General features: G+C 37.5%; 8 protein-coding genes across 14 annotated transcripts; 5 read left to right on the top strand and 3 right to left on the bottom strand.

The window, feature by feature from the left end:
* Positions 1 to 32334: 32334 nt before the first annotated feature.
* NFKBIA (NFKB inhibitor alpha) lies at positions 32335 to 37565 on the top strand. Its single transcript, XM_070931384.1, has 6 exons — positions 32335 to 32706; positions 33854 to 33962; positions 34779 to 34989; positions 35471 to 35559; positions 35669 to 35929; positions 36707 to 37565. The coding sequence occupies exons 1-6, from the start codon at positions 32453 to 32455 to the stop codon at positions 36752 to 36754; spliced, it is 972 nt and encodes a 323-aa protein (XP_070787485.1). The 5' UTR covers positions 32335 to 32452; the 3' UTR covers positions 36755 to 37565.
* A 44798-nt stretch (positions 37566 to 82363) lies between these two features.
* PSMA6 (proteasome 20S subunit alpha 6) lies at positions 82364 to 97048 on the bottom strand. 2 transcript variants are annotated; one of them, XM_070931382.1, is made up of 7 exons: positions 96845 to 97048; positions 95235 to 95329; positions 94674 to 94755; positions 93008 to 93163; positions 90434 to 90612; positions 84715 to 84809; positions 82364 to 82566 (listed from the first exon to the last, which is right to left on the bottom strand). In XM_070931382.1, the coding sequence occupies exons 1-7, from the start codon at positions 96918 to 96920 to the stop codon at positions 82509 to 82511; spliced, it is 741 nt and encodes a 246-aa protein (XP_070787483.1). In that variant the 5' UTR covers positions 96921 to 97048; the 3' UTR covers positions 82364 to 82508. The 2 variants fall into 2 exon arrangements, with proteins under 2 accessions (XP_070787483.1, XP_070787484.1); XM_070931383.1 differs by having other exon boundaries at positions 96849 to 97048.
* A 2147-nt stretch (positions 97049 to 99195) lies between these two features.
* On the bottom strand, positions 99196 to 139681 carry PRORP (protein only RNase P catalytic subunit). Of its 3 annotated transcripts, none has more exons than XM_070931380.1 (8): positions 139562 to 139681; positions 137278 to 138495; positions 135456 to 135503; positions 133616 to 133751; positions 123111 to 123218; positions 101132 to 101280; positions 99760 to 99955; positions 99196 to 99352 (listed from the first exon to the last, which is right to left on the bottom strand). In XM_070931380.1, the coding sequence occupies exons 2-8, from the start codon at positions 138219 to 138221 to the stop codon at positions 99224 to 99226; spliced, it is 1710 nt and encodes a 569-aa protein (XP_070787481.1). In that variant the 5' UTR covers positions 138222 to 138495; positions 139562 to 139681; the 3' UTR covers positions 99196 to 99223. The 3 variants fall into 3 exon arrangements, with proteins under 3 accessions (XP_070787481.1, XP_070787480.1, XP_070787482.1); XM_070931379.1 differs by lacking the exon at positions 139562 to 139681 and adding an exon at positions 139414 to 139458; XM_070931381.1 differs by lacking the exon at positions 139562 to 139681 and adding an exon at positions 139414 to 139458 and having other exon boundaries at positions 133616 to 133748.
* Positions 139682 to 140065: 384 nt separating this feature from the next.
* PPP2R3C (protein phosphatase 2 regulatory subunit B''gamma) lies at positions 140066 to 165557 on the top strand. The gene is made up of 13 exons (XM_070940512.1): positions 140066 to 140217; positions 141986 to 142113; positions 143348 to 143452; positions 143558 to 143670; positions 147937 to 148034; positions 149842 to 149912; positions 150606 to 150738; positions 151531 to 151586; positions 151673 to 151748; positions 160569 to 160705; positions 161649 to 161786; positions 163432 to 163491; positions 164518 to 165557. The coding sequence occupies exons 1-13, from the start codon at positions 140169 to 140171 to the stop codon at positions 164704 to 164706; spliced, it is 1353 nt and encodes a 450-aa protein (XP_070796613.1). The 5' UTR covers positions 140066 to 140168; the 3' UTR covers positions 164707 to 165557.
* On the bottom strand, positions 165545 to 197658 carry SRP54 (signal recognition particle 54). 2 transcript variants are annotated; one of them, XM_070940497.1, is made up of 17 exons: positions 197426 to 197658; positions 194937 to 195043; positions 194431 to 194522; positions 193000 to 193084; positions 190793 to 190897; positions 189565 to 189631; positions 189422 to 189479; positions 188068 to 188218; positions 185820 to 185968; positions 185373 to 185473; positions 185177 to 185263; positions 184961 to 185034; positions 184758 to 184866; positions 184050 to 184220; positions 182588 to 182683; positions 168754 to 168851; positions 165545 to 167553 (listed from the first exon to the last, which is right to left on the bottom strand). In XM_070940497.1, the coding sequence occupies exons 2-17, from the start codon at positions 195012 to 195014 to the stop codon at positions 167344 to 167346; spliced, it is 1731 nt and encodes a 576-aa protein (XP_070796598.1). In that variant the 5' UTR covers positions 195015 to 195043; positions 197426 to 197658; the 3' UTR covers positions 165545 to 167343. The 2 variants fall into 2 exon arrangements, with proteins under 2 accessions (XP_070796598.1, XP_070796591.1); XM_070940490.1 differs by lacking the exons at positions 165545 to 167553; positions 168754 to 168851 and adding an exon at positions 181083 to 181539 and having other exon boundaries at positions 197426 to 197656.
* A 990-nt stretch (positions 197659 to 198648) lies between these two features.
* Positions 198649 to 210022, top strand: LOC139308009 (uncharacterized). The gene is made up of 8 exons (XM_070931378.1): positions 198649 to 198775; positions 200197 to 200318; positions 202792 to 202930; positions 204524 to 204645; positions 205835 to 205945; positions 207311 to 207417; positions 208981 to 209071; positions 209788 to 210022. The coding sequence occupies exons 1-8, from the start codon at positions 198679 to 198681 to the stop codon at positions 209899 to 209901; spliced, it is 903 nt and encodes a 300-aa protein (XP_070787479.1). The 5' UTR covers positions 198649 to 198678; the 3' UTR covers positions 209902 to 210022.
* Positions 210023 to 215532: 5510 nt separating this feature from the next.
* BAZ1A (bromodomain adjacent to zinc finger domain 1A) lies at positions 215533 to 265061 on the top strand. 3 transcript variants are annotated; one of them, XM_070940462.1, is made up of 27 exons: positions 215533 to 215618; positions 216350 to 216478; positions 223778 to 224056; positions 225930 to 226073; positions 228256 to 228357; positions 229158 to 229245; positions 231199 to 231330; positions 232492 to 232594; positions 235581 to 235735; positions 236787 to 236882; positions 239242 to 239380; positions 240506 to 240652; positions 243750 to 243845; positions 243979 to 244203; positions 244896 to 245061; positions 245427 to 245537; positions 247801 to 247925; positions 249301 to 249909; positions 250521 to 250684; positions 250848 to 251002; positions 253280 to 253428; positions 257036 to 257283; positions 257375 to 257604; positions 258675 to 259132; positions 261797 to 261939; positions 263527 to 263614; positions 264243 to 265061. In XM_070940462.1, exons 2-27 carry the CDS (start codon positions 216366 to 216368, stop codon positions 264431 to 264433), a joined length of 4656 nt encoding a protein of 1551 aa, XP_070796563.1. In that variant the 5' UTR covers positions 215533 to 215618; positions 216350 to 216365; the 3' UTR covers positions 264434 to 265061. The 3 variants fall into 3 exon arrangements, with proteins under 3 accessions (XP_070796563.1, XP_070796570.1, XP_070796577.1); XM_070940476.1 differs by lacking the exon at positions 215533 to 215618 and adding an exon at positions 223187 to 223227 and having other exon boundaries at positions 216441 to 216478; XM_070940469.1 differs by lacking the exon at positions 243750 to 243845.
* A 7452-nt stretch (positions 265062 to 272513) lies between these two features.
* On the top strand, positions 272514 to 280637 carry CFL2 (cofilin 2). The gene is made up of 4 exons (XM_070940450.1): positions 272514 to 272653; positions 275685 to 275992; positions 276081 to 276157; positions 276351 to 280637. Exons 1-4 carry the CDS (start codon positions 272651 to 272653, stop codon positions 276461 to 276463), a joined length of 501 nt encoding a protein of 166 aa, XP_070796551.1. The 5' UTR covers positions 272514 to 272650; the 3' UTR covers positions 276464 to 280637.
* The last annotated feature ends 7721 nt before the right edge of the window (positions 280638 to 288358 follow it).

Raw genomic sequence — 288358 nt, 5'->3', positions numbered from 1 at the left:
CTAAATAAATCTAGAACACCAAAAACTGTTCATCTCCAGTTCCAAACAAAAAAAGATTTTGCAAAAATAACAATAACAATTCTGAACAAACTAAACTAAAACGCTGAACAAAACAAACAAAAATGCTTATTGACTTGGTAGCAGGATAGGTCAATTTGAACTATTTGATTCCTGACAGATATCAAGAGGAGGGTGGGGGAAATCACACAAGAATGGATTGCTTTTAAAATATTGTGAGAACAGGAGCAAAGCAACAGGCAGCACCAGCTATGTTCTCAATGAAAAGTACTCAACTGGAAAAGATGTGATAACTTAACATTAGTGAGGGCCAGATGCAGTGCATTCATGTGTGGAGGCCCAGGAGAGCCGCTCAGTGAATTCCAGGCCACAAAAGGAAGCTTTAGAAGCAGATTCCCATCATGGACGCCATCTGCCAATTCCCATCCTAGCCTGTGGGAATGCCATGTATTATTCTGTCGATGAATTTTGTCTTAATCCATTTACAATCCAAAAGCTTACATTTCATTTAAATGTTCTGCTAAAGCTGAATAATAATACTGTTTTTAATTACATCTTAACTATCAGAGTAGTCATCCTAAAAGAATCAAAACAGCGACAATACAAAGGGCTGTGCAGTTAATATGTTTCTGATGTCACTGAAACATGTATACCTTTAGGTTGTTTACAAATTCTTTACAGAGTTAAACCAAAGTTAAGAATGTTAATAGAACTTAAAAGTTTTTAGCTATGATCTGAGTGTACCCTAAAACAGGGAGTCCTTGAAAACCACCTGAAAACTCGGCTGGTCTAGAATGCAATATGGCCTATGTGCTCACTGGCCTGTCTTGAAATTGATACAAGACTGTTTCAGGTCTTCTGGTGGTTTCCATTGTATTTCCAAATGCAATTCAAACTGCTTATGCTTCCTTCTAAGTTGGGCATGGCTTGGTCCTGGGTCTCAAAGAGACTACCTTACCCAAATTATCTTTGCCTCTTCTCACAACCCAGATGACCAGAGCTCACCAAACAGGATGTCCAGTGGGAAAAAGCCCAGCATTGGCTGTCCTTGGTGACAATTCTCTCCTATGCAAGATATTGTTTTTCATCTACATGACCGTTACACACTTTCTCTGTAATCATTTTGCATTCCACAAGCAGAATTTACTCTATAAAATACCATAAATATAGTTTCAGAATTACTTCTGGGGAAAATATAATAATAATGACTGTTGAAGCCATGTATAACTCTATCTATCAGTAAAAAAAACCACTCTGAAAAGCAGATCATTACTGTTTCAGCTGTATCTAAAAATGTTGCATCTACAAGAATGATTGACTAATAATAACAAATTAAGTTTACTGATGAGCAGAAATTTGAACTCAGATTTCTAAAGTCAAGAATTTTCTTACAACCACCTATCAAATTAACCATATCAGACAATTTTTCTCACATTGCTTTTTTCATTGTGCAATACCTATAAAAGGGTTTATTTGTTTTATTATTGGAGGGCTGTACAAAATAAAGTTCTTATAAATATCTTATGCTAAATTAGAAAGATGGATCAAATTAAGGACAGCCCTCCTCAATGTGTTTATTATTTTGTACAATTGAATGTTGCTTTGTTTTTAACACAGAAAATTTTCCACCTGCCATGTTTTATTAGAGCTCCATCCAAGTCTCCTGTACTCATGAGAAAACTGAAATATAGTTTCTAGCACATTAGTGTATGGATTTATACAGCTATACAGCATTAACAAGCATGAAGTTATTTATTTAAAACGTTCCCACTTTAATGAAAAAGATTTATTTTTTTAAAAAAAAATCAATTTTTATACCTTTAGTACTATATAACTATGTTACTTTTTTTTCTGGAAATGCATGTTTATTTTGGTCAAGTGTATTTCAAACAGCACATCAACTGAGAGGATTAAATTGTAGCTTCACACTGTTGATTTGCCACACATTTGGATTTACTGCATATTCGATCGTTCACCCTTTTTCTAGTCTAGTTTTACACTAGACTCCACCGAGTGTTTAATCTGTTTGTCCATAGTATTGCTTTTCTCAAATCAATAGAGCAAATCTAATATGGAGTATTCACCAGATCCTCTCCAAGCAGCACAGAATCATCCAGCTTTTTAAGTCATGATGTGAGACATTTTTCTTACGGAGACTTTTTAAGAGAGAGAGAAAAAAAAAAAGAACCCAAGAATCTTCCCCGCACAGAAACACACCCCACCTCAGCTGCAAATTGCTTGATTATATGAGAGGTCTATTTCTAGACAGCCCCCATGGTGGAGAAATGTTGAGTGCTCTTTAGAGAGGGCTTCACAGTAGCAAAACATATCAAAATAATGTTCATTGTGGACAATACATTACCTTAGAATTAGAAATGCTGTCTTTAGACCATGACTGAACATTAATCCCCTTTAAGTCCCACTGGTTTCACTGAAAGTACTAAGTAAATGCTTAAGCATTTTACATGCTGTTTTATATGCACATATCTGGAAGCAAGTCTTAATCAAATATAATTAAGCAAACCTCTTAAGTATATATGCACTGCACAGAGTCAGTGAAGTCAATGGGATTTAAAATCCCTGTTTTGGCTTGTTTCTGCACTTCATGTCTGAATAATTGTGGTTACATGAGAAGTGAAGCAAAAGTCACAGTCTAAGCTCTTTTTTCCAGTGCAGAGGCTGTATATAGACACATTCATAAGAGTTGCCCCTTTTTCTTTCTCCTTGCTCTGTGAGAGACTCTGTTCTACATTTTTGTTCATTTATGTGTGAGAAGCCATGCTTTGTTCTGAAACTTATTTTCTTTCATTTCTGTTCTGATGCCTTTTCCTTAAATAATGATTATGAAAAAGATGCACTGAGTTTTGTGTATTGTATGCCTGCCCAGTCACAGAGGCATAGGAATTACACATAAGCTATTTCCAGGCAGAAAATGTTCTTGGACCTTTCTCTATAGATGCCAATTAGAAGATTAACGTCTTTTTCCTCCCCCCGCCGCCTTTTCCATTAAATAGTCACACAAAAGCCGAGCTGACAAATTGCTCTCTCCATGGCGTTACACAAAGACAGACAATAGATGATCATCATTTACTATACTCAAATTCTATTAATCAGAGATTAATGAGAACATGTCTACTAGGGGAAAAATTATCAGAGTGTGGGCATATACTCATGTAACATCTGCTCTAGCTTTACCTTTAATGTCATGTCATCTTTTATCATCCTGGAATAATGTTTGCTCCAGAAACATAATTAAGATAATGGGAACCTCCCTTTAACAATAATCTCTCTTCAGGGAAATTAATATTTCTTGGACAGTTAAGTTTTTTCCATCATTAATTATTAGTGAATTTAATATGAGAATTGCAGTTATTATTTTGTGCAGGAAAAAAAGACTACAAAATGTGACAATTATCCTTATTATAAATAAGGGTCAGTATTACTGCAACTTGGAGATATTGATGTAAGAATGAACAGCACGTTTCGGAAGTTTTGATTCAGATTCATAAAATGAATCTGTGAGCCTTAATCAAAAAAGGAGAATGGTTTCCATCCCCATGGAACTTGAGGATTTTGCTATGTACTATGGAATATTTTTTTTATATCTGATGCATACGATATAGTGATTCTAAGAAATAATATTTGTCTATTAGTGATCCCATTTCTACTATTCACATGTCATTGGTTATAATACATTTATTAATAATACTAGTTTTAGCATTACCAATGAAATTATTTCTTTCTACATATACTCATTTTAAATATTATTATTGCATAGCTCAGATCTTATTTCACTCCCCCTTTTTAAAAAATTGCATTCTGAACAAAAATACACATTTTCCTAGCAATGGGGCTGGAGAGGAAATGTAAAAGGAATATACAAAGTGACCCTAAATCACCCCTTTGCCTTTAATACCTGAAATTAAAAATTTGAATTGAAGTAATTAAGGTTTTTTTGGAGGGTGGGGAATCTCCTAATGCTCTCTTGTTAGAATAAACAATAAAGCAATTACCGCTGTAGTCAGCCAACATCTATCTATACGTTTTATGTGCTTTAAATTGGCCTGGCTTCCTAATGGCCAGAATAAATGTTTGTCACTGTTGGAGAGCTATTGTGATTAGTGTGCATAAGGCTAGCTTCCAAGATTAGCCGTGATCTAAATTTGTGATTAAGCCACGATTCAGCACCACATGGATCAGAACAGCTCCCGCAATCCAGCGCAGCCAAGGAGAGGATGGGGAAAAGAGATTGCAAAAAGCTTCTTAATTAATTTTTAATTATTGCTAATTAGAAGTGCTCTGCTTTTTTAACATCCTAATGGAGAAAAGCAAGAGTGGTTCCTGTCTTTTTTTTTTTTTAAAGATTCCGTTAATTAGTTTCTCAATGAGAGATTCACAAGAGGGAGGTCAGGCTTTGGGATGTTTCAGGAATCATAGCCAAATGAATTGAACAGCTCCAGTACATATATCACTAAATTAGAGGTTAATTATACTCAGCCACCCAAGGGATCCCCTAACCACATATAGGACAATGGCTTTTGGCTGAGAAGTATCTAAAAGTAGAGCTTTGGGCATTATGCAAAGCATGTACTGTACTAATGAGCTATAGATACTTCATAAGCTACAGAAAAGAAGGGTTGCACAAAGAGATCCAGCTGTCTCCCACACACTGTTTATTCGCTCCTACCGTTTATTTGGAGCAGCAATGCTTGATGCCACAGACCTCTAGCCATTATTTCTGGCGATCTTTTCAGCAACACCACCAGAACCTGACGAATGCCTGGCAACAGGCATACACACTTCACATGCAGTATCTCATATCCCCATCCCCTTTTACATTTCACTTGACGATGGAGAAATGAATTGGGTACATGTTTACACAGATGCATACAGGTACACAGAGACTGGCCACTCATAGCACGCTGAGACAAATGTTTTCCATGTACAGTCCCATTGCTTCCAAATTATCATTCTTATCCGTTTGTCCAACCTCTCTTTGCTTTTAGAACTCAGACAAAACGTGCATATGATTCCCAGACCTATTTATTATTTGGCGATATTTCTCTATTCAACTTTGCTTTGTTTCTATATAGGATCACGTGTGAACAAAAACAGCCCTTTAAAACAACATACTCAGTCTGGTTTCACAAAATGTAATTCCCCAGGTTAACGCAGTTTCTTGGTGTGTGCAATATGCTTAACCATAGATTGCAATGTGAGTTGATTTGCAGAAGAGGCTAGGCTAAAATGTAGTTAGTTTAAAATGTGTGGGTCGTAAAAACATCACTAGAGTGGGATTAGGCAGGGATTTATATTAAGAACAAACAATTAAAACTGCATACCAGGTGAAAGTAAAAAATGGCCAAATTTTCAATGCAGTGATTAGATATCACACCTTTTTTTTTTCTGATAAAATTTGTGGTCTGGCTGCCTGACAGATTATAACATTCATTACATTAACATTAATTTCACAGTAATTTTTTTTTCATTTATTTTTTTCCATCTTTTCACAGATAGAACATAAAACAATATCCATCTAAATGTCTCTGTCTTGGTGCAGAAAGGAAAAATCCACTTGAGTAGAAACAAGAGAGATAGAAAGCAGGTACCCTCAGCATTGAGAATATTAACAAAATCTGTTTAACAATTGAAAACATTTACAACTTTTAAATTAAATTTGAAATGTCAAATTAATGTTAAAAGCCACACTGTTACAAATCTCTGAGTTAATTACAGTAAAATCCACCAAATCAAATTATATGACTGGAATCAATAGTGGTTATCCACCAGCCATCCCTTATGACCATCATGCAATTCTTTTGACATGTATTTCCAACATGTCTTACTTTTATCACCTTCCTCAACTTCAAGTGAGATCAATGTATGTTAATTCACACCTGTTAACTGTAACATTTTCCCCCTTCACTAACCTTTTAAATTTGATGGTAACATGTGTCAGCAACTGTTTCATCTAATTTTGGAAAAAAAGGAGCAAGATATTTCTCACACATCAGTTTTGAGGATAAAACTTGACAATAAAAACAGTGCATACAATGTCTTTTTCAAATGGCCTTCCATCATATTTTAACTGCAATTAATGTCAAAATGTGCGACATGTATCATTTTTAAAAATATTTACATTAGGATTTGAAGTGGAAGAGTTGAATGGGAAGATCTGGGTGGACTCCACTCTGCTGTTGTTTATAAGACCTATGATGATGCAAGAGAGTGAGACTCTTCACTTCATTCCACTTGGTCTGTTGTTCGTGTCTTTTATCCTTTTATTTGTTTTACTGTAACTTCTTTATTTTGATGGTTGTGAGCCACTCTGATGTGTTGGGAGTTGGGTGACATACAACTTTAATAAATTATCCTTATTATTTATTTGTTTCATATACTTTCAGACTATAAAAATAAAGGAGGGAGGTCATATTATTCGTCCATCCAAGGCAAAATTGCTTAACTCCAGTTCCAACCTGTTTGCCAAAATTACAAAAAGCTGACTGCTTGCTAATTGAGTTTTTGTTGGAGATGCTGAGTAAATACATTGGAACCTTTCTGTTCTAGTTGAAGCTAGTTGCCAATAGCTCTTTGGAAGTTATACAATTGAACCCTAGAACAAGAACTATCAGAAAGTGATGTCTTCAACAATTAAAAAAGATGCACACAGTTGATTCATTTATGATTAGCCATAAGCTAAAATTGCAAATTGACACAGCACACTAAACTAAGACTAAATAACTTTCAACAATTTGTGGGTCAGAACCTGGTCTCTATGTCAAGGGCTACATTTCAAAAGTGAGCAGATCTATGGATTATATTTGCAGGAAACGTCAAGTGTTTTTAAGTGGTGAAATGGATGCCTGAAAAACCTGCAAGCCTTAGGACTGAAGAACCTGCAAGCCAAAAGCTCCAGAAATGTTTGAAAAATGGTGCAGTTATTCAGCCCATACAAATATTTTGGAGTGAAGGATAAAAAAGGAGCAGCAGAAGCAATTCTCCTTTATAGAAACTCCTGAACCTTGTGATTATGCGGTTTTCCAAGTGGACTAATGCTTGCCTAATTATAAATTGGCATTAAATCCCTTTCAAACCTTGGGCTATGAATAAAATAAAATTTATCTACAGTAATCCATGATATCAAATGGCAGTTAAGGCAGTCCTCTCTAACCACAATCTTATTTGTGGTCTGGATTTGCACATTATTGTTCACCAAGTGGACCAGACATAAAACTCCACAAACATAAATCTTTTCAGCCAAGCTTATTCTGAAACTAGTCCTAGCAGCAGCGCAATTGGTCTGCTGAGAAACTTCTGGTTTGCTTCTTCCACAGGTTTGCATTAGGCCTGAGTTTGTTAGATTGTTGTTGTGTCTTGTAGATTTGAAGCCCGAGAGGAGGTCCTACCTTAAGAAATTTACTGCTGACAAAACAGACATAAAAAGTGGTTGTGGCTGCCATCCTGATTTTTTTTTGCCTTTTTTTTTTTTTTTAATTTGATTTATATGCCGCCCTTCTCCGGAGACTCAGGGCGGCTTACAATGTGCTCAGCAATAGCTCAGCTATTTCTCCTGTAAATACTACTCTCCAGAAAATCTTCTTTCAGTTGGTAGCATCAAAACAGACTTTTAAAGAGTAATAAATCATCATGCAAATAATTTAGCTAATTACAAGCAAAAAAATCCAAATTTAGTTATCTTTTTAATCAATAGATATGGGTTTTGTTCCTTTTATCCTTGATCCTTTTATCATACTTTTAAAACACTAAGCTTATTGACAGAAAACTCTGAAAAATAATTGACCCCCTCAACAGGACATGACATGAGTAGTAACAAACTATTAATATAATGTTCTTATCATAATGCCTAATTAAAAAAAAAAGAATTGTGCCACAGCAAGGAAGGAAGTTCACTTTTGTAACAACAGAGGCAATTGATTCTTCAAAAACAAAGGTCTCATGGCATATTTGCCCTGTAAGATTTTTCTTTAGAAAAATGTTCTGTAAACATATGCAGTGATGTTCTTCCTGTTGAGCAATTACTAAGAAATCTCAAGGTACAAAGGAAGATGGTAGGGTTACAATTTTGTAGCTTGATTATGCAAAGAAAACCAGCTGGCTATCGGATAAATTCAGTCTCCCCAGAGCAGATGGGCTAGTAGGGTTGTTGGGGTGGGCTTTTGGTTTTTGTTCTTTTGGGAGGTATAATTCAGAATATGGAGAGATTTTAAACAAATATGTGGCAGCTAAATCCTGGCCTTATTTGTTTTCCTTAAGTTTGAATCTATGCCAACACTTCACCAATACTGTAATTTCATTTAATGTATTAAATTTAATGTACTTAATTATTTAAATCAAAGACATAAAAGTATTTGATTGAAGTACCTTATTGCAAGAAAATATGTCAAATGCTAGGGCTATGATTTATATTTAGACTGAAGAATACAACTGAACATCTTTCCTGTACAACATCATTGCATATTGAGTACATTTTTCAAAAAAAAATTAGTACATTTTTCCCCCCAAAAAATAAAATTTATCTACAGTAAACCATGATATCAAATGGCAATTAAGGCAGTCCTCTCTAACCACAATCTTATTTGTGGTCTGGATTTGCACATTATTGTTCACCAAGTGCAACAGACATACAGGGCAAATATGCACTGAGTTCTTTGTTGTTGAAGAATCAATTCTACACATGCTGAGGATTGCACTGTATCTTGTCTCACCAAGAAATATCATGGGTCGTTCTATTTTTGCCAGTGTTGCCAACCTCCTAATATCACACCTTCCAGATTGCTGCGATTAGTACTTCAATCATCTCTAGCCCATATAATCTAGCACACATGGAAGATGGTAGGCTTAGTAAAATAGAGAAAATAGCTATTCTTAGCCCAGTGCTCTCCAGATGTCCTGGATTTTTATTCCAATAATGCTGGGCCAACACAGTCTTTATCTATGAGGGTTCAGAATTATGAGTATTGAATATCTGTTGGGCACCAGATTAGAGGAACTCAACCCAGGAAGTTGGGTTGTCATAAACAGAAGATGAATCATTGAATCATTGAGGCCTGTTCTTGTTCACTATTGGTTCAGTCATTGCCGAGCCTTGGTTGATGTTCCAGAATTGCTGGTAGTTTGGCTAACTACCCCAAATTTCCCATTGATTAGTTTGCAAATAGATCCATCTTGCGTGCCAATTGTGCCCTTTCTCAGATCAATAGGCCCTTATCATAGATATCTATGCCTTGGCCACCTCTTGTTTAGATTTCTGTATTATATTGTAATAGGGCTCTGCTTGAATACCACTGAAAAGCCTACAGCTGGTTCACTCCTCAGTATGCACTCCTCAGTATGCCTATGCAATCCTTCTATTTAATGAACTACATTGGTTGCCAGTTGGCTTTCTGATACAACTGGTCTTCTATAAAGCACTTCCTGCCATCTCTGCCCTCTGCAACAGTATTTCCCCTCAAATCCTCATAGCTCTTGCTGTCCTTCAGGAAAGCCAAAAAGATCTTGCTCTTCCAGCATGTCATGGCCTGAGAGATTTGTGAACTCACTAGAACAGCTGGGTGGTGGTTGTTGTTTTTTTTTAAATTATATTCTCTGGGTAGTTGTATGTTATCTTCTTTTATTGTTATATTGTGCTTTTAATCTTTTTTTTTTTTTGCCTCAAAACACCTCACAGCCTCACAGATCAAATCAATAAAATAAAGCCTACAATCCAATGTTCTGAATTGTACCAGAAAGTCCTGCAATCTTTTTTTCTGCTTCACATTCTAACCTAAGTTCAAGAAGAAAGTCAAGACTTTAAAAAAATTGCTTTTCCAGTGAGGCACAATTTAAGAACCTCTTAGACATGTTCTTTGGCTTCTGGAACACTCTGCATCTTAGCTAAATGAATATTGGTTCCGCCATCGCTGAGGTACAACATTATATTAAAAGGAAAGCATGTGAATTTAAACTTTCCCAACATGTCTTACTCACTAGAAATCCTGAGATTTGCAGTCTTTTCATTCTATGGACACCAGGTTTGGGAAAGTCCTATGACCTAGGCTAGCATGGAAATGATTTTATGGAAAGGAAATAGTAGTAAATGAAGCCAAAGATAAGCAGCAAGTTAAAGATTCAGAGCTAACCGAGATGCCTTTTTACTGATTATATTAATGCAATGCATGCTCCTAAGGCTTCCAAGAATAGAAAGTGGTCTCTATGACGAATGGCAGAGGTTAAGAGGAATTCATTCTTCTGAAGAGCATATATTGTGCAGCAACAGCAGGAAAACAGAGCTGGTGACATCATAGCCTAATGCCACATGATTTCACTACTTAATTTCCCCCATCCATCCCCTCCTTTCACTCTTTGCTTGGAAATAAGCCTCTGTGATTACAGCAAAGCAGATTTCCAAGTAAGTGTGCTTAAGATGAGAATCATACATTTGCACCTTTGAACTAAAATTGCCCAGAAGCTGACTCAGTTACTGATCAGAAGTCTAATTGCTGGAAAACACCAAAAGATATCCTCATATAATAATGACTATGCAAAAGCAGTGCTGTATAAAACAAAAACCCAACACTCGTGTGAAGACTATATGGATAGTAAGAAGGCAGGCAACTCCTGCAGGGACTGCCTCATCAGAGGAGGTGGCAGAAGTTCCTGTAGCAACCTGGAAAGTTTGGCAAGTCAAAAGTTGGGGCCTTGGCAGCAGCTGATGCTATCTCCACTGATAAGTGAATCTACAGGTGCTGCTTTCTAAAATCTGGTTGATTGCTAGAGAGTAGTATCTGCTGAGCAGCTGTGGTCAGGTGAGAAAGAAGTAGAAAAAAGTAACAGGAAAGGAGAAAGGCAGGAAGAAAAAGATTGTAATAGGCCATGAGAATAACTTTCAACATTAGGAGGAAGAGACACCACCTAGGCCAGAAGTGTCAAACTTGAGGCCTGTGGGCCAGATGCGTCACACGCTGGCCCACCCCTGGTTTAGCAAAGGGGGAAAAAGTCACGATACGTCACGTGACAACAACATGACACCCTGACCTAGACAATGGTCTGATAAGAGAAATTGGAGTCCAAAGCAGGAATGGGGATAGAGAAAGTAGAGTCACAGATTGCCCTTTGACCATTTAAATTAGATTTTTTGTTTGTTTGTTTGCTAGAATTCTGGAACATATGAACCTTGGAGATCATTTTATTCAGTAGTGAGTTGCTACCGGTTTGCCCCAGATCAGGCAAACTGATAGAGGCGGCAGCAGGAGGCTCCGCCCACCCGCCTTGGCATGCACAGAAGCGTTGCACGTGAGTGCGTGAGTGCCCATGAGCGCGCGAGCGCCTACAAGCAAAGGGTTTTGAAACCCGCCTCTGATTTTATTAAATGAGTAAAGGTCTATTTATAACTCTCAGAAAACACAAATTGTTAATGGAAAGAACTAACAAAATCTTCTTGGATTAAAAAGGGACTACACAAGAATGCCCATTGCCTCAACTGTTCTTGAAGTATTGAATAGAGATATAGGACAAGATCAGAAAATTATAGGGGTTTAGAATTAAAAAAAGAAACGTATAAGTTAAGGTCATTTGTAGGTAACTTGGTGTTAATTTTAGAAAATCCATTGGAGGGAGTAGAAACATTAATGGGAAAATTAAGTCGGTATATTAAATTGCTATATTAGCAGGTTTCAAGATTAATAATCAGAAAACCAAAACCAAAAACTATGAAATTGATGGAGATTGATGGAGAAAACTGGATTTACAATTGAGAAAAAAGTATAAATATTTGAGTACTACTGCGACAAATATGAATTGTATGTTATTTCAAAATAATTAGAAATTTATTTAATTTATTTAAATTTATAATTTAGAAATTAAAATTCTCATTCTCATTGTTGAGGAGAATTTCTGTGATAAAAATGAGTATTCTGCCAACAATAATGTTTTTATTTCAGACAATACCTATTTTGACAATGAATTTGCTATTTAAACAATGGCAAAAAGACGTATCTAAATGTATGTGGCAATGCACAAAATATCATGAGTTAAATATAAAGTGTTACAAGGTGTGAAGAAAAGAAGAGGACCAAGTGTACCAGATCTGAAATTGTATTTTACTGCTTGTTGTTTGGTCTGGATGAAAGAATGGGTGTTGCTGAGAAACAAGAGACTTTTACAGTTTCTAAAATGGTTTGCAGTTGCCTCCTTCCTGGGACTGAAAATGTCTGACTTTCTAAGGTCACCAAGCTGGATTCACGCTTATGGCAGAACTAGAACTCACACACTTCCAGCCTGGTGCCTCCAGGCCTGGATAATATATGAGACTGTCCAAGGGTGGTATTGACTTACCCTCGCTACTAGTTCACAAATGTGAGCGAAGCACGCATGCTTTGCTCACACGCAACACCTCTGCGCATGCGCAGAGCATCAAAAACAGTTCGTGATGATGTCCGGGTGGGTGGGTGGAGCCTCCCACAGCCGCCGCTACCGATTTGCCCAAACTGGATAGAGCTGGCTGAATACCACCACTGAGACTGTCTATTCCACATAGATTCTTCCTGTTCAATCTGAATATCTACCAAAGACGCCCTCCTATTAAGAGATGTAAGGGGAGTGGAGCACACAGGCAGGAGTTCCTGATGGGGTCTTGTTAGAGGAAATTTATTTATCTATAGCTGTGCCTATTAATGGCTTTTGGAATGGACAGATACATAAGCCAATCAGAGGACAGCTAATATGTTTGAATCTCCAGGGTCCTACCCTAACTGTCATAGTTAGCAGTATAAAAGGAGATTCTTGTCAGAAACTTTTTGCTCTTCGATCTTCACTCGTCTAAGCTATTTGGTCTTAGGTCTTAACTCTTCTAGGATCTTCCGTTAGACAACTGTGAGCAGTTTGGAAGTCTGTTAGAAGAGCAGTTCTGGTGGTTTATAAAAATATTTCTTCTGAGGAAGAATAGTCATAGATAATATATCTTAGAGAGAATAGATATAGATATAGATATATAGCTGACAGGATAATTAATCATAGTAACTAAGTGCTGTTTATTAATTGTATAGTTATGTTTTTATTATGTAAATAAAAACATTTACTGTTAAATGATTTAAAGGCTCATTTGTTAAAGTAGAAATTCATAGAGACAAAGGTTCACGGTTCATTGATTTTATTAACCTCCACAACAGGTCTCCTATATTTCTAGTTGAAAGTCAAAAGACTGTTAGTCAAATGCCAAGTGTTTGTCCTGTATTTAGAAAATTTCAGATTTAACCCCTGCCATCTCTAGATGAGGATGGAAAAACAGAACCATGATTTCACACAATATAAGGATGTTTCCGTTGATCTTAACAGTCGTACACCTTGCTTTTGTCAAAGTAGCACCTTAGGGAGGTTTTTTTAAGAGCTTTTCAGCTTCAAAAAAAAAAGGCTAGATAAAATCTTAGAGTGTAGCACATAGGCCCGCATGCATACAAGAATACACACTCCACTACAATAGCAAGAAAACTAATTAGCAGATGACACAGAAAAACAAAAGGAAATATTTCATAAAATACAGAATACATTAACTGAAGCTTTTGCCATATAATACTGAGAGAGCAATTTGCACGGAAAAAGATAATTAGGGAAATGAATGAAGGGCACGACTATTGAAAATAGGACATTCTGTCTGCAAAGCATGTCCCAGTCAATCACAAGCACATCAGAAGCACATTGCTGGAGCAGACTACACCCTGTGAAAGCTATGTTCTTGCTTCTGCCACTGATCAGTCTGCATCAGTCTTCTGCTCTTTGAAGACTTACCGCTTCTGGACATGGAGATTACAATAAAATATCCCCAAACTATTTTTCTTTTTCACGTTCTATATTAAAAACATTGTATGATTTGTTTTTGGTTTGGCGTACTATGTGTCAGCCGTATTTCAAAATAAACTCCACAGAAGACTAAAGATTACTTTTATTGAGATGGTCTGATTGTGCTCCCCCTGTTCTCTCTTACATAGCTGCCCAAATTAAAATAGTAGAATCATAGAGCAGGAAGGGACCTTGGAGGTCTTCTAGTTCAGGGGTCCCCCCCAACCCCCAACCTGCGGCCCACTACCAGGCTTGAGCCTTTTGGAACTGGGCTGCAGAAGTGGTGGGCCGCGCATGCATGCGCACATTCCCACTCACGTGAGCAGTGGGCACACATGCTCCATTTGCAGGAATGGCAAGCGTACATGCCCACCACCCACACAAATTGAGCTTCATGCACGCTTGCCTGCCACACACTCAGAACTATCCCCTCTCCTGCCCCCGACCATCCGCAAAGCCAAAAAAGGTTGGGGAACTCTGTTCTAATCCAACTCCATGTCCAAGGCAGGAATCCTCATATCATCCCGAACAAACAATTGTCCAATCTTTTCTTGAAAACCTCTAGCAATGGAGCACCATCTCACTGTCAGGAAATTCCTCCTTATTTCCATATTGGATTCCTCTCTGACGAGCTTCCAGCCATTACTTCTTGTCCTGTTCTAAGCTGCTATGGGGGACAAATTGACACTCTCTTCCTTATGACAGCCTTTCAAATATTGGAAGACTGCTATCATGTCACCCCTAAGCCTTCTTTCCACTAGCCTAACATGCCCAGTTCTCATAGCCATGCATCCTACAATTTAGCTTCCAGACCCCTATCATCTTTGTTGCTCTTTTTGGCACTCTTTCTAGGGACTCAGCATCTTTTTTGTATCATGGTCATCAGAACTGGACACAGTATTCCAAATGTGGGCTCACTGGTTCAGTATAGAACAGTACTATCACTTCCCATGATCTTGATACTATCCTTCTATTGATGCCACCTGGAACTGCATTGGATTTTTTTGGCAGCTGCAGCTCACTGCTGACCCATATTTAACTGGTGGTCCACCAGGACGCCAACATCCTTTTCACAGGCACTGTTATTGAGCCAGGTACTACCTATCTTGTACCTGTGTGTCTCTTTTTTTCCTGTCTAAGTGCAGGACCTTACTTTTCTCACCACTGAACTGCATCTTGTTGAATGGGGCACAATGCTCAAGTCTGTTGAGATCCTTCTGAATCCTGAGTCTATCTTATAGAGTGTTAGCAATCACATTGCTTGATGACAGAAATTCCAGTCCCAATTAACCACTAACATGAGGAGGACCTACACCTTGATAAAGTCATCAACAGTACAATAACAAGCTGTCACTCTAACTTCATGTGGGGTAAAGAATTCTACGGATTAGGTAGCGTGGGCTTCAAAGTTTAGTGACCATGATCTCTAGACAACAGTTTCCCTGATGTTTCACCAGAACTGTAGCTGGCATTTTCAAAGACAAGATGGTCTGCAGAATTCTAGTTGAAATCTCTTTTTCTTCTTCTTCTTCTTCTTCTTCTTCTTCTTCCTCCTCCTCCTCCTCCTCTTCTTCTTCTTCTTCTTCTTCTTCTTCTTCTTCTTCTTCTTCTTCTTCTTCTTCTTCTTCTTCTTCTTCTTCTTCTTCTTCTTCTTCTTCCTCTTCCTCTCCTCCTCCTCCTCCTCCTCCTCCTCCTCCTCCTCCTCCTCCTTCTTCTTCTTCTTCTTCTTCTTCCACTTTGGGTATGGAGGGAGATACAAAGTTCTGGTCCTTGCTCTTCTGGTGGCCTCAACCATTGTTAATTGATGTTGCTGTAGTGTGTTTTTTGATGTTGTCTCTCCATTTTATTCTGGGTCTGCCTCATGTACTATGATTTTCTCCTCTTTTTGTATATGCCTTGTATGATATGGAATCCCAAGACAGCCTCTTCAGGTGAGCAAACCATTTTATTTGCTGTTATTGTGTGTAGTTTAGGATTGGTCCTATGCCAATTCTTTCTCCTATGGTCTCATTTCTGATTTTATATCTTCTGGTTGCTCCAGCAGCTCTTCTCAAACATATCTTTTCCACACATCTTAAAATATGCCAACTTTGAAAAACACTACTCTCAGGAGTCTGTCCTTTCCCGCTACAATACCCACATTGGTGGATTGTTTGTCTTACAGGCTGGCAACCTGGTGGAGGCAGAGGGCAGCAAAGCAGGAAGACTGTTGATTTACATAAATAATTACAATAACAACACTTGGCAAGGACTCAAGACAGACACAGGAGAGGCAGGACGGGGACTGTCAATGAGTGAAAATGATTTTATGGAAGTTTAATTTTCTGCCAATGGAAGGGTGGGAATATAGTACTAACTCAGCAATGGGGGAAAATTCAGTAGATGAGATGGGATCTCATGGAATGCATGTGGCACCTATTCTGGATGTCAAGTATATATTTGTAAGGAGCTGCTCTGTACAAGAAAGACTCTGAGATAAGATAAGCATTAGAGAGGCTAGGAAATAAATGCACATCTTTCAAGTGTTCACCACAAGACCATCACATCCTTAATAAAAATTTCACTTGCAGTCCTTGAAATGAATCATTCAGTAAAAGCAATTAGCAGTGGAAGGGCACTAGACACTTGTAATTATCTAAATGCTTTCCCATTATCCAAGTGTGGGGATAAATCTCCACAATTAAATTTGTTGGTGAATGCTAATTGCAATCTAGCGAATAACATGTAGTTTCATTTGATTAGATAACAGAATTCGACTGAGTCACAATTAGATTGTGGAAAGCAGCTTACATTTATTTTATTTTATTTTTAATTTTTTGGGGAAAAGAAGATTTTGATCACAGGGAAAATTAATAGTGACATGGAAACACCTGAAAAATAGACCTATTTCAACGGCAAGAGGTATTGCTAGCTAAATCCAGTGATGTTCCAGGATGAGTATATGTATTAGTGACATCTGCTGTGTTATGAGGGAATTACAATAATAACATTGTCTGGTTTTTTTCCACATATAAATGTCATCTATTTAACAGGCAAGCAACTCAGAAGCCTGCAAATTAATTATGATCCATAAAATATTTCTAATGCAAAGGGTAAGTCAGTGACTATTAGAATTGGTCTTTAGATTTTAGACTCTAAATTGCCCTATATCTGTGTTTTTCAGACTTGGCATCTTTAAGATGTGTGGATTTTAATTCCACAGCCAGCATACAAAGTTTGAAAACACTGTTCTATATTATTATTACTATCAGTATCACTTTCATTATCTTCGAAGCATTTTTGAAGCTTCACTATCTATGGAGAATATTCCAAATTTATCATGTATAATTATAGATTATCTATAATTATCTTTACAGCTAATTATAGATTTATAATTATAGTTTTAGCCATGTAATTAAAATTGATTGCAAGAACCTGACCTCCATCCGTCCAGCCTTCAATTGCATACTTCATTGGGTGCACATCAATGGTGGGTTGCCCCGGTTCAGACCTGTTCTATGGAACCAGTAGTAAAACTGGCGGGAGGGTCTGCCCACTGACCCCGCCGTCATCAGGGCGTTTCTGCGCATGCAGAAGTGGTAGTAAAGGTAAGTAGAACCCACCCCTGGTGCACATGTGGGTGTCATAAACAAAGATCTCCAAACATCAGATGGTACTTTTCCACAGGTTGTGGACTGGAGTCAGGTCCATGTTGAGGCCCATATAATAGTTGGGCACCACATTTTGCATTAAATAATTTAATAGCAATGGAGATCAGCAAAACAGTTTAGTAGGCTGGACAGTATGACAAATAAAATGGATATACAGCTGCCTCAAAAATCATATCAAAAAGTGTTTATTAGTGATTCTCTTTCAAAATGGACAGAGATATCAAATTGGTTGTCACAGGATTAGTCCTCCTCGGTCTTCTGCCCTTCAAAATGTTCATTAATTATTGAGATGAAGAAGGGATTTTTATCAGATCTGTAGATCATAGAAAATTGGGTGGGATATTTAATATACTTAAAATGACATTCAAAAATATCTTGGGAATGGACTAAAAGTAATAGAACAAAATTGAACAGAGAAGAGTGCACTTAGGAGAAAAATCAAATGCACAAGTATAGAATAGAGAATACCTAGTTTGATAACAGTATTTCAAAATGCTTTTGCAATGCAATTATGGTTAATTGCAAACTGAACATGAGTCAGTAGTACCAAAGAAGACAAAATGCAAATATTAGGCTGTATCACCAGAAGTTTCAGATCACAGAAAGCCACTTCAAGTAAAAATGACTGAAGCAATATACGAATATTTATGACTGATGGATTGAATAAATGAATGGATGAAAAATGAATTTCTGCTTTGACTAGATTTCATGTTGAATGCTGCATCCAATTCTGGACAGCATGCATTAAGAAAAATTCAGAAAAACTGGAACAGGTTGAAAAAGAAGTCAGTGAAGATCATCATAGTGATTATAGTGACTGAGCCTTAGGAAGAAAGATCGAAGAAGCTCCACATATTTAATTTTGACAAAAACAGCAGAGAGATAGCACCCTTCAACACATGAAAGAATATCACACAGAAGATGAATACAACTTTTTTCTTATTCTAGAGCACAGGATATAGAATATGGAGCTAAACTAAACAGAGCAACTAGATCTGGGCTGAAAAAATGTGGAAAATCATTAGATACAGCACAGTGGTGGGATTTAATTTTTTTTACTACTAGTTCTGTGGGTGTGGCTTGGTGGGCATGGCAGGGGAAGGATACTGTAAAATCTCCATTCCCATCCCACTCCAGGGGAAGGATACTGCAAAATCCCCATTTCCTCCTGATCAGCTGGGACTCAGGAGGCAGAGAATAGATGGGGGCGGGGCCAGTCAGAGGTGGCATTTACCGGTTCTCCGTACTACTCAAAATTTCCAGTACTGGTTCTCCAGAACTGGTCAGAACCTGCTGAATACCACCTCTGTTACAGCAGTAACAATGAGATGTTATATACTGTATCAGAAAAACCTTGATATTGCAATAAGAGCAGTTTCCCAATAGAATCAATTAATTACATAGGTTAATGTCAGTTCACATAGAGCCATGATGGTGAACCTATGGCATGCGTGCCAGATGTGTCTGTTATGGCGGTGGCGATGGGCGGAGCCTTAGTGCAGGAGCAAAGTGCCCCTGCACTTGCCTTTGCGCAGCAACAGCATTCCGTCTCCATCACTGTTGCCGCCAGCAAAGACGGCTGGAAGAGAACAGTGGGGGTGGATCTTGCAGAGTGGGGGCCATCCCCCAAGCCTGGCCTTCCTCCTCCCTTGTTGATGGGGCCCAGAGAAAGAAGGGGGCATGTGGGGAAGCTCTCCCCTCCCCCAGCCGAACGCTGAGCACATAAGCCCAGCAGGGGGGACTGGCCTGGTAGAAGTGCCCCCATTGGCAAGTTGGATGGTGGAGGGGCCTGGCCCAGCCCTCGCAACGAGAAACTGTTCGGCACCTCCAGGTGCGAGCTACCGCCTTTGAAATGCACCGCGCCTTTGAGGAAGCCAGCTAGCGATGGCTGGGGCCATGGGGGGGAGCAGCAGAGGCATCAGGGCTGCTCCTACCCCTCCTCAGCAAATTGGGCCTGGAGGAGTGTGGAGAGTTGTGGGCTGAGCACCGGAGGGTCAGAAGGTGCTCCCAACAAGCATTTCCAGAGAAAGGTCCTCTGTCCCGAAGTGGGATTGAGTGGGGAGGAGTGGGAATGGAGCAGGGGGAAGAGTAGGAGGAGAAGCTCAGCTGGCTTTCCTTTTGGCGTAGGGTGGGGGGAAGACCCAATAAAAATCCAATTTCCCCCAATAAATGGGGAAAATAAAGGCCCGATGGTCCAGAGTCCAAAAAGGGGGGTGGGGTCTGTTCGTCGGAGGATGGGAGAGGAAATCAGTTGAAATCTGGGTGGGAGGCTATGCAGAGAGGGATCTGCCTGGGTCTCTTCTTCCCTCCCCCTTAGATTTTCCCCCTCCTGGCTTTCTTCCCTAGCCTCGTTTTAAGGGGAGGGGGAAGCAAGGTGGGACAATATTAGCTAAAAGGCTGTGAGGGGGAGTGGGTAGAGAACCCCCTTCATGTTATCGACCAGCTCTTTGCCTCCCCACCCACTTCAGAGCATTTTCCGTGGGGAAGTGAAGGGCCTTGGTTGGATGCAACGGGCATAAAACAAAGCAGCAGCTCCAGACTGCACCAAGTTCTCAGACTGGTAACCCTCCGACCCTCTCTCTCTCCGCTCCCCCAAGTCCAGAGGGGACTCCCCCCTAGGTTTCCTGGTTCACGTTTCTGAATCCTGTTTTTTTTTTTTCTGGCTGGGGGGAGGAGAGACACTCCACAAAATGTGTACTTAAACCTTGCACTGGTGCAAAGTCCTGATTATTAAAGACGGGGATGGGGAAAAGATGCCATTCCTTTCCCAAGGACCCGGGAAAAGTGGGATAAAAATAGAGAGGTGTATCAGTGGTGGGTTTTCCCCGGTTCGAACCAGTTTGCAAGAACCGGTAGTAAAACCAGCAGGAGGCTCCGCCCACTGACCCAGATGTCATCATAGGTGATCTGCGCACGCGGATGCGGGCGCAATGTGAAACGGTAGTAAAGGTAAGTAGAACCCACCCCTGAGGTGTATGTGTGTTGTGTACAGCTTCTAAGCTACACAGCATTCTTTAATAAATACTAACAATATTGAACCATAATATACAGGATTAAAGAAAGGAAGGTGAAATCAGAGGAGGGAGGGAGGGAGGGAGGGAGGGAGGAAGGAAGGAAGGAAGGAATAAGGATTTGATGGCCCTCCAGAGGCTACTGGACTACACTCCCATCATTCCAGAGTTGTGCTGTTAAAGAAATTCAGTGCTACCAGGGAGAAGTCAAGTTGTGAAAAGAGTGATTGAAATTCCTTACAAAAACTCATTATTCAGGTTAAATTGCCATGTTGGCACTTTGTGATAAATAAGTAGGTTTTGGGTTGCAGTTTGGGCACTCAGTGCCTAAAAGGTTCGCCATCTCTGACATAGAGCCTAGACAGCTGTATGATTCGGATGCTTTGATCTGAAATCTTTCACTCGGCAGGGGATGGGACTCAGCAGGGTAAGTGACCCCTTCCAATTCTATGATGCTCCCTTTTACATTATTAAGCAGCCAGTACTTATTCCAATGTGAGACACTGGTTTTGTATGCAAATAAATACAATGATTATGATGGCTTAATTACTATGCACACTGCTAATAATGTGTAAGTAGCAATGTAAAACATTTAATGAAAATTTGAATGATGGCAGTTGTCTAATGATAGCCCTTATCAGTTCCTATCTGAGGGAGTAATTTGCAGAATGTGAAAAGAATTACTTGCTAGCCATATCACTCTGATCCTGCCAACTTTAGATATAACTGGCCTTGCTTGCACCATAGAAAGGATTCAGTCAATGACCAGAACCTTGAAAGGAACATAATAATGTAAGTTTGGGAAATCAGTGGTTCAAAATTTCTTTTGACCTGATAAGATCTTGATTAGTGCTCCTAGAGGTGGTTTTCATTTTATGAAAACATCTACTGATGCCCTTGGCATGTTACAAGATGGTGGTTGGCTGGAGACTAGTATTTAATTTTGGAATCCCACCAATTTTTTAAAAAAATTAAGAGATTGCATGCATTCTAAAACAGAATACCAAGCACTGGCAAATCTCCACATTTTTTTGTTTCCTACAAAATCATTATGTACAGTATTCCATAAAGTGAACTTAGGAGCATGATTTAAAAGTAAAGAAATAAAAAAATAATTGATGACTAATGGTGAGAACTTCAAACTTTTATTTACTAAAGAGTGGGAGACCTAAAGGACACCAATATAGTACTTTGAATTACAGGATAAATGGAGGTTTTTATGAAAAGGTTCTAATGAACATATTTTTATTTCATTTTATTAAAATATACTTATTTGGCACCTGGCTGAAGTTACTTTGGCAGTAACATTAAAACAAAAAGTCAAAATGACATACGCAGTATCACAATAATCTTATGTAACTGTTGTGGTCCGCCAGCAGACCTGGCAGCAAATTTGGACAGTGGGAGGTTGGGGAGAAACATGGGCCAGTCCTGGAGTCTGAGGAAGGCTCTGATGTGGGCTCTGCGTTGGAGGCAGAGAGGGGGCCAGGGCCATATGCCAGTTATCAGCTGCCTTCGGAGTCAGACATCAGTGAGGTAGACAAACAGCTGGAGTCTGTTTCCAGTGCGCGCATGCACAGAGTTGCCAGACAAAGGGAACAGTTAAAAGAACAAGGGTCGACTTGGGAGTAAGGCCACAGGTACGATGAATGGCCTCTCCCAGAGGGAATAAAAGAAGCAAAAGTGGAGGGGAGTTTGCAGGAGACAATTAGTTCACTTAATTGGTTCATGACTCTCTGAGACACCTTGCCAAGTTTTGAAGATATCAGCCTGACAGCTCTCCAACCCAGATAAGGTCTGTGAGTGTAAATTCTCCCTTGAAAGACTTTGCTAGATGTGAATGAGAAGAATTCACAGTAACTTAATAAAAAGGGTTTTTTGTCATGATAAGGAGTCTGCTTCATGCTCTTGGGAAGCCAAGGTCAGAACAGTTACCCAAAAGTGTTTTTTCAAGGGGCAACTGAACTTTCTTGTTTTTCTTTGAAGACATTTCGCTTCTCATCCAAGAAGCTTCTTCAGCTCTGACTGGATGGTGCGGAATGGAAGTATTATCTTATGTATAATAAAAAACACGGTTGCAGTTACTAAATATGAAAGATCAGAAATCTATGTCTAAATATGCAGTGTAATAAAACTGCCTTATCTGTGTTGTGCAACACCAATCAGAAGAATGTTTGGTGCACCTCTGAGCTGGGATCCCATAGGAGAAAAGACATTACAGAAAATAACTGACCTCAAGTCCATATTGCCTTCATTAGTAATTAAGCTCCCTGCCTGCATATTGGCTGGGCCTAACCCCATGTAGTAGACTCTCCTTAAAGTACTGTGGAGCTAAGTCATGTACAGCTGTATAGCTCAGTGTTATTCTCTGAATAAGACCATAACCTGGTGATGCAATAGTTAGAATGCAGTACTGCAGGCTAATTCCACCCACAGCTTGGAGGTCAATTTGACGGGGCTCGAGGCTGACTCAGCCTTCCATCTTTCCGAGGTCAGCAAAATGGGGACCCAAATTATTGGGGGCAATATGCTAGCTCTGTAAACTACTGAGAGTGGGCTGTAAAGCACTGTGAAGCAGTATATAAGTCTAAGTACTGTTGCTATAAGTTATCAGTAGAGGAAGTAATGACCAGAGAAAAGGTGTTACCTTATAATACTGGTAGTTGTTTTCTCTTGCTAACATACCAAATTTTGACAGCTGTAACTTCTGAATTGTTTTTAGAGGCAGCCCTGTGTAGAAGGTACTCTAGATGTATGGTAAATAGGGTGTTAGGTCAGCGGTCCCCAACCTTTCTGGCTTAGTGGCCTGGCATCGGAGGGGGGGGGTTCCTTGCGAGTGGGAGACAGGTGCATGCAGGCGTGTGCAGCTCCATTTACACTTAAAAGAGCAATAAGCTGCTGCTCATGTGAAAGGAGCCTTGTGCATGAGCACGAGACAGTTGCCACTTGCACAAGGGTAGCTTCAGGCCCGAGGGCAAACAGCCACTGCTTGCATGAGGGGAGCATGTGTGAGAGGAAAAAGGCCACCATTTGCACAACAGCTTTGCACGCGCATGTACACTTGCCTGCCACCTGCATGGCCCAGTTCCAAACAGGCCACGTCCTGGTAGTGGGCCATGGCGCAGGGGCTGTGACCCTTGACACAAATATACAATCTGAATGCATTTTGAATTCTTTTTCTGGGAAATATACAGGAAGATGGGGGAGGGGTATTAAAAAATCAAGATGGAAGTCAGTCTTACCTCAATACTTCAAATATTTGTGTTAATTCTCCTTCTTTCTTGGATGGGCTTCTGTATGTGTCCTCCTGCTTCTTCTCTATGAATAGAATACATCTAGCAAGAAATACAGGCAGTCCTCATGACCACAACTGAGCCCGAAATTTCTGTTGTTAAGTGAGTTTTGGCCCATTTTATGACCTTTCTTGCCTCAGTTGTTAAGTGAATCACTGCAGTTGATAAATTAGTAACCTGGTTGTTAAGTGAATCTGGCTTCCCCATTGACTTTGCAAATCAGAAGGTTGCAAAATATGATCACATGACTCTGGGACACAGCAATGGTCATAAGAAGAACCAGTTGCGAGCATCTGAATTTTGACCACATGATCATGGGGATGCTGCAGAGGTCATAACTGTTAAAAATGGTCATAAGCAGGGGTGAAATCCAGCAGGTTCTGACAGGTTCTGGAGAACCGGTAGCGAAAATTTTGAGCAGTTCGGAGAACTGGCAAATACCACCTCTGGCTGGCCCCATAGTGGGGTGGGAATGGAGATTTTGCAATATCCTCCCCCCAGGAGTGGGGTGGGAATGGGGATTTTGCAGTATCCTTCCCCTGCCACGCTCACCAAGCCACGCCCACCAAGCCACACCACACCACACCATGCCCACCAAGCCACACCCACAGAACTGGTAGTAAAAAAATTTGGATTTCACCACTGGTCATAAGTCACTTTTTTCAGTTCCGTTGTAACTTGGAATGGTCATTAAATGAACTGTTGTAAATCGAGGACTACCTGTATGCTTGAAAAAAGAATTGAAAGAATTCCCATTGATTATAGGTAGCCTTCGCTTAACAATCACAACTGGTATTGGCAATTCCATCACTAAGCAACACAGTTGTTAAGTGGGGGTGTATCATGTGACAGCAACTTGCAGTTTCACTACCCGCTTCTCCATTGAGATTTCCAGCTTTTCCACTGTGAAGCATGCAGGTGGTGATCACATTACTTTGGATGCTGCAGCAGTCATAAATACACACCAGTCACAAAGCACCTGGATTTCCATCAATGGCCACAGGGACCCTGCCACCGCCATTAAGTGCAAGGATGGGTCGTAAAGGTACTTTTTCAGCACTGTTGTAAATTCGAACAATCACTAAACAGGGCAGTTGTTAATGGAAGTCTACCTACGGTGACTTTAAAATGCAAATTGCTGAAAATATTTTATGACATGGGTCATTCTTTATGACCCATGTGATAAATGGGATGGCGTCGCGTTGCTGTCATGTGATGTTTTGTGACGTTTTTTCCCCTTCAAGGAGCGGGGGGTGAGCGCGGTCTGGGCATGACGCATCCAGCCTGCGGGCCACCAGTTGGATACCCCAGCTTTATGAGATGAAATTTTAAATTATTGCACCAAGATTCCCCAATACGGTGTCCTTCATCATCCCTATGTTCCATCATTATCCATTATCCTATGGGATGTTAGCTAGGGCATTAGTGGAAGTTAAGAGTCCAAAGATTGGGCTACGCTATGTCTGTCTGTCTGTCTGTCTATATCTGTGGAAGTTAAGAGTCCAATGGACCTGGAAAGATTGGGCTACTCTATGTCTATATCTGCATTGTTTTGCCCTCTGCCGCCCCATAATATATTATGAGGACATGAAAAAGGCTGGTAAAGCTGCACCTTCCTTTTCCTGTCTTTCATGACCTGCTCAGCCCTGAAGATTAAAGGGAAGGACAGAGTTAACAGACCTCCATAGGGACAATTAGGTGAATCTCCGGCAGGAACAGCTGAGGTAAATTAGAAGGAAGCTCTTATCACTCTTGGGTAGCTCCTTCTGTGAAGAGTGGAAAATCAAGAAATTTGCCCTCTAATTCTTTTGTTCATAGAAGTGGCACGAGAACATTTCATCTTCCCATGCAGCCTCTTTTCAGTGTTCCAGGATCCAGACTGCTTTTAAATTCTCTTTCAGCTGCAATTAGGTAGTCTCAGTCAATACAGAGATAGGCTTTCTCTGGATCGACGGTATTAAAAGCTGAGGGGATTTTTTTAGGGGCAGATATAGCAGTTTATTTGATTTTTGTTGTTGTTCTGAAGCTATGGCCTCAAGCACAAATCCTAATTTCTACTTTAAATTAAGAATGTTCAAAGTGAAACCCTTGTTGTCATTAGATGTACCTGTGGTTAAATGAGAATGGAAAGTCCAGTGGCTGCACCACCCTAGATTGTAAATACCAGCAGAAAAATTAACATGATAAATTACTAGTAGTATTACTGAAGCTACAAATGGCTGGCTTAGCACAATGACTAAGCAATCAATAAAGGGTTAAAAACAGTGGTGGGTTGCTCCCGGTTCGGCCCGGTTCGGGTGAACTGGTAGTGGTGATCATGTGACATCACCGAACCGGTTCTCTGACTGGGAGCTGGGCCTCCTGCCCGCCCCCGCGTTATTCCTACCTTTATTTCTCATTTTTTAGCCCAGTTGATAGGCATGACTGAGTGGATTGCCGCACCTCAGCTGGGCAGAAACCTAATGCGCTTGCGTGGAGTGCAAGTTCGGCGTGTGTGCGAACGAAGCGAGCATGCATGTGGCGATCGTGCGCAAAGCACGTGCGCGAAGAGAACCGGTGATAACACCGGTTGGAACCCACCACTGGTTAAAAAGCATAATGTCTGTATAAAAAAACAATCCACATTCTGATTTAAAATACAGCAATATATTTTATATTTTATTAGATATGAAATATCTTTTATTTACTATTTATTTTATTTTTTCATTTCTTTATTGCCTTTATAAGATTAAGACTTCAGTTTCTGTGTTGCAAAAATCTGAGCATTCACTACATGGCAGCAAGAAATAAAGAAATAAAGGAACACTCAAAATCTACACTGCCATGTAGTGATCAAAATAATTTTTGCAGCCCAAACGCAATAACCCTTTTAAAACCTCCACATGCCTTTCCACATAAATAAAGCATCAATACAATATTTTTGCCAAGTTACAATCCTACTTGCAGGTAGAGAAGAGATGGGAGATTATTAACATTACTATTGTACAAATTATGCTGAGGGCATGAGAGAGACCACTCTTAGTAGAGAAAAAATGGGTTGAAATAAGACTAGACTCGTATAAGTCTCGTATAGGCATATAAGGAAAACATCTATAAGATGATATATAGATGGCATCTACCCCCCGATAGATTAGCAAAAATGTTCCTGGGGCATACGGCAGAATGTTGGAAATGCGGGTGGGAACATGGCACTTATTATCATCAGTGGTGGACGTGTCCGAAAGCAACGGAATTTTGGGGGAAAATAAAAAAATGGCTCAATGAGATTTTAAGGGTAAAAATAGATTGGAGACCAGAGGCATGCCTGCTCGGGTCCAAGCCGGAAAATATAAAAAGGGATTTGTGGTATTTGGCTTTACATATCATCACAGCGGCGAGGTTGACATACGCCCAACTCTGGAAAAACCAGAATATCCCAACAGAAGAGGCTATTATAAAAAAAATCTTAGATTGTGCGGAAGCTGATACATTAACCAAAAAATTAAAGGAGAGAGAGCAAACACAGGGAGGTTTAGTGTGGGATAAATTTTATAAATGGCTAGAAAAGAGGAAAGTAAATCCCATTTTAGAGGAGGAATGATATCTATTGAGAAACCTATCCTATATAAGATAAGTGAGGTCGGATAGACCTAATTGATATATTAAGGCATGTAAGTTGTTTTGTCTTCCCCGGATTATAATGTAGAGATAGAGTACCGAATATTTGTGTATTAAGGTACTGCAAAGAAGCAAGGAAGTATGTATGTTTATTGTTGTTTTGTTTTTTGTGTGTTATCTTTTTATGATGTGTTGTTTCTATGTTTTTTAACGAAAAATGTAAATAAAGATTATTTAAAAAAAAAAAAGAAATAAGACTAGACTCTGGACAGGAGAGAGAGAGTACAGTAGAGAGTGGGAGGAAGAGTGCCTCTTAGCTAGAACCTTGGAGAGAAAGGGATTTGGGAATGGAAAGGGAAGTTGGTTGATACAAAATCTGCAGTCATTTAAATAAATGCTGTATAGATGGCAGAACTTATTGGAACTGCTGATCAAACTGTATTCTACAGAGCCCAAAGGCCCCATGAGAACCTGAAGGGGTTGTGTGAGAGACTAAGAGCAAAAAACAAAAAAACAAAAAACACTTGAACACAACCAAATTTTAATCTCTAGAGCTTTGCCTCTTGATCAGGACTTCCAGGAATTTTTAATTTATTATTATCATTTTGTTTTTACTAATAAGTTTGAAAACTCTTGTTCTGGATCAGTGTTTCTCTAACATAGTAACTTTAAGACATGTGAATTTCAATTTCCAGAATTCCCAGATGGATGAGAAATTCTGGAAATTTAAGCCCACGTTTTAAAGTTGCCAAGTTTGAAAAACACTGTTGTAGATAATCCATTTCCTCTAGGATCCTCTGTAGCTGACCTCCATCTAGTTTTTCAGGAAAGGAAAGATTAGAGACCAGGAGAAAATTTTGAATAGTCAAATCAAAAGATGATTTATTCAGGATGGGGGCGCGCCATTGTCTCTTTCAGATATGGAGCCAAAACACCTCTGCCAAACTAACATTAACATTAATTAACTTCTGAAACCAGGTGCACCAACCCTGCCTGGCAATGCAGGATTTGGATCTAGCCTGCAGGTGGCAGACTTATGTTACAGAGAACCCCAGCTTCCACCTTGCTCACCTCACTAGATCTTTCAAGAAAATCATCCATACACCTAAAGTTTCCTTATCGCCACCCAACCTTTCTAAAAGAGTCCAGGTCATCATGAATATTCTGGACTGTGCAAATCCAATGAACCTGAAGAACACTTTCCCTATCTTATCATTGGTCAATAAGACTCCTTTCTAGTGAAAAATCATGTTCACTTGAGGGACAGTTTAAGGAAGAGAAAGAGCAAATCAATTAACATTATCAGCAAAACATGTCTATGAGGCCACTAAGAGTTGACTTCAAGCTGAAGGAGACAGTTTTAGTGTTCCATTTCCTCTCTTTTGATCTTCCATTTTTAAATGTGCAGAATGAAAATACAGGCTGGAAAATATATTTCACAGTAATTATTTGCCTTTCTAAATTATTACATTTAGTGTTAATCAACAACACACAAGTTATATAAAGCCCATATCTTCATATTTGTGAATAATATAGCCGATTTTTATATTTACAGGCACAGCTCTCACATATCAAGCATGTTAAGTCTCATCAAGCATGACATTTTGCCTCTCAGCAACATTCTTTCTACTTTATTTCCAGCCAAAATTCTTGGTTTCCTTTAAGGCTTGGAAGTTATTCAGGGGTACATTACCTATCAAATAAAGAACGCAATAAAAGAAGCCTCTAGCAAAGATGAAACCACAGGTTAAAATGTTTACCTGACAGTGTAGCTGTCAGGCCTGGAAGCCATCTTTTGCATTGGGCCTTCAGGCCTGCCACATTTATTACTGTGGTAAATTGGGAGACGGGATTATATGGAGCTTGGGTATATATAGTCATAACAACATTCCTTTCTCAGAGTCAAGGACATCTTGCCCTGCACCTGGTTGGCTGGAACTGGGAGGCATCTCCAGTATGATTGGACCATGTGATGGACATGTGGGTGCTGGGCAGGGACTTGAACTTTCCTTTGGGTGAGGAAAACCTGGAAGTTTTCAGATTCAGGTTTTCCCAGATGTGCCAATATGACATCTCTAATAAAATGGAACTTTGAGGAATCTCAAGCCTCGAAGTCTTATTTTGTTAGAGGTGTTACTTGGAACCCTGACAGTAGCTCAGTTGGGAACAGTCAATTTATTTATTTATTTATTTATTTATTTTATTTATTTATTTTATTTCTATACCGCCCTTCTCCCAAAGGACTCAGGGCAGTGTACAGCCTAATTAAAAACACAAAGACAGACAATATTTAAAATTAATTAAAATTATTAAATAATAGGCCCAATTTATAAAACCCCGAATTTAAAATCCCATTTAAAACCAATTAAAATCTTTATATTGCTAGCCCAGCCTGGCGGAACAACATGGTTATGAGGGCACAGCGAAATACACAGAGATCAGAGATTTTACGAATTTCTGGGGGGAGTTCATTCCAAAGGGCAGGGGCTCCCACAGAGAAGGCCCTCCCCCTGGGTGTCGCCAGCCAACATAATTTGGCTGATGGCACCCTGAGGAGACCCTCTCTGTGGGAGCGACACAATTAGTTGCACAGCTGCACAGCAAAAGCACTTAAGACTTATATAGTACTTTACAGCCCTCTCTAAGCAGTTTACAGTCAGCATATTGCCCCCAACCACTTGGGTCCTCATTTTACTGACCTTGTCAGAATTGAACTCCTGGCAGTGGGCAGAGTTAGCCTGCAATACTACATTCTAACCACTGCTCCCACCACAGCCCCTTTCTCCATAAGAGAAAATGAGTGGCTTATTTCTTATCATAAACAGCTAAAATGCTAGCTGACCACAAAAGAAAGTTCTTACAATGGGAAGAGCTGTGGAGAAGGAGATTTTCAGCAAACCCAACTTGTCCACTGCTTTTTGACATGAGCCTTTTTAATAAGTGCACAATTCCCACTTTCATAGAACTCTGACGACTGCACAGGTGATTTGGACAATATTTCTGCAGGGCTCATTGAAGAAGGTATGCAAAACTTTTACCTTAACAACTGGAGCACATATAAAAAGCAGGGAAAGAAGAGAAATATTCTTATCCAGACTCCTCCTTTTTGATCTAGAGCAGGGGTGTCAAACTGAAGGCCCGAGGGCCCATGGGGTGCTTAGATCTGGCCCACGGGCCCGCCCTGGAAACAGTGACGGACTGGCCCACAGTACCGCACACAGCTCTCCCGAGCTCCATTTTCACTGGCAGAGGGTTGCAGGAGGCCCATTGCAGCTGAAAACAGAGCTCGGGGAGCTCATTTTCTGTGACAGAGTGCTCAGGCCACCACAGGTGCTGACACAAGTGACATCAAGCTGGCCACACCCATCCTGGCCATGCCACCCGCCCCGAGGTCAAACACAACCCTGATGCAGACTTCAATTAAATCGAGTTTGACACCCGGATCTAGAGTGCGTTGAAGAGTTCTGCACTGAAGTTGTTTTGTTTTGTTTTTATTCTTCCCAATCCAACAGAACATTGGAAAGAAATTATGTAAAGAAAGGGTTGTGAGAAAAACATTCCCTTCCCCCCAAAAATTCCCTGAATTCCTGTGGGCGGGGGCTGGAACACTGCTTCATTTTAAGACCAGTTACCTCCTTTGACCCGGGCACAGCTTGTGCAGCCTGGCTTGTTCCTTTCTGTGCACACAAGCACGCATCTAGTAGGTGGAACCCAAGAGGAAAACAGAAGACTCACATGCACACACATTCCTTCCTAACACAGAAGAAAATTCTGATGCCTCCTTTAGCTACTGCTAGTAAACAAGTTGGAAAAGACTTAGGAACAAAAGGCTTTGGGGGCTTTCCCTGGGCGTTGAACTCTACACATTTTAAGCTTGAGAAACACTGTTTTAGTCAACTCCACTAGGTGGCACTGCAGACATTTTAAATTGAGACCAGCTGTCTTCATTCAGGCAGAAAAAGAGGGGGGCTGTCTTTTAAAAAAATCACCCAGTTATTACATTGAAACTGGGCATTTCACAGTGCTGAGATCTCAAAAGGCAAGTCAGTACCTGACTGATCCAGCCTCCCTCCAAATGCACTTCTAACCTTTTAGGGTGGGGGTGTAGTTAAGGAGGATGCTTTGCGTTTCCAAATGAATGTCAATTATTTTTCACACCCATGGTTTCTGGTCTCCCCCCCCAAAAAAAAACACCACAATCCAAATTCTTCTTGTTGCACTTTATAGGGCAAAATAATACGAAGTTTGGGGCGAGTTCTGGAAACAATTGCAGGAAATTAGCCTTCCACTAATGCATTTCTGCCTGCCTTGCAGCTGCTGTTAAAAGACGAAGGAAGCCGCGAAAATCGGGCAACTTTCAAACGTGAGCAAAAAAATTGCTATGGGGTCGTGAAAGAGAACAATGATTTCCGTTACCAAGGAAAAGTTGAGGTGCTGCCCCAAATTTACACCTTAAGATTCCCCTTCAAGAACGGCTTTGCAATGCAAAAGGAATTTCCCCACTCTCCGCCCTGCGAGAGAGACCCAACATCTTTTCCAAACCGAAAAGAAATTACAACTAAATGAGGGGATTCCCAAAGAGGGGAGTTTTGAGGAATTGCAAGCTTTGGTTTACCCTCACCTCAATCCGTGCAAATCCGCAAGGGATCGCACAGAGGAAAAGCCAGAATCGCGAAGGCACCGAGGAGCCTTAATCCTTAAATCAGGTCGAACTGTACAGTCAACAGAACTTTCCCTTCTGTAGAAAAAAAGGAAAAAAAATTCCAGAGAACGGCTGAGGGAGGGAATTCCTCAGCCAGGGCACCCTTTGCTCCGCCACAGCAGCCTTTTCAAGCAGGACCAGGCTAGTTTCAAGCCTCGCCTTCCACTTGGCTGGGAAATTCCCAGCCGCCCAGGCTCCGCCCCGCAGAAAAAATCCCCTTTGCCGAAGCTCTATAGGCAAGCGCTGCCTCCGCCCGCCAGAATCTCCGGAGAGAAGTTTGCAAGTAGTTGAAGCGCAGAGTGCGAGCGTCGGAACTTAAAAGCGTTTTGCGCGCACTCGGCCAAAGTCATGCTGAGTCCCAGTACTTTGGATTACCCGATGGATTTTACGATGGACGTGCATCCCCGGGAAGTGTTGAAGAAGGACAGGCAGCTCAGCCTGATCCAGGACGACAGACACGACAGCGGCTTAGGCTCCATGAAAGACGACGAGTACGAAAACCTCGTCCGGGAATTGGAAGATATTCGAATCCAGCCTGTGGAAGCCGACCCGGGTAACTTAGCCCAGGCTTGGAAGCAGCAAGTGACTGAAGATGGAGACACGTAAGTCTTGGGATGCGGGTTGCAAAGGTGGTGGGAGGGGGGGGCGGGTAGGTGGAAAGCGAGAGCCCTTTTCTCTCGGTTCACGTTGTTGGATTCCGCGCATACTACAAAAAGCGCATTCCGTGGATGTCACACTTGACGTTCGCAAACCTAAATCGGGGGGGGGGGGGGGGAGAGAGAGAAAGCGAAGTGGAAAGCGGCGTAAAGATGTACTTTTGAGTGGCCGTGAACCAGATTCTGCCGCAAGTTCAAGTCGTTCCACGTTGCCTTTCGGTATTTCTTTGATCTTCCTCGCCGCCGCGGCCCCCTCTTCAGAATTCAAAGTCCCATTTTATAAATATAGTAGGGGGAGAATTATCTAGGAAAGGCTGGGCAAGGGGATTGAGGGAGACTTGTAAACCATGGGCAGCAGAGGGGCAATCGTACATGTGAAATGGGCTTAAATGCTTGGATCCTTTGAGAATATGACTACACCGTAGTAAGAAACGGATGTTGGTGTCATTGTTTGGTTCAAAATTACGGCTGGTTGGTTTCGGAAGACAGGCATCCGAGTATTTGAGCGCCGGCGCCTTTAATTTTTTTTTTAAAAAAATTCAAACCTAAATTGACATCCGAGCCGTGTAAGTCTGAATCACCTTTTGGGTTTCCTGCCATTGCATCGGGGTTGAGAAAAAGGAGTTGGAATTTCCGCATTGATCCCTGGAAACGGAGGGGCGTTGGGAAGAATGATTCCTTTGATGCCCCTCCCCCCCCCTTTTTTTTTTTGTTACCTAAAAAAAAAGTCCCGGGTTTTTTTGCAAACCTGGGTTTTCCCCTCCCACGTCGCTTGCTTGTACTTGGCCGGTGGCCAGGTTGTAGAACTTGGTGTACTAGCGGTGAGAGGGAGGAGCCTTCACAAGGCGCCGGGCGGGGTGCTGGGTGAAGCGCGCTGGAAAGTCCCTGGCGCCTTGCCCGGAACACTCAGCTTCTCCACGGAAAATACCAGGCTGCAGCAATGCGCGGCCCTGAAAACCCCAGGCTTTCGAAATCGCCTTCTTTCCCCTATGACTCCAGCCAGGCCTGTTGCCCACGTGATGAAGAGAACGAACTTATCCTGGAATTTTTTTGGCTCATCATCGGGTTTTCCCCACTGTTTTTCCTATTGCAGATTTCTCCATCTGGCTATTATTCATGAAGAAAAATCCTTAAGTTTGGAAATCATTCACCAAGCAGGACGGGATGCGGCTTTCTTGAATTTCCAGAACAATCTCAACCAGGTAACTTCTTCGTTGCATTTTCATTTTCGCTTGACCTGCAAAAGGTCAGACATGGTGCTACAGGCAACATGGGGACAGTTTCAAATAAACTTTTAAAACAATAGATGAAAGAAAGGATACAGTCAGAGAAAATCACAAAACAATATAAATACAATATAAATACTTTTAATATAATATAATACTATTTTTTTTCTTAAACTTGTTTGCCCATTGCCAACAATAATTTATGTTAAGGATATTTAAGGATCCTTGGATTTCACTAGCCTGACTTTGATGTGGCTTTCCATGGTTGGTGGCAAAAATGGTTATTGGCCTGAGCTTTGCTTGCACACTAGGGTCATATTTTCACAAACATTTGGAAAGATAGGCTTTCAAAAGTAAGGAAGTAGGTCACCAGTGGGATTCATGCAACTGATGTGGCTTCACATGTTGAGTGATCCCAGCCAATTCTCAAAATACTATGACAAAAAACAAAAAAAGCATTGAGAAATATTTTAGGTTCCTTTTCTCACCCATGCAATCTCACTGGAAGACTTTAGCCAATCACTGTTATTTAACAAAATTTTCTGACAAAAAGTGCAACTAACATGCACGCTGCCTTCACTTCCTGGAGAAAGGGCAGTCTGTAAATCAAATGACTAAAATAAAGTTGCAGTTTTTAAAAAGACATTGAAAACTGCTGATCCTGAACGTGTGTGTATATATAGAGAGAGATTCACTAACAAATAAATGAAGGATTGTATGGCAAAATGCAAAGCAAAGAGATTGTGTTGTTTTTCTAGCAGATTGCCTTACTTTGTCGCTTATCCTTTGTAGACTCCACTTCATTTGGCGGCAATCACAGATCAGCCTGAAATTGCCGAGTCTCTTCTGAAAGCAGGCTGTGATGCAGAAATCAGAGATTTCCGAGGAAACACACCGCTGCACATTGCGTGTAAAAAAGGGTCCCTCAGAGGAGTTAATGTTCTTATACAGTATTGCCAGAAGCCCCAGCTCCATTCTCTCCTACAGGCAGCAAACTACAACGGTAAGTGCAAACATTGGCTGGATCGGATGGCTCACTACGGCATTGCTGACCTTGGCATCATACTGTTGCCTTTTGATTTGCTGTATTGGCTTGCATTCTCTTTGAAAGTTGTTGTGACAAGTATCTGTAAAGTAAGAAATGCATAGTTTCCCTTGCCTCTGTATTTGGGCATTCCCCAAAATGAATTCCCTTCAGATTGTTGAGATCACAGTCTGCTAGTTGAAAATTCTGAGAATTCCCCTTTGGGACAGATTTATGTAAAGCATTAGATGCACAAATGTAGTTTTCTTTTTTGGAAAAATAGTATTCAAAGAATAATTGATAATTAAGCCCAACATATCAAACTACTTCATTTAGACAACCTATGCTAAATAATGAATAGTTTATAATATGTATGATTTTCAAAATTACAGCCAATACCTTGGAGCAATTCCTTATTGCAGGAAATAATGTTTTTCTCTCACTTATTCTTATTTAACAGGTCACACGTGTCTCCACCTGGCTTCTACTGAAGGATACCTGGCCATTGTAGAACGTCTTCTGTCCTTAGGAGCAGATGTCAATGCTCAGGTAGGTTTCCATCTGGGGAAAATAAGCAAACCATCTCATTATTTTGAAAGCAATTCTGATGCCTTTTCCATTGCTAACCAAATGCTCCCTTTGGTTTTTCACTAAACAGGAGCCATGCAATGGTAGAACCACCTTGCATTTGGCTGTAGATTTGCAGAACGAAGGACTGGTCTCCCTTTTGTTGAAGCATGGAGCAGATGTGAACAAAGTAACCTACCAGGGCTATTCTCCATACCAGCTCACATGGGGAAGAAATAACTCCTCCATACAGGAACAGTTGAGACAATTTACCACACTGGATTTGCAAATGCTACCAGAAAGCGAAGATGAAGAAAGCTGTGAATCAGAATTGGAATATACGGAAGATGAAGTAAGTTGTTGTTCTTTCTGTACAGCTAGAATTCCCCAGTAATTTTCACATATTTTTCTATGAGGCAAGAAGTATGAAAATGCATTGTCCATTAATAGATTATAATTGCCTTTGGTTCCTTAAATCAATTTACTTACAATTTAATTATAATTTTATTTAATTTTATTTATTTACAATCATCTGTAAACCTTTGGATACAGAAAGATGTAGAAAATTTTTTGATTCAGTGTACTTGCATCAAGGAAATTGCTGTACTAAATTGCTTTTTTAAATGCACGTAAATAAAATGTTGCCAAAAATATTTTGCACATTATACTGTACAGCTAGTGATCCGGATGATGACCCGGATTATGATGCATGCAGGCACACACACACAGGGTCCTATGATCACATTTTGGGCAGTCGGCAACCTGTCTGAATTTAAGGCCAGCAAACTACCCATTGCAGACAATGGGTTTGTTTAACAACTGCTGCAAAACAGGTAATAAAATCAGGCGCAGACACATGATTACTTGCTTCATGAGCAACACAACTTAACTGTTCCAGGCTCAATTACTGTTGTAAGTTGAGGACTCCAAAAGCTGAGAGCAGAGCTTCTTAATCATTGTTACCCTTAGATTTTAGAAAATCACATTGATGCAAAATGTGATGCTAACTTTCTTGTGTGCATTCAGTGAAAGTTAATGGTGCAATGCGGAAGAAACATTTACTAGAAATACAGACCCCTCTTTAAGGGAATCCATAAACTGATATTTTTTTTTAATTTCCCTTGTCTAGCTTCTCTATGACGACTGCATTATTGGCGGACGGCATGTGTCTTGTTAGAGGAGAATTGTTGAAAGACTGCAACTACAACCGTGTGAACAGTTACAGAACTATGGCAGTCATCCCATGAAAATCAATATTGTGAAAACAGAAGATGCCTAAAGTGGTTGAGTTCAGATATCCGTGTGTGACATTGGTGTAGTAGATATCAACATGATCTCAGAAGAAGAATTGAGAACTGCAGAGTACCTGTGTGTTCACTGTACACTCTACAACAGGACTAGCCAGATCCATCATCTCTGTGACTTTTTGGAAGACATTCCATATGTTTCTGCTTGACTGATAACCTGTTCCAAGGACTGAGAGTAGGAACTCTTCGTTACGCATAGAAGAAGAATTTTGGCAATCCTCAGACTGATTGGTTGACCATTTACTAGAAGGATAGGAATGATGTTCAGTAGGGGTGTCAAACTCAAAGGCCGCAAGCTGGGGTCCTTAAATCTGGCGGGGTCCTTAAATCTGCCCTGTGGGGCCGGCCTAGAAATAGCAAAGGACCAGCCCACAGTGCGTCTGGCAGCCAAAATGAGGTGCAGGGGGACCATGTGCGGTCCGTTTTTGGCTCTGGATGGCCTGCAACATTTTACAGGCCAAAACGCGCACTGTGCTCCATCCCCTCTTCCCCCCCCCCCCCAGGCAGCCCGCAGAGGAGAACTACAATGCTGATCTGGCCCTCAAAGAAATCCAGTTTGACACTCCTAGGCTGTCTATTGCAAGCCCTATACTTTGTAATGTATATCATGTATACTTTGTAAATGTTGTGAATAGTTTTCTTACTTGTGAGATGTATATTTATTAAAAAAATGAAAAATCACCTGGCTCTGGTGAAATGGTTCTTTTGCTAAAAAAAAATTCACTTCAAATGAAATCAAGCAGCTGATGAAACTCAATTCATTTTTGTATACTATTTCCTTATAGGTTTTTAAAAAGGTAAAAGAATCCCTGCAGATTTTACTGCATTGCAGGCTATAGGGGCACTGCTCATCTCCATTTCAAGACTATTGAAGCAGTGCTGTCTGAAAACATTTCCTCGCTCATGTGGCTAGCATGATGTCACAAGCACTGTTACCTTCCTGCCAAAGTGATACCTACCTATTCATATTGGCATGCTTTCGAATTGCTAGATTGGCAGGAGCTGAGGCGAGGACTGGAACTCACCCCTTTGGTGCTTGGGCCTCAAACCCAGGCTGCCAGCTTTCCAAATGACAAGCCCAGTGTCTTAATTGCTCTGCACCATGCCACCCATTGGTGTTCTATCCGGTTTGGGTGAATCAGTAGTGGCGGATGCAGGAGGCTCCACCTGAACATCATCACATCCCATTTTTTACCCTCTGTGCATACGTGCAGGTCAGGGGTGGGTTCTAAATTTTTTTACTACCGATTCTGTGGGCGTGGCTTATTTTGTGGGCGTGGCTTGGAGGTCATGTAACTGGGTGGGCATGGCTAGCTGGTCATGTGACCGGGTGGCCATGGCTATGTGTACTCAGAGGGCTGAAAAAAGTCATTTCTGACAGGTCCTCGCACTTTTGACTGGTCCTCACACTTACGACCATCCTTACATTTATGCCCGTGCAGCATTCTTAACAACCATGTCACTCATTTCACAACTGCTTCTCTTCACCATGGTGATAAGATAGGGCAAAAAACGTAAAATGTGAGGACAGTCGTAAATTCGAGATCTGGTCAAAAGTGCGAGGACCAGTCAGAAATAACTTTTTCAGCCCTCTGAGTAGTCCATATGCATAAAAGGATACAGCAATAGAGAGGGATGAAGGAAGGGAGGGGAAATTAGTGAGTGAGGGTAAGAGGGAGGAAGAGAGGAGGAGAAGGAGAAAGGAAGAGGAAGTAGGGAGGAGAAGAAGAGGGTGAGGAAGAGAAAGTAAGAAGGAAAGAAAAGAGAGGTGGTAGGTTTGAGGAGAAAGATTGCTGTACAATAAAAAAGATGAAAGGGAAGAAAGCCAACCCCAAACAAATATAAAGATATTAAGATAAAGAATGAATTGTTAAAATAAAGAATAAAAGAGAGCAAATAGGAATAAATAACAATAATTAGAAACACACATACAAACATACAATGTATTTTCTTTGAACAGAGTATTTGGCCGGTTCACAAATTTAAACTGTGTTTAGTCATTTCAATTAAATTTACAATTTCTATATTTCCTTTTTGCCATATTTATTCCTCATCTATTTTTGTAAAAAACCAATATTACCCTTCATCCTCATCTCTAATCTTAATCAAATTCAATTTTTCCCTTCTATTCTATATTATACCCCTTCCCATTGTCATCTATTTTTATATCCATCCTCACATTGGTTAATTATGTAATATTACAGTTGTTTAATATAAATTCAACATTTTAATATAAATCAATTAGTTATATAACTACCTTTTTTGTATATTAATCAATATGAACATGAATATTCCAATTATTTCCATGCAATCCAATTTCTTACAAATCAGTTAATTATATTTACCAATAATAATAAACCAAATAATTTCCCCCATATATTCCTCCAAACCACAACTTAACCATTTCTGCTTTCAACACAGTATACAATTAATAGTATCTCAATTATTACAATTCCCTAGAGCTTTTTTTCTTTTGTGTTTTAAAATCTTGAACTCTCCTCTTTTTCCCTAAATTTCCCATTGTTTGCACCTACCTTTTCTGGTGAGGAAAAAGAAAAGAAATCTGCCTGCCTAATTTTCCAACGTTGCAGCAACAGCAAAGCCAATAGCCTGCTTTACTTTCAGTTTTGTTTTTCAGCATAGCTAGGGGAAAAAAAATTGCTCCAGCACTCTTTGCAAACAAGCAGTAGAGCCCTGAGCAAAACAGCTGAGACTAAATCAGCTGAGAGTCGGGAGCCGATCTAATCAAGGGCTAATTAGCCTATGCTGAAGCTCCACGGGCCAATAAAATTACAAAAAAACACCGAACCATTTGTTAAATTGCTGGCTCGCCTGCCCCTCGCCCACCACTATTTATTGGCAATAAATAGTGGTGCGGAGGGGCGGGGCAAGCCAGCAATTTAATAAACAGTTTGGCTCCTAGAACCGGCAGAATCCCACCACTGGCTATAGGGCGGCCCTTTGAAGCCCCGCGGCAAGAATTTAAACAGTTCTTCTTCCTCTAGCCATCAGCTGGGACTCAGGAGGCAGCAATAGATTGGGGGTGGGAACAAATAAAAGGTAAAAATAACGTGGGGGTGGGGGGGAGAACCGGTTCGGTGACGTCATATCGTCACCGCTACCGGCTCGGCCGAACTGGACCGAACCGGGAGGAACCCACCACTGGTGCAGGTGGCGTAAGCGAGCAAATGTGTGCTCACATTTGCAAACCGGTAGTGAAGGTAAGTGAATACCACCCCTAGTGCCACCCCTCTCCCTATAGAAGGGAGTCAATTAAATTCCATGTAGAGATTGAAGGAGGGACCTGTCACTGAATACAGGTAGTTCTTGGCTTATGAGTGACCAAAGTTATGACAGATTCCCCCAAGGCTACTTACTACCCAGTTCAAATGGCAGCCGCCCGCCCTGGGTCACATGATGTTGGTATTCAGCAACTGGCCTGCATTTACAGCAATTTGCAGTGTCCTGCAGTCACATGACTATTTTACAACATTTTTGTGGAAAACGGGCATTTCCAGTTTTCAGCAAAAGCAGCCCATAGTGAACAATGGGGTCACTAATGACCACCACAAAAAAGGTAAAATCAGGTTGAGTTACGCGCTTTACAATTATCATGATTTAACGACCATAATGGGCAGGCTTCGTTACAGTTTAAGTCAAACATAACCTGTAGCCCTCACTTAATGACTCGTTACTTAGCAACCATTCAACTAACCTCCCCAGAGCTGCTTATGACACATTTTTGAATTTATGGCAGTTGCACTCAGTACATGATCATGTTTTGGGCACTTTCGCAACAGGCTTGCATTTATGGCTGTTTGCAGTGTCCTGTGGTCACATGACCACAATTTTCAGTGCCTTTTGTCAGTTTCTGGCATTTACTTCCGATTTTCAGCAAAAAATGTCATTGATGAAAATGGGTTCATTTAATGACAAAAAGATACACCATGGCGTAGGGCTGTAATTCTAGGCTTTGACATATGACAGCTCATATGTCAAAGATTACCTGTATACAATCATTTCTTCACTTCCTAGCAAAACGTGGGCAGCTTAAATATATATTGAGACCACTCAGAGTTCCTTTGAAAATATTTTCCTTATAATTATTATTTCAAATAATACAAATTATTTACTTGTTCTTACCCCACGTTGTATTAAGAATTCTGAGTATCTTTCTAATAATGTTTTAAATTATTACTCCTTTATAAGAAACATGCTTATGCTTTAGTACAATTGGTGGAGATGTTTAAGTTTGATGGATGAAGAATACTTTTGGTATAGTTGATCAGCCTTCATGTATTGATTTATATACATAGCTTTTTTAGTCAATGTTTCTTGATGATATAAGGTATCATCAGAGAATGAGTGCTTTCTGCTCACTTTTTCTGAGTTTATTTAATGTTGCCACGACCATCGGAGACAACTGAGTAACATCTGCAATAATATGGTCAGATCAGAAGCTCTGCTCTGACCATACAATGAATCCAATTTTCAATGAATAGCATTCCAGATTTTCTGATGGTCTTGGTAGCCAATGGGCAGTTTTCTTAAGCGCCCCAGAGGATGGAAATGGGAGGGAATGTTTACTAGTTCACATAGTCACTATAACTAAGAGGAACCCCACTCCCATTGTACCTTCTGAATGATTCTTCGTGTCATAGAACAGATCAGATTGATGAAAAATTAATAATTTAAGAAACAGGCTAGATTTAAAAAATAATTGTTCACCGGCAATATTCTGCTGATTCACGCATAGAAGAATTTGATTTGATCATGTTCAAATTCCATGTTGCCATCTAGAGTAGCCCAAGGGTGCTTTTTCAGGAGGCAAACTGAGGACACAGACAAACCTCCAAGTCCTTCAATGACCCTCTAAACGGATGCAGATTACCAGCTGTCTGCAAGGAATATAAATCTTTCCATGCCCCACTATCCTGTCAGAGCTGAAGAAGCTTCTAGGATGAGAAGTGAAACGTCTTCAAAGAGAGAACAAGAAAGTCCAGTTGCCTCCTGAAAAAGCATCTTTGGGACAACCATGACCCAGATGACTGAGAATCTCTACAGACTTTTACCTGTACAGCTGTATTAACAAGAATACATGTTGCAATAGTGTGAAATATATCGTCCTAAGAGGTGAATTGTTGGGTTCTGGTTGTACTCAGATCTTGTTTTTCTTGCAGATTTTCATTACCAGTTAGGTAACATCAAAAAGTAGGTTCCCTGCCCGTAGCATTCTGATCCAACTAAAATTTCTGACAACTTTTCAAAGGCAACCCAGCAGTAGTTCCGTTGAGACATAATGAAAAGGGTACATTATAGTGGCTGGGTCATTTTTAGGAAAAAGTATAACAATCACACTAACTTAAACTGCAGAAACATATTTAAACTCCTCTAAAACCAGGATATACACCTTCAGGACTAAATCTGCACAGCTGAATCTATTGCTCCCTGATATGCATATGACCTGATCAGGTTCTCTAATACTGTATAAATAAAAATGTTTGCACATTATGCCGGTCATAGTGAACTACAAAACACAAGCTGGCTGAATATAGTGTGTGAATGAAATAATAATACTCATGTAGCTCTTTAGGCTAAGCAACCAAGTTGACTATGATACTTATATCCAATCATGATAACGGAAAATGCTAATGATTTGCAAGATTCTTTAGCACTGAGAATCAAGAGACCCAGTGGGGGGGGGGGAATTGGACTTCAATTAAATATAAAGGACCAAACTAATGTCAAAGGTGGAACTAATGAAGAGGTAGATGGCTTCTGCCTTTTAAGATCAACTATTAATAATAAAGGAACTAGCAGTCAAGAATTACACCATAGATTGGCATTTAGTAGTTTAGCATTAAAGGCTTTAAAAAAGATAGAGAAATCCCTACAAAAATCAGAATCATGCAGGGAATTCTAAGGAAATGAAAGATAAATTTTGAAAAAGCAAGTCAGAAAAACTATTGATGCTTCTGAACTCTGGTGTTGAAAAAGACTCTTGAGATTACCATATAGCTGATAAAACAAATAAATGGATCATAGAACAAATCAATTTCGTTCTTACTCAAAGCACAAATGATCAAGCTCACATTATCACATTTGGATACATTATGCAAAGATCTAGTTTCCTTGAGAAATCCATAATGCCGGGGAAGGTGGAAAGAAAGAGAGAAAAGAGGATGACCAGCACAAGGTAGATGGACTTGATTACAGCAATAATGGGTGCACTGTTAGGAGACCTGAAGGGTTTGGTAGGGACAGATCGTCCTGAAGAAGGTCTGTCTACATCAGAGGTGTCAAACTCGTGTCGTTACAGCGTCGTCACGTGATGTATCACAACTTTTTCCCCTTTGCTAAACTGGGCATGGCCAGCGTGTAACGCATCTGGTCCGCGGGCCACAAGTTTGACACCCCTGATCTACATGATGACTGAGAGTCTGCACCCAGTTGATGGCATATTATCAATCAGTCTGGTGATGAAATCTTAGAAACTTTCCTGGGACTTTTGTCAAATTCATTCTAAAGCACAAGAAGAGACCATGCTTGTTCACCATGTATATATGACACTTGGTCATGTCTGAAGTTTCAGTGGGTTAATTACTCTGGTTTTCTGAATAGAGAAAAAATAGTAGGCAATTATGTTGAATAATTGCTCATGCAGATATGCAGCAAATTAATACTGCCTTGAGTCACCCCATGTTATCAATATGTCACTTGCAGTTAGTACTAATAACCAATTCCACTAGTTTACCTTTTATGCCACACATTTTGCTCAATATGTTTAACTTTCTTACAAATTACGGTATATACTCAACTTTCTTAAGTATGCTATAGAATTTCCCTGTTCACTTCAATAATGGATCCTTCTCTATATAGGATGAACAGATGGAGAGTTTAGATCTTATTAAGTTAACCTCTTGGTTTCTTCACTACACAGTGTCATTGCTTTTATAAAATATATAATCAGAGTTTCCAGATAATATGGTTTTTCAAATGAATGCTTAATCCATAATCTGTACAAGAGATACATTTGCCCTGTATTGCCTTTTTATAGTTCTAAGTAGGGTTCTTGAACCTTAGCCATCATAGTTTGAAAGAAGGAAACTCAAATCAGGAGATATAAGTCCTTGCTGCCTTGCATTCGAAGTTGCTTCTTTGGAAATTATTATAGATGGTGTCATACTGAGTCAGGGTTATTCCCATTCCTTCCATGCATTTGTCAGCATGATCAAAGGTCATGCTTTAAAACTTCCTGGTAGTATGAAAAAATTGTGGTATTCATAATGTAGTCATTCATATGTCCCTTTCGTACACAGTTTCTGCATAACTTAAGATACATATTCCAAGATGTAAGGAGTAGAAATTTCTTTTTAAAAAACCATTTTTATATATTATCAAAAATTGAGATTCATCTGCAGACAATATCTCTTCTTTCATAATGAAATGAAAATGAGCTATTTTGAAAATTATCCAAACACCACAAAAGCAATTCAAGAAGTACCTGAAATTTTTTAATGATTTCATAAACCCTGTATGAGCAATATTAAGAAAGAAGGCACTTAAAGATTTGGAATCTGGATTATTTCTTCATTCTGCTTCTGAATAACCTTTTTCATATTCATTAATTATCTCAAAATAGCTTTCAACTGTGAACAAGAACCTAATAAGCAAACACAGATTATTTGTTTGGGGCACCTTTGCCTTATATGATTGTTTTGATTTGATAGGGAAGCTTTTAAAATCATTTGAAATAAGTTATCACTATTCAAAGGACAAATAATACTAGTTTTGGTCTGGCTGCCCTCCTCTTAGAACAGGTATAAAGCTAACTACTTTATATTAAAATTCCTAGCGTGGTCATCATTGACCGTGCTGGCTCCACTGCTGGAAACTTTAGTTCAACATAGCTGGACTTCCACAGGTTCTCCATATATAAATCACTAAGGAAATAGATTCAGAGCAGGGGTGAAATGTAAAATTTGTTACTACCGGTTCTGTGGGTATGGCTTGGTGTGTGTGTGGGGGGGGGGGAATGTGACTGGGCACTGGGCACATGACGTGGGCATGGCCAACTTTTTTTTTAACTTTTCAAAGCATTTTTTCTAATGCTTTGAAAAGCCTCTGCCGATCAGGCAACTCAGCTGGGATCGTCAGAGACTTTTCAAAGCATTTTTTTTTACCACCTCTTTGGCCAAGAGGTTGCAGAAAAAAATGCTTTGAAAAGCCTCTGACGATCCCAGCTGAGCTGCGCGATCATCAGAAGCTTTTTTTTTTTTACTTTTAAAAGCATTTTTTCATCAGAAGAGGTTGTAGAAAAAATGTTTTTAAAAGTAAAAAAAAAAAAAAAAAACTCTGATGATTGTGCAGCTCAGCTGGGCATGGTGGGGGGGTGCAGGGATTTTTGCTACCGGTTCTCCGAACCACCTGCCGCCATCACTACCAGATCGGGCGATCCAGTCCAAACCGGGAGCATTTCACTCCTGATTCAGAGACACACATTGCTGTTCCCACAATATTGTTCTCAGTGATAGTCCCACATGGAGGATGATTGTGTGGTAACAAGCCTCTTCTAGTCATGAGGGCTAGTGTGCAATTTCAAAGCTAGGTTAAAACAGTCATGCATTGTTGGGAACTCATTATGGACAAGTGGAATGACCCTCTGAAAACAATTGCCTTTTATTTAGGGGTGGTGGTGTGTGAATTAGTTGATGGATTAAGTCTGTCCCTGTTCTTTCTCCTCTCATACAGAGTTACACAGTTTAAGAATATAAAAGTCACATGTTTCTCCCCATTGAAAGTAGCTGTCTCACAGAGTTAATATGAATTCCACTTAATTCTTTTTGACCTTCTGCCACTTATTTTATCTCCTGGGTCTGTCAGTATCATATAGCTACTGAATAAACTCCATCTTCAATAGACCATGTCTTCTTCTCCCAGGTTATTGACTCAGTTCTTTACACTAGTAGCACATGATCAAAAACAATCTAGTACGTTGGAGAACAGCCATTTTCAACTGTAGTGGCAAAGGAAGCTGGATGGATGGCATTTATAATTTTTAACTAAAGCCAACAAAAAGAAAAGGAAAAATCCATAGTGACCAAACAAGAGCTTTGCTACTAGAAATGCAAGAGGGATATTATCTATTCCTCTTCCATTGACTGAAAGTTGAGTGGGTATATTAGAACTGTGTACAATGCAGAGAAACTAAGTGTTCCTAGAAAAGAGTATTCTTAGAAAAATCCCATTTCTTGAGGGTTGTTCTAGAACTGTGATTCAGCAACAGTAAGAGAAGGATAATCTTCCAATCAACTTATTTTACCTATTCATATAAACATGTTTGATTGGAGGGCTTACTATGACTTCAACTGAGTTGACTACATAAGGTTTGTTTAGCTCCCAAAAGATGATTGATTAGAACATTCATATAATATGCTAATCTCCCTTTGGCCGGATTAAACATCTGGTCATAACCAAATTCTTCTGTGCCTTTTCTTAGTGCAAATGTGGAGGAGAGAAAAGACTTCGGTGCAAGTCTTTCCCAACCCAATGTCTTCCTAGTATCTTCGTTTATATTTTGTATAATTCCAGGCAGCATAGCCATAATGATAGCAACTGGGAGTTATATTCAACCCATTTGAGTGGCAGGTTGGGAAGGCTATTTTAGATGATGATGATGATGATGATGATGATGATGATGATGATGATGATGATAAGAAGAAGAAGAAGAAGAAGAAGAAGAAGAAGAAGAAGAAGAAGAAGAAGAAGAAGAAGAAGAAGGGGGGAGGAGGAGGAGGAGGAGGAGGAGGAGGAAGAGGAAGAAGAAGAAGAAGAAGAAGAAGAAGAAGAAGAAGAAGAAGAAGAAGAAGAAGAAGAGGAGGAGGAGGAGGAGGAGGAGGAGGAAGAGGAAAAAGAAGAAGAAGAAGAAGAAGAAGAAGAAGAAGAAGGAGAAGGAGAAGGAGAAGGAGAAGGAGAAGGAGAAGGAGAAGGAGAAGGAGAAGGAGAAGGAGAAGGAGAAGGAGAAGGAGAAGGAGAAGGAGAAGGAGAAGGAGAAGGAGAAGGAGAAGGAGAAGAAGAAGAAGATCATTGTGGCATTTTCCATTCCTACTAGAACCTGAAAATGCATGATTTATAATTGCCATGACTGAAGTGGCCCAAAAGTCCCATCAATATGGAAAGTTGAACAGGAAGTAGGCAGATATAATCAGCTGCTGAAGATATGGGGAAATCCCCCTGGCCATCTGCTCAAGGTTCAGACTAATAAATGATCTTATCCAACTGCAGCCATGCTTGCTCTGAGGCAGAGCTGTGTGGCATCCCATTCAGACAACCCAGATTCAGCGTTGCAGGCATAGGCAATAGTGGTCATGAGTTTCCTGTTCCGATGACAGCAGCATTTTGTCTCTGCATAGTTTCTCTCCATGATAAGAAAACTTTGTAGAATTATTCCCACAAAGTGTGAAAGTGTTGGAAAGGGTGGGTTGGCTCTGTACCTGCATGGATATGGAGTATCTTATTTGGACCTTGACTTACCAGTCTATGAATCTTAAGGCTCAACGAATGCCTTCCTGTCTCTCCATCATCATTCAAAATCTCACTTCCATCTTTAAAAAGATGGAATCTTAAACTTAAAAAATACACTTGTCCATGTACACATACACCCAAACACAAAGCAATATCTGTTCTAAATAAAATGAAAGTACTGTAAAAACTCTTTTTTTAGAGGTGAATATTCATTCATTGTATATAAATTCCACTTTTTACCACGTTATGTTTCTTCATTGTTTAACAGCCTGGTATTTAACTAATACATCTTAGAAAAATGTAGCCTCCTATTTTCAAGAATAATACCATGAATAAAGATGGAGCCTGATGACAGTAGAGGAAACAAGTGAAGTATATAGCAAAATCATGGAGTGGGAGGACATTTTTTTCTCAATCCAAATTGGCAATGCTTTGACTGCTGTGCAATTTTATTCAAAGCTGAAAAAAGAGAAATAATTCATAGTTGGCAGTGGGTATTGGTTATAGTTGAGGAAAATGGGAGTTGAACCCAATTACAAGGGAGCTGAAGGATATGGCAAATTATGAGCTGAATACAATTAATGTGGATATTTCACTCAGCAAATCCCCCAAACTATTCTGCACAAGTTCCCAGGTAATTTGTAATTTTACCTAAATACCTTTCATTTTAAAATAAATAAAAATGAAGATAAAAACAGTTAATCAACAGTCCATAATTTTCTTCTTGTTTGTCTCATACTCCATTGCTCTCCACAGTGTCTTCCCAATCTGGTCTCTTCTTTTTGTCCTCCTCTTTTGGTGTATCCACCACCTCCTTTCTTTATTAGATTTACCCTCAACTGTTTTTAATCCTCCCTCTTACTATTTGTTCCTCCCCAATTTGCAGTTGCAAAAAAATTGTCCTTTCTTCTTCCATTTTTCAGGCAAAATACTTCAAAGCAAAGTGTTACTCTTTAGTTGCTTCTCATTTTGATTCCCAAGAAGTCTTGGGATCAAACAGGATACAGCATCATTCAGAAGCAAAATATGACAGGAATCAATGCATCTTGATTCTGAGATGTTTTCAAATGATCTTGATTAACATTTTAAGAATTAAAATATGGGGGACATCCTAGCACTTCATTTGCACAGAGAAGGATGCTTGAGGATGCAGAAGTTGCAGGAGGTTTTTTAACACCAGTATATTCATACCTATATTTTGCTGCTGGATAATTAACATTGGTTATTTCAGACCCTGAAATACTTTTTAAATCTATCATTTCTTTTCTGATAGGAATTGGACAAAATTACTTATTAGGAGATCAGCTCTGTGACTGATGCCCATTGATGGTGTATTTGGTACACTCTTGAGTCAAACTGCATGTGATTATTTTTAAGGACATCTGTATATCAATTTATAATTAGTATCATTAAGAAACCAGACAAAATTGCTTTAAAATGCATACCAAATTGTCAATCTTAAATCAGGGGAGGGGTGGGGAACTATAGCCCTTTTATGACTTCAACTCCCAGAATTCCTGAGTCAGAATGGGTCGAAGCCAGCATGAGTTGAAGTCCACAAGTGATAAAAGGGCCATAGTTCCCAAACCTCTGTCTTAAATAAATCCAAAGTCAACTTGTAGCTCCTGCATTTGAAATAGTTTCTCTCTGTACTTATAACATATTCTGCATTCAGAGCTTTATTCTGGAAATGTACCTACCCTGTGTTTCAGAAGCTATATGAGTGTACAAAAGCATCCATTCACTGAATTGTGCAATAGAAAAGAAAACCAATAATATCAGGAAATTTCTAAGTGATCGTGGAGGAGATGGAAATATGCTGTTGTAATGTGATGGGATGTGGGTGGAATGAAGAAGCTGGTAAAACCTTGGTAAATCTAATTTGCTGATAAATCAGACTTTCAAATCTGTAACCGCCCCACTCCTGGCTACTTTTTTCCATGGGTATAAAAGCATGATTTATATTCTTTAAAAAGAGATGATGAAGAAGAGGAATGAATGTACAGTTATCTGAATATACATGTAGATAAGAGTAAAGGCAGAAATATAAAGAGAAGCAAAGGAGATGATTCAGTGGTGAAATCCGAAATTTTTTACTACTGTTTCTGTGGGCGTGGCTTGGTGGGCGTGGCAGGGGAAGGATACTGCAAAATCTCCATTCCCACCCCACTCCAGGGGAAGAAGGATATTGCAAAATCTCCATTTCCACCCCACTCCAGGGGAAGGATACTGCAAAATCCCCATTCCCTCCCCACTCCTGGGGCCAGCCAGAGGTGGCATTTGCCGGTTCTCTGAACTACTCAAAATTTCCGCTAATGGTTCTCCAGAACCTGTCAGAACCTGCTGGATTTCACCCCTGAGATGATTCCCTCAGACTAGAAGTGGAGAGAGTACAAGTCCCAGAAATGCCTCTTATCATGCTGGTTAGAAATTTGAGAGGTGTATTCTCAACTTCTCTGGAGGATACCTAGTTTGTTTGTTTGTTTGTTCAGTTGGTAGCCACCAGTGGTGGGTTTCAAATTTTTTTACTATCGGTTCTGTGGGTGTGGCTTGGTGGGTGTGGCAGGGGAAAGATACTGTAAAATCTCCATTCCCACCCCACTCCAGGGGAAGGATACTATAAAATCTCCATTCCCTCCCAAATCCAGGGGAAGGATACTGCAAAAATCCCCATTTCCTCCCAATCAGCTGGGACTTGGGAGGCAGAGAATAGATGGGGGCGGGGCCAGTCAGAATTTTTACTACTGGTTCTCCAGAACTGGTCAGAACCTGCTGAAACCCACCTCTGGTAGCCACCCATCTCATACGCATAATTCTAGGTGACTCATTAAATTAAATAACAGAAAGCAATAAACAATAACAAATAAACTTCTAGAATAAAAAGACACCTTAAAGCAATTAAAACCATAAAATATAATCCACAGCAGAGTAGAACCCATGCATTACTAACAGTATAACCAAATCACATGCTTCATACCTCCACTGTATCTCCAGGCACACTGGCAAAGCCATGTCTTCAGAGCCTTCTGAAAGGTCAACAGGTCCAATGGCAATCTAACCATGGGACAGATTGAGTAAGATTACATAACCCATGTTCTGTGGTTAAGGCCACACTGGGGTTTTGATTTTAAATGTACTAATATGCGTTTAATATGTATTTTAACATGTTTCTTACTTGGATTGAGATTGTATATGTTAATTATTGTGAGCCGCCCTGAGTCCTATGAAGATAGGGCGGCATATAAATCTAATTAAAATAAATAAAATAAAATAAATAAACACTGACTATCATTTGCATTCAGCCATAGAGCAAAACTAGGCCCACACTGCTTGGGAAAAAAATATTCTGCAAGTCTTTGAATGGTATATTTGTATGTATTTACATCAGTAGCCTTATTGTAGGGACTATGTCCCCTTGGGCACAGATCCTGAGGACAAAATTTTGAAAGTAAGGAATTTTCTCCATTCATCCACTCAGCAATCTATTTGTCTCTTCAGCTCAATTAACTGTTAAATAGCAGGGAATATGTATATTATATGTATCAGAAGAAAAAACTTTTGATAGAATTATAAAGGAAAACTTCAGTATATTTAAACAAACTTAGAAAAAATTAGTCACCCAATGCTACTCCTGAATCATTAATGCAATGTTATCGGAACACAATACAGCCTTTTGACTTGGCTGAGAAAAACAGGAGCCAAAACTATTAGCGCATGACTGCCACTGGCATGCTTTTCAGTCTATCTACAGTCCAAGGGACAAGGGCAAGACAAGAGCAAGTATTTGTAGTCACAGTGCAAAGGACCAGAGATGCACAAGCAAACACTGTCTTCTTAATGCAAAAGCACGTGGTGGGGGGTAGAGAAGAATGACCAGAGATTGCCAAACAACTAGAGTATTTGTCTTCTTGCAACAATGCATTATCAGATTACAGCTGATTTTCAGAGTAACAGAGTGATTTCAAGGAGTAGCAGTAGGAACTTCATCAGGTTCACCAGCAATCTAAAATCTATAGAGATAGGTGTTTGTCCAGTTAAGAATATTAAGGTTTTTTATAAAATCTTTTTTTTTTATAAAAAATCAAGCTTCTGATAGTGTGTGCTATACCCTCTGCACTAATAAAATAGGTGCTAAGGATGAAGGGGAACTCGGACACAAAACAAGTTACATAGAAAACAAACAGAGGGTCAGTCAGAAAGGACAAATGCACAAAAAATGAGGAATAAACAGGGTGAACTAGAAATCAAAGTACATGCGGACAGATATGGTATTGTTGCCATTACAGAAACTTGGTGGGATGAAACCCATGAATGGAATATACAGCTAGAGGGATTTAAATTGTTTGAAAGAAAGAAGATCTAATAAGAGATGGAGTTGTGCTATATCTCTAGAGAAATACAGCACAACAATGATGAAAACCATCTTGAATGCATTTGGGTCAATATAAAGGGGGGGGAAGCTGAAGGGGACCACACCAGGGGTGCTATTCAGCAGGTTCTGGCAGGTTCCGGAGAACCAGTAGCGGAAATTTTGATTAGTTCGAAAAATTGGCAAATACCACCTCTGGCTGGCCCCAGAGTGGGGAGGGAATGGGGATTTTACAGTATCCTTCCCCTGGAGTGGGGTGGGAATGGGGATTTTGCAGGATCCTTCCCCCGGAGAGGGGTGGGAATGGAGATTTTGCAGTATCCTTCCCCTGCCATGCCCACCAAGCCACACCCATCAAGCCACACCTACAGAACCGGTAGTAAAAAAAAATTGAATTCCACCACTAGACCACACTAGTGGTCTTTCTCACGGTGCACCCTGAAGCAGGTGGCTTGACCCTATGTTTATTTTCCAAAGGTTCTTTGTGTTGTTGACATTATTATTGAGAGGTCAACAAGAGCTCTCCCCATGCAAACAAGAGTGTTTCTTGCTTCTGAGACATGATCAGAGTGGTTTTGTAACAGTGTTTGTAGAAACTGGTTATTTAGTTCATAGAAATACTCTGTGGCAGGATTGAGATCAGATATTTTAAATCTTTGCTGTGATCTTAGATGCAATAGAAAGGTTCCCAATTTGCTCTTGGCATTTTCTGATAGTTCTAATGTAGGGAAAAATATTTTATCATTTCTGTGTTTTTTATTTCTGCAGAAGTGCTTCATTCTGCAGTGATATCTTACAAGAGCACGTGGACAAGCTGAAGACCAGAATCAGATATGCCCCTAATTTTCTGAAGAGGTTTTACTACAGCCCTAGCATATTTGCATTCAGATTATGTGATTTGACAGGAATACAAGGCAAAGACCATTTTCTTCTTCTAGTGTCTCTAAAGAGCAGCAACATAACACTGTGGAATTCCTCTACCAGGAGAAAGTTGCCATATCCCATGTCATTGGTGTCGGAAGTTAGCACCCACCCCTTTCTTGGAAGAGTGAAATATTTTGGGAAATATGAAAAAGGCAGAATATTATATTTCCCTGGGATAAGCATGTTTTGAAGCAGCTCCCATCTTCCTGCCCCCACCCTTTGTCAATGGGCCATTAAGACTTGGGCCAGTCTATTCTACATAACAAAGATCTACCTCCTTCAGGCAGAGCCATAGTAGGAATTGTAGGAATCCAACAAAGATAGGATTAGCCCTCTACACAATAGCAGCAGAAACTCACCACATGTGACCTGGGAAGCACATGTGACCTTCAGACAGCAAGGCTAGCTAAGACCCCAACCCCCTGGGAATCTGACAACCAATCAGGATACTCTTTCGGGGCCCCAAGAAATGCAGAGCCAGAGAGAGCATAAAAACCCGAGGATTTACTGTATCCCCCCTTTTCTGTTCAGGAACTCAAGCCATGTGATCCTGTCCACCATTAAACCATCTTTCCAAGCAGTCTCCAGGTTTCCAGTGTCTGTTTTCCCCACTTGGAACAGAACCTAGAAGGATGTTTCTTCCAACATTGGAAAATGAATGAATTTTTTTTAAAATCAGTCAAGTTTTTAAAGTATTTCATAAACTAATTTATGAGAATTTGGTTGCAGGAGATCCAGATGATATTATATTTTATTTCTAACTATTTTACTTTTTCACAGATGCTTCCACTTATTTTCATACCACAAAAAAGAAAGAAAATAGGAAAATAGCTAACAAAATCATTTGTCTGTAGGACTACAGTAAGAACATTGGTAAAAGGAAACACTGCCAATTTTAGAGGATCTCCTTCAAAAGTGGAGAATCTCAAAATGAATAATTCCTCCCTTTCCGTCTAACAAGTTGTCCTCAACTTACAACCACATTTGGGACCAGAACTTCTGGCGTAAGTCATTGCAATCATAAATCAAGTCACCACATGATCAGACCTGATTTTATAACCATTATTGCAGCGGTTGTAAATCAAGTCACCAGAATTATTAAGCAAATCTTGTGGTTGTTAAGCAAGTCCAGCTTCCTCATGGCATTTTTTGCTATTTTTGGGGCAGAAACCAGCAAAAAGGTCACAAATATTCACTGTCTTCATGACTTGTAGTTTGTATATTGTAATTTTTAGTAGTATTTTAATTTTTAATAATGATTTTTGTATATTTTATAATAATTATTTTATATATTTGTCGTTTTTATTGTTGTACACTGTGCAGAATCACTTTTTATGAGATGGGCAATCATATGAATGTGATAGATAGACAGATAAATAGACAGACAGAATAGATAAGCAAACTTTGTTATTTTCCCCCACCCTCTTGTTTTTCAACACTGTTATTTGTTCTTCTAAATGTGAATTTCATTTGCCAAAGGCAAGGTTATGATAGGAAAATGACAAGCCAATATTCAAATGGCTTTGCTATGCCAATAATCTAGTATCTACATTTTTCTTTGTCTTTGGCTGGCCCCTATAGGATTACATCACAGTAAACAGAGCAATGCCCCAAGTCTTGATTTAAACTAGCATAATTCATAAACTTTTGTATTTCTGGATGTTACCCCACAGATGTCTTCAACTTTAACATTCCATGATTCTCATTTTTTTTCTGGAACAGCTTAACCTGCTGGTGGTAAGTTTATGAGAGCTTCAAAGCTATACAGTTTCACCAGGCAATTTGAAACCTGCATAATAAAGCCTTTTGTACAGCTATTTAAACCAAAATCACTCAGTGTTGTCTCTTAGCCATTTTCTTTTCTTTTCTAAACCTGTAGGACAGATACTTCTGCTAAAGGGTAAGTAATTAGAAAATGCCAGCTAAATTTGTGGGCAAATGGCTCAGGGCAAAATGGTTTCTTTTTAAAGAAAAGCTTGACCACAGGAAAAAGTGGCTTGGCTGCTTTACAACCAGCTGCACTGCTCTTGAAAAAGCTTGAAAAGGGCTCTCTAGGAAACAGCCCATTTATTTAATCTTCAAATGTAGGCTACTTCTGAATATACAGTGGATTCTTCTGGAAAGGCCATGCCTGGGGTTATCAGCACAGACCTCTGAAAATATTCAACCTAACAAGTAACAAGAAAAGAGTCTGCATATTGAAAAATTGGGGTCTTGCAACATAGCGTTGTAGGAAGTTAGCACCCACCCCTTTCCTGGAAGAGTGAAATATTTTAGGAAATATGAAAAAGGCAGAATATTATATTTCCCTGGATGAGAAATATGAGAAGCATATTTTGCAGACAAATCAGCTCCCACCTTCCTGCCCCCCCACCCTTTGTCAATGGGCCATTAAGGCCTGGGCCAGTCTATTCTACATAACAAAGATCTGCCTCCTTCAGGCAGAGCCATAGTAGGAATTGCCAAAGATGGGATTAGCCCTCTACACAATAGCAGCAGAAACTCACCACATGTGACCTGGGAAGCACATGTGACCATCAGCCAGCAAGGCCCCCACCCCCTGGGAGTCTGACAACCAATCAGGATACTCTTTTGGGGCCCCAAGAAATGCAGAGCCAGGGAGAGCATAAAAACCCGAAGATTTACTGTATCAGCCCTTTTCTGTTCAGGAACTCAAGCCATGTGATCCTGTCCACCATTAAACCATCTTTCCAAGCAGTCTCCATGTTTCCAGTGTCTGTTTCCCCACTTGGAGCAGAACCCAGAAGGATGTTTCTTCCAACAGCGTTAAATAGACAGCAGATCTTTTTAGGTTTCTAGTCAGGCAGCCATGTTCTCATTCTCCATAATTTGAAGTAGCACTTTATATTCAGGACACATACTCAATCCTCACTACGTTGCTTTTGAATTTATTCTCCCTCCTACCCCAGCTTGGATTTTCCCCACATTTTTTTGCACTTCACCTTTATTAAACCTTGATTCCACTATTGCTAGAGTTAATCTAACAAGGTTCTTGTTAGACAAATTATTGCTTCTGTCTTTGAAGGCTGAAAGGTAAATAAAAGTTGAGCATGGTAATGTATCCAGACCTATCATCTCCAAAATACAATCTCTTATTTGCTCCTTGAAAATTAATTATTGCATAATCTACCCACACTACATTAACCTAGGAATTATCCATTCTACTTCTAATGAAACTTTATTGCTTTTAGGGCCCAGACTTGAGGCTTTGAATAAAGAAGGTCGATCTACAGTATAAGAGTTTCCAGAAACTCTTATAAAATAAGGTCTTGGTTGTTAGGTCCTCAGAATTGCATAGCACCCGGATTTATGTGCCTGTGTTTTGGGTCAGGACGTTGTTTGAAGTTTGATACAGTGTCACAAAAGTCTTAGAGGAATTTTAATTTCTTAATAATTTTTATTTAAGCCTCAAAGATAAAAACCAATGCAAACTAAGAAAAATATAAAAAAGAAAAGTGCAGAGAAAAAATATTTAACTTACATGCTACCATCTCACTGACAAAAAAAAAAGAAAAGAGACATATAAAGAAATTGTTTTCCTGTATCACAATAAGTAAAACAATTTAAGTAACTTATCACAGTCTCTGATACCACATCAGAAAATCTTTTCTTCTCATATCTCATCTCTTATCTATAAATAAATTTTAAAAGCCCATCATTCAGTCCTAATCAGCAAAAGTCTATTAAGAGTTATCAGAAATAATAATAAATATATTTTAACTTTAATCAAATAAGCCAACTTTATCCTCCTTTCCTTTTAACACAGTAAGTTTACACTTTTTCTAAAAATACAGCAAAAGATCTCTTCTTCCCATATCTTACCTTTTACTTATAATAAAATCTTTAAATCTCATCACTGTTAGTCAAGAAGTATACATTAAAAGTTACCAAAAACAATAATGTATATTTTAACCTTGATCAGATAAACTTTTATATTCCTTCTTTTTAAAAATCTTGATTTTTAGTCCTTTTAAATTGTGTATCAGAATTTGATTTCTTTTCATTTTCTCTTTATCTTTTCTCAGTAACTCTTTTATAAGTGTAAATTTGTAAATTCAACTTAAACAAGTTATCCAAATCATTACTATTCTGGTTTATTTGTATGTCCCTTTTAATTATTAAAAGATATCAACCAATTTCATTTATAAATCCAGTGTAACATCTTTTTTCATATCATGCTGGTAACTTGTCAAATTTAAAGCCACATTTGAATCAACCTCAGTCTCAGTTTGTCCTTTTCTATCATCTTTTAAATCCATTTTTATGATATCAGACAATATTAAAAATAACTTCTGAGTGAAGTTATAACTTCTGAGTTCCTAAATATCATTGAATTCAGTTAGAGTATTTTGTTCCAGTCTGTATTAGTGAGTCTCTTCTCCTTTAGTTCTAATCTCTCTGGTTTCGTCAAGTGTCCAACTTTCAAAGTCCCATCTTCTGTTTTTTCTAATCATCATTTTCTCCCGGGAAGCTTTCTTACACTTAATTTCAAATCTTCGTATTTTTATAGAATTTTAAACAACCCAACCCATTGTCATTAAGCTTGTAATTAATTTCAAATTTTTATTTCAAATCCATCTGTCTCCTTAATCCCTTTATAACTTTTCAAAATCAATGTTTTAATCATGTTCTAATTTTGCTGTTTATTCCAAAATAAGAATTTTATAAGAATTTAAATTTGCATAAAACTTATTTCACCAAAAATTGAAGGAATCTCACCCTATGTAATGAAACCTGCTATTCTGAAGGTTCTTAATCTCCAAAAAAAAAAGAAAAAAGAAGCCATTAACAAGCAATTTCCAGAAGTGATTTAAAAAGGAAGCATGTGAACCCAGTGTCCTTTTGTAGATGCTGAACCATGGCTTGAGCAAAGATGGCAATCTTTTGGTTACTAGAGCTCTTAAACTCTCCAGAGACTGCTGTCTTGTGGCCTCCACATGGGGACCCACTGTACGGAGCACATGAGGTAATCCCAGTTTCATTTATTCAGTGGCTCCTCATTCTGGCCTGGTCATCAGGCCTGCTCTAAGTGTAGCCATCTTCAATTTATCATTGTTTCTCTGAAAGTGCTTATGCCACTATTTTAATTTTTAATATTTTTGAAGAATATTGGAAAATTTTGGGAAAAAAAGTCAACTGCATTGCCTTGCATGATAATTTACTGCTTGTCGCCTTTAAAAAGTTGTAACCTTGTACAGTAAGTATGTTTATGGAATTTTCTTGCTAATTTATGTGCACTGGTTTTATGTGCACACAGTGCACTGATTTTGGGGGACTGTGTTCAAATGCCCTCACAATCTCAGCATCAGACTCTTTCCTTGCTCAGTGTCTCCCAGATCCAGGCTTATCTTGAACTGGATCATTTTTCTTGATTTTTTTCATCCGGTTGTTAATTAAATTTCTGTAGACAGCTACCTTCTTATTAATGGGAAGTCAATGTTCTTCTTACTGTTATTGTGGATTTTGAGTTCAGCTAACCAAAGAATGTAGCTGACTTTTATTTCAGTGTTTGCCATCTTCAAGCAGAAGGGCTGAAACAAAAAATTAAAATTAAAAGTTATTATTCCAAATTCACAAAGTTGAAGACTGGTAACCAGTGCAGCTCATGAAGCAGAGGTATTACATGGGCATACTGAGGCATGCCCATCACTGCTTATGCCACTACATTCTGGAGCAGTTGAACTTCTAGGTGCACTTCAAGGGCAGCCCAATGTAGAACATGCTACAGAAGTTAAGCCAAGAGGTAACTAGGGCATGAGTGATTGTCTGATCCTAAGGATTTTAAGATGATATTCCCAGCTGCATATTTAGCCCTCCCCAGTGGTGAAATTCAATTTTTTTTACTACTGGTTCTGTGGGCATGGCTTGTTGGGCATGGTGTGGCTTGTTGGGTGTGGCAGGAGAAGAATACTGCAAAATCTCCATTCCTACCCCACTCCTGAGAGAAGGATATTGCAAAATCGCCATTTCCACCCCACTCCAGGGAAAGGATATTGCAAAATTCCCATTCCCTCCCCACTCCTGGGGGAAGGATATTGCAAAATCCCCATTCCCTCCCCACTCCTGGGGGAAGGATATTGCAAAATCTCCATTCCCACCTTCTGGGGCCAACCAGAGGTGGTATTTGCCGGTTCTCCAAACTACTCAAAATTTCCAGTACCGGTTCTCCAGAACTGTCAGAACCTGCTGAATTTCACCCCTGGCCCTTCCTCATAATAAGTGTTTTAATATTTACCAAAAAGGAAATATTTATATACATAAAGAAATGCCTTCCCTCCCTGAACAGGAATAAAAGTGATTAGAGCATTATAACTCATTGAAGATGACATCCTGATTCATAAGATATGGGGAAATTGTAGTTGCACCTACTCCACTGTTGGCCAATAAGAACATAATTTATTGTGACTTGGAAGTAAGATGGGTTTTGTTCCTTGTCCATTTTAGAAGTTTAAAGCTGCAATTAAGGTAAAATATGGTTCTTGCCTTTGGCAAAGGATGTTTGAATAGCACTCACAAAGAACCACTAATGACAGGAAATGGAAGATGACAAACACAGAACACCACCATGTTTCATGAAGTGGAATTTGCTTTGGGTTATCATAGGAGATAAAATTTCACTTACAAAACCAATATTATTGCCTGAAAGCACTTACGGTATATCATCATGAGGCAAAGAGGCTGTAACTATTTTTATCTCATATATTATGGAAAGCAAGGGTTTGAAACCAATAACATTGACATTGAGACCATTAACTAATTTTGATGTTGGTTTTTAGCTTCTGGGACCAGATCATTGGAGGTGCTGTAGAATAGGCTATTTGGGTCTTTGGTTGGTTGAAATTTAGCATGAAACCTGATACTTTGTGTTTAAGGAAAGGATTGCCTTCTTTGTATTTACATTATTGAAATGATTATGTTTGGATAAGACAGGATAGGACTTCTGCAAACCAAAAAATATAGCTAAATGCAAAGATATAAACAGCCTAAGTGTCCATCACTTGGTAATTCATAAATTATTATAGATGGTCTCACTAAATGAACATTCATCCAGCAACCATTCAAATTTATGATGGCACAATGTTTCTAGAAATTTCTAGATCTTTACATAATCAGGAAGACAGTTATTGCAGCTTGAGGACATGTTCATACAACAGTTAGCAAGGCATGTTGAAATCACAATGAGGGGTACGTGTAAACGAGCCCATATTATGGTTTCTTTGACATCACCTTGTCAGTAGATATGAGAAGGTTGTATTTCCAGATAAGTGACTCAGAATGACTTTTATTTCCTCTTGATTCATAAGAATCTTCCATTCAATAAAGTGCAGCCTCATTCTGTCCAGTCTTCAGGGAGAAAAAGTGGTATTGTTATACAGGCACAAAGCAGGTCTCAGCTGAGAGGAGGACTGGACATGAATCACCCTTAGATATCAAAAGGAAATGCAGATTAATAATGTTCAAAAACGCAAATGGCTTCCTGCTTCCTTCCCATGCATTGGGCTGAAAAGGTCATTCTGTCAGAGTTCACATGCTTTTCCCAAACTTGTATAATTTATAATATGGATTGGTAATTCTTGAGCTATAATGTTGAGCACTACGTATTAGTCATTTCTTCATAACTGAGCATTGATTTTGCTATTATTAAAAGGGGGAAATTATTCACCATGTTTGCATGAGGCTTTCAGTGAAATCAGTACATATTCTCACATTACACAGGACACCAATGGGAATCCCCTTGAAACAAAATCCTAATGGGTCAAGGATATTACATATATTATATATATTATATATAATATATATTATTATATTAATATAATATATTACAACATTATATTATCCTTTTTTCCAGAGTACTGTTGTGTTAGTGGCAAGTTTTTCAAGTTCCAATTTTGGAGTATTGTTTAATTTGGTTTTCTCCCCACCCTAAATTGTGTTCTTTTTACAAAATGAACTACCAAAGTCCATCATCCATAAATGATTTTATTAGGCTGACTTTAGCTAAACCTAAAAAGTCCAGAGGGTTTTGTATCATTTCCACTTCCCCCCACATAATGGGGGAAAAAACCAGATCCGCACATCATATTGTGACTTGCATTTGAAATTCCCCGCAATTTAAAAACAAGTTTCAATTTGAAGGTGTGCTATCTGAGAACTGCAAGCTCCTCTGCAGCTGTTGAGAACTTCAGCTAGTGACAAAGGGGTTTTCAGCTTCTGCATAGAAATGGTCTGCTGGACAATAACTACCACGGAGTTTACTCTTAGATATGTGGATGCCACATTGCAAGACTTCCTTCTGTACAGAAGAGACATAGCCCACTGGGTTCATCTATACAGGTAGCCCTTGACTTACAACAGTTCATTTAGTGACCATTCGAAGTTACAACATAACTGAAAAAAAGTGACTTATGACCATTTTTCAGAGTTATGACCTTTGCAACATCCCCCTGGCCACGCGATAAAAATGCAGATGCTTGGTAACTGGATCATATTTATGACTGTTGCTGTGCCCCGGAGTCATGTGATCATCTTTTGCGACCTTCTGACAAGCAAAATCAATGGGGAAGCCAGATTCACTTAACAATCATGTTACTAACTTAACAACTACAGTGATTCACTTAACAACTGTGGAAAAAAGGTCATAAAAACAAAAATCACTTAACAAATGTCTCACTTAACAACAGAATTTTTTTGCTCAATTGTGGTCATAAGTCAAGGACTACCTGTATATTCTTATTGGGGAGAGAGGGAGAGAGAGAGGACAGAGAAAGGGAGGAAGGGAGGGGAGAGAGAGTGTCTGGATTAAATGTGTTGGACGAGCAATGTACATGGACCTATAGGACACAACTTAGTCATATTACTTTACTAGGATGAAATAGTGCTGGATGATCTCAGGAAAAGCTGTGCTTGATTTAGGTGTTTCTGAAAGGTGCTACATGTATGCCTATGTATTCTTGGAATCATATTTTGCCTTTCAAATCTCTTTAATAATTCACCCATATATTGATGAATGGCAACTTCTAAGACCTTGATAATTGGCTACATTAGCTGTTGCTCTGGGAGCTTGTTGTTCAACAATATCTGAAAGATCACAACTCCCATATAGGTGGAGTTCATGTATTGTGATAATGAATGGTTTTAATTAAGTGAATTAACTAATTCACAATGTCAGGTTGACATATCTTATGAACTGAAGGCTCTAAGAGCTGAGATGCAAAAAATGTGGACAACCACTGGAGAGTACCAAGGAATTCCACTTTGTGTATCTCTTTGCTGTCATCCAGTGGTCATCCCCAATTTTGGAGGTTAGATCTAATTGGCCAAACTAAACCAAAGGAAATCCTATCGCTATATGAAAGGTAAACTTCTAACCTTATAGGAAAGTTTGGAAAAACAAGCAGTCTTAACGCTGAACACAGTATATATGTAAGTGCGTGCGCATGTGTATATTCAGAATGTTGAGTGAGAAGAGAATCTTTTGTCCGTATCCTGAAGTACACTGTTGATCAACTCAGCCATGTCTCAGCTTTGGGCATTTCACAGTGCTGTTTTTAACTTGAAAGACTTGGCCTTAGCCTTTCTAGACATGCAGTACATTTCCTGCCATTGTGCTATGTCTTCGAAGCTCTGCATACCTCTCATACCAAATACTTGTTTGTCTTTAAAGGGGAACTTTGTTTTGCATGAAGAATCCAGGAAACAGTACTGGTCCTTGTGATGTGGTATAAACAGTGCCCCTCCCCATGTGAAGCCCAAGATCAAACAAAATGTTGCCAGCGCAAACAATTCTCAAACATGGCCACTCCAGACTGTGACATCAAAATATACCTTTTTTCCCTCTAGTCTTCTCCACCCTCCAAAGGACTGAAGGAGCTGCACAGAATTTAGGAATGGGAAAGTCAATCTTTAAAATAAGACAGCACTGTTTTCATTGTTTTCATTGATTTTACATGAGTGAAGATGGACATAGAAAAAGGACATGAAATTCCTTTCATTTTTATTACATAATGCGATGAAAACAGCCAGATAAATAAGGTGTGTTCCATACCCAATCTTACAGCTCCTCAAAATGAAGTGTTTTATATTTTGTCTTCTACCCTCTCCCTGATTGTCAAATGAATAGAATTGAGCTAGTATTGTTAACTACATCGTTTTATCACTGCTTGGGTTAAAGAGATGCCAATGGACCTGAACACATCAACTGCAAAATGGTCTGAGCAGCTTAGCTGCATTTGCATGAGTCTTCCACTCCAAGTTTTGTCCTGATGAGATGATTAGTGAAGCATTCCCTTTCCTTTGACTATTTATAATTGTGAAACCTCTTCTGGCTGATTTTCATATTGAACAAAATCTTGGAATTGGTCACACATCTCTAGTTAATCTCTCTTTTCTGCATGAATGGTCCAAATTAAGACAGTCAGAATTAGCCTGGCATCCTAATCAGTTGGCTGCTTATTAACTGAACCATAACTGATTGTGTCAAATTCTTCAAAGATAGAATTCCTCATCTTCAGACCTCAGCTTATCTTTTTAAAATTTTATTGTAGTAGTATATGTCAGGAAGAATGGGCACGACTACTGCTTACTTCCATGCTTTCATCATGCTTTTTCTGTTCAGTTATTATAAGAACAAACATTCCCAAGCAACAAGAACAGTGGCATAACACTTTGGCTAGTGAGCATAAGCATCACTACTGCTTGACTACAACTTCTAGCATCGTCTGTCAGCATAGTCAGCAATGACACAGAGTCACTTGATAGTGAGATGGATGACATATAAATTTAATTAATAAATAATAAATAAAAGAGGGAAGCTAGGAGATATACTTCAGCAATATCTGGTGGGCCGTTGGGTCTTCTCTGTACCACTGAATTGCCTAAACTTTGCAAAGCTTCCTCTTGGCTCAGTTTAACATTCTTTCAGATGTTATGCTATGGCAAAGGTGTCAAACTGGCAGCCCGCGGACTGGATGAATCACACGCAGGCCATGCCCACCCCAGTTCCTCAAGGGGGGAAAAGATCGTGATATGTCAAATGACAGCAATGTGATGACACGAGTTTGACACCTGTGTACTATGGCCTTTATAAGGAATGTAATTATTTTGGGGGCACAGGGATGGTTGAAAAAATTATGAGAGCTTTGTTGTACTCTTATTTGAATTGACAGAATAGGCAACATTGATAGCCTATTATGCCACATCGTGTAGATTTTCTGCTATAAAATATAGGGTACATCAGCAACAAAATGATGGGCATACCAGATAAACATAATCTACTTCCCTCTCCACTGTAGTTTAGATTGTAATTTGCTTCTATGTCACAGTCTACTTTACTATATCTTGATATTGTTGTAGGGTGTCCTGTCCCTGGAAGCGATTTAATTTGCTGGCCTTTCTCGTGTAGGAGAGCATAAAACTGAGCTGAGAGAAATCCAGCATTGTTTCAAAAGTTGGGCTGTAAGAATGAAAAAGATTGTTTTTTATGTACCAACCTCCTTGCTGGTACAACTTGAGTCTATGATTGGCTTGGCAATGGAGTTCTCCAGGTTTATGGCCCAAGAGGGCTTCAATCTGCTATCCTTAGATATAGACTTATATGTGTTTCAGGATTAGATGGTCACCATGACAATCATAAGATAATAAGCATTAGCACCTTGTTTAAAAAGTTGGGTTATTTAACCAGACTATCACCAGCTTGATGGACCTTAGTGGGTTTCAAAGGGACCATGGAGTTGTTCCTAAGCCTCAGGTATACAGTTAGATGATGATTTAGTCACTATTTGGAATGAGAGGGCAACAGTGACCTTGGATCAGATCATATCTATGAGGACTTTATGTTCATGGATCTCAGTGGGTCCTTGGTTTTCAGAGGAACTCTAAAGAATGAAGCAGCATAAGAGATACCAAGAACACTGCTAGAGAGTGATAGCCAACTATTTTAGTTCTTTTTTGTGTTGAATGGGGAAAATTCTTATTATAATAGTTCAAGGAAGGACTCTAATTTAAATAATATATTTACACTTTTCTATTGGTATCTGAAGGGAGACTGGGTAACATGTTCTCTCTGTGTTCTTAGCATCCTGAGATTGACAAAAATAAAGATGAATGCAAGTCAGCCTCAGACTGCTTTTAAAGAATTGGGAGTGGAAATGATCACAGCGCGGAAACTCTCTAAGTTTGTTAAATTTCAGTTCAGCTGAGTATCTCTTAGCAGCTACTGCAATACAACTATTGCTGCTTCCCGTATTTAATTGCTAGGTATTTCTTTGGCCCACTTGTTTACAAGAGGAGGAACTGAGATCTCCTTTGGAACACTGCCAACACATTCCTTAATATGATTTTCAAAGTATCTGCCAAACCCAAACTAGTGTAATTAGCATGCTGGTTATTCTGTAGGGTATTTTCAAGAATATCAGGTTCTCTGTATATTATTAGATTTGGCATAAAGTATGAGGACCAGCTGGATTAGCTATTTAATTCCTACACCTACTTTGTATTCTGTAAGGTAGAATTAACAACTTGTTGAATTTTAGAATGATTATGAAATATTTCTAGTCATTGTAGAAGAAGAGGCATCTTGGCCTATGCTGGCAAATTTGATAGTACATTTTCCGATTAATGACTTTTATTATTAAAACTTGTATAAGTTTTCATGAGCTGCATCCAATGAAGTGAACTGTATCTCACAAAAGCTTATGCTTTTTAATAAAACTCTAGCTGGAAAAGACACTACCATGTTTGTACATGCTTATAGCTGTTTAGACAATGCAGTATTTAGAGAAGAAGAAAAATGGCCACAAGTACAACATAGATCATTTTTCATAACCTGATGCCTGAAATTATTGGAGGCTTAGTTAGCTCTTTATCACCTCTAAATAGTTGCTTTGTACTTTATAAACTGGCCAAAATTATTAATGACATATACATTGCTTAAGTCTTCTGCCAGATGTGCCTAGTAGAAAATCTCATTCCCCCAATTAATTCCTGTTCCCTATTTCTTTATCTTGCCACATGAATTGTGGACTGGTTAGGATCCCATTCTGGCAGGAGAAGACTGATAGAGAAAAAAGAGAAATCACCTGGGAAATTCTGATCATGATAAACTTCTTCACTTGTATTTTTATTGTCTAATATGAACCTTACTGTAATGATAATGCATATACCATATTTTTTGAACTATAAGACGCTCTGAAGTACAAGACGCACCTAGCTTTTGGGGAGGAAAACAAGGGTAAAAACCCTGCCTCTGCCTCCCAGCAATTTACCTCCTTGCAGCAAACAGCAAACAGCCTGGTCAACTTCAGCACAACCTGATTTAGCACAAGCAGCTGACTGGCGGTTGGATCGGCCTCCCGGAATACCACCTATCAGCTGTTCCAGGCTGTGGGGATCACCTCAGCCCATTGCTGCCATCGTCACCCATCTCTGCTGCCACCTATCGCCGCCTCCGTGTGCTCCATTTTTGGCCTCTGTGCATCCTGTTTTTGGCCTGTGCCAAGCAGTGGGGATTGCTGCCACCATCGCCTATCCCCACCGCCTGGAATGGGCCAAAAACAGGATGTGCGGAGGCTGAAAATGGGGCGTGTGAGGTGGCGATAGGCAGCAGCAGCAGCAATTGGTGGCAACGGCAGCGACGATCCCTGCAGCCTTAAACAGCTGATAGGCAGATTCTGGGAGGCTGATCCAACCACCAATCAGCTGCTTGTGCTAAATCAGGCGGTGCTGAAGCTGACCAGGCTGTTTGCTGTTTGCTGCAAGGAGGTAAATTGCTGGGAGGCAGAGGCTGGCTGGTGGGGGCCGGCGGGTAGGTGGGGCTTCGGCAACATTTGCTGTATAAGATGCACAGACATTTCCACCCACTTTTTTGGGGGGGAAAGTGCGTCTTATACACCGAAAAATACAGTAAGTAGGCGTCTCTGTAACAAGCCACAATGACCTCCAAATGATTATAAGAATGATTTCATCAGACAAATGAGAGTTACATAATGATTAATGACATCATTACATTCTGCCATTTGTGTGAAGAAGTCATCATGCCTGTCATTATTTGCCCATCTCCTAGTTGCCCTTGTGATTCCCACATATATAAGAAATTCTTCTAAGAAAGTGTGTTAGAACGAGCAGTTTCGATACTCAGTGTGATCAACTACTTTATTGTAGCAATGGTATATGACAATGTTTTTTCTTCCTTCCAAATTAGGCTATGAACATTTATAGGAAGGTATATTTGAAAATGTATTTTTATTTATTGGACCAGTTGACCTGAACAACTTTCTATTGTTGTATATTTAACTAGATGCCTCTGCTACTCTTTTCTGTTTCCTCCCTACTGTTGTTGTTTTTGTTGTTATAATTATTATGGTTTGTCACACAGTTGATCAGACATTCAGACTAGACTTGGCATCCAGGATGGCAAACTCTAAGCATATCAGTCATGACCACTAACTCAACAGGAGTCCATCTGAAGGAAACTTTGTAAGAAAAAGGCTTGATCTACATAGGCAATCAAAATGACCACTGATGTGAAATTGTTGATATAAAACTATAGTTGGAGAATAATACATTTGGAACATTCCTCTTGGTGGAAAAGTTTTTATCTGCAGTCATAACTAGGACAAAAGAAAAGAAAAGAATTGGGACACATTTTTTTCCTCCAAATACATAGATTTTACTTTCGGAAGATTGTTTTAATATAGCACAAGTTTTAAACCAGGCAAAGATAGCATGATTAAGCCAAAAAACTTTCAAAACTTTCATTTTTATTTTTTAGAGCCTCAGATATTTTGCTTCTTTTGAAAGCCAACAGCTAGTATTTCAAACACTTACAGTTGGCTCTTCCATTATAGCTGGCCATAATGAAGCAGGAAGGAACACAAAGAAAATGAGCTATTTGACTGGCGCCGGAATTCTGGTTGACTGCCAGAATGCTTAGAAGAAGTATGATTAGGAGCAGTGTGAAATTTAAAATTTGGTACTACCAGTTCTGTGGGCGTGGCTTGGTGGTGGTGGTGATGTGATTGGGTGGGCGTGCCCAATTTTTTTTTTAACTTTTAGAACCATTTTTTCTACAACCTCTTCGGGGAAGAGGTTGTAAAAAAATGCTTTCAAAAGGTTCTGACGATCCCAGCTGAGTTGCCTGATCGGCAGAGACTTTTTTTCTTTTAAATGCCTCTAACGATCAGGCAACTCAGCTTGGATCGTCAGAGGCATTTAAAAGAAAAAAACCCTTTTTTTCTTTTAAAAGCCTTTGATGATCCCAGCTGAGCCGCGTGATTGTCAGAGGCTTTTTTTTTTACTTTTAAAAGCATTTTTTCGGCCGAAGAAGTTATAGAAAAGATGCTTTTAAAAGTAAAAAAAAAAAAAGCCTCTGATGATTGTGTGGCTCAGCTGGGCAGGGGGTGGGGCAGGGATTTTTGCTACCAGTTCTCCAAATTACCCGCCTCCATCTCTACCGGATCGGGTGATCCAGTCCGAACTGGGAGCATTTCACCCCTGATTAGGAGTCAAATTCTTGGACAGGAGGGGAGTTCATTCAAAAACTCTACTGTGTTTACATATATTTTTTATTTATTTATTTGTCAAACACTTATAAGATAACAGATATAAGTATAAACATGATTATGAATACAGGATAAGGATACGAATAAATGGGGACAGTAGGACAGGGACGGTAGGCACGTTGGTGCGCTTATGCACGCCCCTTACAGACCTCTTAGGAATGGGGTGAGGTCAACAGTAGACAGTCTAAGGTTAAAGTTACGGGGTTTGGGGAAGTAACCACAGAGTCAGGTAGTGCATTCCAGGCATTGACCACTCTGTTGTTGAAATCGTATTTTCTGCAATCGAGTTTGGAGTGGTTTACTTTAAGTTTGTATCTATTTTGTGCTCGTATATTACTGCAGTTGAAGCTGAAGTAGTCATTGACAGGTAGGATGTTGTAGCAGGTAATTTTGCAGTGGTGAAATCCTCCACGGGTTGCCACCGATTCGCTGCCCATGCATGTGCTGCGCGCGCCAAATGCATGCTGCATGTGCATATATGCAGTGCATGCCAAACGCATGCTGTGCATATGCATGCACAGTGTGTGCCAAATGCACAATGCATGTGCGCATGTACAGTGCGCTCCAATTGCATGCTGTGAGTGCACATGTGCAGTGCACACCAAACACACATTGCGCATGCATGTGCAGTGCACACCAAACACGTGCTTCATATGGAAAAAGGAGCCTTTTGAAGGTAAGTAGAACAGTGAGGGGGGGGAACAGCTGTGCTGCATGATTTAGATTCACTAGAAAGCAGGATTTCCTGCTTTCTAGCTAATATAAATTGCACAGCACAGCTGATCGTTGGAAATACTGGTTCAGACAAACTGGTAGCATTTTTTTACTACCGGTTCGCCCAAACCGGTGCGAACTCGTAGCACTTACCCCTGTTTTGTGTACTACGCTTAGGTCAGACTGAAGGTGGCATAGTTCTAAATTGTCTAATCCCAAAATTTCAAGTCTGGTGTTAGATATAATAAGGTATTCTGTTATGAGCAGAGGAGTGGAGTACTCTTCTCGTGAAATATCTCTGGACTCGCTCAATTGTATTAAAGTTTGATATACAATGCGGTTCCAGGCAGATGAACTGTATTTGAGAATTGGTCTAGTAAAGGTTTTGTATGTCCTAGTTTGCAGTACAATATTACTGGAGAAGAAGCTTCGTAAGATTAGGTTAAGAACTCTTAATGCCTTTTTGGCAATGCTGTTGCAGTGAGCTCTGGCACTTACGGTAGATCATTTGAGATGAGTACTCCAAGGTCCTTGACAGAATGAGGGTCGTCTAAGAGGTCGTATCCGCCCAGCTTGTATTTGATGTTCTGATTTTTTTTGCCAATGTGTAAGACAGAGCATTTGTTGGTTGATATTTGGAGTTGCCAATTGTTTGACCATTCTGACACATAGTCAAGGTCTCTTTGTAGGATAGCAGCATTGTCGGTGGTGTTGAATAGTTTTACATCATCAGCGAAGAGAACGCAGTTGCTTACAGGCTATTTAAATTGATAGTGATGGTCAAGCAGAGTTACAACTGTTGGAAAGTCAAGAAAGCAAAGAATGGGACGGGCTGCTCGTGGGAGCTACATGAAGGCAAGCTATGGTATAGGAAAACTGTACCATCCATAGTCTGCTGAAAGATTTCAAAGGAAACTTGAATGGCAAAAATAAAAACTCAATTTGTGGAAGAGAATAGAATGATAATTTTGCCAGAGGGTAGTAGAATTTGAATAGCAGAGGTTAGAAAAAGATTTGAAGATCAACAAAACGCATTATTACTAATGGAGGCAGATTTCAATACATTAGATTCCTTAATGAAGGATTTTTTAAAGAAAAATCACAATATATGTATTCTTTCCTGCCTTGAGTTGCTTATAAAAATAATATAAAGCAGAATATAAATTTTAATTTTTTTTAAAAAAAGCACATTATAGAGTTAGAGTTTTGGGGAAAATGGTGGGTGCAAATGGAAAAAAGTCAGCAGACATCTTTTAAGGAAAAATGAAAAAAAATATTTAGCACAGTATCGTCTGTACATATAAAAGGGTAAATATTCTAGCAGGATCAAAAATGAAAAATTAGCAATCTTTTTTTATCTCCTTAATAACAGCTGCAGTATGGATTATATGAGCAGAAGTGTAGCAAGGGGGGCTTAAAAAGGAAGCCATCGGCCACATACCTTCTAAACTATTTTTCATGTTGGAATTTTTCCTAGATTTATTTTTTTTCTCTACAGATCCAGCCCATTTCTGAACTTAAAATGTTTTTGGAGAAAATATATTCCATTTATTGTCCATTTACTGAAGATTTGAAAGCTGAAATGATTATTTGGCATACAAAGAAACAGAAACATTTGCTGTCTGTAGACAATAGTCAGTCTACGTTTAATAAGGAGAAAAAAATATGGACTAGCAAATGTGAATTTTCTGTGATTTAACTCTAATTCTTGATATTTAGGAAAAGAGTTTCATATTATCAGATGATTTCCAACAAAAAATTTACAGGTTTACTAAAAAAAACCCACAACAAAAAACCCAGATCCTAAAAATAAAAGCAGACCAAAGTACTGCTAAACATAACAGCAAATTTCTCAGTTGCTCAAACTACCTCTGTAAATTTGTTGATGAATTGAAAGACTTTTATCAACAAATTACTTTACTTTTAAACTGGTAAATATAATAAAAAAATACCAGCAATTAATACTATCAATTTTTAGTTTTTTCATCTGTTGCATTCAATTCTATGGAAATATGATTAAGAATGTTGACCATTCTTTAAAGATGAACAGCCTTGTATTGGCTATTAAAATCAATCCTAAAATGCTAAATCGACAGATGCTAAAGCTAAAAGATGTTTAACTATAATAACTGTTAGTGGTGCAAAAGCAGAACAAAGCTTTTATGTGTTGAATAACATTATTATATGTAAGTAAGTTAACAATGGGCCATATATAACAACTCTAAAAGTAATAGGCAAGCTTTTGACTAACTGAGTTGCAGAACCCTTTGTTAATTATTGGACCTGGCAACATAGTTTAGGAATGGATTTCAGAATTCCTCTCAAAACTCTTAAAGAATCATCAGAGAATATGTTTGCTCTATAGAACCATCTTAGCAAAAAGACACCATCAATATATTTAAAAGTTCAACCTGTTTTCTAATTTTACCTATAGGTCTCCTGAATGAGCAGGGGGTTGGACTAGATGGCCTCCAAGGTCCCTTCCAACTTTGTTACTGTTATTATTATTGTATAATCTGTGATTTTGCTTTCTAAATAAAGGTTAATTATATGCACTTTAAAATACATATTTCATGGGATGGCTTGTTCTTAATTTACACATACTCTTAGAACCTCTTGTGAACAAATTAGTATCATATCCCTGTGTATTTGTTGAAAGTACAAACTTTTATTGATATTTGAGGAAAATAGTCATGAGGATTCATGGCACTGATTGGCCATACTTATAAGAAAAGATGAGTATTTCTTATTACTGTAGATCAAAGAAGGTGACTGTAAAGGGAACATCGAGAAAAAGCAAAAAAGAAAATCAACAAAGGAGTGAGTTCATTGAACAAGAATGACAATCAGAGGAGACACTAAAATATTGTGCACCATTGGGCTCAGACAAACCCTTTCCCTGAATCTCCAGGGAAGGGACAAGACATTTTGCTGAACAGGAAAGAGAAGATGAACCACCAACACAAGGGGGAAACAACTGCTCTCGGCAAGGACCCTTCTGTGACTTTTTCCCTTCCTTCTCAATGTATTTGTCCTTTGAAAGTTTCTACCTGCTAATACAGTAGTCTCCATAATAATAAAATAAAATAAAATACCCCAAACACAACATAAAACTCTTCTGAAACAGTCTTTGTTTACATTAAATCACCTTTGTGTTGACTTCTTGCTAAACTAGGTTCTATCTGTATATAGGTGTGCAAAGGTACAAAGGAATGGATAGTAATTTCAGCAGTGTGCTCATAAACTATGGAGAAATCATACTGGGAACAGTATGTATGAAGTAGAACTTTGCATTGCCTTAGGGAGACCTTGTTACCATGTAGTTCACTCCCCTCGCAGGTAACCTTCTAGGGAAATGACAAAGCAGAGGAAAAAAGACTGAGTGGAAAAAGCTCTAGAAAAAGTACTTAGAGAACAGCCAGGGTTCATAATAATAGACTTGAAGACACTTGCTTATTGAAAAAATGCATCATCTGTATGAAAATCGTGCAGATACTTAAGACTACATCCTCCCTTATCTCAAAGCTAGGAAAAATAAACATTGTCTGGAGGGCAGATAGGGAAGTACAGAAAGATTAATATTTAGTTTGAAAAATGGACTAAAAATACAATAGGCTTAATGGATGATAAGCTAACAGGATATGGGGAGTCTTTTTATGTTTGCTTTGCAGCTGGCTTACAAGCAGTGAATTTCCTGGTATTTAAGTAGAAAAGACTTTGCTTTATTTACTATTATTTTTATTATTAAATTTATATTGCCGCCTATTTGCCCATGGCAACTCAAGGCGGCTTGCAGAATATAAAAACCACATTTAAAAACAATAAAACTAATTAAAAATCAAATAAATTAATATAGTAATAAAATCATAATAAAATCACTTTTTTTAACTTATCACTTACTCCTTTTAACTGTAGAGATGATAGAATTTGGATCTAGTATCTGAATCACTTAGTTGATGGATTCCTACCAGTATAGTTTCTCTCATGTTGTGTTTATACCCACAGCTTTGCTTTCCAAAGCACAGGCCAAGGAAACATTGCCCAGTCGCATATCGAGAATCCTTGAGCACCACTTGTGTCCTTTCTTAGATTGGAGGACATTATGCCATACGTAGGCTGGTCCTGTGTCTCTATGTCTCTCTCTCTGCTCCCTAGTCAGACAAGCTCACAATAAAGGTCAATCTGGCCCAACATCACTATCTCACAGTGGCCAATCAAATCCTTTAAACTCCATGAGCAAGATGTAAAAGCAAAGGCTCTCTCCAGCAACTGGCATTTAAAAGGGTTTTGATGGCATAATATTATCAGGGAAATCTTCTATTTTCCCTTTGTAGGAAACTGTTTTTTTCTAGTTTTGTTTTGGGTTTTTTTTTGGAGGTCCATAGAAACATGTCTGCCACCACAGTCCCTCCATCACCCAGGAGTCACAGAGTTTATCGTTCTCTATCAATACTCTCCCATCCTCCACCTTGTCTGCTCTTGGTGAGAACCAGGCCTTTGCTGAAACCGGGGAAACCCAGAAGATTGCTTCCTTCCTCCTTTTCAGTTGTGATTCTTGAGGAAAGGCAGTAAACTTTTCACATTATAGCAAATAAATTTTTCTTCAGGCAAAAGTTAATTATATTTCCACTTTGGCCCTGCAGTTGTTCCTGCTTGGGTTTGGGGGCAAAATTCTTTCAGCAAGGGGGGCAAATCAGATATTTTTGGGAGGGACTGTCAACAAGACGAAGCTGATAATTAGGCAATGTTGAATCAGCGAGTGAGCCACATGTGGTGTGGTGTCTTACTTAATAAGCAACAAGCATCTTTTAACTAAAGACCTCAAATGCCTTCATTAACATGAACAAGCAACACAATTTGAAACTCCTATATGTAAATAGACTTGAGCTACAGTTGTACATGGACATGCAAATCTTGAATAATATATTTAAGTTCTACAGATAGGAATTTAACCTGTCTGATTTGTGATGCTACAATTCAGTTTGTTAAAATAAGGGCCTGTGATGCTGAGATGGACAGCTACCATACTTTTCGGAGTATAAAACACACTCCCCCCCAAAAAAGAGGGTGGAAGTGTTGGTGCGTTTTATACACCAACTACAGCCATTTTTGGCCTCCTGAAGCCCTGCCCCGTGCGTCCAGTTTTTGCAAAAAAAATGGGCCCATTTTTTGCAAAAGCAGGATGTGCAGAGGCTTTGGGAGGCCTGCAGAGTGCTCCTGTGGGCTGGGGAGGGCAAAAACACCCTCGTTTTTGCAAAAAAAAAAAAAAAAATGGGCCTGTTTTTCGCAAAAACGGAACACGCAGAGGGTTTGGGAGGCCTGCAGAGTGCTCCTGGGGGCCGGGGAGGGCAAAAACTTTTTTTTCTTGCTTACCTCTTTGAAATCTTGGTGAGTCTTATATACTGGTGTGTCTTATAGTCCAAAAAATATGGTGTACAAATTTGCTAAATAAATCAGTAAAAGCAGGAGAATGGTCTTGTGAGTCTAGAACTAAAGAGCTTAGTTGCAAGAGTAACAGGAGCTTACTCTGATGTCAGAAACTACTCACTTGTTTTCTGATCCAGGAGGCTACAGCTCAAAATTAGAAGCTAATGGTATATTCAGTTTTGACAGAAATGAAGCAAATCAACACTTTCAGCCGGAAACCAAATAGCTCATCTCCCAAATTTGTGCAGATGAAAAGAGGGGATTTTTATTTGTAAGGCACATGTGTCCGTATACATTCCTTTAAACTACAAAGATAATCTTTTTAAGCATTTCAGCTAAAACTACATTTTTCAGTGGCACATATATCATACATATATATATATCATATAGAGTTATCAGCTCCTAGCATCATTACAAGACAAGTGAGATGAAAGAGTTGAGATTATATGCATTTTTCCTGTTTTACCTCAAAAGGGAGTATGGGAATCTACATGCATTTTCTAACACCCGATACTTCTCTTGATTTGCTCCCTATTCAATCTTTTTCTTAGTTTTCTTATCAAGGAGCAGAAAATCAACTATATAATGTCCCTGTCAAGCACAGGAAAATCAGAAGTCCAGGCAGTTTAAATGAATATAAAGGTTTATTGCAAGCTTATTCTCTCTACAAGACTCTGAATTAGTAACCATCAAAACAAATTGGCAGTAGATAAGAGTCAATGGAGTTCAAAGTAGGCTGGACTTAAATCTCTTGTGGGAGTGAAGGGACTCGAGACTGATGATGTGCTTGCTTGACCTTCCCTCGGGCTCAGTCCTCTTAACCATCTTAACCCTGAATTTTTAGTTCCATCACATGTGGAAAATATCAGTTTGAAGGAGGTTGCATTACATCATGATGGAAGATGGAATCCCTCATGTATCAGTGTTGGAACCAATTCTTATTAACTGGTTCAAATCTTGACTATTGGGGATCTGTAACTAACCAAAATGTTTGGAATCACAGCAGATAGTTCAATGATGCCATCTACTCAGTGTCCAGCAATTATGAAAAAGACAAATTTCATGCTAAGAATGGTTTTTTTAAAAAATGATTGAAAATAAAACAGCCAACTTTATAATAGAAATCTATGGCACATTCATGTTTGGAACACTATGCATAGTTCTTGCAATTTAAAAACAATCTAATAAAGTGGGAAAATGTGCCAAAGAAGCAATCAAAATGATGCACAGCACAAAAGTGATCAAAGAAAAGTTTCTCTCTCACACACAAAACACTAGGACCAGAGGTCTTCCATGAAAGCTGATTCGAAAAAGATTTATTACAAGCAAAGTATTTCTTCAACTGTGCACAATTAACCTGTGGAATTCATGGAATTCATTACTACAAGATATGATAATACCTGCTCAGTTTTCAAACATAATTGGATAAATCATGGAGAACAGGTCTATCAAGAACTATTAGTCTTGAAAAATCAACATTACATGCAGATTTTGGAACAGCATATCTCCAAAAACCAGTTGCAAAAGAATAGCAGTAGAAAGGAAATATCTCCAACTCCTGCTTGCAAACAACTCAAAAGATAATCTGTTTGAAACCAACGCTTGAGTAAGATGGGCCTTGGCCTGATTCAGCAGAGACATTTTTAGGTACTTAAGGATTATTCGATAAACTATGATAAAAGTGGGTAAAAGTGAGAGGAAGAACTAAGAGACAGCTTATTTCCTCTTTTTTTTTTTTTTTTTGCAATTCTGGACTTGACTCAGTCCAAAGCAGCAAGCATATCCTCTTAGTTCTCTGTGAGCCTGTAAAATGAAGGATGTTGTAATAACTTACCAAAAAATTTGCATATTGTCCATTGGCCCAACTGACCGGACTAAAATCCCTCCACGAAACATTGCATTTAAACTTGGTTCACACAGCTGTGTAAGCAATAATGGGGCTTGTATGATTTCAACTCTGCATATTTTCCAATTTGTCACTAGCTTCTAAAACATACCCTTCGTTTAGCTTTTTGTGCATTATGAATTTAGTAAACCATGGTTAAACAAAACATGACTGAGCACAATACACAAGCCAAATCTATCCAAAATTAAACCTGATTACAATATTGTCTATGCCAAATAAGGAATGCAGCAATTTATTATAGCATGAATAGAATTTAACTACATTTAAAGATGAACTTCAGCAGTGTGTGACAGGTCATTTTGGACCTATCAAATATAAAGTTAATAATTAGACTTCAATTAAGCACCATTTGAAGATAGAGCATATATAAAGCACATTAATTAATGAGCAGAGTGTAGCAACAGATCTTTAAATTTTGACGGGGTCAATATTTTTTTTTATTTTTCAGAATTAATGCTACAGGTGAAACTCGAAAAATTAGAATATCGTGCAAAAGTTCATTTATTTCAGTAATGCAACTTAAAAGGTGAAACTAATATATGAGATAGACTCATTACATGCAAAGCGAGATAGTTCAAGCCTTGATTTGTCATAATTTTGATGATTATGGCTTACAGCTCATGAAAACCCGAAATTCACAATCTCAGAAAATTAGAATATTACATGAAATCAATAAAACAAGGATTGTACATAGAACAATATCGGACCTCTGAAAAGTATAAGCATGTATATGTACGCAGTACTTGGTTTGGGCCCCTTTTGCATCAATTACTGCCTCAATGCGGCGTGGCATGGATGCTATCAGCCTGTGGCACTGCTGAGGTATTATAGAAGACCAGGATGCTTCAATAGCGGCCTTCAGCTCTTCTGCATTGTTCGGTCTCATGTCTCTCATCTTTCTCTTGGCAATGCCCCATAGATTCTCTATGGGGTTCAGGTCAGGCGAGTTTGCTGGCCAATCAAGCACAGTAATCCCATGGTCTTTGGTACTTTTGGCAGTGTGGGCAGGTGCCAAGTCCTCTGGAAAATGAAGTCAGCATCCCCATAAAGCTCGTCTGCGGAAGGAAGCATGAAGTGCTCCAAAATCTCCTGTAGACGGCTGCATTGTCAAGCAGAGTGGACCAACACCAGTAGATGACATGGCTCCCCAAATCAACACAGACTGTGGAAACCTCAGCATCTTGCAGTGTGTGCCTTTCCATTCTTCCTCCAGACTCTGGGTCCTTGGTTTCCAAATGAGATGCAAAAGTTGCTCTCATCAGAAAAGAGGACTTTGAACCACTGAGCAACAGACCAGTTCTTTTTGTCTTTAGCCCAGGTAAGATGCTTCTGTTTGTTGTTCAGGAGCGGCTTGACAAGAGGAATACGACATTTGAAGCCCATGTCCAGGATCCGTCTGTGTGGTGGCGGCTCTTGATGCACTGACTCCAGCCTCAATCCACTCCTTGTGAAAGTCCCCAACACTTTTGAATGGCCTTTTCCTGACAATCCTCTCCAGGCTGCGGTCATCCCTGCTGCTTGTGCACCTTTTTCTTCCACACTTTTTCCTTCCACATAACTTTCTATCAATGTGCTTTGATACAGTACTTTGGGAACATCCAACTTCTTTTGCAATTACCTTTTGAGGCTTTCCCTCTTCATGGAGGGTGTCAGTGATGGTTTTCTGCACAACTGTCAGGTCAGCAGTCTTTCCCATGATTGTGATTCCTACTGAACCAGATTGAGAGACCATTTAAAGGCTCAGGAACCCTTTGCAGGTGTTATGGCTTAATTAGCTGATTAGAGTAGGACACTTTGAGCCTAGAATATTGAACCTTTTCACAATATTCTAATTTTCTGAGATTGTGAATTTGGGGTTTTCATAAGCTGTAAGCCATAATCATCAAAATTATGACAAATCAAGGCTTGAACTATCTCGCTTTGCATATAATGAGTCTATCTCATATATTAGTTTCACCTTTTAAGTTGCATTACTGAAATAAATGAACTTTTGCACAATATTCTAATTTTTCGAGTTTCACCTGTATTACTCCATAGTAGTCTGGATCTTTACTAAGTTTTCTATACGCCGTAAAAGAAAACTTGTGATTTGTTCTGATCAAGAAAAGACATAGTCAGGTATATGTTTATTTTACTGAAACATTTAGAAGTAACCATGGAGGATCTGCAAAGATTACAACATATGCAAGGAAACTAAAGTAATTGAGTAACAGTACATGATCACGAGCATCTTTAATTCATCAGCTGTAACAACCCTACAATGCATTTGGAAAACTAAATATGGATATATTGCACAAATGTTGCAATTTTCCTTTTGCAAAATTCCTTTTTTTTTACTTAAAAACCTGAACAGACATGTGAAATTTCAAATCCCTTTCAGCAATTTCTTTAAAATTGCCCTGCCCTGCCCTGCCCTGTGTATTTTGTCTGAATTTGATTCCAATAGTACTCATGATTTTGATTTTGAACGCAGTTTGGAATATAGGAGGTCCCTGTTAAATGATACTCCTATAATTATCAGTAATGCAGTAATTAATTAATCTTAATTAATTAATCATAGATACTACTATTTAACAAGAGAACCCAAATACAAAAAAGGATCCAACAGCACGTGCCATAGCTTGGGTTCTAAGAAAAGTATTTCCTCAACCAGCCTCAACCTTCTTCTCAAAATACAGCTGTGCCATTGGTAGACATTTATTTTCCCATAACTTACAAAAAAAACATTGCTTTATGCAGATTTAAAGGCAACTAAGCTGATCACTCAGCATAAAATGAACAGTTTTAATCTCTACAGTCATCAAACTACATAGCAGACAAACTGGTTGAGCGGCAATAATAATGTTTAATTGTTGTTTGGGAATCTGAATAATAAACCAAGCCAAGACTGAGCAATGCACACCTATTTTTTCAGCCTTTAATATTGCTATTACATTACTGGTTTACTCCAGGCTGTTCTATTAGGAGTTTCCCATCCTTTATTTAAAAAAAGGATATGCATACAATGATTTTGAGCTGTCATACGAACATTGCAGATTAAAAGCAGGAAAGAGGAAGAGATAGGGCGGTAGTATTTCACAGTATGCTATGAACCATATCTGTTTAAAAGAATATGCATGCGCAGGAGGGCAAGGAAGGGGTAGATGGGGGGGCGAGGGTGCACATTGCAATTTGGGGATTTGTGCATGCGTGCACTTTGGGCACTCGGTCTGGAAAAGGTTAGCCATCACTGCCCTATAAATTTATATTAGATTTTAAAACCTCATTTTAAAAGGCAGATAAAAATAATAACAGAATTCCTTTATTTGAGCCAATGTACATATATAATGTACGATGTACATATATAAAGTTATATAATGGTGGTTTCAGAAAGCTTCATCATCAAAATGTTTCTCTAACAATGATATGCAATAGTTTTACTTCCCACTTGAAGCCAATCTGTACCTTTTTCATATTCAAATCCGCTCTGGAAGATTGCAAGCACTCTAAACCAGCAGTCCTCAACCTTTTCACCTTAGTGGCCTGGCCTGGTGAGGGGTGAGTGGCAGATGCACACTCGTACGGACAATTGATAGTGGCAAGTGTATGCACCCTCCACTCGCGTGTAGCCCCACTCGCACATGCACCCTCCACTTGTGCACTTCTGCTCCCGCGTGAACCTTCACTCAGCCAGAGTGCTTGTGTGCAAAGCTCCACTTGCGCGTGAGCACAAAGCACCCTCCTCTTGCATGAGTGGAGCTTTGCACATTTGCCCATCACTTGCACAGCCCATTTTTAGCAGGCTGTGACCCAGTACTGGGCCACGGCCCATGGGTTGGGGACCCCTGCTCTAAACTATGCTTGAGGGCATACAGAGGGAGCCATAATCTCTTTTTCCCTGCTGTTGAAGGGAGCCAATCATTTTCTGAGTTTACTATTTCATGTTTAACAAGGTTTAGGAATTTAGGAAAGCTTGTAAAATCATATGAAGAATTAATGTTGAATCTTCTATGCTGCAAGGTTAGGATGGTGATTTAAAACTTGAAAAGTGTGCATTCGTTGTTATATAAAAACTGCAAAGGTATACTGGATTCTTGAAATACAAGAGTCAGTATTATCTATGTTAGTTTCAGCAGAAATGAAAACTCACACATAAAATAAAAAAACTTGTTTTGCTTAAGGTATGAAGTAGGTTAAAACTGTTGTTGTTAGTTGCGAAGTTATGCCCAACCCATCACGACCCCATGAACAATGTTCCTCCAGGCCTTCCTGTCCTCTACCATCCTCTGGAGTCCATTTAAGTTCATGCCTATTGCTTCAGTGACTCCATCCAGCCATTTCGTTCTGTCGTCCCCTTCTTCTTTTGCCCTCAATCTTTCCCAGCATTAGGCTCTTCTCCAGTGAGTCCTTCCTTCTCATTAGGTGGTCAAAATATTTGAGTTTCATCTTCAGGATCTGGCCTTCTAAAGAGCAGTCAGGGTTGATCGCCTTGCAGTTCAAGGGACTCGCAGGAGTCTTCTCTGGCAGCATAGTTCAAAGGCCTCAATTCTTTGGCGCTCAGCCTTTCTTATGGTCCAACTTTCACAGCCATACATTGCAACAAGACTTTCCTATTCCATCAAGCTGGCCTGGCCTAAATCTTCTCCCCTTTTTAAATGTAATTTTTTTAAATTTTTTAAATGTAAATTTTAATTTGTTTTAAATTATGGGGTATTTTAAATTCAGCTAAATTATTTAATTTGTTTTTAATTCATTTTAATTTTTTTGTATTTATGTGTTTTATCTCGTGGCTGTTCACCGCCCTGAGTCCTTCGGGAAAAGGGCGGTATAGAAATTTAATAAAATAAATAAATAAATAAATAAATAAAACTGGGAAAACCATATCCTTGGCTATATGCACTTTTGTTACCCCTTAATGGATTACTGCCTTGTTGTGGCGAAGGTACTTGTGTAGCTTAATGAAGCTATGAGCTATGCCGTGCAGGGCCACCCAAGACGGACAGGTCATAGCAGAGAGTTCTGACAAAATGTGATCCACTGGAGAAGGAAATGGCAACCCACTCCAGTATCTTTGTCATGAAAACCCCATGGACAGTTAAAACAATAACTACTTTTAACATTTCATGGAGTTTTTATTGTATTTTTATTTGTTGTTTTAACTGCTAATAGTCTTGCTGACTATGATGGCCAATTGAGAATGTTTCCCTCCACCCCCACCCCCCCAAAAAAGCTGATCAAGCAGCAGTTTTAATGTAAGCAGTTTTAATTGCAAAGTCATCTCAACACCTGGTGAAAACTTAATGGGAAATAACTGTAGTTTCCCCTTCCCTCTCTGAACCTGCTTTTCTGGTATTTTAACTGATGAAGAGATCTGGAGATTGTTAAGAGCTTTCATATGCTATAAGTAAAGTTATTGCAAAGACTGGCAGATTGGCTACAGCATCATTGAAGCAGACATGTACCACATCTGAGATTGGTGAAAGACAAATTAGCTTAATAAATTGTACACTCAAGATGGATTTTGAAATCACTCCTATGGGTCTTTTAACACGTTCTAAACTTTCAGAAACTCAAGGAGCCTGAGGAAAGTACTTCTAGGAGTATACAAAATGATGTGTTTCAAACTGTTTCAAATGTAAGGTTTTGTATACCCCAATTTTCTTCTCAAAAACATATACATGAATACAACTTTGCAAATGTTACACCTTTTGTCACTTCAATTGGATTTCAATTATATTGTATTCATCTCTGCTTATTGGACTCACACTATACACTAAAAAATACAGTAAATGAAGCTAGTGCTCTATATTTATCCAGAAAATAAGATCAGTGGGCCCATCTTTTCACATATACAGAAGATCAGCATATAATTTTTTGCTGTGTTCCCAAAAGTAGTAAGGGATCCTTTATTAGCATGCTGTGCATAGTTAAATTTTGGAACGCTTAAAAATGGGGGAGGGACTATACTCCATTCTCAAGGAATAAAAGTTACAGAATATATTGAGTCACAGCATCACTGATATATAACTTTAATATCAAATAATAAGAAAACAAACCATTCCAAAACCTCACTTTATTTATTCAAAGTGAAGAAATACATCAGATACAGAGCATTCTGTTTTCATCCCATAATTCAGAACCACTCATTTGTATTCACCAGGCATTCTGCCTTGCAATCACAGAATGAGCAATTTTAAACAGAGTTAATCTCTCTCTGCTAGAGCGACAAGGTGCGTATCAATTTCTGCTTCTGTAAGAATCCTAGAAAGAGGGAAAAGCAATGGTATTTTTTATTCTTCACCTCAAATAATCAAATATTTATTTATTTATTTATTTAAAACATTTGTACAGCTACCCATATTAAAACACAATCTCTGAATAAAACACTATATATAATAAATAAAAACAGAGAATTATAACTTCTTAGGACTTGTAAGGTGGCAACATTTAAGGGAAGGGAAGGGAAGGGAAGCATGTCTGTCCTACCCAATCTGGGGGGACACGAGCAAATACATTCAAGGATTTTCAGCACAATTAAATCAACTGCAAATGAATTTTACAAAGGAAACATTATAAATGTGTCTATGTCAGGGATTTTTGAGTTCCACATGCTGGAATATCTGGGTTCAGGCTATGCTAGAGTTTACAGGCAAAGCATGCACTGTGTAAACTATCAAAGTTGCTTGCTTGTGAGGTGCCGCAAGGGTCGGTCCTCTCGCCGCTCCTGTTCAACATTTATGTGAAGCCGCTGAGTGAGATCATCCGTGGTTTTGGGGTGCGATGCCATCTGTACGCTGATGATACTCAGCTGTACATCTCCACCCCAGACCACCCCAATGATGCCCTCGAAGTGATGTCCCAGTGTCTGGAGGCCGTGCGGGTCTGGATGGGGAGGAACAAGCTTCGGCTCAACCCTTCCAAGACCGAGTGGCTGTGGATGCTGGCGTCCCGGTATAGCCAGCTGGTGCCATCGCTGGCTATTGGGGGCGAGTCACTGACCCCTACAGATGGGCTCGCAACTTGGGCGTCCTCCTGGACACACGGCTGTCTTTAGAAGAGCATATGACGGCTGTGGCCAGGGGGGCTTTTTATCAAGTTCGCCTGATACGCCAGTTGTGCCCCTTTCTTGGTCGGGACTCCTTGTGCACAGTCACTCATGCCTTGGTCACGTCACGCCTGGACTACTGTAACGCTCTCTACATGGGGCTCCCCCTGAGGAGCACCCGGAGGCTCCAGCTGGTGCAGAATGCGGCCACGCGGGTGATTGTGGGAGCGACGTGGCGCTCCCACGTAACACCTCTCCTGCGCGAGCTGCATTGGCTCCCGGTGGTCTTCCGGGTGCGCTTTAAGATGTTGGTTCTCATCTTTAAAGCGCTCCATGGCTTAGGGCCAGGGTATTTGCGAGACCGCCTGCTGTTACCGATAACCTCCCACCGGCCAATACGCTCTCACAGAGAGGGCCTCCTCAGGGTGCCGTCGGTCAGGCAATGTCGGCTGGCGGCCCCCAGGGGGACAGCCTTCTCTGTGGGGGCACCCGCCCTGTGGAATGAGCTGCCTCCTGGAATATGATTGATCCCGGACCTCCGGACCTTCCGTAAAGCCCTGAAGACATTTTTATTCCATCAAGCCGGCCTAGCCTAAATGGTTTTTAAATTGGGATTTTAAATTTTATGGATTTGGGGGTTTTAAATTGGGAAGCTAGTGATTTAATTCTTTTTAATTATCTTAACTTTTGTATTTGTATGTTTTTTAATTTTGGCTGTTCACCGCCCTGAGTCCCTTCTGGGAGAAGGGCGGTATACAAATTAAATAAATAAATAAATAAATAAATAAAAGTTGATTCTATGCTAACCTGTGCCTAGTATCTCCAGCATTATGTTAAGAAAGAAATCATATCTTTCTTGCCAATGCAATGCTGTGACATTAATTGCTGCTGTGCAATTTCCTCTGGATTCCAAAGGTCTATAATGAGCTTTTCCTTGGCAGTTGCAGTGGCATACATTCATACCAGATATACTTAAGTGGATGTATTTAAATACCAAGTGTTACATAATAAACTGACCAAAGACAAGTGCCAGGATACAGGTAACAGAGAGCACACCTATGTATTTTTCAACACAATAGTTTTAAATTGGGGTATTTAAATTTATTGGGGTTTTAAATCTGAGCCACTTATTTAATTATTTTAAATTTTATATTGTTGTTTTGTCTGTGTTTTTAAATAGGCTGTACACCGCCCTGAGTCCTTCGGGAGAAGGGCGGTATAGAAATAAAATAATAATAATAATAATAATAATAATAATAATAATAATAATAATTATTATTATTATTATTATTATTATTATTATTAAAAATAAGATAGCCACAATCAATGTACCCAACAAGAAAAAAAAAACTATTTCACATTACCTGAACTTTGGATTATCAACTGTAACAACCCCTACTTCTATTTCAGATGGTTTGAAGTCAATGGACAAAACAGTAGAAAGACAGGTAATTCCGGTCTACAAGTAAACAAAACAAATCTGATCAGAAATATTTTTAGTACTAGTTAATGCAAAATCTGGTTTTTATTTTAAGAAACTTGTTAATCTTTGTCCCTTCATAGGCAGAGCCCATTTATAGATATTTGAAATGCAAAATTCTAGCAGCTTTGAAAAGGAAAACAATTGAGTCTATAAATTAATTTCTTACAGTTAGGAATTATCTGTAAAGACAATTGCAGTGTAAATAGCAGTGTAATTCCTAGTAGCATTCAAATCTTCAAAGCTTTTCAGCACATTTAAAATTATTTTAGTAAAATTACTACTGTTTTGAAGTATCTCCTCAATTTATGACCAAAATTGAGCCCAAAATTTCTGTGGCTAAGCGAGACATATGTTAAGTGAATTTTGTCCCATTTTACAACCTTTCTTACCACAATTTTTGAATCACTGCAACTGTTAAGTTAGTAACATAGTTGTTAAGTGAATCTGGCATCTCCATTGACTTTGTCAGAAAGTCGCAAAAGATGATCACATGACCTCGGGACACTGCAACCATCATAAATGAGTCAGTTGCCAAGCGTCTGAATTTTGATCATGTGACCATGGGGATGTTGCAATGAACATATGAATGGTCGTTAAACAAACTGTTGTAAGTCAAGGACCACCTGTACTATAATGGGGTGGTGGTGGTTATACATACCTTACATGGTAGCTAAATTTTATTTTGAATTAATTTGAATACTCATTTATCCTAAGCATTGCTAAAAATACAGTTTGTTCTCCAGCATAAATTTAGTTAAATGCCTGAGTCAAAGCAAGGCTCAATGCAAGCAACAATCACCTCCCCGCCCCGCTTATTGGTCCTAATTATAGCTAAAATGCTATGTAAATTATCAGCATTTATGGAAAAAAATGACAGATTTATAAGTGCCACAATTCTTGCTACTAATGTATGAACCCCAAATTCTTTCTACAGTTTAAAAGGGTTCTTCAGAAAGTATACATCTCCTGTATTCTAATTCCCTCTGCCCTAATAATTACAACACAAAGGGATTCAAATCGTCCCTAAGGCACATTTTGACACTATTGCTGTATGGACTAAGTTACTGTTTTAATTTTTTTAAAAAAAAGTAGTCTACGGAGGCAGACCTGATCTTATTGCTCAATTTTATCAACTAAAATAAAATTTATTTATGGCAACTTGCAACATTCTCTAGACACAATACCAAAAAAATATGCTTATTATAAAATTGTAATAATAAAGTTAATATAAGACAGCAACTGGAATACAGGTTGTCCTCTGTATGGCCGCTCATTCAGCGACCATTCAAACCTACAATGGCATTGAAGGAGCTGTAGTTACAACCATTCCTCAGAGTTCCCACCATTGCAACATGCCTACTGTCATGTGACTGCGATTTGGGTGCTTGCCTCACAATTATGACATCACAGAATCCCATAGTCAGCGTTCGTAACCTTCCCTGATGGCTTCCTGCAGTTAGTGAGGAGCTGGCAGGAAGTTTTACTTCATGGTCAAGTGAGCTCCTCGTTAACAACCCACACAGTTGTTGGGACCAAAATTGGTGCTGCTAAGCGGCATGGTCATGTGACATTGTGCTTTACGATTGCATCACTTAGTGATAGCAATTCCAGCTCCAATTGCCATTATTAACCGACTACCCATAATTAGAAAATTTGGCTTTGGTCTAAAAAACAAATCTAGAGACAGACTTAGAAGAATTCTGCCAAGAAAATATAAGTCAAATTTCATTCCATCTATGTAAAATAAATGAAATGAAATAAAGTATACTGATTAGCATAAAAATTTTCTTCTAACAATCTGAGAAAATCATTGACTGGATGTGGACATCTCCAAGTGAACAATATTCAAATCACATGACTATAACTCAGCAAGCAAAGAAGGAAAAATCCATTTACTCAGCAAAAGCAAGATCTGGCGCTGACTTCAGCTAAAACCACCCTCTGCCAAATTGCAATTTAAAGAAAACAAATAACATCACCAGACCAACAAGATAAAATGTCAGCAATATTCCCATATGATTACATGGTGAAGATAAACAATAAATGTAATGGTTTTGATTTCATAAATAAAACACTCAAAAAGTCTGGATTGAAATTCATTATATGCTTAATGATGAACCAAACAAGTAATGTAAATGAAATGTAAAAAGCAAAAAAGGGCAAAATTTATTAGGAGAAACAATTACTTTCAGTATGTTAGTTCTACTCAGGGTGGATTTGATTTAAATCGAGTTGATTTAAATCACAATTTAAATCATGATTTAAATCACTAGTAAAAAGGCTTGATTTAAATCAACTCGATTTAAATCATAATTTTTAAAGAGCAACTGTCAACTCTGCTCTCCTTTGACCCACTGTTGACTCACCGATAGTCCCAGTGTTGCAGAATATACAGCCTCATGCTACATAACTAAGCTCCATTTCATGCTGAATAAACTAAATTATTTGGTTTAAATTATTGAGGACCCAGTTGTGGGGGCAATAAGCTGACTTTGTATAAATATACAAAAGGATGAAGGCTATTGCTGAGCACATTGCAAGCCGCCCTGAGTCTCCGGAGAAGGGCGGCATATAAATCAAATTAAAAAAAAAAAAGAAAAAAAAAGAAAACTATCTTACGATAGATTTTTACCCCAAAAGTTTTTTATTAAAATAAATTCGATAAAAATCAAAAAAATCCGATTTAAATAAAAAAATCTGATTTTTTTGATTTTTTTTTAAAAAATCATTGATTTTTATCCACCCTGGTTCTACTGTAATGGCTTGAAATGAGGAAAAGTTAAGGAATCTCTTGTTAGAAGTGAAAGTGAATAAAAAACTAGTCAATGGTTACTTTTTTTTTAAAAAAAAGATACTTTCACCCTGTCCCACATTGCTTACATTTTATTTTTAAACTTCCACCTTTCTTTTTGAGAATCTCATCAACTACAACTTTCTCAGCCTTCCCTTCTTCTCAACCCATTTACTCTCCCTGAACCGATCTGCTCACTTTTATCATTCATTATCCATCCATTCAATCAATCAATCAATCAATCAATCAATCAATCAATCAATCCATCCATCATATCACTTCTTGTTTTACAACATATGCTTAAGTAGCCCATTCCCACTTTTTTTATGATTCCACTACTGTGCTTGACTCTTAGTTTTAAATAACAAAACATATCAGACATTTTCACTTTTTTTTAAAACAAGCATTGATTCCACACAATGAACCATTACCCCACAATCTTTTCTTCTGATGTTTTTACAAATTTATCTACCCACTCTAATTTTTAATTTTTTATGATGATTTCCTGAAAGAAAGGGAAGAGATTTCCAATGCTTTCCATAGCAGAACAAGAAAAATACATGAAGGTGGCAGACAACCTCCTATCCAAATATCTTAAAATCTTGGGAAAATTCTTCACTGACTGAAGGCTCACTCTTAGCACCAGCAAAACAGTAACTACCTGCTTCCACCTTAACAACAAACTAGCACATGAAGCCCCAAGTGTTTATTAAACAACAACTTACTTCCCTATAATCCCTATCCAAAGTTACCTTGGAGTAATATTGGACCAGATTCTCTCCTGTAAGGTACAGCTAGAGAAAACAGCGGCAAAAATCAATACTAGGAACAACCTGCTCCAGAAATTATGTGGAACTAAATGGGGTGCTTCAGCTGCCACCTTCAGGTCATCAGCATCAGGTGCCCCCTGTATGACTTAACAGCTGCCATACTAGTAAGTTAGACACCAGACTCAGCGACACCATGAGGATTATAAGCGGATGTATTAAAACCACTCCAACTTGCTAGCTTCCTGTTCTGAGCCATATAACACCACCAGTTTTACGAAGGTAAGATGCACTAGTGAGCAAATACAGAAAAATTATGAACTCCTCACTGCTACCAGTGAATGCCGAACTTCCTCATTTATTAGCCGGAAGATTCAAATCCAAGAAACCCACACTGGCACTTGCACATCTGCCCAAGAACTTTAACACTGATTCCCAATGGAAAGCCAAATGGGTGGCTGAATGCCCAAACATAAGAAGACATATAAATGAGCCCACAAAAAAGGTGCCAGACTTTGAACTACCACATCAGCAATGGACAATCCTGAACAGGATTCACACCTCAAACAGCATCTGCTAGGATTCTCTATATAAATGAAACATAGTATCCTCCCCTCAGTGTGACTGTGGATCCCATATCAAACTGTAGATCACATTATGACCGGCTGTAAACTGAGGGTATATACCGGTCTAGTATCTGATGTTAATATAAGAATGCTGCGCTTGAATGTTTAGATGGTCTAGTCATTGGTGTTTGAACATAGATCTTTTTACTATTTATATTTTATTGTGTTTTACCAATCTAGGTGAAATGTTAATATATATGCTAGTCCATGTATGATATGCCATACACTAAATAAATAAATCCAATGCTCCCTACCAGATTCCCACAAGAAAACTCAATGTGGAAGCTGGTAGGATGTTGGAAATTGTTCCTGCTCTCACTGCTTTTTAGCCTGCCCTTGGTCATTCTCTTTCTCTGTTTAGGTAAGGAAAAATCTCTGAAACCAACCAGGCATCAGTTGTCTAGTACAATCCTACACTCCATATAAATCATTCAGGTGATCAGCCAGCAATAAAATGTCATCTGTACACATATTCACACAGCCAATCAAATGCATTTCTAACATCACAACACATTCTTATTTATATATCACACTTAAAACACCTGTTATTTATTTATAATAAATAGGGAATTTTCCTACTGCATGCTCATCTGTGCACTGTCCCTGACTCATGCTGCACCCTCATGCAACCTTCCATGCTGATCCACGCAGCAACTCTTATGCACTTTCCCTGTCCCAAACGGTGTCTCTTACGCACCTTCCCTGACCAGCACCTTTCTTCCTCTTACTGATGAGGTGCAACTAGCCAAGGCAGCTGCTGGTCCTTCACAAGGCCTCTGTGCAGTCTCATGAGCTTTGGGGAGGCTGCGCAAGAGAAGCCAAAAGGGCAAAATTGGGGGACAGATAGGCAGGTGGGGGGAATTGAAGCACACGCTGTGCTAGCAATTGTGGACAGGCTGCCAAGCACTTGAATTTTGATCAAGCGACTTTGGGGGAACTGCAACAGCCATAACTTGTTCATTCAGTGCCATTGTAACTTAAAATGGCCACTGAATGAATGATCTTAAGTGAGGATTAAATGTATTCCATTATTAATTCATAGCTGACATTACTGTTATTGATTTAAAGGAAAGCTCTGCCAAGGAAGACAACAGTATTTATCACAAGAAATAATAAGTGTTATTCATCTGCTGTGAATTCAACTGAGTTTAATGATGTATAATTCTAGCAACATGCTGTAGAAAGATGAAATGCCAGTTGGGATGCATTTCAGCGTTTTTAGAACAGAAAATACTGATGAGAATAAATCACATAAGCAAACTTTACTCTTAAGCATACCAGTTAGAAGACTGGTATCACTATATAAGATTATCTTATATAGTGATAGTGACCACTCTGAAGCAAACAGGGCATCCCCACAAACCTTCCATGAGATTGCAACCCATTAAGCCTAGGCATCCTATCCTATGGACTTACCTCTACTGTCTGTTCAAATGTCCAGTCCAATTTTTTCTTCACTTTCTTTTCAAGAAAGCTAGTTGATTCTGTTTGTTTGACCCCTGCAGCTGTGGCCTTAAACCCACAGTAATATCCGGCTGGATCACACTTGTATACCTGAGGATTGTTTTCTTCATCAATGCCAATCATAATCATGCCTTTAAGGAAATAATAATTTTGAATAATTTTATTTAAATACATATGGCATGTCATATCAACAGTGTGATTCTGAACAGTTAACAGCAGCTAACAAAACATAAAATATGTGAACAATGATAGCTTTATTTTTTTCAAAGAAGTTGGTTCTAATCAAGATTTTTTATACACCCTTTATATAAAACATGCATGAATAGACTTCAGCCTTTGTTCAGTTTGGCAATTCTGTGTAGCTCATTAAATATCTTCTTCCCAAATTTGAAAGTGCAGGCAGGTTAGAATTATTGGAACAGTTGTACAGCAATTGTTACTGTTCTTAGTTTGAGAATTGGAAGGAAGATTAGAAGCCTCACAACCAAAAATACTCTTAATACTCTTGATAATCAAGAACTTTGTTTGCAAATGCCAAGTTCAACCTTTTCCTGCCCAACAATACATGCTCCCCTCCTTTCCTTCCTTCCTTAGAGAAAAACAGGTTAGCATTGTTTCAGTTTCCTAATAATTCTGTTGGCAATTTTGCATCTTCTCCAGTTCTCAGTAGCTTTATGGTCCAGTGACAAGAACAATATCAATATTTTAAGCCTGGTTAATACTAAAAATTCATATAAAGGCATTATTTGAATTGTTTTCTTTCTGTCAGTCTTCAACATCCTAATTAAGAGCAGAACTATTCCCCATGTTAAAGGGGTATCTAAAATATATTCTCTTTTTAAACATCTGCATTTATAAAATCCAAAAGTTTTTTTGGATTTGGAAAAATGTAAGCAAAAATTTGCCAGAGAGACAGTAAAGTCAGTTTAGTCTAATGGGAAAGTCAGTTTGGACTAGTGGTCAAGGCATCAGGCTAGGAATTGGGAGATCATGAGCTCTAGTGCTACCTTGGGCCTGAAAGCCAGCTGAGTGACTCTGGGCCAGTCTCTTCCTCATAGGATTGTTGTTGTAGGGAAAATAGGAGGAGGAAGAAGAACAAGATTTGTTTGCCATCCTGATTTATTTATAAAAATAATAAATGTGGGATATAAATAAATAAAAATAGTTTAAAATAACTTTTGGTTAACATATTATACTTAATCCTGTTTCCATTTTAAAGCAAATTCCTGGTATTAATGGAATTTCCATAAATTCGAACATTGCTTGACTTCTGCAATTTCCTATAATTCAGTTGCCAGAATTCTAATTCCTAGACTCCAGTTCTCATTTTACAACTCTCTTCAAAGCAGAATACCACCCAGAGCTTGAGTCAACTTGTGTATAGAATTGAATTTTAATAATCAAGAGACTTACGTAAGATTTCATTTCATGCTTTTCAATGTACCATTTAACAGCCATGACTAGAAAGTTATGTATCCCATAAAATATGCAGTATTTTAAATAAATATTTATACATAACTATTTTAAATAACCAAATAATCTAACTAAATGTTGCACAATTAAGGACTTTAGGAAATACTGCAGCCAGGCAAAACTAAGAAAATGATAGCTGATAAATCCTACTACAGACACAACTATCATTAGTAGACTCAGCATCCATGACATAAGATGATGCATTTTTTAAAAATTGTTTCACCAAAATAAAATCATTTTAGTATCTCTTAGATTAACACTGAACAGATACCATTTCCAATGTTGTCATCCAAATACAACTAAAATTCTATTAAAGGAACTCATTACATTAAAATTAATATAGGTCAGCATTTTAGGGCAAAATACATTAAAAAGGCAAGCCTGTTATTCTGAAGAACACAACATTAATCTCATTTGATGCATTATTTTTTTTTATTTGGGTAGTATAATCAGGGATCTAACCCAAGAAGAGCAGTATAACAAAAATTAAACTTGAAAGATGCATCCAGGTCAATCAATGGAAACATTTTAAAATGGAAGTCTACAAAGTATGAGAATCCATTCTTTACTTTCTTATGGTTGAGATGCAGTAAACCAGAAGGAAACATATTCATTTGAAAGCAGCATTAATATTTGTCAAGTAAGCTTCTCTAGAACTGATGACATACATCGCTGCAGTTATGAAATAAGCCAAGAGAAAGAAAATAAGTAAGATTGTGCAATTTCCAATTAATATGGCTGCTGAATTGTATGGGATTAGAAGTATGCAATCTGATGTCTTCCAGATATTTTTGACAATAACATCTATAATCTCAAAGCACAGACCATACTAATTAAGCTACATAGAAAGAGTAAACGGGGGAAAAGAGGGAAGGCAGCAGATTGTCACCCCGTGTGTTCAAACGAATACTAGCATTTATCCTAATATTAAAAAATGAATTTTATATATTCCAAAATATTTCGTGAAGATCAGTTGTTGGTGAGATTTTCTAGCTTCATTACACATCAGCTTCCAACAGTTTGTTATTATTTTCAGTTTGTATTTATACTTACAGCAACCAAGAGGTCTCATCTCAGCATTCTGTGTATAGACCTGAGAAATATCTGCAATTCTTTTACATAGCATATCCACTGGAATCTCATAACCGTATTTGTACTTCCAGTTAGCAGCCTCATAGCGGGCTCGCTGCACCTGGGATCTACTGTCCGCTGTTGTAGAAATAAAAGACCCAAAGTCATTCTCATATGCTTTTTAAAAGTATAACTGCAATGGAAAAGTATTTAAATTCAAATAAAAGGCTTTTTAAAATTCTTATATTCCTAAGACTATACAGGTGGCCCTCAACTTACAACCGTTCGTTTACTGACCATGTGAAGTTACGTCACTGAAAAAAGTGACTGTTTTCACATTTATGACCATTGCAGCATTACCACAGTCACATGATCAAAATTCAGACCATTGGCAATTGGGATATATTTACAACAGTTGCAGTGTCCCAGGGTCAGCTTTTGCAATCTTCAGACAGCAAAGTCAATGGGTAAGCCAGATTCACTTAACAACTGTGTTACTAACTTAACACAGGGAGGTCAGGGAAAGTGAGCAAAGGTGTGAAGAGATACAATGTAGGTTGGAGGAGGTGGGTAAGGGGCATGGTATGGGTCAATAATGGTGAGACGGAGTGTACAAGAACCAGTGTGGATCAAGGAGTGCAAGAAAGTATGCGGGAGGGAAAAATCAGGGAGGGTGCAAGGATGGACTGAGAAGGGTGCACCACAGATATGTGGATGTGTTAGTGAAGCACCATAAGACCAAGAAGGGTGCATGAGTGGCTGCAGCATGAGCACAGAGGGGCTGGGGAAGGTGCACAGGTAACCTTCCCTGCTGGCTTCCCCTTTGATTTTCTGGGGAAGCTGTCGGGGAAGATTGCAAATGGAAAACAAATTATGTGGGGTGCTGCAGCCAATCTTAAGTATGAACTAATTACCAAGTGTTCAGATCATAATGATTGTGGTTGTGGGATTGCCAGGATGGCCAGAACTCTGAGGACCGGTCATAATAACTATTTGTTCAGCATCATCATAATTTCAAATGGTTGCTGAACAAAAGCCCATAGGTTGAGGACTACCTGTAGCCCAAGATATACCCCTCCAAATCTGAAATATCATTATTCCACCCTCATTTCTTCCCAGGCCCTTTAATAAGTATGGATGAGATTAAAAATTAATACCATTATCTAATGCTATTTCTAAAAATGCATTCACTTGCCTTTAGACCAGAGGTGTCAAACTCAAGCCCTGGGGGCGGGATCTGGCCCACAGGGTGCTTAGATCTGGCCCACAGGGCCACCCTGGAAGCAGCCAAGGACCAGCCCGCGGTACCTCTGCCAGTGAAAACGGAGCTTGGGAGGCTGTGACGGCCTCCTGCAACCCTCTGCCAGTGAAAAAGGACCTCAATTTTCGCTGGCAGAGCACTTGGGCCAATACAAGTGCCCCGACACGAGTGACGTCAAGCTGGCCACATCCACCCTGGTCACACCCACCCGGCCCCCAAAGTCAAACACAACCCTGATGCAGCCCTCAATGAAATTGAGTTTGAAACCCCTGCTTTAGACCATATTCTTGATTATGCAATATTAAAGTCTTATTTAAAACAAAAATAAAGTGAGATACTTCACTTCGGTACAACTTATTTACTATCTGATTTGTCTTACGTTTGTACCTGTCATTCCGGTCATTACACATCCAATATTTTCAGTTATTCTGAATAAGTGAGTCACTGTGTTCGAATCCAGTAGCTTGTCCTAAAGGATAAAACAAAACACAATTTTAAGATATTTATTTTATCAGCTTTTATAACTCCTATCTCCCTCAGAGAGATAGATACATCATTACCATGGAACAAAGTTTCTTTTTTACTTCAACAGGGAAAAATATATAATTTGTGTCATACATAGGACATTTGATGGTTAAGAACAGGCGCATTTACTTAGAAAAATTATTCTTAAGAATATTGTTGATTCCAGTGACACTATAATCATAATTTCATTTTATCATAATAATTTTCAATGTTATCTTTTGAACATTATGGAAAATCTATGACTCTCCAAGTAAAATACTCTTCCCTAACTTCAAAGTCTGGATCTTCCATCACTCTACAAAATTCCAATACTCTTCATTAGTAAGATCAAAGCACAGAAGAATTAAAAATCAAGGAACAATAAAGATACAAGTCAGCCATACATGCGGTCAAGGATTATCCATGCAGTCATATTATACTTACAGGTACTTTTTTCTGTGTGACAACAACTGCACAGTCCTTTCCACGAACAGCTACTGATGTCAGTCCACCTTGGTTTATGGCCTTGAATGCATATTCTAGTGATACATTGAACACAATTTTTACCAACAGTAGTTGAAACACTGACAGCATCAGATACAAACCTTCATTAAAAACAGATAGTTCACATCCACAACAATGTCTTAGACCAGCAGCCCTCAACCTTTTCGGCACCAGGGACTGGTTCCGTGGAGGGCGTTTTTTTTCACAGATTGGGAAGGGCGTGATTTTGCACCTGCCTGGATGGGGTTTTGCTCGCTTGTGCAGCCTGGTTCCCACTTGCTTGCGTGGCCCAGGAGTTGGGGACCCCTGGCTTAGACTAAGTGTTGTGCCACTTAAAAGTGATGGTACTGTTTTTTTTTTATTTGAAATATCCAGATAGCTATAATTGAACTGTGGTGGTGCAGTAGTTAGAATGCAATATTGCAGGCTAATTCAGCTCACTGCCAGGAGTTCGTTCCTGATGGGGTCAAGGTTGACTCAGCCTTCCATCCTTCCAAGATTGGTAAAATGAGGATTGTTGGGGGCAATATGCTGATTCTGTAAACTGTTTTAGAGAGGGCTGTAAAGCACTATGAAGTGATATGTAAGTCTAAGTGCTATTGCTATTTAGAATCTTCATATTCACTATTCACATTTGTCTGTACTGTCTGTCTGTCTGTACTGAACTTGAGTCTCATACAGAAGTATGATTCTAGCACACTGTAAAAACACAGTAGAAATGTAATGTTTACCAAAATAGTCAGACCCACATAGTATTTTGGTAAACTCTAACATGTGGGATCAATAAATCATTAAGCATCTCAACACATCACAAAAGCATACACCTCCCTCATGCCAATATATTCCGAATTTTTGCACTCTCACCACTGCACTCTCGCCATAGTTCAAGATCATAAAGCGACTCACAGGTAAATAAATTGCCAGACGAAAAGCAGGCTAAATGCTTTACCAGCCTTCACTGGGTGGCCTTTGGATGTCCCACAATTCCCAGAATTTGCAGCTAATATTGCAGAAAGCCGGGGATTATGTAAAACCGCATCTGAAAAGGTACCCCGCTCTGAGCCTTAATCCCGAGTTATGTCACGAAGTCAGCATTGAGAAGAAAAAGTCACAAAGCGGGAAACTTTCGCAAGGCGGGGAAAGTAATACTTCTCAAGGCTCAATTTTTTTCCCCTCCCCATCTACTAGCGCTCGGAAAGTTGCGTCCTCGCTTTCCCGGATCGTTTTGTTTCGCTTTCGCTTTCGCAGCAATGACGAAGGTTTTCGCTGCCGACAACTTTTCAACCTTTCCAACTATTTACGCCGAAGAAAATAACCCCGAGCGCCTCGTACAGCAGTAGCTGAACGGCTTGAAAGCCACCGCGATTGCAACACAGTCCCTTTGGGACGCTAACTGCTCCCTCGCTTCTCTACCGGCGGCGCCCCACTTCTGGGAAAGAAAGAAGCCGAAGGCGTCATTTAACATGCGTTTTTCCTTCCTCCCCTTTTGAGAGAGGGAAAGAAAAGCGGCGTCCTGCATCGTGACGAGGCGGTTTTTGCCACTGACTTACCTACTTGATATAGGCGCCCTTCGGGGGAAAAGATAGTAATATGCCGGTCAAAGCCGGCGCTGGAGCCTCGAGACATGGTCGCGCAGAAAAAGCAAACCAAGCGGCAAAAGTGGGGGAAACTGCCCGCAGACACAGCATGCGAAAAGGTTTCTACTTCCAGCGGCCGGGGAGCGGGTGGGGTGGGAGCGAGGGAAACGGAGTAGTACTTCCGGGGCTACATGGTCACGCGCAGGCGCAACGAGGAGCTGCTTACCTCCCAGAAGCGGAGGAACTGGTGCTTTGGTTTCCTATTCGTTTGTTCCTTAGTCACGGTTACGCAAGGCGCAGACGCGGAAGCAACCATAATCACGCCGTCCATTAACGAGAAATCGAACGTTTCTTGACTGCCGCACATGCGCTTTAAGAATTAGGACTGCGAGAGTATAAAAGTCCCCTCCCTTTTTTTTTTTTTTTGACAGGAGGCGCGCGCGGAGGTTTAAAAGAGCGATTGTTCTCGCGTGATACTTCGGTAGCTCCCTGTTTGAACGTGTGAATCGGTGTTTTCGGGACGAAACTTTTGGAGCAAAACGAGACTGCTTCATTAACGGAATCACGTAACCGAGCTGGGATTGTTGCCCACCATCTTTTTTTAAAGGCTTTTTAAAAACTCTTTTGGCTGATTTCAAACTAAAGCCGGGCATGATGTAAGCTAGGAGGAATCCCCAGAGCTACTTATATAGACTAAGTAAAAGACATAGAGTCAAAACACAATAACAAACTGCTGTCAATCAAGGAGAGCTGTGTGGATCTGTGAAAGGAAAATAAAGTGGGCATCTGGTACCACTTTTTCCAACTAACATTGATTAAAAGACGTAATCTTTCATGAATTGCAGCAAATGAGTTGATCCATGTCTATACAGGTGGGCCTCGACTTACGAGCACAATTGAGCCCAATTTGTCGCTAAGTGAGACATTTTTAAAGTGAATTTTGCCCCATTTTATGACCTTTCTTGCCAAGATCATTCACTTAACAACAGGTTAAGTGAATCACTGCAGTTGTTAAATGAGCATCACGGTTAAGTGAATCTGGCTTCCCCATTGACTGTATGTCAGAAGGTCGCAAAAGGTGATCACATGACCCCGGACCACTGCAATGGTCATAAATGTGAGTTGGTTGCCAAGCATTTGAATTCTGATCACATGACAAGGGAATGCTGCAGCGGTCATAAGTATGAAAAATGGTCATAAGTCACTTTTTCTGGGCCATTGTAACTTTGAAGTCACTAAATGAACTGTTGTAAATTGAGGACTACCTTATCGATCGCTTTCAAAGTTGTCACTTGTCAGAATTTGTATGATTTGAGTATTAAATTTAAAATAAACATAAAAATCAGCTACCATTTTTTAATCTTTTACTATTGCATCACATTCTAAAAAAAGCCACTGAAAATATTTTTGCTGTTCTTTGTGAAAAAAATACAAATAATTGGTTAAAAATGAAACAAGCTACAATTCTATTTAGAACTGTAACGGTGTTGAAATCAATATTAACTGAAATTTCTTATTTTATTCCAAATGTACATTCATTTTATGTACCTCATTCATTTACTGTATCGATTCTGCTTAATACTTGATAATGTAGGCTGACCAGCTGGAAAGAATTTCAAGGATGATACTGTAATCATGAATATCCAGTATTGAAGAGGATAATAATATATCCATAACTGGGAAGGGAGGCGAAAACCTACTGATACTCCAGTTTCTGGTGTACAAATTTTGAATTAGTCTCCTTTCAAATGGGAACTCCAGATGCAGTTACATTTTAGTAAATTTTTATCTGTACTTAATTTTTGTTCATGGTATCTCCATTCTTGAAGCTGTATAACCTGGAAATTCCATAAGAGAACTGGCTGTTTCTCAGTCACTCTTTCAATATTTAGTGCCCTTCCTTCCCTCCCTGCTTTTTTACTTATGTCAGCAAAGTTTATCACAACCCATCAAACAGAGAATTTTGGAGCATATGAATAGTAAAATTCTAAAATGAACAGATAATTGTTTCTCATAAGATGAGCTATATAATACTAAGACGCTCATCTGGAAAGGAGAAACGTAAGAAAAATATATACTTACTGATGAAAAGCAGAGAAATAAGAACATACAACTCCTAAGGCATCAAAAAAGCAACTGGTTTAAACTACAATTATATTTATCAATCAAAAAGAACTGTTGCATCACAGTTTTCAATATTTGTAGAATTAAGTATTGATTGTAACGTAGGGATTTGTTTAAGTCTAGGTCTGTTGTCTTAGAAAATGAATACGTTTTAACTATTTTGTTTGAAATTTATTTGAAATAAAGGTGCCATGCATACATTTTCACTTTGAACAAAAAAAGCATCTTTTATTTCTTCTGAAGACAGAGCCACTTCCCTGGAATTTCATAAGAAACTCTCTTGGACAAGTTGTCATCATAGGGAATGTGCCATGTGTTACCATCAGTCTGCACAACTGTATCATATGGCAAAGCATCCTATTAAATAATGAAAGACAGGACTGCATTATATATTTTGCACAAGAATATTAAGATTTTATAATATATTTTAAACCAAAGATAGGAAACTTGGTATCCTCCAGTAATGAACTGAGGGAACATCTAAATTGAACCAGGTCCCCTCCCCCCCATATCTCTATCTATAAACTCTTTTATGTAAGATTACAAGCAAAGCATTGATAAAATGCTTCTCATAATGGAATATAATTCAAAAACAATCCTTCAGTAAACTAGTGTATAAATATTAAACATTACAAATTATGCTGAGGACATTTTTATTGGAAAAAATCATCTGGGTTTTCTTTACAAAGACTATATCCCCTTTGATTTATCACTCATGCTTGATAATTATTAAACAAGAATAGCATGAATATGTGTAACAGTACCTCAAATGTTAATATCTTTCCTGGTACATAGCTTGACACCACCATCTGATGTCCACGTTGCCATTTAAAAAACAAGCGACGAGTAACATTATCAGAAAGAACAGCTCTGTGATCCCGTAATAGATCTCTAGTTACCAACATACAGTGACCACCTGAGTGAAAAGTGGCATAGAGTAGAAATGGATCATCTTTAGACCTATTTTTTTTTAAAAAAAAGGCAAACAGAAATATTATGTACACCATTGCAGTTTGCACAGTAAAGTACTATAGAACTGATTCAAATAATTATTTCAAGATCCTAAATATGAGGTGTTTAACTTGTTTAATCTTAGCATTATGTCTATATCATGGGTATCTATTTACTTATATATATGCATATACTGATATACTTACAATTTATATGAATAATATCAAATATTTAGACCAAGCCTGCATACTTAGTCACTAGGGAACATTTTTAGTTTTTACTAAATAGTTCTCCAAGTGAAGTGTTTTATTTCCTGGTTTCCCTTAGGATTTGTTCTAAAAGTTGATGATAGAATACGTGTAGCTATATTTATTATATTAATAAACAGCAGTTTACAGATTTTACTAAAAATGGATAATTACATTTCCTATCAGTTCAAAGAAATAAACAGAGGTATTTGTTAAGCATTGAAATGTATGTCAACATTTTTTTGTTTTAAACGGAAAACTTCCATTTGATAAGAAGTTTATTAAATTGCATTAAAATAGAAATTAAAATAAGAACAGTTACAAGATATTGTGTCACATTCATTTTTCTGTTGGAGGTGTAAAAATTTGAGGAATCCCATAGATCCATACAATTGGTTATGTGATTAGTTGACATATTTTTGGAACAGAGTGTTTATTTTATCAGTAGATTTATGGGAAAATATTTAAATGTTAAAGATATTAACATCATCTACATGTTTCTGTTTTTGTTTTTTTTTTGTTTCTATTAATTCCTTTAAGTTTAAAAATGGTATTGTTAACGGTGGAGGAGAGGGTTGGATATATAGTTATTTTATCAATTTTTTGTAATTTGTTAATAAAAACACGAGTTGTGGGGTTTAATAGTGTGGTTCATTATCATATTCAAAGGTAATTAGGTATGCAGAGCTATTGACTGTTGTAAAAAAAGGCATGCATTGTTGTGAATAAAATAAGTGAAAAGCCTGCATTTATCTATTCTATGGAAAAACATTACACAATTGCAAAATAAAATATAGTATATCAAGAATATATAGCATTCTCATATATAAAATATAGTATATTATTTTTGTTAAATTCAGTCTCAATGCTCATATGCAACCTGGAACTATTGCAATGATTTCTAAAGATGATACTTTCTAAAAATCAAACAACATACATATTATCAGTAAAGAAGAAATCTGCTTTCTTCTGCATGTCATCCATGTCTCTTTTTTTCCACTGAAACGAATTTTTCAGCATGTGTCTACGCCCGAGGACAAGCAATCGATGATACTTCTGTGCTAGGTAGACGACCACATCCAGCAACTATGCGGGGAGGAAAAGTGTGTTTTAAAATGTGGATCTTGTTCATTCTTTTCTTTCTATATTAGTGATGAATCATGATCCCTATAGATTTGTCTTTATGAAGAACTAAAAAAATCAAAATTTGTTAAAATGTTGGTTTTAGAAAAATCTGGGCTGAAAATGGAGATTTCTTACTACATCCATATTCTGAGTGGCTTTTCTTCCTATTATGACTTATTAGCTTCCTTGAGAAAAAGTGGAAAGAAGAAGATCACATTGAAATTGTAACATTTGCAGATTTGCCTAGACTGAACCACAGCAGGAAGAATAGGATATAACAAGAAGGCAAAGAAAGAAATTTGTTGCAAGAATGGCATGAAGTTAAGAATCTGAGGAGTTCTTTCAGACAATGAATTTATCCCATATTTCAGAATGAAATTTTGAATTAACTTAAGCTTTGTGTATTCTTGCAACAATTCAGCTTCCTGATCTTGCCTTCCTGAAATATTAGACACTGTGTTCGTACAGTATATCTTAATCATGAAGATCCAATTTACAGTCTTCTGGGATCAACATGAAACCGAACCACTGAGTTCCAGAACATGCTAGGGTAAAAGTGATTTGTTATTTTGTAGTTCAGTATGTTGCATAATTCCAGCTAATGTGTATCCCCAAACCTAAGACATGACAAAGTCCTCTAGACTTTTGCACTGTTTTAAGAAGAATTCTTTCCTTAAATTGGGTTGCTTAACTCAGCTGTTTAGCCTGTCTGCATAATTAAATTGGTACTAAACCCTGACTAGAGAAATCTAAAATAATCCCACCTAAACCACAAAGGGAATAATAAAAATATGATTATTAGAAAAGAGTTCCGTTTGCCATATGCTTGCATAATAAATTTCCCATACATTTGTACAAAAGTGATCCATATTCAAATAGATAAGAGGTACTTTTGTTTTAGGTATTTTAAAAATACATTAGTCTGTTTCTCTTTCTAATAGTTTGCTCTTCTATTTAATTTAAAGATTGGATATTATTATGATAGGCTATACTTATAGCCCATCATACGTATAGGAGGATTTCCTATTTGGTTTCACTTCTATGTATAACTGCTTCTCAGCAAACAAGATACAAACTATTTTTAGACATAAGAAAAATGGCAAATGGTTTTAACTGTTAAAATGAAATCTAATATCATTTATTTATTTTCTGTAATGGCACTGAGGCAGGATTGAAGTTTGTGACAAACATAGAACTTTGGAGATTCAGTACACTTGAGAAGATTGGTGAATGAAAAAGATTGTGGGAAATGTGGACTGTCTCCTGCTCCTTCTCCTATTGTTCTTGTGACCAGTGTTGGTTTCATGATCTTTACTTGTAGTGACAGTGGAAGCTGAAGTGATATAGAGCCATTTCTTGCAATTGCAAGGACAGAGTAAAACAGCTTAAAGCAGGAGTGTCCAACCTTGGCAACTTTAAAACATGTGGACTTCAACTCCCAGAATTCCCCAATCAGCCTAGGTAACTGGAGAATTCTGGGAGTTGAAGTCTTCAGGTCTTAAAGTTACCAAGGTTGCACACCCATGGCTTAAAGTATTATGTTTTATGGACACTGCACTGGAGAACAAAGTGGCTTCCTTCACTCTTCGGTCACACTCTCTCAAAATACTTAGCAGTAAGATAGGAATTCCATTTTATCATTTTTAATGTTTTAAAATAATAATTATTTGATATTACTGTTTGTATGCCATCCAGAATCACTTGTTTTCAGATATGGGAGACTACATAAATTTAAAATAAATACATAAATTTTCAAAACAGCTTTGCGAACAATGACTGTGAATATTGTTGGGTGGGTGGTATATATGATAAATGAAAATGGAAGGAATAGCAGATGCTCCCATCAAATTATAAATGTGATTCAAGGTATTAATACTGTATAGATGAGAAATGGCTTAATTACAGGTATATCCCAGAATAGATTGAGGACTAGACATATATGGTTTGAACACCAGGTGTACAGATGTGTACCTGGGCATAAAGCTACGTACTTGTTTATATCTCTGACAGCAATGGCAATAAAGCCTTAAATACCCCTGCAATTAATTAGAATGTAGCAGCTGACCACAGGAAATCAAAAGTGCACAGAATTAGTATATAAATCAGGAATATTACCCCAAAGTCTCACATCCCAGTCACAGGGAGTAAATTGCAAAATAATACAGTACACATAAGTCATGCTTTTAAAAAGGTCAGGTGTTTTTTTTTTTTTTTTTTTGGTACATGTCTTCCTTCTCAGATCATATAAAGATTTCTCAGATGGGAATTCCCTCAATAGTGTTGTAAGGAGGCACAAAGAAATTATGACTCAAGCAAACAGCTAATCACCTGCTACAGCTTTGTCAGAGTTAAGGAAGTCACTTTCAGGTGAATTTACCTTTGGTTGTATGAGAAGTACTCACAATATTTCATCCTTATAAGGGGTGGCGGTGGAATGCTTGAAACACTTCATTGATTCATTTTGTGCCTGTACAAAGTATCAATTCAGTTCACTGCTATGTGAATAATTGTAAGAGTGGATTCAAGAGGAAAATATGAGCCCTAGAATCTGGAATAAATTGTTTTTCTATCTCCTTAGGAAACTAGAATAAGTTCCTGGAATTTAATATATTGCCACAAAAGCAATGCTATCATAGACTCTTAAGAGATAAATATGAAAGGTGAAGCAGCAAAACCAAAAGATACCCGTCTTTAAGATGCCAAGACACACACACAAAAAGCCATGCCATAATGAATAATCTCTATTTGTATGTATGTTCTTCTGAAGAAAAAATATATTTAATATATTTCTGTGCGGCTTTCCATAAAGTTATGTCTAAAGACATTTTGAAATATATAGTTAGGCACTGGATTTATTTTCTTTAATTTCTACAAACCATTATGTATAATTTATTGTGTTTTCAATTTTATTGCCATAAAATACATTTTCTTTGATTTCCATTTAAGCAGGAATAATTTGTTTTGAAAAATTACTGAAACTGTTCTCCCTCAATATGAAAATGATGCCACAGCACATGAAGTATTCTGAAGAAATTAACTTTGTAGAACTTTGTAACAAGGAAAATATCTCTTGCATCACCACTGACAATATTGTTCCTTACAGAAATAAATATCATTACATTCTGATCAGGTATAAAGCACAATACTGCTTCTCACAAACCATTTGTAGAAACAGGACAAATGTATAGTAGTACACCATTACTGCATAAGGGGGAAAAATGGTCAGTTTAACAACCCCTGGAAAAGGGGGAACAGTTTTAAAGGATGGTGACATTTTTGAGCTGGAGTTGATGAGTGTGTGTGTGGAAGTGAAGGTACAGGTTTAGTAATCAGGGAAGGCAGAATAATTGAATTGGAAAGGACCTTGGAGGTCTTCTAGTTCTACCCCCTGCTCAGCCAGGAAACCCTATGCCAGGGGTGTCAAACTCACGTCGTCATCACGTGATGTATCGGGATTTTTTTCCCCTTCGCTAAACTGGGCGTGGGCATGCCAACACGTGACACATCCGGCCCATAGGCCGGGAGTTTGACAACCCTGCCCTATGCCATTTCAGACAAATGGTTATTCTATTTCTTCTTAAAAACTTCCAGTACTGGAGTATTCACAACTTCTGGAGGCAAGTTGTTCCACTGATGAATTGTTCTATCAAGAAATTTCTCCTGTTCTAAATTGTTTCTCTCTTTGATTACTTTCTATCCATTGCTTTTTGTCCTGCCTTCAGGTGCTTTGGAGAATAGTTGACTCCCTCTTCTTTGTGGCAACCCCTTAGATATTGGAACACTGCTATCATGTCACTGTAATCCTTCTTTTCATTAAACTAGGCATACCCAATTCCAGCAATCGTTCTTTATATGTTTTAGCCTCCGATCTCCTAATCTTTGTTGCTCTTCTCTGTACTCTTTCTAGAATCTCAACATCTTTTTTACATCGTGGCGACCAAATCAGAATGCAGTATTCCAAGTGTGGTCTAACCAAGGTATTATAAAGCGGTATTAATGCATCATGTGATCTTAATTCTATCCCTCTGTTAATGCAGCCTAGGACTGCATTGGCTGTTTTGGCAGCTGCAGTACAATACTGGCTCATATTTAAGTGATTGTCCATTAGGACTCCAAGATCCCTCTCACAGTTACTACTATTGAGCCAGGTATCACCTATACTATACCTATGCATTTGGTTTGTCTTGCCCAAGTGTAGACCTTTAATCTTTTCACCATTGAATTTCATTTTGTTAGATAGCACCCAATGTTCAAATCTGTCAATATCCTTCTGGATCTTAAGCCTATCTTCTGGAGTGTTGGCTATTCCTGCCAGCTCAGTTTGATCTATCCCCTTATCCAAATCATTGATGAAGATGTTGAAGAGTACTGGACCTAAGACAGAGCCTTGGGGTACCTCACTGCATACTTTTCTCCATGTAAATGCAGCTCCATTGAGGACTACATGTAGAGTGAGATTGGTCAGCCAGTTACGAATTCATCTGGTGGTGATGTTGTATAATCCACATTTTTCTATTTTATCAAGTAGTAGGTTGTGGTCTATTACGTTTGTCAGAAAATGCATTTTCTGAAAATGTGGTCTACTATATTTGTCTGTAAATACATTTGTTAGAAAATGAGTTGGGAACACATAGATTGTTATGCATTGTTATGTATTATTAGATTGTTATGAAGTAGGAATCCATTGGCTAGTTACAGTGAACAGTGTTAATGAAAGAAATAATAGAGTTGGAGGAAATCTGCAAAATTCTTGAATGAATATGATCCAAGGAGAAAGTTTGGTGACATGAGTAAATGCATAGGAAAAGATTTTTTAAAAAAACTACTGGGACATACAGAAGTTCAAGAAAAATTGAGAACAATTATTGTTTGGTGAGTATTTGCTTTTATTTGCTTGTTTCTAATGCACAGTTGAGGCATTCCTTAATCCATATACATGGCATACAAAGGAATTTAAAAGTATGGTTGATTTGATGGTTTGTAATGAAAATGTGAGAGAACAAATGAATGATACAAGGGTAATAAGAGGGGTTTTTTGTACTAATTGATCCCATAACTTGTAAGTGGATTATGAAAAAAAATTCAAATAGAAAAAAAGAAAAAGAGAAAGAAATAAGAGTAAAAATAGAACGATTGCAGGGGGAAGAAGTATGAGTAGCGCTATATGAAAAAAACCCTAAAATTGTAACTGTCTCCACACTAGATGAATGGAAAGCAACGTAAGGAAACAGGTAATCTACTTGGAAGTTTATTTACTTGGAGTAAAAAGAATTATGTTACAAAGTGCCACATATATCATACTGATGGAAAAAATGAAAAAGGACACCTACTAGAATGGTGAAGTGAGATAAACAATACATGAGAAAAATAAATAAAACAGAATACTCCCTGCAAAACCTGAGGATGAAAGAAAATTACATATTGTGTATATAGAGAGCAGAGCAGAGCAAATTAAAAATAAAAGTAATTAAATGACTTGGGATGTAACTGTGAAGTGAAGGAATGCCGGAAGGTGTGTTTTCGAGATCAGCATGAAACTGACAGGAATATTTTAAAAAATAGTACTGAAAGACAAATTACTTGTGTGTCCAGTCACACTTGGCCAATAAAGAATTCTATTCTTTAAAAAAACCATGTTACTATACAAGGAGAAAGACATAAAAAAGAAGTGTTACGTGCTTCAAGATTGTTGTCAATGGTTAAATATGGTAAAATATGGATTGGAGCAGGTTGTTTAAGATTGTACCTATGTCTGATACACAGGTAGGAAGAATGGTGGTACTGTTCCCTCTACCCCAGGAAACAAGAGAAAATACAAAAACTATTGGGAGTTTATTAAATATACTTGAGAAGGTGCTGGGCAGCATTCTGATCAAAAGGGTGGGAGGGATGACAATGAATAAACTTTGGACAGTACAGACTATATGTTTGCTCCTTGGCACATATATGAATGTGAAAAAGAAAATTTAGGGTAAGGATATGACAGAATGTGGGCTTGAAATGTGGAATGTCTGCATGAAGTAGTTTTACATTTCTTCAACAAAGACTTTCAAATAACAGCTCATTCCATTCCAGTTTGAGGGGTAGGGGTGGAAAAAGGATGTGGTCCTTTTTGAAAAAGCTTGCACAGGTAAAATTTCTTTGTAAGACTGAAACTGAATTTAAATTACAAATCTGTGTCTGACATGAGTAGATTCATTTTCCATTGTGTGGGTTTTAAAATGTTTCAAAAATACTCACACTGTATATAGGTTAGTAAACATGAAACTGGGAGAAAGAGCAGTGACAGATTGGATCTGGGGCTTCCAGAGTGTGGAGCCAAAAGATGTAATAAAATTTCTAAAATAATACAAAAGTTAAAAATATAGCCATTTTCTGTTGTAATACTCCCATTCAATTGCAAAAAATCACATATCACATTGACCACCAGTCTACCAGGCCAAAACAAACCATGAAGGAAACTACTATTTTATATTGCAAAGCCTCTTCTTTACAATCTATGATTACTTTCTTAGTTGCTGCAAATTGCTTTTCAGCCTCTAAGAACAAAAACATCAACCCGGATTCAACTTCCAAGGCCTGAAATGACATCTTTTCAGATGTGGGCTTCACATAATTTAACAACCAGTTCGCTTAGTGCAGAATTGAAAATGTGAACACGTATACACACATGCGCTTCACATGCACCTTCTGCGCTTGCGCACGGCTTCAAACACACGGTGATTTCATGTGCGCGGCTTCCAGCACACCTTCTCGGGCAGCCATAGTGAGTAGAGCGGGTGAGGCGCAGAAATCAGCTGGGCTGCATGGGCGGGGCGAGCGAGTCAATGAGTGAGATATATAGGACGGGAAAGCACTGGGGTGGGCGGGCAGGCCCAGCCGGTGGCTGGAACTACCAGTATGGGTGAACCGGTCCGAACTGGCAGCAGCCCACCTCTGCCTCTTTTCCTTATAACATTTTTAGTGGCTGGGTTCACATAAGGCAGTTTGGTTTTACCTGTAAATCTATCAACAATGGTAAGAACAGAGAATCTGATTTTGTTTCTTTTTATTGGTTACCCTGAACTTTTTTCTTTTATGCTGAGTACAATGTCCCAATGAACTTAATCTGAGACTTTCCTTCTAAGTGGCTTGGGATTTTCCCTCTAGTAGCTGGATGTTCAGATCTAAATTACATAGGAGAGGCAAGAATGAAGAGGCAGAATGGAAATTATCTATAATATGGGCCAGCAAGTTTTGTTTTCTCCCCTGCAGACTATCCCCAGAAGATCAAATTAACTCCGGGGCTTTTCTTGACCAGGGACCAAGGCATAGTATACTTAAACTTTGTTTAAACTGACCTATAAACTGACCTTTATCGAAGGTCAGAAACCAATATTTAAATAGTTTTCACAGAAAACTTTACAAGTATAACATAAATACTGTTAATTAGAACCAGAATATTTTGTTCAATATACAATGTAAAATCAAACTACAAACCAAAAATAAAATAAGTGTTAAAGTTCATTGTATATGCTGAACTGTTCATTATTAACTATTACCGTTACTATTAAATACTTTTAAACATAACACACAAGCAAATAAACATACAATAGTGGCCAAAATTGTGGAAACCTTTTGGGAAAAGTGTATTTTTGAGGTTTGATGGCTAATAACCCTACTTTTTTTTTTGGAGTTTCAAGATAATCATATTCCACTGATGGAATGACCTGGGAATAGTCCAGACCTTAACCTTAACAATTGAAACTCTATGGAGCCAACTAAAGAAACTTGTTAGTCAGAAGCGACCCAGCAATAAAACCCAGTTAATAGAAGCAATCATTCAAACTTGGTTTCACATTATAACAGCTGCAGAACTAAAGACTTGGTTCATTCCATGGGAAGACGTTGTAAGGCTGTAATTCATGGTAAAGGTTACCCAATTATTAACTGACGTGATAATTTTTGTATATCTTTTTTTCTATGGTGATAATTTTTGTATATCTCATTTTTTCTATGTGTTTCACTTTTCTTCTTTATACCGTAAGTGCTATTCTAATAGCAAGTCCTTCATAAAAGTTATTGCATTACATTCTTGATTAAATTATCTTTTCATTGGTATTTACTTTTATGGTACTACTCCAAAAAAAAAGTGGTGTTATTAGCTAGTTTTAGAAAATACACTTTTCCCAAAAGGTTTCCACAATTTTGGCCACTACTGTAGCTGTTAATGGAATTAGAGCAGTAGAGATTTGTGATAACAGTGACATACACCTTCTAGCTACATCCTCAAATACCCATTTTACAGCTGTAATGAAATCACAAGTTGAAAGTAACTATTATTACATTAATTAGGAACATTTCACCATTAGAATGCCTTAAAGCAAACATTTGATCCTACTGAAAATTAGTTTGGCAGGTGGCATTATCCACAAGCTAGGGAACATTGAAACAATCCAGTTCATTAGTGACATCTAAGAAAAATTAAATTGCCCACACTCAGAATGCCACACATCTAGTCAGAATCATTTAAAAAATGTAATTGAATGGGCAAAACTCACTGAACTTGAAGGAAATTAAAATTAATGAATGCACATTTATTCTGAAGAACTCCAACTGAGTTCAGGGAATTTCCCATTTAGTTTATTAAATGTATATTCTAATGTTCCACAATCATGAAGGCAGTTATTAGAATATATAAGTAGCGGCCAAATCAGCAATATATAGCCAAATCCCTCCCCATTTAAAATTGAAAAAAGCAGCAATTGGAACAAAAAAAATATCACTACTTAATAAAGTCTCTCTGATTTCAGCAACTCTAAAATAGTGCAGTTGGTTGGCATTTTAGAAATGCAACAGAGTAAAACAGTAATTTTGTTTCCTCACTGTTATACCATAGAGTAGGGTCATATTTCAGTTTACATGTTGGTCATATTTGTTTCTTTCTCTCCAAGAGTCTTTTTACCTAGTACAGTGATGGCTAACCTTTTCCAGACCGAGTGCCCAAAGCACATGTGCGCAAATGCGAGTACCTGAACCCCCAAAATGCAATGCACGCGTGGTCCCCATGCATGTGCCCTGCCCCTGCGCATGTGCTGTAGAGACCTGAAGACCAGCTGGCTGGCAGGAGGCACGTGCACATGCATGGGGGAGCTGAGCTGGGGCGACGGCTCGCATGCCCACAGAGAGGTACTAGATCACGGATCTACTATATTTCTCAGCGTTCCTCAGTAAACCAAGGGATCCCTTGGGATCCGCTAATAGGGAGAGACTGCTCAGGAGCAATCCTACCAAGCTTTTGGGCTGTCTCTATTGTCCAGAGTTTCACCAGATGCCAAACAAACTCTTCTTCAATTGTTGGGAAATGTTAGTCTTACCTCATTCTTCAGAGAAGGATGTCTTGTCACAAAAAAAAAAAGAAGAAGAAGAAGAAGTTTATTATCCAAATAGAGAGGAATCAGGTTGATTTCTCATCTACTCTTTGTCTTTACAAACATGCTTGTAAAGTACGCCCATATACAATAATATACAGCTACAAAATTCTACCTTTAAGTAAAATTTTATACATAGATGTCAAGCATAGGTAGGGGAATGGGAAGAATACGATTCAGCAGTCCCTCTGATACTTAGATAATGAATTAATTGCCAAGGTTACAAACTAAGAGACCATAAGTTCTAGTCCCACTTTAGGTCCAAAGCCAGCTGGGTGACATTGGGCCAATCTCTCTCTCTTTCTCAGCCTTCAGAAGCAGGCAATGGCAAAGCACTTCTGAAATCTTGCTATGAAAACTGCAGGGACATATCCAGGCTGTCATCAGAAGTGAAGACTGACTTGAAGGCACCTTCTCTCCCAAAAAACCTTTGAAATGAAATGAAATTAGTATAGTAACAACCATGATTTGTGCCTGTACCCAAATTTTAATCTACTGGGTTCCATGACCTTTGCTCAGAGGTCTCCCAAAAATTAGTACATTACAGGATTTCAGCCTAATACTAGATTTTTCTTACATAAATCCTTCTGAGCAAAGGTCAGCTTTTCCTAATACAATAAATTAGTAGAATCAGATTAATTTTCCAGTAGTCAGACTTTATTTGGACTACATAAAAATTAAGAGATATCGCAAGAAATAGAAAGTAATATTTGTTGATATTCTCATTTTCTTCATTTTTAAAATCAATTTATAATGTTGGCTATTATTAACCAATATAACGGGAATATGACCAAGCAGAGGTGCTTTGTGTAAAGGAAAAATGAAATTTCCTTGACTCATTTTAAACCTGCATAAATTTCATCAGATGCTCTCCAGTTTAAGAACTAAACAAAATGAGAAAATATACTTCCCATTTGCATTTTCTAAAGTACAGTGCTCATGGTTTTATATACAACGCCAAAACTCCTGATTCTGTCTTAAAACCTGTTTTGTGTCATTTCCATTCTGTCATTGCCTCTGCCCTGTATCAGTGGGGATGGAAAGATTCCCCTTGTTGTGACTGTGGTAATGATATGCAAAGTATTAAATATATTGTGCTTGTAGGAGGCTTGCAGTAAGCTTGAAAAAAAAATCCAAAGTTTTTTTTGGGGGAGGGGAGATATAAGCAGGTGGGAGAAAATTGCAGCATCCCTGCAGTTGGTTGTAAGGGTAGATGGATCATCAAGCGACAAAATTTTCATCACATGACAGCTGAGATGCTAGCCATAACTTTAGGCATAGGACATAAACCCCTTCGTTTAGCACTGTCATAATTTCAAATAGTCGTAAATTAAGAACTATCTGTATTTTATAAATATTAACCAATCTTCCCTCATCCACCGCATTTTTTAAAATGAAGATTTCATTAAGAGCATTAGGGCCAAATAAATTCCAAATTTGGATGCAGCTCAATCCTCGTATAATGTTATGTATGTAATGTACGCAATTACATATATAATTTACATAATTATTATATTTAAAATACAAATATCTATTAAATATATTCCAACATAAAACTAGTTCTATTTGACTCCAAAGCTGTACAATAAATTGTATCTTATAACAGCATTAGTTCATTCCACAGATGACTAAAAATAGCAAGCTATATTTACTAGAGATTTTGTGCTATTGGGAAACATTTATAATTACATACAGAATTACCTGCAATATATCATAAAATACTGTGCATCTTATTCTATAGTGTTCAGTAAGACTCCAATCACCAGGAACGTAAGAGGTACAAATGCCAACATCGGCTAGAAGATCGGCTTTATACTAGCACAAAATCACAATTAGATTCTGAATACCAAAAAATGCAACCAATCTGCATTTCAGCAAAGTATCTGAAGTACATGATGAAGTGAGAATCACCACATAGAGTGGAAAAAGATGAGGAATAGTGAATTTCCTACAAAATTTCCAGTGGAAGATTTAACTAGTAAGAAAGTCTTGCAGCAATCAACTATGTGACATTTTACGGCTAGGAATCAAAAGGAAGAAGTAGGAGGATGTTGAAACGTGTGAATGTTAAGAAGAGAGCATTGCTTACATTTGAAAAAATGTAGATATACAGAATGAACTCAGTAACTTTTCCATTTCAAAGAATACCAGTCTAAATAAATACTGTAAGTAAAAAATCAGTTCACTTAAGTACTGCCATAGCTCCTCAAAAAGAACTTGACTCTACATATGACCCCTGTCCTTAAAGGAAAGATTAGCAGAAAAAAAGGTTTTGCTCCATATTTTTAGTAAATCTATTTATCCTTCTATTCTAAAGGTAAATTATTGGGGAAATAATTACTCCTCCTTTCAAATAAATATAGTAATTGAATCAGTGGTGAATTCCAAATTTTTTTACTACTGGTTCTGGGCGTGGCAAGGGAAAGTTACTGCGAAATCTCCATTCCCACCCGACTCCAGGGAAAGGATACTGCAAAATCCCCATTTCCACCCGACTCCAGGGGAAGGATACTGCAAAATTCCCATTCCCACCCCACTCCTGGGGGTAGGATATTGCAAAATCTCCATTCCCACCCCACTCTAGGGCCAGCCAGAGATGGTATTTGCTGGTTCTCTGAACTACTCAAAATTTCCACTACCAGTTCTCCAGAACCTGTCAGAACCTGCTGGATTTCACCCCTGAATTGAATACTTTTTCATATCGATTAAGACTAATCATCTTGAACACAAGAAAGAGAAGAAAACAAAGTGGATGTCAGAACAAACTAGAAATTTGCCAAGAGAAATGAAGCCATGGCCAAGAAAGACAGAAATTTTGGGAAGAAACTTAACGAAGAGTTTCAGAGAAGTTAATGAACACAGAGGATGGAAACAAGTATGGAAAAATGAGGAAAGTCTTCCAAATATCTCTGAATTCAAAAGGTTTATTGCCAGGATTATTGTCGCTAAGTGATGTAGGTCATGTGATGTTGCACTTTAAACTTGCATCACTTAGTGATGGCAATCCTGGTCCCAATTACCATGGTAATCTGAGGACTACACCTAATGACCTTTGATGTCTACATGGACACTTCTATATGGTTTCTTAGCATCAATGCAAAAGTGATTTACTATAACCTTTCCCCCCGCTTTTTAACCCACAGTTTTGGGATTTCCTAGCACAGACCAACTCATCTTTTCTAAAATCAACTAAGAATGGCTAGGTGCCGCCACCTACTGAACATGTAAAGGCTACTCAATTAACATGTCAAATGCATGAGTAGCAAACTTGACTAAAATTATATCCATCAGCATTTTTTAAGTTGAGTTATAACCACATTTGAGAAACCACATTTCTCAATTTATTTCCTGGTTTTGTCTCCAAAGCTCTCTTTCAAACCCAAGATAACAGGTTGCTATGGGAACATTGGTTCTACAACTGCTCTAATGACAATAACAAACAAAGACAATTTCTAAGCATTTTCAATTCATAAATACTTTAATGATGCTTCCAGTCATATAGAACTACTAATGCCGAAGAAAACATAAACTCAATTTGCCCAATTTGAAAGAGACTTCCTGTCCTAAATACTTGATATTATACCAAAAAAAGCTTACTAAAATAAGCTATCCATATTAAATAATTATTTTTGCTAATACACCATTATGTACTCTGGACAAGGTAGAAACTTCAAACGAAGTTTGCACTCAGTATCAAATTGTAGGAAGTTAGCACCCACCCCGCTCTTGGAAGAATGAAATATTTTGGGAAATATTAAAAAGGCAGAATACTATATTTCCCTGGATGAGAAATGGAGAAACATGTAGTGTAGGAAGTTAGCACCCACCCCTTTCCTAGAGGAATGAAATAGTTTGGGAAATATTAAAAAGGCAGAATATTATGTTTCCCTGGATGAAAAATGGAGAAGCATGTTTTAAAGACGAAGCAGCTGACCAATGGGCCAGAGGCAGAAATTCAATCTTTGTCAATGGACCATCATCTGCAACACAATAGGACCCATCTAGTAACAGAAACTAACACAATAGGACCCATCTAGCAACAGAAACTCACCACATGGCACCTGGGAAGATTACATCAGCCAGCAAGGCTAGCTAAGACTCCCACCCCCTGGGAGTCTGACAAGCAATCAGGATACTCTTTTTGGGCCCCAGGAAGTTCAAAGCCAGAGAGGGCATAAAACCTGGGGACTCACTGCGTCTCGCCCCTTTTTTCTGTTCAGGAACTCAAGCCACTTGATCCTGTCCACCATTAAACCATCTTTCTAAGCAGTCTCCATGTTTCCAGTGTCTTTTTCCCCACTTGTGAGAGCTGAACCCAGAAGGATATTTCCTCCTACAAAAGACAAAGCAGCTCCTTGCAGCTTCCTGCCTTCCCCCACCTTCATCATGGGCCATCATCTGCAACACAAGAGGACCCATCTAGCAACAGAAACTCACCACATGGCACCTGGGAAGATTACATCAGCCAGCAAGGCTAGCTAAGACCCCCACCCTCTGGGAGTCTGACAACTAATCAGGATACTCTTCCTGTGCCCCAGGAACTTCAAAGTTCAGAGAGTGGCATAAAACCAAGGCACGCTCAGCATCTCGAGCTTTTTCTGCTCAGGATCTCAAACCATGTGATCCTGTCCAACATTAAACCATCTTTCCAATCAGTCTCCATGTTTCCAGTGTCTTTTTCCCCACTTGGAACTGAACCCAGATGGACATTTCTTCCAACAAAATCTACAGAGTTTATCCAGAGCTTCATACATCTGGAATTTTCCCCAAGAAATGAAAACAAGGCTTATATTTATACATTAAATAACTATGGCCTTTCTATATAAACATCATGGTTTTCTGTTAATTTTCAGAAGTAATTAAAGGCTTCCCAAATTTACAGATTATTTTCTCCTTGAATAAAGGACAATTCAAGAATGCTAAATCAACACAAAATCAAAGGAAACTTTGCCCAGAAAACTTATCTTAAAATATTATTTTAATTAAAAATGTAAATACCATATTTTTCGGAGTATAAGATGCACCTTTCCCCCCCCAAAAAAAGAGAGTAAAAATCTGGGTGCGTCTTATACTCCGAATGTAGCCTCGCCCGGCTTCTCAAACGGAGGTTTCAGAGGGTGAAAATTGCATCAGAAACGAAGCTTCAGAAAAGAAGCCCCCAAACAGAGCTTCAGAAAAAAAAGCCCCCAAACAGAGCTTCAGAGGCTTTTTTTCTGAAGCTCTGTTTTGGACGCTTTCAGAGGCAGGAAAAAAAGTTTTTCCTGAAACGGAGTTTCAGACGTTTCAGAGGCAGGGAAAAAAAAAAAAAAAAAAAGCAAGGCACCAGAGCTCACAACCAAGGAACCTGTTGCTAAAATTCACCTCTGGAAACAGCTGATTGGGGGTATTCCGGGAAGCTGATCCACCTGCCAATCAGCTTTTTTCTTATTTTCCTCTCCCAAAACTAAGGTGCGTCTTATATTCTGAAAAATACGGTATAAAGCTGGCATACTGCAAATCAAAAGCACTGTCTACACGCAAGTGCTTTTTCAAAAAGCACGGTTGGGACCACCATGACCTGGATGACTGAGAATCTCCATAGCCAGCAGCGTCTACCATATTTCTTTGCAGGAATACCTTGGCCCCACAAAGGTCCCACTGGGATGGAAAACTGCACCCTGGAGAGGAAGCTTTTCTTTGAGCTGGATATTTTATGACCGGCTATGCCCATTATGGGGAAAAAAATTCAAATGTGCTTCCAGCCCACAAATGACATCTATTCCTATCCTATTTATCAGAATCCACTTTCTTTCTTTCTTCCATATCCTCATTCAAACTTAATTTTGTTCTCCTAAAACCCCTTCCAGAGATTATCCCACATCAGTTTATTGTTAATAATGAAAGGCTGCTGCAGGATTATGGAATGATAGAAAATAGAAGGAAATTCCCAATTTGCTAAGCTAAAGGTTAATTTGCAAAAGATGTAGAAGAAAATGCCTCATCTAAGAAGGAAAAGAGAGACTTTTTTTTTTGCAGAGCATGAGTCATTTTTTAAATTCCCTGATCAAACCAGGAAGAAACTTGCTCTGTACAAGTGAGAACATAGCTTGGTTGCTGTAGCAGCCAACTAAACATTGAGCAATTGAGTTTCTCCTAAGAATTTAGCAGTCTTTCCAATATTGCAAAAAGGTGCAGAACAGCATCTGCTTCCTTATATGAAAGTGTTATTTATGAGAACTTCTAAGCGTATGACTGGCATTTTATGTCAGCTATCCCTCTTCATATTAGTGTATTCTGTTTTTTATCACATAGACCCAAGGCTCTGCAGCTTCTGCCTGTCACTTTTCTTACAGCTGAACTCATTCCTGGTATCAGAGCCCACTTAGGAAGGGAGAGAGAAGCTGAAGGATTTCTATCGCCCACTGCTCACTTAATAGAACAGCAGAACAGAATAACACAGCTGGAAGAGACTTTGGAAGTCTTCTAATCCAACTCTCTGCTCAAGCAGGAAATCCTACACCATTTCAGACAAATGATTGTCCAATTTCTTCTTAAAAACCTCCAGTGTTCTTTGTACCTCAAACATATTCTCTCTACCTCAAAAACCACCTGTGGCAGCAGCAGAATGGAGTGACAAAATGTATTTTTCCAGTTCGCCCTATCTTTTGCTCTCCAACAGAGAGCTGCCATTTTTCTTGACTATCAGTCTGTGAAACCACAAGGAAGACGTTTCAGTTTATCCGAAGGAGAAAAAAATGCCTTCTTTTCTTTAATCTCCTCTTCTCAGTTGGCTACTGCTGCATTGGCAGACTTTTCATTAGGCTCAGTAAAAAAATCTCAACTGCTCCCTCAAGATATTTATATTTTGTAAATTGTTTCAATTGCTTTTATTAATTGCATACCAAAAAGAAAGAAAAAAAAGAGATGAAGTTATTAAGAAAAAAAAGGCAAAAGCATGCAAACCTACACTCATGGATGTGTACATATACAAAAACTTTACATAAGCATTTCAATAACGTTTTCATTTTTGGAAATTTCATTACCATCATCCATAGCTAATTTATGTCTTGGACCCATCATTGGAGCCATTCATTTAGCCTTCCAGTGTTGAAAGTAATGCCTTTTAATTATTAGACAATCCATTTTCATTCTCCAGATGTCAGTTCCATCCAACAGGAATATACTTTAAAAAATATGAGAATATCTTATGTCACAACTGACTTAACGCATATAACATCTTCCTTCAAAAAAGAAACAATAACAGACTATTCAAGCATGTGAGATTAATGATGTATTAATCTCACTGCAATTCCAACAGCATGGCAGTTTACTCAAGCCATTTCTATATAAGCTCAAAGGTACCCCATAAGTCCAAAATAGTATTTTTTTTTTATAGAATTAGAAAAGAACCCAAAACCTACCAATTTGGTAACTTGCTTAAGTTTCTGCTATGAGCAGAATGGGGTAACAATCAATGGGATAACAACCAGATTTGAGCGTGAGAAGTCCTGCTTTACAAGCAGAATACTAGATATGCATTATCCAAATCAAATCTTCATACATCTTTGTATATCATGGCTTGAACAAAGGATATTTTTGATGATTTTAGAAAGACAGATTGTCTGCAAATGGAGACAATTCAACACCAGTGTTACCTTCCTAGGAAGGAGTCGATCAGCCAAGATCACACCAAGAGCAAAGTGTGTAATATTCTGGGAAGTTAATGTTTTGGAAAGGCCAAGTCAAAATTCTGACCGTAATCCTATAAAAATGATGCAGAGGAATCTGAAACGTGTATTTGTTTAATTGGGTGCTGTTTATTTTGTTTTAGGACCTGCATGGAGAACAGATCATACTTTAATTCACACTCATGCAGAAATACTAAAAATTCAAAAGGGTTCACAAACTTTAAGCAACACTCCATAAAAACTACTATCATAGTTCCCTTTAGTTTTCTTTTCTCTAGGTTAAACATGCCCAGATTCTTTAAGTATTCCTCATGGGGATGCAGTAATGGTCATAAGTGCAAGGACTGGTCATAAAGTTGTTTTTTTCAGCACCACTAACTTTGAATGATTGCTAAACAGTCATAAAGTGAGGTCCACCTGAACAATTTTTCTAAACCTACCCTGTATAGAATTATGAGAATGACATATAGGAAGAGGTTGAGCAGTAGAGGGATAGGTTTTATCTAAGTAAAATTAAGAAAGTACATAACTATCATTATGTAAAAATAAAAAACACTTTTAAATAAGTGAAAAACATTTTATTTTGTCACTTATGTTCTGATAATTTCAGTTGTAATATCACTGAATAAACAACTTTCTCTATCTGCAGCTATCATGGTACAAATATGATCTGGCAACATTCTTTTCCTCTCATATTCCCATATGAAGTTTCAACCATATCCTGAAGCTACGCGTAAGATAGCCTTGAGCAATCCTTAGTTATACCAGTGTTAATGTAGAGTTTTCCCCATTGAGCATGAATAAAATTGTAAGATTGGTAAAATTTGTTATTTTTAGTCACGTTAACCCATAGTGGGTTTGATCCAAAGAGCAGAACAAAATGTACTGACCATATCAGATTGATAGGGTCATGCTTCCTCCCCTCTGCTCCCTGATCAGCCCATTTGTCATCATTCTGCTGCTGTTTCCCTAAAAAACTGGATGTAACAGCAGAATGCTAATAAATTCTCAGAATTGCACAATAGGGTTACACTGCTTAATCAGCAGTATTATAATTGGTTTAATTTATGGCCTCTATTGGTTTAGAAGGTTGAAAATATGAAACAGTAACCCAATCCCCTCACATTTATGTAACAGAATATCAAGGTAAAAATGCTTTTTGCATCTTCAATCTATTTTATGTGTTGGGTTCTTTTTTATTTGGGAGGGGGGGGTCAGTTTGTGATACAATGGGATCTGTAGAAGGAAGGAAACAGGAAGAAGCCTAAACACAGGCAGTCCTACAGCTGGACCTGCCCCATTCCTGCTGCAGCATCATGATTGCCGGATATTTTTCCAACTGCTGGTCATGAGCAGGAGAAGGAGAGCAAAGCCAGAGGAATCAACCAATCACTTTAATCAATGCTGGTTTGCAAAATCAGGATAACATCAATTAGCAGTGAGTCAAAACAGATGCAGGAGAGGCAGGAGAGGAATCAGCAACAAGAAACACAGATTTCATGCTTTCTGCCAATTCAAGGATGGGGAAGATAGCACTTTAACTCAGCCATGGTGATGGTTTTAAATAATATGCTTTAAGTCTCACAAGGTGGCAACATCTGGCTGAAACCTTGTCCAGTCTCAGAAATAAACAGTATCAGCTTCATTAGTACCTGGGTGGAGGGGGCTGTTTTTTGGGGACAACGAGCACCCAGATTGTTCAGGGCAATATGCTGACTTGTAAACCATTTATAGAAGGCTGTAAAGCACTGTGAAGCGGTCTAAGTGCTATTGCTATGGAAGACTTCCAAGGAATATCAGGGCTCTAGACTAAATTGCTATGGAAGACTTCCAAGGAATATCAGGGCTCTAGACTAAATTGCTATGGAAGACTTCCAAGGAATATCAGGGCTCTAGACTAAATTGGGTATCCATCCATCCATCCATCCATCCATCCATCCATCCATCCATCTATCTATCATTTTTGTTTGTTTGTGTGTGTATATAATATATAGTGTACATCTAATCACACAATAAATAGATTAATGGATCACAAACATCCTCCAATACTGAAATCACCATCAAGAAATTAGATGGACATGAACTCAAACTGTAGAGATTTGACCTTGCCAGCCTAAACAAGGCCAGGACCAAGTACTATAAAAGTGTATCTGAACAGCAAGGGGGAAAAGCAAGCAAAGACCAATTCAGAACTTCCTTTAACTCTTGAACCTCCCAGCCCTAAAAAAGCCATTACCTTACAGTCCAGTGTAATACTACCCAGAAAGCTAGTTAGCCAGATTTTTTCTTCTGTACCATAAAAAATCACTACCAGCTGTCTCAAGGGAAGAAATCTCTGAAATTGTTACATTTTTCTTTCTAAAAACATTATTTATGATAATTTTATTATGATTGCAGGTATTACTTGCAAACTGCTTTGAAGATGTTGAACAACAGGCTATACAAATATTTAGAACAAAAAAAAAAGTATATAATAGATCAGGGGTGTCAAACTCAAGGTCCCGGGGAAGGATCTGGTCCACGGGGTGCTTAGATCTGGGCCGTGGGGCCACCCTGGAAGCAGCAAAGGGCCGGCCAGTGGTGTCTCTGCCAGTGAAAATGGAGCAGGTGGCCCTCCCGGGCTCCGTTTTTGCTGCAGAGGGTTGCAGGAGGCCATCGCAGCCAAAAACGGAGCTTGGGAGCCCTTTTTTGCTCAGGCCACCACAGGCGCCCCCAACACGAGTGACGTTGAGCTGGCCATGCCCACCTATTGTTTCCACCAGCAGCCCTCTTTAAGGTGACCCATACTTGCTGGGGAGGGACAGGTCCAAGGAACATCTAAAATGCCACTATAAGTATTCATGCTATATGGTAGACGAAACTGCTGATATTCTATCAGTTGGATTCTAATTGGGTAGATTCAGATGAATTGCTTGGTGTTATTGATGTTATCTAAATGAGCTTGATTCTCTGAATCTTGAGGAACTAGTCCTCTGAATTGTGTGAGATCCAGGTATCTCCTGGATTGTCAAGATAGCCTGTGATTAGATCCTTGTAATAGTGACAGCAACTCTGAGGAGAAGGGGATTTCTCTCCAGTGAAGCAGACAGTGGTGTGATGCTTTCTCAAGAGACCATCACTGAACCCTTCCATTCTGGGCAGTTATTGTCTCGTCTCTAACTTTCCCTTTATAGGGATGATTATTGAGAAAAAAGTCAGAGAGCAGTTGTACAGTCTTGGAGGAAGTATATTATCTGGACCTGTTTCAGTTGGATTTCAGGCCAGGGTCACTACCTGACCACTACCTACTAGTATTGAGAGACTATTAGTCATGCTTGCTGATAACCTTTGGGAGAACCAGGATGAGACTAATGTGTTCATTTTTGTGCTCCTCCTTTCAGCAACCATCAATAAACTTCTATAATTACCATCCATATCCTTCTAAAATGCAAGGGTTGGGAGTAGTGGGCGCCATGCTGTAGTGATTCATCTCCTTCAATGGTCATTTTTAGTCAACATTGACAAGGAAGAGAGGTCATGCCCACAACCCCTCACATGTGATGTGCCACAGACTCAACATTCTTGCCCCTTCTGTATAACATCTATATGGAACTGCTGGATGAAATAATCTGTCAGTTCAGGGTCTAGTATTAACCAAATGCTGAGGATACTTAATTGTACATATCAACCCTGAGCTGACCAATTCCTCAATTAAAACCAGTGTGCAATTTGAGGTCCTCCTGGATTCAGACACTGTTAAAGAGCAATTTTACGTACATAGATCTACCATGTGCAACAGTTGCACTCCTTCAGATGGTTAATCATGCCTTAATCACCTCATGGTTGGACTACTGCAATATGCTGTACATCTGGAAGCTAGAGGTGGTTCAAAATGCATGGGGTAGTAATGTGCACTTCATTTACACTTGTGTCATCACTGCTTTGTAAGTCACAAGTCACATAAACACTTTTTCATAGCTTAGCATCTGATTAGTTGAGGGACAGCTTTTCTATAATTGCTTCTGGCTGGCTGGCTCAATCAGGCTGAGTGGATATGCTCTGGGTACCTTTAGCCAAATATTGCCATCTTGCAGGAATGAGGAAGCATGTTGTCTCTGTTGTAGCAACTGTCTTCGGAACAACAACCCCAAGAGATACATATAGTTCCCACTCTTTAAATCATCCAAAAATATTTTCCCAAGCCTGGGGTGAACATGCTTGTGGAGTGCCTGGCAAATTTTTCTGGATGTTATTTATGTGATTTGTCTGGACAGTCATGTTGTTGTTAAAATTATGTATTATTTTAAATATTGTAAGCTACCCAGAATCTTTTTGAAGGTGGGCAACCTCATAATCTAATCAATAATACAATCATGTGAGATGAAATGGCTGATTTAAGCCTTTTTCAAAACTCTAAAAATCCTGAATCCCTCCCAAAAGATTGAGGTGATCCTCTCATTTTGGAGAGAATGAAGGGTTTAAACACCTTAAACCTCCTTCTAACTAAAAAAATAATAATGTAAAACTGAGCATAAAGTATCACCAGCCATTATTAAAAGTTCCCGAGCAGGTTATGAGGACAAAAAACATTCCCTAGTTTGGAAAAAATATATCCACCTAAAGGTGATTCTCTTTTCTCTTTGCTTTACCTAATTTCTACTTTAAGCAATGAAATATAGATGTAGACATTTAAAACAAAAATACATACAATTTCTTAAAACAAAACAGTACTTACAGTTTTAGATGAAGGATTTAGAGGGGTTGTCCTGGCAACATTGAGGCCATCGATCACAACATCAAAAGGGGGATGTTCATTCACAAATCTTTGAAAACGTTCTAATTCCTAAAACCAGATTTTAAAAGAAAAATAACATGTAATATATCTTATAGTAATCTCATGTATTAGAATTATGTAGAATAGCCTCCAGACAAGATAGGCAGCACATAAATCCACTAAATAAATAAATATTCCTAAATTAGAAATGTGATTGACACACAAAATATTTTCCATATACAAGTTGTATAAAATGTACAACCTTACAAAAGCAATAAATATTTGTCACAAATATTTAGGATAGAATATCAGTAATATAATATGTAATGTTGATTTTTTTTTCTAAATAAAGAAAAATATGTTGATACTGATATACAAGCTAGTTAGAACATGCCATCAATTGATTCACATCTAATTAAATTTATGGAATCAGGTTTTACTGTTATATTCAAGTGGGCAGCCTGGGCAGGCAAGGTATAGCCTCGTGTTCTATAGTCATGGTACTTAATTTAAGCATATCCTGGAGGTAATGGAGCAATTTGTATTTGTTTGTTAGTCAAAGGTTCAATTTGGTTTTGCTACTGCCCAGAGGTTTGTGTAAAACAACTTGAGTCTGGGGGTTTTTGTGGGGGTAATGACATTAAGACTTGAGAAAAGGGGTAATTGGGTCCAACAATTTAAAAACCACTGCAGTACAGAAGGAAAAATCGATTGTTCAAACAAACGCACAGGAGAAAAGGTGAAAGAAACTTCACACACCTTACAGGCAGGAAAAATTACAGGCCATGATTATGGAAGAAAAATTCGGAGCCTAGCATACTGTCTTTCAACCTTGGGAACTTTAGGATGTGTGGACATTCAGAATTCTCCAGCCAGTATGAGTGGACTTGCTGGCTGGCGGGAATCCTGGAAGTCCAAATATTTTAAAGTACAGGTAGTCCTTGACTTACAACAGTTCATTTAGTGACCATTCAAAGTTACAACTGAAAAAGTGACTTACGACCGTTTTTCACACTACCGTTGCAGCAGCAACAGGTCATGTGACCAAAATTCAGATGTTTGTCATCACCTTTTGCAACCTTCTGACAGGCAAAGTCAATGGGAAAGCCAGATTCACTTAACAACCATGTTATTTATGAAAATGTTTCATAGATGGCACTTTCCACCTGCCAGAATTGCGAAAATGTTCCCCAGCAATTCCCCGAAATGTTGGAAATGTAAGATGTAAGACTGTCTATGGAACATACTATCATCAATGGTGGACCTGCACGATGGCACAAAAATTTTGGACAAAAATTAACACTTGGATAGTAGAAATAACCCAAAATTCAATAGAGGGAAAATCTAAGCACCCCGTGGGCCAGATCCGGCCCCCGGGTCTTGAGTTTGACACCCCTGTTCTAAACTGAAAAGCATAAAATAATGTAGCTTTCCCCACAAGGGAGCTGCACCAGTCAACAATCAATCACTTTTCTGCATTTTTTAAAATTATATAATATTTTATTAAGGTATGATGAGAATTAAACACAATGCTTTAAACATGGTCTCATCACAGATTTGTATAAAGACATTGTTATATTTGCAGTTCTTTCTTTCTATTCACTTAATGATTCCAAACATCACATTTTTCTTCTTTACCTGTTGTTCCGCCAGACCGGGCTATCGACATGATAATTTTAAATTGGGGTATTTTAAATTTCTGGGGTTTTAAATGGAGCCAAATTTATTTAATAATTTTAAATTTTAAATTGATGTTTGTCTTGTGTTTTTAAATAGGCTGTACACCGCCCTGAGTCCTTCGGGAGAAGGGCGGTATAGAAATAAAATTATTATTGGTTAATCTTTAGTGAGATTCACAGCCTTTGAGGCTGGTTAATAGCTCAGCAGCTCGAGTCCTAACCAAGGACCTAGGAACTGTTAAGGTATCGTCGGAGGATGTAAGCTGTTCCGAGTAAGGTGGTTTTTTGTAGAGTCAAAATGTTCAAGTCCGGCAAATTTAGAATTTCTAAATAGCGGGGTAGCCCTTTGGGTATTGCTCCAAGGGCTCCAATTACAATCGGGACAACACACGATTTCTTTTTCCACAGTCGCTCAACTTCAATTTGCAAATCCCGGTACTTTGTGATTTTTTCTTGCTGCTTATCTTCAATCCGTGCATCACCAGGTATTGCAATGTCAATGAACCATACTTTTTTCTTTTCAACTATTGTTATGTCAGGTGTGTTGTGGACCAAGTGCCTGTCAGTCTGAATCCTAAAGTCCCACAATATCTTGAGTTTCTCATTCTAAAACTTTCTCAACCTGATGTTCCCAGTGGTTTTTGCTGTACTCAAATCCAAACTTCTGGCACAATTTCCAGTGAATGATCTTAGCAACCCGGTCATGGCGTTGTAGGTAGTCAGTTTGTGAAATTTTACTGCACCCACTGATCAGGTGGTCGACTGTCTCATCTTTCTCATTGCAGAGGCGGCATTTGCTGTTGGTGGTAACATGTTGAATTTTTGCCTTCATGCAGCTTGTGGCTAGGGCTTGTTCTTGAGCTGCCAAAATAAAGCTTTCTGTTTCTTTTTTCAGTACTCCTGATCTTAACCAGTTCCAAGTTTGTTTCTGGTCAGCTTTGCCTTCAATACTTTTCAAGTATTGGCCATTATTAAATTATTATTAAATTTTAAATTTTAAATTATTATTATTATTATTATTATTATTATTATTATTATTATTATTATTATTATTACAGCAGCTGCACACTGAGTTGACATTTTTGTTGGGCTGTCTAGCGTGACTTCCAGACCACTTTTCTGATCAGTCTCTGCCAGCTTAGTTCCCATTAATGGACAACTCAGATTTTTTTTGTGCCAATATGCACCACTTGTTTTCATCGAAGCAAATTCATTATATTGAAAGCAACCTATTGAAGCTCATCACAATCCCTTTATTTACAATCCAATTTAATATCCCATTTTCCATAGTAACCAACTAGATATCCCAGGTAGCTTATAATAATGGACTTTTGCTGATGTTTGTTCCCCAAATAACTGCTATTCAAAATCAAGTTGCCTTCAGACCTACAGGTACACTTACAGACACCATGACCATACATTAATTTTAGTATTTTTTTAAAATTTCGAACAGATTTAAGAGTTGATGAGTTAACATTAATACATTAAAAGTTCATTTGCACTAAGATAGTACATGCAAGTGAAAAAGAAGGTGGAGGGGTAGAGACTTGACCTACCTTTCAGAAGCAGGGTTTTTTTCCTAGGAAAAATTCAAATTACTTAGGTTGTAATTACTTTCCATTAAAATAGTGTTTGATTTTAACAATCAAATGGTGAGGGGAGAGAAAGAAGGGAAATAAGAAGCAAATTAATGATTTGCTGAATTGTCACTACACTTCTGTCACCAATAAATCCCTGCAAAGTGATAATTAATTATTATTAAAAGCAATTTCCTTAGCGTGATGGGAAAACAGTAATTGAAATGAGTGAATAGAGCAGTAAATTCAATGGTTTCCGATACACAATAGAATTTTGAACCTACATCAATAGTAGCAAGATGACACTAAATATACCGCAAGGTCAGCAATGAGGTCTCAGGGCCCAAGCTTCAAACTATTTATCAACAGAACTCAACAGAGGTCAGAGGAAAATGTGTAATAAAAGTCTCTATATGTACTAGAAGCAGATGGTACAAGCTATCTTTATGCCAAAGGAAAGTTTATACATGACACCTATTGATGTGCAACTGTTTAATTTAGTTAAATGGAGATTAATTAGCTCAGATTTTCATCCATTAAATAACAAGAAAATATTACTATAATACTTTACATTAAGAAACTGTAATGGAGGAGATGGACCATGTGCATATGGTCATGTGCCAGAGTAGAATATAAATAGATTAGAACATAGAACAAGATAAGAATCATAAAAATTATCTGGGGGAAAAACAAGTAAACTCCAGTTAATTCATGTACCAGATTGAAGTCTAGAGAGTTGAGGTAAGGCAGCAAACAAGTAGCTATAAGCAACAAAGACAGAGCTGAGTAATGCCTACACCCACTGGCAGGTATAGGATTTCAAACAATGCTGGAAAGAACTGAAGAATTCTAAGGGCTGCATTCAGGATGAATCAGAACAATGAAACTATAGGTGTGTCCTCATGAGCAATAAATGGAAAGCTTAAGCAGGACTAAAGTTACTTAACTGTTCTAATGACTACTGAAGACAAAAGTTGAAGATTAAGGTGATGATTCTTTTACCACGTTTTCTGACTCTACAAGAAGGATTATAAGCATTTTTGAATGACCTATGTCACAGGGACTCTTGATTGGCTATCAGCTCTTAGGTTTATTTCCAGAGGGTTGCATTTGTTAAATACTTATATCTCTCTGGGAAAGTCCCCTCAATCTAAGTATTGGTGGAAAGCATGCACCCTTTTCAAATTCAAATAATAATAGAGGATGTAATAATTGCATCCATTCATTCCCAGTAGTTCCACAAACTCCCTAACTTGGCTTTTTTCCAGATGGAAATGGAAGGGGCAAGTCAAAGTGTGGGATGTTGTATCTAATACAACCAAACATAAACACATAATCAGAAGATTACAAAGGAGCTCAAACACAGTTGACACATAATATTTGTTCCATTATCATGAACCTATCTTGTATAGGAACTTTTTAATTCAATATATTATAATTGCATTATAATCTAATTGTTCATATGTAGGCTCTTCTTTACAATATGACATTAGTATACCAGGCATCCATGGCATACATCATACATACATGTATACATAAATGCATGCATACATACAAGTTATTCTTTAGTCAATATTGAATGTTTATGCATTTGTTCTACACACAGTTCAAAAATCTAAATTACAATGCCTTTAAAAACCAGAAGTTTTTCAGTACTGTAGCAATATACTGATTACTGAATTCTTTAGGCAGGTTCAGCTGCCATTTTAGGCACTGGTCAAGACCCTCGTGGGAGGAAGCATCTTTCTTCTTCTGAGCACTAGCATAATTCTTGGTAATATTTAAAACCTGATAGTGAAAAATTAATCACTTTTCAAATTTTCCAGTGGCCAGGACACCCCTTTCCTCCCAAAAAAATATGTAATTAATTTATAAATAAAATCAATGATTCACTCTACACTTTCCTCTGCACTTTTGGCTGGATAAGTCAAGAACCAGTCTGACCAGACAAAACAGAATTCAACTTGTGCTAATTCTCTGCTGGACTGAAATCTGTAACAAGCAGATTTATTATTGTAGTGTTAGCACTACAACAATGCTAACATTATTGCACCCACCCCTTTCCAAGAAGAATGAAATATTTTAGGAAATATTAAAAAGGCAGAATATTATGTTTCCCTAGATGAGAAATGGAGAAACATGTTTTAAAGACAAAGCAGCTCCCACCTTCCTGCCTCCCCCCCTCTTTTGTCAGTGGGCCAGAGACAGAAACCCAATCCTTTGTCAAAGGACCATCATCTGCAACACAATAGGACCCATCTAGCAACAGAAACTCACCACATGGCACCTGGGAAGATTACATCAGCCAGCAAGGCTAGCTAAGACCCCCACCCCTGGGAGTCTGATAACCAATCGGGATACTCTTTCTGGGCCCCAGGAAGTTCAAAGCCAGAGAGGGCATAAAACCCGGGGACTCGCTGTGTCTCGCCCTTTTTCTGTTCAGGAACTCAAACCATGTGATCCTGTCCACCATTAAACCATCTTTCCAAGCAGTCTCCATGTTTCCAGTGTCTTTTCCCCCACTTGGAGCTGAACCCAGAAGGATATTTCTTCTTACAGTAGGAAATGTTTCTTGCATTAGAAATGACTTTTTACATTTTTTCTGTATTGCCAGGAACTCTATAAAGCAGCAGACCCGGCCATGATACCACAGGGAGGCAAATTCAGGACCACTGCTTCCACCTATCATCCAGATGTTACAAGATTTCTACATGATCACTAGGCCAAATACCTCATCCTTAATCCAAAAATGTGGATTGTTAACCCTGTGGTTGTTAAGCAAACTCATTATTTGCTATAGGGTGGGTTTTGCCAGAATTTGGAAGTAAACGCCAGTTTCGGGCAAAAATATAATAAACTGTGGTCATTTGATCACTGTGAATGAGAGGCAGTTGCTGAGTACCCTAAAGTGCAACGAAATGTGTGTATGTGGGTGTGGAAGGGGGCAAACATCAGAACTTCAAAACACTGAACATTATCCCATCCCAATTGTGATCATAAGTCAGGAACTACCTGTATGAGTAGTGTTCTCTCAAAACAGAAGTTTTGCTTTTTTTGTTTGTGATATTTCCACCTCACAAATCAATTAGCCATAAATTTAATTTCTATATTAAACTGATCTTAATAACATTTATATCATAATCTTTACCAAAACAGAGAGTATCACCAGTAATTCATTTATACTAAATTGCACTCTAATTTCCAACATAACCATAAAGAATGGCTGATTAAGGTAGGGAATGACAGGTGTTTTTTTTAATGAGTCATTGTGACTTCATAGGAAATGGCACGTGTATATCACCACCTGACCAGAAATGCAGATTACTCTAACAGGTAGCAAAAAATAGAGACTCACATCCATAGTGACATCTACATAATTATAAAGTAAACAAAACCTACAAATGGTCAAAAGTTATTTATACTGGGATAGAAAAATAACATTTTTCTTTAGCTTAAAAAATAGGAAGTCCTTTTAATGCTGTGGTATAATCTTTTAGTACCTCTATAAAAATAGATTAGCACATTAAAGCCTTTGGCCTGTTTACCCTAGACAGCTACAAAAGGGGCAGTTAAATGAAGTGGGCAACCCCAAGCCTCAAAGCTTTATGTCAATTTGAATCAATGTTTGTGGCTCCTAAAGTGTTTCTAACTACAACTGCTAGAAACTGATAACAATTCTGAGGGACGAAAGACAAAATTCTGAACAAAAAAAAAAAATCTAAAATAGGCTTGACAGAATTAAAAACAAAGAACTACCCCACAAACCTAGGAGAATAAAAAAATCCTAATTTCATTTATATGCAACTTTTAGTATAGTGCCCTGCCTGCTGCACTTCTTGATAACATAAACATATTGTTAACCCTTGTCGCTAAAATTTTCCCCACTCTGCTGGGTTTTCTGTTCTGTTGTCTTGTTATATTCAATCATAAAATGATGAAATGTCTTTGAATTTAATAGTATCAGTAACATTTTTATATCATTGGTTATTTTGAAACATAAAGTATCGTCAACGATCAGCAGAAAGCTCCATTCTTAGAGGCTATGTGTTAATGTAACCAGTAAATGTATTTAAAGGGCTATCAATGAATGGCTCATACAAATTTCTGCAAATTTGACGTTCTTTACATTTTTAATAAGCATAATAATCAGTAATGTCAAACTATAAAAAAGATTCCGTACTCTAGCTTTTAGTATTTGAAAGTAACAAAGAAATATTATTTTCTACTTAATAAAAAATTGACTTGGCAACATGAACTTTGTGACTTCTAAAATTATCACTAACGAATTGTCCAATCTGAGTGTATGTAACTATGTAAAACTTTAGATGAGTCAGTAACAAATAAACACTAAAATGTTTTTGTACGAAAAAAATCAAGGAAAGCATTAACTGAAATGATGTATTAACCATATAACGCACATCTGATTCAATCCTTAACTGATTGAAAAAACAATGAGCCATAAATGGAATCTCCCTAAATACCCAACACATATCCAAATAAAAAATTCTATTATCAAACCAATGGTTTCAGCTGTTCCCATAATAAATTCCTTCCAGAAAAAAACCCAGCTGTGTGTAAAATACCCAAACATTTCCAACCCTGAGCAATTCCTGAAAGTTGCTGGTTAACTGACTTAGCAAACCATTAGCATTTAATATCATGACTGGCTGAAAAACAACTTTGCTGAGTCAAACCAACCACTCACATGATCCAGCAGATGAATTCCAGCTATGGCCAGAATCTGAAAGTTGACAGACCATCCTCATAGCTGACTACTGCCTCAAAACATGAAAAACGCTTTTAAACATGGAAACTTAGCAATCACTAAGAATGAAAAGAAAAGACCTATCCTCCCCATAAAGTTCTCTAAGTCTGCTTTAAAGACAAGCTTGCAATCACCACACCAGTGGTGGAATTCAATTTTTTTTACTACCGGTTCTGTGGGCGTGGTTTGGTGGGCGTGGCCGGGGAAGGATACTGCAAAATCCCCATTCCCACCCCACTCCAGGGGAAAGATATTGCAAAATCTCCATTCCCACCCCACTCTGGGGCCAGCCAGAGGTGGTATTTGCCGGTTCTCCGAACTACTCAAAATTTCCACTACCGGTTCTCCAGAACCTGTCAGAAACTGCTGAATAGCACCTCTGCACCACCTTGCACCAGTAAAATTCATGTCAATTACATCTCCTATTAAAAAAGCTTTGATGCCAGCTCTTCGAGAACTACAGATTTTCCCATTCAGTAAGCAATCTGTAAAGATTTTCATCTAGAAATGCCTTTCTTTGTCTTTCCCATTTTACAGTGTACGTATAGGCAACCCTTCTACTGGGACACCCAACAGTGGGAGCTTCTGACACAGGGGCAGCTTCTGACACAGCCATACAAACTCTGCAAAGAGTCCACCGAGTTCCTTTAAGATCGATTTTTGGATGCTTCTCACAGCCTTATTATTGTATATATAAATAAAGCAACCCTTCTTTTAAAAATTCAGCACAGGTAGTTCCTGACTTAGAAATGCTCATTTAATGAGCATTTGAAGTTACGATGGCATGGAAAAAAGTGACCGCTGGTCCTTACACTTACAATCCTCACAGCATCCCTGTGGTAATGTAATCATGATTTGGTCACCTGTCAACCACTGCATATTTTTGACATAGTGTTCTACAGTCACGTGACTTCCATTTGTGATCTTTCCAGCTAGCTTTCAATAAGTAAAGTCAATGGGGGAAGACAGCAACGAACATTGCAAGTCCCAGTCACATGTCTCACTTAACAACCACAGCAATTTGCTTAATAACCGCATGAAAAAAAGTTGTAAAAACTCTGATGCCATACTTAATAACCCACACTATTTAGTGGCAAATTTTTTGGTATTTATTGTGATTTTAAATTGATGACTACCCTGAACATCTTCAAACTACATACCTTATTAATTCCTTTGTAAGATGTTCCTACCTAATAGTTAAATAAAATCAAAATATTTATTTGGGAGCAAAATATGGGAAGATAGCTTTCAGACAATGGTCTTGTTATTAACATCCAAGATACAACAAAACCAAAACAAACGTCAGATCCAATATCCAATATCACCATCTAGTGGCCATTTTTCTCTCCTACTATACATGCAATATTAGACTGTGTATATCCTTTCAAAATGCTTTTCAGCACGTAAGTATGTCTTTTTGAATAATTAAAGCAACCTTGTCCTTCTCTGGACTTGCGCCACTGCTTCACAAAACATTTTTGGATGTCTCTGTAAGTATATACAATTATAAAGCCACTTTGCATGTGTCATATCTGTAAGTAAGTCAGTTACATGACTTAAATTATAACTACTTAAAAGAATTTTAAAATGTCATGTCACTAATACGAGCAGCATCAGCAATAATTTATTTAACTTACATACTGCTCAACTCTCAACAACCCTGGGCAGCTTACAACAACCAAAGAAATTAAAATAAAATCAATACAACGTAACAGATAAAGGTAAGAGATGGCATGTGCGATGATGCACAGCAGGTGGATAAAAATCGATGATTTTTTTCAAAAAAAAAATCAGATTTTTAAAATTTAAATTGGATTTTTTTGATTTTTATCAAATTTATTTTAATAAAATGCTTTTGGAGTAAAAATCTATCTAAAAATAGTCTTCTATTTAAGATACATTAATAATTTAAGTTATTTAGCATGAAATAGAGCTAAGTTATGTATCATGAGGTTGTATATTCTGCAATATTGGGACTGTCAGTGAGTCAACAGCAGGTCAGAGGAGCCTCTGCAGGACAGAAATGACAGATGCTCTTTAAAAATTATGATTTAACTCGAGTTGATTTAAATCAAGAAATTTTACTAGTGATTTAAATCATGATTTAAATCAACTTGATTTAAATCAAATCCACCCTGATGCACAGGATCTCATTCTTTCTTACTTAAAGACCTGGGTGATTAGCCAAGTCTTCACGGCTCTTCTAAACAATAGCGGAGGTTGGATCTCAGGAGGAATCACATTCAGAAGGCAGGTGTTGCTATAGAAAAGGTACACTTCCAAGATCTCAATAGACACCCAAGGAACCCAGAACGTACCAAACCTGCAGGATCAATTGGCCAGGCAAATGTTATAGCAACCAGGCCCTGTGCCACATAGTGCAATATTATTGTGTTACAGAAAAATATAATCAAAATAAAAAACCTTTGTTTAATTGAGACTCACCTGGGGAGATGTATTTCGAAATATATCAGTGCCTTCAATCACATCCTTTTTTATTTTGTCCTTGACATTGATGAATTCTTCTTCACTCAGATTAATATCTTCCAAAAGGTGACCACAAGATGGACACTGCCTGCTACTGTAACAATGAAATCATCTAATGATTTTATTATCTACTTATAAAATATTAGCATCTTAAATATGTTTTGCCTTATTATACAATTTAAGCCTCATTACATTTACCTTTAGGCTAGTAGTACAAAATGTCCAAAAAATGTACCTATGTAAGCTCAACTAAATCAATCTATTGAATTAGTAACCATTTTTTGTTAGCTTTCTTATAGCATGCTAGTTTCTGAAGCAATTCTTCTGCAGACAGCACAGAAATGAAGTTAACTATGCTATTGGCAGGTTGGCAAAACAAGTATCTAATAATATTTTGATCACTTATTTACAAGGCTTGATTGAATATTTTGATTGAAAATATTTAAATATTCATTAAATATTAAGTAAACTAGCAGTTATGTGAAAAAGCTTCAACTGGGTCATTTCAACATAAACCTAAATGAATCAAAAGTTTGTGTATTCTTTTCTTCCTTTTTTTCCAGCATAGTCACAAGAAGACATGAATCCTAAGCAGCAATAGGACAAACTGCATTGAACTATATTTAATATTAATTAGGATTTATTGAAATCTGCCACTCAAAAATCCATGATCTGGCTTTTTTCAATTTATCATAATTAAGTTTAACTATACTTTACATTTTGGTCAGAACACTAAAACAAACATAAATATTTTAATCTGTTCTTGGTTGTGACAAATTAAAAGAGAACAATTATTTAAAGAGCCGACACAAAGCTCAGATGTATTCAAGGGGTATTAAATTATTTAATCATTATTCATAAATGGCACCATTCAAAAGAAACAATAAAGAAGCCTAAGAAGGAAACAAAAAGACCAGAACACATCACCTCCAGCAGCAAACACCCAAATAAGCAGGGATTAAAACCAAGCAAACAAGCAGAAAACAATAATCAAGGAATTAAACGAAGAGAAAATCACATCCTCACCAAACTGGCAGGGTAAGCTACTGTACAGTATATAAACAGGGAGCAAATCCCACACTCACTACATTTATTTTGTACCTAGTGGGTAATGAAACACCTGCAACTAACACCAAGCAGAGAACACCAAGAACTCCACAGTTCAATCCTGAGTTACATGCAGCATATTCTCTTCCATTGGAACCCAAGGGTGCTTTTCCAAAAGGCAAAGGGACTTTCTTGGTTTTTTTTCCTTGAAAATGTTTCGCTTCTTATCCAAGAAGCTTCTTTAGTTCTGACTTTACTGTTGAAAAGCACCTTTGGGACAACTATGACCTGGATGATTGAGACTTCTACTGGAACAATCTTATTTTTATGGTCAGAGAATGGAGAAAAATTCTCAATTCTACCAATCATTTAACTACATAAATCTTTACAGATTTTCTAATATTTGGAAACTATATGTTCAAGTATATCCTCAGCCACAGAAACTCCTTACTATCTCTCACCCCAAAAATTCTCACAGATTTCTTCCTGCAACAGTTTTATGTAAGCTTCTTTAAGCTTCTACAAGAAATGTAAGATATGAATAAATAAAGAAGACATTCAGGCATTGCACTGCACTTTTAAGTCAGATATTAGATTTTCTATGAATTTTAATATAACTTTTGCAAAATTATTAGAAAAAAGCCTGAAATTATATAACCCTCGAGTGAAAGATGAAAATCTTTTTTTCTGTTCCATTTGAAGAAGTAATTGAAGCTAAACATGAGACAGAACTTTAAAGAAATATACTTACTTATTATTCATGCTTGTTAAATTTCCTTTCCAGTTCTCTCCTGGAATACTATTAAAATGCATAAAAATTAGAATCCAATTAAAATAATTGAAACACATCCAAAAGAAGCATTTCCTGCTATTAGATTCAAATGAAAGCATCAATAATGAACTGGATTTATACTGACACACAAGCTTTTTCCTAAAATATAGCAAGCTACATCTAAGCAGTCATCTATAGAATTAAAGTGTAACTGCAATTTTACTTACACATAAATCCCATTCATTATTTAGAGTATATTACTTCCAATCTATATGTCAGGGTTTTGTTAAGAAGTAACAATTCACAAGCAGGGACACAGAGAACATAAACAAGCAATTCTTATAAGCTAATGTAGGAAAATCAGTTGATCTGAATCCAAAGAAAATAGAGGTTTAGAATTAGCTTTCATTGCTCAAGGACTGTTATTTCTTGAATTACAATAGTGTCCAAATTGTATTGAATCTATGAGGAATCACAGGAAGTTTTTGTCTGCTTTGACAGAGCTTAGCAATAACTATTTAATTAAAATTATATGTTATAAAATATTGCAGCATTTTCGTTTCAGTAATCATCACTGAACATATACTACTTTTAAAGAAACTATAGCAGCATTACAACTTATTCTTAAGTATTCCATTTTTTTGTAAATGCATTAACAGTTTCTTTAAAAATAGCAGGTTATCAATGTCATTTTTAATATGGAAATTCAACGGTAGTTTTTAAGACTGTTTGATTATCCCATTGACTAAGTTCACATATCACACTATGCTATAAGCCATCTACCATATAAGCCATAATACGCTTTTCCTACTTGTAGCTAAGTGCAGTTTTTAAACAATGATTTATAAAATGATTTATGACTGAGTAAGCTGAACAAACAAGAAAATTGTTGCTTAACGAATATACCATGGCTAAGCAATTGAAACTCAGTCTGACCCAACTATTGGCTTAAGAGATAATAAACCTCAAAGCAAAGTAACAGTATATTCATAGGAAGCTGAGTTTACATATGATGTAGTAGAGCACAGGCGGCAAACTCGATCGCGTCACGTGACGTATTGTGACATATTGCAATGTTTTTTGCCTTTGCTGGGGTGGGTGTAGCCTGCGTGTGACGCATCTAGCCTGCAGGTCACCAGTTTGACAGGCCTGGTGTAGCTCATCATCTGGCTTTGAGTTTTTTACTTATATGTACACAATAGCTGAAGTTTGTAAATAACAATTATTTATTGTTCATATGAATTAGGTATTACTCATTAAACCAGGGATCTGCAACCTTAAACACTCAAAGAGCCATTTGGACCTGTTTCCCACAGAAAAGAAAACACCAGGAGCACAAAACCCTTCCTGTGCCTGACTGTTTCATGAGTGGTCACAAAACTAGCATATGTAGTTGAATTAAACATTCTGTTTTCTTCTGAAACTTTTCTTTTCTTGGATTTATCCATGGTTTGCCTACGGGGGTTGAAAAGCTCAATAAACAGTGTGCCGGCGGGTGTCACACATTGGCTGTTGTGACGCATATTTTGAGTGACAGGGAGCCGCAGCAGAGGGATGAGAGCCATCTGTGGCTCCAGAGCCACAGGTTGCTGATCTCTGCATTAAACCAATCTTGAATATAACACAGATGGCTTATAGCAATGTGTGCAAACTTCCCATAGATTTGATAATTACATATATTTCTCATCAACTTCACAACATAAGCAGATTATTTACTACTCAGTGTTTAAAGTGAGAATTGTTTTAAGTAACTTTCATCTAAAATATGAAGAACAACTATTACTGGATAAGCTTTATTTACCTTTCAAACCACTGCTTTACGCTCAGCATGAGAGATTCGTCAGGATAAATTTGATTCTCTCTTAAGTAGTACAGGATATCAATACATTTGTTTTTCAAATGGTCATCCTTCACAGGCTGGCAAAAGTCGAAGAAAAGCTTTATTGTTGCCGAAGCAGGAATCAGATTTTCAGCTACCATCTCATGAAACAATTCAAATGCAAGGTTTCTTTCTTGGTTGAGTAGGGCACCCTCAATGCAGTCTCCATAATTTTGTCTTGAATGGAATGAGACTTTTTTAACCTTTTCCAGTAGTACCAAGGTCTCTTTCCAGTGTGAGGAAACACTCAAACCTTTGATGAGCAAAGAATAAGCTGATGCTTCTAAAGATTTATATTTGGCTTTCATAATATTATAGATGTCATAAATCTCTCCTATGTCCTTATGAAAAACACATAGAGTCAAGTATTTCACCAAATAACTATATTCAATGTCTCCATCACGTTTAGCCACTGCAACCAGCAAGGATTTAGCCACATCTACTGGGCTATGATTATGTACCATGCTGTCAAACATAACATCTTCAAATTTTTTAAAGTGTTGATATTCTTCTTTTAACTTCTCCCATTCCTTGGCACTCAAAGGTGTGTCCGGAGTAGAGACTATGTTTAAAGGACTAGAAGAATCATTTGCAACAGCATTATTTGTATTGTACATTGCCCTCATCTTGGATGATCCAGCCACAAATGCACTGAAAGGCTTTGGGGCAAATCTCTTTTTACCAGTTTTCTTCGTCATAATATCATCTTTTATTTTAATTTCTTGATGAAAGGCTTTAGGATCTGTCGACTCTGCCCATCTACATGATGTAGTAGAAGTAAAACATCTACATACAGCTGGGAAGTTTTGCTTTGTTGACACAAATGTCTGCAAAACCCAATTTGTTTTTGGGAGGAAAAAACCCATAATACTGAATAATTAAAACTGAATTTTAAAAAAAGAAAAAAGAACCAGATTGTAATAAATATATGAAAAATGAGAAAATTGACAGATTGTCCAAAAAGCTGGAATAATAAATGATTGATGTCACTAATAAATTTATCTTATTAAACCAAATCAGTGTTTATCATCCTCAGAAAAAAATCAACTAAAAGGCCAATTCGAAATGAGAACTTCTTTTCCTTCATTTGTTAAAATGCTTGACAGAAGCATATTTCTGAAGTTCCTTCATTAGTGGTACCTACACACAAGAAAGTCAAGCACAATGATATGAGATTTTCATTCAGGTCAGGCTGCATGAAAACAGATATTTTCTTAAAATGACAAAGATAAACTATAAATTGCACTCAGTAAGAATGGTGATATCTCACTTACTGCAGACTCAGTTTTCAGTACTTATCATCTTCCAGAGGCAAACTAACTCTGTAACTAGCCCTAAAATTGAGACCTGCAGGGCTGCTATGGATCAAGAATCTGATTTTGCTTTTAGAATCTATCACTTGAACAGATATACTCAACAACGTAAGGCCTCCCAGCAAAGGTTGACAAGAAACAATCCAGGAAGTTGTATTGTCTGTTCCAACCACCTTTTTTCTTTTAAATTTAGCATTAGAGTATCTTTATTGTAGTCAGAGACCAGTATTATTATGTATTGTCTTTTAACTACAATAAAGACACTTATTTATTAACTCAATAGTTTAAAATAAATCATATATATATACATACACATACACATACATATGACACTGCAGAATTTAACTAATTTAGGGTAACGGAGTCATGGATAACTGAGAGTAAAATAAGTAAAATTAATCAGAATGAATAGGGATTATCCACCCTGTGGGCCAGTATAAAATGGGCAATGCTGTATAACAACTATTTATATAATGTATATAAATGCGTAATAAAATACATTTTAATAGCCTGTTCACATGAGTTTTAATAGCCTGATCTCCCTTTCCTTTCTCCCCTCCCCTAAACCCTATAGATTTGAATTCACTCCAACGCTTCTGACTCAATTAGCTGGAGCTCGCTAAAGCTTATGCATTATAATCATATTAATGTTAAAGGATGCTAGATAGATCGGATTTCCGGCTAGCACAGAATAAACTTGGCTCTCTCCCTACAATGTCCCTTCTTAAATAAATAAATAATCTACCTTGTTAGCTTGCTTGCCATGGCAGACATCAGGACCTCCCAGAATAGAAAAATTCAACCCAAATTACCAAAGGGTTCGGTTCTTGCTAGCTAAAGCGCTCGACACGCACCGCATGCTACGAAGTGTAGTATATATCACAGTGTCTTACACAGGCAGGTTAAAACAGGGCCAACTTAGTCCGGGCGATGAAGACAATCCGGGTCAAAACTCCACGAAAAAGCCGCAGCTACCGTAATAAGGGAACCACGCGCGCTACTTTTTCCGGAAATTTCCTCCAATCGAAGCACTCTCCTCTAATTGGCCGATTAGCGCACGTGAGGTGTATGCAGGCGGTGATTCAATAGCCGGCAGGCAGCAGCCATCTTAATTAAGCCCCCCCCCACCCACCCACTCCCGCTTTCCATTTTCTCTCTGTACGTCAGAGGTTTTCCAACTGGGCAGCTTTAAGACTTGTGGACTTCAACTCCCAGAATTCTCCAGCCAGCATAGCTGGTTATTAAATATAAGCATAGCTGGCTGGAGAATTCTGGGAGTTGAAGTCCACAAAATCTTAAAGCTGCCCAGTTGGAAGACCTCTGCTGTACGTTATACAGCAGCAGCTTCTTCTCCCTCCCGTCCCCCCACCATCCTTAAACTGGAGGGAGTTGAAGGAGGAGTAATATTGACGGGCTCGCCGTTTCCCGGATATTGCCAATAGTGACGACGGTTAGTGGGGGGAGGCGTCGTACTTGACTGAGGCGGGAACGTCACGGACGATGGACTGGAAGCAGGCGCTGAAAAGCCGGCTGGCTGTCAGTACCGACCGTGAGTGGAAGAGGGACTTTTTTTTTTTTTAATTAGCCCGGTGGCGCGTGACTGAGGAGTGTCTGTTAAACAGGGAGGGGCTAAACGAGGGCCTGCCCGCCCGCCTGGCGCTTCTCTAGCTTTGCTCCGAGGCTACCTGCGCTGTCTCGGAATCTGAGGGCGAATAAACGGCTTTTTGTAGCCTCTTGCGGGATTTTTTTTTAGGCTCCGTGTTTCACAGCAGCGTCAAATGAGATTTAATATTATCCTATTGTGAATGAGATTTAGTTTACTTTACTGGCCTCTGTCTGTCCTAGTAATCATTCAGCGTGAAAGGACAAGGTAGATAGGAAAGCCCCCTGTAATGGCCCTGTCGTAGCAATAGAGCCTGGTGGCGCAGCAGACTAATAGCCTTTTATTATCCAGCTGCCTGCAATTACTGCTAGTTCGAATCTCCCCAGGCTCAAGGTTGACTCAGCCTTCCATCCTTTCTAAGGTAGGTAAATTGAGGACCCAGTTTGTGGGGGCAATAAGCTGACTTTGTATAAATATACAAAAGGATGAAGGCTATTGCTTAACACATTGTAAGCTGCCCTGAGTCTCCGGAGAAGGGCGGCATATAAATCAATTTTTTTTAAAAAAAATAGCACTTAGACTGATATACCGCTTTACAGCCCTCTCTAAGCAGTTTACAGAATCAGCATATTTATTTATTTATTTGATCACATCAAGTTCAGAAAAATGAGAATTCCAGAACATCTCATTATGAGAAACTTACATACCTGTTAGGAAGCCACAATACAAACAGAACATGGTGAAACAGACTGGCTCCAAGTTAACAACTGCATCTTCTCTCCTTATTTATTCAACTTACGTGTTGAATATATATTTTAAAAAATCCAAATTTTTTAACTACCGGTTCTGTGGGCGTGGCTTGGTGGGCATGGTGCGGCTTGGTGGGCGTGGCAGGGGAAGGATACTGCAAAATCCCCATTCCCACCCCACTCGGGGGCCAACTAGAGGTGGTATTTGCTGGTTCTCCGAACTACTTAAAATTTCGCTACCAGTTCTCCGAACTACTCAAAATTTCCGCTACTGGTTCTCCAGAACCTGTCAGAACCTGCTGGATTTCACCCCTATATTAAGGGAAGTTGGATTGGAAGATGATGTGGTTTTAAAATTGGAGAAACATTAATTACCTCTATTATGCTGATGACATTGATCCTGATAGCTGAAAATGCAAAAGATCTGCAAAATAAATGAAACCTAAGGAGTACAGGAAAGAAAACGGGACTAAAATTAAATATAAGGAAGACCAAATTAATTACAACAAGTACAACAAGCAGCCTTACAATTGACAGTAAAGCTATTGAAATGGTAGATAGCTTCTTGTCTTTTAGGATTAACCATCAGCAGCAAAGCAACAAGTCCTTGACTTTTGACTGGTCACTTAAGCAACCGTTCGAAGTTCCACAGACCTGCCCCCTCTGACCCCATTTTGAAGTTATGGCCACTGCAATCATTCACTTTATGACCACAAGGGCACTGCAGCACCCTACCCTCCCATCTGTCACCCCACCAGCTTCCCTTAGGTTCCCTCCCATGGGTCTCATATGCTGTTAGCATAAAAGGATTTTATAGACATTTCTTTATTCTTTCTCTTTCATAGAGAAAGATGTTTCCAGTCAGTACATGGAATTCAAATCAAAATTATTTTTCACATAGAAATTTGTTTTACAAAGTAGGCTATATAAATGAAAGGTAATATACTCTGTTTTGTGTTATTTAGCTAAAAGGAGTGACCAAGAATTGAAGGATGAAGAGATGGAGTTGTTTACAAAATACTACTTGGAATGGAAAGGAGGAAGAAAAAGTGCCAATACGTCTTATGTGAACATACCACGATTTTATTACAGGGTAGGTTTTCAGTGTTGCTCTAGGTAAGGTCTTTAAAATACAACTTTTACGGTAAAACAATTTAATTAACAAAAAGAATAAGCCACCAAGGATCGTTAAAATTATATAAAACCTGGTCTCAGCTGATCTTAGATTTCTAAAATGTCAGGAATAAGTTGGATGTTTTGATACAACTAGTCAAAATATATCAGAGAGAAATTTCAGCTTCTTCAAAAACAAGATATTAGAACAATATCTGGTTTTTTTACACAAAACTATTTTTAAAACTGATTTCTATAGATACAAAATTATCTACAATGTTAGATACAACTGTTTTTTTTAACTAGGAAGAGAATTATTTTAGTTATGTTGAAGTGGAATCAGGATTGAAATTTCATGTCAACAAAAACAATACATTAATTCTATAGCTAATTTGTATCATATCCAGTAAAATTGTAATAGTCTTCCACATACAGGATTGTGATATTATCTTGTATAAATTCAAGGGTCCAATTGAAGGTGTTGGCTATTACCTATAAAGCCCTTTATGACATGAGATCAGGGTATCGCCCCGAAGGGATTAGCTCATCCTATTTGTTCCAGTGGAAAGGGCCTATTTTGGATCCTATGTGCCAAAGAATTCATGTTTGATCAAATAAGAAGGAATGAAGGGCTTGAACATGACACGTGAATAACAATATTAATTTAAGAACAGCCTCATAAGGGAATTGCACATGACAAGCTGAAACATTTGGCTAAAAAACTAAGTTACAAGACAAATGGAAAGAACGGAGAACTTGGATGTATTGGACACAAAAAGAATGGATGCTAACCTTGTTTTTTTGAGTTATAAGTTTAGACTCCTTAGGTATACTTTTATGGAAGTGGTAATACCTAGCTTCCTGTTTAGTTTCTTTTTCTCTACATTTTTACTTTTCAACACTGTTCTCTGTTTAAACCTGTAAAAAAAAACATTGACTATAAAGGGGACTTATTAAATTATAGAAAGAAATTGGGGCAACTGTTAACAGATGCATGGAAGAAGCTAAGTACTATCAATTGCCAATTATTCTTTGTTGTTCATTAGTAATAATGGATAATGAGGCAGGGGCAAAAGACAGCCAAAGGTGAGAAAGAAAAGGAAGGAAGGAAGGAATCACTGTATTTCAAGAATTATTGTAGCACAAATAACATTTATGCAAACAAGTTTCAAAATATATTTTTGCTGCCAATTACAATTTTTTTCTTTTTTTAGCTGCCAGCAGAAGATGAAATATTGTTACAAAAATTAAGAGAAGAATCTAGAGCAGTCTTTTTGCAGAGAAAAAGTAGAGAATTGCTAGACAATGAAGAATTGCAGGTATGAAAAAACTGAAAATATGATTTAATTTCAGATCACTGTTTTGAAAACTTTATTATTTAGTAAGTGGATTTTTCCTTATCATTTTTAAATCTCCTTTTTAAGAATTTGTGGTTTCTCTTGGATGAACATCAGACACCACCTATGATGGGGGATGAAGCAATGATTAACTATGAAAACTTCTTGAAAGTTGGTGAAAAAGCTGGATCCAAGTGCAAGTAAGACCTTTATTTTGAAACACAGGAGCCTGATTTGCTTAGTGTTTTAGTTACATCTAGGTCAATATTCAGATCTGAGATTGGATGAAGGGAGGGAAAATGTATTGCTGAAAATATATATATATATATATATGAATAGAATAGAATAGAATAGAATAGAATAGAATAGAATAGAATAGAATAGAATTTTTTATTGGCCAAGTGTGATTGGACACACAAGGAATTTGTCTTGGTGCATATGCTCTCTGTACATAAAAGAAAAGATACGTTCATCAAGAATCATAAGGTACAACACTTAATGATAGTCATGGGTTACAAATAAGCAATCAGGAAACAAATATCAATATAAATCATAAGGATACAAGCAACAAAATTACAGTCATAGTCATAAGTGGAAGGAGATGGGTGATGGGAACAATGAAAAGATTAATAGTAGTGCAGACTTAGTAGACAGACTTAGACAGACTTAATGCAGACTTAGTAAATAGTTTGACAGTGTTGAGGGAATTACTTGTTTAGCAGAGTGATGGCATTCGGGGAAAAAACTGTTCTTGTGTCTAGTTGTTCTGGTGTGCAGTGCTCTATAGCGTCGTTTTGAGGGTGGGAGTTGAAACAGTTTATGTCCAGGATGTGAGGGGTCTAAATATTTTCACAGCCCTCTTTTTGACTTGTGCAGTATACATGTCCTAAATGGAAGGCAGGTTGATAGCAATTGTTTTTTCTGCAGTTCTAATTATCCTCTGAAGTCTGTGTCTGTCTTGTTGGGTTGCAGAGCCATAGTTTATTAATAGTATAGTATAGTATAGTTTAGTATAGTTAATTAACCAATAGAAGGCAAAAGTACATGTGAATGAGCAATTTAAGTGAATATAATTAGCTGTTGAATGTCACAAAGTTGTTTTATGATTAAAGGAAAGCATACATTAGACTATATGAAATATAATGAATGATTTATTTGAGCATCCTGGATTACCTTATATATTAAGGGACAAATGTCTAAGGAGCACTTATAGTAATATTTGTTGTGTGTTTGTTGGTCGGGCATGATTGTGCATGTATTTTGTATTCAGCCAATATTTGTTATCTGAGAACTTAAATACAGATAGTTCTTGATTTACTACAGCAATTAGGATTAAAATTTCCATCACTAAGCAATGCAATTAAAAAGTGTAGTACTACCTGATTGTTTCACTTAATAATGGCAATCCCTAAAGTCCCCATTATCATTAAGTGAGAATTGTGGTTCATTAAGCAAAGCATCTCCCCAGAAGTTCCTGCCAATTTCCAACAACTAAAGTCAGTTGGAAAGGTGGTAGGAAGTTGAAAATCTCAGGTGACTCACAGGCAGATAAGTGGCTGCTACTGGGTGGGAGAGGGAACAGGGGTGGGTGGGATCCACAGGTGGCTGAGAAGGCACAGCACAAGCATGGTGGGGCTTCAGATGGCTGCTAACAAGTGAGCAAGGGTGAGAGAGGGTATATGAATGGCTGGGAAGACACTGTGAACTCAAGACAAGCTCAGGGAGGGTATATGAGGATACACAGGTAGTAGAGAGGCACAATGTTAGCACAGAAAGAGTCAGGGAGGGTACGTGGGTGGTGGAGTAGTGCGAGCTCAGCAAGGCTGGGGAATCTGGTGGCACAATGGTTAGAATGCAGTATTGCAGGTTAACTCTGTCCACAGACTGAAGTTTGATCCTAACCGGTCAGGGTTGACCCAGTCCTCCATCCTTTCAAATTTTATCAATGAGGACCAAGATTGTTGGGGGCAATATGCTGACTCGGTAAACCACTTAGAGACAGCTGAAAAGCACTGCGAAGTGGAGTAAGTCTAAGTGCTATTGCTATTGCTAAGGTTTGGGGACAGTGCGCAAATGTGCCCGGGTGGGTGAGACTTACTCAAGCAACTTTCAGCCTTGCTGGTTTCCTTCCTTAAGGGAAGCCAGCAGGAAAGGTTGCAAATTGTGATCATGTGACTGAGGGACACTAACCATCACAAGTGCAAGGCAATTGCTAAGCATCCAGATTGTGATCATGTGACCACAGAGGTAATGGAATAGCTAGAACTTGAGGACTGGTCATAAGCACCAGTCATTCATTGTTGTCATAATTTGAATGGTCGCTAAATACAGAGGCTACTTGTAATTAACAGTGAATATTTGATAGATTGTATGATCTATTTAGAATATGGATTTGAATATTAATGTATCAAAGATAGGAAAACAGGATGAACAATTTCAAGTTATACATAAATTGTGGGGAAAAGTATAAAAGTACAGATAGGTGGTTCTATGAAATTAAATGGGTTGATAAATGTTTCCCTCAAGTTGCATCAGAATATCAGAAATATATTTCTGAAGAGCCTCTGTTGCGCAGTGGTTAGAATGCAGTACCGTATTTTCCGGCGTATAAGACGACTGGGCGTATAAGACGACCCCCGACTTTTCCTGTTAAAATACAGGGTTTGGGCTATACTCGCCGTATAAGACTACCCCTCTTCCAATGCACACCAAATAAAAATTAAAAAACATCAACAGGCTCACCCACAATGTAAACGCAGCTGTGCTAGACCCAAAATGGCCCCTGCAACAAGCAGGAACCTCACACAGCCACAAAAAGCCCAAAAAAACAACTTTCACACTTTACACACACAAAATTCCACATACAGCTTTGTGAGATTTTGTGTGTTTGTATAGTTAGAATGAAACACTACAAAAACATACTAAATCTCAGAAAGCTGCACAAATATTTTATTTTATTTTATTTTATTTTTATTTTTATATGAAAGCTAAATTTAAAACTTCCTAAACTTTAAATGGCTAGGTCTAAAAAAGAACAACTAAAAAAAAAACCAATTAACTATTTTTTTTAAAGATCCCAAAGGGGAAAAAACCTTACCCAATAGAACAGGGGTCTCCAACCTTGGCAACTTTAAGACTTGTAGACTTCAATTCCCAGAATTCCTCAGCCAGCTTTGTTTTGCTGGCTGAAGAATTCTGGGAGTTGAAGTCCACAACTCCCTGCCTGCTTGATTGCAGGCAGGGAGTTGCTTGCTGATGGAATGGATTCAGGCAAGCGAAGCAAGGCAAGCAGCTAAGGTAAGGGCTTGGATCATCAGAGCCATGTGAAAGGAGAAAAGTTTTTTCCTTCTCTATGGCTCTGGCGATCCCAACTGAGTTGCCTGATTAGCAGATCGTCAGAGCTTGGATCGTTAGAGCCATGTGAAAGGAAAAAAGTTTTTTCCTTCTCCATGGCTCTGGCGATCCCAACTGAGTTGCCTGATTAGCAGATCGTCAGAGCTTGGATCGTCAGAGCCATGTGAAAGGAGAAAAGTTTTTTCCTTCTCCATGGCTCTGGCGATCCCAACTGAGTTGCCTGATTAGCAGATCGTCAGAGCTTGGATCGTCAGAGCCATGTGAAAGGAGAAAAGTTTTTTCCTTCTCTATGGCTCTGGCGATCCCAACTGAGTTGCCTGATTAGCAGATCGTCAGAGCTTGGATCGTCAGAGCCATGTAAAAGGAGAAAAGTTTTTTCCTTCTCTATGGCTCTGGCGATCCCAACTGAGTTGCCTGATTAGCAGATCGTCAGAGCTTGGATCGTTAGAGCCATGTGAAAGGAAAAAAGTTTTTTCCTTCTCCATGGCTCTGGCGATCCCAACTGAGTTGCCTGATTAGCAGATCGTCAGAGCTTGGATCGTCAGAGCCATGTGAAAGGAGAAAAGTTTTTTCCTTCTCCAAGGCTCTGGTGATCCCAACTGAGTTGCCTGATTAGCAGATCATCAGGGCTTGGATCGTCAGAGCCATTTAAGGCTCGTCAGAGCCTTTCGGGATGGTCTGCCTGGTTACAGGAGAACGACACCCGGCGTATAAGACGACCCCCGACTTTTGAGAAGATTTTCATGTATTAAAAAGTCGTTTTATACGCCGGAAAATATGGTACTTCAGGCTACTTCTGCCGATCACCGGCTGCCAGCAGTTTGGCAGATCGAATCTCACCAGGCTCAAGGTTGACTCAGCCTTCCATACTTCCGAGGTTGGTAAAATGAGGATCCAGATTGTTGGGGGCAATATGCTGATTCTGTAAACTGCTTAGAGAGGGCTGTAAAGAACTGTAAAGTGGTATATAAATCTAAGTCTATTGCAAAGTACTATATTCAGAATACGAATTTCTATTACTTTATTTATTCCATTATTCATTATTTAACTGACATTCAAACTGCAAAGACATTACATCTTCAAAATTTCAGTACTAAATTTCTGTTTCATAGGCAATTCTTCACAGCTAAAATTTTTGCTAAATTACTTCATAATGATCCCTATGGAAGAATATCTATCATGCAGTTTTTCAATTATGTCATGAGAAAAGGTGAGTCCTTTTGATCCATTATAACAAGATCTGTAATGATGCATATTATATTATTAGATTCCATAAAGTAGAAGTGGTTTGGGACTGCATTCTGTTTTAAACTGTGTTGAGAACCATTTTCCTAAAAGTGGGCATGAGCTGGTTTGGTAGACCAAAATGAGTGGTAATCAGTATTGTCCATGTTTTTCTATTAATCATAATCTAATATGTGATAATATTAAATTTATCATAATTTTTAATCACGTCATCTTATTATACTTCATTATCACTGTTAACTCTACTATTATTCATTCACTAGACTGCTATTGTAATAGCAAATTATAATGACTATTATTCACATTTTCACTATTTTTATTCTTTCTAATCCAATGAAATGTTTCCAACATTTGATGATGTTTCCATCTTGTTTCCAACAAGATGATGATGATGATGATGATGATGATGATGATGATGATGATGACAACAGAAGCCAGCAAAAAAAATAAAAGAAGAAATTTGAAATTTGAAAACAGGCTGGGTATGGGTAGAAGCTGCAAGGAAAAATTCCAGAAAAAAAATGAGGACACATTAGAATGGGTCATTCTAAACCCTCTCCTCTTTCCTGTTCATGGACAGAGCATATGCAGTCTCCTTTTGCTTCCCGGTAGAATATACATGCAAACATACTCAGAACCAACAAGAAGACGGTAGAAACCCACTAACAAATACAACAGAGCTGTGGTTTCTTTTCTCTTGCCAGAAAATGTTTGTGTGCCAGTGAGTTTCACACATCAAACAATTAAATCTGCTTCTTTCAGCTGTTTCATACTTTTTTCCTTCTACCCAATGGGTTATGTTAGCATTATCAATCGATGGTTGATAGTTGAGGGAGATGAATGGTTCAGAAATTTGAAAAACAAACAAATAAAGAAACAAACAAATAAAGCTACTCTGTAAATATATGTACCCATGCCAGAATCACAATAATGGCTTAGTAACAATCAATTATGACCTAGTGAGTCAAAAAAATTTAGATGTAGGGCAGACATAAAAAAACAAAGCCAAAAACATTGTTTTATTGTACAGAATATCTCTCTTATGACTACTAAGAATGAAAAGGTCGGAAGGTATTCTAAAGCCTTGCATATTTTCTTATCTTGACTCATATGCATAATTTTGTATTTATTTTGTCATGTTTATGTAGTGTATATTAGAGGTGGAGACCCTTTGAGAGCTGGTTGCAACGAAATTTCATTTTAATGTATGCCGATTACTGTACATTCAAAGTAACAAAAGTTATTCTAAGTCTAAAGTTATTCTTATTCTTCATACATCTTCCAGTGATGAGAGTAATACTTCACATGGGACTAATTTTCTGTTTACAGATTGAGTTAAATTATGGTTGGTTTAACTGTAGTTTGTTGTATACGTCACAATGATGGGTTCACATGTAACATAATTGTATAATAAAATACAAATTATAATTTGTGAACTAGTCTTTTGAATAACATGGATATCTTAAGGGAAGTCAGGATGGTCATCAGTAAAGCAAGGCAGAAATCATAGTGGATCTCAGGAAATTTGTAAATTGAAACATAAGAATGCCAGATAATATTCAGCTCTCTGGAACCACCAGTATATATACATATGGTATTTGAATTTGTACAATTTGCTATAACAGATTTTTGAATTTTTATTTCTAATTAATTTAAATAGGAAGTATCCAGTTTGCCTTTGTTGGAATACTTGTGAATATCAATATCTAATGTTCTTTCAATTTGTTACTATACCTTATTTTACTTTGGGTATTTTTTAATCTGCTTCACAGTATGGCTGTACCAGACAAGAATAGGCCTCAGTTTATATGATGTGGCTGGACAAGGTTACCTCAGAGAATCAGTAAGTGAAGAATTAAAATTGATATGGTTATCTAATGTAACTGAAATTATTTCTATTTATCTTCATTTAAAAAGAGCAGTCGAAGGGAACAGATTTAATAATCATCTGTTCATATATAATCAGATTTCAAGTAAGCCACCAGGAGTACTGTAATTGTGACAGTACAAATTTGATTAACAAATAAAATTGTAATATAATGTTAAGTTTTTAATATGGTTGTTAAGTGAATCTGGCTTCCCCATTGACTTTGCTTGTCTGAAGGTCACAAAAGGTAATCAAATGACCCTGGGACACTGCAACTATCATAAACATGAACCAGTTGCCAAGGGTCCAAATCTTGATCACATGACCAAGCATGAAAAAGGGTCATAAGTCACTTTTTCATTGCCACTGTAACTTCAAATGGTCACTATATGAATGGTTGTAAGTCAAGGACTACTTATATACCTCCCCATAAATTGTGCATGCATCAGAGAATGGATACAATGTTTGTGCATTATATGACTTGCAGGGTCAATAGAGGACCAGAGGTATTGCCAGCCCTTCTTTAGATACAAAAACTATGAAAGCACTTAAGAGAAAAAAAAGAGTCCCTGTTCCTTCTACAAACTATAGAATAAATGTAAAATGTTTCAGATATAATCATAATGATATCTGTGGTATAAATATACATTTTCTTGTTTAATTTTTTAGGATTTAGAAAATTATATATTGGAACTCATTCCCACTTTGCCACAGTTGGACGGTTTAGAAAAATCCTTTTACTCATTTTATGTATGCACTGCTGTCAGAAAATTTTTCTTCTTTTTAGATCCTCTCAGAACTGGTAGGTTTAAATTACTCATCTTTTTTTAAAATTTGAATCCAGTAATATAATCCAAACTATACAAATATATGCCTGTTTTGAATATACTATGGATATACTATACTATACTATACTATGATGATGATGCTTGTGGGAAATAGTTGGACTGTTGTGGCTTCAGTACAGATATTTACAAGAATTTGACATGACACCCAAGCCTTCAGTTTTACCATTTGCTATCACAATAGCAGCTTTTTCAGTTAGGGATGAGCTCTGCGTACAGACAGAGCTTTCTTTCTTATTGGAGTAAATGAAAAAGCAGTTATTTGCATGGGAATTGACTGGTTCAGGTTACACTGGCATAAACGGCATTTACTGTATAACTAGCAATGGAATAAACTATATATTCAAGACCGTTCCTTCACCTGTGATACCTACCTACAGTAGTTCTGACTCTGTGGATAATAATATATGAGATTGTAATTGCTGTAGTAATTCTTCAATTAGGTCTCACTGGCATCTTTGTTCTGATTTCAGTAGCAATTCTGACTTTTCCAAACATAACCATACGTGTTCCCCATACCTAGTACTTGATTAATATTAATTAATATTTTAATCAATTTGAAGTGTTAATTATTTATTTATAACATTAATTTTAAAACATTTCTGCTTTTTCACAAGCTGAAGTAATAGGTCAAAATTTAATTTATTTCTTTTGAATTCCTTTCAGCATAACTTGGGTGTTATGTTGCTTAAGCCTAAAAATATCACAGTCATTAACTAGTGAAAGCAGCATTATTTTTTCTTTTCCAGGGAAGATAAAAATACAGGATATTTTAGCCTGCAGCTTCCTAGATGACTTACTAGAGGTAGACATTTTTAAAATATACTTTTGACTTTTGACTTGTCCTTTACATTTGTTGATAGTTAACTTAATATTTCCTTATCCATTCAGTTACGTGATGAAGAACTTTCTAAAGAAAGTCAAGAAACAAATTGGTTTTCTGCTCCTTCTGCTTTGAGGGTTTATGGTATGTTGCATGCATTTGGACTACATTTTCTGCATGAACCTTTCATTTTCATGACACAAAGAGGGACCTCATAAATTACTAGGTTTACATCAGAATTAATGGTCATTGTAGCAAAACCTAGTTAAGGGGGAAAATAGACAACTTCATCCATTTCCCAGAAGTCCTGATTTTTACTACCTTTGTACCATGCTCAGCCTTCTGCTACCACTATTTATCTTGGGGAATGATCCCTATCCTGAAATTTTTTCCCTTGCCAGGGAAGAGGATATACATAATGCATCTATTGTCAAAACTGATATTATCCAAAACAAAAATAACATTGAGGGTTAAGGTTCATTCTCCAACTTGTAGGTTTATTTCCAAACGTTTCATTACCAGGCTAGGTAACATCTTCAGCGGAGTTTAGGGGATATCAGTGTCATCTAAAACCAATACCAATTCATCAACAAAAGCCCTTAACTTAGTCTCTTTTTTAGTTTTTACATTTACATTCCCACAATTCTGATATTTTATTTATTTATTTGTATCCTACCTTTATTATTTTTACAAATAACTCAAGATAGCGAACATATCCAACACATCTTCCTCTTCCTATTTTCCCCACAACAACAGAGGAGCATTTGCTCCATTTATATTCCATATTAAACAGTTCTAATCCATAATCAGGCCAGAAGATTAGAAAAGTTAATACTAGTAGCACCTTATTCAGTGTCATTCTTTTCTAATTTCCAATACATCATTGTTTAGTTTCTCTATTTGCATCTCCTCCAATTGCTCTTCTGAACATGATTCAGTCAAAATCTCTGCTGTTTGAACGTAAACACACCTCCTAGTTTACCTCCTCCAAATAGGACCTTTTTCTGTTTTAATTTTTCAGGCAAAAATGTATATTTTTTCCTCTTACATAAAATTTGGATAGAATTTTTTTTCAATAAAAAATGTAGCATCCATTTCCAATATTGTATTGAAATGCTGCTGCAGAATTTGCTCTCTTGTCTTCTTCCTAACAAAATGCATTAAAACATTCCTTGGAACATTTGTTGTTGTAGTAAATCTAGAATTTATTTTATAATTGCTACCCATTTTTGCCTATGTCTGGGCCAAGCTTTTAATAATCTTTTTTCTAATATCTTTTTAGACATGTAGAATAGCTTAATTCTCCATTGTGGCGGGGAAGATCATCCAGGATTGGGTAATACTCTGCTTCCTTGCTTGGAGACCGAGTTAATTTTTCTTAGCCACGCCTATCCTGCCTGGTTACTGGTTATCCCCAGTTCGACTCGGTCTTCCAGCAAGTTGAGACTGAGAAAAAGAGGCTGACCCATTCCTGGAATTTCTTCACGAACGATGAAAAGTCCATATTTTCCTTACCGAGCAAGGCTCGGTGATCTCTAGAGGAGCGATCAGGGAATCTACTGGTCCTCTAGTACTCCCCCCTGCCAGCTTGATGATCAGCCAAAGGCCCCTACCAGTCCTGCGCTTAGCGGAGGGGGTCTTGCCTGTCATGGGCAACCCCTGGCAATCGTCGGCGAACGAAGAAAGGGACTCAGTCCCTGTCTGGTTCGCCCAGACACACTGATTGCGGTGAGCGCTGTTTGTGCCAGTAGAGCCACGGCAGGAGCACTCATGACGAGCCAGTCTGCCTTATTTATATGTGGAAAGCAGCTGCCGAGTTCGGCATCATCTTAGTCGCGGCAGGAGTGCTCTTGGAGAGCCGTGCTGCCTCGTTCCACAGGAGAATGGCGGCAACAACGCTAAAGGCTACATTACAACCACGATGGGAAGCCTCTCTTACCGCTCATCGAGCATGGGAGAGCTCAGTGCAATCATTGTCACGGCAGGACCGCTCTTTGAGCCAGTCTGCCTAAACCGCTGAAGATACAGCAGCGACAGCGCTCTGCACCACAACGACCGAGGCAGGACAGCTCAGGCAAGCCGGTCTGCCCACCTCAGGTGGTAAGGTACCTGATACGTCCAATGGTATTGGAGCGGTGGCAGGAGAGCTCCTGGCGAGCCAGGCTGCCTTCTACTGGAGCGCAAAATGGCAAAAGCACCTGCGCCCCTACAGCTGCAGCGGGAGAGCTCCTTGTGAGTCAGTCCGCCTTGTACCAAAGAGTAAGCATCTGCGTGCTCAGCGCCAAATCAACTGTGACAGGAGAATGATTTGCGGGCCAGGTGACTTTTACTAATCGCAATATGCCTAAAACGCCACGCGCCATGACAGCTGCAGCGGGGGAGCTTCTTTCGAGCCAGTCCGCCTTGTAATCATCAGCAAGCCCAGAGTTATGTCACCGGAGCAGGGGCTCCTTGCGAGTCAGACTGCTTCTGATTGGAGCACAATGCGCCACAAGTGCCATGCTCCATTATAGCTGCTGTGGAAGGGCTCTTTTGCGCCAGTCTTCCTTGTCATCAGAGGTAAGCGGCTGCTGCGCCCTGTGCTATGCCAACTGTTGCAGGAGGGCTCTTTTTGAGCCAGGCTGCTGCCTACTGAATCACAAAGTGGCGTAAATGCCCTGCACCATTGCAGCCGTGGCAAGACAGCTCCCTTTTCAGCCTGTCTGCCTTATAACTGGCAGCATGCAGCTGCTGCAACCAGTGCTATATTAACTGGGGCAGGAGTGCTCCTTATGGGCTTAGGCTGCTTTATACTAGATTGCAACTCGGTGTAAGCACCCTACTTCATTACAGACATGGCAGGAGCTCTCCCTTGGTCCACCTTCTAACAAGAGAGTGGCTGATGCACCCAGCGTTATGACTACTGGGCAGGAGAGCTCCTTGTGAGCCAGGCTGCCTTTTACTGTAGCGCAGTGCAGTGAAGGCGCCCTGCACAATTACAGCCTCGGCGGGAGAGCTCCTTCAGAGCCACTCTGCCTTGTATCAGGAAGTAAGCGCCTGCTGTGCCCAGCGCTGTGATTACTGTGGCTGGAGAGCCCCCTTTGAGCTCAGTTGCCAGTTTCCCTCTACTGTAACGCAGTAGAGACGTTTGGCGCCATTAGAGCCGTACCAGTGGATATGCAGGACTAGCCATCCTTTCTAAATCCTGAAGTGAAACGGCGGGAAGATTGGCGCCCTTTTGTAGCCGCTCAGTCGGCTGTCCCTTGTTAACTAATCTGCCTGGTAACAACATAGTGGGCGATCCTAGCGCCATTGGAGGCAAGCGGCGGCTGCTCCTTACGAACCAGTCTGCCTTTCAGCAACTGCAGAAGGGGGTTTCCCGCACTTACAGCGCTGGGGAGACAGGATATGAGCGGCATTAGCTCACAGCAGCAAGTTGATCTCATTTTCAGCGCAGTCCTCTCCCAGTCATCAGCGTCCTGCTCTTCCTCAAGTCTTTCTCGTACTACTATTCCCTTGGCGGGCATGGCAACCTTGAGGGGCAGGGCTCACTAGTTAAGGAGTAGGAGTGCTAAGCCTGCCTACAAAATTGGCTGAGGCGACAAGTCCATGAGTGGGGTCACGTTCTCTTCAGGAACCGGTCCCCCTCCCCTGCACTAAACTGGCTCAGGGCCACCAGGTGGCATTAGGCAGCATGGACAGCCAGCCTTTCACATACGTGTTATTGCCTCGACAGCTCTCATCTCCCTTTTTTTCTGCAGATAAGCAGTGCCTTTGAACTTTCAGGGGGATTTTGTCACACCGGCCTCAACTTCGCCCCCCTCAGTAGTGGGGCCGGACCCAAGGGAGAAGCAGGTTTAGCTGGTCCTTTGAACCATGCTTTCTTCATTGATCACCCGTAGGAATTCTACAAGGCTGTAAAATAATATATAGACAACTACATAGGGTGTCACGGGCCATTCTTGGCGACCATGCCACAGACCCCTGTGGAGACTTTCTTAGTCTTTCGCCACAGGTTCCTCCGTTCACTACGGATCTCCCAATTCGGAGATGATCCAATTTCCCCACGGTCTGTGAATAGTGACGGGGCCTCTCGTCCATCAATCTTAAGCCCTTCAGGTTGTCCTGGTTCAGTCCACTCTCTCAGAACCTTGGCCATGACCTGCCTGCGATCATATGCGATCTCCAGGCACTTTCCAGGAGTCAATCTGTCTGCATGTAAGTTCGGAACTGATGGCAGTTTCCCCGACGACCTCTCTCTTCCTGACCATTCTCCAGAATAGCCTAATGGCCTAGTCGTGAAGATGCTTCCCTCCCATTTAGAGGTTGAGAGTTTAATCCAGGATATTGGCAGATGTCTCTTTAAAAGAGACGGTCCCACAACGAAGCGGCACCACCATCCCTAGGCAGGGAATGGGGCTACATACATTGGTAAGGGACTCTGCCATCCTATGAGCACGGCGATCAGGAGGGTGGTTCCTAATTTATCGAGGCTCGGTCAGTAACTTGACCTGTTGCCATCTCCCAGACAGCACTCTCTCCCTCACCTCCTTACTGAGTTCCCTTGGGAGAGCTAAGCCTCAATTGACGAGGCTGCACAAATGTTTGTGGTTTCATCAACCACTTCCTTGTTAGCGACCCATCCTTGGACCTTGCTGGCCATTGGCTGGCGATGATTACGGGTAAGTACAGTTGGCCTGGGGACCCTTTTAAGGTTCTATATTAGGGAAACACTCACCCAGGGCTGACTGTCATAACAACGGAGGTGAGACCAGCTGTTCAAATTCAGACAGCTCTACCAGCAGCAACGATGATTGACCTTCCCAAGAGTCACAGGGTGGGCGGTCAATTTGGGCATGTGAGGTCTTGTCCTTCCTCACTCATTCAACCATAGGGGAATGTTCCTCTGGCTGCCGTTCCTTATTCCGATGCCATACTATGCGGCCTCTTGTCGGCACCCACACTGCCCAATGGGTTGATGGTATCCTTCCTACTTAGCCAAGTGAGTGGGTATCTAAGGCACCAGTAGTTTCTGGATGTTAGTAGCTTCCGGTCATCCTCAGGCCCTTGGCAGGGCACGGATTACAATACCGGGAACGGTGTTCCATGCACCGGCCCTTTCTTCACACCTGGCAGGTAGCCAAATTGTTCTATAGGATATTCACAGGTGGTGACTAGGGACCCTCACCTTCCGGGATGGCTCTTCCCTGCTAGACTTCCGGACTCTGGCTTCCTGTCTATCTAGGGCAGGCCTGCAGTCTAGCCAATGATTGGGCGCTCCTGCCTTCCCATAGTCAGGCAGGGGAGCTTCACCTATCACGTTTGGAGTTCTCAACCAGTACGGCTGGGGAGGAGTTACCACCGCTTATCCTGCACAACCAGGGGACGTGTTTCTATTTCCACAACCAACCAACATGCCGTTAAAGGTCAGCTGTTGGCGGAGAAGGTGGACCTTTCCAATCACACTGATGAGTTATGGGGGGGCTCATTGACTCGGGCCACTGCTCCCTGGGTAGGTCAGTTGAATGGCTTCCTATCGCTGTAGCTCAGGTGCTCGGTGTCGGATCGACACATCTCCCTTGCCCCGGGTTACCTCTACACAGGCATTATAAGCCGCCTTGCTGGTTCCTGTTCCCTGGCCTCCAGGCAGGCCAAGGATTAGCTGAGCCTAGATGTGGCTGGCTTCCAATTCTCAGGGAAGGCTTAATCGGTGTGGGGCGCATTGCCCGGTGCCTCCTTTCCACCAGCAGGTAGGTTAGACAGAAGGCTGACTCTTGAGGTTTTCTGGAGCTCTGGGTTGGCACGACTCTTCTGGCTTACCCGGGCTTCCTATCTGTACATGGCATTGGGAGGCCTTGTGAATTTCCATTCGCGTGCCCTCTGCTAGGCCGCAGGTTCCCTGGTCCTAGGGCAGGTAAGACCTTTGGTTCTCCACGATGCTCAGTCTGTGCGGATTCCACGCATAGAGGAACTGGTGTCCCCAGCCGACGCCCTCTCAGACCACGGCTCCTGGACTGGCTTCCTGATCCTGGCCTGGTTCTACGGGCCACAACACACGGTCAACTGCTGCGACCTTGCCCTCAGTTAGGCAACAATGGGGACATGTTCTACACACCCTCTGTTTAGGTTTCCAGGGGCGCTCTGTCACTTCCCTTCCACCTATCTTGTCTCTGGGCCCTGTGAGTCCAGAACTTGGTAGTTTCTCTCCCCAGTGTGCTTCAGGCAGTTACAGTCTGCCCACTCAACATTTGTTTCATGATCCTGTTTGAGCAGGAGGCTACACGCTGGTTCTATGTCATGCTGGAGTCTCTCCACTGCAGGATATTATCAGGGGAGACATTGGCACCTGCTGTGAATGGGTGGTCCCCTGTTTCCAGTATCGGTAGAGGGGGTTGGATTTTCTCCTTCATAACCATGGAGAGCTGTTCCCTCCAGGACTGAGGGCTGACTGGCTTCCAGTGGGGCTCAGCCACATCACCGGACCCTGACAACTTTGGGAAGGTTAGTGGTCTATATGGCGACCTGATGGCTCCTGTAGATGGCGGGACTGGCTGGGGGCCAGTCCGCCAAGGAGCAGTTCCTGTTGGACCTTCACTTCGTCCAAGGTGGATTCTTGGGGACACAGATGTTCAGTGGTCCTTCCGCTGCCTCTCAGCGATGGTCTTATCCAACTCGGCAGGTGGTCGGGCAGGGCTTGACCGTCTGCGGTCTCTCCGTTTTTTCCCCATGGAGGTCCTCCTCCTTTGGGTGGGTAAGGCGTTTGGTTTTTTTTTCTTATTTCAGGCGTCCTCTGGGGTCACCAAGGTCTGACCGTCAGCTCTGAGAACTGGAGTCAGACGGCCATTGCCTCGCATGGGTTCTTCTGGGTCACCTTAGATCTCGTGCCTCACTGCACAGCCCCTGTGCCGCGACCATGCCTGGAATGTAGGCCGCGCACTATTCCATTGGGTAGGTGGGGGGAGACATTGGTCTTCCTATCCCTGCCCTTGCTGTTGCAGGTGGAGGCTCACTCCTCGGATAGGCCAGCCTTGACCGGTGGCGTCCTCCGTAGCACTTGCACGCAACAGGAAACTTGGGACCAGACGGCTTCCCTCCCGTACAACTAACCAGCTTTGGTAAGTCCCAATCCTGGATGATCTTCCCCGCCACAATGGAGAAGGGTTGTTAGTCCTACCTGATACGCTCTTTCTCAGGGTGCGGGGAAGATCATCCAGGCCCACCCTGGTGACCGTCTGGTCCTTCGTCCGGGAGGGGCTTATGTTTTGCAGATTGTGAGCCTCATCATCATCATCATCTTTGCTGAGCCTTCGTCGAACTGGGGAGCACCCAGGCAGGATAGGCGTGGCTAAGAAAAATTAACTCGGTCTCCAAGCAAGGAAGCAGAGTATTACCCAATCCTGGATGATCTTCCCCGCAACCTGAGAAGGAGCATGTCAGATAGGACCAACGCCCCTTCTCAAACAAAAATTTGTTCTCAATTCTAAAAAGCCAGATTACCTAATTCTTTTTTCAATTCTTTAGAACTTCTGTCTTACTTGCTAAAATTTCCACTTTATGGTTGGTTTGTTTTACCCTCCCTAGAAACTTGCTATATACAACCTTACATCTTTTAAACTTCTTGTTTCATCTTCTCATTCATCTTTAAAAGTCTTTCATCCATTCTTTTTTCAAAAGCTTCTTTTCCATTTGTTCAAATAATTTCTGAAACAAATCCTGTATAACTATTTTCTCTAGAAGCTGCCATAACAATCTACTCCTACCCTCTCCTTCTGTTTTTCTTGTAATTGCCATTATGTTATTATAATCCAAAAGTGAGAGTATCTCAAATAAGCAAAAGGAAAAGGCAAGTTTCTCTTTTATTTCACTTTCTCTGTAACTTCAAGTTGCAACAGTTCATATCACCATAGCAACAAAAGTCATAGTCAGATTCATTACAGGTAGTCCTCAACTTATGTCCTTAATGGAAGCTGCCCATTATAGTCACAAGTTGTGACGGTCATTGAATGAGACACCACAATCACCTCGCTTAATGACCACCACACCTGCTCTTCCCAATGCAGTCGTTAAGCAATTGTGTGGGTCGTTAAATAGAGGACATTCTGTCTCGGGTGGGAGAAATCATGAGAGGCTAGCACAGGCTCAGGCTTCAGTGGAACACAACATGCTTCAAAGGCCTCCCCCATTCTTTGAGGCATGCTGTGTTCCACTTCCTGCTCCAGGAAGCCCTTGGCCAGGAAGCTCCATCCCAGAAATGGCACCATTTTGGGAGTTTCTACAATGAATTGTGGCTATTCCAAAATTGTACTCACTTTCCAGAGGGTACCATGCAGCCTATGGATTCTGAGGGTGGAACAGTCCTTGAATTCCATCTACACTCACTACTGTCGTGTAGTCTGTATTAACAATATGGTCAGCCATCCTCATTTCTTAATCACTTGTAGAAATAATTTATCAGCAGAATGCCAAGAGGCCGAGCAATACCCTTCCCTCCCTAGGCAAAGATAAGATTCTACCAAACCTACTGTTAATTTTTCTTTGGATGCTATTGGTTCTACTTTGCATAAGTATAAACAAATCTTAATGGGCAGAACACCAGAATAGCTTAATTAGGGCTGAACATATTCAGTGAGTGCAAGATTAAACCAGAGCAGATTAAAATGTTCACAGAATGTCTTGGAATGTAGCTTCTTAAACAGAACATGGCTTGCTGGTAAATACCAGTGCTTCTACACCTTTTGTTTTATTACATGGATTTCTAACATTCATAAGAGATCTTTATAAACTTCTCAAGACAAAAATTTCTTTTCCGAAAATTGAAAATTAGAGATTTTTTCTCTAGAAATCTAAAATGTTATGGCATATATTATACTATGAAACTTGTATAATAAGTTTTATTAATCTTTTCTCATTATCTTTTAACTGTAAAATGGTACAGAAAGTGCATTTCTCCCTTTCATATTTCCCCCCTTTTCCCATCCTCTGCAGGCCAATATTTGAATCTTGACAAAGATCACAACGGCATGCTTAGCAAAGAAGAATTGTCTCGATATGGAACAGGGACACTAACTAACATCTTTTTGGATCGGGTCTTCCAGGAGTGTCTGACCTATGATGGAGAAATGGTATTCCCCTCATAGATAGCAGTAGTATACTGTGTTTCAAGAAACAATGTTTGTTTTTTAATTGATCTCCTGTAGTTTCTAAGATTGTAACATAAAATGCATATTAACTAAATAGAATGAAAGAAACATTCACTTTTCACTGGCAGCTGAAACCCACACATGGTATTTTTCATAACTGACTTTGCATTCTTAATGAGAAGAAGAAATCTCATTGTGAAGAGAGGACAGTGAGTTCTTCATTATTTCTCTTTTTCTGCCAAAACCAGGAACAGTGAACAATTTATAATCTGAAAGTAACTGACATGAATACACAACCATAATGAGTCTAAAGTAGAATATAGAATTTCCTTTTAATATATACCATACTTCTAATTTTCTAGATGGAATTTGATTGTTATTAACTCCAAGAACACATCTTATAATGATTGTGACATACAATAGGATATCTATATGCTTTTTAGGAATTTTAAAATTGTATTCAGTTTCTGCTAGAAAATTTATTCTAAGCTCATATGAGATTAGAATCCGGTAGGAAGCTGCAGAACTATTGCCATTAACAATAGATTCTTAAATGCTAAAAAAATATATAGCAAATTTCCTAATCAATTTTTAAAAAATGTCCTAACCTAATAACTGTTTAGCTTTCATCAGTGGAATGACAAGTAGCAATAGATTAATCTACTGTGTAGAGATTTGTTTCTTTAATTTGAATTCTGAGCAGCTCCCTTGTAGCATTGATAGAAATCTATGGGGATGTTGCTTAGCCAGTTAAAAAAAGCAATTTCTGTTCACTTTTTTTCCCTTCAATGGCCATTTCTATTTCATGCTGACTTTCACTAAAAAGTAACTGCTCTCCTACAAGGAAATAGTCATCAATTATGGTTTGCTTGCAAAATCAATTTTAAAAGAGGACTATAATAAACATGATTGCATCTGCTTTTAGGACTATAAGACGTACTTGGACTTTGTACTTGCATTAGAAAACAGAAAGGAACCTGCAGCTTTGCAGTATATTTTCAAATTGCTTGATATAGAGAACAAAGGATACCTGAATGTCTTTTCCCTTAATTATTTTTTTAGGGTAAGTCCTTTTTGTAAAGGTAGGTCATTCTTTTGTACATGTGTTGTTGTAACCATTGTGCCTTTGCTTAGAAACCACCTGGTGATTACTTTAAAGTACCTCTATTTATTACAAGACTTTTGTCAAAATACAAACATTTAAAATTTTACATTAAAAAAAAATCAGAATTATTTTTAGAACCTCTTACATTATAGTACCATATTGCTATGCTTGTAATTAAATATGAGTTTTTCTAAAAAAAAAATCAATAAGCCCAGCTTCTTTTTTGAGGAATGAATTGCTAATAACCTCTAATGGTTAACAGAATATTTTTTTAGCTACTGCCATGAGAGAAGAGCTTAAATTGTTGTCTAATTATATGATAGCTTTTAGTGTAAATTTTAAATTGCCCTTTCTAATTTGTTTTGCTGACTTGACTCGGAAATAATTCAGATTAACAAAATTTACAGTTGATACTAATCCCAGAAAAATAAGTACTTCACAAGTTACACTGATTAATGAATCAACAGTTTCACAGAGATCTATCAGTATAAATATTAAGACTGGAAATACTATTCTAGCCTTCACAAAATCGATATAAATGTTAGTTGACTTAATCTTTTTTTCTATTTTCAGCAAACGGAATATTCATAATTAATAAGCAATATTTTTGGAAATGGTGATGAGTGGTTTCACTGTTATATTCACAAGATATTAATACATTTTATTAAGATTCAAGTAATTAAGCAGCATTAATTATTATTTGTAAAATCTGTCCCACGCCACCAATCCTCCCCAGCATGTCACTTAATATTGTTCCTCCAATTTGGTGGCTACTAAACAAAAATATTACATTGTGAATGACCCAAGAATAGGCTAATTCAGTGAAAGGTTTTTACTGTCACCTCCCCCAAACTCTGGAACCTTTTCAAAGCCTTTATAATAAATGCTCTGCAGGTTTAAACTACATCAGGAACTGTGGTTTTTTAGCAGCATGAAGCAGATTAATTCCTCTGTAATAAACAACACTTTGGCCCTTCATTTTCCAATTATTTTTTTCTGCCAGCGTACACATAATAGTTAGGCTGAAAATTTGAGGCTAAAAGCTTATTTTAACAATGAGACATGCTGCTCTGTTCTTCTTTTTTTTTAATGGGCTAAGAGTTAGGAATGATTGCAAATAGATTGAGCAGATGGTCAGTCTTTTTTCTCTTGGTAAAATTGATTACATATTTTGTAGTACAAGACCTGAATGTAACCCATGCTATTCCTGAAAGGAGTTAAAGCGAACACAGGTCCATAGCTTTCCAAATAATTGATATTGGCCAGAATCAATATCATTAATATTATATGCTTTGAATTCCAAGTTCACTCTGCTGTGTTTTGAGTTAAATCTCTTGGTAATGGGACATCTAGGTTCCTTAAATATTATGAACATATAGATAATAGTAGCTTTACTGTATAGAATATTGTAAAATGCTATGTCCGATGCTCAAGTCAATGTTAATTGTCATCACAATTACTACAGTATTTTGCACCTGTATATCTTTGCACTTTTGCATCTTTGCAAAATTGCCCAACTATTGCAATTCTAATTAAGCTTACTTCATTGTGTACATCCTCAATTTTAAAATGATATTTATCTCCTTAATTTCTATCCTTGTAGGCTATTCAAGAACAAATGAAAATCCATGGACAAGATCCAGTTTCTTTTCAAGATGTGAAGGTTAGAATTCTGATCAAAATGTATTTGTGTGCAATACTTAGTGATCTTACTTTTGAAGTACTTATCTGATAGTCAGCAATATGGTTACATACACTGTATACTGAAATCTGCATATCTTACGGTTACATAGAGTTGATTTAATTGCACAAGCAGAAATAGTTTTCTCAGGGTTACATTCTGGCTATATTTGTTTGAATTACAATATCTTTTTTAAAAAACAATATGAAGTTATACTATCTACTATTTAAGGTAATTATTATTTATTTAAGTTTATTATAGTTTCCCACTCCCATAGACATTAAAAAAATACAACCACATAGGTAAAGAAATCTGGAGCATACCTATTCTGCCAGAAAATACCAGGGAAGCAGAAATTATTGGAGATAGGTGGTTCCTCAGATATCCAGGCCCCCTGACATAAAGGGCTTTGTAGGTAACAACTAGCACCTTGAATTGCACCCACAAACCAACTGGCAGCCAATGCAGTTCACACACCAGTGAGGACAATAGGCATACTAAGAGGTGCCCATTAACGCTTCCAGTTTCATTTTGTAACACTTGTAGCTTCTGATTGTCTTCAAGGGCAGCCTCAATGTAGAGTGCATTGCAGTAATCCAGTTGTGGAGTTCAGAGTAGACCAGCGTAGGTAATCGCCTCCACATAAAGGCTGAATTACTTTGAGATTAGCTATCAGAATTTGCAAATCTGGTTATGTTTTACCTCTTATCCCTTATACATTTAATGAATCGAAGTATTTACCTAAGAAGCTTCCAAATGTTATCTCAGTGGTCTGCAGTTAAAAAATTATCCCTTGCCACCTTATTAATGGAGCTTATATATTCCCATTCAGATTTATTGCATATTAGTATACATTGTATTTGTGCTATGTAGTCTTCTATTGTTCATAAGAACAAAAAGGTATAAGAAAGGAACATTTAGTTTAATTAAATAACTTGTTTTTTATGGATGTATAAGCTTATACCATGAGGTTCTAATAGATAAATTGTTAAATTTTATTTTTTCTAGGATGAAATCTTTGATATGGTAAAACCTAAGGATCCTTACAAGATTTCACTTCAAGATTTAATCAATAGTAGTCAAGGAGATACAGTCACTAGTATTTTAATTGATCTTAATGGCTTCTGGACTTATGAAAACAGAGAAGTTCTTGTGGCCAGTGATAATGACAGTACAACAGATCTTCTTGATACATGATTTAACAGTAATAGATTGTATTATTGGAGATATGCCCATCTGATACAGTGACTGCTTGAGGCTGAATAGCAAATTCATTGCACATTTCACTGAAGTTTCCATCTAACTCCAGATGGACATCTTTTTTAAAAAAAAATTTTTTTAAATGAACCTCAGTTGAGGTTTTGAAGACCTGTTATTAAATGTTAAAAAGAGCTGTTGGTAAATTAATGTTTATTTAAATCATTTCAGAACCTATAATAGCAATCCATACTGCATTTAAACAAGTTATATCCTTCAGAAATTTTCTGAAATATTACAGTTTTGTACTGTTGAATGACCTTTGCTAAAACAATTCAAAATCTGTTATGTTTCTCTGTGTGTCATTACAAATGTTCAACCTAATTCTGAAAATTAACAAGTAAATAGTACCTGTCAGCTGGCCATATTGATGAAGTCAAATAACAGTCATTTCCACAGAAGACTAATATATCAAGCAGCTATGTGTATAAGTCAGTCTCCCCAACCAGTTGTCATTTAGAAGTGTTGAACTTAGTTGTAGCGATATGGCTCTGTTATCTGTTTAGATCCCATGTTAAAGAATGTTGATGTAAAATTCCAAAAATACAAACCATGGTAAGTTAAAATGCTTGGTATGTATTGTCATTTTGCCTGTATTGGGTGTAGTTTTTTAAACTATGTCTTAAACTTACTATGTTCTAGCTAAATTTTGGTTTCCCTAAGCTTTAAAGATGAGTGACACAATAAATCTAAGACTAGGTAAAGCGCTGTTATGAAATGTAAAATGATGGTGCATAAATAAGCTAGGAGAATAAGTATAGCATGTTTTACAAACACACTGGAAGCCTTGAGTGTCTAAATATGTAATAGCAATAAACAGAATACTTTTTTTAAAAAGACTGTCTTGTTAATTTTATACAACTGATCAAATCCTGCTAAACTCAGTGCAGATTAGATCTTGTAATCAGTTCCATAGGAAGAACATTATGGCACTGTTTTTGCTCCCAATATTAGATATCTGACATCAATTGTCAGTCCTGTAACAACATCCATGGACTCAACTGTTATTATAATTATATTAAATATACATTTTAATGCATTTACAAGAAAAGAAACATCTCATTTGCAAATTCTAAAAAATATTAAAAGGTAAGGCACAATGACTAGAAGAACCTCGTAAGAAACCCTTCCCTATTCATTATTGTAGGAACATTTCTGACTAGCAAAAATTAGAGTAAGGTAATCAGTTTATTAGCTATGTTGCCTTAGAATTTTTTATATCCTGTACAGTATTTTGAATAATTATGTTACACATTTTATAGCCAACAACTATATCATTTTGTAATCCAAAATGGATGCATATATTGAGAGAAAACTGTCCAAACATTTTAAAAAGTACCAAATGAGCAGTATACTAGATGAGATTTCTCCCGATCAGATGACAATGAAGGCAAAAGCATATATTTTTTATCTTTGCCATTTTCATCCACTCTGTTAGTACTATATATAGTGTATTGCAGTGTTTTTTTTTTATTCCAGCTAAATTTATACAAATGTATATGTTTAAGAACAGATTGAAGGGGCAATGTAAACTACTGAAGTCATTACATCCAGAAAGTGCTTAGGGAGAAGAACAACTTTGCTGAATACATCCCGTTATGCTACATGCACACAATCCATTCAGCTCTGATCTCTATCTATAAACTTCATGTTGCAGATGTTTTATGGATTGTCCTACAGAAAATTTCCATTTACAGTAGATTTTCAGTGTTTCTTAGGATGAACAGGGTTTTAGTTTGAAAATTCACAATTGTCATAATAGGTGGTTCTTCCTATTAAAAATAAATATTTCTGAGACGTTAAATTTTACATGTGATTGACTTCAGTTTTTAAGGTCAGAATAGTGATAGGTACATGTATGAAATTATGAACATACAGTACTAATAATTCATCATACTTCACAAACAGCACATTCATTTAAAATTTTGCTGTGTTTACATTCAACAATAATTCATCTAATATTGATGTAAACTAAGCATCAACTCTTTGGAATAGTGGAATTCTTTTCTATCACATTTTGAAAAGCCTGAGATTTAATATCAACCAACTGATACTCTAGATCCTTCTTTGTTGGACCTGCAACACTTATCCTTTATCAATTTTTAGATGAATTTTAAGAGCATTATTTAGCAAATATTAACAAAACCACATGAATTAGATGACTGCTGGACATTCATATAAACATGTGCAACAGTGCAATTAGACTAAATCACGAAGGTATTTATTTTCCAGTTAATTTAAAATTTTCACCTAGCTTTCAGTAAGTAACGTTATAAAAACAAAACAGACTTTTAAACAAAAACATAGTTATCAGTCCATAACTATCATGAAGGCACCAGGTGCTCTAGAAAGATCTTTTACTTCTGCATAGAAGGATCAAAATAAAACCAATTTATTTCCATTTTATAATAGGTGAAATAAATATCTTGGTCTTTATTAGACAGAGATGGACTGAAGAAACTATAATATTAATAACTCTATCATGGCCATATTTTAAAATAAATTACATGCCACTAAACATGCAAAAAAGGACAAACAAATGTTTGGCAATTCAAGATATGTTACTTATATGTCATTCTAAGCAGACACTACAGTAAAATCTCGTTTACTTTCTACAACAGACTGATGCTCTTCTTCACTTTCAAAATTTAAATTCATGAATGTACTACAGGCTGTATCCCTTGGCTGGGCTGTCTGAATAGCCATTCCTTCTTGGCTCTGCTTCCGTTCTTGAAACCTCCTTTCCGCTTCCTCTGACAATTTGTTTTCTTCCTCTTCCTCCTCCTCCTAAAAGAATCGATATATTTTACAACAGGTTACTTCTCAACAATCTTTAATCCTATCTAATACTTTAAAATACACATCACTGATGCAATCTATCAAAAAATGCCCAGAATTGTAGGTCAGAAAATGTGTTTGATGCTAGGCTGCTAATTGATGATGCAAGATACAGAATTCATATGAGGCCTCACTGAATGAAACTGTCTGGTTCAAATCTGAAAATGTATCTCTATTGAAAAAAAACATACTTCTGGCACATAGGAAGAAATGTTCCCAGTCTAGGAAACATCTTCCTGTAGGAATTCCATTTCACTCCCACTCTTTCGCTGTGGCTTTAACTTTTAAATGCTTTCAGTATTCATTTAATTATAAATGTTAAATTAATGTGTATTTTCCTTTTGATTTTAAACTCTTACTAGCTACTCTGAGTGTTTATCAAAGCAGAAAGGTTTGTATAAATTAAATGAAATAATATTGGAACACTTTCACGGTTCAACCAAAAACATTCCAATATTGAATGAAACGATAATACAACTGTCATGTCAGCGGAAACACTGACAAGATCAAAAGTGTCTCTAAAATGACTTCTGCACAAACCATTCTGTGTTTGAAATAGCTGTTTATACCTGTTCAATAGCTTTGGGTCATACCCAAACTAAGCATGCAACTAAACATTCTAAGCAGAAGTGTTTGGAGGGGAAGGGGAGTAAGAATGGAAAAAAGCAATGGTTACTGAAGGAGGGGGGAAAGGGTGAGAAGAAAGGGAAATTATTGCAAAGATGGGTGTGGGGCAGGCCAATGAGATCTGCCACACTAAGCATTCTTAACAACAGCTAAGAGGATGGAAGAGAATGAAAAAAGGGATAGGGGGGGTTAGATCAATGGAACATGCTGCATTCATATCTGCTGCAGGAAAAGAAGGGGTGATGCAAACCAGCTTTGCCCTACTTGCTCAGTAAATCCCTCCATGATGCCTGGGAATTTTGTTTCATCTTAAACTCTGAGCATGAGAAATGTCCTGGCTTTTATTCCTGGCAAATCACAGCTCATGCTGAATGATTTAGTAGCAGCAAGTGCTCTGTGCTTCTTTCTCTTTTGAAACAAACATCATCTGTGTACATTCCTACTGTGAAGCAATTACATTAATAGTATCATTTACAGAAAAAGATTTTGCAACACTGTTGATTTTTTTTTAAAAAAGCATACCTCCTTTTTCATTCTGTAGTATTCATCTATGGCATATTGGTATTTTGGTGTACTGATGCCCAAAACAGAGGCAATCTTTTCACCAAGGAAGTCACACACTGAATAAATGAAATAAAATTTTTATGAATGCTGCCGATTAATTCTTGAGCATAGTTTCAATCAACACTCAGGGACCACTTTCACAATGAAAGAACTTTTAGACAACCACACAAATCCAACATTTTATGAGCACATTATAGTCATTCTCACAACGTGATAGCCATGATGGGAATTATTAGCCATGAAATACCAATTTAGCAGAATGTGAGGCACTTAATTATCCAGGCACTCAAATGATGCAACTATGTTTTTTTTTCAGGGCAGGTGGTACATTTCCAAAGGAAAGAGTGGATTGCAGCTACTACTATTTTTTGTCTCTTAAGAATGCTTATGTTGCTTTTATGATGCCCTGTGGCATTCCTTTAATTTGGGGGAAAATAAACATTTTTGTGACTAGTGCAGTATACCTCAGGGTCACCTGAGTACTGCAAATGGGTATGGAGCTTTCTTGGAACTGTTGAAAGGACTGTGTTGTAGACTGGAGATAGATGATGTCATATCCCTCCCCATCTGCATTTAAAAGACAAAGGCCACTCTTGAAGACAGTAAAGGCTACATTTTGGACAGAGAGCACCGTTGGTTTGAAAGAGGGGTCAAAGAGGCTATGTCAAAATTAAACAGCCTTCTCTCAATATTTACGCTACTCAGGTGACCCTTAGGAAACAGATAAACCTCCAAGTGGCCTCAATGATTCTCATAAAGAATGCAAATGACCAGCTGTCTGCAAGGAATATAAATCCTTCCATTCCCCACCATCCAGCCAGAGCTGAAAAAGCTTCTTGGATGAAGAGTGAAAAGTCTTCAAAGAAAAACAAGAGTCCAGTTGCCCCTTGGAAAAAAAGCATCTTTGGGACAACCATGACCGGGAATTAAAAAATTCTGACCTTGGGGTTTTGTTTTGAATATCAGACCTGAATGCAGTACACCTCATAAACCTCCTACCCAAAAAGTAAATTGGGACTCAGAACGTATTCCTGATCTAGTACAAATTATCCAATGATAATTTGAATGATCTGATTTTACTTTCATCTTTCTCAATTTCAAACAATTAATGAAGCAAAGCAGAAGGTATATGTATAGGAACTAAAGGGTATTTCACTGAAATATTTTTTCACACCAATGTACAATTTACTCATGCCAGTTTATGGTGAACGATAGGCATTGAAAAGTGCAGACTGAAAGGTTTTTGTTTTATAATCTGCTTCAATTTATTCTATGAAGACAAATAGCATTTAATGCCAATTTTAAACTTCAGTGAACACTGAACAGGCCTGGTGACTAAGGAAATTAGTGTTTTCAGAACTTCCTGAATGTCTTCTCTTGGCTAAAGAACAAAATTTAACAGTGCATGGAATTATTTCATCAATATTATTTCCCCTTCAAGAAACATCATTCAAGGACATCATTCAAGCTCCCATGAATTTATACTACAATTACACTGGCTGGTCTATGTCATTGGATTCTTATCAACTTACTGTCTGTGTATGCACACGGAAACAGAATAAGCTCATACCTGAGAGTGTTGATGTGGCTACTCTTAGCATCTGAAACCACAAATAAGGACCCCACGTTAGTGTTGCCTGCAATAAAGGGTTGAATTGTTTATTTATGCCAAAAAAATTATTTTAAGAGAAATCCACTGTACCTCTTTCATTAATATCCCATGTTACCCTTTCTGAGTTCAACATAATATCAACAGTATTCAGATTCCCATCTTGGCATCAATTAAATCAGATGCTTTTTTAATACTAATTTAATATTAGTACATAATATTAATTTAATCCTAATACAATACTAATGACATTTTCCTGAATCAAGAAAATATGGATCTTAAAAAGAAATATTCAAATTCAAATCATTTACCCTTGTTGATTATGAGAATCAATTTCTACAAGGTGTTCCTATCTTAATAATTTTGATTTTATTTTGCTTTCATATCATGTTTCATGCTGTTCTAGAGCAGCATTCCCCAACCTTTCCAAGTTGGGAGGAGGGGGAAGAGGGGATAGTTTTGTGCGAGGGCAGGCTCGCGCAAGTGGAGCTGAGTGTGCTGGCGCTCGCCGCTTGTGTGAGTTGAGCTCATGCAGCCCAGTTGCAAATAGGCCACGGGCCACACGTTGGTGACCCCTGTTCTAGAGTACTTAGAGAAGTTATTCAGAAGCCAGTAGGAGAAAGCTATTACACAAGGGAAATTCTGTTGCCCCATTTTATGACCTTTTTTTGCCACCGTTGTTAAATGAATCACTGCAATTGTTGAATTAGTAATATGGTTCTTAAGTGAATCTGGCTACCCCATTGACTTTGCTTGTCGGAAGGTCACAAAAGGTGATTACACGACCCCAGGATTCCTCAACCATCATAAAAATGAGTGGAGGGAAATCAGAAGTCACTTTTACTGCTTTATTGCTCACCCTTGATCATTCAGTTTCTGTTTAGGTAAGGAAATATTTCTGAAACGATGAGTGAATGGGGCATGAATTGTTAGTTTGAAATAAACTTAGAAAAACCTACTGGATCAACAGAAGGCAATAGGTCTTTTTTCTCTTGCTGCTCGTCATCTTCATCTGTACTATATTCTTCCATGGTTTCACCACTTGCAAAATGGATAACTCTTCTTGGAACTTTCTTCTTTTTTCCCATGACACCAAGTTCCACATTCTCAAAACCTCTGTCACCATTTGTATTTAGCTGTAATAGACATTACGATATATATTGGAGTCAATCTTTGTCAGCAATGGCTTATCATATCATTAATGGCTTGAAGACAGAGAAAGGTTCATTTTTCAAAGTGTAATTTTATTTTTGAAGTTGATTTGATTATCTAGAGTAAACAAAAAATTGTGTAGGATTTTATAATGCCATAGATTGCTAAATGCCAACCAAAATTACAATTGTAATGTACTTTTGAGAATATTAATGTTCAGGGACCGTTCATGTATTCTACAATATTACTAGGAGTTAAATAATTTTTTATTTTGAATTTAATGTTAATCAATTTAGTACTGCTAAAGCTATAATTAAAAAATTTGCTCAAGGCTACCTAGCAATTTCTGACTAAGTTGGAATTCAGATTAGAGATTGAAGAAGTCATGAGATACTCTACTGAAATCTGACAGTATAAAATCCAAACTATGAGAAAAACTGTATACTTTCCTTTTCTATAAATTATAAGCAAAAGTTGCAATTTTTATATTTTCAGCTGGTACAATCAGAGATTCAAATACTTTGCAATTTCACAGAGACATTACTTTCAGCATCCATCCTAGTATCTTCAAGGTTCTCCCTGGCCCCCAAAATAACAGAGGTAACTAGAAAACCAGATGTTGCAATTTTAAAGGGAATTTCTATATTTGCTGCTGTTACCAGCATTCTGTTAAAAGCTGAAAAAGATAAGCCATCATAAAGATTATGACAATAATAATATTAAGTAAAGGAAGGTAGTAAAACTTAAACTATGGTCCCAAAGAGAGAAAAAGGAAAAAGTTTGAGGTTAATCAAAATACCCAAACTTTTCCTCAGGACATAGAAAGAATTATTGTGAATTAAACAACCAATGGGTCACACAATATTTTGTTCACAGTATCACAAGACATAATACATCAACCAAGGCATTTTAAGCCTATGCCATACAGCTACACCTATCCCGGGCTACATCTGGGGGAAAAGCCAGATCTTCACAGCCTGCCAGAAGGCCAAGAGAGTCGGGACCTCGTGATGTACTGCAAATAACCCCAAGGCAATTTATAATTGGAAGGGCAGGAAGATTAGGTAGGAGTTTACAATGAAATGAAAGTTATTTGACTAAAGCCTAAATGAAATCACTCCATAGACCTTGAAATTCTTTCCTTCAAATTCAGTATTATTATTACTATTATTAAATTATAAATAAAATATGTTGCTGCTTTATTATTTTATTTTAGATTTTTTTATCCTACTTTTATTATTTTTATAAATAATTCAAGGCAGCAAACATATCTAATACTCTTCCTCCTTCTATTTTCCCCACAATAACAAACCTGTGAAGGTGAGTTGGGCTGCTTAGGTGTAGTTGATGCCAGCATGCTTTACACAGCATATTTTCTGTGAGGAAAGAGGCCTTAATAAGTTTCAAACATACATTTTGTGGGAAAAACTGGGGAGTTATACAGAACGTAATCCTACTGTGTTTCCACAAAAATAAGACCCAGACTGTTTTTTGTTGCTCCAAAAGATGCATTAGGGCTTATTTTGGGGAAATACGGTACCGGAGATGGTGAGGGACTGGCCCCCCCTCCCCTGGCACGTGCACAAGAGGCAGTGAGCATGTGGGGGCTGGATCACGTGCCTTCCCCTGTGCCTCTGCCTCCACCTGCTGCTTGGAGGGCCGGGACAGCAGTTGCAGCACTCAGACTCACCTGCACTGCATGGGCTGCACAGCCCCAGAGTGCACCAGCCAAGGGGCTGGCAGGCTGCAGTTGCTGCCGGACACCATCAGCCCCCACATGCTCACTGCCTCTTGTGCTGGCCACTCCCACCCCCCAGGGCTGACGATCTTAACGGGGGCTTATTTTTGGGGTGGGGCTTATATTACGAGCATTCTGAAAAATCATGCCATGTCTTATTTTCTGGTTGGATCTTATTTTCGGGGAAACACGATAGTAATGGTATCATTCTTCAGAACAGAGGAAGGAGTAAAAGAAAAAAATATTTGGTTGCAAATTTTCTCAGCTATAATAAAGGCCAAAATAGAACAACAACTGGAACATTTGCTATATATTTGCTATATATTTACTCTAATTTTTATAACTGAAGACAGAAAACATATTTACAAGATATGCTAAGATAGGGTTTGCCTTAATTATATTTTACCGTAACGTAGCAAACCACAACCAATATTTTGGTAATCCTCTTCCTTTCACTAAATATTTCAATTATTATGGCAGTCAGGCATTTGAATTTAAAAAAAAAACAAAAAACAAGCAACAGAACTGGTTGACGAGTTGGAGACATCATGAATGGTATGAGGAATGGGTAGCCTCCCCCAAACCTTTGCTTTTCCCATTCTACTCTACATCCAACTGTAACAAGATAATAAAAAAACCAGGAAACAGAGATACTGGAATTAGAAAGGGTCCATTTTGTATAGTATAGTTTCCTCCTTCTCATTCCTGTGACAGGAGACAAGAGGTAGAGCTGAGTGAAATGATTATCCTCTTCCCACCAGGCCAGTGGCAGACAGACAAATGACTTAGATAAACAGACTTAACCCAGACCATGGTTAATACATTCTTCAAATTGTATAGCATGCAAGACATAGCAATGCAATACTTATTGGATTGCACAACACAAATGATCTTTGGCATCTGAAAACTATGGATAATAGACAAATGCATCCAAAATATATGTAAAGCATGCTTGTTTTAGTTTTAAAAGTCACTTCTAATACATCCATTACATGTACAGCGACTGTTGACAGCCCTTTGCCAGGTTTGCGCAATTAGCTGAAAGTCGAAACTGCTCTTCATTTAATAATTGAGCAGGCTGATTTGTAACAGGGATTTGCTTACAGAGTTACAAGAAATCAAAACAATGAGCATAAATAATACAGTATCAAGGTAAGCAGAAAAAATGTGTCCACCAATGTTAAATAAATAAGCAATATTTATAACTATATTTATATGAAAAACTGGTACTACTAATGAATTCATCTATTGGTAAGTCATCACATAGAGTACATTAAAGTCTAAGAATTTCTAAATCTTCAGGCTTTGTAAATCAAGATTCAACTATATCCAGAATTTGTTTAAATTAAGCCTGTGCACCTAGCCCCTAGCAATGGAAAATACATATTTACTACTGATTCTATTTGAAGGCCTGGTTGTTTTGTTGGCAAATTAGTACAATCTTGTTCTCTATAGCATAAAGTTTCAAATATTTTTTAAAAAGTTATTTAGATGTTTGAGAATATGGTATTTTTTTAAAAAAACGACCCTGCCATATTACAATTCTAAGACCTATACCATAACATATTGCCAACTTTTTATGAAAAGGTATGAATAAGTAACAGCATAGAACAACTTTCTATGTATGTTACAATGTATTAGAAAGTAGATTGTTATTATGAAGCAACACTGCCATAGTAACAATAGTAACAATTTAATTTCCTCCAGTTCCCTCCACTTCCATATGGTAATCCATACTGATACTTTCATATTCATCACGCTAGTCTATTTTGAGATAGGCAATGTTGGCACAGCAAGGAAAAATTATAAGCAGTAAGAAAAAAAAAAAAGCGAAAGTGGGATATAAGAGAGAGAGCGAGAGTTATGCCAGTATCATTTGTTGTACCTCTCCATATCTTTCTATAAATGTAAACTATCTTTGTTTCTACTTCACACATATACTAATTCTGACACTACCTTTTGTTCTTTAAACTTTTTTTTCTCTCTGGAAGGCTTCATTAAATCCAGCCAGCCTTTACTTTAAAGTCTTTCTCTTCCACTCAACCAATTTATTCTTTCTTCAGATACTTGTCCTGCGATTTGATCTTTGTTTATTCTCTCTGTATGATCAGGCAATTTCAGTATACTTCTTTCGTACCAATCACTTATTTGTTCTTCACTCTACTGTTTCATATACACACAATATATATTCACAGTTCCTGGAAACTGGCTTGAATGGGTGACAACAGGCTTCAGCTGAACCCTGGTAAGACAGAGCAGCTATATAGGTATGCAGAGCCTCGGGATCTAGAGTCTTATCATCTAGTTTTGGATGGGCTTGCACTACCCCAGAGAGATCCTGAGTTCAACTTGGAGGTTCTCCTAAAGACTTATGACTCCTGCTCAAAGAGCAGGTGGCAGTCATGATTAGGAGTGCCTTTGCACAACTTCATGTTGTGTGCCAACTGTGCCCTTTTCTGGATTGTGAGGTCCTGTGTTCAGTCACTCATGCCTTTAACATCTCCTGCTTAGATTATTGCAACACACTCTTCATGGGGTACTCTTGAAGAGAATTTGAAAACTACAATGGGTCCAGAATGCTGCGGAGCAGAGAGTTTTGGAGGCTCCTAGGGTAGCACATGTAACATCACTGTTACATGAGTTGCAATGTCTGCCAAACTGCTCCAAGTGCAATTCAAGGTGTTGGTTATCACCTTTAAAGCCCTCTATGGCATGGGTCCAATATATCTGCTGAACCATCTTTCCCCAATGGGATTGGCCTATTCCATTCGTGCTGGCAGAAGGGACCTACTGAGGATCCCATCAACCAAGGAATTTTGGTTGGTGGGATCCAAGAAAAGAGCCTTTTCTCCCATGGCTCCTGCCCTTTGGAATATCTTGCCACAGGAGGTGAAATCTGCCTCCTCTTTTTATAATTGTAATGTTTTTATATGGATAAGTATTTTTGATATTTGTATATTTTAGCAATAGTACAGCACTCTCTAAGCAGTTTGCAGAGTCAGCATATTGCCCCCAACAATCTGGGTACTAATTTTACCAACCGATTTTATCATAGTCTAAGCCACTCAGAATTGCCTCAAACTGCAAGCAAATAAATGTAATAATAAATAAAATAATAAATATATGACAGGCCTCTACTCTTTTTCCCTTTAGAAAAGCTGTTAACATCTGAGGGGGAGGGGGGGTTCTGAGGCTTTAGGAGCCAGATGAATGACTTGTTTTGGATTGTTTTGCCAATTTATATTTTGTACTTTATATTTACACACAGTTTATATTTTAATGTTATGTGGGAATTTTTTGGTTTATTGCTTGATTTTGTTGTACATCACCCAGTCACATTGTTTGAAATGGGCACCTTTCTAAATCTAGTAAATAAATATATGTTACCACATGAACTTAATTATCCCATTCCCATTTCATTCACCTTATTTTTAATGATTCTCCCAGCACACCAACTCTCTCCATTTTACCTAAATGGACAGAAACATGCTTTTATCACAACAATTTTTCTTCTTTCAACAAATGTTTTGTGCTTGCAACAGATGACATATTATTGAAATTGGGTATCACCTTGAAGATGAGGGGAAGAGATGCTGCCTAGGGAATGACCAGATAAAAGAGGGAAGAACCTGCAGCTGCTCAATGGTCAGAGAAAAAAAACTTAAAGACCTGTCCTAAATTGATCAGACTATAGTCTGATCAGGAGATTCTGCTAATGTAGCCTTACAATAAAATAGAATGAACTCATCTGGTTCACCTGTTACTGTTTATCCATTTTCTCATCCTCGAGAAATGTTCTACCAAAGTACATAAATTCATCTATTTGTTCTAATCAGTTCCCCAAAGAGAGAGATTCCAGAAAAGAGCAAGAAATGTACATGTTATTTTTGACAAACTCTTCCTCCCCCACCTCCTTCTTCTATCTGTTGGATGACAAATTTTGGGAAGCTCCCTAAATTTGTATTATTTTATGCAAAATACTTTGATACCTGTGAGCCAATCTATATGCTACTAAAACTCTCTTCTCTGTAAACTTTAATTGTGTGAAATGATGCATAATAGGACAAAATGTTTTGTACCTCAAATGAGTACAAAATGCATCCAAAATCCAAGACATGTGGCTCCAATGGAATTGAAATTTGGCAAATTTTATAAAACATTTTATGACTAAAATTATCATAAAGCATTTTATGACATAATACAAATGTCATAAAACCTTTCCTGTGGTCAACTCCTGATGTTTGACAATGCTATACAGTTCAACATACAATTCAACATATTTTCAAGGCAGATACATCTCTGAATATCTCCCTGAATTTTTAAGTAATTTTCCAGTGAAAGCAAAGCATTAGTAGCGCTGCTATTGTTGAAGACACTGAGGAATCTGATAAGAAATGATGACCCAAGAAGTCACAGGTTGTCTAGTCAGTTATAAATATGGGATGCAAAGCACAGGATGCAATTATAATAAACATTTACTACAGCAATCAAACTTCCAAAAATTACAAGATTCCCCCATGGACTGACAAGCAAGATTCCTCACTTGACCACAACATTCAGAAAGTCCTCAACTTATGACCACAACTGGACCGAAAATTTTTGTTGTTGAGCAAGGCAATTGTTAATTGAGCTTCCCTATTTTATGACTTTTTTGCACTCTTGTTAAGCAGATCACTGCAATTGTGAATCCAGCTTTCCCCCATTAACTTTATTTGTCAGAAGCTGGTTGGGAAGGTTACAAATGGTAATCACATGACCTTAGGACAGTACAACTGTCATAAAAACGTGCCAGTTGCCAAATGCCTGAATTTTGATCATGTGACCATGGGGATCCTGCAACAATCCTGTGAAAACAGATAAACCTCCAAGTGTTTCAATGACTCTCTAAAAGGATGCAAATGACCATGACCAGCTGTCTGCAAGCAATATAAATCCTTCCATTCCCCGCTATCCTGTCAGAGCTGAAGAAGGTTCTTGGATGAGAAGTGAAAGAAGAAAAAACAAGAAAGTCCAATTGCCTCCTGAAAAAGCACCTTTGGGATAATAACCATGTCCTGGATGACTGAGAATCTCTACAGAATCCGGTGGAAACCAATCATGTCACTTTTTTTCAGCACCACTGTAGCTTCGAACTGTCACTAAATGAATGGTTGTAAATTGAGGACTACATGTACATTCTTACAGAAGAGGTTAGTATTGGAAACTGAAAAAAGAACCTCTGGAGGCATGAGGATAATTTGGAAAAAGCAGATCCTTCGTAAATCAATTGCTAAATATCAAGCACATAGGTTATGTTTAGAGGCTTGGATTATTTTTTTTTAAGCATCTTCACTTCCTTAAGCATTCCTGACCTGGAACTACATAACCACTCCCAAAAAACGCCTGCCTGCCATGCAACACTGCACAACCATCATATATATATATGTATGTATATGTATATGTATATGTATATGTATATGTATATGTATATGTATATGTATATGTATATGTATATGTATATGTATATGTATATGTATGTATACACACACATATACACACAAACACAGACACACATATATATATATACACACACACACCCGTCTTCTCCACCTGGGTCCTTCTCCAGGCGTGTTGAGCTACAGCTCCCACCAACAGATGAGAGGGGCTGCACTTCAAGACATCTGGAAGGTAAAAAGATCAATCAATGCTCATTTTCCTGCGGTCCCAAAGCAGGGAAGGATACCGCTCAGGGAAGAAGAAGAAAGAAGGCCCTCGCCTTCTGCTCCAGACAAGGAACAGAAAAGGTAGCTTCACCTCTTGTCCCAGGAAAGGTTGAGGTGTGGCGGACGAGCCACGGAAGGAAAGAGCCAGCCTGGCGACCCGTGGATCCGGCGCGGGTGGGGTGTGGAGGAAAGGGACACTCACCTGTTCCTGATCCATGGCGTAGGCAGCGGCGGCGGCGACTGGGGCGCAGTATAAGGAAAAAGCAGAGAGCCCCTGCTCCATAGTCCCCCCTCCCGTTTCCGACTGAGAGACCTTCCCCGCGACGATCGCGCCAGGCAGGCCAAGCCCTCCTCCGGGGCGGAGGCCCTGGCTGGGAAATGAGCTCACAGAGGCCGGTGCCCCCCGCCCACACCCCCGTCTTGGTGGTTGCTAGGATACCTCGTAGAACTGTCTGTCTCTAAGGTGCCTGTGGCGACAGGCGCCTGTCGAGCCAGAGGAGGTGGGCCCGCCGCTGAGTGACCGAGAGAGACCGGTGTGTGTGTGTGTGAGTGTGTGCGTGTAGGGGGAGTGTACTGTCGCATGACATCCAGATCCGGGCCTCCGTTCGGTGAAAGCAAGACGAGGGCACGTGACTGTCCCCGGTTGGAATGTTGTACCGTCGCAAAACATCGGTTTCGGAAACTTTTCCCACGTGCACCGAAACGCGGTGCAAATATCCCCCGACATCATCTTTTCCCCCCCTTTATTTTAAGTTGCCGCCCTCTTTCATCAGCCCACACTTGATGCGGCTTCAGCAAATTTTAACTAGAGTCACAAACAGGACAACTTCAAGGCCACTAAATGGTCATAAAGCAAACCGTAGGAAATGAAATTGTGATTTCCTACTGGCCCTTTTAGGTTGCTTGTCCTCACCTCGGCAATGGAAGAGTCCAAATCTTTTTGAACTCCAGATCTTCTCTGGTATAAAGCTACTAATAACCAGAGTTCACATCTTTCAGCCTGGCTGCTTCCCATGAAGCCATCAGAGCTGTCTAGGCTAACTGTGGTGATGTTACCTAGTGTCGATAAGGAAATGTCTGCAAGAAAACAACCAAGCTCAGAGAGAACCAAGGACCCTCTCATGTCTTACAGACTTGGATTTGAAAACCTATGTTTAAAATTGCTGGATTATTAAACAATTCTTTCACTATACTACCTCTCCCAATCTCACTTCTTTCTACTGATCTTTACTAGCTTGCAAAGAATATCAGAATAGATTGTGAATTTGCATGCGTTGGATTTCTAGACGCAAAATTAAAAGAATGTTCTCTGTTTCATAATATAAAATCTACTTGATAAGTCATACATATTTCCATGCTCAGACACAAGCCTATGGAAATGGGAAAACCAAATGGATACAAATACAGGGCATGTATGTTAACCACAATGTTGTTTCCCTTTAGAAAACTTGTGGGTAAAATATCACATCCACCCCATATTTAATAGAACAAAGTAGTATGCCTATTAGTATTAGCCATATGTGATAAGATGTATACATACCAATTACATAGTTGGGCTTTTGTAATGTGCTAAATCAAAATCAATCAACACTATGAATTAGCATTTTGTTAACCCAGCTGGTATTGATTTTGAGGAAAGCCAAACAAATTTTTCAGATAATGTGACAGCATTCTAATTTATATCAAAGGATTTAGTCAAAGTTGTGTTCAAATGTTTTTGCTTTCTATATGAATGGTATTTTTATTGTGGGTGGATGTAAAGAAGAACAAAGGATTTGACATAAACACAGCATCATAATTTAGCCTGGAACCGAGGTTAAAACTGAAGATATAATTTATCTGAATACCCCCTGCAACGAATTTATACAAAGAACATTTGCTGAAGACATTGGCTCTTCCAAATTACCCGATAGCAAACTATTAGGAAATAAGACATAACAATTTTATTATTGCTGCCCAAACTTAACCTCAAGGGAGGTTAAAACTGAGAAGATTAAAATTCATTCTTGAAGCACGTGGTCAACAGTAAACACTTCCTTGCAACAGTCTTATTTCTAAAGTTTGTTGTAAGCACAAAAATCAGCTCTTAAATTTACAACCAAGTAAGTTTATTTTACAATATATTTGTGACAAACTGGCATTGACCAAAGATCTGAATTGTTTACAAATATAAGGGTTGCCATTTGAAACAATTAAGAAGTTCCTCTAAATATTAAATTTATACATGATTTATTTTTAAACAGGTCCAAGAAAATATTAAAATTATAACATTAATAAACCGAAGTCCAACTAGAACCACTTTCTAGACCTAAAGACTGGAAAATCTCCAAACTGATGTTTTAGAAGTATAATGCTGCATTAAAGTTCTCCACAGCAGAAAAGGAGCTCTCATTCTTTTTAGAAATACTCCAGCAAATAATGGTCAATCAAGTCAGTTTATTAAGGCTGCTTTTACATGTTATTGAATCCCATCATGCCTTTTATATTTCCAGCAGCACCCTGTTGAAACTGGCGCATCATTGACTGCAATCCTGCCATGCCACCTGTAATTAAATATTAAACTTGAAATGTTATTTATGTTTAAAAGTTAAATTATTTTTCTACTGCTTCTTATATAGCAATCATTCATATCACATTCAGTATCTCCTTGATTCAAAAACAGTTGCAAAGAACATTTAGTGGAACAATGAAGTCCCCATGCAACTAGAATGCATAAACATTTCTACCAATATTGATAATATTATAGCCTTCTGCTACCGGTAGCCTCCCACCGGCCAATACGTTCCCACAGAGAGAGACTCCTCAGAGTGCCCTCGGTCAAACAATGTCGACTGGCGACCCCCAGGGGGAGAGCCTTCTCTGTGGGGGCACCTGCCCTCTGGAATGAATTGCCCCCGGAGATACGGATGATCCCTGACCTACGCGCCTTTCACCATGCCCTCAAGACCTTATTGTTCTAACAAGCTGGGCTGGCCTAAACATGAATTTTAATGGTTGTTTTAGTTTTTAATAAGACTGGGGCCAAATTATTTAATATATTTTAAAACTGTTTTTAAATTTTTTGTATATGTGTGTTTCAGTGTTCGCTGTGCACCGCCCTGAGTCCTTTGGGAGAAGGGCGGTATAAAAATTTAAATAAATAAATAAAATAAATAAATAAACTCTTATACATTTTTTGAATTCCAGACATTGATACATAAAATGAAACAGAAAAAAAGGAAACCACTTTAAAAAGTAGATATGGTACATATTAAGGAAATAAGAGAAAAATAAATGAAACCATAACTGGGGGGGGGGTGTATCTAGCTCTCAAATAATCTATTTGTTATGAGATTCTAATAAAGTAAGATTGTGCAAAATATCAAGACAATCTCAGTTTAGTTTATTTACTGAAAAATATTGTGAATTTTTTTTCATTCCAGCATACTATACAATATGTACTATACCATAAATATAATTTTGTCATAGCAAAATGGCTGAGTTCAGTCTCCGAGAGGTATGGAAGGTAGTCTTTAAATATTTTATTAAACTGTTTGGAAGCAGTACCTTTCCAGCCCACTCCTGCAGCAAGAAAAGAAAAAGCATATTTACCCATATGATGAAGAACTCTAGGATCCATCATCTTTGCCATCTGTTGGTTCAGTTTTGCCATCTGGGATGGATTTACATTCTTTGACATATCACCTCCTTAAAACAAAGAAAAAGTAAAGAGGGGAGAGGAGAAAAAGAACAGTAATGGAATATTTCGAAATAGCCCAAAGCACACACACTGCTAGAAGTTCCCTGAAGATGGGCTCCAGCACAAGTTTGAAAGCTTGGAAGATTAAACCTCTGATCCCGGTGACCGACCCAGATTGGATCCTACAATATTATCCTGAGACATGTATACAGTTTTCGCCTTCATTAATATTTCAAAATAGTAATGAAAATTCTCTTAGCCTCTTCTGATTGGTATCTGGCAGCGAAGCATTTTAAATATTGTGCAGGATTAAAATCAGCCTCACAGTCTGAGTGGTTGCTAGAGATAGCAGTTCACACAAGCAATGCAAACGAATATTGCAGTTTTCATGTGTTTAAAATCAATAATGATAGTTTTCTGCAGAAATTTCATAAATGTATGAAAATACTTTTCTTTCTGCAACAAATTTGTGCAGATTAGCAGTCTGTTATTTCGAGATCTAATTACTACATGTTTCCACTAAATGTGTTAATAGCTTTTCAAAAGTTAACTTATATGTACCAAATTTTAATACAGTTAGAAATTATCAATTATTTTCTAGAATTTATAGGCTACATCCATAAATGATTTATGTAGTAAGACTTCATATCTCTTTTTCCTTTCCATGTGCCTCTCAATCAATCAATTTTTATTACGGTCACAGACCAGCATTACATGCCTCTCAAATCTGCCCTGTGGAAGATTCTTCAATCTTTTTGGGCAGATATGTGATAAATCCTGAGGGACAGTAACAAAGAAGACATCTGTCCCACCATTAAATGCTGCATTTCAGCAAATGGATCTCTTAGATTCAGTTCTGTGAGTCTACTATTAAGCAACTCAATCCAGAATGCCCAATACAAGTAGTCCTCTACTTTCAACCATGACAGAGCCCAAAATTTCTGTTGCTAAGTGAGACAACTGAGCCCAAAATTTCTGTTCCTAAGCGAGACAGTTGTTAAATGGGTTTTGTACCATTTTATGACTTTTCTTGCTACAGTTGTTAAAGGAATCACTGCAGTTTGTTAAGTTAGTTACCACGGTTGTTAAGTGAATCTGGCTTCCCCATTGACTTTACTGGTCAGAAGGTCGCAAAAGGTGATCATATGACCCTGGGTCATTGCAACTGTTATAAATATGAACCAGTTGCCAAGCAGCCAAATTTTGATCATGTGACCATGGGGATGCTGCAATGGTCATAAGTGTGAAAAACGGCCATGTCACTTTTTTCAGTGCTGCTATAACTTTGAACAGTCACTAAACGAACTGTTGTAAGTTGAGAACTACCTATATAGACACGTATAGTAGATATTCAAAATATGCATTGATTCTCACCTTTAAAAAGTCCTTTAATGCCTCCCATCTTTTTCACCATTTGTGCAAATTTTGTGTACTGTGTCAGGAGTTCTTGAACATCTCTAGTTGAAACACCAGAACCTCTTGCTACTCTTTGGATTCTTCCTGGTTGCTTACTGAAAACTTTGGCTCCATCTGTACTATCTAGTTCTATAATTAAGAGAAACAATGGATAAAGGAGGAATTATTCATGGATAATAGCATCAAAAAGTTGAGATATCATTTTAATCAACTTTTTTTAAAAAAAGATAATTTCTCTCAAAATTCTGTACCTGATTGGTACTGTTCTATACCTTATATAAGCCATAAACAAGTTTTAAAAATGAAGCACACACTACAGATTCAATATAATTAATAAGGTTGTAATTAAATCTGCTGAAGAAAGTAAAAGTATAGGTTGGGATTTAATTTGTATTAGTGAAGCTCCTAATAATGAAAGATGGGGTATCAGAGAAAATTGATACCCTATTCCTTTTCTCCAGAAGCAGGTCTATGTTGGTTCCCCCCAATAATCAAAGGGAGCCTTCTAGCCATAGAAGGGAAAATCTGAATCCTGTTCAATGTTTAAATCATAATGAATCACAAAATGAAAAATATACAAATATATATGTTTTGGATTTTTCATTATTCTGACAACAGTATAAATAAGTTTCAACCTTCATAATTCAGTTATACTAGAAATGTTACCTTGATCATTCATACTGTCCATTATCGTCATCAGTTTTTTTAGCCGTGCCATTGATTCCTGTTCATTGCCTTTACTCATGAAATCTGTTCCAAAACCAGGGATCATACCCTATAATAATTTCAAAAAAAAGTGTTAAAAGCCACTTCAAAGTGAATATTAATGCATTAAGTGGTTTTTAGATAACTAATGTCATTATATTTACCAGTATTTGACTGAAGGGCCCCATTTTCATGATGTTTTGGAACTGTTCATACATATCTCTCAATGTGAATTGACCTGAATGGTTAAAACATTAAACTGCAATTATTAAACTTGTACACTATAAATCAGATGGTTCATCCCATCTTTCAAAACAAAATGGACAAGAGAATTAAAGTGCAAACACTGCTATATTAGCAAAGTTTGGGGCATGGCTTACCATGTTTTAGTTTCTCTATGAGAGCCTCATTGTCATCTAATTTCAATTCATTTACTTTATCTATCAATCCTTCAATATCTCCCATGCCTGTAATATAAAATACACTTCTTTAACAACTGAAACATAATTCCATTACAACTCAGGGGGGGAAAAAATCAATTTTAGCAATTAAATTTTTGCAGTGAGCAATACATACCAAGAAGTTTACTGATAAAAGGCTGTGTTTTAAAAGGTTCAAAATCGTCTATATGTTCGCCAGTTCCAATAAAAATGATTGGACTTTTAGTTGCAGCAACTCTGTAGTGAAACACAGGTTTATACTTTTGTATCTTGGCCTCAAAATGCAAGATTTAAGAAAAGAATAGAATACCTCTTGTACATTAAGGTTTTGAAATTTGAAGAATTCACTCAACCCCGATAGTTTAAAAACTCAGTTTTTCCTCCCACTACCAACAAAATACAGTAAGTAATGAAGAGACAATAGTTCTTCATGCTTCAATTTCCCCAAAAGGCAAAGCTAAAATAGCTGAATAATCTTATCAAATGCAGGATCAACTCTGTCTTTTCAGAACTCTTTATTTTATGCAGCTATTTATAGGCGTCACAATGTTGCTCGGCCCATTATTAAGTAAAAAGTACTTACGCGCTCAATGCTCCACCTCCCTTGGCATGGCCATCAAGTTTTGTCACAATTACAGAAGCAACATCAACTTTATCTTTGAAAGCCTTTGCTTGAGCTTCACAGGCTTGGCCGATAGAGGCATCCATCACATATACTATATTATCTGGTTGCTGGAAGCAATGTCACAAACAAAGGGAAATAGACATTAGGAGCTCTTATCCTTGCTCCACTTCAAAGTTGTAATAAACTGTAGGTTTATTTTAAACATCTAACTGTGGGATACTCATTTCATTCAGGGAGATGATAATGATTTGCTTCATGAAAATACACATATGTGTTCTAAATTTTAATTATTTCAATGTGTAATGATCAAATCTCAAACAAATCTCAGTTGGGAAGCACTTTCCATGTAAGTAATTAAATCCAATATTCAATCCTCAGGTGGGTGGAGGGGAACATGTTGCCTCCATCCTGGAGAGCTGCTGCCAGTTGTAGGTGATCTGACCTAAATAAAACATTTATCTAATTCAAATTTTGGTTCAATTTTTAATTTGTAGAAAAATGGAAATCCTACTTTTTGTTTGTGTATTCATAGAACATTTTACTCTACAGGTAGTCCTTGCTTATAAACTGGGGCTATCCAACTTGCGGCCCACAGGCCAGATGCATCATGCGCTGGCCACGCCCATGCCTAGTTTAGTGAAGGGGGAAAAGTCGCAATACATCACGTGACGCCGTCGTAACACCATGACTTTGACACCCCGTTAAAGACAAATCTTTTAGTGACTGTTTGAAATTACAATGGATCCCAAAAAGGTATTACGACCCAGACTCAAAGTTCTGATGTCTACTGTCCTCTCACAGTTATGTGATCGCATTTTGGACCCTCAGCAACCAGCCCACATTTGTCGCTATTTGCAGCATCCTTCAGTCAGGTGACTACAATTTACAAAATTGTACAGTCATGGCATTCACTTAATGATCACTGCAACATGTCACAAAATTAGGATGGTTACATGATAACCCACTTAATGACCAGCCTGCCCCTGCAATTTCAGGCTCAATTGCAGTGGTAAGTCAAGTACTATATACATTTATACATCTTCATACATTTATAGTAGCCTCAGTATAATGAGTTCTGTGTTAGCCCTTGAAGAGTGGCCATTTTGAGTAAACTAGTTTCTTTACAACTGTTCCAAATTAAAATAGAAATGAATGCTGTTAATACTATGCACCCATTTTTTAGTCCCACTGAATGCAGATGATGAGTTGGGTAGCATATACCGTGTTTCTCCAAAAAGGCAACCCACCTTGAAAAGAAGCCCTAGGCTGAGCATACGCTAATGTTTTTGAGCTTATGCAATCAAATTAAGCCCTACCCACAAAGTTAGCCCGAATTAAGACCTCGCCCACCCTGGGGTGCAGGGGTTGGAGCGAGGCACACAGGTAAAAAATAAGCTAGGGTGGGGATGGGGGGGTGGAGCTGCTCTACTTACCAGGCCTTGCACACCCCAACACCTGCCTTGCCTTTTTCTGTGGCTGCTTGCCACCACTCGCACACATCGCCCTGGCCTCCGTTTTGTTTTCAGATGCCTGCCAGAAGGCATCTGCAGCCAATAGCAGAGCTCTGGATCGATCCGGAAGTCTGTTATCGGCTGCAGATGCCTTCTGGCAGGCATCTGAAAGCAAAAATGAAGCTGGGGTGATGCGTGCAAGTGGCGGCAAGCGGCCACAGAAGTGGGCCAGCAGCGGGCTCCTGCTGGGCGGGGCTGTCAGAATCAATAATTAGAACCCTCCAAAAAGAAGGCCTAGCTGTTTTTTCAGGGGTCAAAAGAAAATAAGATCTGGCCTTCTTTTTGGAGAAACATGGAATATTTAGTCATTGATTAATTAGATATGCTTATTAACAAAATGCTCTATATGTATATTTTACATCTGCTGTATACTGAAGATCTTAATATATAATTTTAGAACAGGAAATAATTCTATAATCACCTGATAAAAGAATAATTGAAAGTACATTTCCAATTCAATAGCTTATTGGCCATATCCAAGCAGATTTTCATTCATTTATCAAGATTTCTTTGCTCCATTCCATACCAATTCAAATCTGCTCCAAAAAAAATCCATTATTTTTCTGGAGCAGATTTATAAGGCATGCTGGCAAATGATCAGCAACAGATGCTATATTTGCTTGCCATTCAAAAGCATTGTACAGTTTGTAAATTCTAGAATAATTTTCATTCAGCATTATCCAAACAAAACTTACTATGGCATTAGCGACTTGTAGCATTTCTTCAAACAAAGAGTCTTCCTGCTTGTGACGACCACTTGTATCAACTATTATTATTTCAAAGTTTTCATTCTTGAATTTTTCAACACCTTCTGAAGCAATAATTACAGGATCCATCTCTGTGTAACTAGTTAAAAGAAAAATGCATACTTAAAATAATATATAGTTATAAAATTACTCAGAAGCAGGTGATGAGCTACGTAATGGGGAAAGCACATTTCATCACTACAGGGAAGGAAGGAAGGGAGGGGGAGATCCATCATGTGATGGTGGAGGATCAGGTAGTCTCATTGTACCAGTCAAGAATTACCAAGGAACATATTCTGAATGCCTCACTAGTTACCTCTATCTCTACTCTTATCACTATTTATGTTAATAAGATGAGAATCAAGACTAATTTATTTAAGTGAAGAATTCCAATAAATTTCATTGATTATTTTAGTTTTTAATCACATAAATCAACATGTAATGTGCATTCATGTTGGTCCTGCATATTGTAGCATATTGTATGAATCTAGCTACTATGTCCAAAATTAAAATAAAACAGAGAGAGAGAACACTATAGGGCTGGGACATACAACAGAATATGTAAAACACTTAATTTCAAATCATTTGTGCACAAACCATCCCATTAGAATGTCCTGTTTCAGGTTTAAGACTGCAGTTTTGAGCGTAAAATTAGGTAATTTCAAGTTCAAAAAAATTTCAAACCATTTCGAGAATGCTCAAACAAACCTACATAAGATTAGAATGATTATGTTTTGTGAAATTACATCCTTGAAATAGTTTGAAATAAAACATTTTGTGTACCTCTGCACTGTGGTAGTAAGAAAGGACTTGTAAACAAAGCTGAGTTTTGCTTTTTTGAGACATTAATGTATCAACTGAGTTTTCTGTATTTTTTTCATAGACAAGCAGGTAACAGATATTGGATATTTTTCAAATTATGAATGTTCATTTGCTTCTTTAGCTAAATAATTTAATTTAACTCCAACATTTCTGTTATACATCGATATACACACAAGCACATATGCAAACTTAAGAAGGCATCACATAAATATGGAAGCGAATAGTATGTCCATTTCTTATTCCAGATAAACTGCTAAGCTTGGTAAAAGAGGTATTTGAACAGTGATAATATACAAATCAATTTACTTGAGCTTAAGACACTTTGCTATTAAACTTTTTGAAGATCTCTGATAAATATTAATCAAACCGATATCACAATAAAGTTCTAGCTTTATCCAACTATATCTATGTAGTGAACTTCTACAGACACCATCTCAAAACTGGATAATCTATCTTTATATGTAATAAGTATTATACATACCTCCCATAAAATGGAATTCTTGCTTTTGTGGCATTCTGTTTTAACTGATCAAAAGCACCTATAGAATACAAATATTGTTAGCCATGTAGGACATACACATCTATCAAGAAAACAAAGTAACTAAAAATAATTAACCACTGCACCTGCTCTGTAAGTGTCTGCACATATCAAACATGTCTTCCAGCCTTTCTTCTGGTAATAATATGCCAACTGTTAATTTAAACAAAATCAAGACATAATCTTATAAGCTATTATTAAAAACACATTTTCGTTTTCATTCATTTGAAGTTGCACATACAAAGTCTGAAATATCTATCTTCTATCAGCTTCTTTAAGGTACAGCCAATTACGGAGCTATAGATCTAATCTGTTTACTACCAACTATTGTTCATGTGCTCTATCATGGTCTTCCAGCCATGATATCTTTATCTTGTCAACTTTGCCAATTGTAATACGAGCAAGATTTTTGTATTTTATTTTTAAAAATCTAATAAATTCAAGATACCTGGATTACAAAAGCCTGTCTTTCAGTAAAATTTGACATATTACACATGGCCAATGAATCATGTAGAGGTTGGTCTGCATCATCAGCTATACATCATACTGAATTGAAAATCATATAGTTTACAATATTTTCAAATTTAAAAAGAATCGCTTTATGAGGAGATAACAAAAATGTACTATGAACCTCAGTTTCTCAGAATACTTTTTTACGTTTTATTTTAAAATGTTTATGTGCCTGTCAAAAACAATTTTCTCAAGTGATTTAGAATTACTGATATCCCTCCAAGTATTCCTTTTTTGGAATGCTCCGTTTCTCCTGAATGTGCCAATTCAGTTATCCCAAGGATGGTCCTGCACATTTTTGAAAGTCAATCTACTGAAAGAAAAGCAGTCCAGGTGTTCAGAATGGAGTCCAGCCTCCTAAACAAGCTTATTTCAATTTGAAACAAAACATAACCATAAAACTCTTTTGATTTGGGAGCTTAGTTTCTGGAAGTATCGAGTCCAAATAGTCAGATTAGAAGGCTGGAAGAAGAATAAACTTTCTGAAAATGGTAAGATTGGCACATAAACTGTTTAGCTATGTTTCACTATTAGATACTGATTTTACCGACGAAATGCTTCCTCATACACCTTAGCCTTTAATATTTGAAAATGCAGCTCAATTTTTTTATGGGTTCAATCTAGCAGCAAAACAGAGTTTTTTAACTCTTTCCCTTCACGGTTGGGAGATTCTGGAGCAGATCTGGCTACATATGAAGCTCAACCATCTAAATGGAAATCTATTCAAATACTTAACAGTCCAGTGCTACAAAAGTCTATCTAAAAAACCAGCTATCGTTACATATCATGTGGAATACACCATACCTTTGAGCACGAGGTTGTTTTGCCACTTCCTTGCAAGCCTACAAACATGATGATATTTTGTTTTCCTTTTGTGGGTGTCCAAGCTTTGACTCCAGGATCTACAAGCTATAAAATAAAATGCAGCATAATTTCCAGAATCACAAAATATTTACAAAGCCTTTGGGTTTTGTTTTGCATATTTTATATTGGGTATTTTCAGTATCACTTTGTCTGCTCAGTACTGAAAGTCAGAAATCAAGGTTATGTTATTCTACTTTCTGCTTCAATAACATACAACCAGAGAGCAATGGAACAATGAAAACCTCTGCCTCAAAGGACACTTCCAGTCCTTCACGCTCAATATTACATTGAGGCTACTGGCAATGGCAATGGCAGTGCCCTTAAGATGCAAAATAGACTGCCTTGGTTCTTCTCCTCTTTGTCTTTAAGAATTTCTGTAAAAGAGATACAAAGCCAATACAGTCTAACATTGACTAGAAGAAGCCAATTTGAGGAAGTAACAGTACAATTTACAATACACCTTATGCTAAGCGGGCTTATTTTAATTATGGATTGTTGAGAAATCATAGCAGTCTGGTGTACATATAATTCTAATTTACTGTGGGAAACTGTGGTGGCACAGTGGTTAGAATGCAGTACTGCAGGCTACTTCTGTTGACTGCCAGCAGTTCTCACCAACTCAAGGTTGACTCAGCCTTTCATCCTTCCGAGGTCGATAAAAGGAGGACCAATATTGTTTGGGGGCAATATGCTGACACGCTAAACCACTTAAGATAGGGCTATAAAGCACTGTAAAGCGGTATGTAAGTCTAAATGCTATTGCTATAAAACTTAATGTCTGGATTTCCGTACCATACAATCAATCAATCAATACAATGCAAAGAGCAATGTATAAATTCAACCAAAGTGTTTTTATGTAAATCTGTTGAGGCAGAAATTGTAATCTTTCTGCCATGCCATCTCACAGCACAAGAATGTCATTTTTATACTAATAAAATATAATAATTATTTCTCTTAACTTTTCAGCTTGATTTAAAACTAAAGAATCAGCAATTTTAGCTTTCAGAAAAAATTCTGATTTGAGTAGTTAGGAAAATGTCCTTAATTTTACACTATTAGAATTAGCACAATTGGGGAATTCTCTGCCGCAGCTTTGGGGTCCTCATTGCATAAATACATGGCTCTATTCACAAAGGAAGAACTGCAAGTGATGATCATAGGGCAAAAACTGACATATTTTCATTTTTCAAAAAAGGTGCTACATAACGAAATCTCAACAGAAAGCAGGGTATGGCTGAACTTATCTAGCTCAGAAGTTAAGCAGGGTAGTGCCCAGTTTCTATTTGGACAAGGGATCTGATTGCAGTTTGGGTTCATATTTAGGACCAGTTGAAGTGTCCTGAAATTGTGATTTGTGAACTTTCCATCCTGTTTCTGACAAGTAGGAAAGCTGGATTAACAACTGCTTGACTTACTTAACAACCACAATTCACTTAATGACCATGATAAAAATGGACATAAAATTGGGCCCAGTATTTGATGACTTGTTTAATGCCCCATTGCTTAGCGACCAAACTTCTGGTTCCAATTGTTGTTAGAAGTCGAGGGCTATCTGCATTAAGATTCATATGTTCACTGAGAACATATGAATCTTTTGTAATTTTTTCTCAATATTTCCCTCAATTTTCAGGACTTTCTACACAGTTTAATTCAATGTCCCAGTGAACAAATCTTTAGTCAGAAGAACACAGATCTGGGAGGAGAGATAGCCAGGGGAAGGAGGGGTATTTGAAGCATCCCTGAAGTTTTAAGTGTAGGCAAACTGCCAAATGCCCAGTTTTTGTTTACATGATCACGTAAGTGCTGCAACAGCTATAAGTTCAGAGACCAGCTGTAAATTATTTCATTCAGCATGCCATAATGCTGTCACTGGAAACAGTCATTGAATGGTTGTATGTCGAGGACTGCCTGAATTGCTGCAATGCTATGAAGCAGGAGGTTTCAATTAATAGCGAGCCTTATTAATATTATGCATACCCCATCATTGCAACAGATTCACTTTAAAATGGCCATGCATTAGTCACATAGATACATGAATATGAGATCGATAAGAGGGCTTGGTTAAATATTCAGTTAAGAAAATAAGGATGGCTAGAATGTTTGCCTGTATTACAGATATAGGTTAGAAAACAATACTTTAATTTTACCTTAACAAGTTCTTTAAAGACAGCATGTTGGATCATTTTTCTTTTGTTGAGTCCAGAAGCCATTTCTTCAAGGTCAATAGCAGATCTATGGTTGGAAAAAGGGAAAAATTAATATAAGAGGACTTCAATGTCCCTTATATTATGGACTGAAATAATATAATTTATGTTCCACTGTTATACTGAGGATCTGGGGTAGGTACTTAATATAGAGTGAACTATGCTCTTACTTAAAAATCCCTGAATATTTACTATATTATTTCATATGATGGTAATTATCTTCAAATAAGACAAAAATGTTCCCTCAAATCAAGAACAGTTTCTGATCACTATAAAATCTGTGTAATTTTTATGGCAACAATACAGAATTGGTTGGCTACTGCTTCTTCCAGCAGAGATTTCAACTTCCTACTGTAGCCTACAATCCTGGAGTCTCCTGACAACCTCTCATCCCACCTTCCCTACTTTTTGATATAGTTAGATCAGTGTTTTCTAAACTTAACAACTTTTAAGATGTGTGGACCTCAACTTCCAAAATTCTCCAGCCAGCATCCTTTTCAATTTTTTTCAGTTTAAGCAATATTGCTTAAGTGGATCTCTCTATACTTTGTATTCCAGCTTCCTATTTATTTCCTTCCAGAAGATTGGCCCAATGTACAACCAATCTTATCTCTTGTCTTCTTTCTCAAGGAAGAATTCTGATTTTTAATATTAGTTTTAAATACTACTTACCCTTCTTGAAATTCCGTAAGTAGTGTTTTGCAACATATAGAAAAGTTTTGGTCTTAGGAAAAACATACAGGTAGTCCTTGACTTACAATAGTACGTTTAATGACTGTTCAATGCACTGAAGTTATAATGCACTGAAAGAAAGTGACTTATGATCATTTTTCACACTTGCAGCATCCACATAGTTATGTGATCAAAATTCAGACACTTAGCAACTGACTCATATTTATGATGGTTGCAGTGTCCTGGTGTCATTTTTGCAACCTTCTCACAAGCAAAGTCAATGGGGAAGCCAGATTCACTTAACAATCGTGTCATTAATTTAACAACTACAGTGATTCACTTAACAACTCTGGCAACAAAAGTCGTAAAATGGGGCAAAATTAATTTAACAAATGTCTTGCTTAGCAACAGAAATTTTGGACTCAATTGTGGTTGTTAAATTGAGGACTACCTGCACAGTAAATAAAAAACAAAAACAACTGTTCAGCTGAACATATTTATTTTATATAAAATTGTATCTATATAAAATTAAATAACATAGTTATTTAATTTTTATAAAATTGAACTTATTAATCACAGCAATTCAAAACTTTACATGTCCCCCCCTTTTATAGTGATAAGCAACACTAACAATATAAATAAACTTAATACTTCAAGATAGAGATAAAACAACATTATTCTTACTTGGCTTGGTTCACTTACTTGACATTTTCTCTTAGTTGTTTCACCAGCTTAATGTTGACATCAGCTTCCAATAATGCCGTACAAACTTCTTTTAGCATAGCATTTAAAACCTGTAAGGGCAGAGGTATGATACAAAAATGTTTCTGTACAATTTAACTATAATGTTTACAATTTATCTTTCCAATGAACATTTTAGATTAATATTTACTGGTTGGAAAATAATACAGAAAACAATGAAATTTCATATGGTTAAATCTAGTAGACATAGTGGACTGAGAAAAAGATAAAAATTTCAAAAGAAATTAATGCATAAGAAATAAGAATATTATATCTCTATTATAAAATCTACTTGGCAAATGGCACCAATTCACTGAATCTCATCCACTGAATTTCACATAATTAATGATGTATAGAATCTTTACCCTATTACTTTAAGATGGGGGTCTTTTCTATCAAACCCAAACTGATAATAATCTTTTCTATGTAGCTGCCTTTATTATATTTCACATGGAAAATTTACATACCTCTTCATTGATAATGGTAGCATTGCTCAGGGAGCGCAATGCTGAGGTAATTTTTCTCCCAAGATCTGCTAAAACCATCTTGACGATAGATTCAGCTCAAATATGACCTATAAAAAGACATAATATTGCTAAAATTATTCTTCATAAGCTATACTTTATCTTTCATATAATAATCAGTAATTAGTAATTAGTAGAGAGACAGTTGTTCACTAAGTCTCTTCTGCTCCTGAAATTTCAAAACTCACTGTTCTAGTCCTCAAAGGTTTTATGGTGTATTAGGAACAGTGACTTTTGGGACTTCAGTTCCCAAACACTCCATAAAATCTTTGGGAATATTGAAAGAAATACAAAATTAATCATCAACATCATCATCATCGCCATCCTCCCATCTTTCATTCAACCAGCTGGATTCATCCTCTTGTTAAAAGCTTCTTTAAATAAAGAAGAGCACCACTCTTTTGAGGACTAGGATAAATGTAAGTAAATATAAACTAAGATTGCAACTGTATTTTAGTTTAATGATTTTATTATCTGTATTAGAAATATATACCATATTTAAATTTAATATTGGTCCTACTCAGTAAGTGGGGGGGAGAGATACAATAGATATATAGATATAAATATAGATATAAAACAAACAGATTGCAAGGCCTACTTTTAGTCTACACAGCTTGTACTATCCATTATACCGGTATCTTGACTCTATAGCTACCAAATAAACCGCTGCAATAATTTCCTATGGAATATATAGAAAACATCATTCTCATTACAGCATGAAACCTTAAAAAGCAGCAGACACATCAGCCATAGCCCTTCTTCCAGGGATGCCATAGATAGTTATCTATATTTCCAAGAGCAACACTGGAAATTAAAACGGTGCTCAGTGGAGGCTACCACATAAAACACAATGATTAAAAAGATAGAGACCTAATTGTTTTCCATCATTGCTTTGGTTCTGTCTTCTGATTTGTAGAAATTATAGTAAGTATACCCCTTCTTCATCCTGTAAAATGCTCTGAAAATATGCCATAGGAGTTTATAACAGGAAATCAAAACTGCCTGAATTCTGACTTAGCCACAGAAAAGCACCATATAATGCACATAGCTGAAGTTCTGACTCTTTTTACAAACCATAAAGTCGCCTTAAGATGGGTGGCAAACAAATTTAATAAATAAATTATTGTTAATATAACAAGTCATGTGTACCATGAATTATGACTTCTCAGAACAAAAGTAATCCAATAACAACTATATAATAATAATTCTCATCTCCAATATAAGAAATTGATGCTATATTTGCACTGTTGGGAATTTGGGAGGTAGACTACATTGGTTAAATTGGAGGCTTTCCCTTCTAGTTTCAGAATTAACTTATCTACTTTATGGATTAATTCAATTTATATGGCTGTCCAGGCAGTCCAGTAAATAAACCTGCCTTCTGCCATTAAGAGCTTTATAGGTGATAATCAGCATTTTAAATTGCACTCAGAAGCTTATTGGGAATCAGTGCCGTTTGTATTGCTTTAATGTGATTTCCCCCACTCACCCACCCAGAGGTGGGATTCACTTACGTTCCCTACTGGTTCACAAATGTGAGCACGCATGCACACGCTCTCTTTGCGCACATGGCCTTCCAATATGGTAGAAGGGAACCTGTTGCATTTGCAATCTATTACTATTTTGTGAGCTGCTTTAGGAGATAGGAGATAAAATATAGTTTAAATTCCCATTTTATTCATTTACAGGATAATTTAAACTAGCCACACATATAACAATAACAAAGAGCTTCAGATTAATTGCACTGTTGCCCTAATAATCTGTTGACCCAACTTCCTGAATACAACAATTAGGATGGAACAATTTTGATCATGTGACATTTATTCAAAAACTAGCAAAAATTATATAACTTGTGAAATATTGGAACACAAATATTGGATGCATCTGAACATAAGCAAGTAAAACTCAAATTGCCCAAACACTGAAATTAAACATCCAGTGCAATCCCAGTCCCTGTAGTTACCGTATATCTCACTATGTTGTACACCACACCAAGAAAAGTAATTGGATAAATCTTGGTTCAGTTAAGTCGGTATGTCAAGATAGACAGTATACTGAATTAACAGCCCAGACCAGTTTTTGATGGCCAGTTTAGACACATGTATAAAAGAGGAGAATATTCCATTCTTTTTTTTTAAGGACTGCTATATACCTAGATGTAAGAAAAGCATCCAGATTACTTGATTATTTGATTTCAATTAACCCCAGAAGAGGCTTCTTGCTCCGGTTCAGCCAGTGCAACTTGTGGCATCACTGCAAAAGCAGGATCTACATTTTTAACTTCACCGGATAGCACGTGTGCTTCCCCTCCGTCCAAAGCTTTGAAATGGGTACCTATGGAAAGGGGTCACGGCTGGATAACCTGAAACAGTCTGGAGAGGTTTCACATTTGTGGACTCGGGTTATCGAAAAGCGACCAGCCTTCCACTTACCGAGAAACGAAGCGGCGGCCTAATCTGGCCCCGCTCTGAAAGCCACACAACAGTCCGGGCCTCTTGGGCGGGGGGGGTCCTCAAAAAGCCGCTAAACCAGACTGGGCACCAGTAATCGGCTCCGATCCCTCTCCAGCATCCAAACAACCAGGAAGAGTGTCACGTCACCACTACACCAATCAGTCAGTTATCATCCTTCCCAAGGCAAACTCGGGCATCTGCTTCCGGGTCATCTGTGAGAAACGTCCCCCCCCTTATGAGACAGGAGAATAATTAAATGTATAAATACAGATATAGAAAAAGGAAGAGGTGCGCGTTGGCTTCAGCTTCCGAGTATCCGTTGAAAACGGTTGTACTGGATATCCGTAGAAATATATTTGAAACAGAACAGTGTTTTGCAAAAAAACGGTTTATATCTCTCTGATCAAGCAGTAACCCCCCACACAGTCTCAATAACTTTAAGATGGGTGGACTTCAACTCCCAGGATTCCCCAGGCAGGTGGGTGAATTCTGGGAAGTTCACCTATTTTAAATCAGCTGCGGTTGAGAACTGTTAAAACAGGGGTCTCCTATCTTGGCAACTTTAAGACTTGTGGACTTCAACTCCCAGAATTCCTCAGCCAGCAAAGCTGGCTGAGGAATTCTGGGAGTTGAAGTCCACAAGTCTTAAAGTTGCCAAGATAGAAGACCCCTAGTTAAAAACATAAAGAGGAAAGTAGTAAGGACTTTTGAACTCAAGGAGTCAATTTCTGTCTAGATTGCATAAATTTCCGCAAAACTATGTTCTGGCCCAGATTCACAGTGATGATTTTTTTTTTCTTTTTAGTCTTTTAGCACAATTTAAAGGTAACATTCAACTTGCTAAATTTAGCTTTTTTTTTTTTTTTGCTAGAGGCTAATCTGCACCGAGGGATAAAACCAATGATAAATCAACGTCGTTCGGAATCATGATGCCAAGAGCTGTATTCAAAAATAGCAAAATTATTCATCGCCACACAAAACGAGGGACGGACGCGGTTCTTGAAAAAGCGCCTATTGCCGTTACCGTCTTTAAAACAAAAGAGGAGGAATACCAGGAAGTTCCGGGAAGACTCATCATATTCATAACTCCCGGAGCAGCGGGGGGGGGGGGGAATAAGGGCAGTTACTTTTGCGCATGCGCTCAAAGCCGAGCGGTCGAGTCTGACTTATCTAGGCGTAGGGAGAAAGATGATAGAGGCGCGCTTGCGCGGTACCTTCAATATCAGGTAAGGATGGATTTTCCATCGGCTCGCCAAGCGGTGCTGAACGTAATAAAGGGTGCGCGTGCGGGGGAGTTGCCTCGCCTGCTGCACTGGCTGAGAACATCTAGTAAGCGGAGTTTCTTCTTATGCCTCGTATTATTCCCCCCAACACTTGAAATAATATAACGTGAGGTCGCCAGACAGTTACGTGTACTCTTTTGTAGGATACGCCTTTTCATCTCCGCCCCCCTTTTTCCTCTTTTTCTTATACTCAGAACGTTTATTTGTTTTACACTTCGCTTATCTGCCCCTTTTTATCATTGCTTTTGCTGACTCTTAACTTGGGGAAACCGCATGGAGAAACCTTACTCAATCAGGGTTTGGTTTAATCACACTAAACATGCTGAATCAGATTAATTGGTCATTTGATCCAATTGTATTGTATTCTTCAGTGACTCTGGGAAATCCAGAAGAAAGATGCGACATCCTATATTGATCTCCAGTAAGAATACGTGGAAGCTGGGCGGCCTTTGAAATTCGTTTTGACATAGGCGTTGTGATGGATTGCAGTTAAGATTAAGAGTACACACATGTCCCACTGGGTGGGTTCACTTTGCATCTGGTTGCTTGGTATAAAATTTGTTCTCTCTGTAAAAGCCATCTAAATGTATGACCTTTGCTACCCTGTTTCCCCCAAAATAAGACATCCCCTGATAATAAGCCCCAATCAGGCTTTTGAGTGCATGGCAATAAGATCAAGCGCTTATTTCAGGGTTCAAAAAAATATAAGACAGGGTCTTATTTTCGGGGAAACACGGTATGTATCCCAGCCAAAAAAAAAATAAAATTAGAATATATATGTATTAAGACATTGTTTATGTTACAATCTTTGGGCATCCCTTGAACATTTGCTAGATTACAATTGGAGGGCATTGTTGGTAGAGAATTTTGAATGTTTTTTTTTTTTAATTATTTTGCAATGTTGTGTAAAGAATTTTTATCCCAGGAATTTCCTCTTTTGGAGGTGTCTCTCAAGGATCAGTCTTGGACACTGTTTTTGTTGTTCCTTTGGGTGCTCTCCTCTGATTCCTGATCAACATTTCCAGCCTCACTGTTATGCTGACAAGTCTATCCCGTCTTTTCTGACCCTTGCTGGCAAAGCATGTTCAGCTGTAATGAAACATTTTATCAACATTTCCTCTTAAATACCCTTTTACTGCCTAATGCTAAATATGAATAAAACTGAGATGGTCCTGTTTCGGCCTGATTATCATTCCAGTCCATTACTGAGTCTTTCCCTGTTTGTCTTCAGGGCTGCTGTATTGCCTCCAGTTTCTTCTTCTAGGCTTTGATTGATTCTTGATTGCTAACTAGCTGACTTCATGCCTGTTTACTGATTGTACAGCTAGTCCCATTAATTTTCTTTTGGTGACTATTTGTAGAATCTGCACTTCTAGGAATCTATGCATTCAGCAGCCAAGTTAAATAAAGGTATTGCCTTGAGTTTCACATGATCATTGCAAAATCCGTTTTCCCTGTTTTTTGCAGATGACTTTGATGAATTTACATGCAATAATGATGATATCATTCTCAGAAGTATTGCTGAAGATATTCGACATCGTTTGCCTGTTGAAGCAGTGCTCAATTCAGAGCATAATGCTCTTCAAAAAGTAGGTTTTGCTATTTAACCCTCCCATAAAAGTTGACAAGTGATTTTTAATTAGAATTTTTTATAAAACCATCTATACTTATGGCTTTGTTGGCTTTTTTGTTGATGTAGTCCAACAGAAGGCAGAACATAGATCAAGGTTTAAAGTAGACAGTTGTGCAGTAATATCTCTAGGAGTTATTCACAATTATATCAAGATTATTTTTTAATTTAAAAATGCAAAACATTCTCTTGATTGGCCTTATCTTTAAAGTTCAGTGTTCTTCAGTGTTCTAAAATAGAAGTATCAATGTATTGCTTGTAATTAGATACTATATTGCTTCAATTATATTATTCAATTTTAGAATAAGGTGTTAGAAGGTTATAGTATATTGATATACATATTTGTATACTGTATTTCTCGATAGATTTGGACTTAATCAAATGCTCAGCCGATTGTCTTTATCCCAGGGATTGTTGTGACCCAGGACCATGTAGTTAATATTAAATGCAAAATAGTTCCAAAAAACAAACAGATTTTATTCAAACAGCTGAGAATTAACTCATTCTCAGCGTATTCCAAATTAAATGAAAGCAAAGTCCTCAAAACACCATTCTTCAGTTTATCTCTGACCTTGGGATAATTAGGCAAACTGCCAAAGGCTTTTCTTGGCAACAGTTCAGGAACAGAAGACTCTGACATCCAAACACGAAGCAAATCTCTCAATGGTTGTTTTTCGGCAAAGAGGCCAAGAGCCGGTGCTGCTTTAGCTGCTCCTGCCTTCTGGCAGCTCTTCTCATACGTGCACTAGGAACAGGCTCCTCCTGTTCCTCTGCCTCTCTACTGTCAGCCTCTGGAGGCTCCGAAGTCCGTGCATCACTCCCTGGCCCCATCTCTGCCTCCAACGCAGATCCCTCATCTGGGCCTTCCCCAGCCTCCAGGACTGGCCTCATTGCTGTCCGAAATCCGCTGCCAGCTCCGCAGGCTGCTGGCAGACCACAACAGGGATAATTTCACCATTAGGTAGTGTAAGGCAGTCTCCTAAAGTGGGTTGATATTGGGATGCAGCAAAAATATCTTGGAGAAGAAAGCTATGTCCCACATTCTGCCCTTTAAGTTAGTCTACTGCCTCAAGGTACATCAACAATTAGGAGCAGCATCTTTTTCTTTTTTTCTAAATCTGGTGAACATCTGGATTCTACTAAAATGGAAAATATTGTTGTTTCCTATGGATTAATATGTGCTTTTTAATTTGCTTGTATAGAAGTGTCTGAAATTTCTTATAGAAAACTGGATTGGAAGCTGTTAATTTCCATTAACAAATGTCTCATTGGTGTGATGAATAAGAAGTAATTTGTTGTTAATTGAAAATACCATAGACAAATTAGTGTGGGAAATTCTGTTTCTGTTTCTTGGATTCTCTTGATATAAAAGGGATGAGGCTTCACCTTTTCATGAAGAGAGGACTGACAGTTATCAGATATCTTTTCCACTTCGGAATCAACTCTTAGGAATATTTATGGTTTTAAAGTTATTAGGAGCTATTTTGAACTGGAAGAAAATCTGTGACTCTGTGCACAATTGACTCTTATGATGATCCATGTAAGCCACAGGATGAAATGTTTCTTTATTTGTGAAGATTTACTAGGTATTAGAGTAGATCTTTCTAAACTCAGCAGTAAGAACTATAGCAGAGTTTCTCAATCTTGGCGTTTAAGATGTATGGATCTCTCCCTAAATTCCTTAGCCATTCCCCTTGCTGACTGAGGAATTCTGGGAGTTGATGTCCAGACATCTTAGTGGAAATCCCCAAGGAAATAGCATCAGTGGTTGCCCCATCCTTATGGAATAGCCTCCCCAAAAGATCTAGGCAGTCCCCTAATTAAATTTTAGGAGGACAATGAAGGCTAGTTTTGCTAAATGGGATTTAAATTGCTTGCTAACTAGATTATTCTTCAGTGTGATGGACAATTTTTTTTAAAATTATGTGTGATCTGGATTTTTGAATTTTTGCCTTTTTAACTTGATTTTATGGAATACTTTTGTACGTTTATGGTGCTTAATTTTTCCATTTCATCTCTATGCATTTGTGATTGTGAACTACTAGAGCCATTCAGATATGATGAGGGCCGCGGTGGTTCATGTGGTAAGATGCTGGGCCTACGCACTGTTGAGGTCGGCAGCTCGATTCTTGTGAGCGAATAAATCGCATAGGGACAAGAAAGGAGCCTCCCCTGATTCCCTTCTGGCATTCAGGCATCCCGCGGGTAAAAATAACACCGAAAAAAATCCTTTCACAGAGGCAGGCAGCCACCTCGGTGATCCCTGGCTAACACATGCCATACACTAAATAAATAAAACCAGATATGATTGATTATAATTTCTGTAAATAAATAACATAGAAAATGTATGATTATTGAATTTCAATGGCATATAAACTGATGTGGAAGAAAATGTCACAAATATTTATCAAGTGTGCCTTTTTTCTCTTCAGCTTCATGAGCAGACAGTACCCACCATTCATGTTGATGCTTTCCTTTATGATGATGACTGTATTGACGCTTTATGTGAAGAAGGAAAGATGAGCAGAAATTATTGTCTAGCCTGTGGCTCTCATCAGACAGCACCATTAGGTAAGCAGTTATGTATTGTATTTTTTTTTTACCAAACTACAGCACTGACCTGAGTGTTCCCTTGCTGACATCAGACCAATCATTTTAGGCTGGAGTTTGTGGGTGCTTATATAACATACAGTAAATATTATGTGACCTTGCTTGTTCAAGAAATAGCTCCTATGGCAGCTAGATACACAAAGCATGTTTTGATTAGAAGGCAGCTGATTAGGTTGCTTCTCAATAAACAGGTACTTCTCACTCTCCAGAAAGCTTTGTAGCAATTTATTGTAACTTTGCATATTTTTAATCATGTAGTAAAAAGGCATTACGTCCCTTTTTATTTCCTAAGAATGCTGAAAGACTACGCTATATGGTTTTTACCTTATGGTTTGCAAGATTTCAATTAAGTTTTTGATTCTCAGTATAAAATCTAAAAGAGAGTCTAGTCACTAAGACAAAAAGCCTAATAAGTGCCAAAGGCAATATTAGTGGGTATATTAGTACCCGCATGTGCTAAGATACTCATGATCACATAAGCCTGAAAAACAAGAAATTGCATCTGCTTTAAGGAGACAACTCTCTAAATCTGGTGCAACTTTTTAAAGTTTGGGTTGAAAAAAGATAAATTGCTTTCATAAATACCAGAAAAATATTGTGCTTGTATGTGATCCAAATTTTTTTTCCAAAGTATTTTCAGATATACCTTTTTTTTTCTGAATGATTATAAATCAAGAAATTGTGGTGATGATAATCTATTTTCAGATGTCCAAATAACAGGTTAATTAGTTTCCAGAGTGGTTAGATATGAACATGTTGCAATCTGGAATGTGTTTCAAAGTCAGCATGCTAAATTTTGTTGTTATGCTCACTTAATACAATGCAAGAAAGGAAAAAAATAAAATCCAGGTTTTGCCTTCAGCACGATGGTCCCCAAAACAGAATGAGCATAGTTGAAAATGTTGTCTTTGAAAGATTCTAGCTCAGTGATGGCTAACCTTTTCCGGACTGAGTGCCCAAAGTGCTGTTGCCCCAGTTCAGCTCTGCTGAACATGCATATGTGCCCCACCGCCTGCCCCCCCATGCATGTGTGCGCGGCCTCCTGCCCGCACCCCACCCCCCACGCATGCGCAGCAGAGACCTGAACACCAACTGGCCGGCAGGAGGCACACGCACATACGCAATGGAGCTGAACTGGGGTGACGGCTCGCATGCCCACAGAGAGGGCACTCTGTGCAACCTCTGGCACATGTGCCATAGGTTCACCATCACAGTTCTAGCTACTCAAAGAACCATGTCCATAATGTATTCCATTTAAATGCATATATACTCTGTTCAGTTTTCAATTGTATATATATATATATACAATATATATATATATATATACAATATATACAAGGCTAGTAGATGCTAAACAGATCCAGATATTAGATATGGCGAACCCCCTTCAGGTCATATGTATCCATTGCTTTTTGAAAATTGCAGCAGAAATGTATAATATCCAAAATAGGCTTGGCAATATTTTTATCCCTGCCCAAATTGAAAATTTAATCCAAGTTCTTGTAATCATGTGTTTCGTGCTGCAACGCCCTTTGTTTTATTGTTGTTTCCCAGAATTCATTTCCCATTCCTTTTCCCTTGTGGAACTGAAGTTCCTGTACCAGGAAGTATTGCCTGACCTGACAGGGAAGGTTCTGGTTGACGTGGGCTCCAGGCTTGGAGCAGTCCTGTTTGGGGTAAAAGCTGCATCAGAAATCGGTTGACAATGTCTCTATTTTCCCCCTCTCTCCTTTTGCTGTTAGTTACTGTCCTATGCTGTATAATATTATTTAAGCAAGTTTCTGATTGTTATTTTTTGAACCTTAATTTGTTATTGATTTGCTGGTTTTGTTTTTTTTACTTTTTTGCTTCTTATGTATTATTTTGACATTTGATTACTGACATTACTCAACTTGAATATAATTTTTGGAATGCAAAAGTTGAGGCATGGATCCCTTATTACAGGAACCAGCATATTATGGTATAATTAAAGACATGAATAACCTCAGAAATAACAGGCTGTAGTCATCAAGCTCTACCCTTGAAAAAGAAGGATGCTGGCCTTATCCTTTGCATGCTTTTAGAATTAACTAATCTCTTGTGCAATGGTCATATTTCTGTTCTTGCCTTAAGAAACTATTTTTAGCAAGTAGATGCAGAATCAGCCTTCACATTTATCCTAAAATAGAAAGTGTAATTATTGCTTACATGGTTTGAAAGTAATAACCTTTTACAGGTTGAAATAACAGAATAACAGAATATTCTGGTTTAAAACTTATTATTCAAGCTGAGCTTGATTTTTCTTGACTACATAAATATGTTCATGCAGTCTTCTCAGAAGCTGCGGAGAAGTGGCTAGTAATTTCAGCCTTCTTCTCCCCTCCCCAGTTTTCCAGTCTAGTGCAGAGCCCTTTTATTCCTTGGAGTCCCAATATTATAAAGTTTACATGCCTCTGGACTCCAAGTGAGTGTGCTTAATTTTGCTGAAAATTATTTTGAAAAATATGTTACTTTTTATTGAGACAGAAATAGAACATTATTAAACGCATGAATAATATCAATAGTGTCTAATTATTTTTATTTAAATTGGAAGGTCAATTCAATTAAACCAAAGTAAATTTAGGAACTGTCTGGAACCTATCTCTTTTTTTAGGGTCTGGCTCCAGCAAAGCATTCAAAAAATGGATATTGCCTTTGTTCCCCCAAATTTAGATATTTCCTAGGCTGCCATGTGAGCATATATTTAGCATAGTCATCATTAATAAGGCCTGCACACATTTTGAAAGCAAATTCCTTCAGATAAGCAAAATTCAGATGCCTAGTACAGTTCAACTCTGTATTCCAACCCACTCTAGCGACATCTCAGTTTTTCTACTTTTATTTTAGGCCTATTGTTATAGTTCAGCATCCCAGATCTATGGAGTTGAAATGAATGGAGACTTTTGCCAGTTGCAGGAAGCTATTATTTCAAAGTATCGATTTGATGACAGAATAAAGGTGAACCAATACATTTGCTTGGTTTATGTATGGAAGGGCTGCAGGTTAGCATAATGCTCTTTTTATTAGAAATGAAATATTATCACAGTTACTTTTAATGTCTCAAGCAAGTGATTTTGAAGTAAATATGGTTGAAAGTCAGCTGAGCTTCATTTGTATATAATTAGTGAAAACCAAGAGGAATATAATAAACTCTGGATAAGTTTAATATTGAAGAAACCTTGTAGCCATCCAAATCTTTTGTCTACCTAAGTTCTTGTAAGGCCAATTCCTGCACAGTAAAGAAAACATTCAGCATTTTTCTAACTCTCAGGTGTTACATTTCCCATGTATTAGCTTATCATTCTGATAATTCTGTAAGGGAGCAAGTTTCCACAGTACTGTACATTCTTATGTTAGGTTGCAGTTGTGAATTGAGGAGAAACTGAAGCCAAGAATGATCAACTTCCTTAACATTCATGAGAAGATGAGAAATTTCTGATTCCTACCTAAATTTTTATCTACAATTTGATACCATCTCATATGAATATAGAAATACAGATTTTGATATTTTGTAATAACTTTAATCTTGTAAGCACATTGTAAGCCGCCCTGAGTCTCCGGAGAAGGGCGGCATATAAATCAAATTAAAAAAAAAAAAAAAATCTACAATCTTCCTTAATAAGCACGGCATTTGACCATCTACCATTAAGAGAGTAGGTTGGGCTGAGGTAGTGCTGGAGATCCAAACTCAGCAAGAATCATTCTACCATATTCCTAAAGTGCTTTGGGGTATATGCATTGTATTAACTAAAGGAATGCCAAGTAATGAAATAGCAGTAGGTTCCATTTTAAACAGTGTTCATAATATGATTATCTTGGATGCAGAGTACAGGCTTAGTTCAGCTACTTGAGGAGAGGAGACAGAAAGTTCCCTCAATCCACAGACTTGTTTTAGTAAGCACAGGCCAACAGAGAGACAGACACTGGGTCTGTGTATATAGAGACTCTTCCTCTTATTGTGTCTTATCATTTTCCTTATTGACAAAACACTCCTAAGTTAAAGAAACAGAGAAACTCCAACAAGCAGACTTCATTTCTCTGTTCACCTTCAGTTCTGTTTCATACTTATGGCACTGTGTATCTCACAGCTTGCTTACTACATAATTTTTAATTTCTTTATAATACAATGATAAGATTAATAACAATCTGCAATATTGGAAAAATTATTTTCTAATGGTCAAGACATTAGTCATGTATACTGATGCAAGACTAATAGAAGAGTCAGAACTAGATGGTTTTCCTTGATCTGAACATTTTTTTAACAATCTTAAATATTATCACATGGTTTTTCACATGAACCTCTGCAAAATCATTTCTCTTTAGGTGATTAATGCAGATATTTGTACTCAAGCTTCACTTCTTCAGAATGCAGACATTGTTGTAATGAATAATGTCTTTGAATATTTCCTTGACAGATCAGAACAGGCTAGGTAAGTTCTCTTTGTTCTGGAAATCTCTAGAAACACTGTCTAACACCCAACCAACTATGCATATGCTATTCTTTAAAATCCAAGCCAGTATATAAAAATATAATTGTGAAAACTGATATATATTCCTGTGTTGTTGTTTTTTGGGATGCAAAAATATTCCAATTAAAGACAGCTGAATAAAAAAGTTTGTGAAACCTATAATTTCCTTCTTGTTAAGGCTAAAACTGGACAGTTAGATATTTGTGCCAAATCCAATTATTTATTTATTTTTTTACTAAATTTGTAATTTAATAAATGTATTAAATTTCTCTCTACCAAGTTCGGGCAAAATGAAAATCTATCAAAGATCAGCTTGCCTTTTAAAATACATTTTGAAATCATTCTCATGCTTCATGAACCTCAACAATATGAAACATGATTTTCATGCTGTGGGTAGTTGTAGTGTAAATTATGTAAGGTAACCTGCTGGTTCAATGTGCTTGATTGATTTTATTTGCTCTAATATGCAAAAATAAATATTAAAAGACATCAAACAGAGAAAATGAAAAGAGATTAAAGTAGTTTATTAGTGTGCCTGATAAAGACATAGGTCACATGGATTGTTTTAACAAAGGAAATGAGAAAAAGTTAAATTAACCAACATGATACAATTCAATCACCATCAACCATATTAAGTAACAATTCTTGAAGAGATGATCCAAATTCACCTGAAAGATTGAGAAAAGCTTCCATTCTTTTATTGAAAATTTCTGAACTAACTTGCTGATATAGTGAAAAAAATGTTCCAAGCCATAATTCATGTTCCCCCAAAATAAGACATCCCCTGATAATAAGCCCAATCAGGCTTTTGAGTGCATGGCAATAAGGCCAAGAGCTTATTTCAGGGTTCAAAAAAATATAAGGGTCTTATTTTCGGGGAAACATGATATCATCACTAGATGGATGGTCCTCACTTTTTTTTCAATAAAGAGAATAGGGAGCATTATTTAACAGATTTAAAGGTTATTCCAAGTGTTCTATAAAATAATGTGCTACATCTAACATTAAATGACCTGCATTTACTTGCTCTGTTATTACTCCCATACCTGATGCAATGCCACCAAAGATCCCCTATTCCTGCAGAATAGATCTGAAATTCTGTATATGGGAAAATAAGTTATTCGTTGTTAAATGCTGCCCCATTAGTGGAATGACACAGTTGGATAGAATCCTGTATCTTCACCAAACAGAGATCCCTCTTTCTCTATTACCACAACGTGTTTGTCATAATTTCATATATAAAGTAAATCTGTAGATGTGTAAGGAAATAGAATCCAGTACAAGATCCAATTTGATCCTATTGTTCCCAATAAACTATGATATTCTAGAAGGCCAAGTTATTTTTCCCATATTATTCAGCCTGTATAGATCTTTTCTTGTTCATGCAGCTCAGGCAAAGTTTTCCAAACATTTAGAAGCTGCCTATCTCCCTCACAGATCAACTCTTGGTATCTTGTGTTGTTTCATATGATAGAATTTTTGGAGGAGTTGCTTTATAAGAAATTTACTTTATTTTACTCCTAGAGCATGGAAAATCATAAGTCAAAATGTAAGAAAGCCAGGGTCTTTATTAGTGACTGTTCCAAACCTTGAAAAGTCTCTCTCAGAGCTTCAGGTAAAGAGCTATTTTTCAAACTATTTACATGGCAAGATTTTTCTTGGTGTGTTTTTTAGGTAAATAATGAATTAATTATAGCTGCTGAATAATGTTCTACTGATAAGCATTTGCACAGTTTTCTCTCTTGAAGGTAACTTCATTGTAATGAATCTAGATTGATCATGGGAGATGGCTTTGAGATACACCATTTGACTTAATCTTTCACATGTTTGCAACTCATTAAACAATTTCAGAAGGGACAAAAAGGAAAAGAGCAATCTTTTTCAACTCTCCAGAAATCTCAAGCTTTAATTGGTAGGAAAATCAAGGGGATTATTTTATCAGGATTGGGAAAAGCACATTTCTAAAACTTTCTAAAAATTTGCCCCTGAAACTTATTCACCACAGAAAGCTGCAACCATCACTTAAAATTATTATTCTGCATGGTTAGAATATGTTTCTAAATTTTATGGGAAATCTCACTTGTATTTTCTTCTCCTTCCTTTTAACTGATTTGCTTATATAGAAACAGCATCATTGTAAGATATAGAAGCATATTTAAATTGTCTATGTAGGTATTACGAACACTAGTCTCATTTCACAAAAAATTAGATATCTCATTTTTAGATGTTATTTTTAGATGTTATTCAGTGTTATTTTGCTTACGTACCTTCAGCATTTCTGAGATTTATGTATTTTATGTGTTGTAGTGAATTGTTTTAATTTCTTTTCAGGTGGACATTCAGCTCAACCAGTGGGTAGAAGCAGTACCAGTGCAATATGATGAATTCTTAGAAGATGCTGATAGAGAAGCACTTGAACAAATTTACTTGTACAGAATTCTATAGCATGCAAAATATGTACATTCACATCATGTGCTTTTTAAATAAAAAAGAACATTTTAAAGAATGTTACAGTTTGTTAAACTTTGTGTTAGGGACTGCCTTTGAAAATAATATGGAAAATCAGTGATGCATTTTTGGTAAATAAACATGAAGGCATTAAAAAAAGAATCTCCTTGGTTTATTTCTATTGAGGGTTGCTAGTTAAAAAACTGGAAAGGCTGCATTTGCCATACTTTGCAACATATTGTTCCTTCTCTTTCATTTGTATTTTTTCTTCACATTTAAACATGTGGTACATAAGTCATACAATTGTTCCAGGACTTATTTCTTGCCTACATGAGGTACATGTTTTCTGTACAGTATTCATCTTTGATTTTCTTAATTTGCAGGAAAAGATGACAGTATTTTAAAACTGCAAATTATTGGTGGTTACTTAAATTATCTTGATGACACTGTGTAGATTTCCTCTTTTTAGGAGGAGGAAAGAAGGGCTAAGAGGAATTCATTCATGTCCAATACAATATGCCCTACATGGGAAAGAAAATAATAAACACTGCCCATAGAAAATTAATAAAGCAGTAATTGGCTATTTTTTTCTGAAAAAAACCACGGAAGTAATCCAGCTCACTTGTTTTCATTTCAATTTTCTTTTAAATCACTCAGTCATATAGAGTAAAATAAATTGTTCTGTAATCTTGAGTGCCGTTATTTCCATCTCCAGTATCCCATTGCCAATTTACTGATAAGAGTTTCTTCTATATTATTAATGATACTACAGAAGCCTGAAAAAGTTTTAGCATCTTTTGCTCCTCAATCAAATGCTCAATCAATTAAATTGGATAGAAGATAGTTTTCTTTGAGGAGGGGTAGCACTGACATTGTTACTTGGTTTGGGTAATGAAACATCTGCAAGAAAACAACCAAGCTCAGAGAGCAGCAAGGACCTTCATTTCTACCCTGAGCTACAAATATTTTCCTTTATTAATAACTTTTCTTTTCCTAACCTACCAGGAAAAAAAGCATGCTGCTAGTGAGAAATAGTTTCTATTGCTTTTCTACTAGCAGTTTATTTTCCTTGAAATCCAAACTGGAAGAAAAAGGCAAGCTCTTCTTGAACAGAGAGTAAGTACAGTCCTGCCTTACAACCACAACTGGGACCAGAATTTCCATTGCTAAACAAGGTGGCTGTAGAGTCATACCTGATTTCATTACCTTTCTGCTTCTGTTGTTAAGCGAATCACTAAAGTGAATCGTGGTAATTAAGCAAACCAGGTTGTAAATTCAGATTAAAAGGGAATTTAGCAAACCATTTGGTAGAAATTCCTGATGGTTATCTGAATTTATTAGCAAATCTATAATCTTGCAGGCCTTCTATTTTCATCACATAGAAAATTATTGAAACATTGCTTGCACAGTGACTTTGTCATAAAAGATTGTGATTTTAAATGCAAGTATATATTTTCAAAAATAGATTTTCTTCCTAGCATTTTCCTGCAAGTTTAGAGCTTGCTTAATTTTGGATCAACTAAACATGAGCCATCAGTTGTGACAGGAATTAACTCACCAACTTGTCACATTATGGGTTGACAGTGATTAATCTGAAGTCATCCAGATGACTTTCATGACTAAGGCAGGACTTGAACTCTACTACTAGACCAAACTGGTTGTCCATTGCTAACAATAGCTGAATTGTAAGTCACCCAGAGTCATTCTTTGAGATGGATAGATGGATGGATTCTTCCAAATCCAGAGTGCTACAATTGTCACTCCAGTTCAGCTTGACTAAAGTTGAATGAGCTCTGTAGAACTGTATCAGCAGCTCCTGCAGCAGTCTGAACTTTCTGAATTGATGCAGGAAGAACATTCTTTGTTGTGGCTTTTTAATGATGGTTTTAATGCTAGGTGTCCATTTCAAATCAAGGGAGACTATAGAACCCAGAAATTTGAAGGTCCCTACTGTTGATAATGTCTTATCTAATATAGTAAGATGTGGTAGAATAGGAGGCTCCTCTTAAAATACACTCTCATTTCTATAGTTTTAAGCATGTTCAGCTCCAGATTGTTCTGTCTGCACCACAGGGCCAATTGTTCAATTTCCCATCTACATGCAAACTCACCTCCTTCTCGAATGAAACCAATGACTATTGTATCATCAGGATAGGTTTCTATTACACTTTTGTAATATACATAGGTTACAATCACATAAGATATACATTCTTTAAGAAATGACAAAAAAATTGATAAATGAAACCAACAGTCCGTATTTTTATTATTCATTGCATAAAACAAAACACATCTCAAGTACTGAATAGTTTTATTTAATAGGTTGTAGTGAAGTCTACTGTACTTAAAGAGCTATTTATATGTTACCACTAGATGGCATTCAGTATCTTTGGTTAAGGATAATTTATAAAAGTAGCCCTAACCTTTGTTGAATTTTTGTCTCAATTAACTTTTTGTTTGGGTAAACCCAAGCCTCCATTAAAGCAGGTACTAATCATTTGTTGAGGATCCACCAATAAATATTGTGCTTTATTGTCAAACCAGTGGTGGAAAGACAATTGTCCTTTACTTTATAACTATTAATACAAACATCAATTCACAGAGAATAAAACAAAATATATCATTGACACATGCACACTTTAATTTAACCATTGTTTATTGAATAAATTAAACTGGCTGGTTTACCTATAATTGTCATAATTCATGGACCTCTCCTAAAGGCAGGGGTCAACAACACATAAGCCCAAACCAAGTGACTCAATTATGGCTTAGTAAGATATATCTGTGAAGGGAATGATATCACAAAAGTGCTATTATATTTGTCCTGTTTCTGGTTTTCCATTGTCAAGCAAAAGGAGGACAAAAATAAGAAAAGTGGAAGAGCTATTGAAGTCATCAGGCTCATCCTCCTGGTAACAGCAGAAATCAAATTGAAGCTTCTCTGAATTAGCTATCCAATTTATTGGATAAAATTTAGTTACCTAATAAGCTTATACAATCTAGATTTTGCTCTACTGTCATCTATTTTTGAAGTTATATTTGGCCAAGTGCAACTCTCAGCTGAAAATATGTATATACTCCTGCCATACCTGGTATGAAAAAAAACCTTTCACACTATATTCTTCAGAATGCTGGCATTTTGTGAAACAGTAATAGGTTTTTCAAACAGAAGAACAGTAATTATGAGAAGCCTCTGTCCTCTCTTCCAACGCATAAGCATAAATATATTTTGGAAATTAGAGATCATATTTTTAATTCATTAAAGACTAAAGACTAAAAGGTGTCCCACAAATGAACAGTGCATCTTAACTCTGTATTAAAATGCTCCTGAAATATACAAACAATATGTGCAAATTGCTCAATAATGTTGATAGAAACCACCATAGACAGCATTTCCTCAGCTAAGAAAAAAAAAAATGGAAAAAGTCCATGGAAGAATCTCATAATATTCAGATCCAAACTGAACTAATGTTAACTATGAGGTGTCAAAATATAAATATTGAATACAATAGTGTCACGTACCAGGTAGAAGTAGTTTACATACTATAATCCACTTTTCTTATTGTATTTATATCCTGAATTACTTTTCCCCCAAAAAATGTCTTTGCTCATCTCTGTAACTATGCCAGAAAACACTTTTAGACATTTTGTCATACTATTATCTGAGGTAGGAAACTAGATTATTTCAGAAAAAATTGTTATATATTTTCTTGTTTTACCTCCTTATTTATATTTCATCCTTCCCTCAAGGAACTGAGAGAGTACATTTTAATCTCGCAACATTTTTAGGCATTAGGTTAGGAAGACAGACTAGGATCTATCAATAGAACTATTTACAGAGTCACAGTGGAAAAACAAAGATTGTGCAATTCTGATATCCATCTTCCTCATACCTATGGAATGGAGTACATTTGTAGGTATCAAGCTAAACAACGAATTATTACTACTATCTCAAATAAAATCCAATCAAACTGGGTGCAGTCAACTGATGAATATATTTAAAAAGATAATAAATCAGAACTGAAAAGTCTGTGATTGTGACTTTTGACTGTGATTGTGACTATTGACAGCTCATTCACTTTAAAAGTCATTGAAATTGCAGCCTTTTTATGGTGATGCAGAGTGCTATCTAATTAATTAACTAATTAATTTTTAGTTTTAAATTGCCAAAAGAAGCATTCTATAATGGGCCATGCTATTGTTCCAAGTTGCAAAGATAGCTTTCATTTTTTCCTATGTTGTTAAACAGGTTTTTATTACAAGTGTTTCTCTCATGGCTTAACAACTGGTCTTTTTATAAATCTCATTGTGGAATTTATCATAATTTTTGACATCAATAAAAGTTCTGAGTTCTAGAACCTAGCAGTTAAGAATCATTTTTGCAAATAGTGAACAAATGATTGGGACAAGAATGCTACTTTGGGAATAATAATGCCTACCAGTAGCAGCATAATAATACACTCTATTTACATATTTTTCAAATTTATTTTTAATGATGATAAATAAAAATGTAATTCTGAATAATTTATGAAGAAACCAATTTCTCCAGAAAATTCTGCTATCTGGAAAAACATGAAATAACATGAAACAATTTTAAATAAACTTTCTGATTTATTGGACCAGATCTAGAAGTTTAATCTCAAATTCAACAATAATACATGATTTAGTAGCTAGTAAAATACTTAGAATAGTAGCCAAAATGTCTTAAATTAAGAGACATAGGTTACAATCACATAAGATGATAAAATAGTTTTAGGTACCTATGTTAGTATTATTTAGAATATATGAGTTTACAATACAGATTATATATAATTATAGTACATATCTTGCAGAAAAAATTACAAATATATATATGATTTTAAAATAGCTGTCCTTTGTATAATAAATATTATTAGAAGTGGCTCAATTTTAATTTTTGATAGAAGTTTGGTTAGATATATCAAAGGTATCTTTGTTATTTCTTCACCTGTTAGCTCCTTCCACATAAGTTTTAGAAATAAATATCAAGACATTATGGAGCAGAGTGACTTTGGAGTCTGTGGCTATGTTTTAATTGATATATTAAAATATTGCTATGAAATAATGAGCGTGAATGTAGTCATAATTAGTGTGATGTAACTTTGCACTGAGACATGGTTTGCTTAACAGGTTTAGTGAACAGATCACTTGATGTTAAACCAAGACTAGGAACCCACATCAAGGTTAGTGCAATGTCCCAGCGAGTATAAAATTGGGGAGAAAGTCCTACACGATTAGGGTAGTGATTCAGCAGATTAAGGATTTAGTCTTTTGTTACTTTTTTAAAACAAAAAACGTATTGATTTTTTTAAAAAAAGAAATAACATGTACCATTTTAAGCTTCCAAATATATTTACCAAGAAACTAACAAGCCAACCTTTTTCTTGGGTATTAAGGTGAATGAACCGTGCATAAGTTAGGCCTCTAAAAGCCTCAACGCATGGCCCGGATCTTTTGGGCTGTTAATTTAAAAATGGAGGATGAGCACTTCATCTATTAATTAATAATGTAGCTCTCTGTCTTCCTGTGTGTCACAGGCTGGAAAGGCGGTGATCGGCCAATAATAATATAGGAGAAAGAAGTCGAAAGCTCCTCCCTGCTGCTCTTCCTCGTTGAGAGCTGAAGTAGATCAAAAACTTCCGTGGAGCCGGAAAAGAAACAGTAAAAGGATCAAGAAAGAGGGAGAGAGAAAAAAAGGGGTGAGCCTCATTAATTATCAATCATGCCGGGGGGAGCAATTGTATTATTAAATCAGGTAGGAGAAGGTGGTCCATCTGTCCCCGGAGGGTCGATCTGGTCAAACAGACCGACCGGGGGAGTCTGCCAAAGGCTCTAATCCTGACAGGAGGAAGCTCGGCAAACCGCCTCTCTCATCTGGAGGGGATCCCTCATTCAACATCCAAAGGGAGGAGGAGGAGGAGGGGGGCGAGTTCCCAAATGAGCCGGGCTGGAAAGGCGATAAACGATCAAAGAGACCTCTTCCCGGTTGCCTTCGCGGGGCTGGGAAGGGAAAGAGGGACTTGGCCCAGCCTGCGCAGGTCAGGAGGGGGACCCCACCCTCCCCCAAGACCGCCGGCGTTGCTTTGGGGTGGGGGGGAATCCCCGGGTCGAGAGAGCACGTTGTGGAGAGCAAAGAGGAGGAGGAGGAGGAGGGAGTCGCCGCCGGTGGAGCCGCCGCCACCGCCGCCTGTTCGGCGTCATGGCCCCATTGTGAGGCGGCGCAGGGGAGGGGAAGCGGGGGAGGAAAGGAAGGATCCGCTCTCGCTCTCCCACACGCGCGCACGCACAACAGAAGTCGCTCAGGACCCAGCGAGAAAGCAGCGTGTCAAACGCTCACAAAAGAGCCCGTCTGAGGACCCCCCCCCCCCAGCCACCCTCACCACTCGGGTTCCTTGCCTTTCTTTATCGCCTGCCTCTCGCCTCCTTTTAGAAACGGGAGCCGGGGGATGCCGCTTCTACACCGAAAGCCCTTCGTGAGGGAGAAACCTCCGGCTGACCTCCGGCCCGACGAACACGTCTTCCACTGCAGGGTCACCAACGAGATCTTCAGGGACTACGAGTAAGAGACAGCCACCCCCTTCCCTTCCCCTCCCCATGGGCTCTGGCGGGCTGGTTTGAACGGGAAGCGCGGCTGCAAATGGCTGACGCCCGGCCGGAGAAGGGAATCCCCTGTGAAGAAGCGGGGAAACCCCTTGAGCTCCTGTCTTCCCCGGGCGAGAGTGGAAAAGGGAGGGCTGTTTGGCCAGGAGGACCTCCGGCCTCTAACTGACCCGTCCTTAAGCTCCCCGCCCGCCCTGGGTACCCTTCCTCCTCAGGACAAGCGGGAGTACGGAAAGTTTGTTAGTTCGCCGGCCCGACCCGGGCTTTTGTGGGTATCCCGAACCCTCGTTGCTTGTTGGCGCGACTTGCACTAGGCCTTGGAGTACTTCTGGGCGCGCGCGCGTATTTGTGCTTTTGCTTCTGTTTGTGGAAGTAACACGGCAAACTTGACTGAACTTGGGCGCGGAGAGAGAGAGAGAAGAGAGAGAGAGAGAGAGAAGCAACGGCCAGCAGCCGGCGATGTTAGGGCGGATTTAGTTCGTCAGAGGCTGCGGGACGGCTGCTCGTAAGCGCCTCATTGAGTATTGTTTTCCCAGCAGCTGGGCGTCCGAAAAACAAGCGTGCCGCTGTCTCCGGCCCGTAAATGAAACTCTTTGAGGTTTGAGCTCCAAACCCCGCTAACACGTACTTTCCCTGTCGAGTGGTCTTTAATGGCGCACCTTAGTGACCTCGTTTTTATCCCCTGGAGAAAATTCAAAATACTTAAAAACCCGAAAGACTCACACCCCAATTCATATGCCAAATACCCATCTTTAAAGAATGATCACCCTCCCCCCCCCTTTGTCGCGTTAGAAATTTTTGGTAGGTTCCCATGACTATTTGATCCTTGGAAGTGGAGTCAGCACCTGTTTTGACAAGATAGTTTTGTGACAAGCCTTTTCTCCTCAAGAATTTGCAATATCTGACACACTTCAGTGAACTACTTTAGAAAAATCTAAATATCTTAATTCTGTTTTTCAGTAGTCTATGTTAAAAGCATCTATAATTTGTAATAATTTTAGTATTCTAAATGTTTATTCGAAAATGTTTTCCATCTTATCCACCTCAGGGAGCTGATGCATAACGTTATTGCCTCTTGTTTTCTAAAAATCAAATTTATTAGATTAGTATTTCAGTATTTAAAATATTTTGAGATGTCATCTTGAGAATGAAAAGTTTTAAGCTAAATGTACAAATATGAAAAATAGCATGTCCCTTGAATTGGGAGATGCTATTATTTTATGTCTTTTATTAAGGATAATGTAAATGATAACAAAAGAACCCATAGTTTTCATTGATAACCATTAAGTAACAGCTCAAGACAACTAACCTAGCATTGCCATAAAATGACATCTAAAATTATTGGGTGGACATAATTTCAAAAAACTATTCTGAATGATAAAATATTTCTTTGTTTTTTTAAAGGCATTTTCCCCATGTGAGGCTTGTGAAATAATATAACTGCAGTTAATTCATCCATTTATATTAGCAATGGTTTTTTGCTAATATAGGAAGATATGCATATAATGTTTAGAGAGCTTTTACTTCAACATTAGGAAAGTATTGGTAGATTTGCCATAGGACTTTTGGAGCAGAGTATGTAATTGGCAAAGTTGCTCATCCATTTAGATATGCTATCAAGAAAATTCCTATAGGATTCATCTGAATCTGTTAGCAACTAGATAAATATATATTAAAAAGAACATATTAAAAAGATACATTATGAAGAATTTGGTTATTTATGTAAACATTACTTGCTTAAACTTGCCCTACACAGAGTTGCGTTAGTGAGTTCAGCTGCATATATATTTAATAAATAAACTTTGCCATCTGAACTTTATTAGAAATTAAGCTTGGCTGAAGTAGCTGCATAAGATTAGGCTTCATTTTTCTTATTTATAAAAAGGTTTTGAACTTCTGGATAGCATCTGTAATGTCCTTCTTGGTAGAATCAGACTATTTTTGCATGTTTGATGCAAGGGCTGCATCTTCCATTATTGTAACCAGTGGTTTCTAAGCTAGAGAATTCTGTTATGTAGCCATGTTTACGCTGCTGAAGGCCACAAAATAAGTATCCCTTAACTCTGAAAGTGTGGGAGGAAAGCTAGAGCTGAAATTCTTGAACCATGGATCTTTGTCAAAGTTTGGACTTATTTAAACCACTGAGAACAAATCATCAGAGAACAAATAATCTGTGTATGTATGCTTCATTCATGTCTGCAATAAAGGGTTTAACATAGCCAAGTCATGTCTGAATCTTCTGCCGACTAAGCCTGTTCCTGAATAGGGAATCCAGAGAACTGCTGCTGACTTATCATAGTAACTGAAAATAGGGATAAGGAATTATAGAATATATGACCATCTCAAATCATATGATGCATTGATACCCCTTTGACCCCTAGCATTATCTGGACTTCTCTGAATAGTAGGAAAGTATAAGACTTTGTACAAAGAAAAAAAATCAAGTTTTTTCTGTCTGTCTTGCTCTCTCTATATGTCTGTGTATGTGTGCATGTGCGCGCATGTGTATAAAACATTTGTATAGCTGCCCATCTTAAATTCTAAATTCTATGCTGCTTACAATTAAAAGATAATGTATGGAACAATAAGCACACAAGAACCAGTAAAACCAAAACAGACAAACCTGGCACTATAACCACACTTTCTTGATGTCACTCACTACTTTCTTATCTCATCCTATCCAAATATTTGAGGGAAGAACCTCAAGTCTTAAGTGGTCTCCTGAAAGTTAAAAGTATATGCGCCTATTGGATCTCATGGGGGAGATTGTTCTATAGGGCAGGAGTAGCAGTGGAGAAAACACACTTCTGAAGCCCCAAAGATAGCAATATTTAAGGATAAGGATCTGGAGCATGCCCATCCATCAGCTGTGATGGGATAAACAGATACTCTTAAGGATTGGCAGTTCTGCAGAAGATGCATGCCATGAAGGAATTTAAACATAATAATCAGCACCTTGAATTGAAAATTGGAGGTAGTAAGCTTGTTTACTTTGTCATGTAAGCAGATCACTTTGGATCCTTACAGTTTACTTATTTATTATCTTAATTTATATAACACTGATTCCTAGTCTCTAGATGGCTTATAGTAAAATCAGCAAAAACCATCACACTAAAAATACAATTTGATAAAATCTCCATCCCTAAAATAATTTTAAAAAAATTAATAGACCCCAGCTTTAAAGACTTCGAATGTAGTTTGGCTGCTCCCACTAAAAAGTAACTTCTGCTCTAAAGAACCATTGAATACAGTAGTCTTCTGTACTTTTTGAAACCTCAATACACAGGGCAGTAGAGAATGCTTTTTCCTGGCGCGCTCTCTCTTGATTTCTTGCAGGAAAGGGATCCCCTAGCTGCTCTCTTGGTATGTATAGAATAGATATCTACCTAATAGATATCTGTAAAAATGAACTTTAAGTCCAAATCAAATGATTAAAATTATAATTGAATTATAATTATTTTAATGAAAGCTGTTGGATAGATAATTTTTGTAGATACATATTAGGTCAGTTAATGAGAAGAAAGCTACCTTTAGGATTTAAACGTGGATAAGCAATACCAACATGTATTTTGTAAAGATCTGGCTAAATGAAATAGTTAATATGAATGTTTCTCAAGGGTTTTTTTTAGATTTGGGTCTTCCATATAATAGTAGATAGACTAATGGTTTAATAGCATACAGTACTTATTTCCACAAATACATTCTATTCAATTGCTTTTCAATTTAGAACAAGTGTATCTGAGATAAGATGTTCGTATCAAGAATTTGGTGGTTTCCTGAAGAAGCCAGAATGATTCTATGGAAGATTTTGGAGATGACAAGTTTGAGTCAACTTGTCTATAATCTATAATAATTTCCAGAACAACCCTTGCTTCTGTTCCAAAACACTTATTAAAACCATCTACTCAACTGAGAATCCATAAAATTATATTTTTACTCTGGGTTGAATGATGGTGTTAGGAAACTTGAAATTATGATTTTTCCTCAATGGATTATTTCTTTTTGGTTAAGTCACTTAATATCTACAGCCGAATCTTGTCAGAATAATCTGCTCCAAGAAATTAATAAATCCAGATTATTCCTTAATAACTCTTGATTTGCTACTTAATAGGAATATGGTCTCTATGCAATTGATATCATTATTCCTAAATGTGTCTCATCCTAGCAGTTTTTTCCCCTTTGGAAAAATTGGTTCCTAATGCATTACTGCACCATGCTAAATTTCTACCCTCCATTGAATCATTCACATTTACTTTTAATAAGAAAGGATGATTCCCTATACTGTATAAATCAAATCATACTTTGAATGTGAGTTTTATTTGGAAGAAGGTTTTTATAATTGTAACAGCCAGACTTTAGAAGGGAAATCTAAGAAGGTTTCTCTCCACTCACCCCCGAAACTGACAATTTTCCAATGTTAGGTGAAAATGTTTCACTCCTAGGAAGCATTTAACCTGCTGTGGAGTTATTGCTTTAATTCTCCTGGTTTATTTCTTTCTGAATATAATTTTGGTCATATTTTCTGTATTGCTTATTGGTGATTTCTATCTTAATTATTTTTTCCTGGTAAAAATGGTTACAAATAAATGAGTGAATGGAAATATGTGTGGGAAAAGTACAATAAAACTGGTAACCTTAGGAAAACGCTGGGCTGCATAAACAATTTAATAAATAAAAATAAAATTTGAACTAAATATACAAAACTATTTGTGGGCCATGTATGTCATATGGTTATTCAAGATAATGGTTGAATAAGGAAGCATAATGTGATAAGAATCTAATTTCATGTTCAGGCAAAGTTGGAAGTTTAGACAGTTAAAATTTCGATTAATTAATTGGCTTCAAATTATTTATATTATGTAAAATTATGAAAGTTGAAGGTTCAAGTTGAAGTTTTTCAATCACATCAATAAAATACAGTAATTCTAAAACTATTTTTAAAATCAGGCAGTGCTTTATTAACTGTTCAATTGAATGCAAATATTTTTTGAGAATTGTTTTTAGATTGTGTGTGTGTGTGTTTGTTTATAGGCAAAATAAGTTCATTTTCTGTCCAACTATTCCATGGTATTATTTGTTGATTACTGAATTACTAAAATTTCTATATTTAGTCATCAATATCTAATGAAATAAATATTTTTGAAAAATTCTTAAGAGTTATTATGCCAATCAGGGAAACGGAAACATTTCAATATCCCATTTTAAAAAATGTTAGAAGTTTTAATAACAGTCCTCTCTGCACCTCCCATCTCCCCACCTCATGTGAAATATTCTCATTTGCTCATTTGTTTTCAGGGAAGAAAGCAGGAAGAGGAAGTATCCTCTTAGCTTTAAGAGTAAAGATATAAAAGGAACAAGCCAGCAAGAAAAATGTTTTAGGGGAGGGAGAAAACGTATTAGAACAAAAGTGTTGTTGAATTACCTTTAATTAGTTTTATTGTAATTTCTTTGTTTTGATTGTTGTGAGTTGCCCATAGTTGTTGCCACTTGAACAACACATAGGCTTAATAATAAAAAAAATTGTCCAAATTGGTGAATAACAAAGTCATGATAAAAAAACTTCTAAGATGGATCCTACTGCCACTTTGTGCCATTCCCCAAGGTGTAGACATCTTTGGGGAATGGAGCAATTGACCCCTGCAGCCCAGCACTCTCCAAGATCTGGAGACCGCTTACCTTCAGGCAGTGTTACCTTTCCGTTGGCAGGCCCCTGCAGCCTACACAAGATTGAAGTGCCTTTGGAGAATGCTTTTCTGCAGCCTCCAAAATCTGTGCAAATGCACTCCCTATTCTCATGTGATTTTCTGAGACTCTGGAGGCCATGAGAGAGTATACCCCATTCTCATATGGCCTCTGCAACCTCTGAAAATCACACAAGAACAGGTGTGCTTTTGAGAATACAGGTAGTCCACAACTTATGACTACAATTGAGCCCAAAATTTGTGTTGCTAAGTGAAATATTTGTTAAGTGAACTTTGCCCCATTTTACGACTTTTCTTGCCACATTTTACGACTTTTCATGCCACATTTTACGACTTTTCTTGTTAAGTGAATCACTACAGTTGGTAAATTAGTAACACGGTTGTTAAGTGAAACTGGTTTCCCCATTAACTTTGCTTGCCAGAAGGTTGCAAAAGATGATCACATGACCCTTGGACATTGCAACCATCATAAATAGGAGTCAGTCGCCTAGTATCTGAATTTTGATCACATGACCATTGGGATGCTGTAATGGTCATAAGTGTAAAAAAACGGTCTTAAGTCACTTTTTTCAGTGATGTAACTTTGAATGGTCACTAAATGAACTGTTGTAAGTTGAGGACTACCTGTAGTTGTTGTTAGGCATTGGTGTACACTGACACGTCACCCAAAATCTCATGGCATATCACCTTTGACATGCATGTCATAGGTTCACCATCACTGATACATCTTCATGATATTGAAAAACAATTGTTTGGGGGATTTAAGAATTTTAGTTGAGATTACAGTTAGTTTAGAATTAATATCTGCCATGGAGTTATAGATTTATTGCACAATGCTCTTTAAGATGGGGCTCACAGCTTCTGTTTTTGACGATGCTGAGGGCCACAATCAAAAAATAAACCTAATTAAATAGTAAATGTACAGGTGCAATCATATCCTAATTGAGGTATTGTGAAATTTTCAGAGACCTGCTGTGAGAAGTTTGTCATGCACTTTGAAACAAAGGTACCTACTTCAAAACCATGATGTTCTAATCTGATTGTGTAGGATCAGTTACAATTGATCAGGAGATTACAGGAGTGTTTGGAGAAACAAAGTTAACTACTAGCTTATTTGATCTTTGTTCATCATAGGCCGTTAGCTCTCCAAAATTAATTGATCAAATGAATTTAGAAAATAATGCTTAAATTACAAGAGAGAGCACTGCCTTGAAAATTTCTCTTGCTATTTGAGAACTTTATAACTGTTAACCAATATTTAATTTTTTTTTCTTTTTTGGGCGGAGTCTTAGGGAAGTAGTGGTTCGGTCCTGGAGAGTTTCAATGATTCAGCATTAGGCAGGTTATCTTAGTTGAGTTTTGCAACATTTCACAGGGAAATTGCATGCACAGACTTTTATAGTTATGGCTTTGGGGTTATGGCTTTGGGGTTACTTGCTATTTAGCAATATTACTTTGGATGGTGGGATAGCAGGACTTTAAAATAGTTTTAATTGTATCTTGGTGAACAGTAACTTGTATTTTATCTTTAATTTTTGCTGGTTTTGTTTTTGCAGTGAATTTTTTGAAAGAACAATTCTTTGTAATAGTCTTGTCTGGAGTTGTGCTATCACAGGCAAATCTGGACTTACCTATCAAGAAGCACTAGAATCAGAAAGGAAAGCCAGACAAAATATCCAAAACTTTCCAGAACCTCTCATTGTTCCAGTCTTATATTTAGTTACCCTCACTCAGCGTTCACGACTTCATGAAGTTTGTGATGATATCTTTGCTTATATTAAAAACCATTATTTTGTTGGTGAACTTGTTGAAGTACTTAGGAATAATGGTGAAAGGTAAGCATATTTCATTTGTGCTACTCTGAAAGTATGTATGTATGTATGTATGTATGTATGTATGTATGTATGTTAGTTTTTAATATGTTAAAAAGCTGAGGCTGACTATTGATTTGAGTACTTTTCATTACTTAAATTGCTACAAAGTGAGTTTAAACAACAAAGATTATATGACCATTTTTGGTGGTGGTTTCATTGGGAAGAGTTTGATTGTTTGTGTACCGGTTATACAAATATTCTGTTTGCATAAAATAAATGAATTACATATCTAAACCAGGTTACACTATCTGCAGTTGTAGGGCTATGTACTGTAGGTAGTCCTTGCGGAACATCCACTCATTCAGCAACTATTTATTGTTACAGCGAGTGCTTAATAAGGGAATTTATAATCTTGTAGTCCTTGTAGTTGCGATTGCTGCAATGCCCCATGATCATATGAATACAGTTTGTGCACTTGGGAGTCAGCTCACAGTTACAATATTGTAGCAACCCCTGGTCACACAGTCACCATTTGCGACCTTCACTGCCTGCTTCTGACAAGCAAAGTCAACGGGGAAGCTGATGGAAGTCACAAATGGTGATTGTGTGACCTTGGGATACTGTAACGGTGCAGGAGTTCCCTAATGATGGCAACTGACATTGCCATAACTGCCATTGTAAATTGGTGTGGTCACGTGACATTGTGCCTTACAACTGCATTGCTTAGTGACAGAGTTCCCAGTCCCAACTACCGTCAGTAAGTGAGAACTACCTGAACCAATCTATTAGTTCTATAGACTGTCTCTTATTTCTAGACTGTCCAGAAGTTGTTAGTTAGAATTACTTAGTTAAAAATATACTAATTTTAATAAATATATTAGAAATAATAATACCAATTCTGTTTAATTAATTTAAATATAAATTTGGTCATTATCTTGGACCTACCAGTTATTTTCTGTTCTTCATCATTCTTATATACTAAAGGACTAGTGCCGCACTCTCTTGAATATGTTCTTTATGTTTTGTGTTCTGTTCCCAACTGAATGGAGTCTGTTGCTTTTGTATCTTCATTCTCTTTATTACAATTAGCAAATTTAAAGAATGTAATATGTTTTGACTCTCTTGTTCACTCTGTGGACTAATTTATCCCTCTTTTTCTTAATGGGATATTGTCTATGTTAATGCTATCTCTCATTATGCTAATCAAATTATTCCTGTTACCAGAATTTGGAATTGTAGTTATGCAGGGCTTATATCAGGAACTTAAGGTCTATATTTCAGCAATTAGAAATAAATATAATATAATAACCTGCTGATCATATCAAAAGTTATCATTCAATCTCTAATAATGACCATAAAGGTTTTCTATGATTCATAACAGATCCTCCATAATCAGGATATATAATCTATTGATACAGAAGCCATTTAGAAATTCACTATACATTAGGCATGACTTATTGGGTCACTGTTTCAAAAATCGTTATCTAAACAGAGAAACAGAATTACCACAGGTGGGCAAAATATTCACCGGGAGCAATTTCCGATTTCCTGTCAGCTTCACCATTGAATTTCCTTGTGGAAAGCTGATAGTGAGTGTTGGAATTCTTTGTTCCTCCCTTTCTCCCTTCTTTCCTCTCTTGCTTCCTTCCCTGCCTCCCTTTTCCTTCCTGCCTCCCTCTCTGCCTTCCTTCTTCTCTTCTTCCCTCCACCCTCCCTTCTCTTTCCTTCCCTCCCTCCCTTTTCCTTCTTTCCTCTTTTCCTTCCTGTGAATGTTCTCTATCACCATCTTTATTGAAACAAGCAGTACTTTGTTAATACAGGATAACAATAATTGTCTCTGAACTGCAAGAAGATAGACCTCTTCTAATTGAATATTATTCTTTTTTTTTTCCAGATTGCACTGTAAAATTTTGGAAATCAAAGCACCAGTACATCCGAATGGAATGGTCAATGGCCATGCCAAAGGTGTTGATGGAGTCACCATTATCATTAGCGATAGTGATGATTCAGATTTAGATACCAGTTCTGCACAAAATGGGTAAAAACTTGTTTTATATTCAGAAGATACAAATATAGTTAAAAGGGCTACAACTAAACTACAATAAGCACTATTTTTTTTAGAAAACTAAATATAACTCTATATACACATCACAGCATTTCAAAAGAAATGTGATTTTAATTAGTATTTCAAAGCGTAAAAATAATGCAAAATAAGATAGAGCATTTAGCATAGCATTTAGACTTCTACACCGCATTATAGTGCTTTACAGCCCTCTCTTAAGTGGTTTACAGAGTCAGCATATTGCCCCCAACAATCTGGGTCCTCATTTTACTGACCTCAGAAGAATGGAAGGCTTAGTAAACCTTGAGCCTGGTGGGATTCAAACTACTGGCAGTCAGCAGAAGTAGCCTTCAGTACTGCAGCCGGGAGTCAGCAACAATAGCCTGCAGTTCTGCATTCTAACCACTGCATCACCGCAACTCATATATTAAAAATTCAAAAAAACCTCTTCAAATGAAAAAATGATAAGAACTCAAACATACACACACAGGGTACATTTGTGCCTACATACTCCATACATATATAGACATTTATATGGAATTGTCTTGATCACTTTTTCCATTTTGTCAGTTAAAAAAAAAATGTAGGAACAGAAAACACATACTTTCAATCCAGGAATTTAAATCTAGGTTAGTAGCTTCTTTCTAACAAAACAAAATCATTTTTTGTCTCTGCTTCAACTTGATAAATTTAAAAATAATTCCTAAGATGATATATTTAAAGTTGTCACTAGTTTAATGATTTATATGTGCAATTTATCTACAACCTGAAATTAAGCAGCTTATGGAATGTACAGTATCAAGCACATACAAAATAAATTATAAATTTATGTATTCAATGTCAGCATTTCCTGACTGAAGACTGACTATGGACAACTTTGTAATATATCATGCTATATTAGAAAAACAAGATTTAAAAACCAATACACAGTAACTAATGAACAAGATAGGGAATGTCACTAAAAAACATAGAAAAATATATACAAAACACATCCAAGGTGGCCCATCCATCCCTAGTTCATGGCTTGGGAGAAGGTCTTGCAGAACACCAAGGTTGGAGCCATATTGGGCAGGATCTAATTACAGTAGACAGGTTGTGCTTTGTAGGTCCAAATAGATGATACTATTGAATGCAAGGGACCTAAGGCATGGCCACTTCATTGAGCCTCTACTGGCCATGCAGAAACCAGAAGACAAAGACAGTCCCTGAGGAGTCTGACCCTATGCCATGTAGATCGTTATAGGGCAGTGATGGCTAACCTTTTCCAGACCGAGTGCCCAAAGCACGTGTGTGTACCTGAACTCCCAAAATGCAATGCGCGCGCAACCCCGTGCATGCATCCCGCTCCCGTACATGTGCCCCGCCTCGTGCATGCGTGCATGACTCTCCCGCATGCTCTCCACCCCCCCCCATGCGTGGCAGAGACCCGAAGACAAGCTGGCTGACGGGAGGTGTGCACGCATGTGCAGCAGAGTTGAACTGAGGCAACGGCTTGCATGCCACCTCTGGCACATGTGCCATAGGTTCGCCATCATGGTTATAGGGGATAACCAGTACTTGGATAGCATATGGAAGCATATTAGCAACCAGTGTAGCTTGTAAAGTGTGTATAATGTAAGTATACTGTGGCCAACTCCCACTGCCTGCATGCTTACTTGCAATGTAATTACATTCTGGCAAGTTGAAGTTTCTGATTGGTCTTCAAGGGCAGCTCATGTAGGATACATTGCAGTAGTTGAATCATGAGATTAGAAAGGTGTGAATGTCTCTCTGGAAAGGCAACCGTGTACCAGATGGAAATGTGCAGTTATCGTGATAATTTATTTACTGCATATTAATTGTACTTGGTGTATAATTCAATATCAAATTCAAACTTCTAAATTTTATTGTTTTTTTGTTGAGAAAAAAACTTTTGATATTCAAAAGTTAATGGGCAATCTATATTATATGTTTCTGTTTGCATTTTGTGGAACAAACATCCAAAGGACATGGTTTGGTTTGCTATGTTTGTACAGAACACAAGCAAATACATGCAGTTTAAACCTCATCCTTTATTGAAATGTTAATTTCACATGACAGAGAATATGCTTGTATGATTTTTTTGCCTCAAAAATTTAAAATAATTTATATTGTAAATAGTAATGGTTTTAATTTTTAGGAATGAAAAAGCCATAACTGATCCTTTTTTGTACAAGTATAAAGTGAAGCCTTTAAAGAAACAACTATATGAGTCTGTTACAGTGAAAGCATCACAGATATGGTAAGCTATACTGGTTATTACCCTATGGTTGCAATCCAGCTCGCAGAAATGAGAGAGGGACAAAGCACATTCTCTTTAAATATGCCATTTCTCTATATAGCTCTTTTTAAATAACCCTTTTGAAAGAAACCTTGCAAAAAAAGGGAACAAGTTTTGTCTTCTTCCCTCTTCTATTGATTGGTTCTTGAACTGAATCAAAATCCGACAATAAACTTGGTAACAAAATGTTGCAAATATTAAGTTTCTTAAAAATTATTGAAAGGCAAACTGCCAGTCTTTAGCGTATCTTATATTTCCAAATATTCTTTTCTGGGCGCCAAATGAATCCATGCATATTTTTAAAAATAAAAATAAATTGTGATTCTACCCCAATTTTTAGTATAAAGTATGCTCAAAAAAAGTGACAATAAGCTAGGTATGTTTGTGTATAAGGGAAAGAGGGAGATAAAAAGAGAGAATGATCATCATAAAGAGATTAAAGAAGATGCATGTTTCAGGAAATTGTTTTTTAACTGGCTATCCTACCCTTCCTAATCAATGGGTGGCTATCTTGTGATTCTGTGAAGTTTAGAATATATACACTGATTCGAAAGACATAGAATTCATGGACAGTATTGCTATTCTGTGATTGGAATTTATTGAAAAAAGAACAAAAGTTCTGCATATTTTTGTTAAAAAACATCACAAGGGTACTTATTTTATTTTTTTATAAATTAAAATTATAAGTTATTTAAACTAATTTTTGTATATTAATTTCATTGTTAATGGTAAGACTTAACAATTCTTTTTTTTTTTCACAGCCGAAGAAGGCATATTTTTTCTTATGACAGACTAAAGCTTTTTTTAAAGCAACACTGTGAATCACATGATGGCATTATTAAAATTAAGGTAAAGCAATTGAACTTTAAGATAGTGAATGAAACTATATGCTTCATATAATTACAATGAATGTATCTCAAACTGAACAAATCTCAGTATTTTGAATATGCTTGCCTATATTAAGTTGGACAATCTTAGTAAAAGAATTATCTTGTATTGTCCTTAAAATGATATTTGTTTGTTAGGAAGTATTTAGCTCTTAATAGACTTTATGACATTACAATGAAGTCTGTACTTTATCAACTACCTGTGAAGTTGATAAACTCTGTGCAGTTTTACTTTTGTCTATGAATCTTGGTATATTATAATTGTTTTTATTTTATATGACACAGTTTATTTAATATTTTAAGATTATCAAATACACTCATAAAGATTTTAACATTTCCTTGGAGTTATGCGTAGACATTTATTGCCTGAGATAAAGCATCATTTCTCTGTGTCTTTGCTACAACAGATTGTTAGCAATAATAAATGTGAATGCATAGTAAAAAAATTTACTTTGGTAGATGAAGAATGATAGTCACCTTTCATATCTAGTGTTTTTAATGCTATACATATTGGATTTTATAATTTACAGTATAGATTTGAAACATTGGCATATGTTATCCTTTTAAATATTATCCAGATTTATGCACGTTCCGCCGTGTCCTCAAAACATTTTTATTCCAGCAGGCTGCTCTGGCTTGACTCTCCCTTTTAATTTGCTTTTAAGTTTTATACAAATTGAGTGTTTTTAAATTTGTTTTTTGGGCCAAAATTATTTAATATACTTTTAAATGGTTTTTAACTTTTGTATGATGTACTTTTATCTTGTGGCTGTTCACTGCCCTGAGTCCTTCGGGAGTAGGGCGGTATATAAATTAAATTAAATTAAATAAATAATAAATAATAAATAATAAAAGGTAATCAATCAATCTGACAAGCAACCTTTTAACTTCAGTACTATTTATTAAAGAATAGCTATGTTTAGTTTAAATGATCATAATAATACCTATTGGCTTCCAAAACAAAAAATAATGTTTTTAAAGAGTGACCAAAATCTTGTGAGGTAACCAAATCTCATAGGAATTGTGTTCCGAGTTAACTACAAGATTTTTTATATGTTGATCTATATAATTTTTTTGGTAATATATTTGGGCATGATATCACATGAATGCTACTTTAAAAAATTGTTGGTCAATGCTATAGAAAAATAAAAAAGAGGGAAGAAATTTTATTGCTGTTACAAATATAGCTAATCCTTGACTTACAACCACAATAAGGACTGGAATTTTAGTCCTTTATTGCAGTTTTATGTCAAGGCACTCATGTTATCAGACTTAATTTTTTGTCCATTTTTTCAGTGGTTGTTAAGCAAATCCCATAATAGTAAGTCCAAATCGTGCAATTCTTAAGTGAATCACATAGTCATTAAGCAAATCCATCCCCCCAAAATAGGCATTTTTTGCTAGAAACCGAAGACAAATCTACTGATATGCCCACCAGATGCCACCACCAGTCATAAATGCAAGCCTGTTGCCAAGCACCAAAAATGTGGTCATGTCACCATGGGGCATGTGCAGCACAACATTTTATGATGGCTGGAAGTGCTTTATGGGCAGTTAAGCACCCTTTCTGGGACCGTTGTAACTTAAAATGATTGTTAAATACCAGTCATAAGTCAAGGACCAGCTGTAATTGATATTTCTATTTGACCTCTGAAGAAAGGGTGGTTTAACCTTATTTGTTAATACAAATAAATACTATTTGGAATAGCCAAACAATGTTTGTTCTTTCTTCTTGATTCTTCAGAATAGCTGTTATTCTCTCTTACTTGGTTTGCCCTCAGTTGTAGGCACTTCATTCCAATGGTGTGAACTAGGGGAAAAAAAGTTTATTTCTAGTCCTTCTAAAACACTCACTGATTTATCATTTGTACATAACATATCTGTTGACTCTTGTTTCCTCACATTTTTTCCCAAGGCAATATCAATTGCAAAATACAAGATAGCAGAACAGACTTTTTTCTATCTCTTTCCTGATAATCCACCCACCTTTATGTTCAGTTCTTCAAGTAAACAAAAAAGATCTTCAAAGATGACATCTGATGATCATGTAAGTCAGACAGTAACCTTCTGCAGCTATTCATCTATCGGCAAGCAGTCTATAATCCTTTCAGCATTTGATAGGTTTATAAAGGGATGCTGGAAGTATAATTTATTTATATGGTCATACTCAAATCTACATTAAAATCTCCTCAAAAGTAATAAAATAAATACTTACAACTAATATCTATTAACTTTTCTACAAATTTCATTCTATTCCAGCCATTTCCAACCTGATCCCCTTAAAATATATTTGATTACAACTCCTATCAATTTCAGTCACTATGCATGATAGTCATAAGAGATTATTATAGAGGCTTTATTGAAACATGGCTGGAGTGTATTAGGTTAGGGAATGTCCAGTACCACCAACTTTATTTGCATTTCATATTTACAATTCCTTGCTGACTTTGTGTTTACTTGTACTTAAAACACAATTGGTACAAGATGTTCTATTGCTGGTAGAGTACTCCAGTCTTGATTGGTAAAATGAGTAATGCTGGAAATGTAATGGACAGATTGGATCCTTCTTCCATTTGTGGTGGTAACATTGCAAAGTTCAAAAATAATGGAAAATAAAATGTGAAAATTCTATCCCATTTTATTTTGAGATATTTTTATTAAATTTCATTAAACTATAGATATTTTATTCAAAATAAACTGGAATGGCATATGTTAACAGCTGCATGGATTTTATATGCTCTTCATTGGAAAAGATCTTTAATCAGATATAGGTGGAACAAATGGAGAACCAATTAGTATTCATATTTTTATATAGAGCCAGTTTAGTCTACTGGTTAAGGCACTACGCTAGAAAGTGAGAGACCATGAGTTCTGGTCTCACCTTAGCCATGAAAAGACAGCTGGGTGGCCTTGGGCCCGTCACTCTCTCTCAGCCCAACTCACCTCACAGGGTTGTTGTTACGAAGATAGGAGGAGGAAGATACGTTGGATATGTTTGCTGCCTTGAGTTATTTGTAAAAATAATAAAGTTGGAAAATAAACAGAAAGCAGGACAGTCATTTCTTGCTGTCATTTCTTAAAAAATCCCTTTGACTTTGCAAAACATTTCATTTTGGTTAAAAATAGAACAAGTCTTCCCTTATAAAGTGCTTGAAATACTCAAATTTTGAATATTTTTCTACTTTATAAAGTTTAGTTTTGTTCCTAGGAGGACAAAGATGCTGAAGAACACTTTAGTCCTAGGAATCTAAGCAACACAGCAAAAGAAAGAGTAAAACTCCAAAAAGAAAAAGAACATATGAGAACCAGCGGTAAGTTCAACCAGTAATTGTAATTGTTCATTCATATGACAACAGTGCTGCAACAGCTGGAACTTTGAAGAGCTGTTGTAGGTCCCTTTGTTCAGCATTGTTGTAACTTCACTGACCAAATGATCGTTAAGCAAGGAGTACCTGTAAAGCAAAATCAAGTTCCTATAGCCTTTCAACTTGATAACAAGTGGAATTCTCTAATTTCATCTTCTCCCACTAGAGCAGGGGTGTCAAACTCAAGGCCCGCGGGCTGGATCTAGCCCACAGGATGCTTAGATCTGGCCTGCAGGGTCGCCCTGGAAACAGCAAAGGACCGGCCCAGGGTGTCTCTGCTAGTGAAAACGGAGTTCGGGAGGACCGTGCATGGCTCTCCTGAGCTCCATTTTCACTGGCAGAGGGTTGCAGGAGGCTGTCCCAGCCGAAAATGGAGCTCGGGAGCCTGTTTTTACTAGCAAAGCACTTGGGCCACCACATGCGCCCCCGACACGAGTGACGTCAAGCTGGCCACGCCCACACTGGCCACACATACTACCCCCCAAGATCAAACACAACCCTGATGCAGCCCTCAATGGAATCGAGTTTGACAGCCCTGCACTAGAGATTGTTTTAAACAAAGAATATGAACCATGCTGGTGCAGTAGTTAGAGTGCATTATTGCAGGCCAATTCTGCTGATTGCCGGCAGTTCAAATTTCACCGGCTCAAGGTTGACTCAGCCTTCCATCCTTCCGAGGTTGGTAAAGTGAAGACCCAGATTTTTGGGGGTAATAGGCTGACTCTGTAAACTGCTTAGAGAGGGCTGTAAAGCACTATGGAGCAGTATATAAGTCTTAAGTGCTGTTGCTATTGCTATCTTTGAAAGTATCTTGGATGTTGATATCTCTGTTGCATAGAATTTCATTATACTCCTTCCATCTTTGTTTGATTATCTTGGAATTAGTTACTATCTGTTCTTTAACTTTCAACCAATTCTTTAGCATTCAGCAGTTCAAATTGGAATCTCCTCCTGAAATTTTTGTTCTGATATCCAATTTTCTTTCTTAATCTTTGGCAATCTCTTTTTACATTCACCCTTAACCAGTGGTGAAATCCAAATTTTTTAACTACTGATTCTGTGGGCATGGCTTGGTGGGCATAGTGTTGCTTGGTGGGCGTGGCAGGGGAAGAATACTGCAAAATCCCCATTCCCTCCCCACTCCTGGGGGAAGGATATTACAAAATCTCCATTCCCACCTCACTCTGGGGCCAGCCAGAGGTGGTATTTGCCAGTTCCCTGAACTACTCAAAATTTCTGCTGCCGGTTCTCCGAACTGCTCAAAATTTCCGCTACCGGTTCTCCAGAACCTGTCAGAACCTGCTGGATTTCACCCCTGCCTTAACAAGTTATTTAAGTTTCTTTCATAGTTCCTCTGGATCCCAATGAATAAGATTCAGGACTTCAACACAATTCCTGTTTTCTTCTTCAGAATAGTAGTATATGATTAAGATCATATCACGGAATGTGCTTGGTTTTCTTTTTACAGTTTAGCTTAACTTTGAACTTGCATAGGAGAAATTTATAATCTGTTCTACAATCAACCCTTCACCACCTCTTTGCTATTATAACTGATTTCTTCTACCTCCTTATACCAAGTCAGTTTGATTTACATATATGCATCTGGTGATGTCCATCTATAATTTATTTATCAAATTTAGATACTGGCAATCTTACTCTGGGAGTGACTCTGGGTGATTTACAGCTTAATACACTATATCTGTGTCACTCTTGATTTTGTAAGACTTTTAACAATGGAAAAATCATTGGATTGGCAGAAATTGATAAGTCATTTTCCTGCTTCATTTCCATATTCTGGCCATACAATCTAACTGCATTTTCCTCCTAAATATTTCAAACTTTGGCATTTCTGTCTCCAACTACAAGCAACACATTTTGCTTTGGTGTTCAGTTGAGTTCATATTGAACTTGATCAACCTCTTTTTCCTACCTGAGTGGTTGGAGCATAAGCTTGAAATAATTGTCATGTTAAAGCAGCGGTCTCCAAGCTTTGTGGAGCAGAGGAATGGTTCCTTGTGAGCAGCAAGCATGCATGCGCACCTGCTGCTTGCACAAATGTAGCTACATGCGCTTGCCTGCCTGCCTGTTATGCATGCAAGTGGAGCTGCACACGTGTGTTTGCTCGCTGCTTCCGCAGCCCGGTTCTGAATGGGCATGGCCTGGTAGTGGACTTTGGCCCAGAAGTTGAGGAACCCTGTGTTAAAGGGTTGTTCCCGAAGTCTAATTGATATTATATTTGGTCATTGATTACATTGCAGCCACATATTATTCTTACTATTGCCTTCCTAACTATGAAAGGAGTACCATTCCTCCTTTGTCCCTTATGTCCTGAGCTACAAATAGTATGACCTTCTGACTGAAAGTGTCCAATTCCATTCTATCAGAATTTGCTGATGCCCAAGATGTCATTGTATAGTCAATTCATTTTGCATTGCACTGAGCTTCCCATGTTTTTGTAATCCATGTTCCCTTGTAATTTTATTTTTTCATCTTTGGATTTTCTATTCCTTCATGTGAGTATCAGCAACTGGAATTTTCAAAACCTTTTTTCTTGTTACATTTAATCTGATGGGTCCATTATCTGTCCACTAAAGTGAACTTCTGCCTCTAGCATTTTCCTATATGACTGCTGCCCAATATAGGTGCCTGCTGCTTTTAGTGAGCTGATCTTCATGCTTTGGGTATCTCTGCTGGGAGCATATACTTTTAGGTTAAACATCCAGCATTTTTTGCTAATTTTTCTCATTGAAAGAAAACTGCTTTTGCTGAACCTGTGAGAATTTTGCCTTTTACCATTTGTATTATTTAATGCCCAATTTGTTGATTAAAAAAATTATAGAATACTTTTTGTTCTTGATGTATCTGTTCTTATCTTGATGTATCTATAAAATGTAGTTCTAATTCTAATTCACCAGTATATATTTTGACATAGAAAAATTAAAAAGGGAGAAAGCAAATGCTATGAAATTCAAGAGAAAAGAAAAACAAGACAAAGAAAAAAGAAAAGAAGAATTAAAGAAGCTTGTGGAGGAAGAAAGACTAAAGAAAAAAGAAGAGAAGGAGCGACTGAAAATAGAAAAAGAAAAGGCATGACATTTTTATTAACTCTAGATTTGAAGTGGTGGTGACAATCACATTTGTAGCTTTATTTGGTATTTTCTAATTGGAGATTTGGCACCTTGGAGAAAGAATAAATGTTATGGGTTTTGGGGGATGAATGTCATTGTGGGCTTTTGCAAGCTACTTCATACCTATCATGTTTTCCTGAAAAAACACCTCCAAAAATAAGCCCTCACCTGAATTTTTAAGTGTGTACCTTAATATAAGTCCTACCCCAAAAATAAGCCCTAGTGAAGGGGGTGGGCATGGCCGGTGGAGGAGGTGGGAGGGAGGCACGTGATCTAAATGCACCACAAGGGCCATGGGAAAGCTGAAAGTTGGGCTAGAGTGACAGGCAGCTACAGGAGGTTCATCTGCACAGCGGCACCAGCAGACAGAGGCAGACGTGTGGGGGGGAAGGCAAATGATCCAGACGTGCCATGCGAGCCGCAGGAAAGCTGAAAGTCGATGGGCCCGCAGTAGGTGAGCAGCCATGGGAGGCTTGTCTTAGAGTCTCTTGGCTTGCCTGCGGCCCGCGCAGCGCATCAGGATCACCTGCCTTCCGCCCCGCGCCTCTGCCTCCATCTGCTGCCGCGCGAAGATGAGCCTCCCATGGCCACCTGGCTGCTCCAGCCCACCAACTTTTGGCTTTCCTGTAGCCGTGGTGGGTCCAGATTGCCTGCCTCTTCAATCAGAAATTTAAGATTTACTGTGTGTCAATTAAAACTTGTATAAGAGCATTTTCATTTGTAGTTTTTAATTGTTAATTTCTATAGTATGAATGTGGAAAAGATGTGCCTTTTTTTCATACAATACTGAAGTTCTAGGAGACTTCATCAAAACAAAAGAACACTCTATTAAAAAAGAGCAGGATTTATGTTACAATATGCAGTAAATTTAATAGTACCCTAAATATTTGAGTTGTAAAGACTGTTCTTATAATCTTTTATATTAATTTTGCATTTAATAATTAAAATGAAAATAATGAGGAAGTGAAATGAGGAAACAATTTCCTAATCAAATTTCTATGTAATTAAAGGAAAGAGAAAAACTACGTGAGGAAAAAAAGAAATATCTGGAACATTTAAAACAGTGGAGTAAGCGCAGAGAAGACATGGAATGTGATGATCTTAAGGTAATGTAAAATGGGAAACTGATAACTGTTCTGTAACATGTATCAGCCTATGCTAATTATGTGTTTAATTTCAAACCTGCCAAATCAGTATACTTGGACTTGGCATGTTAAACATAGAATGCCAGAAGTTGCAAGGTCATGGTACATCCATCTCTTCATTCTAGTCATGAGAAGGGCAGAAATTTTTTTCTGTTAAAGTTTGCATTCCTTCTTTACTCCATGGTGAACAGAATTAAAGCAAGGAGTAGTAGCTAGGATCAAAGGCAACTCCTTTTTCTGCTACTCTTTTTTCCATTTTCCTAAGGACCAGGATAAATAATTCTTTATCTATGGTCTGAATTCATGCCTTACAAGAAGTAAGGGGAAAGTTGAAATTATACTAAGTTTTGATGAGAGTATTTACAATGTGGCAAGGTAACTTGTTTACAGGTAGTCCTTACAAAAGTATGGTAATTGGGACTGGAATTTCCATTGCAAAGCGACACAGTCATAAAGCATGACATCATATGACCACACCACTTTGTAACGGAACTTTCAGCATTTCCGGTTGTGGTTGTTAAGTGAAGACATCATGTGATAGCCACTTGTGATCGCCTGTCAGCTTACCTATTGGTGGATTGTAGGAATCTGTCAAAGATGATCACAAATGACAATCAGATAACTGTGGGGATGCTGCAATGAAAGTAATTAACGAGCAGTCATAACTAAAACTCATTCAGCATTGTTAGTTCGAATAGTTGTTGAATAAGTGGTCATTAATAAACAAGGACCACATGTAGTTCCATACATCTAGTGTTCCTTGCAAGCAGAAGTGCTTTTTGACCAGGAAAGACAATGATTAGTGCCTTTAACTTAACCAGCAGAAACTATCTGTGTGGATGGAAGAATATCTCTGAGTGCAGAAAAATGTTAGGGGATAAGGAACAGTATTATACACATGTGACAGTAGAACTGTAGATGGTAGACTTTTCCCTTTACTTTATTTGCCTTTTGTTTCCTATTTGCTTCCTTAATATCTCTACCACTTTTGTGCTTCTGGGCCCTTTCTCTGTTCCCCCTTATTTTTTTATAACCCACCTGCTCTTTATATTCACTTTCCCCAACTAGTACTTCCCAATCTATCTGCTCTGATATCTCCTATATGTTCTTCTTTAATTCCCATTGAAGTCTGAGTATCCCTTATTGCTTAACGCATTGTAAGCCGCCCTGAGTGTCCGGAGAAGGGCGGCATATAAAAATAAATAAAAATAAAAAATAAAAATAAATCCCCCACGTCTATTCATCAGTTGCTGAAATGTTATAATTTCTCCATCTTTTCTAAAAAGAAACTCTGAAAAAAATATTTAAATGAGGTTGTGAAACTAACACTTTACTCAATGTCTAAACTGTCCCACAGGCCTTACAGTTTAGAAACAGCTGAAAGAAGCAACTTCATATAGTGTATAATGTAGAGTGCATTGAAGAAATCCAACCAGGAGGTGGCCAAGGAGTGACTGACTATGATTAGATCTTTCAATTCAGAAACAATTCAATTAGCACAAGAGATAGAGTTGTACAAATGCCCTCTCATCCATAGCTGCCATCCGGTATTCATCTACACCAGGGGTTCCCAACCTGGGGTGCCCGCATCCTCTGGGGTTCTAGACAATATCGCAGGGGGTGCGAAAACATGGGTTTAGAAATTTCAAAATTATAGTGTATATGCATAATTATATGCAAATTATATGCATATGATTATTTTTGTAAGGGGTGTGAAAATATATAAGAAGCATTCTATGGGTGTGGGGTATAGAAAAGGTTGGGAACCCCTGATCTACACATAATAAATATTCAAGTTTCTTGTGGGAAACAGTTCTCACAAGATTAGAATCCTGAAATCCTACAACAAAACAAGGGAGAAGTAAAAACTGTCATTCATGACAAAAGAGAATCATTTAACTCCATTACACAAGGTGGATAAGAGAAAAAGATTCAAAAATTTAAACTTTGATTTCACTATAAATACTGTAGAACTCGTGTAATATATAGCAGTCATGGGAGTTCTTTTCAAAAGACTTCATTAATTTTTGTAGTATAAACATTACTTCCAGTTCTTACTCCCGCCTTAACCATGAAAGCCTGCTGGGTAACTTTGGGCCAGTCATTCATCCTCAACCCAATCCACCACAGGGTTGTTGCGGTGTAGAAAATAGGAAGAAGAAAGAGTCTTAGGTATATCCACCAGCTTGAGTTATTTATAAAGATAACAAAGATGGGATTTAAAAAAGCTTAATAAATAAGTATGTTCTTGACAGTTTGTGATATCCTCTTCCAGTCTGGCATTGTCAAAACAAGAGCTGACATTTCATTTGTATTACAGGAACTTCCAGTTCCAACTCCAGTGAAAACCAGACTACCTCCAGAAATCTTTGGTGATGCTGTAATGGTTTTAGAGTTCCTTCATGCATTTGGGGAACTATTTGATCTTCAAGATGAATTTCCTGATGGAGTGACTTTAGGCAGGTTTTTTTTTTCTTGGATTTTGTTTTGAGTTAAGGAATGTACTGTGTTTCTGATATCTAGCCATTTATAATTTATAAAGTCTCAAAATTTTACTTACATTTAAAGCAAATTCTCATATGAGAATTCACATTAGTTGGCTATCAGTTTGAAAAATATATTTCTTTAGCATACATCAGATTATATGTAAAAATATTCCTTTGAATAGAATATATAGCACCTCCAAAAATGCCATTTGATATGTTGATGAAGATTCTTGTCGTCCAGGTAGAATTGTCTGGAAGTTGAGTCATGGCAACTGGTCTTTTTGGCTTGAAATATTTTGCTGCTTATCCAAATCACTTCTTCAGTCAGCAAGTTGGTTAGGGAGAACCCCATATATGTCCTTCGGAGCAGTTCTATTTCTTACCTAATCTGAATAGGCTCATCTGTTGAGCAGGCAGACAGTCATTGAGAATGATTGCTCAGTTTGGTTTGAGAAAGGAGTGAAGGAATCCATTTATGCCAAAGTGGAAAATACTTTCCTTAATAGAGGTGGAGGCCTGAAACACAACCTGTCCCTCATTTTTTATGCTGCTCTTGCATTGGTCCCCGGGAAGATCAAGACCTCTTCACAGATTCACCAGGAAGGCCTCACTTAAGAAACCCACCCAGAAAAAAGTGTTTAGGAACAATGATTCTTAACAACTCTCTTTCCTTGCTAAAAAGGAAAATAAAAACATGCAAGGAACATGTCATCTAATTAGAAACACTTTTTTCTCCATTTAGTAGGTTAATTTGAAGTGAATAGGGAGGATAGCTCTGATCCAGTTTGGGACATCTAATTGCCCCCCCCCCCCCCGGCAGTATTTTATTCAATCCGTCCTTTATTATATGGATGTTACTCAACAGTCCAGCGAGATTTTGATATTTGTATGTTCTCTTTCATTTGCCTAAGTGCCCCTTTTCAAATTAGTATGGGAATGCATCTGAACATATTAGCCAGTTGGATTCTGCACATCTAAAATTGCACATTAGAGAATAAAATAAGATTTCTCAAGCTAAGATTTAAATCCAACTGCATCTTTTAAGCTTTTGTACTTGAATGCTGCAGAGAAACTAAAACTTTATTTTATTATTTACAGAAGTTTTAGAAGAAGCTCTTGTAGGAAATGACAGTGAAGGCCCACTTTGTGAATTATTGTTTTTTTTCCTGACTGCCATTTTTCAAGCTATGGCTGAAGAAGAAGAAGAAATTGCCAAAGATCAAATAGCAGATGCTGAGACCAAAGGTCAGATCAACTACACTTTTAAAGAACAACTTTCATACTAATCTGCATTCACAGCAATATTTTCTTTCAATTAACTTTGCTTTGCTATACAACTGGTGAGAAAAGACAATGTTTTAGATACAAGCTGCAGTGATGATCCAGATGTATTTCTACTTTTGTCTTTTTTAAAAGGGCAGAGATTCCATTTATTGTATCTCAAGAAATTCAAGCTGGTATGTTTTTCCAAAGATTCAAAATTGTGCTTACTTATTTTAATTTTAAAACAATGTCAGCAGTAGAGCTTCTTTTATTGAATTTCTGCAGATGTGGTTTTCTTCATCTTGGTGAGGTAAATAACCTCTAGTAAAGTAGTTGCATGAGCTTCCTGTGTTGCTACAAACTGTTAAAATTTTGATCATGTTACCATAAGTTCAAGGTCCGGTCATGACTATCATTCACACAGTGCTGTTATAACTTTTGAACAGTTGCTGAAGGATTGGTTGTTAAGGAAGAAAGGATTGCCTGTATGCCACCTCTAGCCCAAACCAAAATGACCTTGGATGACAGTGGCCAGTAACTGGAGGGGAGGGAAATGCACACAACAGCCAAAAGTAGCTAGTGGTTATTGGTCAGATCACAGGCCCTGATTATGTAATTTTCAATGAGGCAGGCATTGTAGAAAATATACATGGTAAGATTTGTATTGAGAGAGTAGAACTGGAGACAATTTAAAATAGCTGTGATAGACTAGGAATAAAACTAAGGCTATCTCCAGAAGACATGTCTTCTGAAAAATAGGGCATTTTGCTGGACAGCCATATGGAGATACATTTATTTGGAATCCAGGATTGAGCAGAGAATTTAACTCCTTCCAATTCTGTCATTCTTTGTTTTGGGAAATTTTCTGTATTCTGTTTTAATAGTGCAGAGGCAAGCAAGGAGGAGTGATACATAGCTTTGCTATATTATGTGGCTGAACGATTTCTTTCAGAAAGCATCAGAGAATGTGAGGAAGCCCCTACTGTAGTATTGCTCAAAGTTCACTAGGCTTTTTAAAGAATAAAAATGTGAGGGGAAATACTTCATATTAATACTGTTTTCCAAAAGAAAATGTAGCCTTCCAAGTCCTGCATATTTTTTTTCCACAAGAAGAACAATCTCTCAACAGATTACCGGTAGTATTACCTATGGGTACAAAATTCCCAAAACTACTTTTAGAGGAATTAATGGTAGAATTATTCTCTTTTGTCTGGATTAAAATATTGTATAAATTATTATTTCATTATTATTATGGATAGTAATTGTCAAGTCAGAAATGAATAATTTTATAAGATTGTGATGTACAAAAACAGATAGAACTGGATAACATTTACATTAATAATACCATCTTCAAAATAGTATCTTTTAGAGAAATACATAACTGGAGAAATTCCTCCAGTGCAATACTTTGCGAATCATCATGAAACATTGCTAATCCCAGCTCAACCAGCTTTTCCTGAAGAGTGATAGAATTAACAGAGACTCATTCCATATGTTTTCTTCCTAGCGAAGGCAACCAAAACTAGCATCCATAAAACTGAATTTTATCTAAAACTGCACTTCATCTAAAGATCATCTAAAGATCAAGAATCAAGAATGGTATGCTAGGCACTGCCCAAAAATTACTCAGCATGAAAGAATTCAAGCAGAGCTTTTTACACAAATTATCATAGTTATAGTGGGCCAGATAGAACAAGTCTTTCTTAAATGTACAGGTAGTCCTTGACTTACAACAGTTTGTTTAGTGACTATTCAAAATTACAACTTCACTGAAAAATGTGACTTATGACCATTTTTTCACAAATCAAAATTCAGATGCTTGGCAACTGGTTCATACTTATGATTATTGCTGTGTCCCAGGGTCATGTGATACTCTTGTGACTTTCTGACGAAGTCAATGGGGAAGCCAGATTCACTTAACAACCAGGTTACTAACTTATCAACTGCAGTAATTCACTCAACAACTGTGGCAAGAAAGGTCATAAAATGGGGCAAAACTCACTTAACAAATGTCTCACTTAAGAAATTTTGGGCTCAATTATAGTTGTAAGTCAAGTACTACCTGTATTGACTAGTTCTCTGATTTTCTGGCCAGTTCTCTCTCAGTTCTTTTATAAGGTGAAAATGATAGAGGTCAAAGCAGATAGATCTCATTTTCTGGGTATCTTGTCTGTATGTACCAGCATTACAAATTAAAAAAAATAGTTCCTCTGAAAATCAGACATTAAATTTGCAAACATTTGATCTATTCAAATTATGGCATTCAAGTTGGAATAGATATTAGTAATTTCATCTGTAAAAAGATTTTGTAAAGTATTTGTAATGTTTTACACTCTAATGCATTTCATTTGATTAGGCTGCTTACACATGAATAAAAACTAAACTCCTGAAGTATTTATATACAGCTATTGTGTAAGGAAGATTACATTCAATTTTATTTGGCAAGGATAACTCAGTTCTATTTTGTGAAGAAGATTTCAGTTCTGTTTGTAGGCATTCAGTGTTAACAGAAAGATAAACAAGTACTTCACCAACAGGAAATGTATTCAGTTTTGCTTCCTGCAGAAGCAAAGCTAAATACATTTAGTTTTAATACCTGCAGAAAAAAGAGGAGAGTAGTTCACCTGCAATTGCTTAATATGTAAAGAGATTGTACTTGCACATTAATTCAAAATGCCTGATGCTGCTGTAGAGGGAGCTTAATTGGATATGTTTTGCCAATTATATGGAATAGAAAATGTCTTCAGTATGGCAGATTAGCATTGACTGCTGCCTATTTATCTCTATTTGTTTGGCAGTAGGCAACAATTATAAGGAATAGAGTGATAGTTTGTGTTAAAAATCTTTGCATGAGTGTGTTTGTAATCTTGCAGTCCAATTGTGCACAATAAACTTTTAGTGAGTGTTGCATGCTTTCCCCAGCTGTTTGCCAATATTATATTTCTTTGTTGCATTGCAACTTACCTGAATATTGAATTTAAATGTTGTTTCTGCATTGCTTAAAATGGCTTGCTTGCTTACTTGCACTCCATACAGAAATGTTAATTTACACTAGAATAAAGTCTTTATTTCCTTAAAGATTTAACAGAGGCTTTGGATGAAGATGCAGACCCCACAAAATCTGCACTATCTGCAGTTGCAACTTTGGCAGCTGCATGGCCCCAGTTACATCAGGGTATGTGTGGGTTTCTTTTTTTTTTTTTTTGTTACTTTTTTTTGCTGTATTTTTCAAAAGTATAATTTACATTATTTGCTTAAATCATTTTTAGAAGTCAAATAGACTAACTTGATTTTATTGTTAACCATAGGTTGTAATTTGAAAAATCTGGATCTTGATAGCTGCACTCTTTCTGAGATACTCAGGCTTCATATCCTAGCATCAGGTGCAGATGTAACATCAGCAAATGCTAAATATCGTTACCAGAAGCGAGGAGGATTTGATACTACAGATGATGCTTGCATGGAGCTAAGATTGAGTAATCCTGGATTGTTGAAGAAACTCTCATGTACCTCAGTATATGATTTATCATCAGGTAATAGAGCCAAACCAGTTTCTTATGCTCTGTCACAAATGTTCTCAAAGTACTGAAAGCTTAACTAAACAAATTTGCAGGAGTATTTTGAAGGACCATCATATTCAGTAACCTTTTAGTTGTAAGGATACCATGCTGAAAGTTAGAGTCAGTGTTAATATTTGTAGCTTTATAAAAATAATGAAAATGGTTTGGCTATTTTATAACTATAGTTCAGGATTATGGTTTTAACTTTATGGAAGTTGTTCCAGTACTTGAATTCTTAAATGTCTGATCAAATGAATTATTTTATACTCTATAAATAGCTGGAAGTTCCTAATAGGATTTTGAGCTGTGTTTATTTTGTTTAAAAATTTGGCATCTTTTCCAAAAGTACCTTTGAATGTCCCTTCAGTTTCAGTTTTCTATCTAGTGTATTGCATGAGTTTTTTGGCTTTTATTTACACATACACACATAGTACGATGGATGGATAGATAAATTTAAACAATATGTTGGAATTGTTAATAACGTGTCTGGGTGGGACTAATCCATGAAATCTCATAATTATCTATATGTACAATACATTCCTTTTATCCAAACAGTGTCTATATGGTTTGATGAAGTAAATATCATTTCTATGTTAAAATGTCAAACCTAAATTTTAATGAGGCCAACTGACAATGAAATATCTTTTTAAATATATATTTATCAGCTGAAAAAATGAAGATTCTTCATGCTCTTTGTGGGAAACTTCTAACTCTTGTTTCTACTCGAGACTTCATTGAAGACTCTGTTGATGTATTGCGACAAACAAAACAAGAATTCAGAGAATTAAAAGCAGAACAGCATCGCAGAGAAAGAGGAGCTGCAGCAGCAAAGTGAGTTCAAGCCTGACCAAGAGAAAGCAAAATTGTACCTAGGAAGCTATTTTTCTGCAAAATGTTGATAGGGCAGCCTATTGTAATTATAGTACTCTTTATAATGGTTACAGTTTGGTTTAGAAAAGCATTTAATGCTAAGATTTGTTTACTTTCCTTTATTTCAGACAGTTCATAATGTCAGTATTTTAAACATAAAATTGGTTATGCACTGATATTTCTACAGATTTTAGTGTGTTCAAATGCATTTAAGAATACAGAGTATGTTGAGATTTCTGATGTTCCACAGTAGGAAAATTGTGCTCAGAGGAAATAACCGAAAATAATGTATGTTGAGAGTAATTAATTATGTCATGTTACTTCAGAATCCGCAGAAAAAAAGAAGAAAGATTGAAAGGGCAGGAACAAAAGATGAAAGAGAAACATGAGAAACTGAAAGAAATAGAGAAAACGTCTGCAGTTGAACTGTCTATTAGGTATGATCAATTGTTATTTAAGGTTCAGATGTCACTATGCTACTGCTTAACTGAAGGCTTTGATATGCTTCTCTTAATCTATACCAGTGGTTCCCAGATTTTTCAACATCAGGGCCTGAAAACCTCATACCTGCTTGTTTCTTATTTAAATAAATTTCTCTTTTAACAAAAAATGCAATAATTAAAGCTCTAAATTTTGAAACATTTTATATTAAAAAATAGGCACAGTTTTTATTTTTTCTTATATAGGAAACCCTTGACTTAGTCATTTGTTTAGTGACCCTTCAAATTTACAATAGTACTAAAAGAAGTGACTTTGGACTATTTTTCACACAACCGTTGCAGCATCCCCACAATCATGTGATCAAATTTTGGGATCCTTGGCAACTGGTTTGTATTTATGACTGTTGCATTGTCTTCGGCTCATGTGATCATCTTTTGCAATCTTCTGATAAGCAAGGTTAATGGGGAAGTTAGATTCACTTTACCGTGTTACTAACTTAACCACTGAAGTGATGCACTTTACACCTGTGGCAAGAAAGGTCATAAAATGGAGCAAAAGTCACTTAACAACAGTCTCATTTAGCAACAGAAATTTTGGGCTTAACTGTGATTGTAAGTCAAGGACTACCTGTAACAAAATTTAATAAAGACATAATTCAACCTAAAATAACAAAAATCAATTAAATTGAATGTGAAAAATATTTTCTTCATGTGTTGGAAAATCCTAGGTTTAAAATATTTAGGTGCACAGCATAAATTATTTTAACATCTAATTTATTTCTTTGTTTCATTTTTTGTTAAAGAGTTTTTTCAGAGAGGTCTATGGCAGAATACTGCTTTCCCAACTTTTGGGTAAACCAGAAAATCTAAAGTATCTAAAATTCCTCTAAGCTTGAATTTTTGATATTAGCTTTCTCATTCAAATCATGTTCAAATATGTCTGGTGCTGAATCAAACAACAACACTGCATGGATTGTGTACTAATTTATGAATAAAAATGCCTGAAGATTTATTTGAAATTAACAGATAAATTCACCTTTGTTGCAGTTCTGGTGAAGTACAATTTTGTTTTTCATACCCTTTATATATCTTGTTCAAATTATGGTACCATAATTGCATTAAACCACAAAAAACCCAGCTTTCATTGCCCTAGCTTGACATATGAAATCTTCTGTAAGATCATTGTGACATTCTGTTGAATTTCCAAAATGTAAAATTTCTAACAACATTTTCTTGCTATTGGTACTTAGTACCATCACAGTTGCTTTTAGCAAACTTCAAAGAAGTTGCTCCTGCACTATATGCCTTCTTAGCTATAAGTAATAACAGTTCCTAAGAAGCTTCTGATATTTTGGCTGATAAACAGCTGCAGCAGAATTGGATGCCATATATTTCAGTTTTTGAACTTTAGAATCACAGATTCCTTGGGCTTGTCTTTCAAATACTCTGTTTTTTGTAACATGTCATTCAACATTACAAAATGATATGAACGCACAGCACTGTTGTTATGATCTGAATGGCATTTTACACACATTTGAATAAGCAGTTGATAGTGAAGCTGTAATAGAATATTGATTGAATTTTCTTAACTATGGCCATATTAGTGTTATTAAAATATATACATGTTAAATTTATAAATGAGTGTAATAATTAAAAAATTAAAAATAAATTTAAAAGATGCAAGTTGTTTTACAGGAACTGGTATTGATGCTCACTATTGTTACTTACAGTCTTACATATTCTTACTCCATTGCAAATCAAAACTCAACAGTCCTGATCATTCCCAAATTGTCATAAGTGTGCCTAAAATATTGACAATGTTCTACCACTTTCTACAATAAACTATAATTTTCTTTTTAAAAGCATTACATTCTCATGCTTCCCCCAACTAGAAATTTCTTTGTATTTGTACACCCCAGGGGATCCCGAGTCCCTGTTTGGGAATCCTTGAGCGACCTAGGATTAGTATAAACTTAGCTTTCCAATTATTTTCAAGACTTTTTCAAATTACTTCAATCATACTCACTGTTTATATTCGAAGGATGATACACATAACAGTTATTTTAGTATACCTTCAAACAATAGGTGCAACATTCTTTAGTCATTGCAAAACTTCCTTTCCTTAGAAATCTATTCCCAGAGAATAGCAGCACCTTTCTCCCCTTTTGATATCGACATAGGTGGGGAAATCAAATGTTATTTTATGATATCTACCTTTCTTTGAACCTGCGTTTTTTCCTGTCCATTTTTATGTCTATAGTATCAGTGATGAAGATCGAGAAGAGCTTGATACAAGTACAGAAAGCAAGGGGATTGAAACAAAGGAGCAAGAAGTGGATACCATGACAGATGAGGAAGATAACTCCTTGCCTAATAAAAAAAAAGGTATTTGTAAAACTTTAATTTGTATTGACTCAAACTTAATTTTTAAGGTTGTTATTGGAATGAAAGAGTACAATTGGAACTTCAGAATTGCTTCCTTTTTCACCAAGTTAAACTCAATTTGAATTATTTATATGAGTTAGTTACTATGTTGATCAACTTTGATATTTAAGGCTACTCACCATTTTATTTCATTACGAAGTTACTTTTTGGTGGTGTTCTGCTTAAAACTCTAAAACTAAAACTAAAAAACTTTTCTTCATATATAAAATATGCATGCTCTTGAATAATTTTATATAATAGACCTGTGATGGCGAACCTATGGCACGCGTGCCATAGGTGGCATGCGTAGCCATATCAGTGGGCACGTGAGCTCAGCTCCAGCGCATGCATTTTCGGGCCTTCTGGACCCACCAGAAGTAGGGAAACAGGTTGTTTTCTGCCTCTGGAGGCCTCGGGGGGTGGTGGGGAAGGCCTGTTTTTCTCTCTCACTTGGCTCCAGAGCCTTTCTAGGAGTCTGGGGAGGGTGAAAATGGCCTGTTTGCCAGCTTTCCCAGCAAAAAACACCCACTTGGAAGCTGGATTCCACATGCTTAAGAACCAAGGTGATTCAATTAATGACTGTAAAAATTATTGTAAAATTGAGTCTGATTCAGCTTGTGACCACAATGGAAAGTCTGGTCCCAGTTGTAGTAGTAAGTGAGGACTACTTACTACTAGATTACCTTTTACTTGTACACTGCCCAGAGTTCCTCTGTGAGGGAGATGGTCAGTTTCTAAATTTAATAAATAAATAAATACAGCTGCCAATCAGTCTTAGTTCAGAGCCACATTGCAAAAAACCTCTTCATATAAAATAACTTTACAAGTTGCCTCCAAAACAAATTCTGTTCTTCTGAACAGAATATTGGAAATAAATTATATAAAGATGCTCAGGGCTCTGTATATACATTTGTCCATCAGTAGAATAAGTATCTGAAAACAGACAAAATGGGATGAGGTTTTATTTAGTGGGAGAGCTAGCAAAAGAAACACCTGGTTGGGCTGACTCCAGCCAGGAGCTGCAGAGAAAAAGAAGTTTCCCCAGCATAGCTTCATGAGAGAAGCCAATGGGCAATGGCTCATTGATTTCTCCAGTCTAAGCTTCAACATTTTTCTTTCTTTGTCATGTAACCCAGCCATTCTCTATACTTTCTCTGCCGCGTTCAATCAGCAGAATACTAAGTGGAATATTATAAATTTAGAATTTAAGTTGGATATTTTGCATGAAATGTTTGGGGATGGTTTTTTTGTAATCTGTAAAAAAATACAAATGATTTTTAATTAAGCTGCTTGTCCTGTGCACATATCTGTAATTTTTCTTGTGAACCGCTTCTAGGGCAAGGAGGACAGAATGGCTTTAAAGATTTTACAAGACCAGTGGGGACTACTGATGATAAATGTGAACTGCTCACAGCAGAAGAAGAGGCAGCTTTAAAACAGGAGCAACAAAATAAAGAAAAGGAACTCATAGAAAAGATTCAGAAAGCTACAGTCTGTACCAATATTTCTTCTTTGGGCCGTGACCGCTTATATCGACGCTATTGGCTTTTTTCATCAGTTCCAGGACTATTTGTGGAAGAAGACTATTCTGGTCTTACAGAAGACATGCTGTTGCCTCAGCCATCCTCATTTCATAATAATGTACAGGCTCATATTTCAGAAAAATCTCAGATAGTCGTTAAAACTGGAGAGTCTTTGACAGCAGAATCTACCTCCAAAACTTGCCAAGATTTGGAAACTAGTGCTATTGTAAATGTATCACAACCAATACAAAAGCCAAATAGGTGGTGCTTTTACAGTTCTCAGGAACAGTTTGACCAACTCCTAGAAGCTCTCAATTCCCGAGGATATAGGGAAAGTGCCTTGAAAGACGTTCTTTTACAGGAAAAATCCAGAATATGTGAACAAATTAGTAGTTTTCCTATTGAAAAATTCTATATTTCAGGTAAATATTCTAGATGTTTATATTGTAGGCTTTATGGTTATTTAGTTTATATCATGTAGAATTTGTTCTTATCCTAACAGTTGAGACAATTTGAGTTTAAATGAATCATAGTTTGTTTATGTAGTACTATCAATATAGTCCATGAATTTTGCAATATGTTCTTTAACCAAACATTTAAAAAATCTTACTAGGATTATATAAAACATTCCATGCTTTGCAAAAATTTTGCTACATATTAGATTTTGTTTATATTTCACTAGCCCCAAAAACTCTAGATGGCTAAAATCCAACTGAAATCTTATAAAATAACCACCTGAACAGAAATGTAATTGTAATAATATAAAAATAAGAGATATCAAAAACAATCTTAAATTGTGACTTAACTTTTGAATGCTCTCTCAAAGAACCAGTTCTTTGTTGCTGGGCAGAAAGTGTGGGCTCTTTACCCATTTCAGTAAACAGGATATTCCAACAGAACAGCATTGTTATTGCAAAATATTGTTACAGTATTATTAATACAAAATAATTAAATTATATTTATCACAGTAATACTAAATAAAAAATTAATGGTCAAGTATGAAGGTATTTTGTATAATCTCTTAATGTTACAGAAAAAACACAGACTGAAGCCAAGCCACAGTTTGGACGTGGAAAAATGCAGAATGGCTGTGATATAGTCCAAAAATCTGCAGAAAAGCAACTTGAATTAAGGCTTAGGGACTTTCTCTTAGACATTGAAGATAGAATTTTCCAAGGAACATTGGGCTCCATTAAGGTATTTGACTCCTTAATTTTTATGGAGAATGGTATATTATGAAATTGCTGAACTCTTTCAGAGCACTACTTTTGTTTGCTTGAAAATGTAAAATGCAATTTAAAATACTAGTTAGGTTTTTCTGTGTGACAGATACCTAAATAAATATAAATTGAACTTACAGGTTATGGACAGATACAGTTGGAGAGCAGCCTTAGAAAATGGGCAGTATGAACTTCTAAATGAAGAAAATAAAGAAAACGGTGTAATAAAATCTGTTAATGAAAATGTAGAAGAGATGGAAATAGATAATCAAATAAGAATTCTTGCAAAAGACAGGTAACAGTTCTTGTCTAGATATTTTATTTTTAATTAATATTTGAATGGATAGATTGCATTTCATCTCTAACCACCCATTTCATATTGCAGAATATAATCCTGCAATCTTAGAAAATGCTGATAATCAGTCAGTATTCTCTTTGGATGTTTTTAAAAATAGAGTTTGTGCATATAATAGAGAAAGCCTAAAACACATTGGGAAAAATATTTCATTGTTAATTTGCACAATATTGATTTGTCAATTTTTGTACAATATCAAACTCCATATATACAATTTTATGAAATTGCAGTTCTTAATAAACAACACCAAAAAGGAATTAAAAGAGATGTGCAAAGGCACCACTAGATAGAACAGAACAGAGAATTTAGTAAGCCAAATGATTTAACATATAGTAAGAGATCTGAGGGAAAGGGTAGCCTTCCCTCCACCATTTTTAAAGAACAAATTCTGATTTTTATAATAAAAGTGACCAAGCATCTAAATTTAAAAGTAAGACTGTTGAGAAACTCCCCCCTCCCTCATTTAAGCTTGGCTATTTATAGGACAAAATGGTTTAGCTACAACTATTTCTCCTTTCTTTTGTTTGCTTAAAAATAAATGAGCTATATTTTTTGCGGAAGTTCTCAAGCTAAATCACTGGAAATTCCAGATAAGATTCTTGTCTTAAACACTGGAGAGCAAAATCACCAATCATTAAGATATTGGCCAGTTATCTGACTTAATATAAGATAAGTTTTGTAGGTACAGTAAATACAGTGGAGGGGTGGATCTTTTTTTTAGAAGCATATTTTTTTGCATATAAGAACAAACATTTATCATAGTCCTAGTAATGATTGTGTGAAGCATGCTAATATGGAGGCCTTGATGTGTTTTGAGCTTCGTTGGTTTTTTGCAGACATTTCTTACCCAACTAGGTAACATATTCAGTGCTAAAAGGAAATTGGGTTTCCACTCTGTTTATACACATTAACTTTGTCAGAATTGGTGGGCACAATGTTGTTTTCTACTTGGTAGTTCTTTGACTAGGTCATTGTTTACTGCTTGTTTGTCTGAGTCGGTACTTCCTTGATTTGAGTACTGTTTGCAACTTGATTGTTTGGTGTTAATCCTGGTAGTATGCCCTGTTTATCTGGGTGTTGATTGCTGGCAAGGAGGTGTTCTAGTATTTTTGTTTCCTTTTTAGCTTTTTTATTGTCTCTTATGAATGGTGTGTAAATGTTGTTTATGTGCCTGTTCATGGCTGATTTCTCTAAGTGCCAAGCTTCTAAGAATTCCCTAGCAGTTTTTGGATTTAGCTTGGGCTAGGATGCTCACAGCTTCCAATTGAAACTATGATTAAATCTGTCCATATGTTGGCCAGTGGTCACAATTAATTTGCTAACTAAACTGTACAATTATCTGTAGAGACATAAGACTAAACAATTTACTGAAACTCATAATTAAAAGAGAAATTGTGAATTTTTAACAGCATTAAAAATGGATGTGCTCGAATCTTGATACTACCAAGATTTAGATATAGCACAACATTGCATTTGATGGCATATTAGATATCACAAAGTTATACTCTTTCAAAATTTCCTGAGAAAGGAAATGCAGTTTTAAGTAGTTCCTTTATAAACACCATCTGAACCAGAGAATTCTGGTGTCAATTTTTATGAATTGCACAAAACACATTGGTACTTCTTTGTTCCCTGCTTTTAGAATATAAATATGGCTTTTATGTTTGTATGTTTATTTATACACCACCAGAGTCTCTGTATGAGAGACTTGGGTAGTTTATAGATATGATAAATGAATTTCAGCAGTTGTTTTCTTTTTCAAACAAGGTTTTTGGAAGTTTATGTGTAAATGCTTCTTAATAAAGTATTTATTGCAGTTATAAGTTACTCATCCTGATCATTCTTATTCCTTGAGTCTTGCCATGTAGGTGAAGTGAAGGGGGCAGAGGCTGCAGGCAATATTTCTTTGTTGCAGCCCCATAGTATAGAACTACCTTGCTCCTTGCATTTACTTTTCTACTCTCATTGTTGGCGGCCTCTAAACAGTTAAAGACAATTGTTCCACAGAACCTCTGGGGAATGAATAATCACTATTATATTTACTGTTTTTATAGTTACTTGTGCTTTTCCTGGTTGTTATGTTTTTATTCTGATTTTATGTTATAACCTATCAGGATTATTTTTGTTGAACCTGGCAATATGTAAACACAGTAAATAAATAGCAAATACAATAAATACATGGTTTAAGTTATTGATCAATTTTAAACTTTATTTTAGATTGATAGGATTAAAACCTGAATCTCGAAGTACTACTTCAACTAATACGAGTACACCACAGCCTATGAATAATACAGTACATTATTTGGCATTGGCATTGCTTCAGATACAGCAAGGAATTGAACGCAAATTTCTCAAAGCCCCACTTGGTAAGTGTCTACTTCTTGAACTCTTTTGATTTATGAAGGTAAAAGTAATCTGGATCAAACAGATGTGTCAACAGATTGCCTAGCAGATATATTTAAAAGTTTAAATTGGGAATATGTAAGGAAGTTGGAGTTTTAAAATTGTCACTGTATTTTAGAGACAAGTGACCTGAACATGTGCGCAAAAGTCATTCATGAAATTATTAAAAAGGGAACTCCAAACAACCTCTATGTCAGACCTTGACACTCTACTTCTGTACTTTTCATCCTAGGTCCACAGAAGTAGATTTACAGAAAATCTTCAGAAAAACTGCACAAATAGATTAACTTAAAAGGGATTTGAAAAACCCTGTAATAAATAGGAACAATAATGAAGCATACTTGAAACTTGTTCTTGTTCAATTGCTAAGTCATGTCCCAGTATTTACGACCCCGTGGACCATAGCATGCCAGGCTCCCCTGTCCTCCCTTATCTCCCAGAATTTCCCCAAATTCATGTTCATTGCCTTGATGACATTATCTAATCATATCATCTTTTGTCTCCTTCTCCTTTTGCCTTCAGTCTTTCAGTTTGTAGTATCTTCTCATAAGTGCTAATCATAAACAAAAGTAAAAATACTTTCATCTTAACTTGACTTAAACTACTCAGTTTAGCTTAATACAATCATCACATATGAGTATACGCTCTGCTGCAAAACTCTAGATATTCTACTAGGAAATACTGTACTGTATATAGAATTCTCCATTTCTATAGACCAGGGGTCTCCAACCTTGACAACTCTAAAGCTTGTGGACTTCAACTCCCAGAATTCCCCAGTAATTCCCTCAGCAACAACTATAGTGACACATAGCCCATTAACTCTATACCCTCTTCCTTTTACAAGCCCAAACACATTTTATATGGAGTTTGATTGTCTTCTAGCAAAATAACCAAAAATTGTTCAAATTAACCAAAACCCTTCTCTCCAGAGGGTCAATGAGGCTAATGTGCTGCAAATTGTCTATTCCTTGTCCATGTAAAGGAATAATGCTCAGGCATCAAAAGTCTGTGTTGTTGTTTTTTTTGTATCCCCACCTGTCACCCAATTGCACCCAATTATGGAAACTTATTATAGCTGCAAATTCTGGGACAGATCTATAAGCCAAAAGTAGGCCCTTCACACTCACCTTCTAGAAGGATCGAAGATTATTCTGAAAATTTAGGAAACCAAGGCTACTGGAAAGAATAGTAATGATAGCCTGTAACCATATGCCTTGTGTCTACTAATACAATTTCTAAGTACCTGTAGTTTGAAAAATTTAGAAAAAGAAGATAACCACTGGACATTTAAAAATACTTGAAACAGTGTGGAATGGAACTCCTTAAATTGTTCCATTTTCAGGTGTCCCAAAGGTGCTTTTTAAAAAGGCAACTGGACTTTCTTTGTTTGCTTGAAGATATTTAGCTTCTCATCCAAGAAGCTTATTGAATAAGAAGCAAAATATCATCAAACAAAACAAAGAAAGTACAGTTGTCTTTTGAAAAAGCATCTTTGAGACAGCCATGACCTGGATGACTGAGAATCTTCATACACACTTCCATTTTAGGGAAAAATACACTGTAATATGGGATGTATGATACTGAGCATGAGATATTTTACACATCCCTAATACACGTGATCATAATCCTGTCCAAAAAAAGATGAATGGATTGTGTGAGTATTCTGACCATGCTGAGATCAGAAAATTCATTTTATTGTCTTCCTTTGTAAGATTTTGTAAGCTTCACTTTGTAAGACTGAGCAAAATCTAGCTGGCTTTAAAATGTTGAATATTGAATGATAGAAATGCAACACATGCATCCTCAGCATGAACGATTTGTTTTAATTTTTTCTTCTGATATAACTTTAGATAAAGAGGCAAAACACAATATACTTAATGGGGTACTGAAAACGTTTGTAAAACTGCAAAATTCACAATCATTTTGGTAATAAACATTGCTACAGTGAAAGACAAAGTCAATTTTTAGCCACAGTCTTTTATTTCCCATTTCTCCTCCCCACCCCAATGGTCCTGGTTCCTATAGCAGTGTAATCTTATTTTTGGAAAAATAGGCTATGCTAGTGAAAAGTTCTCTTCTGTTTCCAAATGAACTTGAAATAACTAGGTGATGCAGAAGAAAATAAAAGAGACCAAAAAGGTGATAAAAGGAGGAAGAGAGAAGATCAGAGTAAATATGGTAAACGATAGATTTTCTTCCATTAAAAAAATTGCTCAAAATGATAATCTAAATACGAAATACTTTTCCGAAGTATTGCTTTCCACAAAGTGCATGGCAGTTATCCAGCTTTATAACCAAGGCAATGGGACAAGCTGGAATTGCTTTCTCCAAAAACAAATATGTCTGGTATTAATAGGGTAAATGTTCTGATAGACACAGCAGTTTGATGATCTGTCAGGAACACGATTATTTTAAAAAAGTGAAATTATATCCAAAGGGAATGGTAGCTTTTCTTTTTTTCTGGGCAGCTTCAATTTGGTTACCGCCCTCTAAGCTGTCATTAATTTGGGACATTAAAACAGATTTGTCATGCTGCTAGACTAGATTAAGATTATATTTTGTTTGGCCTTATTATAGCCACTCAGTGTGTTTTAAATAAATTGTGGAAGAATGAACCCTGGCTAGTTTTTTCTCTTCCAACAAATTGGCATTTGAAATCACATTGCCCCTGTCATTGATTCGTTTTTCATATGTGAAAAATTTATGTGCAGATGAATTATTATCTAATTCTTTGACATTACAAGAAAGAAAAGAGACATAGTTTAAATAGTAACTGGTAATTCTTGAAGGTGAATTTGATTATGTGCAGATGAATTAATATTCTGAATTGTAGGGAGTCAGTAAGCAGGTATATCACCAACGATCTGATTTCCTGATATAGATGAATTATTGGAGGAAAAGTAGTACAATATATGCGTGTTTATTTAGAAAAATGAGGATATTTTTAGTCTGTGCTACTGAAGAGGACTATTGGAATCAAAAGCCACTGGGGTAAATTTACAAATTTTATTCTGTTTTTCACATTTTAGACACCAGATAACTGTGTTATGTCCACCTAATTATTGTAAGCCATCTGTCCAGTATACACATTCATAATATTATAGGGGTTATTTATATTATATTGTAATTTTATAGATTATTTTTAAAATAGTTTCTTTGAATAACAACTTCTGTGAGAATTAAACCTGAAGTAGGATCACAGAGAAACTAATACTATGCTGTTTATAATCTATACATATCCTCTATTGTCTGAATCTGATCATTAACCAGTTTTTAATTTCTCATTTATAAGATGATTTTTTTCCTATCTATCATAATTGAGCTTAGCTTTTGATGTTTTCTAAAACTTTTTGGAATACCAAATGTTCGTATTTATCAAATGATTCCCTTTAATTCATTGAATACTCTGTGAAAAAGAGACTATATTAAGATTTACAAAAATGAATATATTACTTTTAAACAAGATTGATTATTCTGCATATTTTTGTGTTATGCAAATAGTACTAGAACACAGATGTTTCACTGCATAATAAATAATAGCGTGATATTATTTGTTTTCTTTATTTGAAGATGGCAGTGATGGTGGCCGTTCACACAAAACAGTCTTGGATCGCTGGCGAGAATCACTCCTTTCTTCTGCTAGCCTCTCTCAGATCTTTCTTCATCTCTCAACACTGGAGCGAAGCGTAATCTGGTCTAAGTCTATTTTAAATACTCGGTGCAAAATGTGTAGAAAGAAAGGAGATGCTGAGAGCATGGTGCTTTGCGATGGCTGTGATCGAGGCTATCATATCTACTGTATAAGACCAAAGCTTAAGGTAATTTGAAGTATTTTCTTTAGAAGGTTAAAACTTACTTCTGATATTAAGTACAAAAACATTTCAGTAATACATTCTGTCTCTCTTCAAGGCTGTTCCTGATGGAGACTGGTTTTGTCCGGAATGTCGACCTAAGCAGCGCTCTAGGCGACTTTCATCCAGACAGAGACCTTCTGTGGAAAGTGATGAAGAGGCTATAGAAGAAATCAAAGAAGAAGATGAAATTAGTTATGAGGAAATTGGGCAAAGTGAAGATGATTATGAAGAGGAAGAAGAGGATGAGAATATTGATAATTCTGATTCTCAAGAAGATGAAAAAAGGTAAATCAAAAACTAAGTTAGAAATGTGCAGAAGTTGCATACAGACTTCCAGTAGTCTCTAGTTTTCTTTCTAGGGATACAAATCTTGGAGACATAAGCAAGAGAGCACATGTGTATATTAACTTAACACAAACAACCACATGACAAAGTACTAACACTGGAACATTGGGATATCTGCTTATCATTGGCCTACAAGCAAGAACTGGTGGGATACAATAGACAAATGGAAAATGAAGATGCTAAAGTGCTCTGGGATTTTAGAATTCGAACAAACAAGCACCTGCTACAAAACACCACAGGTTTAACAATTGTCAATAAGAAAGACAAAAAAAGTTTGTACAGCGGATGTGGATGTGGCAGAACCTGGAGACAGCAGAATAGAAGAGGAAGAACTGGAGAAAATTGCATTATACTTGAATAAAGTAGCTACCCATTTATTTATTCATAGGTTTAGCCTTTGGTTTCAACATTTAGTCAGAGAGATGGACTACTCCTGATTGCACATTATTCTAGATCAAGAGTGACTGAAGATCTGTGTAGTAATTTAATGTTCTCTACCTGATAGTGTTAGTATGCCAGAGAGAGCTTGTAATTCATTCATATTCCAGAAAACACCAAATTAAAGTAGTCCATTATACTGCACTTCAGGCGATTTCTTGTAGATTTGTTTAGAATTTCCAATTAGTTAAAAAAAGTGAGACTGACTAGAACTACTAACTGGAAAAATATCTTTCTAGATTTTAAACTTTTTCATTGACTATTGCTTATCATATTTAAACTCCTGTATTAATTGAGACCAAGTTATATAAAGAAATGCTAATATCCATTTTGGAATGTCCTTGTGCTACCATTACCATATTTGAAAACCATCATTTGTGAAAGTAATAACATAGCTGATGATTCTAGAATGGAATTTCTCCACTGCAGTGTCCCATTTGTATATAAACTTAAGAAATCTGACTGAATGTATCTTACTTCTTCCATTAAGTGCTGAATTCACAAGTTTAAAGAATAAAACAGAATAAAAAATATTGTGTCACAAACATTTATAATTCTCTAATTTCTTACAGCTTATCCAAATTGGGGAACCCTCAAGTAAAACTTACTTTAAGAACAAGAGCCCCAAAGCTTGCTAGTAATCAGCTGAGTACTGGAAGATACAACTCTCGCAGTCAGCAGAATACACCTAAGCAAATTGGCTCTTCATATAAAACTCTTGGAAAGAATATTAGAAAAACAAAATCTGCTCCTCCGTCAGTGACAAAAACACTACGACTTAGCAGTCGTATTACTCGCCATAATCAAGAGATGCTGAAGGCAGATGCGTTTATAGAGTTGACCAGCCATCGAAGGCAACGTAGAGGAACGAAGACAACAGACACTACTCCAGACAGTAGTTCTGGTTCCCTTGGCTTCAGAATTATTGAGGAAATGAATTTAAGGAAAGAGAAAAGCTCTCCAATTTCAGTAGAAAAAAAATCACAAGATACAGACCCCCCCAAAAGGGGTAGGAAACGTCAGTCTACAGGTACATCAAATCTTTAAAATAAAATTGACTGCTAGAATAAATTCAGCTCATATTTAGTGTCACTTGGTTGCTTAGTGAAGTAATCCAATGCTACTTTCCATTATTAAGAATGAAGGGCATTTAATGGGTGAATTTGCAAGCATAAAATTATTTGTGGCAATACTGAAGAAATACTGCTTTCTTACTTTGATTTGGGGTAGCTTGAATAGAAGGATAAAAATTCTTAACCAAATCATTTCAAGTGAGATTATTTTGGGTTTTTTTTTATGCTTATTGACTAGCCAGCTTCATAATATTCAACATAATCTGTTGAAAGCAAACAGAAATCAGGATCAGAAAATCCTTGGAATAGCAGTTATAGTTGAAAATGCCTAAATAAAATTTTGTTCATTGGTGACATGAGTTTCCAAGCTGGGCAATCTATATATATAAAAGCAAAAGCCACTCACGCTGCGATCACGAGATCTCCAGGACCGTAAAGCCTACAAACTTAAAATTTGGTACATATGTTCCTCTTGGCTTCTAGGTACTCGCTAAGAAAGGATTTTTCAAAATGATCATCAGATTATTAGTATTTCTTATATTATTATTAACACACTCTGATGCTAATTAGTTAGACGTTCTACTCCCCCTCCCAATCTGAAAATAACTCTGGAGAGAAGAGGAGAGGCTTCTGTGGGACAAGTCTGAGGGAGAGAAGGGGGATAGGATAGGATAGGCTTCTGTGGGGCAAGGCTGAGGGAGAGAAGGGGATAGGATAGGATAGGATAGGCTTCTGTGGGGCAAGGCTGAGGGAGAGAAATGGGATAGGATAGGATAGACTTCTGTGGGGCAAGGCTGAGGGAGAGAAGGGGATAGGATAGGAGAGGCTTCTGTGGGACAAGTCTGAGGGAGAGAAGGGGGATAGGATAGGATAGGCTTCTGTGGGGCAAGGCTGAGGGAGAGAAGGGGATAGGATAGGATAGGATAGGATAGGCTTCTGTGGGGCAAGGCTGAGGGAGAGAAGTGGGATAGGATAGGATAGGCTTCTGTGGGGCAAGGCTGAGGGAGAGAAGGGGATAGGATAGGATAGGATAGGCTTCTGTGGGGCAAGGCTGAGGGAGAGAAGGGGATAGGATAGGATAGGCTTCTGTGGGGCAAGGCTGAGGGAGAGAAGGGGGATAGGATAGGATAGGATAGGCTTCTGTGGGGCAAGGCTGAGGGAGAGAAGGGGGATAGGATAGGATAGGATAGGCTTCTGTGGGGCAAGGCTGAGGGAGAGAAGGGGAGAGGAGAGGCCGATCGTAACTACTTATTAATTTTCAAGCTGTGTCAATTTATTAAGCCTGATCACATAGTTTTGTAACGGAGCACGGGTATTCACTAATTGATAATACTTGTATGATGACATCATTGTGATTTGCTGCAGACACCATTGATCAGCAAAACTATCTTTGTTGGAAGAGCTGTGTTTGCATTGACTTTTGTGAATTTAATGAACAGCTTGAATTGAAATAAGTTAGCACAAGTGCTAGTATAACTATCTGTTTCCTGATTATGTTTTTCTTCATAAAATGGAATGAGACAGGCTCAGAACAATTTATGTCTATTTATACAGTATGGAATTCTAAAAATTACTTTTTCTTTCTTGTGTTCCAATTTTGGAAATATGGAGTCTAGTGTAAATAGGCATGGAAGATTAATTGGCAAATGAAGTCTCTTTTAATTCAATTTATTTGGCTGAAACACTTGGGATTGAGTTATATCTGCATTCTGGAAGCAAGTAATAAATGAAAACTATACAACCATCCATAGCACGCTCATTCAGTAACCACTCATTCAGCAACTGTTCTAAGTTAAAGGTAACAGTAAAGGTTCCCCTCGCACATATGTGCTAGTTGTTTCTGACTCTAGGGAACGATGCTCATCTCCGTTTCAAAGCCGAAGAGCCAGTGCTGTCCAAAGACGTCTCCGTGGTCATGTGGCTGGCATGACTAAACGCCAAAGGCACATGGAACGCTGTTACCTTCCCACCAAAGGTGGTCCCTATTTTTCTACTTGCATTTTTTACATGCTTTCAAACTGCTAGGTTGGCAGAAGCTGGGACAAGTAACGTTATGTGGCACTAAGGATTCGAACCGCTGCACTGCTGACCTTTCGATCAACAAGCTCAGCATCTTAGCCACTGAGCCACCACGTCCCTTCTAAATTACAATATGCTAAATGTGGGGTTTTATGATCATCCTTATAATTCGGCTTTCGCAGTATCCCTCTGATTATGCAACTACAATTTGATCACTTGAGAACCAACTTACAATTATGACAGCGCAATGTTCCACGGTAATGTGATTACCATTTTCAACTATCACTACTGGCTTTTGACAAGCAAAGTTAGGGGAAGCCAATAGGAGGTTGCAAATAGTGATCACATGATCACAGGAACTGCACACAGAATTCATCTAACAACAACTGGAACTGCTGCAACTGCTGTTATGACTTTACATTTAATGACATTACATTTAATGATTGCATTGCTCAGTGACAAAGTTACCATTCCTAATTACCATCATTGAACAAAGACTACCTGTAGTCCAAAGACCTGAACAAGTTTATAATGGTGGATATATTAAATTTTCTTTACTTTTTCTACATTTGTCTTTTTTGATGTCCATGTGGTTATTCCAGAACCTTCTCAAGTGCCACTGAATCGGAGGACCTCAGGGCGTCAGGGTGGAGTACATGAATTATCTGCTTTTGAGCAGCTTGTTGTAGAACTGGTGCGACATGATGACAGTTGGCCTTTTATGAAATTGGTTTCCAAAATACAGGTAACTAATAATTTCAGAGTACTAAAATAATTAACTTGAATGTATATTTATTGGAAATAATTGCAAGGAGGAAAAATGACTAAATGTAAATGAAATCTGATCTTCATAAATAAGTTATACTGGGAAAGAAAATTGCAATCAAATAATAGGCCTCACATAGATAAAATTAAAACATTGTAGATTTCTTGAGTAACATACTAAAATTCAAGTTATAGAAATATTCAAATTACACTTTGGAATTCGCTCCTTCATTGAGACTTGCCAATGCAATTACTTTTGCAAATAGATGGCAGTGTTATGATAGGAAGTAGAGAATGCATCATTATAAAAAAATGTTGGTGCTTCTCAGAGAACTTAACTGTAATGGACCAGTAATTATTATGTGAAATAACAATCCATAAACAAGACAGCTATTGAAGAGAGTCAGAAAAAAATAGAAGTTACAATAAAGTTTCAGCAGAGGGCAGTGTGTATCTGACTTGTCCCGGCTCAGAAGCTAAGCAGTGTTAATACAGCTGGTATTAGGTGGGAGTAGAGAATACCAAGGCAATAAGGTAGATTGGAAAGTTTAAAAACCTCTTCCCAGACAAAGGCAATGGCAAACCACTTCCATATTCTTTCCAGGGAACCCTACATGAAAGTATCTAGGAAGTCAAAAGTTAAATTTGAAGGAATTTTCACTTATCACTACGTGTGCTCTTTGAAAAATAACAAATATGCTGTTAGGTTATATAATCAGTAAGCTACCTTTGATGGGTAGTATGGATGCAGAACTAATTAATGTGTAGTATTATTAAAATCAACTAAATAATATTACTTATGCTCATCCTCATCAAAACAGTTAGCTAAATTCAGTTGATTTAAAAAGGCAAAGTGGGATTAGGTCTTCTTTCTTACTGCTTGGCTGAGAAATGTTCTTTAAGACCTCCCTGGAGTATTACATGCCTTGATCTTCAGGTGGTCTTGGTTGGTTGACCATTCCTGGGGAGGTTAACACTGATGTTGAATTGCCTTCGTTTGCATATGATCTGCCAAATAGTGGAGTTGTAGAGTCCAAATTCTTTAGAAATAGTTTTGTAATTTTTTCCAGCTTGGTGAGCATCAACCACCATTTTTCAGAGGTCCCCCTTTGTTCAAGCCAGGACATACTTCCATATATCTGTGTTGAGATTAGACCTTAATAGTGAATACCCAGGATTCTGTTCTTTAGGAAGGATCTCCCATACTCAAACCTGATTGTCATATCATTGATTGAGACACCTGATTATATATTTGCTTAATTGGGTTCTCTCTATGTATTTTTAGGCTGTGTGGAGGAGAGATGTTTTAGATCATGTTTAGACAGAAATATTAAAAATTCAAATGGGTTCACAAACTTTGTGTTTAAGCACCTTGTGTTAAGATATAATTCTCTTCCTCACAATCTGAAAACTAATTTATGTCAAATATATTTATATGGATTTCATTCTTCATACCAAAGAAGCAGGACCAATTGCTTGGAAGCAAAGGACTTGCCTAGGAATGAAGAAAAAAATGTTTTGTTTTGTATGAAATTATCCCTTAATTTTTTTGGTTTACAATGTACAGGTACCAGACTACTACGATATAATAAAAAAGCCCATCGCTTTAAATATAATCCGTGAAAAAGTGAACAAATGTGAATACAAAGTAGCCTGTAAGTAATGTTGACTAAATAATTTAATAATGTTTAAAACAATTTAATTTAAATAACCAGAAGCTTTTGGATAATAAATATAGAAAATAACACTGGAATAGGAACCTCCAGCTCAATAGTTCTAACAGCATTTGGCTTATATTACATGCGATGATGCTTAGAATACTATATACTAGAGTTCTGCAGTGCTACAGATTCAAAAGGAAAAGTATGTTTTGAAGTGCATAGTTACTCCTTAGACTGGCAGCTCCTTTAAGCAGCTGCATTTTTTCCTGGAGTATATTTTCCCTTTTGAATCAGAAACACGGCATTCCCCTGGGACATATCTATCTAAACACAATTAACATTTAAATAAAATATTAGAATGTATTGTCTCTCTGTCACATTTATGCTGTCTTATTCTGAGAGAAAGATTGTGATCTTACAACTCCAAACAGAGAGGTTCCTTGGGGTGGGAGAGCTGCTGGCAATAAGAATGGTATTTAGGTTAAAAAAAAACAGGTCTCTGATCCTTAGCTACTATATTGAATTAGCTCTCATAGAAGTAACTGCACTTTCACAGATACATTTTTGTTTAGAAATCTTTGCTTTTAGGACTATAAAGGTATATTTATATTTTTCCTTACAGCGGAATTCATCGAAGATGTTGAACTGATGTTTTCAAACTGCTTTGAATATAATGCTCGTAATACAAGCGAAGCAAAAGCTGGAACAAGACTTCAGGCATTTTTTCATGTTCAGGCTCAAAAACTTGGACTTCCGGTTGCATCAGGTTACATGAATCATATTGTTCCAGCAGCCAAAAAGTCACGCATTTAACTTCTTTTTACATCTTAAGAAGAACTTCTTAGGACTTAAATTAGAAGAAGCCTTTATATTTTCATAGAAAATGAAACACTTAAATCATGCAGCCATAGAAAGCAATAACATCTGCCACACCTTGGAAGTGTGGCCTGCACTATATTCTCAATTTATTAAGCACTCAGGAAAATGTAGGAAAGGTTCCCTTTTCTACAGTTTTGTTCAGTGTCTAATAATTTTGATATGTATTGAATACAGTACTGGTTTATAGTAGCTTTGGTATTTTAAAGACAATTTTTGTCCAAATGCTTTTTTTTTTTCAGCACCAGCTATTCTTATATTGTTTAGAGAACAATATTTTCTTTTGTAGACTCTGGCATAGTTTTGTAAGAATTCTACCTTGGCTATAATCATAATATGCAATACGTACAGTAGAACGAGTGAAATATATGAAGTCATTGCATACCAGTTTTTGACACTACGTGAATGAGTACAATTTTATATATTTTAAATTACTGTGCCAGTGCTGTTTGGAAAAATTAAACCTGACTTTATTAAGTAAGATATTTATTTAGCTTACAAATAATTTGTGTATTTGTTTTTTATTTATAAAATATTTACTTTACAAATTAAAAAAAATCCTTAATTTTGTTTTCATTGTGTTTTGTTTATACTTTTAATAATTGACCTCTTTTTATCTGGGAGTTCTTCCAATAGTAACTTACCAAACTGTATATTCATTTGTACAATTTTGGTAAAAAATAAAAAAAATCAAGTATTATTTTACATGTACTAGTGAACAACTCCCTTTGTGAAACTAACTTCTGGGGTAGATTTGTTCCTACCGGTAGTTAGCTTCAGGTAAGTGGTATGATACTTTAACATCAGATGATTGCAAGTCATCAGCAATACTGCTCTGCATTCTACATGTCATGTTTTTTCACATGTAGCTTCAAACAGCTGCCTACTTATTTTTCTAAAAGTTTTGTCAATTTAGTAAATATTTTTCTTCAAATATTGTTCAATGATTTTTTAAAATGTCCAGTAATTTACAGTCAGAATTAAAATTACTGATCTGCTTACTTTTGTCTCAGCATTGTGTATCATTTTCAAATTTATTTAGCATACAGGAAGACAAAATTTGCAAGGAATTTTAATGATGGACAACATAAACTGTTTGCACCATTTCTTGTTCAACTTATTTCTGATTCTTGAGGTTGATGCTTGTGTCATCACCCTTGGTATCTGGCCATCTTGCCTTCTGTCAGCATTTTTTATAATTGCCTTCAGTCATCAGGATCTTCTCCAGCAAATCTTGGTTTTGTATTATTTAATTTAAACATTTACACTTTACTTCATTCTTAGTGCTTCAACACAGGATTCTAGTTTTAACTTCATCTATTATTGGTTTCTGGTAATCATAAAATTTCTTCACTAAGTAACTGGTGGCCCACTAAATCCTTGTTTTTAGAAGTGTGACTTTCTATGTTTTTTTTTTTATGCATTTAGTAGTTTCATTCTATGGATTGTTGAAGTCTGAATCACAAAAACTGTAGGATAAGAGCAACTATTATGTATCTTAAATATTTTTAGCATTTTCCTTTTTTGTTAGTGGAATATAAATTGATCTTTCCTGTCTTGTCCATTACTGTGCTTTCCATACTGTTTTATGAATCACAAATAGTGCTTTAATTATACTATGTACAGGTAATTCTTGAAGTTATGGCAACCTCCCCCCCCCCCACAAAAAAAAAGCTACTTACGATCCGGTTTCAAAATTGTAGCTGCTGCAGAGCCTCACAGTCACATAGAACAGAATATAACAGAGTTGGAAGGGACCTTGGAGGTCTTCTAGTCCAACCCCCTGCTCAGGCAGGAAACCCTACACCACTTCAGACAAATGGTTATCCAATATCTTCTTAAAAACTTTCAGTGTTGGAGCATTCACAACCTCTGCAGGCAAGTTGTTCCACTGATTAATTGTTCTAACTGTCAGGAACTTTCTCCTTAGTTCTAAATTGCTTCTCTCCTTGATTAGTTTCCACCCATTGCTTCTTGTCCTGCCCTCAGGTGCTTTGGAGAATAGCTTGACTCCCTCTTTTTTGTGGCAGCCCCTGAGATATTGGAACACTGCTATCATGTCACCCCTAGTCCTTCTTTTCATCAGACTACACATACCCAGTTCCAGCAAACCTTCATGCACAAACCTTGGGTAGATTCACCTTTACAACTGACGATCTACCTACCTCCCCCTTCTTACCCTCTGAAGAGTTGTGGAGCTGTCATTGGGAAAGAGTAGGCCACTCCACCCCTCTGCCATATGGCTCCAGCCCTAAGTAGGCACCACAAATACATTCAGGCTGCTCCAAAAATGATGCCTGCTTCTGGGACAGACAGAGCCATGGGGCTAGGGATGCTAAGGAGTGGAGCAACCTGCTCTCTTTTCTCAGTGCAAGCTCCCAAGCGGTACAGCAGATGGTAAGGGTGTGATGGGAATGGGGAGGAGGGTGAGGGAGTAGATCTGAGTTCAACAACGCCCAAGGCCTGCAGAGGCCCTGAGGGTGGGAGGGAGACCTTGAGAGGCTTGAGGCAGGCCTGGGCCTGTTTAATGACCCATGTGATTGATTAATGACCACAAGAGGGATGGGGGAGTCATTAAGTGAAGCAAGGTTTTTCCCAAATGCCATAATCAAACAATTTCTAGTCTCCCCAGAGGTTGGACATCCAGAAAAACTGGGAGCAGGGAAATGGGTTTACATCAGGGCTCAGATAGATGACCTCCAAGGAGATCCACAAGACACTTCTTTACCTTTCATGCTTTAGGAAGGACAGCTATTGCACAATGGTCTTTACAGGCTCCCCTAAATTTAAGAGGGAAAGTGTAACTCGGTCATGAGAGTAAGACAACTGATCATGGGAGAGTGTTTAAAACTCAGCATCAGGTTCTTAGGGACTTATGGGGGCCAAGAGCGAGGGCAGATGTCAAAGATTATGTTTCATTTTGTGATGTACACTGCTGGGCAAAATCTGTTCCTGGAAAGCCAGCTGTCTTGCGGCAATCTCTAGGCTCACTTTTGCCACCCTGGAACACTTATTACGTATTGTTATTTACCACCAAGTTTTGGAAGGCCCCTTTTCAATTATTAAACTTTAAAATTCATTTGTCAACTTCTCTGCATCTGGCATCCAATGGGGAATCCGAGAGGTTGAATCAAATATTACAGGAATATTTAAGATGCCATGTCACTTACAGAGTTATCTGCCCTCACACAGCCCCTCTTTCCCTGCCCGCCCCCACCCCCACCCCCCCCCGGCAACACCTATCTGCTGGTGATCTGCTTCTGAGCTGCTTGGGACTTGCAACTTCCTGCTGGCTTCCTCACCAACTTGGTTATGGGAAGTTGGCAGAAGGTTGCCTCAACTAATGACCATGGGATTTGGTTAATGATGGCACTCAGGATTGTAGGGGTTGCCATCACAAAATAATGAGGTCATGTTTTAGCACTGTATTTGTTGGCAATGAAAATTCCAGTCTGATTGCCATTGTAAGTCAAGGACTACCTACATAGAGAGCAAGAGAGCAATGGTATAATTAGAATTGCAGGATTGTTATAATTTGGTCCTGGACAACATACAGTTCATGACCTGCATGTGGCCTGTAAAACAACTCTGTGCAGTCCACTTTCTTAAAAAAAAATAAATTTACAGTCACTGCCACCACAAAAGATGATTAAGTTGTCAAACACATGAATTCACAGCTAAATGATTTTCTAATTTGAAAACAACAGTTAATGGAACTTTTAATGGCTGATCCTCACATGACTGTTGTAGCATCCTTATGGACACTTGACAGTCAGCATGTATTTATGATTGTGCAGCATTCCAGAGTCACATAATTGCCATTTTCAATCATCTCAAGACAGCTTCCGACAAGTAAAGTCAAGGAGGAAGCCAGATGTATTTAATGATTTCAAGGTCCACTTAACCATAGTGATTATTCAACAACCATGGCAAAAATGTAAAATCAGGCACAACTCATTTAATGGCGGCCTAGCTTAGTGACACATCAGTCTCAATTGTGGCAGTAACTTGAGCACTACCTATAATCAAATGTGTGCTTTTAGAACATCCTGTTTATAACTAAGCCTATATATTATTTTTATATATATATAACTAAGACTTCCTTTTCAGGTGGGGAATCATACCTGGGGAAAAAATGTTGGGCCTGTCAGGATTATAGAGGGAATGGCTAATGGAGCTATGAAGTCACAGAAATAAATAGGGCGAAAACCTTTGGCCCATTTTGAATGGCAGACGCCTATTACCAACTCATAAGCCTACCAAAATAAGGGAAACTGGCTCATAGGGCCCAAAGTGGCTTTTTCCATTTTAGCTTTCATGATCACTAGTGGATCATATGCAGCTCAAGAGTTGCCTACTCTGTTCTAAGAGCTAAGATCAAATTCAAGCAGGAACCATGTTAATTAAATTAGAATAACTACTGGTTTTTTGTGAAATTGTTATCTTTTCCTTCTCACATTTATTTAATATCTGGACATTTAAGATTATTATCTACTTTTAAATAATATGTTCTGAAAATAACATGTTACAATGGTTATATGGTCTAGATTTAATTACAACCAATTTAATTGTAAATTTAACTGAATTAACTTTAGTGTATATCATTTTTCTGTTAGATTTTCTCCTTATAACTTATTTTATTTGTTAATTTTTTATGCCGCCCATCTCCCCTACAAGGTGATTCTGGGCAGCTTGTGGGTTATAAAACAAGTAAAATAGTTAAAAGATTAAAACAACACAAAATTAAAATATTAAGAACTATACAGGTAGTCCTCAACTTACCACAGTTGATTTAGTGACCATTCAAAGTTACAACAGCACTAAAAAAAAGTGACTTATGACTATTCTTCAGTTACCACCTTTGTAGCAACCCCATGGTCATGTGATCAAAATTCAGATGCTTGGCAACTGGTTGATATTCTGACCATTGCTGTATCCCAACATCATGTAAATTACCTGCAACCTTTTGACAAGCAAAGTCAATGGGAAAGACCGATTCACTTAACTGGTTTTCTAACTTACCAATTGGACTGATTCACTTATCAACTGTGGCAAGAAAGGTCATAAAATGGGGCAAAACTCACTTAACAAATGTCTCAACAGAAATTTTGGGCTTAATTATGGTCATAAGTGGAGGACTACCTGTACTAAACCTGAACTAAGAGCCAAGTGCCAGATGGAATGGGGATGATGTCTTGTTATCTTGGTAGCCACCTCTGGCAGTGAGCACGCCCACCCAGGGCTCCAGGCCAGCTGGTAAAGTCAGGTTTTGATACCCTTCTGGAAGGCGAAAAGGGAGGAGGCAGTTCTTACCTCCAGTGGTAGAATGTTCCACAGGGATCGGGCCAGAAAAGGCTCGTTTCTTTGACCCTTCCTGCTTCAATTACTTAGCAGACAAGATCCATAGCAGGTCTCTTCCATTAGCACAAGAGTGGTAGGCTTGTCCCATCAGGACAGACAGCTCCTCAGATTTATCTTAATCACTATAATAAATATAGGTGTTTTTTTCCCTCATTATATAATCAGTATCTTCTTTCTTGTGATATAAATTTTTTTGTTTCATTACTTTAAGAAGTTGAAGAAATGAAAAATATATAGACATTTAAGCTGTTTAATTTAAAAGGAAATTTCTTACTAAAATATTCCTCATATGGTATAAAGTGTGAATGTTTACCTCATTAAATATTTTTCACCTGAAATTAGTTTTGAATCTTGGCATTGACCAGCCAGCAATTAATTCTGGACCCCCTTTAGATTGAAAGAACCAGATTAGTTTATTTTCAGAACTCTGCATTAGAATTCCCAAACTATTATAACCCTAACATATATATAATTCTTTGAGAATAAAAGTAGTATCTTGTAGAAAAATTAACAAAATACATATCTATGGAGATTCTCAATTATCCAGGTCATGCTTATCCCAAAGGTGCTTTTTTCAAAAGGCAACTGGACTGAAGAACTGAAGATTCTTGGATGAGAAGCAAAATGTTTTCAAAGATAAACCCAAGAAAGTCCAGTTGCCTTTTGGAAAAAGCACCTTTGGAATAGCAGAATGTATATTTTATTAAAAGGCAATCACCTGCTTCATGTTATTCAATATACAACTTCAATATATAGCTTCAATAACTCCTACTTTTCACACAAATCTCAGTGTCATCTACCTTTCCCATATTTAAAAACAAGGTCTTTCTAATCATAGGACTAAATTCCACAGTACAATGATATTTTATTTCAGCTAATGATGAATATCTATATAACATTATTATTGTATCCTATCTTTTTAACATCCATTTGGTCAATCTTGAGCAATCTTTAAAGTTCTTGAGCTGACTTCAACATTAAATATATTAGGAGTCATTCTTGAAAATAATGTAAATCTGGTCATAACCAATGTCAAACTGTAAAACTAGCTTTTTCAAGTTACTTTCGCTGAAACACTAGTATTCTAACACCTCTTGATAATTCTCTACATTTATCTGTAATTTACAATAATTGATTTTCCATATAAAAATGCTGAAAATATTTTTGTGTCGGATGCCTAAAAACAACTAGTGAAAATACACACTTTTGGTGGCCAAGCACATGACAATTCTCAAAATATTAGAACAGATGCTTTATTATCTTCTCACACTGACACAGAGGAAGTTTTTATTGTCTTTTTAATCAAGAATGCATTTATTACTAAATTGCCCTTGTTTGTGGAGAAGGAAAAAGGTTCTGTCACTCACATTCAACTCCACTTAACCTTGCTGTGAAAATTATTTCCTCTCACAGCCTTGAGTGCCTTCCCCTTTCATCAGCTTTCTTATCCAACTGCTTCTACAGCATAATTCTCAAGACCCCTATGAGCTTCTGATGGTGACTGCATGACAAGTGAATCACCAATTGGCCAAACATATGTTGTGTGAACTCAGCATCTGGTTAGTTTAGAAGTCTGCATGTGGTGTGAATCCAGGAAAGCTAATTAATTAAACTATGGTAAAATTAACCTTGGATAAACATGCCCAGGAGTGTTGTTCAGCAAATGAGTCTTACTCTCACAACTACACTATAGGATTCGGGACACCTTGTAGCCTTCTTCCATTTTGTCTCCGCGTTTTGGTATCTATTCTTCCTTAGCTGGGCCAGGCAGCCCACTCCTGATCTAGGTGCTGTCGCTGTAAAAACCTTTTAAATTGGTCTTGGATCTTTCCCACTGAAAAAACAGCACCCTCAAACACAAACACTACATGTTGCCCGTGAAACACGAACAACTCGCCCCCGTTCGGCTCTTTCTCCAGTTCCCACCCTTCACTCTCCTTTTTGTATCAGGCGGCGGCCCTTCGGCTGCGGCATATTCGTCCTGGGTTCATTTTTGCCCGCTTCCTTGGCATAACAAGGCGGTCCAACCTCAGCAGGTGCGCTCAGAGAAGCAGGAAGCGGCGCCAGGGGCAAATGCTCTGCAGCCGCCGCCGCCTCTCAGCCATCTCTTCCAGGACCCAGCGCGGAGGCTCCCAGAGCAGAGAGCGCTGGCAGCCACACAAAGAGAGCCAAGCCAGTCGCACGACGGGGTGGCCGAGAGCAGCGGTGGCTGCTATCCGCGGGAGGGGCCAAAAGTGCGGCAGGACCCGTCTCACCTGCCGCGCCCCGCGTAACCGAAAAGCGCAAGGGCGGCTGAGCAAGCCGCAGAAGGGACTGCAAGGCAACGCCGCCGCCGCCCGCATCCCTGCTCCTCCGCTGGCCCGCGGAGGGATGGCGTCGGCCAAGAGAGGGCGAAGGGGGAGATGATGCCCTCCTGGGATGTAATGCGGAGCAGCAGGGATTCCTCCCCCTGAGGAACCCCGAGGCGGGCTCCGCTCTCCCTCTCACCCCCGAAGCGCCCTTTTGGCGAAGTTCTCGCGTTAAAAAGAAAAAAGGAGGGGAGCCCTCCGTCTTTCCCCCTCCCCATTTTGGCTTCTCCGCAGGGCTGGGCAGGGCCTGGAGCACGTGGTGAGGGAAGGCGAAGCCCATGTGACCGGCCTCCCTCTCCCCTCGAGCCCCCCGCCGATCGCCTCTCTTCTGCCCGCCTGCCTTCTCCGTGGTGGGCTCCGTAGCGTCAGTCCGACTCCGCTCCCTCGGCACAAGCGGCCGCCGCCATCACCCCCACCCCCCGCGCCGCCACCCAGCCCAGGCACCATGGTAAGAGTGCGGAGCAACCTGCCGCGCCTGAGCGCTCGCCGCTCGGACTCCGCCGGAATGACGGGACCAGGCTCCTGAGGGCGAGAGGGGCGACGAGAGCCCCGTGGCGGCGCCTGGCAGCCATTTTAGTCTAATTTTAGCCTAGGCTGAGGGGGTGGCAGCGGACGACCCCCCAGCGCAGGCTGCGGGGGAGGCTGGGGGGCTCCGGGGGCGGGTGGACAGGTCTCTCGGCTGTCCCCGAGAGAAGGGGAAAGGGAGCGCCGGTGAAGGAGGCTTTGGCCCTCGGTGGCTCCTGTCGTGGTCTTAAAGAAATGCTCTCCCCCGATCGGAACGCTTTCGCTGAGAGACGCGGAAAAATACCCGGGAGTGACACGATTCCTGCTGGTTTCCTTCCCGTTTAGGTACAGCGGGGAAGGTTTTTGTCTAAAATAGCAGCAGCATTTGGCCCTTTGGAGTCACGGAACGGGACCCAAATTACGGGACAGGCTTCTCCCTTCGCCGGCTTGCCTTGCCTTCTATAGAGAGAGGACGGGCAGAAGGAACGCAGTGGGGCGGATAGGATGAAACCGAGCCTCCTAATTGCCTGGAAAGGATTCCTTTCATTCGCTTCCCCTTTTTATTGGCGTGTAATTTGGGAAATAAAAAAGGGCTGGTTGATTTCATCCACCCTTTTTTGGGGGGGGGGTAGATTGGGAGAAGAGATGAATATTCCTTCTTCTAATAGAAGGATATATAAGGGAGAACAGTCGGTGCAAAATGACTTGGGCTTTTTCTCCGCCACCCCACCTCCCCGCAAAAAAGAGAAACGAACGTTTTCTGCGCTTTCGCCTCCCCTTTTTGGTGGGAAAATATTCGTCTGTAAGATCCTTTGTATGACTTCCATCTTATAACGGCATGTGTACTGGCACATTATGTGTGATAAGATGCAGCTTTCTTTTGCCTAACGGGGGAAAAAACGCTGTTTCTTAACTGAAAGGCAGGTTGATGGAATGACGCATAGCTGGGTTTTCCCCTCTCCGTTGTGGCACTAGTTTATTGCTTCTGGATAAAGAACATGGAATAAAACCATTGTTTTCCTTTCTTAGATGGCTTTAATTAATCAGAATGTTGGGGCAGAAGCACCCCCTCATTGGGAAAGCTGAGTGCAGTAATATATACCATTCACCCCGTATGGATATTGCTTATATTTAAGGAGTTATTCAAACATGGGGGAGGGGGGGTCATCTTTACTCTTTTAATCTATTCCGGAGAAGACTGCCCATTAGAGCCTGCCCACTGCCAGTATGTGACTGAAAATCCAACAGAACGGCAGGAATGTCCTGATTGTATTTGAATGACATTATTATACAGCTGTTCCTGTTGGTGCTAGATAGTATGTGTACACAAAAGGCTCGATTTTCTTCTAACAGTAGAGAAGGAAAATGGCAAAGGTTGTCATTCTGTAAAAGAGAACACTGAGATAACTATTATATTTTGTTTACAGAACAATGCTTGGGGTTTGGCTATATGAATAAATAACTGAATTGTTTTTGTGTAATAAAACATCAACTAAAACATATATTTCTTTGTGTGTTAAAGATAAACATGAATAAATACCAGCTTGAGCTTGTGCTGTTACTTTTCTGGATGCACTCAGGAATCCTTAGTAGTGTGATGTAGGGGTTAAAGTAATAAAATAAAATCTGGAAGACCCAAGTTCAAATCTACATTCAACCACAGAAGCTCCTTAGGTTACTTTGAAGCAGGCTCTATTTTTCAGATAGTTCCCCCCCACCCAAGAGATAAAGCCCTAGGAAAAAACTGGAGAAGGGAAGTGCTATGTGTTCCTTGCTGTACTCAAGAAAAGGTAGTAAAATCTAAAGTCTAATTTCTGTGCAGGGACTTGTTTACATGAAAATGAGGTTTCTGAAAGTATAGCTTGACTTATTTCTCACATTTTGGGATGTTGTTTATATATTAAATGAGGGATGCGGTGGCTCAGTGGCTAAGATGCTGAGCTTGTTGATTGAAAGGTTAGCAGTTCAGCGGTTTGAATCCCTAGTGCCACGTAACAGGGTGAGCTCCTGTTACTTGTCCCAGCTTCTGCCAACCTAGCAGTTCGAAAGCATATAAAAAATGCAAGTAGAAAAATAGGGACCACCTTTGGTGGGAAGGTAATAGTGTTCCGTGTGCCTTTGGCATTTAGTCATGCTGGCCACATGACCACGGAGATGTCTTCAGACAGCACTGGCTCTTTGGCTTTGAAACGGAGATGAGCACCGCCCCCTAGAGTCGGGAACGACTAACACATATGTGCGAGGGGAACCTTTACATATTAAAGTTGTGCTGGGTGGGTTGCTATCCACTAGGCTCATTCCAGCATAATATTTAATACTAAATATAATTGAAAAAATTTCATAGATCTTTCCTGCAAATTTTGCATCCTCATTTCATTCACTGCAATTGAATGAAAGCTAGAAAAAAAAATCTGTGGCTTTAAATAACTACGACTTTAAGGAACACCTCCTCTTAGTCAGATGGTGTGAGTTACATTCTTTTAGGCATGGCTCGTGCAAGGTTTAATAAGCTTCAGTGTAATTGTACATTCTGTCCTTGGTTATTTCATCCTGTAGTGATTTCAGTGAAGTATATACAGAATATTAACTAAAATTTAAGTACGTAACATAAATCCTGATACAACACAAGATACATTTATTCTGCTTCCTTAACAAAATTAGAATATTCAGGTATTATAGTATTGGGGGCAAAGCCTGTATAATATTAGGACCATTTCCTTGGCTATTAACATTTCCTTGAATTTGATAGGAATTAACCATAGATAACTGCAGATAATGTTAGCAAATATTGAACCTCAAAGTGTGTTCAAAATGTTCCAAATTTCACTGGGGACCAAGTTACAAGATTACAAGTCACAACTTGATTCTATGCATATCTCCCTTGAGGTAAATATTACTGAATTCAGTAGGGCTGCTCTTAGTATGTCTTCAAATTCAGTTTATATTAACAAATATTATTTCAATTTGTTTTATAGGCTTCTGGGGTAACAGTGAATGATGAAGTTATCAAGGTTTTCAATGATATGAAAGTACGGAAATCTTCAACATCGGAAGAGATTAAAAAAAGAAAGAAAGCAGTTCTTTTCTGTTTAAGTGCTGACAAAAAGCAAATAATTGTAGAAGAAGCAAAGCAGATATTAGTTGGTGACATTGGTGTCACAGTCGAGGACCCTTATATAGCCTTTGTGAAGCTGTTACCACTGAATGATTGCCGATATGCTTTGTATGATGCAACATATGAAACAAAGGAATCTAAAAAGGAAGATCTGGTATTTATATTCTGGTGTGTAAGTCAAAGGATTAGTGTTAAAAACACAGTTGACTTTCCAAGATTTCGAGCTGAATTAACCAATTTATCTTCTTCTCTGCAGGGCCCCAGAAAATGCCCCTTTAAAATCAAAGATGATATACGCAAGCTCTAAAGATGCCATTAAAAAGAAATTTACAGGTATGAGTAGAAAACATGTCATAAGACAATTTTGAATTTAGTAGCAATTGCATTCAGACTAATCTCTTACTTAAATTTCTGCTCAAGGAGCAGGCAGATTTCTATATATTCATTATTTTTCAGCAACTTATAAAAGAAAATCCTTGCCACTAAAATACAGAACAAAACATGTATTTTCATTTGTGTTTTCCAGGTATTAAGCACGAGTGGCAGGTAAATGGTTATGAAGATATTAAGGATCGTTCAACACTGGGAGAGAAACTAGGAGGCAATGTGGTAGTTTCACTTGAAGGAAAACCCTTATAAAAGGACAGGCATGTGCCATCTGGAGCTTCCATTTTTGCAGCTCATTCAGTTGGAATAATACTAATTCCTTTTTTGGCCCCATATTCCCAGAACCCAAATACCTAAAGAAGATATCATTAACAGTCTACAAATGACCATCATTAGACTATTTTTTAAACCTGGTAGTTTTATGTAGAATCCATGGAATGCCTTCCATATATTTTAGCCCAAACTGTAGGCATTTCTTGCAAATGTGTACAATGAATGTGGTAGTTGATGTGGATAGTCTAGCCAAGCAAAAAGAAAAGGTTTAAGTTAATTGATTGCCTTTAAACTCTTGTCCAATGATCACATGAGACTCTATTCAGTTTTACTTTACAGTTGCACTCGCAATTCCATGAGGCTCTTGTGCATTCAGACACCTCACATGCCTTTATAAGCCTATTTTTTGTGACATGGCAGCACATAACACTATGCATTTTAAGCACTTTTTGTAATATGTTTGATTTCTTCTTCCATCTCCCTAGAATGCCAATTAATTTATGGAATTGTGTCATTAGTATCTTGTATCTTGGTCTTCATTTCTGTTAAATGAACTAACCGTAATTATGCATTTTTTGTTCCCCCACCCATTGAAATATATGCTACTGAACAGGAGTAGGAATTGTTTACCATGCAGATCTTGCAACCTAAATATATTTTGTGAATATTATTATATAGAAATTGCCATTCATAATGGCAATTTCTATATAAAGGAACTGTAACCCTGATTTGAAATCAAATATCGAATCACCACACTGCAATAAAATCTGTAGCTTATTACAGAAGGCCCCTTTGTTTTCATGGGAAAATAAACAAAACATATACAAATACATTTTGTATCGCTTCCCATCCCTCTAGTATATATTCCACTTCAATCACTAATCTATTACATTGTGATTTTGCTTTTAGAATGATTTGAATATGGAACTTTCCTTCCCAAATCTATGGTTGCTTTAATATGTTTCATTATTAGGAAACAATTAGTCCAACTTATCCTGTTTCAGAAAAAACTTACAATAAAAATTATTAGCTAACCTAGAGCGTAATTTCAGGATACTTTCCCCAGTTTGTGTTAGCTTAGTATTTCATGTTCTACATTTTTGTCTAGTCATAGGGCAGCTGTTTTCCAGTTAACTTTTGTACAAATAGGTCTGAAAGCTTTTGCTGCTACTAAGTCTTGCATCAGGAGCATTTGGCTAAAAGCCAGACACTACACTCCATATAGAGAATTTGATCTGCTCTGTACGAGCAGTCCTCCGTTAGCCAAAGCTATTTATGGCAAACACATGCTTTTGTATCTTGTCATCGGTTCTCCACAAATGGCAAAACTGGACAGGGTTCTATTGGTATGCATAAAGGAACTTTGTTAGGCAGCCAGTCGCTGTTGAAGTGTGCATACCACTAAAAGGAATGTATTCATCAAAGGACAAAAATTTAAAACAGTTGCAATTTCTTAACAGAAGATGCCAGAGAATACAAATAAATTTTAATCAGATTTAAAATTGTTTTAAGACCCTTTGGGGGAAGAAATAAAATAATTGGATGACAAATATTACTCAGTTTTACAGATTGTTTCTGTGGAACTCAGACTATTTCAAGCTTTCAGCTGTCTCCAGCTTATTGCCAGTGAAATGTATATCTTTTAGAGTACTGTCTGAATTTCATGGTAGCATTCAAGCTATGCATACTATTGATAGATTGTAACAGTTTTGTAGCAAAAAGAAACTTAATTTATTTCTAGGAGACTTTAATAAGAATTAAGTTTATGAAACATTTCTTGGATATATTATGGTGTGCACTTAAAAAGTTCTGGCTGGTATAAAAACCTACTTTTGTTCAGTCCTTATCTAGGCCTGCAATTTCAAATGTTTTAAAATGAGTGTTAATTTTTTTAAAAACTGTCTAGATTGCAATGTTTATCCCATATCCAGTGTAAAGCACTATTTTTAATTCATAGAATCTTCTACAAATAATATACGGCTGCCTATTATGTAAAATGGATCTCTTCACTCTTCAGAACCGAATATCAAAGAGAACATAAACATTTGACTCAAACTATTTATTCACTTAAAAGTTTACACCGATTTATGTAAAACAAGAATTGATTTATGTGTATCAAGTATGAAACCCTCCATAATTCAAATTTTGTTTACAACTGAAAAACAGTACTGAGATTGATTTCAGTGCTATAACTTGCTTTTTTAAATGCTGCTACCAATCTACTGCTTGGACAGTAAAACAAATGAAAGACAGCTGGCACGTGTTCCCCAGAGTTCATCAGCTGTTGTTTTCTGTCATGCAAAAAGATGAAGGCTTCATTGTGACTTAAAGGTTGAAGAAAACTTCACAATCTGAGCATCTTGCATGCTTCCCATCACTGGTGGGCATTAGGAATTTGCTTCAGTTATTTTACGGATAAAGAAATGTTAAATAAAAGTTTTCATGACTGTACTGAAAGTCTCTGCAGATACCGCATTTTTTTCTTTTAAAAATCTTGAAAATGAGCAGGTTTGGCTTAAATATTGAATACATAATAATACAACATGTGGATTGATATAAAATGAAACAGAAAATTGCAAAAGGTGAAAAATAGATACAGAAACTAAGAATGACTTTGGTAATAACCTTCAACAATGCCTTTAAGTTGATGTCAGATGCTGTTTGTTCTTCTGACATAATGGATCTTAATTTAAACTGCCAGTTTTCCTTAGCTGAAGCTTTTTCCCATTTTAGGATACAGTTCTGAGCCCATTAATGTGGGGGTATGGCTCATTGAAATCAACATTGATTTTCGGGTAGCACTGTATTATTAGATACAAATCAAAGCAATCCAGTTTTGAATAATGTGGTAATCCTATCAAAGTAATTAGAAGCTTGATTTCATTCATAAAGAATCCAGTGAAAATTGGATACAACATGCTAGAAAGCAAGAGTGCTGGATAAAGAAGAAATAATGAATGAAATAAAACAATGAAGCAAATATTAAACTTTAGGATTTTTTTTTGCTGATAGGATTGTTCTGATATATTTTTTTGGTCTCTCTGAACAGATGGCTTCTCTCTTATTATTAATCTTAGAATAAAAGATGAGCATTTTTAATACCACCAATAAATGTCAGTAAGGAGGATATAAAGAGCACTGATGTGTTAAAATAAGTGGTTTTTGTTTCATTTACTGATTGATTAATTACTAATATTTATACTGTAAGCTCTCTTATGACTACTGGTAGTAATACGTATATTAATTCTACCCTAACTCCAATATTGTTTCAATTATGTATCCAATTTTCTTGTTAAAATGAAGAAAGCAAATAGTGGATCTGCTTTGTTGATATACTTAAGAAAAAGGAACAAAGTAAATACTTGCCCTTTTACAGGTGGTCCTCGACTTACAACAGTTCATTTAGTGATCATTCGAAGTTACAATGGAACTGAAAAAGTGATTTATGACTGTTTTTCACATGAGCATTGCAGCATTCCCATGGTCACATGATCAAAATTCAGACACTTGGCAACTAACTCATATTTATGACAGTTGCAGTGTGGTGGGGTCATCTGATCACCTTTTATAACCTTCTGACAAGTAAAGTCAATGGAGAAGCCGGATTAATTTAACAACTGTGTTATTAACTTAACAACTACAGTGATTTGCTTAACAACTGCAAGAAAGGTCTTAAAATGGGAAAAAACTCACTTAACAATAGAAATTTTGGGCTCAATTGTAGATGTAATTTGAGGACTACCTGTATTATACACGCAAATAATCTTGATTTCCATCATTCTGTGAATGGGTAGCTCTGCTTACTTTTTATATACAGTGGTTTTCTATGAAGGCAAATGCAACAGACAGTAAACTATTTTTCTTCTCTATATAATTTTCTATAGTAATCTCTATCAGCTCTATTGTTTTATCTGATGGATGACCTGTATACAAAGTAATAGTGCCACAAAAATACATATATGCAATGGCTTTTTAAATGATGAAATTTTACACAACTAAAAATAATAGGGTTTTTTTTGTTTGTTTGAGGAAACAGCAATGTATAGTTGCCTCACCCCAGCTTAAAAGAAGCAGAAAAAGTGCATATGATTGGGAAGATGGGTATGAACTAATTGCATGTTTAGCCAATTATAATAAAACATGTATTCATCTATTTTGCTTTCTAATAATTGCACATTTTATGACAAAACATACAATCTAAACTGGGTAATAATCTAATTATTGTATGTGAAAATGCTTTCCATATAATACTCCATTATTATTTGGGCAAGTATCTTCAATTTCTTAAGAAATTCTGTAAATCCCAACATGATTTAGAGAGTATTTGAAAAATGGATAAAGAAACAAAAGTGTTTGTGCAAACAAGGATACACACATTTTATGGCAAATAAGAATGAACTATTGGATTTATCAATTACTATGTGCAAGAATGAAAGTAGGATACAGTAGAAACTGTCATTTGCAAAAAAAGATACAATTTCCACTTTTAAAATTAACTATAATGAGTCTCTGGTTTTGGCTTGAAGTATATGTATATCTATCTATATCTCCAGTAATACACAATCTTTCTCAGAATGGCTTAATATGGTATCACTTTTTCATTCTAAAAATGTGTTGAAGATTTGGTCTAATTACATAATTAATATCAAATTTGCAATTGAGTTTAATGACTTCACCATAAGGATTCATTTAAGTTTCACACAGATACTAATTGTCAGGGAGCTATGTTTGGTTTCTTCATAAATTCGTTCTCAGAAAAATATAAAATATTATTATTATGGTTCATTGCACAGCCAGACATTTAGATTAGATATTTTTATCCACCTACTGAGTCCTTCTCAAAGACCCGCAATAGGCAGATGTTGATGTTTAATGGTGTTAAAGATACTGTCATAGGATGTAAATTTTTCAAAGTGAAGCTGCCTTTTGTAGTTGGTTGATAGTGATTTTGTCAATGCTGATTGTGTTATTTTGATTCATTGCAGTCAGCCAGATGTTCAGATTGAACTTGGCAAAATGAAACAAACATAGTACCAATATAGAAAGGGTGAAATCCCAGAACATCTGGAGCACCCCTTGAACAGCATTGGCATTGACAAAATCATCATAAATCAATAGCAAAAGGCAACTTGGAACAGCTTTCATCCCGCAATAATACTTTTTGCACCATCAAAAATATCTACCGCTAAATAATGACATTTTTAAAATGCAACTTAAACATTTCCCATTCTACAAGCTTGTTGAACAGATGATAGTTGATATACAGTAGGTACTTCTTGACTATTGGTTTAACAACCATTACAATGGTATTGGAAAAAGTGATTTACAACCAGTCCTTACATTTATACCACCATAGCAATTCAAACTGGTAAATGGCTTGTATTTATGACAATTGCAGCATCCCAGGACTTCCGGCGGCTCTGCAGGACGTTGCAGACGCTCTTTTTGTGGAGCGCTAGCCCCGCGACTTTGTTAGCCGCTAGAACAGCGAAAAAACAGCTGTCTAGCGGCGAAGAACCTTCCCTCCAGGGGGAAGAGAGCAGCCAGGCACAGGGTAAAGCTCCCTAAGAGCCCTAGAATGAGTGCATCATTTTGTGATGGAAGTACTGGTTCTATTTTCAATCGTTAAGTCAAGGACTACCTCATATTTGCAAATGCTGAAGCATGTTTCGTGACTTTTTTTTTTTTGTGCCTTCAAATCAGGTTAGACTTCTGATGACTGCCTGCCTAATCTCTGCAATTTTCTTGGTAAGATTTCCCATTGCCTCCTTTCTAGGGTTGATATAATGACTGGCTCACAGTCATACAACTGGCTTTTGTGCCTAAGATGGGACTAGAATTCAAGGACTTCTGGTTCTAGCCAGTGCCTTAACCACTACACCAAACTGGCTAATTTTATCACCTTAGCAGTGCCATTTCAAGTGATGATGGAAGAGGGATGGTTGTTGCAATGTATTAGATATTTAACCCTCTTTTTTAAAAGTAAAAACTAGTACTTTAAATTGTGTTGACCAAAGAAGAAAAGAAATGTACTTTCAGCTATATATCCTAGTAAACAATCTGGCTATCTTAGTCTGAATGGAGTGGTTTAGACTCTGAGAACATGGGCATAAAAATGGTTTTGACTATTACTTTCACTAAACAATTAAACTAGAATTAGTGAAAAGCTTTCTATAGTGGAATATAGCATTACATTGGTATGAAATAATCTAGTTTTATGGACATAGCTCCATGCTGTTCTCCATTCTAATTAAGTCCTTTGTTCATACAAAAACTATTAGCATCCAATCATTTAAAGCTTCTGTGGTATGAAGTTCTTCCAATAATTTTATTAATTGGAACTATAACCAGTACAGTACTCTAAATGTGGCTGTGCCACAGATCAAATGACATTGGCAATTACAGTTTTAGGGTTGTATCAAACATCTTGCCGGCCGAAGGAAGTTTATCCTTTCCCATCCAGACTTTGTGAGACTCTGGACGACTCACAATTCAGATACATATAATTAAAACCTTAGAAATATTTTAAAACAATAAAAAACATTAAAACACTAAAAACCATTAAAACATCTAATTTGAATATATGCACAGCAAGACATTTGGCATCTTAACAATGTAACCAGGAGGTGGGGCCCTTGGCACATATAGATAGCCAGGTCTTTAAAGCTTTATGGAAGGCTAACAGGGTTGGGGCCATTCTAATTTCTCACGGTTATTAAACTTTTTAGGATTTCCTTCCCAGTTGGGCTGTGGGAAAAATAATAATTTACAATGTTATATGTACAAAAGAAAATTAATTTAGTAATGAGACAGAGTATTAATCGATGTTGCCTGAACTGGCACTAGTATTAAAATTATAGCCATAGCACCATCTACTGACAACAAAACACCTTGCAACTTACTATGTGTAAAATCATTATTTACATAGTATTTACAGAAACCAGGTAAATAACAAAATAACTTGGTTCATAATTATTATCATTCATGTGAGGGCAACCTTAGGTTTCATTTATTTAAAATGTTCACAAGGTAAAATGAATCTGAAGAATTTTATTTTCTGAACAAAACGTAAACATGCAAATCATTGTTAGCTGTGCCTACAGCAGGTGGCAATATATAGCTGATTTTGGCTGATCTCCTAAAAGCAAAGCAAGGTGAAACCTGGTTTGTATATGGATGGAAGAAATTCCCAGAGCAATAGGCTAGACAGGAAAATTGACAAAAACATCATGAAAAAGTGTAGCAGCAAACTAGAATAGAATAGAGTTGGAAGGGACCTTGGAAGTCTTCTAGTCCAACCTCCTGCTCAGGCAGGAAACCCTATATACCATTTCAGACAAATGGTTGTCCATCTCTTCTTAAAAACTTCCAGTATTGGAGCATTCACAACTTCTGGAAGTAAGTTGTTCCATTGATTGTTATAACTGTCAGGAATTTTTCTCTTAGTTCTAGGTTGCTTCTCTCCTTGATTACTACTTCAGAACTACATGAACATATATGTCCTGGGAATGTATGTTTTTATTGTTAGCTGTCACATGCCCTATGATTAAACTTAATTGAAATCATCTCTGCATACTAGTAATAGTATGATAAAGTTCTTAATACAATGGGAGTTTTGAATGAGCATTTGAAGGCCTAGCCAGTAACTGGCTTAGAAACAACGTAAGACATTTGTGCAGTTCAAATAATTAGCTAGAGATTTGGCAACATCTTCAGTCCAGCAGAAACAATAATTACATTCATTCATTCATTCATCACACTTCTAAACTGTCCATCTCAAAGAAAGAGCCATGACCTTCGCACCTTCCACCGTGAATTGAAAACCTGGCTATTTATGTCCCCCAGCCTGGACTGATGGGGTAGTATATTTTAAAAATTTTAAAACTTTTCATATTTTTGTGTATATTTGTTGATTTTAACAGTTGCTTGGTCGATTGTTGTTGTGAGCCGCCCTGAGACCTTGGAGATAGGGTGGCACACAAATTTTATAAATAAATAAATAAATAATAATGCCTGTGTATTTAGAATATTGTTTAATCTCAGACAATTAAATTAATTGAATAAAATACAGTAAATCATGAGTTGATGGGCTGGCCAGGACCATACTAGGAAACATTATTCATACAATTTTCTGCAAATATACAACTGCATTCAGACATTGTATTCCTACAATTACTGTAAGTGTACAACTGTATCCTAATACAGCACTTGCCAAGCATTCCAGAGTGCTCTCCTTACACTCTTTTCTGAAAAATGTTGCTGGTTTGATGCAAAAATATGTTGGGCACCAACATGATTATTCCAGAGCCTCATATGAAGCCTGAATGTTCTGCTTTGCATAAATATTCAATTATTTAAGAGAGTACTGGTATCACGAACTTTGAGAAACCCTGTCCTAATACAAATATCATTAGGCAAACATACACTGACAAATAAATGATGGTCTGAGAAGCAGATTTCCATGGTTTATTATTACTGATTAAAGAAAAACAGCAACTTGGATAAACTACACTGTTCATATTTATTATAACAGCATCATGTATAGCTTCATGTTTACCAAAATACATTTTTAAAGCCCTCATATTTCAGGATTCATGGATACTGTACCATTCTAATACTGTCCCAAAGGTGCTTTTTTCAAGAGGCATCTGAACTTTCTGGTTTTTCTTTGAAGATATTTAGCTTCTCATCCAAGAAGCTTCTTCAACTCTGAGCTTTTTGAAGAAGCTTCTTGGATGAGAAGCGAAATGTCTTCAAAGAAAAACCAGAAAGTTCAGTTGCCTCGTGAAAAAAGCACCTTTGGGACAACCATGACCTGGATGACTGAGAAACATCCTAATGCTGCACTAGGCTATTTTTAGAAGACAACTCACACATTTAATAAAGTATAGAACATGAAAGAATATGGATAGAAAACATTATCATAATAGAATCAAAGTCATCCAGTAAAACTGATTGGTAGCAGATTCAGACTGGAACAGAAATACTTTTCACTTGGGGTGTAATTAAATTATGCAATTTGCTTCTTCCAGATGTAAAGACAGCAACGAGATAAGAATGCTATAAAACTAATCTTGCTTTTAATGAAACTCACAAATCAGGACTGACAGTGTACAAAACAGAGGCAGAATGGGGATCAACTATGGAGATAACAAATGTTACGCTAGCATTATTTTGTGCCAAAGCATAGGTGGGTGGGTGGCACTTTAGCACAATAGAGGGGAAATGCTAATGTTATATTCTTGTTTCATGCATGCCACACATTCTCTTTCTTTTCATTCTATGCCAACTGATCTTTAGGGCTGCCTTGCATAATAATACTTTTTTCCCCCAATCATATGGAACATAAGGTTGAAGGAGGAGATAAAACTAAACCCTGGACATATTTAAAAAGGGATTTTATAGCCATGTTCTCAAATATTATTTCATTAGCTTTCTTCACAAAGGCCAGAAATTATTAAAGGTTTGTTTAAAGAGCAAACCAAATCTTGCTAACTCATGAACTTTGAACACCTGATTTTGTCAATAAGAGTGTGTGAATTTTACTGTCAGGAATGTGGTCTTTTTTTTTTAAAAAAAAGTTTTTTATTTTTTAAACAAAAACAACATAAAAACATCATCTTTCCAAACACTTACAGACAGTATTTCGATCGGTGAAAATCATTTCGTGCTCTCAAAGTTTTCAAACTCTAATTATGTGACAAATATTCTTACCTCTATCAAAAAAATAACAAGTGCTTAAACATTTTATCCAAATTTCATTTCATATATAATATTTCATCTCCATGCTTTATTGTCTATTCATTGATAAAATAGTTCCCATATTGAATAATATTATCTTCCTGTTCTCTTATTTCAAATGTCAATCTACTCATTTCAGCACAGTCCAACATTTTCCTAATAATTTCTTCATCCGTAATCATCTTCTCTCCTTTCCAGTTTGTTGCAAATACAATTCTAGCCGCTGTTAATATATTCACAATCAAATATTGTAAATCTTTGTTAAATGTCTCTGGTAAGATCCCTAATAAAAATATCTCTGGTTTAAAGTCAATATGTCTCTTTATCATTTTTTCCAACCATGTGTGTATCTTAGTCCAAAATCTCCTTGCTTCTACGCATGTCCACCACATATGGTAATAGGATCCTGGGGTCTGATGGCACTCCCAGCACTTCTCCGATTTGTTCTTGAACATTCTGGCTATCCTCGTCGGGGATAAATGCCACCTGTAAAACATCTTATACAAATTCTCCTTATATGCTGTAGACATTGTCATTTTATAATTATGTGACCACAATTTTTACCATTTCTCTAAATCAATACTATAACCAAAATTTCCCCCCCATGCTATCATTGTCTCTTTAACTTGTTCTTCTTCCAATTTTGCCTCTAGCAAGTGTCCATATAACTTTTTAATTACATGGTCATCAGAGCCCATCAATATCTTACCTAAGATAGTCAACATATTATAAAAACCTCCTTGTTTGAGATCTTCTCGATATCTAGAAAATATTTGCATATATGAAAACCAATCCATCTTAAATCCCTGATCTTCTAAGTCTTGCTTTAGTTTAAATTCACCCTTTTCATCCAATAATTCACTATATCTAACAATTTGTTCCCTTTTGAATATCACTGGATATGAAAAAGCTTCAATTGTAGATACCCAGACTGGAATCTTCAAATAATGATATTTTTTAATCTTCTCCCAATTCAAAAACAACGCTTCACGTATCTGATGTCTTCTAAAATTATTATTATTATTATTTATTCAATTTATATACCACCCTTCTCCTATTGGACTCAGGGCGATGCACAGCCAAGGATAAAAAAACATACCAATACAAAATTTAAAATCAATTAAAAGAATTATACAGCTTTGGCCTACAGTTTAAAACAATCAAATTAAAACCCAATTTACACTTAAAAGCTAAGATGCTAAAAGAGCTAAAAAAGAGGGGGGGGGTTCACGCCAGTCCTGCTTGATGGAAAAGAAAAGTTTTTAGGGCACGGCGAAAGACCCAGAGATCAGGTATCTTTCGTATCTGCGGGGGCAAATCGTTCCAGAGGGCAGGTGCTGCCACAGAGAAGGCCCTCCCCCTGGGGGTCGCCAGCCGACATTGCCTGGCTGACGGCACCCTGAGGAGTCCCTTTCTGTGGGAGCGTACTGGTCAGTGGGAGGCTATCGGTGGCAGAAGGCAGTCTCGCAAATACCCAGGTCTGATGCCATGGAGCGCTTTAAAGGTGGTAACCAACACCTTGAAGCGCACCCAGAAGACCACTGAAAGCCAATGCAGCTTGTGCAGGAGAGGCATCACATGGGAGCGCCCTCTTGCTCCCATTATCCCCCGCGCGGCCCCTGTATTTTAGTTCCTTTGTACCATAAAAAGGCATGCCACCCCATCAACAAATCATGTCCCTCCAAATTCAAAAGTCTAGTATTTTTCAGTGTTACCCGTTCTTTGATCCACATTAAACTAGCTGCTTGATAATATAATTCAAAGTTAGGTAAACCAAAGCCATCCCTCACTTTAGCATCTTGTAACAACTTAATTATTATTCTTGCCTTTTTCCCTTGCCAAATGTATTTCAATATCATTTTATTCAAATCTTTAAAAAAATCCTTATCCAACTTTATCGGAATTGTCTGAAACAAATACAACATTTCTAGCAATTTATTTATAGATGTTAGAAGTTCTTCCATGATAAAAACCAGATCATCTGCAAAAGCTTGTAATTTATATTCCTCTTTCCAAATTTTCATACCTTTTATCTCCTTTTCTTCTCTAATATTTCTGTTTAGCACTTCCAATGTCAGTATAAACAATAATGGGGACAGTGGACATCCTTGTCTAGTGCCTTTCTCTATTTCA

This window comes from Pituophis catenifer, unplaced genomic scaffold (assembly GCF_029215685.1).
Source record: "Pituophis catenifer annectens isolate HBS135680 unplaced genomic scaffold, rPitCat1.0.hap2 SCAF_1, whole genome shotgun sequence".
Classification (NCBI taxonomy): Eukaryota; Metazoa; Chordata; class Lepidosauria; order Squamata; family Colubridae; genus Pituophis; species Pituophis catenifer.
The sequence above is the reverse complement of the archived record's forward strand: the minus strand, read 5'-3'. Positions and strand labels throughout refer to the sequence as shown.

Coding starts and splice junctions, on each gene's coding strand:
- NFKBIA (XM_070931384.1), top strand. CDS start 32,453: ATGCTGAGTCCCAGTACTTTGGATTACCCGATGGATTTTACGATGGAC. Junction 32,707..33,853: donor GTGACTGAAGATGGAGACAC/GTAAGTCTTGGG, acceptor TTCCTATTGCAG/ATTTCTCCATCTGGCTATTA. Junction 35,930..36,706: donor TGGAATATACGGAAGATGAA/GTAAGTTGTTGT, acceptor TCCCTTGTCTAG/CTTCTCTATGACGACTGCAT.
- PSMA6 (XM_070931382.1), bottom strand. CDS start 96,920: ATGTCTCGAGGCTCCAGCGCCGGCTTTGACCGGCATATTACTATCTTT. Junction 93,164..94,673: donor TGTAATGACCGGAATGACAG/GTACAAACGTAA, acceptor TTTCTACAACAG/CGGACAGTAGATCCCAGGTG. Junction 84,810..90,433: donor CATTTGAACAGACAGTAGAG/GTAAGTCCATAG, acceptor GTTTACTTGTAG/ACCGGAATTACCTGTCTTTC.
- PRORP (XM_070931380.1), bottom strand. CDS start 138,221: ATGGGTTTTTTCCTCCCAAAAACAAATTGGGTTTTGCAGACATTTGTG. Junction 135,504..137,277: donor GTAAAGCAGTGGTTTGAAAG/GTAAATAAAGCT, acceptor GCATTTTAATAG/TATTCCAGGAGAGAACTGGA. Junction 133,752..135,455: donor TTAACAAGCATGAATAATAA/GTAAGTATATTT, acceptor TCATTGTTACAG/TAGCAGGCAGTGTCCATCTT.
- PPP2R3C (XM_070940512.1), top strand. CDS start 140,169: ATGGACTGGAAGCAGGCGCTGAAAAGCCGGCTGGCTGTCAGTACCGAC. Junction 151,749..160,568: donor TTCTGCTTTGAGGGTTTATG/GTATGTTGCATG, acceptor CATCCTCTGCAG/GCCAATATTTGAATCTTGAC. Junction 163,492..164,517: donor TTTCTTTTCAAGATGTGAAG/GTTAGAATTCTG, acceptor TATTTTTTCTAG/GATGAAATCTTTGATATGGT.
- SRP54 (XM_070940497.1), bottom strand. CDS start 195,014: ATGGTTTTAGCAGATCTTGGGAGAAAAATTACCTCAGCATTGCGCTCC. Junction 184,221..184,757: donor GGACAGTATGAATGATCAAG/GTAACATTTCTA, acceptor TCTTAATTATAG/AACTAGATAGTACAGATGGA. Junction 167,554..168,753: donor ACTACAGAATGAAAAAGGAG/GTATGCTTTTTT, acceptor CGATTCTTTTAG/GAGGAGGAGGAAGAGGAAGA.
- LOC139308009 (XM_070931378.1), top strand. CDS start 198,679: ATGGATTTTCCATCGGCTCGCCAAGCGGTGCTGAACGTAATAAAGGGT. Junction 198,776..200,196: donor GCACTGGCTGAGAACATCTA/GTAAGCGGAGTT, acceptor TGTTTTTTGCAG/ATGACTTTGATGAATTTACA. Junction 202,931..204,523: donor TCATCAGACAGCACCATTAG/GTAAGCAGTTAT, acceptor GTTGTTTCCCAG/AATTCATTTCCCATTCCTTT.
- BAZ1A (XM_070940462.1), top strand. CDS start 216,366: ATGCCGCTTCTACACCGAAAGCCCTTCGTGAGGGAGAAACCTCCGGCT. Junction 224,057..225,929: donor CTTAGGAATAATGGTGAAAG/GTAAGCATATTT, acceptor TTTTTTTTCCAG/ATTGCACTGTAAAATTTTGG. Junction 245,062..245,426: donor AGAGGAGCTGCAGCAGCAAA/GTGAGTTCAAGC, acceptor ATGTTACTTCAG/AATCCGCAGAAAAAAAGAAG.
- CFL2 (XM_070940450.1), top strand. Junction 275,993..276,080: donor GATCTGGTATTTATATTCTG/GTGTGTAAGTCA, acceptor TCTTCTCTGCAG/GGCCCCAGAAAATGCCCCTT. Junction 276,158..276,350: donor CATTAAAAAGAAATTTACAG/GTATGAGTAGAA, acceptor TGTGTTTTCCAG/GTATTAAGCACGAGTGGCAG.